Source organism: Mustelus asterias, chromosome 12 (assembly GCF_964213995.1).
Source record: "Mustelus asterias chromosome 12, sMusAst1.hap1.1, whole genome shotgun sequence".
In the NCBI taxonomy this organism is placed as follows: Eukaryota; Metazoa; Chordata; class Chondrichthyes; order Carcharhiniformes; family Triakidae; genus Mustelus; species Mustelus asterias.
In genome coordinates, this window is record NC_135812.1 from 15,120,023 (window position 1) to 15,383,962 (window position 263,940).

Sequence of the window (263,940 nt, forward strand, 5' to 3'; positions counted from 1 at the left end):
AACACGTGTCACTTGTTCATCACTTCACCACAATGAGAATGGCGCACAAACCTTCCTTCATCCCCAATTCAGAACAACTTGTTGACAAGCTGGTTTTTAATTAAATCAATTCCCCTTTAAAATTTTCCTCTCAGAGCTTGAGAAAGCTGGAAGAATTGAACTGTAACTAAGGTGGGATTTTCCAGCCCTTCCCGTTAGTGCGATCTTTCAGTCCCACTGAAGACGACCGCCACCCACCACCCCCCACCACCCCCCCCCCCCCCCCCCCCCCCCACTCCCCCCCCCCCCCCCCCCCCCCCGCACATCCCTGCAGTGGGTTCCCCGGACAGCGGGATGGGCGAGACATGCAAAACGCTTAGGTTGATTGGCCAAGCTAACTTGCCCCTTAGTGTCCTGGAATGCGTGGGTTAGAGGGATTAGCGGGGTAAATACGTGGAATGACAGGGATAGGGACTGGGTGGGATTGTTGTCGGTGCAGACTCGATGGGCCAAATGGCCTCCATCTGCACTGTGCAAATCTGCACGGGATTCTATGAACATCTATGAACATTTAATGCTGTAGACTTCAGCGGGACTGGAAGATCCCACTAGCAATCAACAGCAAGCTGCCTCCACCACCGGAAGACATAGTGTGTGTGTGTGTATGTGTGCGTGCATGTGTGTGTGTGTTTGCATGTGTGTATGTGCGTGCATGTGTGTATGTGTGTGCGTGTGCATGTACATGCGCGTGTGTGTGCGCGCGTATGCGTGTGTGTGTGTGCACGTGTGTGTATGTGTGTGTGTGCGTGTGTGTGTGATGCTGTGTTTGTGTGTGTGTGTGTGTGTTGGGGGGGTGGGGGGAAATCCCAGCCTAACTGTATGTGTTCAATTTTAAGTGATGTTCTCTTGTGTTGGAAGCAGAGGTATAGATTGAAATGTTTTTCTGCATTATGTCTGGTAGTGATTATTTATTTAAGTACATTTACAATTTTAAAGAAAAAGACAAAGGTGTGTGGGTTGGGTGGATTGGCTGTGGTAAATTGACCCTAGTGTCAGGGGGATTAGCAGGGTAAATATGTGGGGCTACGGGAATAGGGCCTGAGTGGGATTGTGGTCGGTGCAGACTCAATGGGCTGAATGGCCTTCTTCTGCATTGGAGGGATTCTATGATTCTATGAAAAACAAAACTTGCTTTAATGTAGCTCCTATGGTGCATCTAGTCTGAACCAACTCTCTGAAAGAGCATCACTCCCTAGCCCTTGCCCCCATGCATTTAGCATGGCCAATCAACTTAACCTGCAAACCTTTGGACCGTGGGAGAAAACTAGAGCACCCCCACACAAACACAGGGAGGATGTGTAAACTCCACACAGAGAGTCACCCAAGGCCAGAATTGAACCCGGGTCCCTGGTGTTGTGAGGCAGCAGTGCTAACCACTGTGCCACCGTGCCCTCCTTGTAAAGTCTAGTGACTCTTACAAAATAGGAAACACAGCAGCCAGTTTGCAAACTCTCACAAACAGCAATGCAGCGTTGCTCAGATAGTCTGTCTAAGGTGTTGATTGAGGGATAAGTATTGGCCAGGACATCAGGAGGAACACGCATGCTCTTCTTCAAATAGTGTCATGGAAACTTTAACATCTGCGTGAGGTGGCAGTCAGGGCCTCAGGTTAATGTCTCAGTTGAAGGGTGCGCACTTCTGACAGTGCAGCACCTCCTCATAAGGAGTAAAATTCACCATAAGAGTAAAAAGATCAAGTGTAGTTTGGCAGTCCTACACTTGATAGAAGTCAAGGAGGCTACACTGAGGCTTAATTTGAAACTATTTTTAAAAAATGGCATCTAGGCCTTTTGGCTAAGATGCAAATGAGATCAAGCACTGGAGTGGGTGCAATGCCTGCTCCTATCAGCTTGGGTCATGTAGATCAAACCCAAGACAGGAAGAGGGCAGCCTGTCTTGTCAGCTTGGATCTGGAATGTCTCATTGGTTGAGATTTTGAATTTAAATTTGATTGGAATTGATTGGATATAACTAAAAAAAATTCACCATAACAGCAAAAGTAACTGAAGCAAGTCAAACTCACCGAAACAAAGACTCACCAAAATGGTAAAATTCTCCAAGTGATGAAATCAATCAAAACATTTGATGATTCAGCCAAATAGCAAGAACCAGCAAAAGAAACAGACTGATTAAAGTGGCAAAAGACATCAAAATCTGTGAATCGAAGAGTGAGAATCACTAAATTTAGCGAGACATCAAAAAGCAGTGAGACTTAGCAAAACTGTCTCTTCGAAAACGGGAATTTACTCAAACAGAAATTCACAAGAATAGGTTCAGGAAAATGATCTCACCAGAACACAACACACTAAAATAGGTGAGGTTCATTCAGCGCAGTGAATCTCAGCTTAAAACATTAACCCTTTCAGGATCATTGAAGAAGCCACTACTCACAAAAGCAGTGACATTTTGTCTAGATTGTAAACTTGTTGCCTTATCCAAATGAAATCAGTATTCCACCCATCCAAAAATGAGTTGGCATGGCTCTTGTGGGTGGGTTCTGAAGCCCCGCACTGTCCGCTCTGGATGAAGTGTTTTTTTTATTCATTCTTGGACATGGGCGTCGCTGGCTGGCCAGCATTTATTGCCCATCCCTAGTTGCCCTTGAGAAGGTGGTGGTGAGCCGCCTTCTTGAATCGCTGCAGTCCATATTTTGTGGGTTGACCCACAATGCCGTTAGGAACAGAATTCCAGGATTTTGACCCGGCGATTGCGAAGGAACAGTGGTATATTTCCAAGTCAGGATGGTGAGTGAATTGGAGGGGAACTTGCAGGTGGTGGTATTCCCATGTATCTGCTGCCCTTGTCCTTCTAGATGGAAGTGGTTGTGGGTTTGGAAGGTGCTGTCTAAGGATCTTTGGTGAATTGCTGCAGTGCATCTTATAGATAGTACACACTGCTGCTACTGAGCGTCGGTGGTGGATGGAATGGATGTTTGTGGATGTGGTGCCAATCAAGCGGGCTGCTTTGTCCTGGATGGAAGCTACTTGAGTGTTGTATTGGCTGCATACAAGATTCCACCAAAGCCCTTGATAAATGCATCTGGTAACATCTTCCATTGTGTAAATAAAGCTGGGTCCATGCCGCATTCAAATATTCAAACACCCTTTATCATTTCCATCTGTGAAGCACCTTGCCCGTCTTTCCAATGGTCAGGAATATTTTACAAATTTCTTTAATTCATAACTTCATTTGCATTCGGACTGTTGGGCTGACACCGGTTTGCTCTGTGCCAGTAACAATCTCAACCCATTATTCAAAGTTGCTCCATAATGATGAACAGCTCTGAGAAAAGAAGAGAGTGAAGTTTGACAAATCCAACATCCAAATCACCTGCTCTCTCAGCTTGATGGAAAAAAGATTTGAATGAAGAGCAGGGGAGTTATTTCTGGTCGCCTGGCCAACATTCCTCCCTCAACCTACACCATTAAAACAGGTTATTTGGTCATTATCAGATTGCTGTCTCTGGGACCTTGCTGTGTGTAAATTGGCTTCTGTGTTTTCTACATTACAACAGTGACTACCCTTCAAAAGTACTTAATTGGTTGTAATGCACTTTGCGACGAGCTGAGATTGTGAAAGTCGCTATACAAATACCCATACTTTTTAACAATTAATGCTTTTTCTTTCGGCAATTATTTTTTGAATAGTTTGGCTCAAATGAACACCCTGGACTTTTAAGACACTTCCATTAAAAAAGCTTCAATTCATAAAGCACCTCAGTTCATATTCTTCGTGTTAACAGGATCCTAGCCAGTTGGTGAAGTCAAAAGCAAGACACATAGGCCAGAATTTTCTGGCCCCTCCCATTGGTGGGATTTCCCAGTCCTGCTGAGGTGAATGGAAATGTGAATTGCTCCACCGGGCTGGCACAGTGGCACAGTGGTTGGCATTGCTGCCTCACAGCGCTGGGGACCCCGGTTCAATTCCGGCCTCGGGTCACTGTCTATGTGGAGTTCGCACGTTGTCTGCGTGGGTTTCCTCCTTGATCTATCAAATATTTATCCACCTTCACTTTAAATACTTCTAATAATCCAGCCTCCACTACCTTTGGGGGGCAGAGAATTCCAGAGATTCACCACCATCTGCGGGAAGAAATTCCTACGCACCTCAGTTTTAAATGACCGGACTTTTATCTTGTAGCTATGTCCCCTTGTTCCAGACTCTCCCACGCGTGACAACATCTCCCCATCTACCCTATCATGCCCCCTCAGGATCTTATATGTTTGAATAAGGTCACCCCTCACTCTTCTAAACTCCAAGGAATGCAGAGCTGCTCCAGTTTCCTCCCACAGTCCAAAGATGTGTGGGTTGGGTTGATTGGCCGTGCTAAATTGTCCCTAGTGTCAGGGAATTAACAGGGTAAATATGTGGGGTTATGGGGATAGGGCCTGGGTGGGTTTGTGGTCGGTGCAGACTCGATGGGCCGAATGGCCTCCTTCTGCACTGTAGGGATCCTAAGATTCTATCTCACCTTGGTGGGACCCAGAGACAGAAAGACCCAGCCATAGTTTTTCCTCACAGAGACAATTTATTGACTTGAGGCAGTCCAAAGGAGATTCACCTCGCTAATTCCTGGGATGAGAGACTTGTCCTATCAAGAGAGATTAAATAGCTTGGGTCTGTATTCCTTGGAGTTTAGAAGAGTGAAGGATGACCTTATTCAAACATATGAGATCCAGAGGCAGGTTTGACAGTATAGATGGTGAGATGTTGTCACTCGTGGGAGAGTCTGGAACAAGGGGACATAGCTACAAGATAAAGGGCCAGGTGTGTAGAAATTTCTTCTCGCAGAGGTTGGTGAATCTCTGGAATTCTCTGCCCAAAGGCTGGATCATTCAAAGTATTTAAAGTGGATTCGATAGATTGAGGAACGACATGGTGGCACAGTGGTTAGCACTGCTGCCTCACAGCGCCAGGGACCCGGGTTCGATTCCGGCGCCAGGGACCCGGGTTCGATTCCGGCGCCAGGGACCCGGGTTCGATTCCGGCGCCAGGGACCCGGGTTCGATTCCGGCCTCGGGTGTGGAGTTTGCACATTCTCCTCATGTCTGCGCGCGTTTCCTCCGGCTGCTCCCGTTTCCTCCCACAGTCTAAAGATGTGTTGGTTAGGTTGATTGGCCATTGTAAATTGCCCCTTAGTGTCAGGGGATTAGAAGGGTAAATATGTGGGGTTACGGGGATAGGGCCTGGGTGGGATTGTGGTTGGTGCAGACTCGATGGGCTGAATGGTCTTCTTCAGCGCTATAGGCATTCTACGATTCTATGAATAGAGGGCTCGGGGGAAATGGCACAGAAAAGGAGCTGAGGCCAAAATAGATCAACCATGAATGTATTGAATGGCGGGACAGGCTTGAAGAACCTGGTGGCCTAATCCTGCTTCTATTTCTTGTGTGTTCCTGTGACTTTGTTGACTCCTCAGCCACACACAGTGCTCCAGCTATCTCCTATTTACATCTGTCGCAAGTACTTACTTAAACAATGCCCTTCACCTGTGTATCTTAACAATATAAGTAATATATTATTATTACTTATTTTACCCTCGCAGCAGAGCTCAGTCCTAGTTTTGCCCCTTTCTCAGTTCTCTCGGTCCCTCCTCTCATTCACAGCCAATGAATTCTTTAATTTTGAAGTGTTTTTTATTTGCTCATTAGTTGTAGACATCACTGGCTAGGCCAGCACCTATTGCCCTTCCCAATTGCCCTTGTCCAGAGGGCATATAAGAGTCAACCACATTGCTGTGGGTTCGGAGAAACATGTAGACCAGACCAGATAGGGAAGATTTCCTTCCCTAAAGGACATTAGTGAACCAGATGGGTTTTTACGACAATCGGCAATGGTTTCATGGAAAACATTAAACTTTTAACTTTCAATGAATTCAAATTCCAGTCACAGCCATGATGTTGATGTCAATGGAAACTGTGACCTGACTACATTCGCAGCTATCCAGCCATCACGTGATGACATAATACATGGGCCAACGTGTACCCGTACTGAGCTCATCAGAGTCGCTGCGTTGTCTGTTTCCCCGCTGGCGCTGAGCCTCGGTGCCGAGGAGAGCCCGAGAGATCTGAGAAGGGGGTAAAATGAGGAGCGAGCTCTACTGTGAGGGTAACTGAACATCCGGCCGACTGGAAAATCCACACCAAACAGCACGTCAGCCAGTGTGGGAAGCTTCTTACCCGCCCCAAGACTCAAGGTGAGGCAGTGCCTTCTGTCAGGCTAAAAATATATATTCCGCATTAAATGGACGGCACGGTAGCACAGTGGTTAGCACTGCTGCCTCACAGCGCCAGGGACCTGGGTTCGATTCCGGGCTTGGGTCACTGTCTGTATGGAGTTTGCACGTTCTCCCCGTGTCTGCGCGGGTTTCCTCCGGGTGCTCCGGTTTCCTCCCACATTCTGAAAGACGTGCTGGTTAGGTGCATTGACCCAAACAGGCGCAAGAATGTAGTGACTGGGGGAATTTCACAGTAATTTCATTGCGGTGTTAATATAAGCCTTACTTGTGACTAATAAATAAACTTTAAAGGCCGAGAAACGAGCTTGTTTCCTGTTAAGACTAGACTTGGTTTAGCTCAGTTGTCCGGGCAGCTGGTTTATGATGCAGAGCGGTGCCAACAGCGTGGGTTCAATTCCTGTACTGGCCAAGCTTTTTTCACGAAGGCCCCAGCTTCTCAACCTCGCTCCTCGCCTGTGGTGTGTTGGCCCTCGGGTTAAATCACCACCAGTCAGCTCTCCCCCTCAAAGCGGGGAGCAGTCTCTGGGACCACGGTGACTTTTTAACCTGCTTAATCTTCAAGTGAAAGCATCGATTCAATTTCCTTTCCCAAAGTTGAAATTGGGGCGGGGGGGCGTGGGGTGCGGGGTGGGGGGGGGGGGCTGCGGGGGGGGGGGGTGGGGGGGGGGGTGCGGGGGGTGGGGGGGGGTGCGGGGGGTGGGGGGGCGCGGGGGGGGGGGAACGGGGGGGGCGGGGGGCGCGAACTTACCGGCCGTTCGCGCCACGCTCCCGCCATAGCAGAGTCAGAGAATTTGGCGGCCAGCCAAATCTCCTTCCACTGCGGCGGGATGGGAAAATCCTGCCGGCGCGGACGCTGGGAAGATTCCGGTCTGGATCTGCCTTCGCCGCTCTCTCTCTCAGTCAGTCCATTCCAGACCAGAGCACTCACTGTGTAAAAAAAATCACACACCTCATCTCTCCCCAGCCCTTTCTAAATTCTCTTCAATCCGTGTCCTTTATTTACCAACCCGCCCATCAGAGGAAACAGTTTCTCCTTGTCTACTCGATCAGAAAATCCCCATAGTTTTGAATACTTTCATTAAATCTCTCTTTAAGTTCCCATGTGTCAGCAATTGAGTAGACATCCTGTAGTTAGGTTGTGCCGCAATAATTTTATACGTGACGACCTTTTGAAGGTGTGGGTGTGCCAAGGTTAGTATTTTGCACATAATCCACTGAGGTAAAGCAAAGTTACTTTTATGTGTGGCACTTTTCCCCCGGTCTGAGTTAAAGAATGCCATACGTAAAAACCCTTTGACTGTAACTGGTACATGGCTGTAAAGTCCTTTTATAGATTTCCTGCTTGACTAAGACCAATGGATTAAGATCCTCTATTAGTTAAAAAAAGAGGGAGAGTACCTGTTTTCCCCCGTTATTAATCATTTGCCAACAACACCACATTCAGAAAAATTGCACATCTCGATACTTCCTCTTGAACCTATTCGCCGGTTCATCGTTACAGAAAAAAGTAAGAATATTTTGTCAAAAGAAGAACTTTACATTAATGGCAATTATGTCAAGTAGAACAACAGGAGATATAGCTCAGTATAAGAATGCACGTGAGGTCCCAGGTTCAATCCCCGGCATATCCACAGATTTCAAATGGCCTTCTGTTCTGTAACCATTTTATGAGGCTATATGAAGAGAAAAGAGTTGTGAGGCTACAGGGAGCGGCACCTGGGGAAAGGCTCGTGCCTGGAGCTAATACAGGCAGCAAGGCAATGGTCTAGTGGTATTATTGCTAGACTGGTAGCATCACTTAATCCAGAAACTCAGCGAATGCTCTGGGGGCCTGGGGTTCGAATCTTGCTTCAAAACCTTGAATTAAGAATCTACTGATGATCATGAAACCATTGTTGATTGCCGGGAAAAACTGGTTCACTATCATAGAGTCCCCACAGTGCAGAAGGAGACCATTCGGCCCATCGAGTCTACACCGACCGCAATCCCACCCAGGCCCTATTCCCATAACCCCATGTATTTACCTTGCTAATCCCCCTGACACTAGGGTCAATTTAGCATGGCCAATCCACCTAACCCGCACACCTTTGGATTGAGGGAAGAAACCCACGCAGACACGGGGAGAATGTGCAAACTCCACACAGACATAGACCCGAGGCCGGATTTGAACCCGGGTCCATGGCGCTGTGAGGCAGCACTGTGCCAACGTGCTGCCCACTAATGTCCTTTAGGGAAGAAATCTGCTGGTCTTACCTGGTCTGGCCTACATGTGACTCCAGAGCCACAGCAATGTGGTTGACTCTCAACTGTCCTCTGAACAAGGGCAACTAGGGATGGGCAATTAATGCTGGCTAGAGAGTGACGCCCATGTCCCACGAATGAATAAAAAAAAGGCCTGTTAAAATAGCAGACAGAGAAATGCATCATGCAAAACTCAACTAAGCACAGCTCCACTGACATCATAGAATTCCTTACCTAAAAAGGATTCCTTATCAAAACAGGAACACCTATCACCCTATGGAGACAGTACTGTGCTAACAGCCTGGTTTGAGCCTAAGAGTTTTACTGTGTATTCTTTGCTCAAGGTGTCAGCCTTGGTTCAGTTAGCTTGTACCCTCTCACCTCTGAGTGGAATCTTATCAACCCCCACCCACGCGACCCGCCCCACCACTCCAAACTTTGAGCACAGAATCTAGCGTGACACTTTTGTTCACTATTGAAGGAATTTTGCACTGTTGGGTGTGTTGTCTTCTGGATGAGATGTTAAACTGGGACCTGACTTGCTCTTTCAGGTTAGTCTGAAGGATCCAGTGACAGTGGGCGGGGTTTTACGGCCTTGCTCAGGCGAGACCGGAATTTCCCGCTTAAGGTCAATGGAGCTTTCCGTTGTCGGATCCTCGCCCGCTCTGACTCCGTGGCAGGTGAGGTGGTCGAGTTCCATCGAACATCTCAGAATCACGCAGCATCATTATAGCGTAGAAGGGGCCCATTCAGCCCATCGACTCTGCACTAGCTCTCTGAAAGACCATTCTACCTAGTCCCACTCCTTTGCCTTATCTCCGTAACCTTGGACATTCTTTTCAGATAGCAATCCAATTCCTCTTTGAGTATCTCCATCAAACCAGCCTTCACCACCCTCTCAGGAAGTTCGTTCCAGACTCCAACCACTCTCTGGGTTAAAACATTTTTCCTCAATCACTTCTACTCCTTTTGCCAATTATGCCCTCTAGTTCTTGGTGCTCTCGAGTGGGAAGGAAGACTTTCTCACTATTTACCCTGCCCATACCCCCTCAGGATCACGAATACCCCTACCAAGTTTCCTCTCAGCCTTCTTTTCTCCAAGGAAAAGGGACCCACTCTCCCAATCTATCCTCGTAGCTATATTTGTTTATCCCTGGAATCATTCTTGTGAATCTCCTCTGTAATCTCTCCAATGCTTTCACATCCTTCCTCAAGCATGGTGCCCAGGACTGGCTGCAGTGCTCCAAATGAGGCCAAACTAGTGTCCTATACAAGTTCAACATGACCTCCTTACTCTTGTACTCAATGCCCCTATTAATTAAACCCAAGATACTCAATGAATTATTAACTGGTCTCTCAACATGCCCTGCCATCTTCAATGACTTAATTACTTACATCTCAAAGAAGAGAAGGGGGCGAGGCTAACAGGTATCCCTCAGCTGAAATCACTGAAACAGATCACCTGATCATTATCCCATTGGTGGGATCTTGCTGTGCCCAAGCTGGTTGCTGCATTACAACGGTGACTTTATAAAGGACCTAAAGCACTTTAGCACATCCTGAAGTTATGAAAAAGGCATGAACTTTGGTTCTTACTATGCATGATTCATAGAATCATAGAATCCCTACAGAAGGAGGCCATTCGGCCCATCGAGTCTGCACCGACCACAATCCCACCCAGTCCCTATTCCTGTAACCGCACATATTTATCCTGCTAATCCCCTAACACTAGGGTCAATTTAGCATGGCCAATCAACCTAACCCGCACATCATGTCTGTATCAGATTCCTGCGTCAGAGCAGGAGACGGTATAGAGACGCGTTAAAGCTGCCAGTGCAGCCATTTCCCAGCTTTCATTGTAATACTGTTGGATCATATGCTTCACTCCACCTGGTGGTGTACTTAGGCATTGCTCTTACTTTCCTGCAGGTGCCAACGCCCAGTGGCTGTAGCCCCCAACTATACGTGCAGCGTTTATGAGCACCAGCCAACAATATATGTTATCATAAATCTTAAATTCTGATTTACAAAGTGTTTGTTGATCCTATGATATTTGCTGATATAGCTCTTGGGGCTAAAGGGACCAAGGGATATGGGGAGAAGCGGGGATCAGGATATTGAATTCGATGATCAGCCATGTTCAAAATGAATGGTGAAGCAGTCTCGAAGGGCCGAACGGCCTCCTCCTGCTTCTAGTTTCTCTGTTTCTATGAACAAGTTGTTGTTGATAAATACTTGCTGAACTTAATGAACCTGACCCTGTCACTGCACATCTGTGTAACACCCTCTGGTCCTATAACCCTCTAAGAACTCAACAAGATTTTCAAGAAGAAATTAGATACAGCTCTTGGGAGTTAAAGGGATGAAGGGATATGGGGATAAAGGCGGGATCAGGATATTGAATTCGATGATCAGCCATGATCAAAATGAATGGCGGAGCAGGCTGGAAGAGCCAAATAGCCTACTGCTGCTTCTAGTTTCTATGTTTCTAACACCCTTAGCTTTGGCCTCTTGTACATCGTCTGCTGTGCCTTCAGCTGCCTAGGGCCTTTGTGCAGGAATTCCCTCCCCTAAACCCTCACCTCCCTCTCCTCCTCCAAGACTCTGTTTCAAAACTACCTCTTCAACAAAGCTTTAGGTTAAAGTCTAAAGTCTCCTTCTTTGGCCCTGTGTTAATTTTTGTCAGATTACACTCTGCTCAGATCTGTGTCAGGGTGTCTTGTTATCTTAAAGGCGTTATATAAATTTAAGTGTGTTTGCTGCTTTGCATAAGTTCAGCCATTTTTGGGGACAGTTAGTGTTTGGATCTATTCTGTCTGAACTTATGACACAACGCCATCATCGATCCCAGTGCTGCCCGCTTCTGTTTATGAATCTTTTGACAAATGTGGCGCTTTACAAGGTGAAGGATGCCAACTCGTGTAACTCTGCCCACCATGGAGTGGAATGGGCTCTTTAATCCTTGCTTGATCCACAGTGCAGGAGGTCCCTTTGTCCAAGATCTTAAGCATTTTCTTCAGGGCTGAGAAATGACAGCCAAGAATGCTGGCAGGCCTAGCCTGGTATCTTGTTAGCAGAATTAATACTCAGAAGAATGGTTGAGCAGATTGGGAAAATGATGCACAAAGCTCTGGCTGCCTAATTTATTGATTGTGGTTCACCTTAAATAAACTTTATTGTGTTTGCACATTCAGTATCTAATAATAGGCTGAGTAAAGTTAGATTATCTGGGAGGACAATAACATCACATGGCACTGTTTGCTGCAGCTGCAATGGAGATGTAAGTATATTCTTCCTCCAATTCTCTCCTGAGTTTGCCTGTAGACTCTGGGGATTCAATCTGTGATGTGGAGATGCCAGCATTGGACTGGGGTGAACACAGTAAGAAGTCTCACAACACCAGGTTAAAGTCCAACGGGTTTATTTGGTAGCAAAATCCACTTGCTTTCGGAGCGCTGTTCCTTCGTCAGGTGAGTGATCACCTGACGAAGGAACAGCGCTCCGAAAGCTAGTGGATTTTGCTACCAAATAAACCCGTTGGACTTTAACCTGGTGTTGTGAGACTTCTTACTGTGTTCAATCTGTGCACAGCCACGCTCTCCGAGTCCCATCCTGCAATACCTTGTAAATACAACCAACCCCCGCTCCACCCCCCCCCCCCCCCCGCCCCACCCCCCTGCCACAAGCAATAACAGTAAGAAGTTTAACAACACCAGGTTAAAGTCCAACAGGTTTATTTGGTAGCAAAAGCCACACAAGCTTTCGAAGCTGCAAGCCCCTTCTTCAGGTGAGTGGGAATTCTGTTCACAAACAGAGCATATAAAGACACAAACTCAATTTACATGAATAATGGTTGGAATGCGAATACTTACAACTAATCAAGTCTTTAAGAAACAAAACAACGTGAGTGGAGAGAACATCAAGACAGGCTAAAAAGATGTGTATTGTCTCCAGACAAGACAGCCAGTGAAACTCTGTGGGGGTTACAAATAGTGTGACATGAACCCAATATCCCGGTTGAGGCCGTCCTCGTGTGTGCGGAACTTGGCTATCAGTTTCTGCTCAGCGACTCTGCGCCGTCGTGTGTCGCGAAGGCCGCCTTGGAGAACGCTTACCCGAATATCAGAGGCCGAATAACAAGCAATAACAACAGCAACAAAAATAAGTTGATAGGACAATGGAAATGTGGAAGAAATCTGAGCTGAAACCTGGAGCGAGTCCACGAAAGTGGAACTGAGTCCACGAAAAGATCAGCCATGATCTTATTGAACGGCGCAGCAGGCGCGAGAGGCCAGGTGGCCCACTCCTGCTCCCAGTTCTTATGTTCTTATCTGTTCAGACTTATTTTACAAAAAATATACTTTATTCATATAAAATCTCTAAAGGCACATTACGAAACATTTCAATTTGTTACAACAGTAAAGTGCAAAGATATTCATATTTTCTCTGTGGATCAAGGTGCACTCTGAGGTGGTTTCATTCAGTAATGGGTACATATTTATTCATTTATTTGTTTTATTAGCGTCACAAGTAGGCTTACATTAACACTGCAATGCAGTTACTGTGAAAATCCCCTAGTCGCCACACTCTGGTGCCTGTTCAGATACACTGGGAGAGAATTTAGCATGGCCAGTGCACCCTAACCAGCACGTCTTTCGGACTGTGGGAGAAAACCGGAGCACCCGGAGGAAACCCACGCAGACACGGGAAGAATGTGCAGACTCTGCACAGACAATGACCCAAGCCAGGAATCGAACCCAATTCCCTGGCGCTGTGAGGCAGCAGTGCTAACCACTGTGCCACCCTGCAGAATAATGTGTAGCGTAGAGTTGGTGATATGTTCTGACTTATGAAATGACCAGTTAGGATAGTGACTTGTTTCTCCTGATGATATTTGATAGATTAGTCGCCAATGACTCACAGATCCAGTTGGGCGGCACGGTGGCACAGCGGTTAGCACTGCTGCCTCACAGCGCCAGGGACCCGGGTTCAATTCTGGCCTCAGGTCACTGTCTGTGTGGAATTTGCACATTCTCCCCGTGTCTGCGTGGGTTTCCTCCGGGTGCTCCCGTTTCCTCCCACACTCCAAAGATGTGCGAGTTAGGTGGGCTGGCCATGCTAAATTGACCCTATTGTCAGGGGGGTTAGCAGGGTAAATGTGTGGGGTTACGGGAATAGGGCCTGGGTGGGATTGTGGTCAGTACAGACATGATGGGCCGAATGGCCTCCTTGTGCACTGTAGGGATTCTACGATTCTATGGATTCCACGATCAGCATCATGTGGACCATTAATAGTATCTCCTCCCCGCCCCCCCACCCCTACCATCAAAGGAATTCATGTAAGCCTACTTGTGACACGAACAAACTATTTTTTTCACAAAAAGTCACGGCTGACTTTACGTAGCTGATACACCCGCTAACTGGATTTATCATGGTGCAAAACCTCTGGTCACCTGACACCGCCAACAAAGATCCAGTTGACATGGCTGACTGCCAGTTGGGCTACCTCCAAACAGCTTTAATCTTGTATCTTGAAAGGAACATCAAATGCAAGATTTTCCCCCAGAACTAGGCCAACTGGAACTGCCTCGAACAGGAAGATCTACCTCAGACCAGCATCCCGTTTGCCAGTCAAAAAACGTAGAGTTAGTCTGGGCCCAGGCAGGGCCCAATATTTAGTGTCATGTCACCATTGACTCACAACCTCAGGCCTTTTAATTCCCATTTTGTATCTTGTTGCAGTCAATGATAACTATGAAAAGGATAGACCTTGATGGTTGTTGGACTGAGAGAAAGAATCTGAGAGTTTGCATTGTGGTAAAACTTGAAGTCATAGGTTCCCACTGCCTTCAATATGTGTTTCAGCCCCGGGAAGTGATAGTTAATAAGTTAATTAGTGCCACCCACAGGGGAGGCAGTGGCATAGTGGCATTGTCACTGGACTCGTAATCCAGAGACCCAGGGTAATGATTTGGGGACCCGGGTTTGAATCCCACCACAGCAGATGGTGAAATTTGAATTGAATAAAGACTAATGAAACAATGGAGATTGTTGTAAAGACCCATCTGGTTCACTAATGTCCTTTATGGGCAGCATGGTAACACAGTGGTTGGCACTGCTGCCTCACAGCACCAGGGACCCGGGTTCAATTCCGGCCTCGGGTCACCGGCTGTGTGGAGTTTGCACGTTCTCCCCGTGTCTGCGTGGGTTTCCTCCGGGTGCTCCAGTTTCATAGAATCATAGAAACCCTACAGTGCAGAAGAGGCCATTCGGTCCATCAAGGCTACACCAATATATAACGACGTAGAAAGGATCGAGAGCTTCAGGTTTTTCGGTATCCAGATCACCAACAACCTGTCCTGGTCCCCCCCATGCCGACACTATAGTTAAGAAAACCCACCAACGCCTCTACTTTCTCAGAAGACTAAGGAAATTTGGCACGTCAGCTATAATTCTCACCAACTTTTACAGATGCACCACAGAAAGCATTCTTTCTGGTTGTATCACAGTTTGGTATGGCTCCTGCTCTGCCCAAGACTGCAAGGAACTACAAAAGGTCGTGAATGTAGCCCAATCCATCACGCAAACCAGCCTCCCATCCATTGACTCCGTCTACACTTCCCACTGCCTCGGCAAAGCAGCCAACATAATGAAGGACCCCTCGCACCCCGGACATTCTCTCTTCCACCTTCTTCCATCGGGAAAAAGATACAAAAGTCTGAGGTCACGTACCAACCGACTCAAGAACAGCTTCTTCCCTGCTGCTGTCAGACTTTTGAATGAACTTATCTTGCATTAAGTTGATCTTTCTCTACACCCAAGCTATGACTGTAACACTACATTCTGCACTCTCTTGTTTCTTTCTCTATGAACAGTATGCTTTATCTGTATAGCGCGCAAGAAACAATACTTTTCACTGTATGTTAATGCATGTGACAATAATAAATCAAATCAAATCAATTCTTTGACAGAATATCATACCCAGGCCCTTTCCACTGCCCTATCACTGTCATCCCACGCATTTACCATGGCTAATCACACATAACCTGTGCCTCTTGGGGCACTAAGGGGCAATTTAGCATGGCCAATGCACCTAACTGGCACAGCTTTAGATTGTGGGAGGAAACCGGAGCACCCGGAAGAAACCCACGCAGACACGAGGAGAACGTGCAAACTCCACACAAACGGTCACCCAAGGCCAGAATTGGACCCGGGTCCCTGGAGCTGTGAGGCAGCAACACTAACCAATGTGCCACCGTGCCGCCGTTCCACCCACACTCCAAAGATGTGCGGGTTAGGTTGATTGGCCATGCAGAATTGCCCCTTAGTGTCAGGGGACGAGAAGGGTAAATATGTGGGATAGGGCCTGGGTGGGGTTGTTGTCAGTGCAGACTCGATGGGCTAAATGGCCTCCTTCTGTACTGTAGGGATTCTATGAAAACTGAAAACCAGAGCTCGAGGTAGTGACATCATATGAAGGAGAGTTCCTTTTGGAGGAGAATTGAAGTCGAACATCAGTTCTGATGAAGCTTCTGGAAGTCAGAATATAAAATGGAACTAGTACCAGCCTAGAAAAGCATGGATTCATTTTAGACAGTCAGTAACGCTTGTGTCGTAAATAACAAGCCACCCCAAAAAAACACAGTGGAATTCTTTAAGCAAACAATGGAGCATATTGATAAAGAATATAAGAATATTGAGAAGGGGTGGCACAATTTGCAGACGCACAGAATTAGGGAGTGTGGCTAATGGTAACAGGGCCAGTGTGACAGAATAAATTAATAGTTTAAGCAGAGAGATGTAGGTAAAGTTCAATACGGAGGAATGTAAGGGGAATTGTTTCGCAGGCCCGTGAGGCTGAATGGCCTTCTGCTATTCCTACTGTTCCAATGTTGTGGTACATTTTGAGAGGAAGAATAAGGAGGGGACATTGACACAGATGATGCACTTAAAGGAGTAAACACAGTAAGAAGTTTAACAACACCAGGTTAAAGTCCAACAGGTTTATTTGGTAGCAAAAGCCACACAAGCTTTCGGAGCTCTAAGCCCCTTCTTCAGGTGAGTGAAGAAGGGGCTTAGAGCTCCGAAAGCTTGTGTGGCTTTTGCTACCAAATAAACCTGTTGGACTTTAACCTGGTGTTGTTAAACTTCTTACTGTGTTTACCCCAGTCCAACGCCGGCATCTCCACATCATGACTTAAAGGAGTAGACAGGCTTTGGACTTTTGATAAATAAACCTGTAAAAATGGGAGGATAAATTGATAAAGCTTCTAAAAGCACATGAGATCCTAGATGTTATTGGTAAACGTATAGAGTACAAAAACACACACACAATGCTACACATCATTGGTCCGGCTTTATTAGAAATTGTATCCAGTTCTGTATAATGATTCCTTACCATGTCTTGCAATGCCCCCCCGTGATCACCAGGGGCACACTTGTAAGCGGACTGCCCTTGTTATTGTCGTCTCCTTACTATAAAATTATGAAAGGCATAGATAGGGTGAACGGTGGGAAGCTTTTCCCCAGGTCGGTGGTGACGTTCACGAGGGGTCATAGGTTCAAGGTGAAGGGGGGGAGGTTTAACACAGATATCAGAAGCACATATTTTACACAGAGGGTGGTGGGGGCCTGGAATGCGCTGCCAGGCAAGGTGGTGGAGGCGGACACACTGGGAACGTTTAAGACTTATCTAGACAGCCATATGAACGGAGTGGGAATGGAGGGATACAAAAGAATGGTCTAGTTTGGACCAGGGAGCGGCGCGGGCTTGGAGGGCCGAAGGGCCTGTTCCTGTGCTGTATTGTTGTTTGTTCTTTGTACTGTGGCCTCACCACACCAGGGACCGGGGTTCGAGTCCAGGCTCGGGTCGCTGTCTGTGTGGAGTCTGCACGTTCTCCCCGTGTCTGCGTGGGTTTCCTCCGGGTGCTCCGGTTTCCTCCCACAGTCTGAAAGACGTGCTGGTTAGGTGCACTGGCCATGATAAATTCTCCGAACAGGCGCCGGAGTGTGGCGACTAGGGGATTTTCACAGTAACTTCATTACTGTGTTAATGTAAGCCTATCTATGACACTAATGAAATAAACTTAATTAAATTGAACCCAGTGGATCATTTGGTCTCAATGCCTTTCCATTTGCACATCTTGGCCATTTTCCCTTCAGTTCTAGGCTTATTGTGAGAACGAGTCTGAGGAAAGATGTCAGCAGCTAAGAAGAAGAGGTCATTTTAGGATTCCAGCTGGTGGATGGGTGGTCTCACCCACACACCCCCTACCCCCACACCTCCAGCAGAGCATGCTGGATCTATGTTACCTTTACTTTCTGACCATGTTGAATGGTTAAGAAACCCGAATCAGTGCGATCTCGGGTATCTGCTCTGAAGGTTGGAGCAGAATGTCCTCCCTTAAGACACAACATAAAATCTACCTTCAGCCACCAACAATCCTCCCAGCCTTGCTGTTTCTTTAAGATGCTCCTTAAACCCACCTCCACCCATTCTAATATCTCCTAATGAGCTTCAGTGTCAAATTCTGCCTGATAAGGACCCATCAAAAACCTGACGATGTTTCACTATGTTAAAGGCGCTATATAAATGGCTGCTAGTGAGTATAAAGTGACAACGCCCAGCTGACATGCTTATCATCTGACCATAAAATCTCTACAGTGCTGGAGGCCATTTGGCCCATCGAGTCTGCACCGACCACAATCCCACCCAGCCCCTATTCCCATAACCCGCACATATTTACCCTGCTAATCCCACTGACGCTAGTTCAATTTAGCATGGCCAATCCACCCAATCTGTACACCTTTGGACTGTGGGAGGAAACCGGAGCACCCGGAGGAAACCCACGCAGACACGGGGAGAATGTGCAAACTCCACACAGACAGTGACCCGAGGCCGGAATTGAACCCCGGGTCCCTGGCGCTGTGAGGCAGCTGAGCTTTAGGAGCTTTATTGATCCAACTGAGCATTGCGTCTCAGTTCCCGGAACCACAGCCCTGTACAGAAACATGGTCGTAAATCAGAATTAGCTTCAAGTTTCCTTTCGATCGCTTGGGATTGTTAAATTCAGTTCACCAAGTGAACTGGTGCACCGAGTGTTCCAGTTACATGCTACCGGGGTGAATCCACCCCTCGTTTGAATCAGGCATGAAAGGGCCAACTCTATCGACGTTGAATCTGTCCTCGTTGAGGCATTGGCATGTTTCAGACTTCCAGTGCCCGAAGAAGGATTAAGATGCTTAACCCATGTATCAGGAGAGAAGTTTACTTTGCGCAAGTGCATTTAGAGTGACACTTGGTGTTTGCCTAACATTGCTGTCACTTGTATCTGATAGTCAGGCCCACTAGAAAACAATGAGAAGAGGCTGCGACCTGCCTTTGACTCCGAGATGAAAGTGATGCTAATTTAACAGGTGCTACCCCACTGGAAGCCTGTTTACTGTGTGGAGAACAGGCCTGTTTGCTTGGACAGAGGCAGGCCAGCACTTACAAGGTGCTGGCTGGGTTAGAATCAGATAATGACCTCTTCTTTCTATCGCTCGATATGCATTGACAATGCAGAGGCACATGGTGTGACTCCGAGTGTCTGCGGCCTACCTCAGGCCTGGGGTTTGTCTGTGTTTACTCAGTCTGATCTCGTGGGTGCCTCTAATGCAATCCTTTTGATTGGCTATCTTGCATCTGTTGTCACTTTTATCCAATAGCTGACCCTTGAGAAGAGGTTGTGACCTATCTCGACCCTGAGAGAAACATTTCTCTCAGCAGTTCACGAGGTTAGAAAAGATTCCCATTTTTACCCCGTTGAAAGCCACTCCAGCCCTCATAAGATTTTTAAAAATTTGTTTTTGGAACATGGATGAAGCTGACAAGGTCACATTTATTGGCCATTATTATAAAATAAGCGACCATCTCAGAAAGAGTCAGGAACCAGGAATCACGTGTAGGCCAGGCCACTGATGGACATGGTAGCTTCCCTTCCATGAAGAGCCTTTAACGAGTTGGTGGATTTTTACCAACAACATTCATGTCTTTTTTTTCCTCATCTTATTCATTATCCATTTCGATTTCAGTCCTGAGAGTGGAACCCACTACCTAGAATCCATAGAATCCCATCGAGCCTGCACCAACCACAATCCCACCCAGGCCCTATCCCCATAACCCCACGTATTTACCCTGCTAGTCCCCTGACACTAAGGGGCAATTGAACATGGCCTATCAACCTAACCCACACATCCTTGGAGTGTGGGAGGAAACCGGAGCACCCGGAGGAAACCCACGCAGACACGGGGAGAATATGCAAACTCCACACAGGCAGTCACCCAAGGCTGGAATTGGACCCGGATCCCTGGTGCTGTGAGGCAGCAGTGTTGTGCCAACGTGCCACCCTCCTGGTTTGCTAGTTCCAGTACCACCATGGTAGGCTCCTCGTTGTTTGACTATGTCGAAGCTGTGAATGATTTCATCATCTATTGTGGGTCCAGAAAAGTCCAATGCAGGACTGGCATGGACGCCCGCAGGACTGGTGGCTCATATTGCCATTGTTGGCGCTATGGGGAAGTGTGATGCAAAACTATTTCACAGTGTCGTTAAAATAACAGAACATAAGAACTAGGAGCAGGACTAGGCCATTCAGCCCCTCGAGCCTGCTCCGCCATTCAATACGATCATAATTGATTCCATCTTGGCCTCATAACCACCTTCCTGCCCGTTCTCCATAACCCTTCATCCCGCTAAAATTAAAGCCAATCCATCTCCTCATTAAATTTGTTTAGTGTTCCAGAATCCACTACTCTCTGGGATAGAGAATTCCAAAGATTCACGACCTTTGAGAATTCCTCCTCATTTCTGTTTTAAATCTGCTACCCCTTAGCCTAAAACTACGACCTCTCATTATTGAATGTCCAACAAGGGGAAACATCCATTCTATGTCCACCCTGTCCATCCCCTTTGTTCAGCCAGCAGTGAGGATACTTCAGTTGCAAGCCATAAAAGAACTAACTTCACAAAGTAAATCAAAGAGAAAGGTTTAATAAAGACACTTCATTGTACCAACACTCAAGCACACCCTGGACCAGACAAGCTCTCTACAATCCCCATCTGCTTTCTATTTATACTGGGTCAGCTGGTCAACTGAAAACCACATCATTTTGCCATTGGCCATATTGTCTACCGGGTCAGCTGACCCTCACAGCATGTTACCATTGGTTACATTATTACACTCTTTAGCATCTTACATCTCTCAATTAGATCTCCCCTCATTTTTCTAAACTCCAGTGAGTATCAGCCTAAAATGTTCAATCTCTCTCCATAAGACAAGTCCTTTATCCCTAATCAACCTAGTGAACCTTCTCTCAACTGCCTCCAATGCATTTATCCTTCCTCAAATAAGGGGGCCAAAACTTGGGCGGCACAGTAGCACAGTGGTTAGCACTGCTGCCTCACAGCGCCAGGGACCTGGGTTTGATTCCGGCCTCAAGTGGCTGTCAGTGTGGAGTCTGCACGTTCTCCCTGTGTCTGCGTGGGTTTCCTCCGGGTGCTCCGGTTTCCTCCCACACTCCAAAAGATGTGCGGGTTAGGTTAATTGGCCATGCTAAATTGCTCCTTAGTGTCAGGGGGATTAGCAGGGTAAATACATGAGGTTAAGGGGATAGTGGGTAAGATTGTTAGTAGTAGGCTCGATGGGCCAAATGGCGTCCTTCTGCACTGTGGGGATTCTATGAAAACTCTGTACAGTACTCCAGATGTGGCCTCGCCAATGTCCTGTACAGCTGTGACAGAACTTCCCTACTTTAATACTCTTTTCCATTAACAATGAATTAGCAATGAAAATTCCATTTGCCTTCTTTCTGCTGCACCTGCACACTAATTTTCTGTGATTCACGCAAGAGGACACCCAGATCCCTCTTCAGCGAAGCATTTTGAAGCTCCTCTCCATTTAGATAATAAGTTGCTGTTTCATTCCTCTGAGCCAAAATGGATAACCTCACACTTATCCATGTTAAATTCCATCTGCCAAATTTTGGCCCACTCACCTAATCTATCCATATCCATTGCAACTTGCTTTCCCACCTAGTTTAGTGTCATCTGCAAGTTTGGCTACAGTACATTCTATCCCTGTATCCAAGTCATTCATATAGATTGTAAATAATTAGGGCCAGAGGACTGAACCCTGTGGCACATCACTGAATGCAGCACAATGACATAAATGCATCCTAAAATAGTCACAACAATCTCTTCATTTGTTTAAATTAAAGGTTAAATGATGCTTAATATACTGATCAGTAAATAGTTCTGAGGTTTGAAAGGGGTTGATTGTTGTCCCTGCAAATTAAAGTGAAGTAAAGTTTCTTAGTCACAAGTAGGTTTACATTAACACTACAATGAAGTTACTGTGAAAATCCCCTAGTCGCCACACTCCGGCGCCCGTTCAGGTACACTGAGGGAGAATTTAGCATGGCCAATGCACCTAACCAGCATGTGGGAGGAAACCGGAGCATTCGGTGGAAACCCACGCAGGCACGGGGAGAACGTGCAAACTCCGCACAGACAGTGACCCAAGCCAGGAATCGAACCCAGGTCCCTGGCGCTGTGAGGCAGCAGTGCTAACCGCTGTGCCACCGTGCCGCTCACAATTTGACAAACAGTAGTAATTGAGTTAGCCTAGAATTAATTGTTAGGGTTCATTGTTTTTCACTCACTATTGAAAGCAGCTGTAGACCTGCCTCCCTACTTTTGTGGCACGGTGGCACAGTGGTTAGCACTGCTGCCTCACAGCGCCAGGGACTAATTCCAGCCTCGGGTGACTGTCTGTGTGGTGTTTTCACTTTCACGTTCTTCTCGTGTCTGTGTGGGTGCTCCGGTTTCCTCCCACAGTCCAAAGATGTGTGGGTTAGGTTGATTGACCATGATAAATTGCCCCTTAATGTCAGGGGGATTAGGAGGGTAAATATGTGGAGTTACGAGGATAGGACAGGATCTGGGTGGGATTATTGTCGGTGCAGGCTTGATGGGCCAAATGGCCTCCTTCTACACTGTAGATTCTATGATTCTAAACAGAAGTCACAGGGATAAAAATGCATTGTGGGTAGCACATCCCAACTATAGGACTCACTGTGCAACAAATTGCGCCTCTCCACATTGACACTTCTGTAGTCTGGCCATGGTTGGCAAATGTTGCAACCAACTTCCCCAAGTGACTACTTCAATCCTAAAGGCATTAGACAGCAGGCAAGCTTCAATTCCAGTCTCAGTCAGAGCTTCTGTTTACACTGAAACGATGATTTTTTTGCTGATCTTCATTTCAGGATTGAGGATGACTTTGCTTCCACTCCAGCTCGCTGGGTTTTGAGATGGTTGTAAGCCCCCTGCGTGGTTTGCCCCCTCTGCCACACGGGTAGAGCTCAGGGGAGTTGGGTTCTTGAGATGTTGGGAGGTTTGTGCTCCCTCCGATGCCTCAGCTATTCCGATCATCAATAGTGTATGGTGGAGGAATAACACAGCGACTTGTCTTTTACCTTCAGCAAGTTTATTCTACATACAGCAGGGGTGCTACTTTTAACATTTAAGAAAAACTTGGACGGGTTCATGGATGAGAGGGGTGTGGAAGGATATGGTCCATGTGCAGGTCAGTATGACTAGGCAAAAAATGGTTCGGCACAGACAAGAAGGGCCAAAAGGCCTGTTTCTGAGCTGTAATTTTCTATGGTTCTATGGTTCTACAGCTCAGCAGAGATACAAACTCATTATTATTCCCCCTACAACACTGTTCTAGCTGTGCCCATTGACTTTTGATTTGATTTATTATTGTCACATGTGCTGGGATACAGTGAAAAGTATTGTTTTTTGCATGCTGTGCTATACAGACAAAACATACCGTTCATAGAATACATAGGGGAGAAGGAAAGGAGAGGGTGCAAAATGTAGTGTTACAGTCATAGCTAGGGTTGTAGAGAAAGATCAACTTAATATAAGGTAGGTCTATTCAGAAGTCTGACGGCAGCAGGGAAGAAGCTGTTCTTGAGTCGGTTGGTACGTGACCTCAGACTTTTGTATCTTTTTCCCGATGGAAGAAGGTGGAAGAGAGTATGTCCGGGATGCGTGGGTTCCTTGATTATACTGATTTTCCTGAGGCAATGGGAAGTGTAGACAGAGTCAATGGATGGGAGGTTGGTTTGCATAATGGACTGGGCTAAGTTCACAACCCTTTGTAATTTCTTGCGGTCTTGGACAGAGCAGGAGCCCATACCAAGCTGTGATACATCCGGAAAGGATTGATACTCTTCTGCAGGTTGAGCCAATGAGCATCCCCTGTCTTTAACGATGCAATTGTCTTAACAATGTAATTGCTGAAGCATGTCATTGCTGATACATTGACAGCAGCTTCATCTCTACGTGTTCCTGGTGAAGTCTTTTGATGTATTTAGTGTCTTCTCAGAGGACACGGATGATCCCAGGAATGGTAGGCCTGACATACGATGAACGTCTGAGGATCGTGGGATTATATTCATTGGAGTTTAGGAGGTTGAGGGGAGATCTGATAGAAACTTACAAGATAATGAACGGCTTAGATAGGATGGACGTAGGGAAGTTGTTTCCATTAGCAGGGGAGACTAGGACGCGGGGGCACAGCCTTAGAATAAAAGGGAGTCACTTTAGAACAGAGATGAGGAGAAATTTCTTCAGCCAGAGAGTAGTAGGTCTGTGGAATTCATTGCCACAGAGGGCTGTGGAGGCCGAGACGTTGAGCGTCTTCAAGACAGAAATTGATAAATTCTTGATTTCTCGAGGAATTAAGGGCTATGGGGAGAGAGCGGGTAAATGGAGTTGAAATCAACCACGATTGAATGGTGGAGTGGACTCGATGGGCCGAATGGCCTTACTTCCGCTCCTATGTCTTATGGTCTTATGGACCTTCTCCATTTTTAGTCAGTCACGAGCCAGGGATTTCCATATACCTCTTACTAATGGCCAGGGATTTCCATATACCCCTTACTAATGGATGCAGCACTTGTGGGTTGCGTGTCACAAATCTCTTTGTTTTCAGATGGTGCAAATGTCTCTCAGACTTCTTTTAGGAAGGAGGCAGAAGAATTACCAATTCTTTAGGGCAACACAGTGGCACAGTGGTTAGCACTGCTGCCTCCCAGCGCCAGGGATCAGGGTTCAATTCCGCCCTCGGGTGAGTGTCTGTGTGGAGTTTGCACATTCTCCCCGTGTCTGCGTGGGTTTCCTCCGGGTGCTCTGGTTTCCTCCCACGGTCCAAAGATGTGCGAGTTGGTTTGATTGGCCGTGCTAAATTGACTCTAGTGTCAGGGGGACTAAAAGGGTAAATATGTCAGGTTACGGGAATAGGGCCTGGTTGGGATTGTGGTCGGTGCAGACTCGATGGGCCGAATGGCCTCCTTCTGCACTGTAGGGATTCTATGATTCTATGTCCATAGTGCAGAATATTGGCAAAGTTGAAAAAGAGAAGATGAGATAAGTGAAGAAATATTGTTTCTGTGATTCCCTGTTTGGGTGTTAAAAGCCTGTGAGGTGTAGGAGGCTGGGACGGCTTTGACCTTGACCTTATGGTATGTGAATATTAACATACCAAGGGCTGTTAATTCTTTTGTCTACTATTTAAATGGATTAGCACCACCATTAAAATAGCGGAGAAAGGAATTTGTTAAGCATTGCAAATGCTAATGTTCACACAGTGGGAGCAAGACTGAAGGGAGGTGAAGAGGTTTCACAATATTGTGTGGAGATCCTGTTAAAGTAGGAGACAGTCTTGATCTCAGTGAGGAAGAACATTCATAAGATTTCTAAGATAAATCTTGTGCTCAACTCGGCAATCACTGTCAGCTGTAAATTGAGCATGTTGGGACTGAAATCTCTTGGCCATTCCAGTGGGAAAACAACAATACTTTTATGGTGGAAAAATATCCCAAGTTTCTTCATGGGGACATAACTGAAAGGTGGGTCCCAGTTTGCTGAATCTCTTGGGGGAAGTAATGTCCGCTTGCCCTTACAAAGCCATTGACTTCAACGGGGGTGGCAGAGATAAGGGTAAGGACTCACAAGTTCACAAGATATAGGAGCAGAATTAGGCCATTCGACCCATCGAGTCCGCTCTGCCATTCGATCGTGGCTGATATGCTCCTCATCCCCATTTTCCTGCCTTCTTCCCGTAACCCTTCAACCCATTCCCAGTTAAAAATCTGTCTAACTCCTCCTTAAATTTACTCACTGTCCCAGCGTCCACCGCACTTTGGGGTAGCGAATTCCACAGATTCACAATCCTTTGGGAGAAGTAGTTTCTCCTCAACTCTGTTTTAAATTTGCTGCCCCTTATCCTAAGACTATGACCTCTCGTCTTAGAATGTCCCATAAGAAGAAGCATCCGCTCTATGTCCACTTTATCCATACCTTTTATCATCTTGTATACCTCAATCTGATCGCCCCTCATTCTTCTAAATTCCAGAGAGTATGGGCCTAAACTGTTCAATATCTCTGACTTCCTGCATCAGCAACTCCTGACCCCTGGGTTCACCCAGGGTAACTTTAGAGATTGGTTCATTGCATCTGAAGAGGAATACCAGGGATGGCTTTAACCACCAAACCTTCTGCAATACAGGTGGGGAAGGCAAGAGTGGAATGAAAGTGGACGGTGAGGAGATGATGAGGAGGTGAGGGATATTGTTCCGTTTGCGTGACTTCTGTGTTTCGACTTGTTACAGCATGTTTTAGAATAGCTTCAGAGACAATTTGAAAATAGGTCAGAAGAACCAGCATTTAAGTCAACCATAAGCACACATTAAAGGGTAAAAAGCTGAATGCCCATATTAAACAGCTCATTTAGCCTATCCATTAACAGTGAAATGCTCCAAATCCAGGCTGCGAGCCTTAAATCTCCAAAACAACACTGTGATTTTTCAATAATGCCTCTAGGTGCTGGGTGTGGCTGCAGTTCTCGCTCTCGGGCAGTCCCTTGGGATCGGGGGTGACTTGCTTCCACTCTGGTTTGATGGGTTCTGAGATGGTCGGTAAGTCCAATACATGATCTGCAGAGACTGCCACACGCGTGTGCCGGTGATGGGAAGACGGGCTGGGTGAGTTGTTGGTAGGTTCGTGCGCCCCCTCCCAATGTCTCGACTTCCAGGCCGATGGAGTGTTTGACACCTTCCCGAATATACTCCTCCGCTTCATTTGATCAGAGGCCAGGGCCTTCCATGAATTGACGAGAATGTTTGATCTCTTCGGGGATACTCTGAGGACTTTGCTAAAGCATTTCCGCTATCCTCCGGCGGAATCTTCTGCCGCGACCGAGTTCCGAGTTGCACAGTTGCTTTGGGAGTCTGGTGTCAGGCACACGAATGGCTTCTCACTCACTCTTACTGTTCTCACTCAAAGCCAGCTCCGCCGATCAGGATTAGCACCTTGAGGATGAGCATGTTGGCTTGGAAGAGGATGTTGCTGCTGGACCTCCTTCCTTCCACTGGATTTGGGAGGCCTTGCGAAGGCACCACATGTGGTAATTCTCCTGTGGTCTGAGGGGCCTGCTTTAGGTTGACTAAGTCTCCGAGGCCTGGAGGAGTGCAGTTAGGGATGAATCCAGATTCAGCAAAAATAATGCAGCAAGCATTCAGATAAAATCTATGCCTCACATTAACCTTTGACACTAATAACTATATAAGATAAACAAGAGATCCATATGATGAAGGAGCTGCATGTCGTGTACAAGGGGCTACTTGGTTTCGCAAAAAGGATGTGCATCCTTCACATAATCATAGAATCATTGAATCCCTACAGTGCAGAAAGAGGCCATTCGGCCCATCGAGTCTGCACTGACCACAATCCCACCCAGGCCCTACCCCCATAACCCCATGCATTTACCCTAGCCAATCCCCCTGGCACTAAGGGTCAATTTACCATGGCCAATCCACTTAACCCGCACATCTTTGGACTGTGGGAGGAAACCGGAGCACCCGGAGGAAACCCACGCAGACACGGGGAGAATGTGCAAACTCCACACAGACAGTGACCCAAGCCAGGAATCGAACCCGGATCCCTGGCGCTGTGAGGCAGCAGTGCTAACCATTGCGCCACCGTGCCACCCACCGTGTCATTCCCAGATTCTGCCATCATTAGAAAGGTGCTGCAGGAAGTTTGGCACTGCTGTCTCACAGCACCAGGGACCCGGGTTCAATTCCCGGCTCGGGGTCACTGTCTGTGTGGACTCTGCATGTTTTCTCCATGTCTGTGTGGGTTTCCTCCGGGTCCTCTAGTTTCCTCCCACAGTCCAGAGATGTGCGGGTTAGGTGGATTGGCCATGATCAATGCACAGAGTTACAGGGAGAGGGCAGGGGAGTGGGCGTAGGCAGAGTGCTCTTTCGGAGGGTCGGTGCAGACCTGATGGCCTGAATGGCCTTGTTCTGTACTGTAGATGGATTCTATGGATAGCGTACAAAATGTATCGTGATATGCAGTCTCTCAGAAATCCAGCTTTACTGGATAAAAGTATAAAGCCGCTCTTATTCCGAAGCAAGCAACCTATTTAAAAGGGGAATGGTCGTTCATTCAGAGCAGCACGTGGAACTAGCTGGGCCAGGAAATGATCAGGTGATTAAAAGTGAAAGCAAGGAGCACAGTAACATCCAGAGTTAAGTTTGCCCATCAGAGCTACCAGAGCTTTATCCTATCCTCACTCCTCATAAAGATCTAGCTGCAATTTCTGTACATTATCCCAGTGCACAATTGTTGTCGTCTTAAGTCTTAAAGTATAATTTAAGCTAATAAAGGAATCTTAGAATCCATAGAATCCCTACAGTGCAGAAGGAGGCCATTCAGCCCATTGAGCCTGCACCAACCACAATCCCACCCAGGCCCTATCCCCATAACCTCACATGTTTACCCTGCTAATCCCCCTGACACTAAGGAGCAATTTAACATGACCTATCTATCCCCATGCAATGGACTCCTAACGGCAGAGACATTCAGAAGCAACTAAGATACAGCCGCACTAACATCGTAGGAGAGGATCTATCGCAAATGAGTTTATTTTCAAATAACAATCAACTATAATCAGAGTGGAAGAGAGGAAACGGAAAATATAGAGATGGGTGAGCCATCAGGTCACCTTCCGTTGCATCTGTGACCACGCTTGTATGTACATATTTCACAGTGTTTTTAATAACATGATACATTGACGGAAATGGGTCAGCTCTGTTTTATCCATCTGAAGCCAATGTTCGGTTATTAGGTTAATTACTGGCATTGGAGCATCACGAGATCTGGGAGGTCAAATGTCAAAAGCAGCCTGACAGAAGGAGAATGAGCTATATTAATCAATCCTTGACTGGGAGGAGGCTTTGTAGCATGGGGTAGCACAGTGGTTAGCACTGCTGCCTCACAGCGCCAGGGACTCGGGTTCGATTCCCGGCTTGGGTCACTGTCTGCGTGGAGTCTGCACGTTCTCCCCGTGTCTGTGTGGGTTTCCTCCGGGTGCTCCAGTTTCCTCCCACAGTCCAAAGATGTGCGGGTTAGGTTGATTAGCCATGTTAAATTGACCCTGGTGTTAGGGACCTTAGCGGGGTAAGTATGTGGGGTTAAGGGATAGGGCCCGGGTGGGACTGTGGTCGATGGAGCCTCGATGGGCCGAATGGCCTCCCTCTGCACTGTAGGGATTCTACGATTCTATGAATTTCAGAGTTAGCAGCTGATAGTGAGCGGTGGTGGAGTGATTGAAAAGAGTCCTCTGAGTGGATAATCAGTATTCTGCTGTTGGATTAGTTCTTGCATTTGATATAAAATTGCAGAGATTAACAGTCTCTGGTTGGAAAGGCAGTGCAGCCCAGTGAAGCTTTTGCCATCATTGTGTTCGGGTATTGTATGGTAAACAGCCCAGGTGCCTCTAAGCCTGGGTCCAGGGCTGGCATTTTCCAACACAAAAAAGAAACTTGCTGATGAATTGGCTCAGAAGGGAAAGCATTGTTATCCAGACGGTTTGCAGCAAACATACTCAGGCATTGAAGCCCAAGTGGAGATTAGACAAACCAATGTCACAACGAGGCTGGTACACAAAGGAGATAAATGTCTGTAGAAACTGATTGGCTTTACCAATGTACATTGTTCTGCGTCTCCCTGATCCCCAGATGGGAATGAATTCAATTGAATAAAGGATATTGAATATTGAATAAAGGAAAATGAAAAGCAAATGCTTATTTCAATACAGCCACCTTTTCTCATCAAGCATCGCTATTAACAAGGTCATGGCTAAGTGTTCAGGAGAGCTGGCATGGTACTAAACCTCAGGGATCAGCAAGATCCCAGGTTTGAAACCCAGCCTCCCTGGAAGACAAGCCTGAAAGTTCACTTGCCATCTTTGCCCAAACTTTATCAATCTCTCAAAAACATCGGTGATAGGCTCACTTATCTCATCCCTGTCTGTGGGACCTCTCTGCGTGCACCGTGACTCTGGGGTTTATCTCCACTGGAAGTCACTAAACTTCAAAAAAAAAACTTAATCGGTTGTGAAGTGTTTTCAGATATCTTGAGAGGTATGAGAGTCACTCTTTAATGCAACTTCTTCCTTTTCTTGCAGTGGTTTCCTCCGGGTGCTCAGGTTTCCTCTCCCAGTCCGAAAGATTGTTGTTAGGTGCATTGGCCATGCTAAATTCTCCCTCCGTGTACCCGCACAGGTGCCGGAGTGTGGTGACTGGGGGATTTTCACAGTAACTTCATTGCAGTATTAATGTAAGCTTTACTTTTGATGAGGACACACACACAACAAGATTTTACTCTTGTGGACAAGTTGCAGATCATGCCAGCTGTATGGTAGCACAGTGGTTGGCACTGCTGCTTCACAGCACCAGGGACCCAGGTTCGATTCCCGGCTTGGGTCATTGTCTGTGTGAGTTTCTTCCAGTTTCCTCCCACAGTCTGAAAAATGTGCGGGCGAGGTTGATTGACCGTGCTAAATTGCTCCTTAGTGTTAGGGGGATGTCACGGGGACTAGTAGGGTAAATATGTGGGGTTACAGGGTAGGGCCTGGGCGAGATTGTTGTTGGTGCAGGCATGATGGGCCGAATGGCCTCCTTCTGCACTGTAGGGATTCTCTACATGGTATTTGCTACCAAATAAACCTGTTGGACTTTAACCTGGTGTTGTGAGACTTCTTACTGGGATTCTCTACGCCAGTTTGATGAATGAGGAGCCCAGCTTGGGGGTAGTACACTTCACCAAAGATCCTCGGGTGAAGTGTTCCATCTTCTGCATGGAGACCTACAGCCCAGATCATTCCGGATGATTTGGCGCCTTCAAGGAAATTCGGCATGTCCTCTGTGACATTCACCAACTTTTACAGATGCACCATAGACCATCCTTTCGGGTGTATCACAGTTTGGTATGGCTCCTGCTCTGTCCAAGACCATGAGGAAGTACAAAGGGTCATGAACAGAGCTCAATCTATCAGCCTCCATCCATTGACACTCTCTACACTTCCCGCTGCCTCGGAAAAGCAGCCAGCATAATCAAGGAACCTGCAAACCCCGGACATTCTTTCTTCCACCTTCTTCCGTTGGGAAAGTCTGAGGACAGGTACCAAACGACTCAAGAGCAGCTTCTTCCCTGCTGCCATTAGACTTTTGAATGGATCTACTAGGTCCAATTAGGTTGACCTTTCTCTACACCATAGCTATGACTGTAGCAGACATTCTGCAATCTCTCATTTCTTTTTCTATGAATGGTATGCTTTGTTTGATCATCACGCAAGAAACAAGACTTTTCACTGTATACCAATACATGTGACAATAATAAATCAAATCATTTGCCTGGACAGTTCTGCCAATGGCAGTACAAGTTATCTCAACACCATTGGTTCATTTCAACGAGCTATCTGTATAATATCACTCAGCACTGAGTGACAGACATGCTCCCATCAGGCCACCTGCCGACTGCCACAATTGAAAGAACTGTAGGTGTCTTAAAGGGGTCTGACTGCTTGGTTGAGTCTGGAGGGATTTTGCAACATGTTTTTCAATGGGCTTCTCATACAGTGATAGCTCGATGTGGTGTTTGCCATTCAATAAGGCCAGAACATGGAGATGCCTGGAGTGATGCCCCAGCTGCAATAGAAGCAGAGGATGAAGGAGATTGTCAACAGGGTGAGCAATCACAGATGTCCGCATGTGGCTGAGAGGCACTCCAGATCAAATAATGAATGCAATATTCTACCCCTGTTTCCCTTTACCCCCAGTGCCACCGCTCCATTCAATTCCAGTAACACCTTCCCATTCAGAATATACCTCGGAACCTGGTGTTATCTCAGCCCTTTCCATCCTTGACCAGACCCCACAGTTCCAAACATGCTATACAAATAATTGAGCTTGAAATAACTACATAAACTCACCGTGACAATGATGAACAGGAGCCATTCTCCTTCTTCATAATACCCTCACAGAAAGAAAATTCAATAATCTTTTTTTTCCTACTCTGGACCATCTCCTAGATGTTTCCTGAGGAGCGGTAACACAAGAAATCATAGAAGAAATCATAGAAACCCTACAGTGCAGAAGGAGGCCATTCGGCCCATCGAGTCTGCACCGACCACAATCCCACCCAGGCCCTACCCGCTAATCCCTTTTTTTTTACCCACTAATTTACCCGCTAATCCCTCTAACCTACGCATCCCAGGACTCTAAGGGGCAATTTTTAACCTGGCCAATCAACCTAACCCGCACATCTTTGGACTGTGGGAGGAAACCGGAGCACCCGGAGGAAACCCAGGCAGACATGGGGAGAACATGCAGATTCCGCACAGTGACCCGAGGCTGGAATTGAACCCGGGTCCCTGTGAGGCAGAAATGCTAACCACTGTGCCACCATGCCGCCCAATTTGTCTAATCTTGTCAACAAAACGATACATGGCTTTCCAAGACAGGCCCACTGGTATCATAGAATCTACAGTGCAGAAGGAGACCATTTGACCCATCGAACCTGCACCAACCACAATCCCACTTAGACCCTATCCCCGTAACCCCATACATTTACCCTCCTCATCCCCCTGACCCGCACATCTTTGGAATGTGGGAGGAAAGCGGAGCACCCGGAGGAAACCCACACAGACATGTGGAGAATGTGCAAACTCCGCACAGACAGTGACCTAAGGCTGGAATTGAATGCCGGCGCTGGGTCTCTGGTGCTGTGAGGCATCAGTGCTAACCACTGTGCCACCGAGCTGCCCCTTTGTCGTTGCCTGGGTCGCCTGGTCTTGCCTCCTACATGCTCCTTGTATGGTTCTGCGTGTGAATGTTACAAACGTTGCGACAATTGAATGCACGCTCTATTTGTAATTGAGAGTAGATGATAACTGGGGAAAGGGGAGGGCACTTTTATAAGAACCAGCACCCAGTGTGGATGTGGGGTAGGGTGGGGTGGGGTGGGGGCTCATTGTAAGCCTGCTTCCTGGGCCTGGCCAAGTTGACCATTAACAGGTCCAGGTAACAGGCACTTGAGGGGGATAGCGGTCAGACCCGACCGTCTGTCCCTCCGCCACTTCTATACTCCACGCCAGGTAGCCTTGGAGAGGGAAGTGTCACCAGCACGTTTCAGGCATTCCGTGACCAGTGGGCATCACATGGGCTGGGCTGCATCATCACCCCCAGGAATTCCATTTTGATTTAATTAGTTAAGTTTCCTTTGACGTTTTGTTTTTGTTACAGTGCCCCACCAAGGGCTGTCACCCCTGTCCTTTTTAGAACAAAGAACAAAGAACAGTACAGCACAGGAAACAGGCCCTCCGGCCCTCCAAGCCTGTGCCGCTCCTTGGTCCAACTAGACCAATTGTTTGTATCCCTCCATTCCCAGGCTGCTCATGTGACTATCCAGGTAAGTCTTAAACGATGTCAGCGTGCCTGCCTCCACCACCCTACTTGGCAGCGCATTCCAGGCCCCCACCACCCTCTGTGTAAAAAACATCCCTCTAATATCTGAGTTATACTTCGCCCCTCTCACCTTGAGCCCGTGACCCCTCGTGATCGTCACTTCTGATCTGGGAAAAAGCTTCTCACCGTTCACCCTATCTATCCCCTTCATAATCTTGTACACCTCTATTAGATCTCCCCTCATTCTCCGTCTTTCCAGGGAGAACAACCCCAGTTTACCCAATCTCTCCTCATAGCTAAGACCCTCCATACCAGGCAACATCCTGGTAAACCTTCTCTGCACTCTCTCTAACGCCTCCACGTCCTTCTGGTAGTGCGGCAACCAGAACTGGACGCAGTACTCCAAATGTGACCTAACCAGCATTCTATACAGCTGCATCATCAGACTCCAGCTTTTATACTCTATTAGTTTAATTTATTGATTATTGTTTAAGGGTATAAAAATACAGTTTCCACCTATGTGAGGGGAGCGATATGGAAAGGAAAAGCCGTCTGCACTTAGGTTATACTTAGCTTTGTGAATAAACCCATGTTGAAGACAGAGTGGCTACAGCACCTTCCTTTTCCAGGCAGATATTCACCAGATTAACCCTGTGAGGGGAGGGGCCAGATGCTTGGCATGTGCTTATAGCCTGCACAGCAATTGCCCACCACTGATAAAGGCAAAATACTGCAGATGCTGGAATCTGAAACAAAAACAGAAAATGTTGGAAAATCTCAGCAGGTCTGACAGCATCTATGGAGAGAGAATAGAGCCAATTCTTTCTCCATAGCTGCTGTCAGAGCTCAGAGAAAGAGTCATCCAGACTCAAAACCATGGCTCTATCCTCTCTCCACGGATGCTGTAAGACTTGCTGGGATGTTCCAGCATTTTCTGTATCGTTTCAATTGCCCACCATTGCTCAGAGTCCTGAAAGATAGATGTCCGACTCGATACAGCTGAATACAGTATCTCACAGAAACCTAGAAATTCGAAACAGAAGTAGGCCATTCAACCCTTCGAGCCTGCTCTCTGCCATTCATTTTGATCATGGCTGATCATCAATTTCAATATCCTGATTCCCCGCTTCCTCCCATATCCCTTGATCCCTTTAGCCCCAAGAGCTATATCTAATTTCTTCTTGAAATCACACAACGTTTTGGCCTCAACTACTTTCTGTGGTAGTGAATTCCACACATTCGCCACCCTCTGGGTGAAGAAATTTCTCCTCACCTCAGTTCTAAAAGATTTACCCCTAATCCTCAAACTTTGACCCCTAGTTCTGGACTCCCCCACCCTCATGAACGTTCTTCCTGAATCTACCCTAGCTAACCCTGTTAGAATTTTATAAATTTCTATGAGATCCCCTCTCACTCTTCTAAATTCCAGTGAATATAATTCTAACTGACTTAGTCTCTCCTCATATGACAAGTCTGCCATCCCAGGAATCAGCCTGGTAAGCCTTCGCTGTACTCCCTCTATAGCAAGGACATCCTTCCTCAGATAAGGACACCAAAACTACACATAATACTCCAGGTATTGGCTCAGTTTTTCCTCAAGAGCTGGATTGTTTCAGGGAAGCTTTGCCTCGAGATTGGCACAAATTATTCTCATGCCTCCATTAATCATGAAATGTACCTTTTTTATATTAAAAATGGCAAGGGTCGAATGTCAGCAAAAATTGGCATTTCTGAACTTGGCAACTCAGCTGTAACTGGACTGAATATATTCTCAATGGCGCACTTCTGATAGTAATTTACTTGCGACTGATGAATTGCTTACCCATGCTTTGTTATAATATCCTGTTGATGGCCGCACAGGCCCATTGTACCTCCTTTGTAGATATATTGCAAATATCCTGGAGTGATCAGTCACGGAGAAACCCCGCGTCCCCTCCCCCCCGACCCCCACCCCCTCCCCTCTGAAATTGGCCCACTCTAGCAGCAGGAGGGGGTGGTGACAGGCTTCGAAACAGGAGAAAAATGGAGAGGCAAAATGGTAGCGCAACGACTCAGCGGAATAAACTAGTCCACACCTGGTACATTCACAACTCTCTTTTGCCCAGTGATTTCCTTTGTCCCCAGAATTGATACATTGGTTTAGGTGATGGCCAGAACAATGAAGTCACCTCATCTTGACATAATCCCTGCGCAACAAATCAACATCGACATTGTTCCCAGAAAAACATGGGTAGACTGAAATATATCACGTCTCACCTGACATTCTGAGAATGTGGCCCTTTGCCTGCAGTACTGCTGCAATAGGGAAGCCTGTGGGTGTTAATTGTTTAAACATACTTATTTACCTGATAGATTTAATTATACATCATTGTGCTTAGGAAAATAGCAGTTAGTTTTCCTTTACTTCTCCTCAGCTCTGTGCCCCTCTTGCTGTCCTTGCATTGAGGGTGGCACAGTTGTTAGCATTGCTGTCTCACTGCACCAGAGACCTGGGTTCGATTCCCGGCCTGGGTCACTGTCTATGTGGAGTTTGCACATTCTCCCCGTGTCTGCGTGGGTTTCCTCCGGGTGCTCCGGTTTCCTCCCACAGTCCAAAGATATGCTGGTTAGGTGCATTGGCCAGGCTAAATTGTCCCTCAGTGTACCCGAACAGGTGCCGGAATGTGACGACTCGGAGATTTTCACAGTAACTTCATTGCACTGTTAATGTAAGCCTCCTTGTGACCCTAATAAATAAACTTTAAACTCATTGATTGCAATTTATTGGCCTCGTTCACTGGCCGGAAAGTTGAGGGTCATTGGCCAGTCATGGAAGCCCCAAGTGGATTTACGGTCCCCAGGCAGTTAATTACCTACTGCCGGGGCTTCTGGCCTCCAAGCTACATGACCTCACCCCCAAATGCTGTGGGGTCAATCAGAAGGCCAACAACTCTACCATCTCAGAAGCGCCCCTGTGAGCCATGGCCACTGCTGGGACGGCAGCAGGTCCAGACCAGCCACATGCAGGAGGCCCTGGAATCAAGGTAAATTGTGGGGCTTGCTGGAATCGTGGCAAGCTTAGTGAGGGGCACTGGGAATCCATCATGAGGGCGGAGGAGGGCCGTTTAGTTGGGATTGTCCTTGTTGGTGGGAGAGGAGAGGGGGCGGGAGGGGCAAGTCAGGATGCCAGATCTGGAAGGGCCCCCAAAGCTCACAAGGAGGCCACCAGGGTATAACTGTTGGTCTCTCCACGTGGCACAAAGTGCCCACCCGTTGCTGGTAAAATAGTGACAAAGCACAAAGAAGAAGCCCTCTTAATTGGACACTTCAGGACTTCAATTGACCTAGCAGTGGGCAAACGATTCACTGTCTGCTTCAGGAAGGTGATGGGTTACACCCTCCTGGGTTTTACACCCTCCCTACCTCCCAGCACACTCTGTGAGGACCTGTAAAACCCCAGCCATTAGGTTGCCATGCCAACTTTTGCAGTGGCTGCCCGGGGTGTGTGACTTTCTTCAAGGATAATTTCTTCAAGGATTCCCCATGAGGCAGGTGTCCGATTCCTTTCAGAGGTATATTACCATGGTTCAGGTTAAGAATTTGTCATTTGGGGGTAATTCTATGCTGTGAATATCTGTTCTTCCACTCCATGTCCATCATTTTGATGTAGTCAGATTGTTTGGCACAGGCAAGCTCAAAGGCTGAAAACACAAAGAAGTCGGAATGAGTAACATTCTGCTCTCGGTACCAGATATTTTGTCCTTCACTGCGCCAGTTCCTAGTCAGTGTGCAAACAATGTCTGCACATTAATTCCCTCTCAGCCCACCCCTGTTAAATGTACTATTTGATATATGTGGTGCCTCACACTGGAAACCCCTGAGACATTGTTAATGAAATGCCACCCAATCTTTAACATGCCTCAGAGGCCACTTTGGCTCTGGTTGGTGTCACACCCACCTTCACCCCTGAGACAAGTACAAATGTTGAGTTCGGACAGAACTGGCCAATTCATTTGTATATTATTTAATTTATGGAATTAGGTTTGAAGCTCAGTGATAAGGGGATTGGAAAAGAGGAGGGGCAAGTATAATGGGCATCTTAATGGGCAGCATGGTGGCAAGTGGTTAGAACTGATGCCTCACGGCGCCAGGGACCCGGGTTCAATTCCGGCCTCGGGTCACTGTCTGTGTGGAGTCTGCACATTCTCCCCGTGTCTGCATGGGTTTCCTCCGGGTGCTCCTGTTTCCTCCCACGGTCCAAAGATGTGCGGGATTGGTTGATTGGCCATGCTAAATTGCCCCTTAACATCAGGGGAGCTAGCAGGGTAAATATGTGGGGCTACAGCGATAGGGCCTGGTGGAATTGCTGTCGGTGCAGGCTCGATGGGCCGAATAGCCTCCTTCTGCACTGTAGGGATTCCATGATTCTATAAGTTATGTTTTGTACCATTCCTTCCATCCCTGGTTTTGGCTTCTGCTGCATTTTGTATGCTGCAGGCATTTCAAACCATTGCCTTATTAAAGCACCAGAATGCCTGAAAATGTGCTATCTTCCATAGCTACCTTCCAAAGCCCATGTTGGGTGAAAGCAAGGGCCATGGACAACAGAATTCTCAAAGAGACGTTTTTTTGTGTTAGAATTTCTACGGCATCATTTCAATGCTGCACTCTCGTGACCGGGGACCTTTGTAATATTTTTACATTTTATTGTAAATATGAAATAGAGAAATTACATTTCGGGGAACAATTTTTGGTTGCGGCAGGAGGGTATTATGTAGCACCCCACCACTCTCCATTATTGCCCTATAGGTCACTGGAAAGTAGGATGGGCCCATTTATGCAAAAGCAAGTGGACAAGAGAAAGAGTAAAGGCATGAAAAGTGTTCTGGTTACAATGCTGAAAGCAGCCAGCATAATTAAGGAGCCCACACACACCGGACATTCTCTCTTCCACCTTCTTCCGTCGGGAAAAAGATACAAAAGTCTGAGGTCAAGTATCAACCAACTCAACTTCTTCCCTGCTGCTTTCAGACCTTTGAATGGACTTGCCTTGCATTAAGTTGATCTTTCTCTACACCCTAGCTGTGACTGTAACACTACATTCTGCACTCTCTCCTTTCCTTCTCTATGAACATTATGTTTTGTCTGTATAGCGCGCAAGAAACAATACTTTTCACTGTATAATAATACATGTGAAAATAATAAATCAATCCAATCAAATCAAATCAAATCAGGAATTGTATTGACCTCAACCATGAGGTTGATCTTTTGGAGTATGAGCTCCCTGATTGAGGTAATGATTGTCTGCCCAACCAGGGAGTCTCACCTTCTCTATATTGAGGAGTGTCAAGGTTACTGACACTCTGCATTCTGACTTTGTACCTGAAACACTCTTACGAGTGGAATTGAGTTTGTAAATAAAGGGAATCTGGTATGAGACACCAACCTCGCAGGAGTTATTACACTGCCCTTGGCACCTGTGGGTGTTAATGACGTTGTGGAGATGCCGGCGTTGGACTGGGGTAAACACAGTAAGAGTTTTAACAACACCAGGTTGAAGTCCAACAGGTTTATTTGGTAGCAAATGCCATTAGCTTTCGGAGCGCTGCAACTCGTTGGTCGAGTTGCAAGAGTAGGTACCGTGTACCTGGTAGATGGTGTTCTCACGTGAGAACGTTGTCTACCTGATACGCTGCAAGAAAGGATGTCCCGAGGCATGGTACATTGGGAAAACCATGCAGACGCTACGACAACGGATGAATGAACACCGCTCGACAATCACCAGGCAAGACTGTTCTCTTCCTGTGGGGGAGCACTTCAGCGGTCACGGGCATTCAGCTTCTGATCTTCAGGTAAGCGTTCTCCAAGGCGGCCTTCACGACACACGACAACGCAGAGTCGCTGAGCAGAGACTGATAGCCAAGTTCCGCACACATGAGGACGGCCTAAACCGGGATCTTGGGTTCATGTCACACTATCAGTAACCCCCACAGCTTGCCTCCTGGACTTGCAGAATCTCACTGGCTGTCCTGTCTGGAGATAATACACATTTCTCTAACCTGTGCTTAATGCTCCCTCCACTCACATTGTCTGTATCTTTAAGACCTGGTTGGCTGTAGAGATTCGCATTCTAATCAGCATTCTGTAACTTGATTTTGTGTCTTTGTATGCCCTGTTTGAGAGCAGGTTTCCACTCCATCTGACGAAGGAGCAGCGCTCCGGAAGCTAATGGCATTTGCTACCAAATAAACCTGTTGGACTTTAACCTGGTGTTGTTAAAACTCTTACGGTGTTAATGACCACAGCACATTGTCTCCTGTTCAAACGCCAATGCTGCAAGATAGGTTCAGCTTTATGGTTACTGTGGAGTCCATGTCAACACCCTTTGTTAATGATACTTGCTATAAACTAAGTTAAGTTTATTTATTAATCACAAGTAGGCTTACATTAACACTGCAATGAAGTTACTGCTGTTTGTAGGAATGCTGCCACGGAGTGCCAAAGACAGCAACAGTCCTTGCTTCAAACTCCAGTGTCTTCATACCCGTTTCACCAACAAGAAAACAAAAGGTTAGATGCAAGGTTGCTCTGCTACTTGTTCGTTCAGGGCTTCATTTCATTGTGCTTGTTGCCCGAAATTTCCTTCCCTTCTCCCTCTTCAGCCTGGGCAAAGGACCGTCAATGGGTTGGCACGCCTTCTGAGTTGGCCTAAAATTACTGAGAACCCTCCTACATATGTGGCCACATCACCTTAGCCAGCTGGATCCCTCTTTCCCTAACTGACTTACAATCTTTTGTTTCTCTCGATAGGCTAAGTCCATCCCGTTCATCGTTCTGAGATTAATGAAATGAATCTTATATGTGACTGGGGACATGGCAAGGAAACAAGCTGCTCGGATGTGCCCGCGATACCAGGCATGGAGGCCAATCTCCCACAGGCAACATTTGAAAACCACCACTTTTGAAGTCCTTCAACTGGAGGGTGGAGATGCCATCAATGGTCCCTGTGTTTGCTGATCTATCAAATATCATCAGGAGAGACAAGTCATTATCCTAACTGTGAAGAAGGCATATGGTATGCTTGCCTTTATAGGACGGGGTATAGAGTATAAAAGCTGGAGTCTGATGTTGCAGCTGTATAGAACGCTGGTTAGGCCACATTTGGAGTACTGCATCCAGTTCTGGTCGCCACACTACCAGAAGGACGTGGAGGCGTTAGAGAGAGTGCAGAGAAGGTTTACCAGGATGTTGCCTGGTATGGAGGGTCTTAGCTATGAGGAGAGATTGGGTAGACTGGGGTTGTTCTCCTTGGAAAGACGGAGAATGAGGGGAGATCTAATAGAGGTATACAAGATTATGAAGGGTATAGATAGGGTGAACAGTGGGAAGCTTTTTCCCAGGTCGGAGGTGACGATCACGAGGGGTCACGGGCTCAAGCTGAGAGGGGCGAAGTATAACTCAGACATCAGAGGGACGTTTTTTTACACAGAGGGTGGTGGGGGCCTGGAATGCGCTGCCAAGTAGGGTGGTGGAGGCAGGCACGCTGACATCGTTTAAGACTTACCTGGATAGTCACATGAGCAGCCTGGGAATGGAGGGATACAAACGATTGGTCTAGTTGGACCAAGGAGCGGCACAGGCTTGGAGGGCCGAAGGGCCTGTTTCCTGTGCTGTACTGTTCTTTGTTCTTTGTTTGTTCTTTGTTCACTTCGATAAGCCAAAACAAATCACCAAATCTATGCTGCACTTTATTCCACAGGGCGGCACGGTGGCACAGTGGTTAGCACTGCTGCCTCACAGCACCAGGGACCCGGGTTCGATTCCCAGCTTGGGTCACTGTGGAGTCTGCACGTTCTCCGGTCTGCGTGTGTTTCCTCCGGGTGCTCCAGTTTCCTCCCACAGTCCAAAAGACGTGCTGGTTAGGGTGCATTGGCCATGCTAAATTCTCCCTCAGTGTACCCGAACAGGCCCCGGAGTGTGGCGACTAGGGGATTTTCACAGTAACTTCATTGCAGTGTTAATGTAAACCTACTTCTGACACTAATAAATAAACTTAATACCATGGTTTTATTGGTCTGGTTGTTTTTTTCTCTATTGCCCTGGCAACCTAGGAATAAATGGTACCATTACTTTTATTGCACCAGGCCCAGTCACTTTCTCATCTGTGTTTGGACAGAATTTGGATTTGTAATTCATGTAAATGTATTGATGAATATTAATATGCCCATTCTCCAGCCTGTCTGATTATTTTATTTCACACATCATATACGCAAATGAATTAGCGCTGTGAAGCCTGTGCCCTGCAGCGATGTGTATCAACCACAGTTTGTTTCTTTTCTGCTACCAGATTCCTGTCCTGTTTGCACCAGTCTTGAGAAATCTTATCAGAAAGAAACAGAATCCCAACAGTCCAGATGGAGGCCATTCGGCCCATCAAGTCTGCACCAACGTTCCAACAGAGCATCTTACTCAGGCCCTATCCCCCGAACTCCCAGCATTTACCCAACAAATCCCCTAAACTACACATCTTTGTACACTAAGGAGAAATTTACCATGCCCAATCCAGCTAACCTGCGCACCACTGGACCGTGGGAGGAAACCGGAGCACCCGGAGGAAACCCATGCAGACCTGGGGAGAACGTGCAAACTGCACACAGACAGTCACCCAAGCCGGGAATCGAATCCGGGTCCCTGGCGCTGAGAGGCAGCAGTGCTAGCAACTGTGCCGCCGTGCCGCCCTCTTCATATCCAGTTTCTCTTGCATCTCATTGATTTTGACTTGTGGGACTCTGTTAGGACACCCCATAAACTCAAATCTGTCAGCAACAATGGCTGGAATTCTCCGATCTCACCCGCAGCTGGAATTACCCGGTCCCGCTGCTGTGAACAGAGATTTGGCTGAGCGCCAAATTCCCACTGGCAGGAGTACCAGGGTTTGCAAGACCGGAGAAGTCCGGTCCATATCTTTATAATGTATTAAATATTCCCGAAGTAAAAGAATGGCTGTGCGGAGCCTGCACGTTCTCCCCGTGCCTGCGTGGGTTTCCTCCGGGTGCTCCAGTTTCCTCCCACACTCCAAAGATGTGCAGGTTGGGTGGATTGACCGTGCTAAATTGCTCCTTAGTGTCCCAGGATGTGTAGGTTAGATGGATTAGCCACTGTAAATGTGTGGGGTTACGGGGATAGGGTGAGGGAGAGGGGCTGGTTAAGATACTCTGTCAGAGAGTCAGTGAAGACTCGATGGGCTGAATGGTCTCCTTCTGCACTGTAAGGATTTTATGATACTATGATTACACCCGGGTTCTTGGTGTTGTGAGCCAGCAATGCCACCCACTGTGCCAGCGTGCCATCCACTAAAGAACGCATACTGAACTAATACTGTTGCTAAATTCTGTCATCCCTAAATTTGACATTATAATGTTGAAAGATTTAAAGTTCTAACTGTTTATGTCTGGTTTGATTGTCAGATTAATGCTGTTCGACCTCATTTTTCAAAACAACCTCATTTATTAATCATGAGATCAGCATCAGAATAGTCCTCATAATAGCCAATGAATCATGATATCATTGGATGGGATATTTTATATATACTATATTAAGATAGAGGGTGAGGGATCTTATCACTTTGTCAATCAAGTATAGAAATATTATATATTATTAACTGATTATATTACTGATACAAATTATCAAGTAACATTCGAACCACACAAGTGCTAGGCAATGGCCGTTTCTCACACGAGAGAATCTAACAATCATCCCTTGACGAAGGGATTATCGTTGCTGAATTCCCCACTATCAAAATCCCTGGGATTACAATTGACCTGAAACTAAACTGGACTAGCCATATAAATACTGTGGCTGCAAGTCAGAGGTTAGGAATACTGTGGCAAGTAACTCACTTCCTGACTCTCCAAAGCCTGTGCACCATCTACAAGGTACAAGTCAGGAGTGTGATGGAATACCCGCTACTTGCCTGGCAGCTCCAACAGCACTCATGAAGCTTGACACCATCCAGGACAAAGCAGCCCGCTTGATTGGCACCACATCCACAAACATTCATTCTCTCCATCAACAAACAGTAGCAGCCTTGTGTACCATCTACAAGATTCACTACAGGAACTCACAAAGGTTCCTTAGACAGCTCCTTCCAAATCCACGGCCACTACGTCTAGAAGGACAAGGGCAGCAGGTACATGGGGACACCACCACCTAGACGTTCCCCTCCAAGCCGCTCACCCTGACTTGGGAATGTATCTCCATTCCTTCACCGTCACTGGACAGTCAAGATCCTGGAAATTTGCACTCCTCCCCCCAACAGCACTGTGGCTTCACCTCAAAGACTGCAACGGTTCAAGTGATAGAATCATAGGCGAGATTTTCTGGTCATGCTCATCCCAAGATGGGAAAATCCTGCCCGAGATCAACAAACCTTCACAAGGTCCGCCCCCACCCATTACGATGCCAGCAGGCGGGACAGGAAGATTCTGTCCGTAGAATCCCTACAGTGCAGAAGGAGAGTATTTGATCCATCGAAGCTGCAGCTATAACAATCCCACCCAGGTCCTATCCCTGTAACCCCACATATTTACCCTCCTGACACTAAGGGGCAATTTAGCATGGCCAATCCACCTACCCCAGACATCTTTGGATTATGGGAGGAAACCGGAGCACCCAGAGGAAACCCAGGCAGACACGGGAAGAATGTGCAAACTCCACACAGACAGTGACCCAAGGCTGGAATCGAACCCGGGTGAGGCAGCAGTGCTAACCACTGTGCCAGCATCAGCCAGAGGCGGTGCAAGGGAGCAGTCAGTATTCTGAAAACCTTCTGGCCTCCCAATGACTCGGAATACTCCCTTCGAGCTGTGATCAGGAAAAATCACCCAGCCATTTTTCGTACCGAGGTTTAATTTTCAAGCTTTCTGAGACGGTGCTGAGAGAAGGAAGCTGCACAGACTTGTACATTTTGTTGACACATCAAAGTTTGAGTAAAGACAATTGAGGACAATGACCACACACAGCCGGCGTTTTGAATTATCGCCGAGATACACAAACGGCTGTGTAATCTCTCAGTTGAAACATATTTAGCATTGAGAGTCAGCCTATTCTGGGCCCAAAGTGAGTGGGAGCAAAAATAAGGAGGCAAAAAAAGTCTGCATATCAGCACAGATCAGAATAGTCTGGAGAATGGACTAAGAAAGGTGTGAGCATTCCTATCACTCTTAAACCACTCTTTACTTAGAATGAGGGGAGCATTGCCTCCCCTTTCTCCAGTGACATACATATCTAACAGGTCGTTAGGAAAAATGTTTTTTTATCAATGTTCATTCCTCCCCTCTTCTGAATGCATTAACTCTTGGTTGGGGTACATTAACCCAGCCTCTCGTCACCTTCTTTAAAAACTATTTTTAAAATTCATTCTTGGGACATGGGCGCCGCTGAGTATGCCAGCCTTTAATGCCCATCCCCAGCTTGGATGGACAGCACGGTGGCACAGTGGTTCGCACTGCTGCCTCACAGCGCCAGGGACCTGGGTTCGATTCCCGGCTTGGGTCACTGTCTGTGTGGAGTTTGCACGGTCTCCCCGTGTCCGCCTGGGTTTCCTCCGGGTGCTCCGGTTTCCTCCCACAGTCCGAAAGACGTGCTGGTTAGGTGCATTGACCACGCTAAATTCTCCCTCGGTGTACCCGAACAGACGGCGGAGTGTGGCGACTGGGGGATTTTCATAGTAACTTCATTGCAGTGTTAATGTGAGCCTACTTGTGACTAAGAAATAAACTTTAACTTAGTTGCCCTTGAGAAGGTGGTGGTGAGCTGCTTTCTTGAATCTCTGCAGTCCATGTCCTATGGGTTGACCCACAATGCCCTTAGGGAGGGAATTCCAGGATTTTGACCCAGCGACTGCGAAGGAATGACGATATATTTCCAAGGCAGAATGGTGAGTAGCTTGGCGGGGAACTTGCAGGTGGTGGTGTTCCCATTTATCTGCTGGCCTTGTCCTTCTAGGTGGGTCGTGGGTTTGGAAGGTGCTGTCTAAGGATCTTTGGTGAATTACTGCATTGTATCTTGTAGGTGTTACACACCGCTGCTACTGAGCGTCGGTGGTGGAAGGAGTGGATGTTTGTAGATGTGGTGCCAATCAAACAGGCTGCTTTGTCTTGGATGGTGTTGAGCTTCTTGAGTGTTGTTGGGGCTGCACCCATCCAGACAAGTGGGGAGTATTCCATCACACTCCTGCCTTGTAGATGGTGGACAGGCTTTGGAGAGTCAGGAGGTGAGTTATTTGCCGCAGTATTCCTAGCCTCTGACCTGCTCTCGTAGCCACTGTGTTTATGTGGTGAGTCCAGTTGAGTTTCTGGTCAATGGTAACCCCAAGGATGTTGACAGTGGGGATTCAGTGATGGTTACACCATTGAATGTCAAGGGGCGGTGGTTAGAGTGTCTCTTATTGGTGATGGTCATTGCCTGGCATTTGTGTGGTGAGAATGTTTATTTGCCACTTGTCAGCCCAAACCTGGATATTGTCCAGATCTTGAACATGGACTGCTTCAGTATCTGAGGAGTTGAGAATGATGCTGAAAATTGTGCAATCATCGGCAAACATCCCCACTTCTGACCTCATAATGGAGGGAAGGTCATTGATGAAGCAGCTGGAGATGGTTGGGCCCAGGACACCACCCTGAGGGACTCCTGCAGAGATGTCCTGAAGCTGAGATGACTGACCCTCCACAACCATCTTCCTATGTACCAGGTGTGACTGCAACCAGCGGAGAGTTTGCTGCATGATACCTATCGATTCCAGTTTTGCTAGGGCTCCTTGATGCCACACTCAGTCAAACGCGGCCTTGGTGTCAAGGGCTGTCACTCTCACCTCTGGAATTCAGCTCTTTTGTCCATGTTTGGACCTCTGTGCTGAACTTTGATTATCAGTGCGAGATGGGGGTATGAAAGACAGTCGGGCTTCAACCAGCCACACACACGCACCTCAAACAAATCTCTGCAGCATGTGCTAGAAGAACAGCCACGTGTTTCTTGCCAGCGGGACATGGCACGTTGTTCGCTAGCGGTGGGATTCTCTGGTCCTGTTGCTGCCAATGGGAATTCCCATTGACATCACCTCATGCCAGGATATCTGTGGGCAGGCGTGTGCTGCTGGAGGGACCAGAGAATCCCACCAGCGTGAACTGCCAAAGAATTCTGGCCATTGTATTTCTAGGCTTTTAAAAATCAAAGCTGTCTATGGAAATTGAATTTTTCCATTTAGTGTCATCACTTTATCCCAAGTCATAATCAAACACAGGCTGATAAAGAAAAACCACAGCTGTAGACCACCTCTCACATTTCGAAGACATTCCAAGTGCATCATAACTTTGTTGGCGCCCAGTTCTGGGGATCAAGGAATTGTGTGCCCCAAAAGGAAGGCGGGACACCGACCTGAAATTGGGCTTCCAGCTGGATTAATACTAATCCGGCTCACTGCCAGTGTCCATTGCTCCCTCCATGTTCGATAGAATATCAGGCAGGGTTGGGGTTTGGGCATGGGGACGGATAGCGACTGGGTGCTATAGAGCTGGGGGGGGATCCACTCCTTGCTCCCCCTGGTCTGTGCTTCTGTTGTAAAAGCTAATCGCCGATGGGCTGCCATCAACGAGAAGCTTTCCATCCCACATGCACTAGACCAGAAATGGAAGGCCTGGATTTACATTCAATATTTTAATGAACAGTAAATGATGGGCAGTGGAGCTTGCTGATGTGCAGAGTGGGTAGGTGGTGGGTTGGGGGGAGGCTTCAAGGGAAGGACAAAACCCGTCACCTGTCGGAGGATCCAGCCTAAAATGTAGAAACTCTCAATCATAGGCATGAAGGGGCGATTCTCCCAAAAAGGTTCTGAGTGCTGAATTTGCAGGAAAACTGGTGTAAATCACCATTGTTTTTTCAGTGAGAGTTCAGACTCGAATCCCCCACACTCTGTGCAATGCAGAGGCCACAATCGGGAATATCATTAAAAGCTCGGGGGGTGGGGCCTATTCCCTCCAGAGGCTGACAGTTCCAGAACTCCGTGCATGCGCAGTGGCCCCCAACTGTCAGCCTGCTCTTTGCTGGCCAGCTCGATCACGGGCCAGCCCAGGACACTTACAGTGCTGCTGCCGCCCCCGCCCCCCCCCCCAGCCCGCCTTGATTGCTGGCCTCCCTCCAGTCCTGACCGGATCCCGAGTGGCAGTGGGACCCTCCGCCCCCACTGATCACCCCTAAGCCCCGTCCCCTAGGCCCGCCTCTTAGGCCACACCCCCTTGGCACTGCCCAATGGGCAATGCCAAGGTACCCCCTGGACAGTGCTGAGGGCACAGGCTGGCATTGCCAGGGTGGCCATGTCCAGGGGGCACCCCCCCCCCCCCAACCACTTGACCGCCCCTCTTCACTCCAGCAGGGTCTCACGCTAGTTCTCCAGAAGTGGGAAGCTAGTCTGAACCCCACCGGAGTGAAATTGTACTGACGGGGTGGGAGATGTTAGGGGGCCCGGAGACTTCAGTCCTGGGCCCAATAATCGCATTAAAATAAGATTAAAAACAGATTAAAATGATTTACCTGTTGTTCCCGCCAGTTTCCAGCGTGGTCCCGACCTCGGAGATGCGCGCGTGTCAGGAACGCATGCGCGAATCCCATAGTTCGGCCCACACGCAATTCTTCCGACCCGCCGTGCTAAAAGGTTAGCGCCTCGGGATGAAAGGATCACCCTCGAAAACTGCGCCATGGAGTCTGCAAATGGTAGCAATTCGCAACCCTACGAATGAAAGTTAACTATTTTGCCTTTTGATTAATACCATTAAGTGCCATGCATGGAGCATTTCAGTGTTTTGTCGCTTGGCAGGCTGTACCATCACAGAGTACCATTAAATATATTTTAGAGATTGCCGTCACAATATCTGAACTAAAGCAAAGTTCAACTATTGTATTGGGTAGAAAGTTTCCGCACCGTTTTTGACCACATGAAAAGAACACCAGCAGAACTCCCGACAATGTGATTAAAGTCATTGACCCAGTTCACTTGCCGGCCCTTCATTCGCGTCAGTGACAAATGGTTGTTGAGAGCTCTGAAGAATGTGAGGGGAACTGTTTAACAATGGACAATAAATCAAATTTACACTGAATATCACAATGGACCTGTCTCTGCTGCCTCAAATGTTTCCAGTGTGTTACTAACGCCATTATGCTCTCCGTTTGCTGGCATTCGGCTGATCTTGCTTACACCAGCAAAGCAGTGTCGTTCCATTTGATTCGGGGTCACTCAGATGTGCTTTGGATTCTGAGGCTTGCCACGCTGCTTAGCTTCGAGCTCAACTCCTGGAAGTGAGTGGTGTAACACAGCATTGGACACTCATTCACAAAGCCTGACTTCAGCTTCGAGTTGAACAACAGGAGGGCCCTGCCTGCGCCAAGCTTTTTTATTCATTCATGGGACATGGGCGTCGCTGGCTGGGCCAGCATTTATTGCCCATCCCTAGTTGCCCTTGAACTGAGTGGCTTGCTGGGCTATTTCAGAGGGCAGTTGAGAGTCAACCACATTGCTGTGGCTCTGGAATCACATGTAGGCCAGACCAGGTAAGGACGGCAGATTTCCTTCCCGAAAGGACATTAGTGATCCAGATGGGTTTTTCCCCCAACAATCGACAATGGTTTCATGGTCATCGGTAGATTCTTAATTCCAGATATTTTTTATTGAATTCAAATTCCACCAGCTGCCATGGTGGGATTCGAACCTAGATTAATACTCTAGCGATAATACCACTGGGACATTGCCTCCCCTTGTTAGGTGAGGCTGCTCACTCTTGGGTCGGGACAGAGAATGGCTCATTCTATCCTACCCTGTCCTGGCCATTCCCTGCTAGTTGGTGGGGTCACTCATAGTTTCAGAACTTCTCACTCAAAGGAAAGGCCTGACCTCGGATGACAGAGGCAGATGATGAGAATGCAGTGCACATTAATGCCCAGATTCACAGGACGGTAATGTCAACTCTGCTCTGCAAACTCTTAGAAGGTAGGGTTTGGTACAGATTAACAGTAGGTCGTAATGTTACTCTGAGGCTGTGATGCCCCAAAACATGGCACATCACAAAGAATGGGCACAAAGATTAAGGACAATTATAATCATCCGTAGTATGTGGAGATATGTTTATTTTTAAACAATAAAATGCCGGAAAACAACTTATTTCTTTCAACCACGAAATAATGAACCTGCACCCAAACAATGTCTTTTCTGCTCTGTTCCCAGTGTACAAACTATAACACTGAAAAAGAGTGAGAGATCAACTGTGGTGACTATCTCAGCAAGGGTTTTACTCAGGTTTTTATACCAGGTTTAAATTTGTGCCAGTTTATCATTGTCACCAGATACCAGACTTCCAAAGTAATTGTTCTACTCTGAACTCAGTGGGAGTAGGAGACTCCCCAGAAGGACAGCAGGAACACTGAAGGGATGTCCTGAAGGCATCCTGGGAGGCCCTGGCTTGTGACCAACCAAATCTGAGAAGGTTTATTTGGGAAATTATTGAGCATGTTGAGGGACTTAGAGTCATAGAGGTTTACAGCATGGAAACAGGCCCTTTGGCCCAACTTGTCCATGCCGCCCTTTTTTTTAAACTCCTAAGCATTTGGCCCATATCCCTCTATACCCATCTTACCCATGTAACTATCTAAATGCTTTTAAAAGACAAAATTATACCCACCTCTACTACTGCCGCTGGCAGCTTGTTCCAGACACTCACCATCCTCTGTGAAGAAATTGCTCCTCTGGACACTTTTGTATCTTTCCCCTCTCACCTTAAACCTATGCCCTCTAGTTTTAGACTCCCCTACCTTTGGGAAAAGATATTGACTATCTAGCTGATCTATGCCCCTCATTATTTTATAGACCTCTATAAGATCACTCCTCAGCCTTCTACACTCCAGAGAAAAAAGTTCCAATCTATCCAAACACCCCTTATAACTCAAACCATCAAGTCCCGGTAGCATCCTAGTAAATCTTTTCTGCACTCTTTCTAGTTTAATAATATCCTTTCTATAATAGGATGATTAGAATTGCACACAGTATTCCAAGTGTGGTCTTACCAATGTCTTGTACAACGTCAACAAGATGTCCCAACTCCTGTATTCAATGTTCTGACCGATGAAACTAAGCATGCCAAATGCCTTCTTCACCACTCTGTCCATCTGTGACTCCACTTTCAAGGAGCTATGAACATGTACCCCTAGATCTCTTTGTTCTGTAACTCTCCCCAACACCCTACCATTAACTGAATAAGTCTTGCCCTGTTTAATCTACCAAAATGCATCACCTCGCATTTGTCTAAACTAAACTCCATCTGTCATTTGTCAGCCCACTGGCCCAATTGATCAAGATCCCATTGCAATCGGAGATCATTTTCTTCACTGTCCACTATGCCAGCAATCTTGGTGTCATCTGCAAACATACTAACCATGCCTCCTATATTCTCATCCAAATCATTAATATAAATGACAAATAACAATGGACCCAGAACTGATCCCTGAGGCACACCGCTGGTCACAGGCCTCCAGTTTGAAAAACAACCCTCTACAACCACCCTCTGGCTTCTGTCAAGCCAATTTTGTATCCATTTAGATACCTCACCCTGAATCCCATGAGATTTAACCTTATGCAACAACCTACCATGCGGTACCTTGTCAAAGGCCTTGCTAAAGTCCATGTAGACAACATCAACTGCACTGCCCTCATCTACCTTCATTGGACTTCATTCATAAATCAAATCAAATCAAAGAAAAACATGCAGGGGAGAAGTCAAGACTCTGAGAGAGTGTGCAAACCTCTGAGCCTTAACATAGAACATACATAGAAAAGTACAGCACAGGAAAAGGCCGTTTGGCCTACAATGTTGTGCCGAACATGATGCCAAATTAAACTAATCCCTTCTGCCTGCCCTTGGTCCATATCCCTCTATTCCTTGCATACTAATGTGCTTATCTAAAAGTCTCTTAAACACCCCTATTGTATCTGCCTCCACCACCACCCCTGGCAATACATTCCAGACACCTACCACTCTCTGTGTAAAACACTTGCCCCTCACATCTCCTTCAAACTTTTCCCCTCTCACCTTAAGTGCATGTCGCCTAGTATTAGACATCTCTGCCCAACCCTTCCAGCACCACCTGCCCCATGTGTGGCAGGGTCTGCCACTCGCGCATTGGACTTATTAGCCATCTCTGAACCCATTGAACTGGAGGGGAAGCAAATCATCCGCCATCCCATGGGATTGCTTAAGAAGAAAGTGTTGAGTCTCTTAATCAAGATTTAATTGTGCTTCCAATTCATTCCAATAGTAGGGGAGGCCCAATCCAGAGTTACCAAACTGAAGTGTTTGTGCCTATTAGCAACAGATGAATGGAATCAATAGTTTACAAGCTTCACTGATCCTGTGAAAAACAAACTGTCTAGTGTTAATCCTGACACTATTGCTAACTGCTGCGATTGTTACAAATCAGGAGAAGTTCTTACAGCTTTCCTGTTTGATTAACACGGAGCAGGTCAAGAAACATAGATGAAGGGTCAATTCTGTGAATCACACTTTTGGGGTGGCAAGGTGACACAGTGGTTAGCACTGCTGCCTCACAGCACCAGGGAGCTGGTTCGATTCCCGGCTTGGGTCACTGTCTGTGTGGAGTTTGCACGTTCTCCCCACGTCTGCGTGGATTTTCTCCGGGTGCTCCGGTTTCCTCCCACAGTCTGAAAGACGTGCTGGTTAGGTGCATTGACCCGAACAGGCACCGGAGTGTGGTGACTATGGGAATTTCACAGTAACTTCATTGCGGTGTTAATGTACACCTTTCTTGTGACACCAATAAACTTTCAAAAAAAACTTTGCTACCATCGAAACCTTTAGTTTGCTATTATAACAGCCAACTGCATCTTGAATGACTTCCACAGTTTTTGCCTTCGCCACCTTGGAGGCCAGTCCTGGTAGAAATGATGCTCTGGGGATCGTTTGAACTTTGGATGGTGTGGAATGAACTGCCCATGATGGGCCCAGTCCTTCAATGAAAAAGAAAGGACAGGCTTACTGTCTGTCCAATGCAACCACTTTATCGAGCAAAGTGAACATGACACTCCTCTGTGTGAGGAAGCTGTCCATGGCTTGATCATGGATTCAGGGTGGAATCCATGCTGGTGGATTCAATGGAGTTCCACCCTTTTTTTGTAGACCACTAGAGGTACAGAACAAGGGCGAATTGCTCAGCACTCTGATTACCAAAGTCAGATGAATTGCCACAAGATGTGAATAATTAAAATGTTAAACTTGGTGTGATTGGTGTAAAATTCAAAAGCAGGACAAGGTTAACACAGCCAGCTTTCTCAAACCAGACACAGCATGAAATAAAGGAGGGTGTTGTCACTGGAGAGTGAGCACTGTGTTGTGCTGGGCGGTGTAGCCATTGGGCACCCAGCCCCTTTAGATGAAATCTACCACTGCAGGACACAACTTGCTAAGAAAATTATGGATTACAGAACAGCACAGTGACACAGTGATTAGCGCTGCTGCCTCACAGCGCCAGGGACCTGGGTTCAATTGCAGCCTCAGGTCACTGTCTGTATGGGGTTTGCATGTTCTCCCCGTGTCCGCGTGGGGTTCTTCTGGGTGCTCCAGTTTCGTCCCACAGTCCAGAGATGTACAGATTAGGTGGATTGGTCATGTTAAATTGCACCTAAGTGTAGGTTTGGGAGAGTAGCGGGGTAATTGCGTGGGGTTATGGGGCAGTTGACCTGGGTACGGTGCTCTGTCGGAGAGTTGATGGAGACTTGATGGGCCAAATGGCCTCCTTCTGCACTGTAGGGATTCTATGATTGAGGGGGAGAAATTCTTTTCAAGGGGCAAAACTGGAGTGAAGTATGTACACTGTCAGGGCATAGCTGAGGTTGGAACCAGTAACTATAACAGAGGTAGAAAAGGCAAAAGGGAGATAAATAGTTTTAGATCAATCAGATTGAAGTTGGGAGACCATCACTTACTAGCTGGGCCTCACAATGCAAATCAGAGAGTTCTTCTGCTCATTGATTGCAATGGAGAAAAAATCCTGATAAATTATCTCTCAATTTTCCGTTCTGTAGCCATAAGAAGCCTTGCAAATCTTGTCCTCTTAAATATAAAGAAGTTACACTTGTGAACAGATCTAATTGATGTGAAAAATAAAGTCAGGTACTCAGCTGCGAATAAAAGACAATTGATGCAAGATATGGATCCGAAGTTCTTGGTGGCACAATGAATGGCCTTAGATGTTTGAAATGGCCCTCGCAGTGTACAGTACATACACACAGCTGTGACGCAAGTCAGGCCAGGCACCATATTGGTCACAACATGAGCATATATGCAGTGAGTGCCTACCAGAAGTGTGCCAGGCCAGGCGATGGCCTAATGGTATTGTCGCTAGACTATTAATCCAGAACTTCAGCTAGTGTTCTGGGGACCCGGGTTCGAATCCCTCCACCGCAGCTGGTGGAATTTGAATTCAATAAAAAAAATCTGGAATTAAGAATCTACTGATGACCAGGAAACTATTGTTGGAAAAACCCATCTGGTTCACTGATGTCCTTCAGGGAGAGAAATCTGCCGTCCTTAACTGGTCTGGCCTCCATGTGACTCCAGAGTCACGGCAATGTGGTTGTCTCTCAACTGCCCTTTGTAATGGCCCAGCAAACCATTCGGTTCAAGGGCAACTAGGGATGGGCAATAAATGCTGGCCAGCCAGAAACGTCCATGTCCCACAAATCAATAAAAGAAAACATCATGACATCACTTAGAGAGTGATATTGAATTGATGCCACGCTGCTATTATGGAGCTCAATGCTCCAGCTATCAGCCTCTCTTAACCTCACATGGATGAACACAGGTTCCACAGAAGGGAGGATTCCTCCAACACCATTATTTAAAGGGACCATCACCTATTTTAGTTCATTTGCTGTTTGCATGATGGCATTGATCCAATGGCATTTTATTCAAGAAACATGTTAGCGGCCTGAATTACCACATAACTCATCTATAGACTAAGTAAACAGATTAAAAACATGCAAGCATGAAACCATCATTTCAAAACAAAAATAGACAAACAAATTTAGCAGCTAACAAGGAGCTGGTGGGCTGGATCTCAAAAGAAGGGTAATGATTGTTAAAGTAAAACTATTTTACCATTACTAACTCACACACCATTTCTATATTACAGGGACTGAAGTAGACACAAGTTTGATTTTTTCTTTGTCTTTGATATGATTCTACAAATGTTTGGTGCTTATTAGAATTCCTTACAGTCGTTAAAGTCTGCATGGTGTGGTGCAGCAGATACTGAAAAACGACCTCAAGGCCTCTGCACAACCCATGAGCTCACAGATATGGGTGCATTAGTTGGCATTCCCTTTAGAATATAACATGGCAGAGAGAATGGGCAGATGCAAAATGAAGGAGGTAGTCATCGACTTCAGGAAGCCTAGTGGAGGGCATGTCCCTGTCTACATCAATGGGGATGAAGTAGAAATGGTTGAGTAACCTTCATGTTTTTAGGTGTCCAGATCACCAACAACCTGTTCTGGTCCCCCCATGTCGACACTATAGTTAGAAAAGCCCACCACTGCTTCTACTTTCTCAGAAATCTAAGGAAATTTGGCATGTCCGCTACGACTCTCACCAACTTTTACAGATGTACCATAGAAAGCATTCTTTCTGGTTGTATCACAGCTTGGTATGGCTCCTGCTCTGCCCAAGACCGCAAGGAACTACAAAACGTCGTGAATGTAGCCCAATCCATCATGCAAACCAGCTTCCCATCCATTGACACTTCCCGCTGCCTCGGCAAAGCAGCCAGCATAATTAAGGACCCCACGCACCCCGGACATTCTCTCTTCCACCTTCCTCCGTCGGAGAAAAAGATACAAAAGTCCGAGGTCACGTACCAACCGACTCAAGAACAACTTCTTCCCTGCTGCCATCAGACTTTTGAATGGACCTACCTCACACTAAGTTGATCTTTCTCTACACCCTAGCTATGACTGTAACACTGCATTCTGCACTCTCTCCTTTCCTTCTCTATGAACGGTACACTTTGTCCGTGTAACATGCAAGTAACAATACATTTCACTGTATACTAATACATGTGACAATAATAAATCAAATCAAAAGGTGATAGAGCAGGACAAGCTGCTAGAACAGGGAGAAGGGCTTTCAGCAGGAGATTATATCTACCCAAGATGTTCAGGGAGCAATTCTCCAATCAGAGCCTCTGCAAGAAGCAATCAAAGAAACCCTACAGTGCAGAAGATGCCATTTGACCCATCGAGTCTGCACTGACTCTCTGACTGGGTATTTTACCCAGGCCCACCAGATCCCTGTAACCCCTAGCTCAACATGGCTAATCCACCTAACCTACACATCTTTGCACACTAAGTGGCAATTTAGCATGGCCAGTCCACCGAACCCGCACATCTTTGGAGCATGGAAGGAAACCAGAGCACCCAGAGAAAACCCAAACAAACACGGGGAGGATATGTAAACTCCACACAGACAGTCACCCAAGGTTGGAATCGAACCCGGCCCCTGGAGCTGTGAGGCAGCAGTGCTAACCACTGTGCCACCATGCTGCCCAATGTATGAGACATCTGCATGTCAGTAAGAACATTCTCCCTGAAATCTGCTGTAGCCACCATTGCCACTTTGGAGCAGGGCAAGGACTGCATTGTCAGTGGCTGTGAGTGTGGCCGTGATGATGGACTTTACTGTATCTGGAATAGTAAGTAGTCTCACAACACCAGGTTAAAGTCCAACAGGTTTATTTGGTAGCACGAGCTTTCGGAGCACTGCTCCTTCATCAGGTGACTCACCTGATGAGGGGGCAACACTCCGAAAGCTCGTGCTACCAAATAAACCTGTTGGGCTTTAACCTGGTGTTGTGAGACTACTTACCGTGCCCACCCCAGTCCAACGCCGGCAACTCCACATCATCGTATCTGGAATCCTTCAGGCTGGAGCTGAAGATCTTTGCAACATCTCACAGTTTGCCGAGTGCTGTTGAATTAGAAAGGTCACTAACGCTCTCCATTGAAAGAGAACTGATTACATTTAATCCCCCCATTACAGGGAATAGCAAGCGGAGTGATCACATGTCTTTGTGAGGATTGCGGGCTTCCCCATGACACAGGGTGCTAATAAATCACTGCTGAAACACCGGTTTCGAAACAGGATCAGTCGCTTAGATGTTTTACAGCAGGAAGCAGGGTCCCAGTTTCAACAGGAATCCCACTTGGGAAATATTTCAGATACATCACAAAGTAAAATATGATGAATGAACATATTGTGCTTTCACCTCTGGTATCTGCAGCTGAATCAGTGCGCAGGAAAGGGATGAATGTCCCTGTGAGCTGCAGGCTGTATGATGTCCTTACATGAAATGGAGTCATCTTTCTCCACATTTACAGTGAGTTGTGAAGGAAAAGCACCCGTGACATGTCAGTCACAGTCAGAGAATCATATAGAGTCATAGAGTCATAGAGATTTACAGCATGGAAACAGGCCCATCGGCCCAACTTGTCCATGCCGCCCTTTTTTTTTAAAACCCCGAAGCTAATCCCAATTGCCCGCATTTGGTCCATATCCCTCTATACCCACCTTACCCATGTAACTATCTAAATGCTTTTTAAAAGACAAAATTGTACCCGCCTCTACTACTACCTCTGGCAGCTTGTTCCAGACACTCACCACCCTCTGTGTGAAAAAATTGCCCCTCTGGACACTTTTGTATCTCTCCCCTCTCACCTTAAACCTATGCCTTCTAGTTTTAGACTCCTCTACCTTTGGGAAAAGATATTAACTATGTAGCTGATCTGTGCCCCTCATTATTTTATAGACTTCTATAAGGTCACCCCTCAGCCTCCTACGCTCCAGAGAAAAAAGTCCCAGTCTATCCAGCCTCTCCTTACAACTCAAACCATCAAATCCCGGTAGCATCCTAGTAAATCTTTTCTGCACTCTTTCTAGTTTATGACAAAAAGAAATGTCATCAGACATAATCTTCTGAGGCTTTGTGTAAGTCACATTGTTGAAGAGGAAGTGTTTTATTCTACAAATTCATCCTGCTTGATTCTGACACTGGAAGCAAAAGATGGAAAATTGTTCCAATTCCTAGAGTGTGACCCCTTACTCTGAGCAAGAACAAAAATCATCGATTGTGTTCGCAGTGTTAAGATCTGATCAATGAACAACAGGTACGTTCCTCCTGAAGAGGAAACCGTGACCAAAATGTCATTCATAGAACCCATGATGTGGAGACGCTGGCGTTGGACTGGGGTGGGCACAACAAGTAGTCTCACAACACCGGGTTGAAGTCCAACAGGCTTAACTGGAATCAAGAGCTTTCGGAGCGCTGCTCCTTCATCGTGTGTGTGACGAGTTGGGTTCACAAACCCAGCCTGTATAGACAGAGACACAATTGCAAGATAATGGGTAAGCGTTCGGGTAAGCGTTCTCCAAGGTGGCCTTCAAGACACACGACAACGCAGAGTTGCCGAACAGAAACTGATAGCCAAGTTCCGCACGCATGAGGACGGCCTCAACCGGCATCCTGGGTTCATGTCACACTCTGTGTAACCCCCAACATTTGGCCTGGGCTTGCAACGAGGGGTCCTGACTTGAGACAATTCGCACTTCTTTAACCTGTGATTATCCCTCTCTCCACTCGCACTGTCTGTGCCTGTAAAGACTTGATTACCTGTAAAGACTCGCATTCCAAATATTATCTTGCAATTGTGTCTTTCTCTATACAGGCCGGGTTTGTGAACCCAACTCTCCACTCACCTGATGAAGGAGCAGCGCAACAAAAGCTCGTGATTCCAAATAAACTTGTTGGACTTTAACCTGGTGTTGTGAGACTTCTTACTGTATCGTAGAACGCAGTGCAAGTTACAATAAATATTTAGTTAACGAATTCCAGCTGAGAAACACCTCAAACTTCACAAGCAGTACAACACTGTTTCGGAACACCACCACCTGCAAGTTTCCCTTTGAGCCACGCACCATCCTGACTTGGGAATATATTGCCATTCCTTCACTGTCACTGGGTCAAAATCCTGGAACTCCCTCCCTAACAGCACTGTGGGTGTATCTGGACTGCAGCAGTTCAAGAAGGCAGCTCACCACCATTTTTTCAAGGGAATTAGGGATGGGCAATGAATGCTGGCCTAGGCAACGAAGCTAACAAAGAACAAAGAACAATACAGCACAGGAACAGGCCCTTCGGCCCTCCAAGCCCGTGCCGCTCCCTGGTCCAAACTAGACCATTCTTTTGTATCCCTCCATTCCCACTCCATTCAAATGGCTATCTAGATAAGTCTTAAACGTTCCCAGTGTGTCCGCCTCCACCACCTTGCCTGGCAGCGCATTCCAGGCCCCCACCACCCTCTGTGTAAAATATGTCCTTCTGATATCTGTGTTAAACCTCCCCCCCTCACCTTGAACCTATGACCCCTCGTGAACGTCACCACCGACCTGGGGAAAAGCTTCCCACCGTTCACCCTATCTATGCCTTTCATAATTTTATACACCTCTATTAAGTCTCCCCTCATCCTCCGTCTTTCCAGGGAGAACAACCCCAGTTTACCCAATCTCTCCTCATAACTAAGCCCCTCCATACCAGGCAACACCCTGGTAAACCTCCTCTGTACTCTCTCCAAAGCCTCCACGTCTTTCTGGTAGTGTGGCGACCAGAACTGGACGCAGTATTCCATCCCTTAACATCCCTTAAATTAATTTTTTAAAAGCCTATTGGCTTCAAGTTATTTAGAGAAAACATTATCCATTGGCAGCTTCTTAGCAGGCCCCAGTGGTGGCACAGTGGTTAGCACTGCTGCCTCACAGCGTCAGGGACCCGGGTTCGATTCCCGGCTTGGGTCACTGTCTGTGCGGAGTTTGCATGTTCTCCCTGTGTCTGCGTGGATTTCCTCCGGGTGCTCCGGTTTCCTCCCACAGTCCAAAGATGTGCAGGTTAGGTGGATTGGCCATGCTAAATTCACCCTCAGTGTACCCAAACGGGCGCTGGAGTGTGGCGACTGGGGGATTTTCATAATTTCATTGCAGTGTGAATGTAAGCCTACTTGTGACTAATTAGTAAAATTTACTTCACTGATGGTAACCTGTCTTGCAGCTCTGTGAACGGGGCAATGAAGGGTTTACCCACTCAGAGTAGGACTGACCCTTGGTCGTTCTTTGCTAGAGCCTCCCATTTCTCCAAATTTAGATTCAATGACCTAACCAAGATCTCACGACATTTGCCCAGTGAGATTAGATCACAGAGGACTAATCTTAATTAAACTAAGGGTGATGTTATTTTGTACTGAGAATCCTCGACAAAGGTTATTGTTGTCAAGATTGGAAAGGACATTAACCTAGACTAGAAGCAGTGGTTAAAGCTTTGACTACAAGTCATTGTCTGGCATTTCAACTGCACCAGAAAAGCAGGAACTTACTGTGTTTGTGTACGATGATTAAAAAGTATTAGGCCCTCCAAACCACTCAAACCCCCAGTGCAGCTGCATTCCTCATCCCAGGGTTTGACCATGAATTGCTGATGGCTATGTGGTTATTATGAACATTAAACAGAATCTTGTTTTGTTTAATTTGTTGATACCTCCATCTCTAGCTGCCTGAGAATCAATTTATTTTTATGAGGCTGTATAACCTGGAGCCCCGCCCAGCCCAACATGGAATGCCTTGAGAACAGAATGCCTTTGTTGACATCTATGTGGGAGTCCAAACTTCATTTTTGGAGCCATGACCCAGTTCACTCCTCCCCTCACTCCAATACATTTCAAAACAAAATCATTATGGGGAAGTTCCAGAGCAAAGTCAGGTGTTTTCCTATAATATGGGTGGGGGAAACCTTTGTTGCGGCACGATGACGCAGTGGTTAGCGCTGCTGCCTCACAGCGTCAAGGACCCGGGTTCGATTCCAGCCTTGGGTGATTGTGTGGAGTTTGCACGTTCTCCCCGTGTCTGCATGAGTTTCTTCTGCCTGCTCCGGTTTCCTCCCACAGTTCAAAGATGTGTAGGTTAGGTGGATTGACCATGCTAAATTGCCCCTTACTGTCCAAAAATCTGAAGGTTAGGTGGATAGGCTGTGCTAAATTGCCCCTTAGTGTCCAAAGATATGTAGGTTAGGTGGATTGGCCATGCTAAGTTGGCCCTTAGTGTCCAAAGATGCGTAGGTTAGGTGGATTGGCCATGCTAAGTTGGCCCTTAGTGTCCAAAGATGTGTAGGTTAGGTGGATTGACCATGCTAAGTTGGCCCTTAGTGTCCAAAGATGTGCAGGTTAGGTGGATTGACCATGCTAAGTTGGCCCTTAGTGTCCAAAGATGTGCAGGTTAGATGGATTGGCTGTGCTAAATTGCCCCTAAGTGTCCCAAAGATGTGAGGTTAGGTGCATTAGCCATAGTAAATGTGCAGGGTTATGGGGATAGAGCGAGGAGGTGGGCCTGGGTGGGATGTTCTTTTGGAGAATTGGTGCAGACTCGATGGGCCAAGTGGCCTCTTTGTGTACTGTACGGAATCTATGATTCTATGAAAACCAGTGAGGGAATTGCACTAAACTGCTCTTGTACAACTCCTACTGACCGGTGATGGAGCCACAATCGCAGAGGCCTGGGAGTAGGTCAAAATGTTAGACTGAGTAGAACACAAAAAGCATGGATGAGACCTCAAGAGGTAAAGACAAAGAATAAATGGTATGAATATCTGAATGAATTGATTGACCCTAACTCACTTTTTTTAAATGTAGGAAAGGAAAACAACTTTGATTGACAGACTGCATTCTAATCTTTGGGTTAAATGCCACTCCAGAGATGTAAGCACAAACTCCAAGCTGAAACTCCAGTACAATACTGAGGAACACTGTCATGTCTTTTGGGATGAGATGCCCTCTCTGTTGGATATAAAATGACCCTTGACAATATTTGTAGATCAGCAGAGTTATCCCTGGTGTCCTGGCCTGGATTTATCCCTCAAGCAACCTCACTAAGACATGTTATGTGGTCATGACCTCACTGTTATTCATGGTCTCTTCAGGGACCTTGCTGTGCATCTATTGACTTTTACTATTCAACAGTGACCTCATTTCAAAAGTACATAATTGGCTTGAAAGAGCTTTGGGACTGCCTGAGATTGTAAAAAGCACTTTTGAAAGAAATGCAAGCTTTTGTCATAAATTTTAAACTTATAAGTGCCTCCAATTTTCTCTTCATTTTGTGAGGCCTGGTGACTTTGGATTATCTCGGCCAAGTGGCTATCTTTGGTGTTCCAGCCTTAATTATGAGCAGTGCCAGGTTATTCAACAGTGAAGGCCATCACAAAGGAGCCTGGAAGTAACATATGTATCTACACTTACTAACAGGCATCACCGCACAAAACAATTGGGAGTGGGAGCCTCTGACTGATTTTCTCTCCCTCCCACCACCTATCCCTAATCCATGGATGCTAAAGTTAGTGATAGCGCACCCCAGGCTGAGGCACGCTAACAGTACAGACCAGGGTTGGAATCCAAAGTCTTCTAGTCTCTCTGATTTGGTACAGCACTGAGCAATGTCTTCATCCAATAGGCCATGGGAGGAACTACTTGTAATATATATCTATGACATTCAAACAATGAAAATTCAACTAAACTCTCACAGCAAGTAACATTGAATGGTTAACATTAGTTTTAACATATAGGAGCACAGTGGCAGTGGTAGGATGATTCGATTTGATTTGATTTGATTTATTATTGTCACATGTATTAACATATGGTGAAAAGTATTGTTTCTTGCGCGCTATACAGACAAAGCATACTGCACATTGAGAAGGAAACAAGAGAGTGCAGAATGTAGTGTTACAGTCTTAGCTAGGGTGTAGAGAAAGATCAACTTAATGCAAGGTCGGTCCATTCAAAAGTCTGACAGCAGCAGGGAAGAAGCTGTTCTTGAGTCGGGTTGGTACGTGACCTCAGACTTTTGTATCTTTTTCCCGATGGAAGAAGGTGGAAGAGATCATGTCTGGGGTCCTTAATTATGCTGGCTGCTTTTCCGAGGCAGCGGGAAGTGTAGACAGAGTCAATGGATGGGAGGCTGGTTTGCGGGATGGATTGGGCTACATTCACGACCTTTTGTAGTTCCTTGCGGTCTTGGGCAGAGCAGGAGCCATACCAAGCTGTGATACAACCAGAAAGAATGCTTTCTATGGTGCATCTGTAAAAGTTGGCGAGAGTCGTCGCTGACATGCCAAATTTGGCAAATCAGATGGGGATCTGTGTCTGTCAGGTGCCCACAGTGCAGCCACAGAAAGCGCACCTAATGCTCTGGTAATAGCAGATCAATAATAATTTCATCTATTATTTTATAATATTTATTGCAAACATGCCTCTTCATGATGTTATGTATGCTGATTTGGCACTAGATTAAGTAGGTAGTATTTTGTATGATTGTTTACTAAAATGTGCATACCCGAGACTGTACCTTTGTATGGGACACTCAACATAGCTCCGACAAACTCCATGGAAATCAATGTTTGAGAAGGGAATATCTCCCTGTGAAAAGATACAGAAAATCCCAGACTTGATCCTTTCTACACTTTCGTGTTTACTTCTATTACAGTCATTCTGTCTGGTTATCCCCATTAAGGGGATACTTAATTGCCATTCTTTTGTCATGTTTTACAGTCCAAACTGCCCAGAGACATTACAATAATTTGTAACGTTATGAACGGGTTGGGACAATTTCCATTCCTGAGAAGCTACCATTAAATCGCCCTGTGGAACTCTTTGCCGCAGAAGGCTGTGGAGGCCAGGTCTTTGAGTGTCTTTAAGACAGAGATAGATAGGTTCTTGATTAATAAGGGGATCAGGGGTTATGGCGAAAAGGCAGGAGAATGGGCATGAGAAAAATATCAGCTATGATTGAATGGCGGAGCAGACTCGATGTGCCGAGTGGCCTAATTCTGCTCCTATGTCTTATGGTCTTATGGGAGGTGATGGCCTCGTGGTATTATCACTAGACTATTAATCCAGGAACTCAGCTAATGTTCTGGGGACCCGGTTTCAAATCCCACCACGGCAGCTGGTGGAATTTGAATCCCATATAAAAAAAATCTGGAATTAAGAATCTACTGATGACCATGAAACCATTGCCGACTGTCGGAGAAACCCATCTGGTTCACTAATGCCCCTTTAGGGAAGGAAATCTGCCGTCTTTATCTGGTCTGGCCTACATGTGACTCCAGAGCCACAGCAATGTGGTTGTCTGTCCTCTGAACAAGGGCAATTCAGGATGGGCAATAAATGCTGGCCAGCCAGCGACACCCATGCCCCACAATGAATTAAAAATAAATAAATAACTATTAAAATTTTCAAGAATTTGCATGACTGAACTGCATGACAGAGGTTTGCCAAGGGAATTCCTGAGGTGTACATCGTGCTGTGCAGAGCAGGAAATACCCATGACGAGGAAGTGTGTATCCGTATGTTTATAATAAACTCGCTGTTTATACTGTCCCACACATTTAGACACTCACCACTCTGCAATGCAAGTAAAAATGAAAGATTTCCATTTATATAATGCCTCATATTGTGCCTCACAAATGCCCCACAGGTAGCATGGCCTTTACTACAATGCCTTATCTTATCAGTGGACACAGCATCTTAATGTACATGGTACTAGACTAATAACCTTGAAGTTGTGAATTCACTCCCACCTTAGCTCGTTTTGATAATGGAATTCAATAAATTGTGTAATTTGTGACTTGGCACTAGAGAAATGACTTATGATAATTTTTTTTTGCAAAAATTAAATGGTTTACTGATGTACTTTGGGCTAAGGGAACCTGCCAGCGCTACCTGGGAACAAGAGGAAACCTTTTTGAAATAAAGTCTCCAACCCATCAGTAAACAATGGAAAATTCAGGTTGTGAGTTTTTACTTTGGCAGATCGCAAAGAGATTGCTAAGTCAGGGCGAGTGTGTTTAAAGTTTATTTATTATTGTCACAAAGTAGGCTTACATTAACACTGCAATGAAGTTACTGTGAAAATCCCCTAGTCACCACAGTCCGGTGCCTGTTCGGGTACACGGAGGGAGAATTTAGCACGGCCAATGCACCCTAACCAGCACGTCTTTCAGTTTGTGGGAGGAAACTGGAGAATCCGGAGGAAACCCACGCAGACACGGGGAGAATGGTGGCACAGACAGTGACCCAAGCCGGGGATCAAAGCCGGGTCCCTGACGCCCTGAGGCAGCTGTGCTAACCACTGTGCCACTGTGCTGCCCCCAATGATGGGATAGATAGAGTATATGTTACAGCCGATGAGAATAGGACATAAACAGCATATGACAAGCAATTTCATGATTGATAGACAAAGTATATAGGAGAAATAGTTGTTTCCTTATGAGTTAAAATGTAGTCATTATTTCTATATGCTTGTGATGCTTCATTGTGATTGCTACAATGACAGAAGCAGAGACTGTAACAAATGCTCAGTTCACTCTCAGTTGAGCATTGGGCACAAAACATGGATGAGGGGCAGGTCCCCAAAAAGAATGCCAGCAGATAAAGGAAATAAAATGTTCGGTCATGATTTATGTATTTATTCCCTATATTGAAACATTCCTCTCATCTTCAAAAAGAAGCTTTCTTCATATTATCGTTACCTACTTAATATTGCAATATTCCACCAAGGTGCACGTCTGGTGAAAAAAGCTTCACGAGATAATCTTTTGTTTAAGAATTCCTAAATGCATTCCTTTGAGCTAAAGGTTCAAAGGTAAATTTCCAGCCTGTATCGAATCGTCCGATTCGCCCACTGTGGTTGTGATGCCACAGTTGACATCAGTAACTCCCACCTAAGCAAAGGAAATTTCAAACAGTTTCCAATCCTAAACACGATTCAACTAGTAACCCACCCCACACCCGACTTGAAAATGTTTGCTTGGTGAGTTTGGGTGAAGGCAGAATCAGACTCTGAAGTGATGTCCCTTTTCAGGACTGGCTCAAAGTCGAGCACCCACCTCGTGTCCACTGCCAAGACTCCTAAATAACGAATGACCATCCAGGCGGTGTGTTATAAAGCTCTGTTGTCCAAGGAACTGTATCATAGAATCATAGAATCCCTACAGTGCAGAAGGAGGCCATTCAGCCCATCGAGTCTGCGCCGACCACAATCTCACCCAGGCCCCATCCCCATGCATTTACCCTAGCCAGTCCCCCTGACACTAAGGGGCAATTTAGCATGGCCAATCAACCTAATCCACACATCTTTGGACTGTGGGAGGAAACCGGAGCACCCGGAGGAAACCCACGCAGACACGGGGAAAATGTGCAAACTCCACACAGACAGTGACCCGGGAATTGAACCCGGGTCCCTGGCACTGTGAGGCAGCGGTGCTAATCACTGTGCCACCGTGCCGCTTTTGAAACAGAGAACTTTCATGGCGGTCATTCCTTTTGTGATATCAAGATGTTCCAAAATGCTTTGCAGTGAATCATTTATTTATTTAACTTTGATGGCAGCCAATTTGCACACAGCAAGGTTTCACTAACAGCAATATCATAATGATCAGATAATCTGTTGTCTAGGTATTAGTTGAGGGATAATTATTGGCTCAAATAACTCCCCTGCTCTTCAAAGTAGTGATGTGGAGATGCCAGCGTTGGAATGGGGATCAAAGTAATGCAATGGGATCGTTTACATTCAAGCATCCCAAAGCTGGCACTTCCGACGGTGCAGAGCTCTCCCTGTAGCGTCAACCGAGGTTTTGTGCTCAATGCTCTGGAATGAAGCAAATAAGCCACGTTCAGAGGTATGAGTGTTTTCTTAAGGTTAACGTGCCGGTTCAGTCAGTAACTGGGAAGGCAAATGCAATGTTAGCATTCATGTCAAGAGGGCTAGAATACAAGAGCAAGGATGTACTTCTGAGGCTGTATAAGGCTTTGGTCAGACCCCATTTGAAGTATTGTGAGCGGTTTTGGGCCCCGCATCTAAGGAAGGATGTGCTGGCCCCAGAAAAGGTCCAGAGGAGGTTCACAAGAATGATCTCTGGAATGAAGGGCTTGTCGTATGAGGAACGGTTGAGGACTGTAATCGTTGGAGTTTAGAAGGATGAAGGGGAGGATCTTATTGAAATTTACAGGATACTGTGAGGCCTGGATGGAGTGGACGTGGAGAGGATGTTTCCACTAGTAGGAAAAATTAGAACCAGAGGGCACAACCTCAGGCTAAAGGGACAATCCTTTAAAACAGAAATGAGAAGGAATGTCTTCAGCCAGAGAGTGGTGAATCTGTGGAACTCTTTGCTGCAGAAGGCTGTGGAAGCCAGGTCATTGAGTGTCTTTAAGACAGAGATAGATAGGTTCTTGATTAATAGGAGGATCAGGGTTATGGGGAAAAGGCAGGAGAATGGGGATGAGAAAAATATCAGCCATGATTGAATGGCGGAGCAGACTCGATGGGCCGAATGGCCTAATTCTGCTCCTATATCGTATGGTCTTAAGGTCTTATGGACTGAGCCATAGTGACACCTAAATCAAGAGAGGAAACATCGAAAGAGAAGCATTTGAGAAGCATTTTAACACTCCTGTTCAGAACATTGCGACAGGTTACAGTGTCCGGTAAAGTTGTCAGTGATACACGTGCACCCGATTCAGGAAAGGGACACACAAAGAAGGTCCATCGCTTTGAAACGGTTTTGCTGACTCCACTTTATGGGAAAAGAACAAAAGGTACTTTCAATTGCAAAGTGATCTAACAACGCCCTCGGGAGGAGCAGGAACATGAGGTCAAAAAGTTGCGACCAGGTTAGCAGTGCAGGGAACAGAAGCCAGGGACAAAAGAACAGAATGTGGAAGCGCAGGAGTGAATAACTGGGCATGTTTCTTTGCTGAAAGATAATAGAGCTTACATCAGAATCACACTGTGATCTGAGACAGACTGCCCTGTTAAATGGATTGGGTGTCACAGCGGGGAAGAGGTCACAAGTCCACTTAGTCAGGCTAATTGGCAATTATGTGCATATTGAGTATGATAGCCTAAGCAGGAATAATGCCCTGAGAAGTGGTTGCTCTATTATTTTCCCTCTTACATGGTTCAAAGAGGGGATGATGGTCTATTAGAAATCTTGTGCCGATGGGTAGCAACACAACTCCTGAAAAGCACTGAGATGTAAGGGGCAATGTGATTGATAGTGGAGGGGCTGGACTGTCACTGCCTTGGGACCTGTAAATAGTACTGTAAATCCCCCATTGTAAATCTTACAAGCAGACAAGTGTTAACAAAAGCAATAAAAAGAGCTTTTAATTGTACGATTTGTTGGTTGCAAAATGGGCCAAATAAGATTCCTAATGATGGGTAATTAAAGTACAAAAGACAGGTTAATTAAATTAAGTTAAATTATGATGATATATATCTGACAAAATTTTCCCGGTAATTTACTACAGCCTGTCTTTTATTTAAAGTTTATTTATTAGTCACAAGTCGGCTTACATTAACACCGCAATGAAGTTATTGTGAAATTCCCCTAGTCGCCACACTCTGGCGCCTGTTCGGATACATTGAGGGAGAATTTAGTACGGCCAATGCACCTAACCTGCACGTCTTTCGGACTGTGGGAGGAAACCAGAGGATCCGGAGGAAACCCACGCAGAGCTGGGGAGAACGTGCAAACTCCACACAGACAGTGACCCAAGCCGGGAGCTGAATCCAGGTCCCTGGAGCTATGAGGCAGCAGTGCTAACCACTGTGCCGCCGTGCCATGCTGTGCCATTTTTTTTATAAAGTCGTCTTTATACCATAATCCTTAATTCTTTCCGTGATTGCCATCTCAAGTCAAACCACCCAAAGGTCAACATGGGGCTATGAAAAGGAATAGGGGACAGAAGAGAATGTCAGAATGAAATGGAAGGGTACCAGGCCAGGATAGAACTGCGACTTTGTGCATTTGTTCTCAGAATCTGGGTAACACTGCAATGTTAGTCTGAGAAGATAGACCTACTTCTAACAACTGTTTGCACATCTGAACACCTCGCTGGGTCAGTTTGAAGTCAAGCACACGAGTAGACCCACTTATACCAGAGTAAGATACTGCAGATGCAGGGAATCTGAAACAGAAATGGAAACAACTCAGCAATTGACCTGGAACGTTGACCCTATTTCTTCCTCCGCAGCTGGTGCTTGACCTGCTGAGTATTTCCAGCATTTTCTGTTTTTATTTCAGAGTCACACGTTGGACCCAGAATGCAAGCAATAGCAGATTCTCCTCTCTGGGTCAAGTTGGATGTTTGCAATACCACCACAGCTTTTCAAAAAAAGTATCGATCTACCTGCCATAGTGGGATTTGAACTTGCAATCTCTGTGTTGCTAGTCCAGTATCTTAATCGCATTACTACCATATGATTGTTAAACTGACTTCAGCACTTCTGGAGTAGAGGGTTCAGGTTCGGTGGGGGCGGGGGTGGGAGGGGAGGAGAGACGGGTGCACAGTGGACAGGGGGAGGTAGGGTTGGGGAAGATAGTGGTGAATCAGCCAGTAGTGCCACTCTCAGTTGTTAACATGTGATTGCTGCTGGACATTGAGTGAAGACATGACTGAACTTGGCTGAGATGTGCCACTGGTTTAATAGTCTGGTGGCCCTCGCAATCGTGGTTCAAAATGAAGACTTTTTAAAAATGCGTTCATGGGTTTAGGAAGCATCATGGGCTAGGCCAGCATTTTCTGCCCTCCCTGATTGCCCTTGGCAAGGTGGTGGTGAACTGCAGCAGTCCATGTGGTGTAGGTACACCCACAGTGCTGTTAGAAAGAGAGTTCCAGGGTTTTGGTGTAGTTCCAAGTCAGGATGTTGGGTGACTAATGGTGATGTTTCCATGCATCTTCTGCCCTTGTTCCTCTAGGTGTAGAGGCAGGTTTGGAAGGTGTTATGTAAGGAGCCTTGGTGTGCTGTTGCAATGCATTTTGTATATCTTACACACTGCTGCCGTTCTGCCTTGGTGGTGGAGGGAGTGACTGTTTAAGGTGGTGGATGTAGTGCCAATCGAATGGGCTGCTCTGTCATGGATGGTATTGAGATTCTTGAGTGTTGTTGGAACAGCTTTTATCCAGGCAAGTGGAGAGTATTCCATCACATTCCTGACTTGTGCCTTGTAGATGATGGGCAGGCTTTGGGGAGTCAGGAGGTGAGTTACTCACTGCAGGATTCCTAGCCCCTGACCAGCTCTTATAGCCACTGCATTTATGTGGCTGGCCCAGGTCAGTTTCTGGTCAATGGTAACCCCCAGGGTGCTGATAATGGGAGATTCAGTAATGGTAATGCCATTGAATGTCAAGGGGAGATGGTTAGATTCTCTTTTATTGGAGATGGTCATTGCCTGGCAATGTGAGGCATGAATGTTACTTATCAACTCAAGTAGAATATTTTCCAGATCTTGCTGCAAATGGGCATGGACTGCTTATGTATCTGAGGAGTCATGAATGGTGCTGAACATCGTGCAGTCATCAGCGAACATCGCCACTTCTGACTTTATGATGGAGGGGAGGTCATGATTGAAGAAGGTGAAGATGGTTGGGTCTAAGACATTCCCTTGAGAAACTCCTGCAGTGATGTTTTAGAACTGAGGTGATTGACCTCCAAAAGCCACAATCATCCTTCTTTGTGCCCAGTATGACCCCAACCAGGGGAGACCCCAACCCAATTCCCATTGACTCGTTTTGCTAGGGCTTCTTGATACCACACTCAGTCGAATGCTGCCTTGATGCCAAGGGCAGTCAGCTCTTCCGTCCATGTTTAAACCAAGGCTGTAATGAGGTCAGGCAGTGGCAATGGTGGAACTCAAACTGAGCATCAGTGATCAGGATATTGCTGGTAGCTTGATAGCACCGTCCATGACGCTTTCCATCAATTTGCTGTTGATCATGAGAAGACTGCTGGGGCGATAGATCATAGAATCCCTACAGTGCAGAAGGAGGCCATTCGGCCCTTGGAGTCTAAACCGACCACAATCCCACCCAGGCCCTATCCCCGTACCCCCATGCATTAACCCCAGCTAGTCCCGCTGACACTAAGGGCCATTTGAGCATGGCCAATCAACCTAACCCGCATATCTTTGGACTGTGGGAGGAAACCGGAATGAACTCACGTAGACACGGGGAGAATGTGCAAACTCCACACAGACAGTGACCCGAGGCTGGAATTGAACCTGGATCCTGACGCTGTGAGGCAGCAACGCTAACCACTGTGCCACCGTGCCGCCTCCTAATTGACCGGGTTGGATTTGTTTTGCTGTGTCAGGTATCGGAGGGTGGTCAACACTGTTATAATCAAACTGCAGCATGGGCTGCATGTTATATTCAAGAAAGCAAATGGTGACAGAGAGAACTGGGGTCTATCTTTGCCCCATCCTCACACTTATTGGTAGATTGAAGCATCACAGGCAAACACCTCCTAACTCAACCACGTCACAGTTTCAATAAGCTTTTCCTTCCACATGCTGAAGTGCTGGGGCAGCACCGTGGCACAGTGGTTCACACTGCTACCTCACAGCGCCAGGGGCCCGGATTTGATTCCCAGCTTGGGTAACTGTCTGTGTGGACTCTGCACATTCTCCCTGTGTCTGCGTAGGTTTCCTCCGGGTGCTCTGGTTTCCTCCCACAGTCCAAAAATGTGCAGGTTAGGTGGATTGGCCATGCTTAATTCTCCCTTCGTGTCAGGGGGACGAGCTAGGGTAAATGCATGGAGTTATGGGGATAGAGTCTGGGTGGGATTGTAGTCAATGCAGACTCGATGGGCCGAATGGCCTCTTTTTGCACTGTAGGATTCTATGATTCTATAAGTGAAATCCAATAATATCCTCCGCCTGCATATAATTAAATACATTTGATTTATACATAACTCTGGAGCCTTGTTTGGAAGTGCAAGTGGAAAAATGGCACATTATACAAGAATCAGTTACTTTAGAGTAATTCTACAGATTTAATCAAGTTAAAAGTTTCATTCTCATAATTGAGGAATTTTAAATTGCTGCCATTTAATTCATTTAAAATCCATCTCTACCAAAATGATCCAACATTTAATAATGTGGGGGTAAAGGTTTCAGAATTTAAAAGCACAAAGATGTGGGTGGCACAGTGGTTAGCACTGCTGTCTCACAGCGCCAGGGACCCAGGTTCGTTTCCGGCCTCGGGTCACTGTTAGGTGGAGTTTGAACATTCTTCCTGTGTCTGCGTGGGTTTCCTCCGGGTGCTCCAGTTTCCTCCCATAGTCCGAAGATGTGCGGGTTAGGTTGATTGGCCAGGTTAAATTGGGCCTAGGGTCAGGGGGATGAGTCGGGTAAATGAGGGTTACAGGAATAGGGCCTGGGTGGGATTGTGGCCGGTACAGACTCGATGGGGCCCAATGGCCTCCTTCTGCACTGTAGGGATTCTATGAAAGAGAAACTGATTTTGTTTACAGCTGCTGGAAAACATCTAAACCTTCAAGCACCAAAATGGACACGGTGAGAAGCAGCTCACTGTCACTACAGGTGACCTATCTGGTGTAACTGGAATCACAAATTGTTAAATGTTTGCAGACACATTTGCTGGGATTCTCCCACTTCCCCGCGGCGTTTTTCTCGGTGGTGGGAAGCAGGACGATGGTCACCGGTGGTGGAATCTTCTGTTCTTGCTGCTGGCAATGGGCTTTCCCATTGGTTTCCCTCCCACCCCCCCCCACCCCCCCCCCCACCCCCCCCCCCCCCCCACCACCCCCCCCCCCCCCCCCGCCCCCCCCACCCACCCCCCCTCACCCGCCCCGCCCCCCCACCCCCCCCACCCGCCCCCCCACCCCCCCCCCACCCCCCCCCACCCGCCCCCTCCCCACCCGCCCCCCCCCGCAAACCCCCTGAGAGGGATTGAGGCGAGTTAATTGCTCAGGGGGAGAGGGTCATGGTTGGGCAGCATCCAGGCATTGCTCCCTGGCACTGCGCGCGCTGTTCCAGGGCAGTTCCAGGGGCAGTGCCCGGGCTGTACTGATCATGTCCCAGCTCAACCTCCCTACACTTATGCATGTTCTCTGATTCTTTTGACTGTTTGCATCCTGCCTTTAAGCTGAGCTTTGAAAGGATTTGTTGCAGGCATTTGTTCCAGATGGAATGGCAGCATGGTGGTACAGTGGCTAGCCTTACAGTGCCAGGGGCTGGGGTTCAATTCCGGCCTCGGGTCACTGTCTGTGCAGAGTTTGCGAGTTCTCCTCTTGTCTGCGTGGGTTTCCTCCGGGTGTTCCTGTTTCCTCCCACAGTCCAAAGATGTGCGGGTTAGGTGGATTGGCCGTGCTAAATTGCCCCTTAGTGTCAGGGGGACTAGCAGGGTACATACCTGGGGTTATGGGAATAGGGCCTGGGTGGGATTGTGATCGGTGCAGACTCGAGGGGCCGAATGGCCTCCTTCTGCACTGTAGGGATTCTATAGAGGTTGCTCAATTGACTCTCTTCCAGATGCCTTCAGCAGGTGAGAGCAAAAATGATCATTTGGCATTGCAGCATGTGACCAGGAAATTGCTGATTCCTCCTGCATTTTGCACATAACACATAGGACTGGATTTTACCGCTTTGCTCATCCCGAAACCGTAAAATCCCTCCCCGAGGTCAACAGACCTTTCCCTTGTCCGCCCCTCGCCCGCTCTGATTCCCGTGATGGGTGGGGCGGTAAAATTCCGGCGATAGAGTTAGTTATGTTAATAGTGAATTAGTCAATGCAGATGAGCCCAAGTGTACACAGCTACATTGCCCGCAATGACCCATATCACCTACACCCACATCGTACCCCCACAGCTGATTTATATTTCTAAAACTAACTCAAGCACACATACATGGAGACTGCCATAACATCATTCCCTCAGGCAGACATTTCAGCTGACCCTGATTTCAAGGGTGACACTCCCACTTCTGAACAATTACCTGCAACCTTTCAGTGTAGATTTTCTCCGCACTTATGTTGTTGGCAGATTTTATATGAAAATAAATGAAGCGTGAGGTTGTGGCAACCCAACTCTTTGGGGGGCTTAATTTAGCTTCTGAAACCTGAGCAAACCTGGCTCTACATCACTTCATGCCTTCACCTCCTTGGCTGAATCTACCACCCTCAAACCGTAAAAGAAAGGTCGTGCTGTATAGTGTGCTTAGGAATTTTAAAACTGGCCACAGAGACCAGTTTTCACCTCTATTTTTCTATGTTGAACAGGAAACTAATCCACAGAAAGCAGCTGGGCCCCAGTATGAGGGGGTCCACATATTCACATCTGGGCTGTTTGACACTGGGGTGAGAGATAAGGCAGAGGACAGTCAGTGGCAGCAGCAAAAGCAGGGGAGAAAGCAAGAAACAGGGGAGCTGACCTTATGACTGATCTACAAGTTAAAAGCCTCAGCCTTGCAAAGGGACTCTCGAGACATCACAGTAGATTTTTGCTGCCCTCTTGTGACTTAGAAGTATATGTGATAATGGATTGATGAGAAGCAGTTATTTGCCAGTGCTTTCTTTGTCTTTAACTCCTTTGGGTCACTTTTCAGGACCAAGCAAGCCAATGACATGTTGTTATCTTTTGCAAGGATTACCTGGGCGGCACGGTGGCACAGTGGTTAGCACTGCTGCCTCACAGCTCCAGGGACCTGGGTTCAATTCCCGACTTGGGTCACTGTCTGTACAGAGTCTGCATGTTCTCCCCGTGTCTGCATGGGTTTCCTCCGGGTGCTCCGCTTTCCTCCCACGGTCTGAAAGGCGAGCTGGTTAAGTGCATTGGCCATACTAAATTCTCCCTCAGTGTACCTGAACAGGCACCGGAGTGTGACTACTAGGGGATTTTCACAGTAACTTCGTTGCAGTGTTAATGTAAGTCTATTTGTGACTAATAAATAAACTTTAACTTTACAATGAGATAATACCAAACTATCGCTGGTCCAAAGATGTACAGGTTAGGTCAATTGGCCATGCTAAATTGTCCCCTTAGTGTCCCAAAATGTGCATGTTAGATGGATTAGCTGTGGTAAATGTGCGGGATTACAGGGATAGGGCGGGGAGAGGGCCTGGGTAAAATATTCTGTCAGTGAGTCGGTGCAGACTCGAGGGGCCGAATGGCTTCTTCCGCACTGTAGGGATTCTATGATTCTATTGCAGAATATAAGCACATTAGTTGTCTGTGTTGAGTTGGCTGTTCCCTGGCACGGTGACAGAAAATAGGGGTGTTACAACTGGCCCCAATCAATGCCTTTGAGTTGAGGGAAGTGAACTAATCAGTGCCCCTCTTCCTGGCCACTATCCAATGAGGCCTGCTGGATGCTCACATGGTTGACCAGCTTCTGAGGGCAAAATTGGTTGAAAAGTCCAACAATTCTCAATCGAAAGGCTCAGTCACCCGTAAGTTAACACAGTACTGGAAAAGCAGACAGTCCTCTGCACACTGCATCTTTTCCAAGAGATAAGTCATTGAGTTGAGCAAGTGGAGAGGGGGTGGAAGATGAGAGGTGGGGAGGGGGTTGTGATGTAAAAGAAAATGTTTGTTTATGAAAAAGTAAGAAGTCTCACAACACCGGGTTAAAGTCCAACAGGTTTATTTGGAATCACGAGCTTCCGGAGCGCTGCTCATTCATCAGGTGAAGGAGCAGTGCTCTGAAAGTTCGTGATTCCAAATAAACCTGTTGGATTTTAACCTGATGTTGTGAGATTTCTTACTGTGCCCACCCCAGTCCAAAGCCAGCATCTCAACATTATGAAATAGAAATTGGAGAAATAAGCTGGGATGAAAACTTGCAATGAGTAGGTGTGCAAAAAATATTTTCCCACAATTTATGTTGTAAAAAAGTCAAAACAAGTATTGGCTGCTTCCCCCCACCCCCCACCTTCCCCCCCTCCCCCTCGCCCCCCTCCCACCCCCCCTCCTCATTAGGTGATCTCATAAGACTATAAGACATAGGAGCAGAATTAGGCCACTCGGCCCATCGAGTCTGCTCCGCCATTCAATCATGGTTGATTTTTTTTCTCATCCCCATTCTCCTGCCTTTTCCCCATAACCCCTGATCCCCTTATTAATCAAGAACCTATCTATCTCTGTCTTAAAGACACTCAATGACCTGGCCTCCACAGCCTTCTGCGGCAAAGAGTTCCACAGATTCGCCACTCTCTGACTGAGGAAATTCCTCCTCATCTCTGTTTTAAAGGATTGTCCCTTGAGTCTGAGGTTGTGCCCTCTGGTTCTAGTTTTTCCTACTAGTGGAAACATCCTCTCCATGTCCACTCTATCCAGGCCTCGCAGTATCCTGTAAGTTTCAATGAGATCCTCCCCTTCATCCTTCTAAACTCCAACAAGTACAGACCCAGAGTCCTCAACCGTTCCTCATCTGACAAGCTCTTCATTCCAGGGATCATTCTTGTGAACGTCCTCTGGACCCTTTCCAAGGCCAGCACATCCTTCCTTAGATGCAGGGCCCAAAACTGCTCACAATACTCCAAATGGGGTCTGACCAGAGCCTTAAACAGCCTCAGAAGTAGATCCCTGTTCTTGTATTCTAGAATGCCATATTTGTTACTTTTTACAAAATATTCTTTCATGGGATGTGGGCATCAATGGATGGGCCAGTGTTCCATCCCAAACAGCCTGGCTTTCTAGGCCATTTCAGAGTGCATTTTATGAGTTAACCACATTGCTGTGGATCTAGAGTCACATGAACTGATGGGATTTTACGATAATCGACAATGTCTTCATGATCATCACTAGACTTTTAATTCCAGATTTTTATTCAATTCAAATTTCACCATGTGCTGTGGTGGGATTCAAATCCGTGTCCTCAGAGCATGCCCTGAGTCTCTGGTGTATTAGTCCAGTGACAATACCACTGCACTATCACTTCCCCAAAGGTCCACACCTACTCAGAGTGAACTAAAACTGGCAGCCAAGACTGTGCTGAATTATCATTGGGCCAGAGCTTCCGTGGAGTGGCAATCACAGTCGGACCTGGATGGTTACAGTCGAGTGGTCGGGGAGAGGGTGGAGAGAGGGTGGTTGAGTAGTTAGGGAAGTGTAGGGTTGTGGGGGATTGGGAGGGTAGTCGGGAGTGGAAGGGAGGCGTGGAGTGCAGTTAGTTGGGGCAGGATCCAGTGGAGGTTTGGCTGGCAGGGACGACAATGGTCAGTAGTATGGTTACCCAGGCATTAGAAGTGCTTTTAATCCTTCTAACCTTCCCTGGGTAATTACCCTAAAAGAACTGGAACCATCCGAAATCTGCTATTTAAATCAGAGTATTTGACGATTCCCAGTGCAGGGTAATTGTCCATCAGAAGTGTAAACTTTCTGGGTAATTCCTGTGCAGTCCTTGAGATACAAAAGATACAAAAGTCTGAGGTCACGTACCAACAGATTCAAGAACAGCTTCTTCCCTGCTGCCATCAGACTTTTGAATGGACTTCCCTTGCACTAAGTTGATCTTTCTCTACACCCTAGCTATTACTGTAACACTATATTCTGCACTCTCCCCTTTTCTTCTTGATGAATGGTATGCTTTGTCTGTATAGCACGCAAAAAAAATAATTTTCACTGTATGTTAATACATGTGACAGTAATAAATCAAATCAAATCAATCAAATCCAATCAAATTGAGTGGGGACTTCCAGAGAGTCCCCCAGGGGATCTTTTAAGTGACCTCTGGGGTGAAACGCCCCACCCCCTGGAGATCGGAATTTCTGGGCCATTTTTTTCAATAACCAACTTTGAAAACAGTGGATATGTAGCAAAGAATTTCACTTAACTACAAGACCATCAGCACCCTGCTATCTTGCAAAAGTTTAATTGGTAGGTGTGTGGGGCAAATTATGTTAAAGAAAGAAAAGACTTGCACTTTTATTGCAACCACAAGACATCTCAAATAGTTTTACAGCCAATTAAGTACTTTTGAAGTGCAGTCACTGTTGTAATGGCAGTCAATTTGCACACAGCAAACTCCCAGAAACAGCAATGTGATAATGACCAGATTTCCTCTTTGTAGTGTTGACAAAGGTATCATTATTGTCCAGGAACCCAGTGTTACCTACTGTGCCCCTTTTGAAATAATGCCATGGGATCTTTCAGCACCATCTGAGCAAGAAGGGGTTTTAGATTGACATCACATCTGAAAGGCAGTACCTACAACACTGAACCTTTGTACTGCACTGCATTGGTATATCAGTTTAGATTTTTGTGCTTATGCCATGAAGTGCGGGGACTTGAACTTGAAACCTTGTGACTCAGGAGGCAAGAATGCTATTGGGGTACTGTTCATTCTGTGTTCTTCCCATGTTCTGACAAGAGGTCACATGACACCAGGTTATAGTCCAACAAGTTTATTTGAAATCACAAGCTTTCGGAGCGCTGTATTCAGTATAATTCAATTTCCCAGGCAGTGCAGGTGGATTTGACAAATGCGATGGCTGCAATACTACATCAGTCATCCAGTAAACTTGCAAGAAGAGAGAGCTGCCACATAAGCTCCAGATCTGGGTGGGGGTGCACTGTCACTTTAATTCTGGGTGGAGGGACAATGCCACTTTAAGTCTGGGTGGGGGTGCACCGTCGCTTTAATTCTGAGTGGGCGTGCACTGTCACTTTAATTCTGGGTGAGAGTGGTCTGTCACTTTAATTTAATTCTGGATGGTGATGCACTGTCACTTTAATGACAGATCTGGGTAGGGGTGCATTGTCACTTTAATTCTGGATGGGGGTGCATCCTTTAATTCTGGCTGGGTGGACTGTCATTTTAATTCTGGATGGGGTACACTATCACTTTAATTCTGGGTGGGAGTGCACTGTCACTTTAATTCTGGGTGGGAGTGCACTGTCACTTTAATTCTGGCTGGGGGTGCACTGTCACTTTAATTCTGAGTGGGAGTGCACTGTCACTTTAATTCTGGGTGGGAGTGCACTGTCACTTTAATTCTGGCTGGGGGTGCACTGTCACTTTAATTCTGGGTGGGAGTGCACTGTCACTTTAATTCTGGGTGGGAGTGCACTGTCACTTTAATTCTGAGTGGGAGTGCACTGTCACTTTAATTCTGGGTGGGAGGGCACTGTCACTTTAATTCTGGGTGAGGGTGGTCTGTCACTTTAATTTAGTTCTGGATGGTGGTGCGCTGTCGCTTTAATGACAGATCTGGGTAGGGGTGTATTGTCACTTTAATTCTGGATGGGGGTGCAGTGTCACTTTAATTCTGGCTGGGGGTGCACTGTTACTTTAATTCTGGCTGGAGTGCACTGTCACTTTAATTCTGGGTGGGAGTGCACTGTCACTTTAATTCTGGCTGGGGGTGCACTGTCACTTTAATTCTGGGTGGGAGTGCACTGTCACTTTAATTCTGGGTGGGGGTGCACTGTCACTTTAATTCTGGGTGGGAGTGCACTGTCACTTTAATTCTGGCTGGGGGTGCACTGTCACTTTAATTCTGGGTGGGAGTGCACTGTCACTTTAATTCTGGGTGGGAGTGCACTGTCACTTTAATTCTGGCTGGGGGTGCACTGTCACTTTAATTCTGGGTGGGAGTGCACTGTCACTTTAATTCTGGGTGGGAGTGCACTGTCACTTTAATTCTGAGTGGGAGTGCACTGTCACTTTAATTCTGGGTGGGAGGGCACTGTCACTTTAATCTGGATGAGGGTGGTCTGTCACTTTAATTTAGTTCTGGATGGTGGTGCGCTGTCGCTTTAATGACAGATCTGGGTAGGGGTGTATTGTCACTTTAATTCTGGATGGGGGTGCAGTGTCACTTTAATTCTGGCTGGGGGTGCACTGTTACTTTAATTCTGGCTGGAGTGCACTGTCACTTTAATTCTGGGTGGGAGTGCACTGTCACTTTAATTCTGGCTGGGGGTGCACTGTCACTTTAATTCTGGGTGGGAGTGCACTGTCACTTTAATTCTGGGTGGGGGTGCACTGTCACTTTAATTCTGGGTGGGAGTGCACTGTCACTTTAATTCTGGGTGGGGGTGCACTGTCACTTTAATTCTGGGTGGGAGTGCACTGTCACTTTAATTCTGGCTGGGGTGAACTGTCACTTTAATTCTGGGTGAGGGTGGTCTGTCATTTTAATTTAGTTCTGGATGGTGGTGCACTGTCACTTTAATGACAGATCTGGGTAGGGGTGTATTGTCACTTTAATTCTGGTTGGGGTGGGCTGTCATTTTAATTCTGGCTGGGGGTGCACTGTCACTTTAATTCTGGCTGGGGTGCACTGTCTCTTTAATTCTGGGTGGGCGTGCACTATCATTTTAATTCTGAATGGGGGTGCACTGTCACTTTAATTCCAGACCCGGGTGGGAGATATGGATCGCCGAGCAGTCGCTGGGCGGGTGTATCTATGTGTGGGTGTTCGATGCTGCGGCCTTGCTGCTCCATGGCGATGGAGGCGATGGAGTTGTTCCGGGCGCTGGGAGCCGGAGCCCGCTTCGACCTCAAGCGCTTCGGGCGGGACGCCGAGAGGCTGCGGGTGAGGAACCGGCCGCGGGGGGACAGCTCCCCGGGGACTGGTGTGGCGGCTTCACCATTGGTGGAGCACTGCGAGGGAGGGAGAGGCCGAGGCGGTAGGCCGCAGGCCGCGACCCGGAGCCTGGACACTGCCTCAGGGGGAAGGGAGGCTGCCCACCCGGGGGGGAGGGTGCTTCATCTCAACCTTTCCAGGGAAAGCCCAGCCTCTCCACTGGAGAAATATTGTCCCTGGGAGCAAACTGCACCCGGATCCCCATCTCACTGGCTGGTGTTGATCCCAGATCAGGATCCCCATCTCACTGGCTGGTGTTGATCCCAGATCAGGATTCCCATCTCACTGACTAGTATTGATGATGTGGAGATGCCGGCGTTGGACTGGGGTAAACACAGTAAGAAGTTTAACAACACCAGGTTAAAGTCCAACAGGTTTATTTGGTAGCAAAAGCCACACCTTTGTGTGGCTTTCGCTACCAAATAAACCTGTTGGACTTTAACCTGGTGTTGTTAAACTTCTTACTAGTATTGATCCCAGACCAGGATTCCCATCTCACTGACTGGTGTTGAACCCAGACCAGGATTCCCATCTCGCTGACTGGTATTGATCCCAGATCAGGATCCACATCTCACTGACTGGTGTTGATCCCAGACCAGGATTCCCATCTCACTGACTGGTGTTGATCCCAGACCAGGATTCCCATCTCACTGACTGGTGTTGATCCCAGATCAGGATTCCCATCTCACTGACTGGTGTTGAACCCAGACCAGGATTCCCATCTCGCTGACTGGTGTTGATCCCAGATCAGGATTCCCATCTCACTGACTAGTATTGATCCCAGACCAGGATTCCCATCTCACTGACTGGTGTTGAACCCAGACCAGGATTCCCATCTCGCTGACTGGTATTGATCCCAGATCAGGAGCCACATCTCACTGACTGGTGTTGATCCCAGACCAGGATCCCCATCTCACTGACTAGTATTGAACCCAGACCAGGATCCCCATCTCACTGACTGGTGTTGATCCCAGATCAGGATCCCCATCTCACTGACCAGTATTGATCCCAGAGCAGGATTCCCATCTCACTGACTGGTGTTGATCCCAGACCAGGATTCCCATCTCACTGACTGGTGTTGATCCCAGACCAGGATCCCCATCTCACTGACTAGTATTGATCCCAGATCAGGATTCCCAGACCAGGATTCCCATCTCACTGACTGGTGTTGATCCCAGATCAGGATCCCCATCTCACTGACTGGTGTTGATCCCAGACCAGGATTCCCAGACCAGGATTCCCATCTCACTGACTGGTATTGATCCCAGACCAGGATTCCCATCTCACTGACTGGTGTTGATCCCAGGCCAGGATTCCCATCTCACTGACTGGTGTTGATCTCAGACCAGGATTCCCATTTCACTGACCGGTGTTAGTCCCAGGCCATAAGACCATAAGACCATAAGACATAGGAGCGGAAGTAAGGCCATTCGGCCCATCGAGTCCACTCCACCATTCAATCATGGTTGATTTCAACTCCATTTACCCGCTCTCTCCCCATAGCCCTTAATTCCTCGAGAAATCAAGAATTTATCAATTTCTGTCTTGAAGACGCTCAACGTCTCGGCCTCCACAGCCCTCTGTGGCAATGAATTCCACAGACCCACCACTCTCTGGCTGAAGAAATTTCTCCTCATCTCTGTTCTAAAGTGACTCCCTTTTATTCTAAGGCTGTGCCCCCGCGTCCTAGTCTCCCCTGTTAATGGAAACAACTTCCCTACGTCCATCCTATCTAAGCCGTTCATTATCTTGTAAGTTTCTATCAGATCTCCCCTCAACCTCCTAAACTCCAATGAATATAATCCCACGATCCTCAGACGTTCATCGTATGTCAGGCCTACCATTCCTGGGATCATCCGTGTGAATCTCCGCTGGACCCGCTCCAGTGCCAGTATGTCCTTCCTGAGGTGTGGGGCCCAAAATTGCTCACAGTACTCCAAATGGGGCCTAACCAGTGCTTTATAAAGCCTCAGAAGTACATCCCTGCTTTTGTATTCCAAGCCTCTTGAGATAAATGACAACATTACATTTGCTTTCTTAATTACGGACTCAACCTGCAAGTTTACCTTTAGAGAATCCTGGACTAGGACTCCCAAGGCCAGGAATCCTATTTCACTATAAGTACAATTTGGAACCTGACAGCAAAAAAAAATCACTCAAGCTGTTGAATTGTTGCAAAGGGCCAAGTCCAGAATCAGGATGAGGATCTGGTCCCAGCTGCTTGCCTTCCTTGCCCTCTAGAAGGTTGGCTTCATACCATCTGTAGCGGGCTAGCAAGCCACTGTGAGCCTGGGTCAATCCGGGAACATTGAATAATGCAGCGTGGAGAGAAGGCATTCAACCTGCCTTTGCTTGCTTTTGAAAGAGCTATTCAGTTTCATCCCAGAACTCAGCTTTCCCCCTTGCTTTTTGGAAGTTCCTACGAAATTTGATTCCATCATCTTTTCAAATATGGTGTTGCAGATCTTAACATTGGATATTGTGGGGGGGATGGGGGTCGAAGTCCAGTTTCTCCTCTTGTTCTTTGGCCATTACTTTAAAGCTACGATCCCTTATCCACTTGCTTAAGGTAACAGTTTCTCCCCACTTGCTCTATCAAAATCCCTCACAATTTTGGATATCTCTATTAAATGTCCCTGCTCTAAGAAGAATTTTAGCCTCTCCAGTCTCCCTCACCCTCCCAGTAAATTTCTGTACCCTCTCCAAGGCCTTGACATCCTTAAATTGTATACATCGCTCCAGCTGAGATATAACCAGTGATTTGTAAGGGTCTTAGAATGACTTCCTTTTTTTAAAAATTCAGTGTCCCTATTTATGAAGCCGAGTATCCCAAAGACTTTATTTGGTTTATTATTAACTTGTCCTGCCACTTTCAAATATTTGTGACTATCCACTCCCAGGTGTCTCTGTTTTTGCATCTGCCTCAAGATGGTACTGCTTAGATCATATTACCTCTCCATCCTATTCCTCCTGTGCTCTTAGTTTTAAAGTTATGGAATCGCTGTATGCTCCAATTTCTGTTGCTGAGAGGAGAAATCTAAATAAAATCACCTTGTTTAAACCTCCCCGGAGTATTTTGGAATGGATTAGTGTTGGCTGGGTTCTGGTTCAAGGATGTAATGTTATTTTGTTGTTCAAGTGGGATTAATAAGTTATTTTGGTTTTATGTCTGTGATTTTAGGTTCATGTTTGAACTTTTCAGTGATGTCTTACAATAAACTTTAATCTACACTGAAATTGTACACACCTTCTTAGTCTTCTATTCGTTTTAGCATTGTTCATATCATCCCAGGTAACAAAGTCGAGCAGCGCCATCTTAAGTGAAAATGCTCCGGATCTTGACTTTTTTAACAGTCAGAGTGCTAAAAGTTACAAACCAGTCTTCAGTACATTGAAAAGCAATGAGGAGAAAGAGGATTCTGTTGCAGATGAAGAAGATGATGCTTCTATATCCCTCGGAAAAAGAAAACTTAAGACAAGCAGATCAGAAAAGAGGAAAAGGAGCAAAAAGAGGAACGCAGGTACAGTAAACTGAGAGTAAGGAGAAAATTCTCAGGATATACCCGGGTCAGGCAGCATCTGTGGAGAGATAAATCGAGTTAATATTTCAGGTCAATTACCTTTCCTCAGAATGGGGAAAAAAGCGGATACAGCGGGTTAGCTGAAGTAAACTGAACTTGCTGAAGCAGTAGAATAATTGCAAAGTTGGTCATTCTGATTTCCAAATCTGCAAAGTGCAGTAATTTCTGTTTTTGTAGTGGTTAGCACCACTGCCTTATAGGGTCAGGGACCTGGCTTCAATTCCAGCCTTGGGTGACTGTGTGTGTGTGTGGAGTTTACACGTTCTCCCTATGACTATGTGGGTTTCCTCCGGATGCTCCAGTTTCCCCCACAGTCCAAAGATGTACGGGTTAGGTGGATTGGCCATGTTAAATTGCCTCGTCGTGTTAGGAGGATTTGCAGGGTAAATATGTGGGGTTACGGGATAGGGCCTGGGTGGGATTGTTGTCGGTGTGGGCTTGATGGGCCGAATGGCCTCCTTCTGCACTGTACCGATTCAATAAATGATTTCTTCCTTTCTGTCCAGAGAGGAACATGGCCATTCTTATGCACCGAATATCAGATATAACTTGTCTTTGATATAATGGTTTGCACAAAGCAATAATAGAAGAAGAATGAGATTAATGAAATGCTTTCTCCTCCCCAAACCCCAACCCTCCATTATTGTCTTGGTCCCTTTTCACATAAAAGAACACAATCTGGTGTCTTGCTCAAGTGGCTGTTCTCTATGTTTGAACCATGACTAGGTCAATAAGTTATTTGACTTTTGGGTTAACACATCTCAACCTCTTCCTAATTCTTTCTCATGTCTTTGGATGCATACTTTTCAATGAGTGGCACTAGATAGTGGTCAGGAATTCTCAGAAAATACTCAGGTCCACAAAATTATGAGAGGCATAGACAGGATGGACAATCAGCGATTTTTTTTTTCCAGGATGGAAGTGTCAATTACAAGGGGGCACAGGTTCAAGGTGAGAGGGGGAAAGTTTAAGGGAGCTAAGCGGGGGAAGTTTTTCATATAGAGAGTGGTGCATGCCTGGAACGCGTTGCCAGAGAAGGTGGTGGAAGCAGGCACATTAGCAACATTTAAGAGGCATCTGGATGGGTACATGAATAGGGAGGGAATAGAGGGATACGGACCAAATAAGGGCAGAAGGTTTTTTTAGTTTAGTTAGGGCATCATGATCGGCGCAGGTTTGGAGGGCCGAAGGGCCTGTTTCTGTGCTGTACTTTCCTTTGTTCTTTGAATCTTGACTAATGTTGCTTTTCCGCTCCCTAGTCGGGAGCACTGAGGTCACTTGTAAGGTTTTCACCATAGTTGTGGTTATAATAATCTAATTCAGCAAAGAAGAGAACTTTTATGCTTCAGTGTTACAAGGGATGTACTTGCTGCTCTGCCGAATGTTTAAAGATTTTGATGCTAATTTTACACACAGCAGCTCATAGCTGATAATTTTTTCATTTAAAAAAAGTTATACTTTTTAAAAAGCACTTACAAATTTTAAACTTAATTGCTTGTTCCGCTGTCCCCTTTTAATTTCCTTTATTGCTCCTTCTATAGACCATAACCAGATTGGTACACCAGTGGGCAGCTAACCTGCTTTTGAAACACCTCCAAGGCTGTAGCTCGTACAGTAGCTAGGATGGTCTTTATTTTTTTTCTCTTTCATGTGATGTGGGTGTCGTTTGCAAAGGCCAACACTTGATTTGTGTCCATTCCTAATTGCCTTTGAACTGAGTGGTTTGCCATTCCATTTCAGAGTGTATTTAAGAGTCAACCACATGGCCCTGGATCTCGAGTCACATGTAGGCCAGACCAAGTAAGGATGGCAGAATTCCTTCATTAATGAACCAAAAGGCAGTCGATAGTGGTTTCATGATTACCATCATAGAGACTAGCTTTATATTCCAGAACAATTAATTGAATTCAAATTCCACCAGCTGCCATGGTAGGATTTGAACCTGTGTCCCCAGAGCATGTTAAATCCTAGATCATTCCCTTCCATCCTCTCTGAAGTTTCCTGACCTTCTGCGAGTGATCATGCTAACATTAAGAATCTAATGAAGCCAGAGATTAAACTAATGTCCCACAACTCTGTGGCACTTGTTAATGCTGGAACATGGTATAAACCGTTGGGAAATATTTTTTAAAATCAGCATATTCACCATTCCCATGTGTGACTCAGTGGCAGTCCACGTGATTCCCAACTAGTTGTTTACTGAACTTGGTTGTACAGTTGACAAGGACGGGCTTAACTATTTGATACAAGTACATTGAATCAGATAAGCAGACTCTGAATTATTTTTCTCGCGAACCTTCATGCATTTTCTGGTTGACAAATTTGAAGTAGTGTTACAACCATAGAATCCCTATAGTGCAGAAAGAGACCATTTGGTCCATCAGGCATAAGGGGGAGCAAATTTAAAACAGAGCCAAGGAGAAACTACTCCCAAAGGGTTGTGAATGTGGAATTCACTACCCCAAAGTGCGGTGGATGCTGGGACAATGAGTAAATTTAAGGAGGAGTTACAGATTTTTAATTGGTAATGGATTGAAGGGTTATGGGGAGAGGGCAGGAAAATGGGGATGAGAAGCATATCAGCCACGATCGAATGGTGGAGCAGACTCGATGGGCCGAATGGCCTAATTCTGCTCCTATATCTTATGAGCTTATTATCAGGTCTACACTGACTCTCTGAAAGAGCATCCCACCTAGTCCTTCCCCTCTGCCCTATCCCGTAACCACTCACATTTACCATGGCTAATCCACCTAACCTACACATCTTTGGACAAGAAGGGGCAATTTAGCACAGCCAATCCACCTACCTGCACATCTTTGGACCGTGTAAGGAAACCGGAGCACCCAGAGGAAACTCACGCAGGGAGACACAGTGAGAATGTGCAAACTCCACACAGACAGTGACCCGAGGCTGGAATTGAACCCTGTAAGGCAGCAGTGCTAACCACTGTGCCACCGTGTCACCCTAACAGTGATTGGCAGTGATTTTGAAGTACTTTGCCCACTGAAGTGTTCACCCATGTAAATAGGAGAATATAGTAAATGTATCATAAAATAGCAAAGAATCCACCTGATTACTTTGGTGATGGAGAGAGAGATTGAATTCTTTTCAACCCCAATTACATCCTGTCTTTACTGACATTTGGCAAAGAATAAATTTCTGATTTCTCTTTCTACCCTCTGCCACCATCAGCAGAAACCAAAACTGTGTGTGACGTTTTTGTCGACACTGAAGATGAAGATGGGATAATGTTGATGTCATCCCTGGGAAGGAAGATCAAGGGTAATACTAGCAATGAGGGCACAGAATCCAGTGCCGAGAAACTGGAACATCAGCGACGAGAAAAGGTTTGCCCTTATACCATATCTCAGAACAACCCGACTTACTGTAAACTGTTCTTGGGGTTAATTTAATTTTAGAAGCTCCACTGTAACATTTGCCTGTGTGGAATTAAAATACTCTCCCCCCTTTTTCCTTTTCTAGATAAATAAGTTCCGGCATAAGCATCGGATTTACCTGGATGGAACTGATATTCCTGAACCAGTTGCTACCTTTGAGCAGCTCCTACAAGAATATAAGGTGCACCCAAAAATTATTCAGCACATACAGGAAGCTGGGTTCCAAATGCCCACCCCAATACAGATGCAAGCCATACCTATCATGCTGCACGTAAGTGTTTTTCAGTTGACTTGTTAAGATTGACGTTAAATTTGGGCTTTGGGGTATGTTAATACTGAATCATGCAGATGAGGTAGCTACTAGATTGTCAGCTGTGGCTCATTTGGTAGCACACTCTCCCCAGAGCCATGGGCTTCCAGGTTCAATTCCCATTCCTGGGCTTGAGCACAAAAATCAGGCTGACACTCCAGTGCAGTACTGAGGGAGTGCTGGACTGTCTGAGGTGCTGTCTTTCAGATGAGTTGCTGAGCCAAAGTCCCACCTGCCTGCTTGGGTTGATGCGAAAGATCCCGTAGCACCATTTCAAAGAGGTCCCTGTTATCATGGCTCAATATTTATCCCTCACCTCACATCACAAAAACAGATTAACTGGTCACTATCACATTGATGTTTATGGGAGCTTGCTGTGCACAGATTAGCTGCTGCGCTTCCCACATTACGTCAGTGACTACACTTCAAAGGGTATTTGATTGGCTGTAAAGTGCTTTAAGATGTCCGGTGGTCACGAAAAATGCAAGTCTTTATTTATCCCAAATCATTGTGAATAAAGCTGAACTTGGCTAGGACAAAAGACACTAGAAATCCCCTGCCAGTACCCATGGACTCGCCGGGTATATTCACAGCACAGGTGTCCTTACAGTAACTCCAGTCCATGCCGACTTTCTGTTGCACAATACAGTCAGTCCCACTACCCCTCAATAGCCCTGTTCCCCTGCAAGTTTATTTCCTTCAGATGCCCAACCCTGTTCCTGATCACTACTCACCTGTGCTAGAAATGCATGTTTAACAATGTGCAGGCATGGAATTTGATCATTATGACTAACAGTTTGAACACTAGCTACATGGGCAAGTAAGTAGAGTTTTGCCATTTAGTTTTGCTAAATTTCTCTAACTTTATACTAAAGCAGTGAATTCTCAGAAGTTTGTTTTTTATTGTTGACTGATCCCACAGTGAAGTATATTGATTTATCTTCAATGCAATCTCTCAGCTGGGCTGAGTAAGGAATGGGCTTTACAAAATTGGAATATGTTTCCTTAAGTAGGGTGGGACATCACCAATGCTCCCTCTAAATTGTACAGCTGCACAGCAATGCAGAAGCCCCTCTGCGGGCCATGTAAAAATCAGCTCCATAAATTAACACCTGCGGAGCCACACTAATGAAATTTGAAGGGTGTGTGCACTCAAGAGGGAGTGTTGGGGCTCCTGCCATTGAATCTCTCAGAATGAGCACTCTAATGGTGCAGGCGGGTGTCAGGTGGGTCATCCTTTGCCTGTGTAACAAGAACAAACTGTTAACAGTGAAAGTTTTGGGAAAGGTGCATCATTCACAATCTGGGCATTGAATTGAAAACTTAAGTTATGCTGCAGAAGTAACTATACGCACAGATTTCTGTATGAGGACATGTGGATAAGTACTGTAACATAAAAGGGAAGTGAACATGAGGCATTTCTTAAAAGCTATGATATCCCTAAGGACTTTTGGTTTAAATACATACTGTCGTGTCAAGAGTTAACTCGAACTCCCACGTGTACTTTCACAGAATCGTGAAATCCTGGCCTGTGCCCCAACTGGATCAGGAAAGACATTGGCCTTTTGCATTCCACTTTTGACTTGTCTGAAACAGCCGATGAATAAGGGTTTCAGGGCGCTGATACTATCTCCTACTCGCGAGCTTGCCAGCCAGGTATGTTTTGTTATCAGAGGACTAATAAACAGCAAGCTGAAAGTCACTAGTGATTTCTTGTTTTAAAACTTAAGCTGTACTGTTCTGAACACAGTTGCTTGTCGGAGACAGTTGACAGTAAGTTGACACGAACAGCAATGAGTCTGCACCAACATCAGAATACATTCAATGAATGAGAGTCCTCTTGTTAAACATGCTGGCCTTAAGGCCTTAATGTAGGAGAGCAGTATAATGAGACATTGGCATTGATTTTCTCAGTACCACTTGTATCCTTTTGGTGCTGTACTGTCTTCAAAAATGTATGAGCATAAGTTTAGAAATTGGCTGCATCAACAGCGACCAGAACAGCATAAGTATTAATTCTACTTTTTTTGTAAACATAATGTGGAGATGCCAGCGTTGGACTGGGGTGGGCACAGTAAGAATTTTCACAACACCGGGTTAAAGTCCAACAGGTTTATTTGGAATCACGTGCTTTCGGAGCACTGCTCCTTCATCAGGTGAGTCACCTGATGAAGGAGCAGTGCTCCGAAAGCTCGTGATTCCAAATAAACCTGTTGGACTTTAACCCGGTGTTGTGAAAATTCTTACTTTTTTTGTAAAACTTAAGATAGCGGCTCAATTATTTTCCTTGTGTTTCACGTTCCTCCATGGCCTCTATCTTTCCACTCCCCTTCCTTTACCTCTGTAACCTCCAACAAGCCTCTGAAATTTCTGCATTCCTCTAATTATGGCCTTGTGTGCGGCCCTGATTTCCACTGCTGCACCATTGGTGGTTGTACCTTCAACTGAATGGGCCCTAAGCTATTTAATTTGTCCATAAATGTCTCCGCCTCTCTGTTTCCCTCCTTTCCTTTCAGCCAACCTTTATCCAAAACTTTGATCTGGTAACACTCCTGTGAAATGTCTTGAAAGACTTTACAAGGTTAAATTGCTATATAAACACACGTTATTTTATGTGTAGTTCCTAGAAGAGGGAATTAGTTGGATTTCTTTTTCTGCTTTTCATGGGACATTTTCCCAAACTGGGGAAAGAACAAGATAAATAGTCTAAACTCCCAGGTACTGAACTTGAGTTAATTCAATTGTTCCTCTATTCCTAGACTCATCGGGAACTAGTAAAACTCTCTGAAGGTGTTGGGTTCAGAATTCACATGATCAACAAAGCAGCTGAGGCAGCCAAGAAGTTTGGCCCTAAGACATCAAGTAAATTTGGTAAGTGATTGTGTGTATTTCCACCACTTTGTAAAAAAAAAATAATTTTAAATTGGCTGGGAAGAAGTTGGCCTCATGTCAGGAATGAGCTTTAGGCATGAGTGGGTCTTGAGCCTCAGTTTATAAAGAGTCTTGGGGCGGCACGGTGGCGCAGTGTTTAGCACTGCTGCCTCACAGCGCCAGGGACCCGGGTTCAATTCCCGGCTTGGGTCACTGTACAGAGTCTCCCCCTGTCTGCGTGGGTTTCCTCCGGGTGCTCCGGTTTCCTCCCACAGTCCAAAGATGTGCAGGTTCGGTGGATTGGCCATGTTAAATTGCCCCTTAAGTGTCAGGCAGATTATCAGGGTAAATACGTGGGATTACAGGGATAGGGGCTGGGTGGGAATGTGGTCGGTGCAGACTCGATGGGCCGAATGGCCTCTTTCAGCACTGTAGGGATTCTATGTTGTGCAGGGGTTTTTTACTTGGTTGCTGGACAAAGGAGTGTGTGTATGCAGAGGACAACTTGGCTAAAAGAAAGATTCTTGAGCGTCTTGATCAGGTGGTACTTACAGGTGAAGAGGGCTACATCGCTACCAACTAATGGAGAAAGAATGGAAGTGGGCACAAACAGTAGGGAACCCAAAAGCTAGGGATGTATTTTATTTACATGGCAGTGTTTTATTTCTAAGTGTCAGTAGTAAATATATTGGCTCAGTTTTCTCATGTACCTGATTTTAACAACAATCGTAGTTGAAATGTTTTCCTTTTTTTTTCAGATATTTTGGTGGCTACTCCAAATAGACTCATATATTTGTTAAAACAAGACCCCCCTGCTCTGGACCTCAGCAGGTATCAATACTTTCTGTTTTGCAGAAACGTTTGTTACATGGAAGCTGCAGTTGACAAACTACTTGATATCTGTTATTGCCTTTTAAGATCCTAAATATGGTCATCCATTTGAATGTGATTCTATTTTAAAGCTGGTTATTGTGCGGATTACACATTGCTGTGAATTAATACTGTGAATTTGATTCATGTATCTTGCAGCTATTCGGGGAATTATTTTAAACGAGAATCTCTAATATTTCTCAGCGGTTATAGAATGTCATTGAATCACAGACCAGAAGTGTGTAGGTTTAATTGCCCGTCCAATAAGATGCTGACCTGACTTGCGGTGGCAATAGAAGTGCTACAGCTATCACCGGTGACTTGATGAGAGGAAGGAAACTCGTTAATGGTTAGCATTGCTGCCTCACAGCGCCAGGGGCCCGGGTTTGATTCCTGGCTTGGGTCACTGTCAGTGTGGAGTCTGCACGTTCCTCCTGTGTCTGCGTGGGTTTCCTCCGGGTGCTCTGATTTTCCCCCCACAGTACAAAGATGTGCAGATTGACCACGCCAAATTGCCCCCTAGTGTCAGAGGAACTAGCTAGGATAAATGCACAGGGTTATGGGGATAGGGCCTGGGTGGGATTGTGGTCGGTCCAGACTTGATGGGCCGAATGGCCTCCTTCTGCTATAATGGGGTTAGATGGTGAATGTAAAAGTGCATAACTAAGCTAATTGAAGCACCCCCACTGACATAGAAATTGCATGAGTGAAGTTGGGAAGAAATTGGGCTGTGGAGTTGGTAGGATTTTTTTCATACTTCATATTAGCCCTCCCCTCCATTGAATCAACTATTGACGTAGAAATAAATTGAGATATTTCATGTAGCTCTAACATAATTACTCCCTAATTTTATCAACTGATGGTCTGCGATCCATTACCAGAAAATAATGTGTCATCTCAAACAAATCCAAACTGACGGTTGCAGTTTAGTTTTTCAGAAGCTTTAGCCTTTTATTTCTCAGTTGTGTCTGATTGGTACTGTTCCAGTGAGTCATCTGAGCTGTTTTAATGAGGAATTAGTTATTTGAATTGATGCTGTTTATGTATGGGGGGAAAAGCTGAGCACTGTTCCACAATTGACAATGCGAGCTCGATGCTTCAAAGGAATAGTGTGTTCATTGAAATGTAAATGGATATATAAGGTATATCATTGTACACCGTGATGAATATTATAGAGAATTCATGCAAAGAATCTGGAGCACTCCCACGCACACACTCCTGTATACCTCCAGATCAATCACAATAACAGACTTTCATGTCCCGCCAGTGTCCTGAGAAATGGAATCTGTTTGTAGGTTGATCATTGCAGGGTGACAAGTATATTATCCAACCCACGGCTCAAGAGGATTGAAATAATATTTGGGATATGCTGGTATCTGTTCGTATTGTGCGCTTTAATATGATGAACTGCAAGTGTTTCTGGTTTCTGAAATGCTCCTTTCTATTTAATTGAATTTCAGAGTGGAGTGGCTGGTTGTTGATGAGTCGGATAAGTTGTTTGAAGATGGCAAATCTGGATTCCGAGATCAGTTAGCCACTATCTTCCTGGCATGTACCTCTCACAATGTGCGGCGCGCGATGTTCAGTGCCACGTTCGCGTTTAATGTTGAGCAGTGGTGCAAACTGAATTTGGACAATGTGATATCTGTGTCGATTGGAACAAGGTGAAACAGAAGGGATAAATCTACACTAACTTTTCTGATTACTGGTCTAATTTTACTACAATACTTTAAAAGTTTTTTTGTGCCATTTTGCGTATTGTTTGATACAATGCACATAGTCTACTTTTCTTCAAATGCTAATTAGTAACTAAAGTTGTAATTTTGATGTAAGTTTGCAAGGCCCAATTGGCTAGGAATATGAGTAGCGAAGATGGACGTCAATGATCACAGCTGATTTTCTATTGTAAGGGTTCAGTACATCGAATCTGTATTATTGCATCATATAATCTGCTCTAAATTGAGTAATGTTTAAAATTGTTGCACAAAAATTTTAAACTCCATTCTGGGAAACTGCTGAAAAAAAGATCTGCATCTCTCCCTTATTGGGTGAGGATTAGGAATTTTCCGAGCGCTTTGTCCATTTGACTCCTTGATCCACGAAAAGATCAGCCATGATCTTATTGAATGGTGGAGCAGGCTCGAGGGGCCAGATGGCCTACTCCTCCTCCTAGTTCTTATGTTCTCATCTTGTAACAGAATTTCCTGTCTATTAATGCATCTCATGTACACCCTTAACCTATAACACCAGCTGTGTCCTCATCATAATTTTGCATATAAATGATCAGTGGAAATATGATACAAACCTTACATTTTACTAGACTTATGTTGCCAAAGCGTTAAAGCTTTTTGTTTGGGTTGGTTTGTCTGTGTTGGTTTATTAAATGTCCTCCATTATGAGCATTGAATAGACCTGTGCTGTTTAATTTTCCTGGTAGGAACTCGGCTGTGGAGACTGTGGAGCAGGAGTTACTTTTTGTGGGAACTGAAAGTGGGAAACTGCTGGCAATGAGAGACCTCGTTAAAAAGGTAGAAAAATGAATTGGATAATTAGATGCACATGACCAGCTCCGCGGCTATATTTCATTTGACTCTTCAAAACTTATTTAAAATACCTCCTATTTTAGTGGAAATACGGCAATTCTAATAGTCAAAAAGAAGCTTTCTGGTCAAGATGGACCATTGACATGTGCTATGATGTGAGCAACTTTTGGGTTGAATAGAATCATAGAATGCCTACAGTGCAGGAGGAGGCCATTCAGCCCATTGAGTCTGCACCAACCACAATCCCACCCAGGCCCTATTCCCATAACCCCACACATTTACCCTGCTAATCCCTTGACACTGGGGTCAATTTAGCATAGCCAATCCACCTAACCAGCACATCTTTCGGACTCTGGGAAGGAAACCGGAGCAACCGGAAGAAACCCACGTAGACATGGGGAGAATGTCAAAATTCCATACAGACAGTGATCCAAGCCAGGAATCTAACCCGGGACCCTGGCGCTGTGAGGCAGTAGTACTAACCACTGTGCCGCCCCAAGTTGACATTCTGTTCAGTCCGGGCATTGGAAAACCTCTGAAAGGTTGAGCCCTGACTGATGATGATCTTTTAAAATGGTGAATACTAAGATCCGGATTGAGAACTATGATGGTGCGTTTCTTGACAAATAGTTCTTATTGTAATTATTCATTCCTCCTCATTAATTAGCGGCAGACTATTGAGAATCTCAACCAAGTGTATCTAGGCTGATGTACTTGGTGTATTTCCTTTGTATTCCACTATGTGGCACCAGCCTATATAACATTAATGGTTGACACCTTTCAGCATTGCCAACTCCTAAAGATCTGGTAAATGACTTTGGGTTTAGGACCAACAGTAATTTCCCTTTTATCTATTATTGCATCCATAGAAGATGCATATCGTAGAATTCCTACAGTGCAGAAGGAAGCCATTCGGCCCATCGAGCCTGCACCAACAACAAATCCACCTAGGCCCTATCCCTGTAACCCCACATATTTACCCCTCTAATCCTCTAAACTACGCATCCTGGGACACTAAGGGGCAATTTAGCATGGCCAATGCACATAATCAGCATATCTTTGGACTGTGGGAGGAATCCGGAGCACCCGGAGGAAACCTATGCAGACATGGGGAGAATGTGCAAACTCCACACAGACAGTGACCCAAGCCGGGAATTGACCCCAGGTTCCCTGGAGCTGTGAGGCAGCAGTGCTAACCACTGTGCCACCCCAGGTTTCTATCTATATCCTTAAATCTTATGGTCTTTTTTTCCTTGCCAGCCTCCTTATATTTTTTGGCATTGCACAACATCCTGTTGAAAATGGCAGGCAAGAAAATTGCTCCCAGCCTCTTCCCCTATTCCTGTCTGTCCCATCCCTGCCTCGATAGAATTTTGGCCAAAGATTTAGAGCACATTGAATTGGGGGTAACATACTGGTGTGCATTGAGAATTAGTGAACAAAAGGGAGTAGGATTAAACTGGTCATTCTCAGGGTGGCAGGCAGTGGCGAATGGGGTACCAGAAGGATCAGTGCTGGGCCATAGCTGTTCGCCATTATGTTGGTGCCTGCATGGGTTTGTAACAGGAACTAATTCATTGTTATTTCATGCTAAGAGCATCTCTCCTCTCAATCCAGTGAGGTAAAATGTTTTATAAATCTCATGATTTGTATGAACATCATCGCAAGTGTTATTATGGGTAATGTGTGAGCATTCTCTTCATTATAGGAATGGCTTGGGATTGTAGTAGCGTGACTTGTTTCATTTGCACCTGTGTAATATGCTTAACTTTTCTTTCAAGGGCTTTTCGCCTCCAGTGCTAGTTTTCGTTCAGTCCATTGAAAGGGCAAAGGAACTCTTTCATGAGTTAATCTATGAGGGCATCAACGTTGAGGTTATCCATGCAGAAAGAACACAGCAACAGGTATAATGACTTTCATTTTATTTGAAGAAGCCAAACTCAACGAACTAATCGGTTAACAGTGGAAACGGGAAAACTGATCTATTAATGATCCATTAATTAACTTTAAAATTTCCAAGAATTCTTTTGAAGAAAGGAGAAGTTATAACTGGTATTTTGTACACTGAGATAGTGCTGGTACTGCATATTCTTGATACAAAGTCAAACAATAGGCAGATCTCTGACTGGGATCTGTTCTGAATTACTGTATAAACCTGTGTAAAGGTTCATCTCGAGGAAAAGCTGATACATGACTTTTGGCTTAGAAGTTTATGATTTTTCTTATACCTCACACAAAAGTTGACCATGGTCTTCCATTATGGCCTTATGAAAGACAGACTAACAGTATAGGTACCAACTAAATAAATTGTTTCACCTGAGCCAGAGGTGGGCTTTTATTGTGAGGAACTAAAACCTTAAACTGAAGAAACTGTTTATCACTCTCCCTCCTGTGTTCACTGTTGTCCTTTGGCACGTACTTGCAAGCCAAGTTGTTGGGGCTCTTCCACCATCACAGTCACCTGTTGGTGGGTTTGAACTCTATCTCCATTTTCTCGTTGAGGGCTGTGACTTTGGCCACCAGCACTGGCCCCAAAAGTGGACCTTGTTCCTTGCTGGCCGTACAGACAGGCTGAGCAGGGTGTTGTCTGTGGTTTGGTCTTTCCCCTTGCGCTTGGAATCCAGGTTTCCTCGCCCCAGGTTCCCACCACACAGCCATTCCTCCAGAATCTCCTCTTCCTACTTGACAGTTTTGGAAATGGTGGAGGCAGTGAGTCCGTACTCCAGGGCAGTGTCCTTCTGTTTGAAGGAGGGGATTGTTGTGCTTCAAGATGATGTGGACTTCCTGAATCAAAGTGATGGTGATCCTTTTAATTTTATTTTATTTTATTATTGTCTCATGTATTAGTATACAGTGAAATGTATTGTTTCTTGCGTGCTATACAGACAGAGCATACCGTTCATAGAGAAGGAAAGGAGCGAGTGCAGAATGTAGTGTTACAGTCATAGCTAGGGTGTAGAGAGATCAACTTAATGCAAGATAGGTCCATTCAAAAGTCTGATGGCAGCAGGGAAGAAGCTGTTCTTGAGTCAGTTGGTACGTGACCTCCGACTTTTATTTCTTTTTCCCGATGGAAGAAGGTGGAAAAGAGAATGTCCGGGGTGCGTGGGGTCCTTGATTATGCTGGCTGCTTTGCCGAGGCAGTGGGAAGTGTAGACCGAGTCAATGGATGGGAGGCTGGTTTGCGTGATGGATTGGGCTACATTCACAACCTTTTGTAGTTCCTTGCAGTCTTGGGCAGAGCAGGAGCCATACCAAGCTGTGATACAACCAGAAAGAATGCTTTCTATGGTGCATCTGTAAAAGTTGACGAGAGTCGTAGCGGACATGCCAAATTTCCTTAGTCTTGTGAGAAAGTAGAGGCATTGGTGGGCTTTCTTAACTAGTGTCAGCATGGAGGGACCAGGACAGGTTGTTGGTGATCTGGACACCTAAAAACTTGGAGCTCTCGACCCTTTCTACTTCTTCCCTTTGATGTAGACAGGGGCATGTTCTCCTTTACACTTCCTGAAGTCGATGACAATCTCCTTCGTTTTGTTGACATTGAGGGAGAGACTATTGTCGCATCAGTTCACCAGATTCTCTATCTCATTCCTGTACTCTGTCTCATCACTGTTTGAGATCCGACCCACTGCGGTGAATTTTGTTCAAATTCTCCGTACCAACACTGCAACAGCACCAAAACTGCAGATATAATATGGTTACTGTGCTCTCATGGTTATTATATAACAAGTCCTTAAACTTCTGTTAAGGTTTCTTTGGGTCTTTGTTTCACGTTGTGTCGGTACAGATCAACCACGCATGCCAATCCCTCAAATATTATTCCCGCAAGAGTTGAGCCTTTAACCTTTGCTTCAAAAATTGGTCCCAAAAGCACAACTTTTACCTGGGCTTGTGTAGTAATCCAACTCGGCTGGAACAGTGACAGAGGCACTGGGTTCAGCAGAAGTGCCCTCAGGCTTGGGCAGAGAAAAAAAAATAAAGCAACCTTTCTAATATCACAATTGGCTCTAAACTGTGCCTTTGTGCATCAGAAAAGGGTTGACCTTGTTTGTGAAACCCAGTGGTGGAGTAAAGGTTCAGCACTCACTATCGAGTCTCGCGTACAAAGCCACTTGTTGAGATACTGTCTGGCTCACAGTGCCTGGAGTTCAAGCTGATGCCTTGTATTTACTGGCTTGAAATTTTTGTAACGTATCCCACAAATATTTTTTGTAAAAATGTTGTTGGAGTGAGTAACTTTCACCTTGTTTTCAACCATAGTTGGATCTCCGGTGGACCCGGAAACTGGAACTCTGAATTCAAGTCTGATTTTACTTTGTGAATATCTGTAGGCTCGCCAACAGTTTAATATTTCTATTTCTTCCCCACTCACCAGAGAGATAATGTGGTGTGCAGCTTCAGAGCAGGAAAAATTTGGGTGCTCATCTGCACAGCACTCATGGCTCGTGGAATTGATTTTAAAGGCGTGAATCTAGTCATCAACTACGACTTTCCAACTAGTGCTGTTGAGTACATTCATAGGATAGGTACGTCTGCAGTTATAGCTCTGTATTCGGTGAAATGTCAGTTGGTTGCAGAAAAGAGAATATACTGGATGGCAAAGTTTTATGTCCTACAACAACCTGAACAAAGTTCCTATTCACACGAGTAAGGCTTATTTTAAATGGAACAAATGTTGAGATTGCTGCAGATTGAGCATCCATCACCCCTCCCAGTGACATTTCCCACTTCTAAATTTACCTGTTAAGTCACCAATGTATGAACTATGGTAGCCCTTCATTTGGAGCAGTAATTGTTAACGGATTAAGTTGATGAATGGGCTGGCAAAGGCCTCTTGAAATTTGCTATACTTCATTCACAATAACAGTTGGCTCTTAAGAAAGTTAATCCAAGTCTTGTGTGCTGGGATTTATTTTGTCCAGTAATTGTGGCTGTCTTCTAATTTGAGGGGAGGGGGAAATGTTTGTTTTAAGTTTGAAAATTAGCCTATCCCACCCATTCCTGAGGGAAGAGGTGAGTAATTAGGCCCCAGGCGAGTAGGGGCCATCAAGGGGAACTCGGTAATAATAAAAACAAAGTGTTGGGGAAAAAGTCCGCAGGTCTGGCAGTATCCGTGGAGTGCAAAACAGAGTTAAAGTTTCAAGTCCAATATGACTCTTCAGAACCCAGCATGGTGGCACATAAGACCATAAGATGTAGGAGCAGCATAAGGCCACTCGGCCCATTGAGTCTGCTCCACCATTCAATCATGGCTGATATTTTTCTCATCCCCATTCTCCTGCCTTTTCCCCATAACCCCTGATCCCCTTATTAATCAAGAACCTATCTATCTCCGTCTAAAAGACACTCAATGACCCGGCCTCCACAGCCTCCTGTGGCAAAGAATTCCACAGATTCACCACTCTCTGACTGAAGAAATTCCTCCTCATCTCTGTTTTAAAGGGTCATCCCTTTAGCCTGACGTTGTGCCCTCTGGTTCTCATTTTTCCTACTAGTGGAAACATCCTCTCCACGTCCACTCTATCCAGGCCTTGCAGTATCCTGTAAGTTTCAATAAGATCCCCCCTCGTCCTTCTAAACTCCAATGCGTCCAGACCCAGAGTCCTCAACCATTCCTTATACGATAAGCTCTTCATTCCAGGGATCATTCTTGTGAACCTCCTCAGGACCCTTTCCAAGGCCAGCACATCCTTCCTTAGATACGGGTCCCAAAACAGCTCACAATACTCCAAATGGGACCTGACCAGAGCCTTATGCAGCCTCAGAAGTACATCTCTGCTCTTGTATTCTAGCCCTCTCGACATGAATGCACAGTGGTTAGTGCTGCCTCACAAGGCCAGGGACCCGGGTTCAATTCCCGGGTTGGGTCACTGTCTGTGCAGAGTCTGCACATTCTTCCTGTGTCTGCGTGGGTTTCCTCCCACAGTCCGAAAGATGTGTTGGTTAGGTGCATTGGCCATGCTAAATTCTCCCTCAATGTTCCGAACAGGCGCCGGTGTGTGGCGAGTAAGGGATTTTCACAGTAACTTCATTGCAGTGCTAATGTAAGCCTACTTGTGACACCAATAAAAAATACATAAATAAACTCTTTCTCTCTCCATGGATGCTGTCAGACCTGCTGAGGTTTTCTCACACTTTCTGTTTCATTTCAGATCTTTAGCCTCTGCAGTATTTTGCTTGTATTTAAGGAAAACTTGGCGCTTGATCACTGGGGGAATGTTCCTAGAAAATGGTTGGTGTGTTTTTCCATTGCCTGTAGCATCACCAGCCCAGGTTTCCATTCCTGATTGCTGTCCAGTGCGCTATGCTGGGGTTGTGAACAACATGTGGACAACATTAGACTCTGCTGTTAATCCAGCTCTCGTTGTCTAGGCTCCAGAAAAACGGTCACAATGCAACTGAGGAACTATTTCCCTATTGGTCTCAGAAGGAGAAAATAGCAACAGAAAAATGTAACAATCACGCCTTCATCCAGGTCATTTTTATAAATTGTAAAATGTTGAGAGCCCAGCACTAATCCCTGTGCCACACCACTAGTACTGCCAACTAGAAAAAGACCCATTTACAGCCACCCTCTGTTTCCTGTTAACTAGCCTATCTTCTATCCAAGCCTATTTGTTACCCCCTACACCATGAGCTTTTATTCTCGCCTAATAACTTTTGATGTGACACCTTATCAAACGCCTGGATACTTTACAGGGGACGAGAGACTTGATACAACATGTCTGTGTAAAGTGACTGTCATTGAGCTTTGCTGACGAGTTTATTTTTGTAACTAGGACGTACTGGAAGAGCTGGCCATCAAGGGAAGGCTATTACATTTTTCACAGAAGATGATAAACCACTTTTACGGAGGTCAGTTTGAACACGAGTGTATGAAGAGTTAAGAAGTTCCCCAATATCTGAGTGAAGTTAATCACTTTGATATTTCTTGATCCATGGGACGTGAGCATTGCTGGTAAGACCAGCATTTATCATCCATCCCTAATTACCCTTGAGTTTTTAAAAAAAGTTTATTTATTAGTGTCACAAGTAGGCTTACATTAACACTGCAATGAAGTTACTGTGAAATTCCCCTAATCGCCACAGTCCAGTGCCTGTTCGGGTCAATGCACCTAACCAGCACGTCTTTCGGACTGTGGGAGGAAACCGGAGCACCCGGAAGAAACCCATGCAGACATGGGGGTCGGGGGGGGGAGGAGGGGGGCGGGGACGTGCAAACTCCACACAGACAGTGACCCAAGCCGGGAATTGAACCCAGGTCCCTGGCGCTGTGAGGCAGCAGTGCTAACCACTGTGTCACCGTGCCGCCCTTGAGAAAGTGCTGGTGAGCTGCTGCCTTAAACCACTGCAGGCCTTGTGATGTGGGTACCCTCACAGAGTTATTCAGGGGGGAATGTATAGCATGATTGTATACACGTGTTTCTCTTAATGAGAGCACTTTTTTTGGAAGCGGAAAGAAAATAATGCTTGATGTGCATGCATATGAAATTGATTCCGCCTATTACGGCAGAGCGGGCTTATTGTGAAAGGCGTAATTGAGCTGTCCCTTACGGTGATTAAAATGTACTTTCTGTATATTGTTGGTGCTCACTGACTTGAAATATTGCTCACATTGTGAGCTGCATGTTCTAACAATCTGCTGCGTATAATGAGAATACCGAAGCTTCTTGCTCTTTCTATTTTGACATCAAAAGGTGACAACCATTATGAGAGAGAGCAACGTCGGTTTTGCTCAGGTGAATTGCTCCCCTCCCTGGTCGAAACAAAGATCAAGCATTTTGCAATAAATTTCTGCAAAAGCTTGTGCTCCTGTTCCAAAGGTGGAATGTTTTGTTTGGGAAGTTTCAGAAGATCCTCTTGAACTGTATAAAATGATGGAGTTAAAGTGTCACTAACTTTGTAAAATATAAAAACGGGCTTTTAAAAAAAAAAAATTGCCTTCATACTTGTTGACCTTTCACAGGTGCTGTAGCCAGAAGTGCTGATTCACCATTTGGCCCTACTGACTCAGAGTTGCAGATAGGTGCAGCAATTCTGTGTTATCAACTCATTCTATAATTCAATTCTCCTTGACAAGTGCTATAGCCTGAGGTCTTTTTCAAACTTCAGCAGTTTAGAAAGAAAATATTGTCCCAGCATACATGAGTGCAGGTTTTATTTTCCTATGACTCAACGACTTCTGAATTTCTCATTCAAGGAGGTGAAAAGATAAAGTAAAGTAGAAGTTTAAAGTTTATTTATTAGTCACAAGTAAGGCTTACATTAACGCTGCAATGTGAAATTCCTCTAGTCGCCACACTCTGGCGCCTATTTGGGTCAATGCACCTAACCAGCACGTCTTTAAGATTCTGGGAGGAAACCGGAGCACCCGGAGGAAACCCACGCAGGCACGGGGAGAACGTGCAAACTCCACACGGGCAGTGACCCAAGCCGGGAATCGAACCCGGGTCCCTGACGCTGTGAGGCTGCAGTGCTAACCGCTGTGAGGCAGCAGTGCTGACCACTGTGCCACCGTGCCGCCCAAAGATAATCAGTTGCTGTCACAATATATTTAATGTATTTTTTTTTGATGCCTTGATTATGAAGTGTTGGTATATGGACTCCATTCTATTTGTTTACTGTCGGATAAACTGTGTCCACATGGCACTTGCTTTCCTCAGTCCAGTAGACTTTGTAGGCTTCTAAACAATGCAAAACAGAAACAACAGACCACTCTAGGAATCAGTTCACTTATCTGTGTTGCCATAATTAATATGAACAGGAGTGTCTGCATGCATGTAACTAATAGCTAACATTAGGATGCTGTGATCTGTTCTCCCTGTGTGAATTTAAACAGTTTGTTGGCCACCATTCCAGAATTGAAATTGTGTACACTACCACGGTGTTGCCTGTCAAGACTTTTGTGCCTTAGAACGCCAAGTGGAGAGCAGTGGTGCAAATCCTAAATGGTAGCTAAACTAATTTTTAACCTAAATAAGACTGGACCTGGCACAGGTCCATTTCATTTGACGGACTAAGGGTGGAATTTTCCGATCCCGCCTGCCATTGGAATCGTAGCGGGTGGGACATAGACCATACAAAGGTCCGTTGATTACGGGCGGGATTTTTCGGTCTCGGGGCGAGCGCAGCCTGAAAAATCCTGCCTCGAGTCTTAATTTGTAGAAACATTTGGCAACTGGTGATCATAGAACAGTACAGCACAGAACAGGCCCTTCGGCCCACGATGTTGTGCCGAGCTTTGTCTGAAACCCAGATCAAGCTATTTCCTCCCTATCATCCCGAAGTACTCCATGTGCCTATCCAATAGCTTCTTAAATGTTCCTAAAGTTTCTGACTCCACTATCCCTGCAGGCAGTCCATTCCACACCCCAACCACTCTCTGAGTAAAAAACCTACCTCGGACATCCTTCCTATATCTCCCACCATGAACCCTATAGTTATGCCCCCTAGTTACCGCTCCATTCACCCGAGGATCAGCCCACATCTCGCTCACAAAATTCAGAGCAAAGAACTAGACTTGTTGGCGAGATGATTAGTTAATCAGTCTTTGTGCTGTGATGGGATTAATAGTTTTTCCTGTTGATCAATACTGACACTGTGCCAAAACATTTCATGGCTATTTATAGTTAAGACTGACCGAAAATTTTCAGAAGTGTTCATTTAAAAAAAAATTTTTCTTCTGTTTAATTAGTATAGCATTTGTTATCAAACAAGCTGGCTGCCCTGTACCAGACTACATGATGCAAATAAACAAACTGCAAACGTAAGTGCCAATAGTTGTAAAACATGTTATGCTAACTAATATTAAAATATGCTATTTTAGACAAAGGACTGGTTTGATCTTGGTGAGTGGACTGGGTTGCAATATTGATGACCAGCATAGCTGTCAACCTGATTTGAGTTAGTTCTTAAAGCTCTATAATTATCTTTTGCATCTTCCAAATAAATATGTACTTCCCTGGGAATGCTCAGCTTTGATCTTGCGCTTTAACGCTTTACTCTTTTGTCTTTGAGTGCAGCGTGCTTCAAGATTAATTATTTGACGTACCACACCTCCCCCTTATTGGAGATAGCAAAACAAGTTTACTTTGATGAGTCAGCTGTTGCCAATAATTACTCAGTTGAGAATTAGCATTTTAATTGGTTAGGTTTTCCAAATTGCGCTGTTTAATGGAATCCTCTTAATGGGATCATTGATTTGAAGAAAGTGAGCCACATTTTAATTTATAAAGAAAATGATTAGGGTTAGCTTTACCGTCCTCATTTCTTTCCCTGCTTTGGAGCAAAAGATTTTTTTTTCTCCCTCACCTCTTGTGTCGGTTAATGCGCTCCACACAGGGCTCCACCAATGCTGCTTTGAGCCGGCTATTCGGGCTTATGACGGTCAAGCCTGGGGTTCATTCTCCTCCCCGTGTGAAAGCAGCTTGCTTCCATTTGGTGTGGCTGAGATTGCAGACGGAGGATTTATCTTGCTCTTCCCGTTCCAACAGCTATTTAACCACAGTTTCTATCTATAGCACTGCTCTTAATTCAGTTGATTAACAGTCGCCTCTTTGATCAGTGAAGTAAGTGCTCTGAACCCAATTATACACAGCTACAAGTTGTAAAATTGTAGCATTGACAAATGAATTTGAAACGGACGCCAGTTTTATTGATCCTTAATTTGTTCAGGAATATCCACTATCCCAGGATGTGAAAAGGTTGCAAACTACAGCGTATTTCCCATCGGCCATCCTCATGAGATCGATGTGGTTTCTTGAACGCAGTGTTAATGATTGGCCTTTTCAATTGTTAGTGGATATGGTTATATTTATCAGCCAATAATCAAGAGGCGATGGCCAATCGAGAAACCGAAGTTCACATACCCAGTGGCAGCTGGAATTTAAATGCAGTTATTTAAATAAATCTGTAATAACAGCTTGTATCAGTAATGGTGATCATGAAACTACCGGATTGTCATAAAAACACATTTCATTCACTTTAGGGAAGGAAATCTGCCATTCTTGCCTTGTCTGGCCATCCACTCAGCTCACCACTTATTTTTCAAGGGCAGTTAGCAATGGGTAATAACTGCTGGCCTTGCCAGCAATATTCCCATCCCATTAATTAATTCACTAAAGAAAATGTCACTTTTTTTCCATCAATGGTAGGTGGTATTGTTGTCATTTTTCTTTCTTCCAGAAATATAATTCATACCCTTAAAGTTCTGCATAATCATGTCAAATGTGGTGGATGAACTTCTGTTAGCGAGCATAGATTATTGCATCAAAAAGTTGTCTGCTTTACATTATCAAATATGAATGTTTTAACACTGTTTTATCTCTCCCTCAGCATAATCTGGCTAAAATATTAAGGCTGGGAAGATTCAATTTAAAAGAAAAGGGAATAAGGTAGAAGCTTGGTATTCCTGAAACACAGTCTCTGCAAAATCCACACTGGAGCTCCAATCCCCAGATTGGATTTGAACCCAAATCCCTCTGATGTCACAGTTTGAGTGGCTTGAATCTCTTAGCACAGTAGCCTGTCAAACACCTATCCCATTCTTAATACATGTGGAATTTACCACAGAAAGTAGTTGAGGCCAAAACATTGTGTGATTTCAAGAAGAAATCAGATATAGCTCTTGGGGCTAAAGGGATCAAGGGGGAAAGGCGGGATCAGGATATTGAATTTGATGATCAGCCATGATCAAAATGAATGGCGGAGCAGGCTTGAAGGGCCGAATGGCCTACTCTATGTTTCAATGTGTATGTTGTTTCTTCATAACTTTTATTTTCCACGGTTCCTGCGTTGATTTTGAAATTTAATCCAGTAACAAATGACTACTTTCTCACCCTCGTTGCAGTAAACAAAAGAAAAGATTGATCAAAAATCCAATCAAACGAGCGGATATCAAGACCACGCCAAAATACTTCATAGAAAAGGCAGCCAGGAAGAAGTAAGATTTGATTTTAAATTTAATGTGTTTACTCTTGAATTGAAGTGTGTGGAATTAGAGAACAGTAAGTAGTGACCCCTCGAGTGCGGCCTGTTCATTCCAAGCACATGCACGAAGGGGACCTGAAGGGGATGATTTGTGAACGATGCTTTTCAGGTTGCTTCCTGCATGCACGTGCGCAGCGTACAGAGAACATTATTTCTGAGATGTCTGAAATGGAACCAAATTCGTCACCAAACCAATTAATTTTGAAGTAAGAAATTGGAGCAGGTTTTGCGTGAGTCTTCTGCCAGTTTGTGTGTTTGGAAGGCTTGTCTTGGGTGTTCTTATGTTTTACAATGTGCTGTGAACAATTCCTACTCTAAACATTCATTTGCAGAATTGAGGGGGAAAGTATGCTTTTAGAAGTTGAGCATTTTGAATGTTTAAAAAAGAAACAGTCGCTAGAACATTGTCTGAAGTGATGTTTAATTTATTGCCTCAAGTATGAAGATATAATCACTAATATAAAGGATACGATTACGATTTGTTATAAATATCAGGAAAACGTGTGTCACGTTGGATGGAAACGATATGATGTAGCGATACTATATGAAAATAATCCAAATAGAATCGTAGAATCCCTACAGTGCAGAAGGAGGCCATTCGGCCCATCGAGCCTGCACCGACAACAATCCCACCCCAGGCCCTATCCCTGTAACCCCACGTATTTACCCTGCTTATCCTCCTGACACTAAGGGAGAATTTTAGCATGGTCAATCCACCTAACCCGCACATCTTTGGAGTGTGGGAGGAAACCGGAGCACCCGGAGGAAACCCACGCAGACATGGGGAGAATGTGCAAACTTCACACAGACAGTGACCCAAGGCCAGAATTGAATCCGGGTTCCTGGCGCTGTGAGGCAGCAGTGCTAACCACTGTGCCACCCGTGGACTGACCATGCTAAAATTCTCCCTTAGTGTCAGGAGGATAAGCAGGGTAAATTATATTGTGATAATTGTCATACAGACACCCGTGGGTGGCACTCTATTGATTTAAACGTATCTCTAGACCACACACACACACCCACCCCCCTCCCCTCCCTCCCCCCTTCGCCTCCATGTTTAATTCCTATAAGTTGAATGTGACATTGGAGAATAAAATGATGTTGTGATAATTGTTGAAATTTTGAGTCATGTAAAGTTCAATTTTACCTGAATGGGACAGGCAGGATCCTCTGCTGTCCAATTGGTATGCCAGCTATCTTTTGGAGAATTATATGTAATGAGATACAGTTCTGACAGTAAGTTGTAAGTCCTGTGATTGCTGAGATATAAATGTTATATTTCAGTCGGGAGGATTTCTTTGTATAAAAGTAGTGATTGGAAAAATAATTTGAACATGTTTTAGACTAAATGGGAATGTGGGAAAAAAACTTTTGCTGTACAAGTACAGTTTGTGCTGTATCTCGGTGTCCCAGTTAGCTTCACTGAAATTAAATCTTTATACTTTTGCTTTTCTATTCTCAGAAAAATGATTCAGAAGACCAAGAAAAAGAAAAAGGAAAAATCCCACACAAGTCTGCCAGCCGCCACGGCTTAACAAGGCTCCACTGACAGCTAATGCAGCACTGCTGGGAATAGTCAAGATTACATTGTCCCCTGCCTTCTGCATGTACAGCTGCTTGAAAAGCGAAGCAGCTGATAGCCACGTGCAGATCACCACAAATCTATGCTGAACAGTTCTATTGTTTACACTTTTGTATTTAAGTGAGCTTTATCTAAGATTAGTCTTTTTTAATAAATATTCACGAGCGCAGTGATGTTTGTGTGTTACTGCAACTGTGGTCTCTTGTACATTGTATATTTGAACTTTTAGAAATAATCAGTATCTATATTATCATTGTAGGGAGTGAGAATGTGGTCTTCATACAGACTGAAAGTAGTACTTTTTGTCTGATGCAGGAAGTTGCAGTTTGGGTACTTGAAACTATTTCTCAATTTATTTTATGGAAGTTACTGTGCATAACAAGATACAGTTTGGCATATAACAGTGGGAATAAATATCGTTGGCACAATTTAGGGTAAAGTTTAAATATTTTTCTATGCAGTGATTAATCTTCAGCAAAAAATCATGATTTATTTTAAGAGTTAATGAAAGGAGCAAAAATTCATGTCAACACTTATCTTTATCTCATTGTTTGAGATGCAGTATTCTAAAAAAAATTAAATTTGTATTTCATAATTGTAGATTGTGCAATAGATTATGTATTTTATAGAGTCTTGAATTAATGTTGGAGCGTAAAACTCAAGGTAAAGTCAAAGAGCTATTCTCACTCTTGCTATCTCTTGTGCTCACAGTCTGCTATGCATTTGTTTATTATTCACTTCTGAATTTGGGCAAGGCAGTCATTTATTGCTCCTAGTTTTTTCTCTGATAGTGAGCAGTCGCCTTGAGCAACAGTTCAGACTCAGCCATGCTAAATTCTCCCTCAGTGTACCCGAACAGGCGCCGGGGTGTGGCGACTAGGGGATTTTCACAGTAACTTCATGTAAGCCTACTTGTGACACGAGTAAAGTATGTTTGTTTAAGCTGCTCTATTCTACAACTAAGGGAACATGCAATGCAAAGTTAAGAGGTTCACTTGATTCAATCAGTATATATCTTGAGATAAAATGAACTTGTTATGTTTCCTATAGCAATGAGCCATTTTCCTTGAATTAATAAAATAATGTTGCTGCTCTACTGCATTCTCCTGAAGCTGGTAAAATTGCCATTCAACTTTCTTCCTGAGACTTAATTGAGTTCTTACTCCCTATACTCATTCTAGAAAGAATAGTCTATGCTAAACAATCCATGCCATACCTCTGGGATTAGGGATCTTCCCACACAACTGGCATTAAATATTTGTTTTAATTTATAATGTTGAGGAAAGAATATCAAAGCTTAGTCTAGTAGAATTCTAATGACTTTTTCTCTGCGTCTTTTTTCTTAATTTGTGAGCCCTAACTGTAACACTTGCACATTATTTCCTGTGCAGAGTTGGTCAAAAAGCTCCGAAACATCGCCATCACCAAAATATGGAACATTCTCACAATTTTAAGTACTGCAATCGAGTCACTGATAGGAGAAAAACAAAGATAGTTATTGGGAAGGAAGGAAAGGAGAGGAAGTGTTCAGTTGGGAGCTGAGACTGATGTGAAATTAAGGGGGGGGGGGTTTGCAGAAGATTTAAATACCCTATTGGGCCACATGAGTGTTTCTTCCAGCACTGCTGGGTGGTGGAAGAGGTTTTGAATCATAAAATCTCTACAGTGCAGAAGGAGGCCATTTGGCCCATTGAGCCTGCACTGACAACAATCCCACCCAGACCCTATCCCCGCAGCCCCATGCATTTATCCTGCTAATCCCCTGACACTAAGGGGCAATTTACCATGCTCAATCCACCTAACCCGCACATCTTTGGACAGTGGGAGGAAACCAGAGCACCCGGAGGAAGCCCACGCAGACACGGGGAGAACGTACAAACTCCACACAGACAGTCACCCAAGGCCGGAATTGAACCTGGGTCCCTGGCGCTATGAGGCATCAGTGCTAACCACTGTGCTGCCCGTTGAAGCTTAATATATTTATGCTATGAAGTATTGCTACCTGTAATTTTCACAAAGGAAAGAACTGTAACTTGGTCACAAATCCTAAGGGAATCATGTTGGTGGCTGTTTTGGCAATTTAATGAGTTTTTTTCCTCGGATACGGCAGGAAATTGCAAACCACCACGGTACATTTTAATAAGAATGAATAAAGAGGCTACACACTCCTTGGAAAATAAGTTTCTAAATAGAATAGAGGGTTGCAGCAATCTGAGGATACAGATACCTATATTACAATTGTAAGAAGTCTCACAACACCAGGTTAAAGTCCAACAGGTTTATTTGGTATCACGAGCTTTCGAAGCACTGCTTCATCAGGTGAGTCCTATTGCTATTATATTACTATTATAACACCAGTTAACAAGGCCTTGAAAAAAAAACAAAGTACTGGGGTTAATTTATAGAGGGATAGAATTGAGAATTGTTAAACTTGTAGAGAACATTGGCCAGCCCACTTTTGGAGTACTGTGAACAGTTTGAGACTCCATGTGATTAAAATGAAATAGTGTCACTGGAAAAGGTGCAAAAAAAGATTTACTAGAATGATACTAGCATTGAGAACTTTGTATGAGGAAACTTATATGACTGTACTGTGCCTTTAAGAAATGTATTTTAATCATGTTCCTCTGCAGGATTTTGGCCGGCACCATGTTGTCTGTGACTGGTGTCCTTTATTGCTGCTGAGGCAATATAATTGATATCATGTCGATTCTAATCTGGATTAATACAGTGTTCTGGGGTTTTATGGTCCTTTGGGGATTACTGAGTGGAGCTTGATTTGGGGATGATTCACAGACCAGGTGATACGCCTGGGGACAGAAAAGTCTAGTTTTAGTTTTGTTTTCGTTGCTGCCAGAAGTTGGTGCAAGAAGGCAGTGTCTCTGTCTCTCCAGGCTTTTTGGAATGTCCCAGAACTGGGAAGTCTTGCAGATTTAATCCAACATGCAAAGGACCAATTCATAGCAATTAAAAAGCTGAAGATCCAGCATCTTGTGAGCATACTTCCTTTTTGATGCAAAGACTGAAGAGGGGTGTATGTCTGTGAGATAGTGTTTAACTTGGAACAACAGAGATAGATAGCTGTTTGGAGTATACCGTGTTATGTTTAAATCTTGTAATTGGTAAAAAAAATGATGCTAATTTCTTTTTGTTATATTTTAACTTAAACTTTGTTTGATAAAAGCTTCCTAATGGGTCACTTGAATCATACCTGGAGTGAAACATCTTATGCTCACCCGTGCCAAATTCAAATGTAAAAACTTAAGGTTTAGGCTAACTTCATAAAACACCTTGGAGTTTCTGCCTCGGGTCTTAACAAAATATTGAACTGGCTGGGATTGAGGATGACTTAGAGGTATTTAATATTACAAAAGGACGTGATAATTTAGATGTAGAGAAGTGTCACGAAGGTGCATTACAGCCCCAAATTACTTATGGGCATATTAAACTTTTTTTAAGGGAGGCATCTGTTTTTTAAAAAAAATACAAGCAAAGACATCCAAAACCCATCTCCTGTTGAGTTATATCTCAGATTGTGGGAATGGTCTTAATCCAAAGAAAACTGACTCCGGGTGAAAGATATGTTTGTCTGTTCCCTTCCTGAATATGGTAGTCATGATGTGGAGATGCCGGCATTGGACTGGGGTAAACACAGTAAGAAGTCTCACAACATCAGGTTAAAGTCCAACAGGTTTATTTGGTAGCAAAGGCCACTAGCTTTCGGAGCGCTAGCTTCTGGTCACCTGACGAAGGAGCAGCGAGCGCTCCGAAAGCTAGTGGCATTTGCTACCAAATAAACCTGTTGGACTTTAACCTAGTGTTGTGAGACTTCTTACTGCCCTTCCTGAATTATACAGAGAAATGGGTTAAAAGTTGCTGCAGACTTGATCTAGGTGTACTGGTGCACTGGAATATTCAGTGTATGTGAGACGCAGAAACAAGAAGAGACAGCAGCTAGTCACCCCTGCAAAGACAAGCGGACAAAAGACCCCTCTCTCTCTCTCTCTCTCTTGCTGAAGGCAAGACTTAACAGAAGGCACCATCAAAAGGAAATAGTACAGTAGTTAGCTACTACATTGAATTCAAATTCCACCATCTGCCGTGGCGGGATTCGAACCCCGGTCCCCAGAATGTTAGCTGAGTTGCTGGATTAATAGTCTAGCGATAATACCAATAGGCCATCGCCTCCCCCAGATGCATTCAGTGTTAGGCAATCGCATAGTGAGAATACCATACATTTGACTTGCCATGAGCAATGTGATGGGAGAACCACTTTTGTTTACTGAACAGTGTTGACTTTAAAGCAAAATGCTTTGCAGAAAACCTTGAACAACATTAACAACCTGTAGACCACTTTAGATACAGATCCTTATTTCAAAGAAAGACTTGAATTTATATAGGGCCTCATGTCCGTAGAGCACACTTGTACTATTTACGTAGAGATAAAGAACTCTTAACCTGTCTCTACTACTTTTCCCAAGTACCTTTCTCAAGGCCACAATTAAACGGCAGTATCAATAAGCAGGGAGAGTCTCTTGCAAACCAAAAACTGGCCCGAACTCTCATGAAGTGGTGTAATTCAGGCCAAACAAAACCCTGAACTCTGACAAATTGCTTACTGAAGATTATTCAGGATACACACCACATTCTCTTATGATTTCATGCTGCGGAAGATGTAAATTGATAGATCATGATGTACCAGCTATACTAATGTACAGATTTACTTAGATGAAATGATATAGAAAGAAGAAAGATCAGTAAGATACTATTCAGTTCAATAATTAAAGATAAGCAAACAAAAATGCACCTTGGTAAACAAGCAATAGTGATGTAAACTGCTAGTGGTATAATGCTCCACTTGTTTTGACAAAAGCAATTACATTGTGATCTCTGCAATTGGCATCAAAATCCCAGTAACTCAATTATTATTTTAACAGCAGTTTGCTCCTTTCTGCAGTCAGAATTTCTCCTGTCTTTTTCCTGATCGGAGAGGTAGCACGGTGGCACAGTGAGTAGCACTGCTGCCGCGCAGCGCCAGAGACCAGGGTTTGATTTCCAGCTTGGGTCACTGTCTGTGCGGAGTCTGCACATTCTCCCCGTGTCTGCATGGGTTTCCTCCAGGTGCTCTGGTTTCCTCCCACAGTCCAAAAGACGTGCTGTTTAAGTGCATTGACCATGCTAAATTCTCCCTCAGTGTACCCGAACAGACACCGGAGTGTGGCGACTAGGGGAATTTCTCGGTAACTTCATTGCAGTGTTAATGTAAGCCTACTTGTCACACTAATAAATAAACTTCAAACTGCCCGGTGCAGACACAATGGGCCAAATGGCCTTCTGCACCATAACAATTCTGTGATTCTATGGTTCTTGCAGCAACCTTCAGTATTGCTTGGAGATTCAGAAAACACAACATAAAGATAATGGCCTAGTTGCCACAAAAGCATAGTTTCTTCCACTGCATTGTTATTTACTCTGCTGAACAGTTCTTATGGTACTGATAATTCTGGTTTATCCTGTCTGGATCTTGCTCTGCTGCATTCAAAAATTGCACATCTGGCAATTTAGAACATGTCTGATTCCTAATTAAAAGCAATTTCCAGAGTAAATAGTCTTGATTTTTTTTCCAATTGTTTACGAAATGATGCATCAAAAACATGCATCAAATTTTAAACTGAATTTACAAATCTGACATCTTCATTTTAGGTTAGAGATGACTCAGTTAATGGCACACTTACCTATGAGTCAGTAGGCTGTAGGTTCACATCCCACTCGAGAGACATGAGCACACAATCCAAGCTGGCACTTCAGTGGAGTACTGAAGGAGTGCTGCACTGTTGGAGCTGTTGTTTCTTTGCTGAAATGTTAACTAAGACCCCATCTCTTCTCAGGTGGATGTGAAATATCCCACAACATATTTTGAAAGAGTGTAGGAGAGTTCTCCCTGATGTCCTGGTCAATATTTAATCCTCAACCAACACCTAAGAATTGGTGATCTGCTGGTCTTCACATTGCTGTTTTGGGACCTTGCTGTATGCCAAGTGACTGCTGTGTACCAAGTAGCTGCACTCCGCAAAGTACTTTGAGACACAATACAACACAAGAAATAGACGCAGGATTAGGCCACCAGGCCCTTCAAGCCTGCTCCACCATTCAATACAATCATGGTTGATCTATGCCGGCCTCAGCTCCTTTTCTGTGCCATTTCCCCATAATCCTCTCTCCCTCGATCTATCAAATATGTAGCCATCTCCACTTTAAATACTTCTAATGATCCAGCCCCCACTACTTTTGGGGCAGAGGATTCCAGAGATTCACTACCCTCTGAGAGAAGAAATTTCTACGCACCTCAGTTTTAAATAACTGGCCCCTTTAGCTTGTAGCTATGTCACCTTTTTCTAGACTCTCCCACTACTAAAAACATCTCACTAATTACCTTTTCAAGCCCCCTCAGGACCTTACATGTTTGAATAAGGCCAGTTCTCTCTTCTAAACTCCAAGGAATACAGACCTAGGCTACTCAGTCTCTTTTGATAGGACAACCCTCTCACCCCTGGAATTAGCCTGGTGAATCTCCTTTGGATTGCCTCCAATGTTACAATATCTTTTTTCAGGTCAGGGGACCAAAACTGTGCACAGTATTCCAAGTGAGGCCTCACCAACACCCTGTACAATTGCAACAAAACCTCCCTATTTTTAAACTCCAACCCCTTTCCAATAAAGACCTAAATACCTTCCCGACATCCCGAGATACAAATGCACTCTGCAAAGTATAGATGCAATTTCCTTTTTGCCTTGTATTCATCAAGTGTGATTGGTCATCTTCATTTTCCCACATTAGGTGGGCACAAAAGATCCCCTGTCATTAATGTGAAGAAGAGCCAGGGAGTTATCCCTGGTGTCCTGGCCAATGTTAACCCTACATCAACATCACACACATTATCTGGTCACATTGCTCTTTCGGGGAGTTTGCTGTGCACAAAGAGGGAATGAATTACTCATTCTGAGAGCTGGTGCAGACGCAATGGCCAGAACGAACCTCCTCCAGTGTTGTAACCATTCTGTGACACTGCATTCATTAGCTGTAAAGCGCTTTGGGATAAATGGCGGTTGTGAAAGGCCCTATATAAATGCAAGTCTTTCTTTAACTTTCCCTGCATTTCCATGGTCAGATCTCCAAAATCTTTTCTTGTCGAAGGCAGCGTCAATGCACTTGAGAGGACACAAATACATTCTGATTGGATCAGGAAAGTAGCATTCCCTCTCCAGTTCAGGCTAGTGTGTTCCAAAGAAAAACCCACACAAAGCCTGTGCATTATTTTGATTAAGGCAAAATACTGCGGATGCTGGAATCTGAAACAAAGACAGAAAATGCTGGAAAATTTCAACACGTCTGACAGCATCTGTGAAGAGAGAATAGAGCCAATGTTTTGAGTTTGGAAGACCTTTTGACGAAGGGTCATCCAGACTCGAAACATTGGCTCTATTCTTTGTCAGACTGACAGACTCGAAATGTTACATAGAAACTAGAAGTAGGAGTAGGCCATTCGGCCCTGCGAGCCTGCTCTGCCATTCATTTTGATCATGGCAGATCATCAAATTCAATATCCTGATCCCCTCTCTTACCCCCATATCCCTTGAGCCCCAAGAGTTATATCTAATTTCTTCTTGAAATCAGACAATGTTTTGGCCTCAACTGCTTTCTGTGGTAGTGCATTCCACAGTTTCACCACCCTCTGGGTGAAGAAATTTCTCCTCACCTCAGTTCTAAAAGGTTTACCCCTTATCCTCAAACTATGACCTCTAGTTCTGGACTCCCTCACCATTGGGAACATTCCTTCTGAATCTACCCTGTCTAATCCTGTTAGAATTTCATAAGTTTCTATGAGATCCCCTCTCGCTCTTCTAAACTCCAATGAATATAATCCTAACCGACTTGGTCTCTCCTCATATGACAGACCTGCCATCCCAGGAATTAGCCTGGCAAACTTTCGCTGCACTGCCCCTGTATCCTTCCTCAGATAAGGACACGTGTCAGATTGAGGAAGGGTCACCCAGACTCGAAACGTTGGCTCTATTCTCTCTCCGCAGATGCTGTCAGACCTGCTGAGATTTTCCAGCAATTTCTATTTCATAATTCAGATGAGACTGAATGGAAAACATGGTGGGGCAGAATGGTGGAAAGGGGAAACAGCAGATCCTCTATTTCCCCACCTCCCAAAAAATAAATAAAATGAGAAAAACTGAGTGGGGGCACTTGCCAAGTGCTTGGGGCATGTTGCAATGGGACATGTTGCAATGGGGCTGACTCAGTGGAATTGATACAGCTTCTGACAGGTGACTGACTGGGCGGTGACCTCTGAGGAGGGGAGACCCGGAAGTAGTTGCCGGTTGACAAGGAGCCGAATCAAGATGGCGCTGCGACCGGGCTCAGGCGGCGGCGGCAATAGCAGCAGCGGCGGTAACGGCAGGTAAGCCGGACAGTGAATCGCTCTCTGTGTGTTTTTATCAGTAATAATAAATTATATCCGATGATGGATTATAATGGTGTCGGCGGGCGGTTCAGCTTCATCACTGAGCCGGTGGCCGCCTGTCTGCCTTTAAGATGCTGGTGATGGGGAAATGGGGGTTAGTCTGGGTCACTGACCAGGACACACACATAGAAATAAATATTTACCCCCTCAGGATGCACTCCATGCAACCAGAAATCTCTGATTTCTATCCATCTGGTCTTCCAATGTACCTTGATTTTGATTCAGCTGTTTTTAAAAAAATAAATAATACTCCCCAGACAATTTTACATTAAACTCCATTCTTTCCCCTCCCTCAGAATGCACTCCATACAGCCAGAAATCTCTGATTTCTATCCATCTGGTCTTCCAATTTACCTTGATTTTGATTCAGCTGCTTTCTAAAAAATAAATAATCCCTCCAAACAATTTTACATTAAACTCCATTCTTTCCCCTCCCTCAGAACGCACTCCATACAACCAGAAAACTTTCATTTCTATCCATCTGGTCTTTTAATTTATCTTAATTTTGATTCAGCTGTTTATTTAAATAAATAATCCCCCCCCAAACAATTTTACATCAAACTTCACATTTCATTCTCTCCCCTCCCTTAGAATGTGCTCTGTGTAACCAGAAAACTCGTCTTTCTATCCATCTGGTCTTCTAATTTACTTTGATTTTGATTCAGCTGCTTTCTTGAAAATAAATAATCTCCCCCAAACAATTTAAAATTAAACTTCATGTTTTGTTTTTTTCCCCGCTCTCAGTATGCGCTCTATATAACTGGAAAGCTCTTATTTCTATCCATCTGGTCTTTTAATTTACCTTGATTTTGAATCAACTCTTTTTAAAAATATGTATTCTTCCTCCCCCCACCTTCTGATAATTTTACATTGAACTTCATGTTTCATTCTTTCCCCTCCCACTTTAATGTTGTGTCTATAACCCTACACCCCGCCCCCCCCCCCCCCCCCCCCCCACGCACATACACACACATACACACAATAAATATTTACCCCCTCCCTTAGAATGCATTCCCAACAAACAGATTACTCTCATTTCTATCCATCTGGTCTTTTAATTTACCTTGATTTTTTTTGATTCAGCTATTTTTTTCTTAAATAAATAATCACCCCCATAAACAATTTTACAATAAACTTCATGTTTCGTTCCTTCCTTTCCCACTTTAATGTGTGTTTATAACCAGACACATGCAAAAGAGGCTGAATAGAAGGAGGTGTAGGATCCCTTCTTTTCAAGCTGCCTGGAGTTCTTCTGCTCCCTGAACTAAACGGGAAGCTGATTCGCCGTACACTGAATAATTGATGTTCCAGAAGCAGCTCGTGCTTCATGTATCTTTCATCCCACCCTATCTCTTTTCATCCGGCATTACTAATTTAGGTGGAAGTTGCTTGCACGAACGCGATCTAACAAAATTTGAGTTGTCCAACCCCATTTATTAAAACGATTGACAGCTATGTGTAGTCTGGCAGTAAAAGTATTCACACGCTCACTTAATATAACTCCAGTGATCTTTGCAATTTGTGGAGTTTGCCAGGAAAAGGGTGAGGGGGATAAACCGGCTTTGAAATTGCTTGATTATCTCCCCAGTGAGTGAATGAGTGTGCGTGTGGATATGATCTATATTTTTAATGTTCAGCAGGTTTGGCAGCATCTACTTTTTAATTTTGTGCATTCCTGGGATGAAAAGAGTGTTTGATTTTGGTGTTGGCTTAATGATCTCTGTCATGTGTTCTCTGTTGCATTTCATTGCACGAGTGGATGCATAAAGAAAGTAACAAAAAAGCCAAGAATTTGTAAGCTGAGATAATTTGGCCATTTTGAGCTGCCAACCATTTTGGGTTGATGCAGTAATGTCAAGATGTTTGGGGCTGTGATCATGCCTTTTAGGAATGCCCACCTCTTTCCAGCAAATGGGAATGCTGAGCTGATATAGTAGATGTCAAAGATGAAAGATTGCCACGGTGGAAGACTTCATTTCTCCTCCTCCTTCCCTGTTCCTCTTTGTCAATATGTTTCCATGTGTAATTGGCTAGACTTTTGATTCAGGTGAATGAATTGTACTAGTTTAATTTTAAAAAGCCTTTGACACCAAGGTTGATGATTTCTGGATTAAAGAAGTTGTTGAACATTTTCTCCATTTCCTCATTGTATTTAACATCCCATGGTTATTTTCCATCGAATCCTGACACTGCCGAAGGAGGCCATTCAGTCCATTGAGTCTGCACAGACTCTCTAAAAGAGCATCTCACTCAGGCCCACCTCACCCGCTCTATTCCTATAACCCCACGCATTTACCATGGCTAATCCACCTAACCCACATATCTTTAGACTGTGGGAGGAAACTGGAGCACCTGGAAGAAGCCCATGTAGACATGGGAAGAATGTGCAAACTCCACACAGACAGTCACCCAAGGCTGGAATCGAACCCAGGTCCCTGGTGCTGAGAGGCAGCAGTGCTAACCACTGTGTCACCCTATGTTTAAGTACATCCACCAAAGCATCTCTAATTTATTATTGACTGTAATGTGAAACTATATGAATCAAAACTATCAGTTTTTATTTGGTTCCCAAAACCAATTATATTGAGCACTGTGGCATATTAAATAAAGTAAGGATTATATGGCATTTTGTGTTAAATTTGTCACATTTAGACTTTACTTGCTGTACTCAGTTTGCAAGGAAACATGTGAGAGCTGTATTGGGTTATTGGAATTTGAGTATTGAAAAATGTCCCTTTATTGGGCTTTCCTAGATTGAAGTGCTGGGATTATTAACGTGCTAGATGAAGAATTGTGGGGAGAACATCCCTCCCACTTATTTACACTGTCCCCCCAGGCTACACAGTGAGAACTGTACTGGGAGTTTTCTTTTTGGTTTCGACCTTTTCAGAGAATGAACAACAACAGCATGGATCTAGTGCAGAACTGACAGTTCTGTTGTATTGCTTTGAGCCATGTAAGGAGCATCTCCAATAGACCTTCATTTAAAATTGAGGCTGAACAAGTAAAAATGCAGAGATCTTCAGAGCAGCCAGAGTTCACTACTGTTGACTTTTAACCCTTTTAAAGAAACATGGAGGGCTAAAAATAATTATTGCATTACGAGGTAGCTGCATTACAATTTGAAGATGTGTGTGGGTGATTTGATCTGTGGAGGAAAGTGAACTGTTTGAGAGTAAGGTCTGCTCATTGATCCTAAGTGTTATTTAAGAACCAGCAAAGACCCACAAAATATGTACAATGAAATTAATCCCTATTATATTAGTACTTTGTTAAATCCCAGTCCATGGCATTCAATTGTTCCCCATGCAATCTTTCTCATGTTATATCCAGTCCCATCCGTACCATCAGCTAAACTAACGACAGAAGTAATTTTTAATCTCTGCTTGAGTTTAATGCTGAGTAATGTCCCTGTGATTACCAAAAAATAACTAAAACAATTGCTTCAGGCTTATTTTGTACATACAATCTTAAATTCTGACTTATGCACCACAGTTCGAGTATCTTTTATCTGAAACCCTTGGGGCTGATTGTGTTTCAGATTTGAGGTAATTGCGGTTTTCAGAAACTGCATGGAGGCCTGGGCTACTTATATTACAATGGCCGAAGAATAGGCTCACTATGGTCTAAGGTAAATAAAATGGCTAGAAAAGCAAGATGAAGATGAATCACTGAATATTAAATACAGGGTACCTGGAATAAGTTTCCACCCGTGACACCATCTATGATTCTGCTGGTAGGAGCGGGTTCGCAGGTGCAGACAAACTAGACTTCCCGCTAAAGGTCGGCTGTGACCAGTAAGGATCATCGGTTTGGGCCGTGTTGGCTCAAGTCAGTGACTTCCCATGTGCTAAAGGTCGGGTACTGTTGGCATGGTCTGTCACAGATCAGAAACTTCCCACACTGAAATTCAATGAGATTTTAAAAAGCGTGGTTTTTGGATGCGTTTGAATTTTGGATTTATGTATAAAGGATACTCGAACATTTTTGATCTGTTGTTGTGAGCTCGTTTTACAGTTGTTGAGAATTGAGGCTGGGTATATTACTATTGTGTATATTGACCTAATTTGTGCAAGACATTTTGACCTTCGTCTCTTGGACAAAAAAGGCAGCAAAATAAACTGGGTGCCATAGTTTGGTCTTATGGTACCGGACTAGCAATCTCAAGATCGAGTTTAAATCCCACCATAGCAAGTTAGTGCCTCACCAATGTTGTCCACATCCTCAAAAACAAATATGAAAAAATAGTGCAGGATGAAAATAACAGTAAGAGTTACTTATATAGAAATCTACAGTTAATTAATGGGGTGAATATTGGAAATACTTGATAAAACTGCTCAGTAGAATATCCCTTGGTATGAAAAAGTATGTTCAAGGCAGCTATTTTATGGCTATTGGCACAAGCTAAAGCTTTACTATGCCGAGCAGATCTCTGATACCTTTATCATCTACATCTTTTGAATACGTTGCAACCTTGAGATTCACATATTAACCTCAGTGTTTCTCCAGAGTTGTAAAATCTTTCCATAAGACTTGTCGAAGTCAGATTTCATGGCTTTTTCTATGACGCTGGAATGATAATTCAGTGATATTGTGACTTCCAGACTTTGCGGTTGATAAAATACCTGCTCTCCTGAACTCTTTCTGGTGAGCCAAACAAAGGGACTGTCACTCTCGGCTTTTCTTTACAACTCTCTCATTAAGATAATGGGCACATGGCTTGTCTGCGTTATTGGTCTTGTCGTTTTTCCCTCCAGCCCTTCAGTTGCTGGTCTTTCTCTTCCCTATTTAGTACTGTTTTATGCTTCAGTGTTGGGTGTGGGAGTTCACTGTATTGTTTGGATGTGTGGGGGAATGGGATGGGTGCTTGCATACACCTGCTTTCTATCTTTTGATTAAGGTAAATTTTATAAATAGTACTGTGATTTGGACAAATTAGTATGAGTTGTCTTGTCTGAAGAGTAGTATGACTACCCTGACAGAATTATAGGCAATGTGATGGTGCATTTTATGAAAACAGTTATTGCTACAAACTACAAAAATGTTGGGGTGGTGATGGGTGGGGAGCCATGAGTAGCACAAATAAAATACTTCAAGTAGGAACCTGCAGCCAATTTGTTCAGTAAGAAGTCTCACTCCACATCATGGCCAATTTGTTCACCATGTTGGCAGTGCACTAGAATTAGCACTTACTGCAAATACAGTACTTAGTGGGACGAGGTGGGGTGAGTTGCGCACCTTCATAGAATCATAGAATCCCTGCAGTGCAGAAGGAGGCCATTTGGCTCATCGAGCCTGCATGGCGACTATCCCAGCCAGGCTCTATCCCCGAAACCCGCGTATTTATCCTGCCAATCCCCTGACACTATGGGGCAATTTACCATGGCCAATCAACCTAACCCGCACATCTTTGGAGTGGCTTTCTACCTCTAATCCTGAAACTACTAGACCATTTCTTAAGATATGCAGCCACCACAAGTCATAGAAGGCTGGTCTTCATTACCCATTCCTCGCTGTCCTGAGAAGGTGGTGCTGGGTTACCTTCTTACAACTCAGTGGCTCACTGAATTTTAAAAATATTAATTCATGGATTTTTGTGTATGACTTGAAAGTATGCAATGGCACACTAACTTATTGTGGACTAACACAACCTCAGGAGAATTGTTCACTGTCCGCAGTTTGAAGACAGTAAGGAGTCTAACAACACCAGGTTAAAGTCCAACAGGTTTATTTGGTAGCAAAAGCCACTAGCTTTCGGAGCACTGCTCCTTCGTCAGATGGAGTAGAAATCTACTCTCAAACAGGGCACAGAGACACAAAATCAAGTTGCAGAATACTGATTAGAATGCGAATCTTACAGCCAACCAGGTCTTAAAGATACAGACAATGTGAGTGGAGGGAGCATTAAGCACAGGTTAAAGAGATGTGTATTGTCTCCAGACAGGACAGCCAGGGAGATTTTGCAAGTCCAGGAGGCAAGCTGTGGGGGTTACTGATAGTGTGACATAAGGCCAAGATCCCGGTTTAGGCCGTCCTCATGTGTGCGGAACTTGGCTATCAGTTTCTGCTCAGCGACTCTGCGCTGTCGTCTGTCGTGAAGGCCGCCTTGGAGAGCGCTTACCCGAAGATCAGAGATTGAATGCCCGTGACCGCTGAAGTGCTCCCCCACAGGAAGAGAACAGTCTTGCCTGGTGATTGTCGAGCGGAGTTCATTCATCCGTTGTCGTAGCGTCTGCATGGTTTCCCCAATGTACCATGCCTCGGGACATCCTTTCCTGCAGCGTATCAGGTAGACAACGTTGGCCGAGTTGCAAGAGTAGGTACCGTGTACCTGGTAGATGATGTTCTGGAGGAGATACCATCAACATGTCATTGATGAAGACGAACATCTCGCCAAGGCCATCCCCACACCTCCACTTCTTGCCTTCAAACAACCGCACAACCTCAAACAGACCATTGTCCGCAGCAAACTACCCAGCCTTCAGGAGAACAGTGACCACGACACCCCACAACCCTGCCACAGCAATCTCTGCAAGACGTGCCGGATCATCGACACGGATGCCATCATCTCACGTGAGAACACCATCTACCAGATACACGGTACCTACTCTTGCAACTCGGCCAACGTTGTCTACCTGATACGCTGCAGGAAAGGATGTCCCGAGGCATGGTACATTGGGGAAACCATGCAGACGCTATGCAACAGATGAATGAATACCGCTCGACAATCACCAGGCAAGACTGTTCTCTTCCTGTGGGGGAGCACTTCAGCGATCACGGACATTCAACCTCTGATCTTCGGGTAAGCATTCTCCAAGGCGGCCTTCACGACACACGACAGCGCAGAGTCGCTGAGCAGAAACTGATAGCCAAGTTCTGCACACATGAGGACGGCCTAAACTGGGATGTTGGCTTTATGTCACACTATCAGTAACCCCCACAGCTTGCCTCCTGGACTTGCAGAATCTCACTGGCTGTCCTGTCTGGAGACAATACACATCTCTTTAACCTGTGCTTAATGCTCCCTCCACTCACATTGTCTGTATCTTTAAGACCTGGTTGGTTGTAAGATTCGCATTCTAATCAGTATTCTGCAACTTGATTTTGTGTCTCTGTGCCCTGTTTGAGAGTAGATTTCCACTCCATCTGACGAAGGAGCAGCGCTCCGAAAGCTAGTGGCGTTTGCTACCAAATAAACCTGTTGGACTTTAACCTGGTGTTGTTAGACTCCTTACTGTGTTTACCCCAGTCCAACGCCGGCATTTCCACATCATGAGCAGTTTGAAGAATCAGACCTGCTGACTGAGATCACTGATTCTAGGTGGAAAATAACAGTGGCAAAAACACCTAACGTGGTATTGCAACTAAGACTACAGTGTAACACTTGGGACTTCTCAGTACAAAAGCATGTCCCAGAGATAGATGTTTAGTAATAATCAGCCATTAACTACAGTACTGAAAGTCGCATGCACACACAAAACGTCCCGAAGTGTATCAAAGCCAGTGAACTAATTTTGAAGTGTAAAATAGGGAAACACAGCAAGCAATGTGCACACATTAAGGTGTTGTTAACAGTAGTGAGATAAATTACCAAATAGTCTGTTTGAATGAAGTTGTTAGCCTGTGCTGTACTGTTCTATGTTGGGTGGCACAGCGGTTAGCAGTGCTGCCTCTCAGGTGCCAGGGACCCAGATTCGATTCCCAGCTCGGGTCACTGTCTGTATGGAGTTTGCACATTCTCCCCGTGTCTGCGCGTGTTTCCTCCGGGTGCTCCGGTTTCCTCCCACACTCCAAAGATGTGCAGGTTAGGTTGATTGGCCATGCTAAATTGATCCTAGTTTTTGGGGGGGTGGGGGGTGGAATATGTGGGGTTATGGGGATAGGGTGGGATTGTTCTCGGTGCAGACCCGATGGGCCGAATGGCCACCTCCTGTACTGTAGGGATTCTATGTTGAGGGATAATTGTGGGCTTGGACATTGAGATACCTTCCATGTCTCCTGCAATAATTTTTTTTATCTATCTGAGAGGATACACTGAGCCATTGATTTACATTTCATTTGAAAGATAACACCTCCAACAGTGCAGCATCTTGTCAGTACTGCACTAAGGCGAAAGCCAAAATGATGAGCTCAAATCTCTGGAGTAGGGTTTGAACCCAAAGCTTGTGACTTAGAGTTGAAAGTGTTCGCTCTGAACTAGGGCTGACGTATTTACTCTGAAAGCTGCACTGAGTCATGTTGCATGAGTAATCCTATTGATACTTTTTTGTTGCTTACATGTCACTTGCGATACTAAATTCAATGTCTGATTATCCTTAAAAATTTACCTCTAAGACTTCCTGTTGGATTGTCAAGTAATGAGTCACAATGATATTCTGCTGTAGAATAAGTTCCTGCCTTAAGTGGAAAAACCTGCTTCATCGTGTTTGCCACTAATATTTTCTTTCCAGAACCAGTGCTCTCACTCAGTAGGTCTGATTTTTCAAACTGTGTTTAGTTAGTGCAAATGAACATCTATCTATTTTCTTGTTGTAAATCTGCTCACCAAATGTGCTTAAAACCTTCTGTCAGAAACTTTTATATTTGGGGAGTATAAAGTAATAGATGGGGCAGCACGATGGCACCGTGGTTAGCATTGCTGCCCCACAAAGCCAGGGAGTGGGTTTGATTCCAGCCTTGGGTGACTGTCCGTGCGGAGTTTGCACATTCTCCCCGTGTCTGTGTGGGTTTTCTCTGGGTGTTCCAGTTTCCTCCAACCGTCCAAAGATGTGTAGGTTAGGTAGATTAGCCATGATAAGTGCGCGGGGATAGGGCAGAGAGGAGCACTTGGGTGGAATGCTCTTTTGGAGAGCCAGTGCAGACTCGATGGGCCAAATGACCTCTTTCTGCACTACAGGGGTCTGGCCCTGTATTTATTTATAAGATGGAAATATGCAATGCTAAAGCCCTGAATTAATTAATTAACCTTCTGAAGAATCATCAAACTTTTGGTTGTGGGAATATTTTGCTTTGTGCGTCGAGGTTTGACTAAGTTTCTTCTTGCGGTCCCTTTCTCTCCTTCTGTAAGTCCACAAATAATCGGTTGCTGCACAGTGCCATGTTGAGCGAGAGGTGGGGTTGGCTCTCAGTTCCGTGACAGCATTGTGCTACAATTACTTGCGAGGCGATTCATTTAGTAGCCCGTCTTTGTCACATGTTTAATGGGCAGACGGGATTTCCTTGAGGTGCTGCCAACACCTTTTTAATGGTCTGGAACTGATCAGGAACTCGCAACGTGGTGATCTGGTAGAAAGTTTCCTTTGGTAAAACAAAACTTCAGTGAATTCAAAGCTTTGTTACTGACTGCAATACTGTACAGATGCTCAAGACATCTATGCATCACTGCTGTTTTTAGAGATTGCCACAGGTGTTGCATTTTACGGTAGGCTATAATTCTTACTGCTATCTAATAAACTAAAAGATTGAGTTTTGTGTTGTATCAAATACTTGTAACTGAAATCTCCATACAATAACTGATCATCTTTAAAAAAAAAAATGATTTCCAATTTTCCTTTTTGTTGTTTGGAATTTATTCATTATAATTAAGGAAATACTTTTTGGGGTAACATCAAGGAAATATTTTGGTGCGGGGGGGGGGGGGAATATCAAATTTCTACAAACACTGAAAGATAAGTGGGCAAGATTACAGGCTCCATTTTTGAAAGGAGAATACGGAATACCCGGCTCCAAAATGAGCAGACTTCACAGTGACTTTCCAGAATGATAACTTGGCATAGAATCATTGAATGTTGCACCCCGTTCTGGCGATCAAGTCTATTCTGCTGTTTTTCTCCCGCCTCTGAATGTAATTCCACCCTCCTGCTAGCTCCCCATATCCTTTAATATTCCTCTCCTTTCAAACCTATCTCATTCCATTTTTAAAATATTCATGGACTCTGTCACAAACAATTATTGAAATTATTGAATTTCAACCTTTTGTATAAAGATGTTGTTTTCCTCCAATTGGAATATAGGTTTCAAGGACGTCAGCAGTTTAAACTCTCAGTAAAAATCTGTTTTGCTAATTTATTTTCTTTTACTTTGGTTGCAGCTTCATATTCCCAGTATCAGGGGGATTAGTTCCTCCCCAAGGTATGTATGGCAATACTGCAATTCTACCATGCATATCTTGATTATTTTTCTTTGTGTTTTTGCACCATTTGTGATTCATTACATCGATGTATTGACATTAATCTTTAAACACTCATTGTTGTGGCCTGGTTTTGCATGTGTTTCTTTTGCAGAATTGTAGTAAGCAGCAAATGAGTTCTTGAATTGTTGGGTTTAGCATATAAAAGACATGAAATATTTTTAAAAAATGAAATGCATGTAAATGTTCTGAAGAGTACACTCTGAGCATGCCAGATATCCCTGATTTGCCATTTCTGTATTGTTATTTATCCAGCAACTGAAGTAGTCCAGTGCATAGATGCTGTTGGGTGCTTTATTTAATGTGTGGTTATCCTAATGAAGTTATCCTAATTCTTCCCCTCCTACCCTAAAATGGGCAAAGCAGTCAGACCTCTTTTTGTTCTTTCTCTCCTCAATTCCTGTCATCCTGCCCATCCCATCAACCTTGCAAAAAAAGTCTGATTGATTCTCATTGCTACTGGGATGGCTGGTTAATGTCTTGGCGATACCCCAGAAGATGCACTGGTGGACGCTCTGGAAGCCCCATGCAAGGACTGCACGGCAGTTGCCCAGGAAATTTAAACCTTCAGTGGGCAACTACCCAGCGCTGGGAACCATCTGATACTAAGATTTAAATCAGAGACTTTGGATGGTGATGACTCAGCAGAATAGTTATTCAGGAAAAATTAGAAGAATTAAAACCACTTCAAACCCTCCCCACCCCAACGTACCCCCTCCAACTGACCATTCTACCCTCCACTGACACCATCCACCACCCCTGACCTATCCTGCCCACTTACCTTACACACTTATCTTCTCCCTGGCTTCTCAAAGTGGCTGGGACATTTAAGCTTACCTGCTTACAGAAGCTAGTGCTGTAAAGAGGGGGCAAGACTTCCCTTCCCCTGACACTGCTGGCACGCACTGAAGACCTGCTGCACTGCGCTATTCTGACAAGATCCATGTCAGAAGATTGGGTGAGAAATATTGTAGCTTCCAACTAAGGTAAGTAAAAAGGGGCAGAGTGGAAATCTGGTTGCCACTCGGCGAATGTCCTGGCTCAAAGTTTTGTGTGGGCAGATCTAGTTGGTACACGTTTGAGCCTTTTCTCATGCTCACAGCTGGCCACAGTTTCCATACGTGGATTGAATCCCCTTTGAACTGCAATCTAACATTTGTATTCAGAACTCTTCATAGGTTAACATAACCAACCTAATAATTAACTCTGAATTGCAGCAAATTCTTTTCTGTTAAATACATATTCATGGGATCATAGAATCCCTACAGTGCAAAAGGAGGCTATTCGGCCCATCTGCACTGACTCTTACCCAAGCATCTTAGTTGTGGGGGGAGGGAATAACTAGAATCCAAGATAGCAGAATAGTTACCTCTGAACTTCATACCAACTGGGGTGTCTTTAACTCTTAACTTGGGTGGTTCTTTTAACTCTTCTCAACAAGCTCTTAACATCACAGTTACTTAAGCTTTGTATGTGAGGTTATTCATATAGAACCATAATGCCATAATGGGCTGGAGAGAGAAAAGCTCCCGGATAATGCAGATTTATTTTGTTTTGATGTTGAAACTGTCTTTGTGAAGATGGTTTCTATCGATTCGGCTCAGAGCAGATCGACCTTGCTGTAAATTATGAGTCCATGTGATTCGAATTGGTCTCTTCATCAGGATGTTCACCCATAGTCATAGAGGTTTACAGCATGGAAATGGGCCCTTCGGCCCAACTTGTCCATGCTGCCCAGTTTTTACCATTAAGCTCATCTCAATTGCCCACGTTGGGCCCATATCCCTCTATACCCATCTTATCCATGTAACTGTCTAAATACTTTTTAAAAGACATTTCTGTCACCTCCTTATTTCCCAAAGGAGGTCAAGTTTTGCCCCCTCTCTAGTCGGGCCATCCACATACTGAATGAGAAATTCCTCCTGAATACACTCCACAAATTTCTCTCCATCCAAGCCCCTAATGCAGGCTGACCCAGTCAATGTTGGGAAAGTTAAAGTCCCCTACTATTACCAGCCTATTTTTCTTGGAGCTATCTGTAATTTCCTTACATATTTGCTCCTCCATTTCCTGCTGATTAGTTGGGGGCCTCTAGTACAATCCTATCAAAGTGATCTCTCCCTTCTTATTTCTTAGTTCTACCCATAGCGACTCAGTGGGCGAACCCTTGGATATATCCCTTCTCAGTACTGCCGTGATGTTTTCTCTCATCAAAAATGCATCTCACCCTCCTCTCTTACTATCTTTCCTATAGCATCTGTACCGTGGAGCATTGAGCTCCCAACTCTGCCCCTCCCTTAGCCATGGTTCAGTAATAGCTTTAATATCCCAGTCCCATGTACCCATCCATGCCCTGAGTTCATCTGCCTTACCCATCAGACCTCTTGCATTGAAATAAATGCACTTTAATCTAGATTTCCCTTGCTTTCTGCCCTGCTTTCTCATACATCTATCCTGTCATGTTTTGTACACTCTCCCTCTGTTTTATTTCTCTTAACCATACTGGACCCATTCACTAAGTTCCCCACAGTCTCTGTACTGCGGCCCTTTTTGATTTTTGTCTTTGGTTTCTCTTTTCCACTTACAGCCTTTCGTTTCTGTCCCCACAGTATTTCCCTCTGACTTCCTGCATCGGTTCCCATCCCCCTGCCACATTAGCTTAAACTGTCCCTAATAGCAGGGTTTAAACTTCCCTATACCCTTCCCCATGTGGAAAGGTATTTATCACGATAGCTTGGCCATAGAAGGAGGCTACTTTTTTTTTCTACTTTCATGCGATGTGGGCGTCACTGGCAAAGCTGGCATTTGCTGCCCGTCACTAATTGCCCTTGAACTGAACATTTCAGAGGGCAGTTAATTGTCAACCATGTTGGAGTGGGCCTGAAGCCACATGTGGGCCAGACCAGGTAAGGACGGCATATTTCCTTCTCTAAAGAACATTAGTGAACCAGATGGGTTTTTACAACAGTTTCATGGTCACCATTACTGAAACCAGCTTTACATTCCAGATTTATTAATATAATTTAAATTCCATCAGCTGCCTTGGTGGCATTTAAACCCATATCCCCATAACATTAGCCTGGGCCTCTGGATTACCCCTACAGTGACATTTCCACAATGCCAGCATCACCCTCAAAACTTAGCTTGTTATTTCTGTGCATGATCACAGAACGCTCTCTCCTTCTCCTCCCCATTTCCCATATTATTTAAATCCCTTTTAAAAGCTATTCTGCTTTTGTTTCCTTTGCTGCTTCACATGGGCATCTCTGTTGTAAAAATGTTATTTTAATCTCTTCATTTGCTCAGTGATATTAAGAACGCTGATCTCTATTTACTGACTTACCAGACAGTAGAAAGAGTTTTCCCAGTATATCTTACGAAGCCCTGTGCCCTCTTTCCTGGTATCTCCTCTGTGTATATCCTGTTCTCAAGGCCTTGCTATAATTCTTAAAAGTTGAGAACTAAATCAGACACTAAATTCTAATTACAGCCATAGGTTCAGTGTGAAGACCTTTATTAAAAGTACAACTTTGACTAAATTTTGGGTTCCTCTCCGAGCATCTCTTCCTTTGGCTTGGTGTCAGTTGTTATCTTTCTACACTCTTGTGAAGCGCCTAGGAATATTTTCCTACATTAAAGGTGTAAATATATATTCTATTTTAAAGAGTTACCTACATCAAAGCCATATTGCTTTTCTATTCTTTGTTAATGTTTCATTGTTTTTAATGTATTTTTTCTCTCAACCTTTAAAATTTTATCATTTCATATTTCTCTGTGTAAAATTTCAACCAAGTGATTTGTCCAGTTCACGAATGCTATGCCCCTCTGCAGCTTAATAAGCAAATTCTGAAATGCTCCTTTATCCACTTCCAGATCACCTAATTGACATCACTGTTTACAGGCTGCCAGTTCAAACACATCATCAAAGCGTTTATCTTTGTTTTTAACCCTTTAGCTAACCTCTTATCCGTGCCTCCATGTTCCTTTAAATCGTAGCTTAATTCTATAATTCTTCAATGTGTGGAAAATTGTCAATGAATTAAATTCGTAAATCTAGGCCTGCTGAAGATCCCCTGTCAATAGAAATAGACTGTGTTTGAACATGGATATGAAACAAGCGGGAAGGTTACTTTTGAGTTGGACATTTACACTAAATGAGTTTACAAGGGTTGACTGCATGCAGTACGTCACAAATATTGGCTGCCCATGGTTGGTCTAACAATGCTACAGAATAAAGGAAAATTTAGATCTGAGGTCGGTGAGGCACAGTTAGCAAGTGCCAGTTTTGCTATGGATTTATTCTATTTAAAAATCACAGGAAAGCCTGTTTTCATTACACCGTTGTTTTAATATTCTAGATAAAATTGAACAGTCATTGTGGCCGTTCTTGAAACCACCATGGCACAAGGCCTTCTAATTCATTACTTGCTCTTCAGATAGATTGCAATTTGTGGAAATCATGTCCAATGCATCTCCTGAAAGAGATTTGCAATTTCAAGCAGCAAGGAAACTGCAAGAAATACCATTACACCCACTTCCCAATTTATACTGCCCTATAAATATTTATATTTATTCTTATTAACGCCCGCTGCAAAGGCTCACTGACACAATGCCACCGACTGCTGTGTGTGCCTGTAATTGAGATTGATCTCAGCTGTATTGTCTCGAGAATAAAAGGAAATTTAAGAAGATGCTGAATGAACAAAGGAATACATTTGGGTATTAAACTTATGTCTGAGGTAACTACTTCGTTTTATCGGAAATAATAACTCTTTATCTTTAATTCCTATATTGTCGTCAGAACTAAAAGGGTACTTGAAAAAAACTTGTTCCAATAATTATTTACTAACCAGATCCTTTGCCTGTATTGTTTACAGGTGTATTCCAATTCTGCTAGTTTGTGATGGTGCATTTTAAAAAATGTTTTTCCTCCCACTCCTCTCCCTTTTATCCCAGGTGCTCTGTCTTGGTGGGAATGACTCCATTGGTACCAGGTATCCTCTGGCACTTTTCAACGCCAAAGGCCATCCTGAGCTCAGGCGGTGGTTGCCACAGCCTATTTGCAGGGGGGCATCACCGTCAAGAATGGTGCCTGTTGCTGCTGAAAAGCAATCGGCAGCAAGAGCAGTGGGAAAACCACCCAACCCAAGACGCTGAAGCTAATTGGAATGCCCAGTGAGACCAGCTAGATCGGCATGGGGATTGAATCTCAAGATGTTTTGGTCTCTCGACTGCAGTACTACTCCCTGCATGCTTCTATCCAATAGTCTTCTGTAGGACTTCATTTTAATTGTTTTCCCCCTGCTTATGTGCAGAGAAAATCAAAAGTTAGCCTTTTAACAGAATCACTTCTCATTTTGTGGACTTCCCATATCACTGTGCTCTTTTCATGTGAGCTAACATTACAGAAGTGTTTAGGAATAAAGCAGATTGAAGTGTCATTTGGGGGCTTTTCTATCAAGCATTTGTTACCACTGATGCTGTGGAAATCCAATGTAGTCTTAGGCACAGGGTTATCTGACTCGGGTAATAATGAATGAAACCTCAAAGTTATTCATAGCGTACAGCATCAGCAAAGTGTGATAATTGTATATCTCTTTTCCCGGTTACATATTCTGAATTCTTTTTCTATCGGTTTTCTCCCTTTCCCCAAAGATGCTGAATCTTTGAGCACCGTTTCACAGCTGCCAAATCACCTTGCGATTCCTCATCCACGTGGCCATTCTCCACTCTCGTACACAAAATATCAAGTGGACAGGCGTCAGCTATTAATTGATGTTAGCCCTGCCACTTCCGATCCCCCCCTCAGGGATGTTTACACTGGCACTTCCTGCACAATGACCGGATTTAGGAATCCTGGATAATTTTCCTCAGGGAGTCGATTCTAATACCCTTTCCACAGCCCCAGCTGTGATCAGTGAACTCAGAAATATACCTACCATTATTGCATCAGCTGCAATCAGCTCAGCACAAGTGGGATCAGCCGTGTTTCATTTTTGGCCTATATGTTTCAGCTTCTCTGCTTTAATGACTGAGGCACTAGGGGAGTTTAAATGGTGGAAATTCAATCACCTAATAAGGTTGGTTTGTCACATTTATGATCTAGTCTAACTCCGAGCTAACCTTCTCAGCGAAGGTGTTTAAAATTCTCATTCAGCAGAATTGACTTGTTGAATTTTTGCTTATTTGTGAAATTTCTCCCAGTTGTGTGTTCAGCATACTTTGGAAGTATTTTCACCGAATATGTAAGAACATCTTATGTGAAATGAACTCATTTTAAATAGGAGATGTGAGGGATGTATAATGTGACAAGCTATTTATTGTCTACTAATCAATAGTTGATGTTTTGTCAAACTTCCAATGAATTATTTGTCTGTGAGAGTAGCTATCACTGCATGGCTTAACAAATACATCTATCTTTCATTATGTAAATTTTGGGGGATCTGGTGGGCCAGAAGGTAGGAGGTGGGGGGGGGGGGGGGGGGGGGGGGGGGATATTGAATGAGGTCATCCATTTTGTATTTTATCTGCTACTAGAAATTGGCATCAAAGGACACTCCCAAAATACAGACATCTCCAAAGAAATGGTGCTTATTAAAAGTTCCACATTGAATTGTTACAGATGCAAGTTTCACCTTGATCTCCAGGCACTCATTATAAGCGATGATTCGATAAGTCTGTTTACCACTTCAAACACAAGACATTCAGTTTAGTGTGAGTCAGCAGTGGGTGAAGGAAGCTGCTTTTGTGGATTGGGTGAGCTTTTTGCCAAGAATCCATAGTGGGAGAGAAATCGTCATATCCCCGGAGTTGAATGCTGTTGCACATCTAATTCCAAGGATCAAGTGATTTCTCTGCTGTTATGGATGTTGGACAAAAAACTCCCCTTTGGACAAAAGCCTAGAGCAGAGTCAACTCATGATAAGCTGCTATCAGGATCCTCCCGCTCCCTGTCCAGCACTTACAATGTTAGCAGCTGCAGCACAGTGAGAGAGAGGGTCCCTTGACAGCTGCCTGCAAGACATTATTCCCCCTGCCCCACCCCTCCCCGGCCAATGTGACAGATTCCTGGATCACAACGTCCTCAGTGGAGGAGGACGCTGGAATGCCAAAGAACTGGCAAACTCAACAAACAGAAAATGATCATCGCTACAATGCAAAAAGAGACCATTCAGCCCATAGTCTGCACTGACTCTCCGAAAGAGTATCTCTCTATCTCGGTCTCGCGCTCTCTCTGGACACTAAGGGGAAATTTAGCATGGCCAATCCACCTCACCTGCACGTCTTTGGGAGGAAAGCCAAGGGGAGAATGTACATCGCATCCTGCTGGCCAAGTGCTAGAATTATGCACAATCCCAAGTAAGGGTGGACAAAAAGAAGCAACTTTACAGGAGGTAAAGCCAATCACGGATGTTTGGCTTATCTGATTTACTGTATATTCAATGACCATTTTGAAAATAAGGACACCTGTAAAAAAAGAGACATTTGATATAAGTCCCTTTCATGACCCTAATTAACGCATTTCACTTTTCTATCAGGACATGCAGTAGAGAAGATTTATTAATTGTTACAGTTTGAGCCGATGTCACGTACTGGGTGACAAAGCACAGGAATATGTCTGTGCTGAGCTAGTGATGGAAACAAATTTCCACTGTGGGTGGTCCTATTTTGAAGAAGCAATAGGGTTGTCCCAGTCACCAAACAAGAATCAGCACAACAAATATCCCTTTTACATTACCGCTAAAATGAGAAAGAATCATTTGGTTCAATCGTAGAATCCCTGCAGTGCAGAAGGAGGCCATTCAGCCCATCGAGCCTGCACCAACTCTCCGCAAGAGTATTCCACCTACCCCGTAACCCCGCACATTTACCATGGCTAATCCACCCAACCTCACATCTTTGCACACAAGGGGGCAATTTAGCGTGGCCAATTCACCTAACCTGCACATCTTTGGACTGTGGGAAGAAACCGGAGCACCCGGAGGAAACACAAGCAGATGCGGGGAGAACGTATAGACTCCACACACAGGCACCCAAGGGTGGAACTGAACCCGGGTTCCTGTCGCTGTGAGGCAGTAGTGCTAACCACTGTGCCACCACGCTGCCCCTAATCAAACTAAAAGAAGCCCAACATAAGCAACTAAACCTGTCCCTACAGACGATGCATGTTCCCTTGTTAGGGAAATCAGGACATGGACCACGTGGCAGAAAAGAGGCAAGCCACTAGGGTTACCGCCATCATCAGGGAGAGAACATCTGGAAGTGTTCCTGTTCTTGATCGCTCTCCAGAGTTTCTTCCAGGGAACTGTAGATGTTGATTGAGAATGGGAATTTGCTAAACGAGCTACAGTGATCAAAATAATGTATTACAATGTCGAAGTGTACATTGACGCACACTATCAAGACTCGCCCTTGTATGGCCGACACCAGTGGAGCTAAATCTCATCATGCATTGTCATGTTCAGGAGGGGAAGGAAATAATTGAGAGGAAAAGAGCCAGAATTTGTTGATGAAAGTTATCCAAATCCTCAGTAATTATGCTTTGTACTCATTACTACGTCTCTGGTAATTAAGGATTTTACTGGTGACTAAAATCTTAATCAATAATTAAATGAATTATATCATAGATATTCACCAGTTAAATATAGTTTAGTATTACATAGAGTCATTAGATGTCGCCCTCTCTTGGCATGAAGATTTTTTTAAAAATGCTTTTGTTATTGTAAACATTCTCACATCTAAGCGTTTACGTTGTAAAAACATTGTGGGCAGTGAGATCTCAATTTGTATGCCACTAATGTCTATATAGTTTGTGGTACAAACTACAAATATACAACAGACTCAAAAACTAAAGACAATTTTTTTCCTGGCAATGTTTAGCTCGGTTATGGGGCAGTTGGACGGCTGTTTTGAGTCGAGAAGTGTTTCTGGTGGCTTTGGACTAATTGCTGTGTTGCTCTTAGTTTTTGTAAAGCTGATCTGGTGAGTTTAAATGAAGATTTCCATTTCACCATCTGTGTGTCTGTAGGAATGATGTCAATGCAACAACAGCAGCAACAACAGGGATTCCCCATGGTACCTGTGATGCAGCCCAACATGCAAGGCATGATGGGCATGAATTTTGGTTCACAGATGCCTCCTGGAGCAATGTCGATGCAGGTAATTCAGCGATGAAAATCTTTCCTTGTACACAAAATTAACCATCCTTCATCAAATATGGCATTTTGAATAGAGCATTTTTAGCTGCATTTATGTACAAAATCAAGTGTGTTGGAATGCTGGGGACATTGGGTACAATTTCCTTTACAGGTGGAGTTCCCAATCTCAGCTGTGCAAATATGGAGAGGTGCTGAAATACGGCACACATTTTTGCCTCCAAAGAGGGGAAAATCAGAGAGAGAATCAATCTCAAGCAGCAATCGCACAATCTAAAAGGTTGTATGGAAGTCACCTGCTTGACCTCCCCCCACCCACCTCCTCACCCCTGGACAAATAGGGGGAGAAGAAAATATGATTTAAACACATTTTTGCCAATGCTTGTCGTCTCAACCCCCTACTCAAACCAGGGAAGTCACAGTGACATTTTGCAGCTTTAGATTTGTTGATGCAGTTCCACCCCCTGCTGTGCGAGATACTGTTCAAAGTTAGCCTCAGGATAGAGTACTTGAATTTATTTATTTGTCGCATATAATTTAAATGCATTATCAAAATGAAAATGGTACTTGTTAATAGACATTGCAGTTGGAATGTTTATTTAAAGGGTACACTTAGATGTCAATTGATTTCCCACATATTGTACAATGTGTGCTTAATTATTAACAACTCACTCAAGGGAGTATTGGGCTACCATGGTGATGTTTCTATCACAGGCCATATTATGCAGTAATATTGAAGAGTTAGTAGAGGGTACAAAGGAGAGGAGCAGGTTCTGTGCATGGAGCGAAACAAGAAGAGAAGCAAGTTGAATTGAATTACCCATTGAGTTCTTGTTATGCTCATTCAGGGGTATTATTTTAATCTTTTATTCCCTTTAGGGTGGAATGGCAATGGGACCAATGCCACCAGCTGGAATGTCTTTTATGCCTCAACACCATTACATGGGGATGCGTCCTTCTCCGCCACAATACACACCAGATATGCAAAAGCAGTTTGCTGAAGAACAGCAGTAAGATGATTTACTGATTCTAAATTGGTTTAGAGTAATGATCTAACTTGTAGTCTTTCATTTTACGGGTAACATTTACATTTCACAGTAACTTCATTGCAGTGTTAATGTAAGCCTTTCTTGTGACTAATAAATAAACTTTTAATTTTAAAAAGAAATATGCACAACTAAGAGTTTTAGTCAAATTCAACAATAGACGTGAATCATCAAGGGTGCAGACGTTGAACAAAAGGTTAGCAGATCTCGAGACTACGAATTCCTTAATCTCAAGAGTTCCTGATTTTTCCTGAACCCAGCAAACATAATCCTGGCAGCAGAGCATTAAAAGTAGATCATCAAGTCACCTGCTATATTGCAGGAAGTAAATGGTTAATTTTTTTTCTTTAACTGCCAGTGTGGTTATTTGTCTCTCTCCTCACTCCCCAGTGTATGCTCAAATACTATCAGTCGTGAGTAATATGCATCGGGAGGATTCCATTTCTACTTGCACCGTTTGCTGTTTGTTCTCTTCAAATGTGTCTATACTTTACTCAGAGGATAGTAAAGTGGTGAGAAATTCTTGATCCCTTTTTTGAAAAACCTGCATTGAAATGAAAGGTCATTTGTTAAGGAATTCCACTGCAAGGCAGCCCAATTAGTGCAAATTAAATGGCTTGTTTTGGATAGTTTTATTATATGAAGAAAGATTAAGGAATCTGTCGGTCCAGAGGTAATTGTAATATTACAGTAACTATACACTGATTTAGTCTTTCATGACTTTTGTTTCTCTAGGAAGCGATTTGAACAGCAGCAAAAGATGATGGAAGAGGAAAGGAAGCGGCGGCAGTTTGAAGAGCAGAAGCAAAAGCTGCGTCTTTTGAGCAGCGTAAAGCCTAAGGTATTCCTCAGTGATGTTATGGATATGTTTTTACTTCAGATGGTTTATTTAATTCATTGGAAAAGAAAGCCATCAAAAGTTTTTGGTGTGAATTGAGGCCATTTCCTAATAAGTAAGAGCTGTGTATTTTAATCTGGTTCTCCCGGTGAGATTATGTGCTGAATATTCTGTGTAATTTAGAGCATCTTTCCTCCAAAAGACGTTTTGTTGGATTGTTCTGAATTCGGAGCAGAGGGATGTCAAAGAAGAGTGAGTAAGAAGTCTCACAACACCAAGTTAAAGTCCAACAGGTTTATTTGGTAGCAAACGCCACCAGCTTTCGGAGCACTGCTCCTTCATCAGGTGGTGATGGGGCAGTGCTCCGAAAGCTTGTGGCTTGTGCTACCAAATAAACCTGTTGGACTTTAACCTGGTGTTGTGAGACTTCTTACTGTGCTTACCCCAGTCCAACGCCGGCATCTCCACATCAAAGAAGAGTGAATCAGAGTGAAGGCACGGTAGCACAGTGGTTAGCACTGCTGCTTCACAGCTCCAGGGACCTGGGTTCGATTTCTGGCTTGGGTCACTGTCTGTGTGGAGTTTGCACATTCTCTTCGTGTCTGCGTGGGTTTCCTCCAGGTGCTCCAGTTTCCTCCCACAGTCCAAAGATGTGCGGGTTAGGTTGATTGGCCATGCTAAAATTGCCCTTAGTGTCCTGGGATGCGTAGGTTAGAGGGATTAGTGGATAAATATGTAGGGATATGGGGGTAGGGTCTGGGTGGGATTGTGGTCGGTGCAGACTCGATGGGCCGAATGGCCTTTCTCCGTGCTGTAGGGTTTCTAAGATTTCTTAATTTCCATGAAGAAAAGACTATCAAGGATTTCAAACGTAAAAAAAAAAATGCCCTGATGGCTTAACCAGTTTGATCAGTGATCAGAGGTCAGGAAGGTGCCAGTTTTGAACGCAGAATGTGCTGACTTGATTGACATGTAAAAGGGGTGATGATAGGATGGTACAGTTAACTAGAACATTGAGTGTTAGCAAGTGGAAAATAGGACAACGTTCTCAGTTTTGATTAACAACCTCTGTTGGAAGTGTGTATGTATGAGTAGAAAGTGGACACAGGATTGAGCTTGGCTGTAATGCTATCCATGGTTACATAGCCTGCTTTCATCCTTTGTTGAAGTTTACACACAAATTAGTAGCTGTGGTGAGTCCACTCCAGTTAAACAGTCAACAACGTCAAGAAGAAAAATGGAAAAAAATTGTAATTCATAGATGATTGTCTGGATTTTGCTGTCAACCGTGAGCAAACAGTACCTGCCACTCATTACACTTACACTTGTCCGCAGACTGACTTTGGACTGGAAGCAGTGGTTGTTAGAAAGCCAAAACAACATGGCAACCTCTACAGTGGGGCCCAGGACATGTGTGAATAAGGAAGCAACTTTGTATCTTCTTAGCAATGAGACTGAAGAATCCCTATTGAGGCTAGTTAATTCAAGCCAAATCTTCCATAGAATAGAATTTTTAGAATCCATAGAATCCCTACAGTGCCGAAGGAGGCCATTCAGCCCATTGAGTCTGCACCGACCACAATCCCACCCTGGCCCTATTCCTTTAACCCCATATATTTACCCTAGCTAGTCCCCCGACACTAGGGTCAATTTAGCATGGCCAATCAACCTAACCCGCACACCTTTGGACTGCGGGAGGAAATTGGAGCACCCGGAGGAAACCCACGTAGACACGGGGAGAACGTGCAGACTCCGCACAGACAGTGACCCAAGCTGGGAATCGAACCCAGGTCCCTGGCGCTGTGAGGCTGCAGTGCTAACCACTGCGCTGCCCCCCAAATCATCATTTTCTCTTTCCAAATGCGGCCTCATTCAAGAGCAAAAAAAAAATACACGCAGAGGGAATCTTTTTGTTTAACTAACATGTTCTAGACGTTAAAATTTGGAGACCGGGAAACAAAAAATCATAATTGCAAATTGAAATCTCTTCATGTTTATAAAAAAAAACAAAATAAAAAGTCGCATGCCAATTTCAGCTGATGCTTTTAAAGAATAAAAGGCTTAAATATGACTGACTTTGGAAGTGGAACTCTTGTCACTGCGTCACCATGTGATCAATAAAAGCAGAAAGTGACATAAAAAGCGGACAAAAAGATGGGATTGAGAGAAATGATAAAGGAGACAGAAAAAGTAAATTTAATTTTAAAAAAAATTGCCAACTGTAAGTAAAGTCTGATGGAATGAGAAGTAAAAAGTAATTTTCAGTGTCAGATGGGCATTGTGGCAGTTTTAAGACTTGTCACAATGTTAAAAGTTTACTTGTGCTTAAAATGGACAAGCCCTGAGTTTTTCTGACATGTCAGAGCATCTATCATCTAAGAGCTCCAAATTCACATTCTTTCGTGTTTGAGTTTCTTGGAGCGGTACTGTTATAGCAAAACCTCTGGAGGAGCAGAGAAACTGGGACAACAACTTCCTGATTTCTGCATCTAACTGAGCACACACAATTGCCAGAAATTGCTGTTCATTTATGCTTTAAAAATGGCGAGTGCCAAACCTTGTGTTATTTTTACCACAAAATCTGGACCAACATTAAATATATGCAGGTTTTTAACTGAGGATGTAATTTAAAAGTTGAATACATGCGTGCAGAGCTAACAGGTTATTTTTTGATATTGAGTTTTGCACAAATTAGACCTTTTTACCCCACTCAGCAAGTACCCATCAAAAGTCATAATATCCTTAACTTTAAAAAAAAAAATAGCTTGGATTACTATCTATTCAATAACAGAGTTGATGGTGGTAAGGATAGAGAGATTATCTAATTGGCACAAAATGCAGTAGGTTTTGTGTTGATAAACGCATGGATAAGTGTTCAATGCAACTGGTCAGATTTGAGGTTAGATTAAGAGCCTGAGATTTCTTTTCCTGATAAGATTAGTGAGCTGAGGGAGACATATTAGAGGTACCTGTGATTCAGTTTACCTGTCAGGAGATTGGATATGTCAACGTTAAAGAAATTGTTTATCATTTTTGAGGGATTTAACTTGATAGGCTTAAGTGACTTTGTTTTATTTTATATACATCTGAGGTTATGCTTTTTGACTTTCTTTGTCATGCTCTGCTCTCTACAATTTGCATTATCTATTACTTGGTGGGCAACCTGCTTGGCAGGCCTCTGCCAGTGCAGCTATAAAATCAGCTCCTGAGAGTTGTGGGTGAATAGAGCTATGGTAGTTGGTCTCTCTGTCTCTGAGGGGACCTCTGCTTATCACTGCTCCACAGCTGTCTGACTGAAAGTCGGCACTTTCTTAGCTTCACATAGGGGAAAACATAAGTAATTATCCTTCCCCGCCTCATTGCCATTATATAAGGGATTGATCTGTTACCATGTTATCAGCCCTCTACGGTTTTCCTCGCAGGTGCAGATATGGGTTTCCTTAATGTTGTGTTTTTTTTTCCATTGTCTCACCCTCTCCCTGTGGGAAAGTATTTTGCATCTTCTTTTGGAACATATGTAAAAGTTAGAACTGCAGCATTGTAAAAAAGGAAGGGTATTTTATATGTACAACTTGCTAAATTATTTGAAACCAAAAGAGAAAACGCTGGAAAACCTCAGCAGGTCTGGAAGCATCTGTAAGGAGAGAAAAGAGCTGACGTTTCGAGTCCAGATGACCCTTTAAGGGTCGGGGTCATCTGGACCCTTTAAGGGTCATCTGGTCTCGAAACGTCAGCTCTTTTCTCTCCTCACAGGTGCTGCCAGACCTGCTGAGATTTTCCAGCGTTTTCTCTTTTGGTTTCAGATTCCAGCATCCACAGTAATTTACTTTTATTATTGCTAAATTATTTTTCACTTTGTACTTGGGCTAAAAGAAAAGTTGATTTTCTTTATTCAAAAATACTATTTCATTAAAAAAAAATCACAGTTTCACATCATTTGAAACTAACTCACTGGTTTCTGCCTCATTCTGATTTCAGATGGGCGAAAAGAACCGGGATGATGCCTTGGAAGCTATTAAAGGAAACCTTGCTGGGTTCACAAGGGATGCAAAGATGCACCCAGGCCCCTCTTCACATCCCAGTAAATCAGGTAACAATACTGTTTTCAAGAAATACTCCAATAGCTCATGATGGGCACAGTCGCAAGTTTCTAGAGAGACAGTGGGGTAATGGTAATGTCACTGGACTAGTATTCTGGAGGCTCTGGGGACATGGGTTCAAGTACCACCAAAGCAGCTGTTGGAATTTAAAGTCAATTAAAATGTGGAACTTAAAACTAATCTCAGTAATAGTAACCATGTAACTGTTATTGATGTAAAAACGCCCATCTGGTTCCCTAATATCCTTTAGGGATCGAATCTGCCATCTTTACCTGGTTTGGTTTACATGTGTCTCTACACCCAAAGTAATATGGTTGACTCTTAACCGCCTTCTGAAATGGCCTAAAAAAAAACTAATCAGTTCATGGGGACTTAGCGATGGGCTGCAAATTCTGGCTTTGCCAGTGACGCTCACATCCCATGACATGATACATTTTTAAAAATTGACGAGGATGCTCTTTGCATGATTTATCTCTAGGCTGACCTGAAACCATACACTTTCTTTTCCTTCCCCACCACCATGGCATATTCAACTGGCACTGAATGCAAACCATTTTCCGTTACACATCAGCTTGTGAAAATGAACAAGTTGCCGATTTTTTTTTTTGCAGACCGTGCCCTTGTTTGGTAGTAGTTAGCATTGCTCTGTCTCAGTGCTGGGGCCTGTGTTCGATTCCAGCCTTGGGTGATTGTTTGTGTGGAGTTTGCATGTTCTCCCTGTATCTGCGTGGGTTTGCTCTGGGTGCTCTGGTTTCCTCCCACACTCCAAAGACGTGTAGGTTGATTGGTCATGCTAAATTGCCCCTTGGTGTAGGTTAGGGGGGATTAGTGGGGTAATTACATGGGGTTACAGGGATAGGGTCTGGGTGGGTTGCTCTATCAATGAGCCGGTGTAGACTCGATGAGCCAAATGACGACCTCCTGTAATGGAGAGATTCAATTCAATAAAGTCTGCTTGTTGCTGATTTGGATTGAGTGGGAATCTTGTACTTCTGGTATTCCACCATGCAAAATATTGGGTCCTAACATTCAAATTTGAAGTAACGAGTCGGAAATATTAACCAGCCTATTGTTTGAAAGCGCAGATCCCCAAATTGCAATTCTCTCAGCTGTGTGGAAAATATTGGTTATTACTTTGCACAGCAGCCCTGTAGGAAGAAAATTGGAATTTTAAGTATGCCTTTTACAATGAAACTTCAATTTGATCTCACTGCTGGAAAATATTAGAAATATGTTTTGAGAATATGGAATTGAACTTTTCCTCAGAGCTCCCCCCCCCTCCCCCCAACCATCCCAACATTGCAGCAATACCCAAATACAAAGGCCTTTCTCAAAGGTGCTGTGCAATCTACTCCTGAAAGTCATGTTTCCTGACTTAAATCTTTACCTTTTGGAGCGGCACAGTGGTTAGCACTGCTGCCTCACAGCACCAGGGACCTAGGTTCGAATCCCGGCTTGGGTCACTGTCTGTGCGGAGTTTGCACATTCTCCCCGTGTCTGCGTGGGTTTCCTCCGGGTGCTCCGGTTTCCTCCCACAATCCAAAGATGTGCAGGTTAGGTTGATTGGCCACGCTAAATTGCCCCTTAGTGTCCCGTGATGTGTAGGTTCGAGGGATTAGCGGGCTAAATGTGTGGGGTTGTGGGAATAGGGCCTGGGGTGGGATTGTGGTCAGTGTAGACATGGTGGGCCGAATGGCCTCCTCCTGCACTGTAGGATTCTATGATCGTAACCTGCAAAGCCTCTGTTTCCTCCAACTCACTGCACCCCACCAAAAAAGGTTGTTTTTGCCGACTGAGTTGATGAATTAAGTTTTTGATGTGTTGTTAAGCCACATAGAACAGGAAGTCCAAGGCTGGATCCCTGGTACATGTTAAATCAGCTGATTTCAATTGGGCGGAAGTGGGAATGAAAAATTTGGGCTGGGTCCCGGCCAGAACGGAATAGAAAGCCGATCTGTGCTCTTCCTCCTGTGTGTGGGTGGGGCATGAAGTGACCTCAGAATTGTTGAATGTGATGCACCCCACACACAATCAAACTTTTTGCCTTGAAGGATGATCCATGAATCTACATCCCAGTATTTTCCACGTGGTGTATAATTTTACAAAATGAACACAGGCCAGCCTAATAATAGATTTCAAAAACTAGAAAACTCACCTCCTTTGGTCCTGATAATGTGACCTGTTGGGTTAGGACAATAATGCCATTTGTTTAACTCTTTCTTCCCTTGATGCCAAATTGTTTTGCACTTCTGAAGCGACTATTACGTACATGTACTAAGTATCTTGTATGAACATAGTGTTGCTACTGTATTCCTGAATTTAATTGAATGTGCTTTTTAACCATAAGATTGCAGATGTGTGGTTAAATAAATGTGGAAATCTCACTTGCTATTTTATCATGTTGTGGTTGTATCTAATCTGTTCTATCAGCCAGACTGCATCTAACAGCATGGCTCCGAGTTTGTTAATAAGACACCAGGGAATATGATTTTGTGCTTTCTCATGTGTTAAGAATACTAACAAGTTTACACAAACCCTTTGGCTTCCCTGCAATCTTGGCTGTGTTTCATAAGACTCTGGGGAGGGAGGAACGGTAATTACAACTAGAACCCACTGCCATCGTTGGAGATCATTTCTGACCTTGTACAGTTATGGTTGGCGGTTCCAACATTTCAATAAAATGAGCGGCAGACCAGCTGGAGAGAAGCAGTAATCAATTACTTGGGAGAAAATGGTATAAATAACCACAGAATGTTCCCTTGTCTTTGAATTTGTTGTAATTTTTCTCCCACACCACTGCTGCTGAGAGGTTGTTCATTTTTATTGCAGTAATCTGCATTCAAGTCTTGTTTCATTTGCCGACCAGTACTATCGTTTTAAATGACACTGTGTTCATAATGTATTTACCGCCGCAGATTTCTGCTAGGAATTTTGAACAGCTTGACAGCCTGGTGGTCATTTCACTAATTTGCACCATTCTAATTTTGTCTGGCTGCACTACACTATAATGCAGCAAGTATGTATCCAATTTGTTTAATTGGTTCTTGTATATACTGGCTGGCAGGAGAGGAATTAATGGTTTTATGTACATGATAAATATTTGAGCAATTTAAATCAAGCTAAAAACTAAGTGGTATTTCCAGAGGAAAATGATACCCAGGTAACAGTTTGACCACCTCATAATGCCTAAAGCTCATCTCTCTATCCCCATCCCTTTTGTTGCCACTTGGAGCACTATGGAATTAACTTGTTAGTTTGCAGGCCTTTTTAGCACTTAACCAATTTCCAAGTTTTCATTATGTTATTCAGTTATTCCTGGAACCTTTCTTACCTGTGTGCATTGAAACATACTCCAGGTCTGTTTTGGTCAGCAAAAGCACAGCATATGAAAACTGATCCAACCTTAAAAAAAGATGACTTCAAAGTATTTTACAAGTAAACAGTTGAAAGTAAAATAGATCCGCAGGACTCCAGTTGCTGCTACTATCTGAATAATTCTCTCCTTCAGCACCAAGTGTTGAATTGTCTGCATCTGTTATGTTCAGCTATTTGGTGAAGCTTTGTTCTCTGCCTCTGGAAATGTTACTCGTGCGGTGTTGCATTTTTCATTGAATGGCTGTCTGCATTGGCAATGTTTACGCTGGACTTCACGCTTTAACTTACTAACCTTTCTGCTGGTTTCACATGGTTATCAGACCAAAAATCATGATTTATTCCTCGGAGTTGGAGGAGAGGAGTCGTGTGTATTTTAATCTTTATTTTGGAAATAGCTGCCATAGTTAGTTTTCTGTTGTATTTTTAGAAGTGGAGGGATTAGGTGAAATTTTACCGGCGCGTCTGCCCGAGTTTCGCATGATCCCACCTGAGGCCAACGGAGAATGCCGTTCTTCGAGCCTCGCCCGCCCCCGGAATCGGGGTGGGCGTGCCGGTAAAATTCCAGCCATTGTTTCTTGTTCAGAGAATCTCTTTTATTCTCATTTGCCTGTATGTACCTGTATTGTTTTTTAAATTATTTTAGTTTATTTGATTTCTGTGTTGCCTTATTTTGATTTATCCATTTTTACAGATACTCCCCAGTCATCCCTATCAACTGCCCCTCCTTCCCAGTCCCCTGCCTTTCCTGATGATGAAGAATTCAGTGACTTTATTCAAGGGCCTGAATCTGCCGCACCTGCGGCTCCCACCAGTTTCCAGCCTTTCCAACCCTTTCACCCCACATTAGAGGCTGGGCTGCAGTCTGAGCTGGCTGCAGCTCCAGCACAGCCTGTTGTTTCAGCTCACCCCTCCGCTGCATCTGCATTGTATGCTACAGCAGGGCATTCGGCAAAAATCGGCCAAGGTAACAAGTGCAAAACTTACTTTAAATTGTTTAAAACTAATTGAAAAATCTGAAAAAGTGTTTTATGTAATTTTATGGCTGATGCATTTTAAAATATTCGAACTTGTTAATTAATTTTCTTCACCTGATAAAACATATTTGCAATGAACTAACTTTAGAGTTTTAGTTCCTTGTGCAAAATGAAGGCGGTTGATTTAAATATATAGATACATATTTAATTATACAATCTCTTTAGGAATTGGGGTATGTAATCTTGGATTCTGAAACTTCAGTGGGGCATAGTTATATGTTTTTTTGCTTAACTAAGCTAGGAAACACTTGTTCCACCTCCTGTTTGTTTAGGCACTTCATTGGAGGAGAAAATGTTTGCTTCCTGTGATCTCAGCATGCCTAAGCAGGCACACATTAAATTTAACCAATCTCAGCCCCTGGCTGACATTGGGTCTAAAGCCTCAGTCTCAACTCAGTTTCAGCCGAGTGCCAAGGCCCGTAATTGGGCCAGCCAAACTGCAAACCTCGGTGGTGTCTTCACAGCAGACATGCCAAAGGATCCAGAACAAGAGACACCTGCCAAAGAGAGTGGTGAGCAAACTTGTTTGTTTCTATTTCCTTCAATAACCAGGATTCTGCAAAATCAGGAAAACATACATTTTCTTTTAATTTTTCTAATTTTTATAACCCATTATAATTCCCTCTTCAACTTTTCTTCTCACGTAACCGTCTGTGTGATCTATTATGATTTGCCTGTGTAGAACGACAAGCCTTGTATGTCAAAGATATTCCAGCCTTTACTGAAATTTATTCAAGTGGTGTCGCTACACTGATTTGTGTAAGCACAGGTTTCCTTGTTATAATGTTATTGATCAACATAATAAGAATTTGGTGTGGATTATACATTGTTCTTCAACTTTAGTCTTTGCATGTGCTCTTGTCAATCAAACGGAGAAAAATAAATATCTCTTGCAGCACCATCCTTTCTAGTCACTGATCATGAAGATAATATCAATTAAATGTCCACATTGAGCAGCAGCGTAAGTGTTTTTTGACTGGATTTGTTGAGATTCTAGACGAGGGATGGATGTATTTTATAATTAAAATTCTTGAGGTTTATATGTGTGATTGATTCAAAGGTCTTGAATTTTTTTCTATAGGTATTTATATATCAGTTCTTTGACTGCAAAGCTTTTTCATTGCAATTCATAGCAAATATATGTGGAATCATTTTGCAGATGTCCTAAGATAGGAAGATGTGAGCCTTCTGGAAGCTTTAGATGCCAGGGAGTTTCAGGAGAAGATTCTACATGTGATTCGAACATAGAACAGTACAGCACAGAACAGGCCCTTCGGCCCACGATGTTGTGCCGAGCTTTATCTGAAACCAAGGTCAAGCTATCCCACTCCCTATCATCCTGGTGTGCTCCAATAACCGCTTAAATGTTCCTAAAGTGTCTGACTCCACTATCACTGCAGGCAGTCCATTCCACACCCCAACCACTCTCTGCGTAAAGAACCTACCTCTGATATCCTTCCTATATCTCTCACCACGAACCCTATAGTTATGCCCCCTTGCAATAGCTCCATCCACCCGAGGAAATAGTCTTTGAACGTTCACTCTATCTATCCCCTTCATCATTTTATAAACCTCTATTAAGTCTCCCGTCAGCCTCCTCCGCTCCAGAGAGAACAGCCCTAGCTCCCTCAACCTTTCCTCATAAGACCTACCCTCCAAACCAGGCAGCATCCTGGTAAACCTCCTCTGCACTCTTTCCAGCGCTTCCACATCCTTCTTATAGTGAGGTGACCAGAACTGCACACAATATTCCAAATGTGATCTCACCAAGGTCCTGTACAGTTGCAGCATAACCCCACGGCTCTTAAACTCCAACCCCCTGTTAATAAAAGCTAACACCCTATAGGCTTTCTTCACAGATCTATCCACTTGAGTGGCAACCTTTAGAGATCTGTGGATATGGACCCCAAGATCTCTCTGTTCCTCCACAGTCTTCAGAACCCTACCTTTGACCCTGTAATCCACATTTAAATTAGTCCTACCAAAATTAATCACCTCACATTTGTCAGGGTTAAACTCCATTTGCCATTTTTCAGCCCAGCTTTGCATCCTATCTATGTCTCTTTGCAGCCTACAACAACCCTCCACCTCATCCACTACGTCACCAATCTTGGTGTCATCAGCAAATTTACTGATCCACCCTTCAGCCCCCTCCTCTAAGTCATTAATAAAAATCACAAAGAGCAGAGGACCAAGCACTGATCCCTGTGGCACTCCGCTAGCAACCTGCCTCCAATCCGAAAATTTTCCATCCACCACCACCCTCTCTTCGATCAGACAGCCAGTTACCTATCCAATCGGCCAACTTTCCCTCTATCCCACACCTCCTCACTTTCATCATAAGCCGACCATGGGGGACCTTATCAAACGCCTTACTAAAATCCATGTATATGACATCAACTGCCCTACCTTCATCAACACACTTCGTTACCTCCTCAAAAAATTCAATCAAATTTGTGAGGCACGACTTGCCCTTCACGAATCCGTGCTGACTATCCCGGATTAATCCGCATCTTTCTAAATGGTCGTAAATCCCATCCCTCAGGACCTTTTCCATCAATTTACCAACCACCGAAGTAAGACTAACCGGTCTATAATTACCAGGGTCATTTCTATTCCCTTTCTTAAACAGAGGAACAACATTCGCCATTCTCCAGTCCTCTGGCACCATCCCCGTGGACAGCGAGGACCCAAAGAGCAAAGCCAAAGGCTCTGCAATCTCATCCCTTGCCTCCCAAAGAATCCTAGGATATATTTCATCAGGCCCAGGGGACTTATCAACCTTCAGTTTATTCAAAACTGCCAGGACATCCTCCCTCCGAACATCTATTTCCTCCAGCCTATTAGCCTGTAACACCTTCTCTTCCTCAAAAACATGGCCCCTCTCCTTGGTGAACACTGAAGAAAAGTATTCATTCATCACCTCGCCTATCTCTACTGACTCCATACACAAGTTCCCACTACTGTCCTTGACCGGCCCTAACCTCACCCTGGTCATTCTTTTATTCCTCACATAAGAGAAAAAAGCCTTGGGGTTTGCATTTGATTTGTAACTGCTCAATCCCCTCTTGTACAAAAAACACTTGTTCATTTTTCCTCTACTGATTAAAAGGGATAATTAATAAATTATGCAGATAAATTAAAGATGAGTATCACCATTATAATCCAAATTTTTGTCAGTTCATATCATTCAATACACCTCCACCAAGATAGTTCTGTTCAGTGCGCCACTATTCATGTTCAAAGTAATGAGATTATCAAATAGGCAATCATTTTATGTGTCTTAAACTCTATATTCGCATGCTTTGATATTACCATAAATCAGGCGTTACTTACTGGACTCTTTGTTAAAGCATGAATTTCATATTAATTATTGAAGGTTTGTCAGATTTTAGTGATTTGGGATTTCTAAGTCTTTTGTGAAGGATCCCAGGTTACAAATCAAAAGCATTGTTGATAGATGTCACCCAGAAAGGATCTGTTCAGAGAACATATATGAGTGCACATTGTAGTTTAGCGACATAGTTACATTTCTGTACTAATCTGCATATTGTGTAAAGTACATGTAACTTCTGAGCAGGCAATTTAATGATTTCAAAAGTGGAAGTAGTTTGTAGTATGTTGACACTGCTTTGCCACAATAGATTACAGTGTGAAAGGACATCGTTCTGAGTTCATGACGGTTTTGCTCCTCATCAGCCGTGCTTTGGGAGATACACTGGGCTGTGGCCAGGTGTTACCCAGAAGAATAAGTAATTGTGCTGCCTTTTGTGCTTCCTGGTTGATGGTTCAGAGTGAGGTTGGTGGAGATTTTGGAGTAGGTTCATGAGAATGGGAGGGTTACGTGAATTGTGTGTGTGGGGGGCGGGGGGGGGGGGGAGAGGCGTTTGGGGTGCAGGCATTGGGGGCAGGTTTGTACCCATTGTGAAAAGAAGCTGACAGAAGTTCCTTGGAAAGTGATGACTGCTCTTGGATAATTTCCTGAAGTATTGCACGTTTAATCCCCGGCACTTTCAATTTATCAGCCAATGAGGAAAATATTAAACTGATAAAAGGAAAATGCAGCACTCTTCAGATTTAACAAAAATAACAAACTCAAATAAATATCTTCATTCCTTCATTATCACCTGACTAATCACTTTGAAAATTTTTCAGAAATTCTGAACTGGAGCTCAGCATGTTGAGAGAACATGCCACGTTGCTACTTTCATTCTAAAAGTTCTTTTTGAGATAAGATTGGCACACATTGGTATGTCATTATATTCTCCTGTGTAATTGTTCATTTACTTTTATTTCCTTAGGTGTAGGAGTGTATCCTACACAGGAAACACTCCAGCCGATGTTACCGCCCTGGCTCTTCAATGACAGTCTTGTCCCAGGTATAATGTGCTTTGTGCTTGTTTAAACCTCTGGCTGAAAATGATGCTTAAAAGGGTCGTCTTGAAGTCATTCACTTTTCACAGTTTCATAGCACTGTCAGTTAGTGATCTGACTTTACAGTTTCCATTCATGACTGTTAATTAAAACAATTTAGTTGGATACAGAGAATTATAGCTTTTCTCCATCTATCGAATTATAATTTAATCCTACATGTATTTTCTAACTTGCTGAGTTTTCCTCTTTTGTAAATTCCCACTATTGCTTAATTTTAGCGTGATAATGATTATAACTGAGCGTTTGGTTTTTGGGGGTTGAGTTAGAAAGGAAATTGCTGACCTCACATCTTAGTACACACACGAGATGTGAACGTTCATTTGGGTTCGAGTGCATTCCTGACTTGCAAATTTACAAAATTATATTCCAACAGACCTCTACAAGAAAGTTCTCGAAGCTACTCTTACCCCATCAGGCATTGATACAGCAAAGCTTTACCCAATTCTTCTCTCGTCTGGACTACCAAGGGAGATGCTGGGTCAAATATGGGCTTTTGCCAATCGAGCAACACCAGGCAAGCTTACAAAAGAGGAACTTTACACCGTGTTGGCTATGATAGCGATGTCACAGGTACTCAGTTTTAACATTACTCAGTTTTAAAAATCAACTAATTTACAAGCAATTATTTGGACTTTTTAAAAATTAACAGTTTTCGTTACAGAACATTAGATGTCTATTGAGTGCATTTTTGTTTCCAAATTTAGTATAGAAAATATTTGATACTTGGGAGTGACTGAGTTAGTTATGTGATTCAGGCATTTAAAGAGAGCTTGAACACTCTCAATTTATGCTTGGAGCCTTGCTGCAATTTATTGGGTCGAAATTATCCAAAGACAAATTATCTTTTAAATATAAGGGCAAAATATTGTATATAGTGGACATTTGAGAGAGAGAGAGGCAGAAAATGCTGGAAATGCTCAGCATGTCTCTCGGCTTCTATGGATTGCAAGTACTTAGAGGTAAAGCAGTTCTGTAAAGGCAGGGAGATAGTTGGATGGGGGGAACGTGGAGAAAGAACAAAAGGGAAGACCTGTAATAGGACGACGGAAGGCAGAGAGTTTAAATGATGGTGCAAGACAAAAAGAGATGATGATGGGGCAAGTAAAAATAAAAACAAAAGGTTTATTTAGAGGAAGTATAAATGGGAAAACAGAATCATCACCCATATTTGCTATGTACAATAAAATGAACACAGAAGTTGTGTGTGTTATGAAATGGTTTTCTCCACTGCTGCCAGCCCAGCCGTTATGGATAACAGTTTTCGATGATGATTGAACTTGCATGTAACCTCAGATTTTAAAAAGATTACTAGACTTCCTTTGATAATGAAGTGTGCGGTTACAATTAATCATCAGCAGTAGCCTTGCAGCACTTGTTCATGATGGTGAATAATTAACAATGGAATTACTGACTGGATTGGCATCATGATTATGGAATGCTCTCCTTCATTGGCAGAGGTATAGAATATAAAAGTATGGATATAATGTTGGAATTGTATAAAACACTGGTGAGGCCACAGCTGGAGTATTGTGTGCAGTCCTGGTCACCACATTACAGGAAGGACGTAATTGCTGTGGAGAGAGTGCAGAGGAGGTTCACAAATGTTGCCAGGGCTGGAAAAGTGTAGCTATGGGGAGAGATTGGAGAGGTTGGGGTTATTTTCCTTGGAACAAAGGAGGCTGAGGAGTGACTTAATAGTGGTGTACAAAATAATGAGGGGAAGAGATAGAGTGGTCGGGATAAAATTGTTTCCCTTGGTAGAGAATTCTAGAACCGGGGACAGAGATTCAAGATAAGTGGCAGTAGGTGTAGAGGGGACATGAGGAAGAACTTTTTTACTCAAAAGATGATGGGTATCTGGAATTTGCTGCCCGAGTTGGTGGTGGAGGCAGAGACCCTCAACTCCCTTTAAAAAGTACCTGGATCTGCATCTTAAGTGCTGCAAGTTACAGGACCATGGGTCATGTGCAGGAAAGTGATTAGAAAGGGCACCTGGTATCCTCAGGCTAGCATAGACAAGATGAGCAAAATGGCCACCTTCTGTGGTTCTACGATTGTAAATAAAGGGCCTAATTCCTGTTAGATAATTGAAATATTATGTTTGGTAAGCAACTGAATGCAATTAAAAGCTTCAGAAATTTGAGTTGATTAGAAGGTATCAAAGCATTTAAACTGGAATATTGTGGAAAGAAACTGTAGTTTGTCCATTGTGGTTTCGGTTCTGCATCCCACTAGTTCATGATTTTCTTTCCCCTCAGAGAGGCATTCCTGCGTTGAATCTTGAAAATCTCAACCAATTTCCATCTGCTCCTATTCCTACGTTAAGTGGGACCCCGCTGACTTTGCCTACTTCAGTGCCACAGCAACCTATGATATCGGTGCCAACTGGTACGACTGTATCTATGTCTGTTCACACAGGCCAGTCTGTGGTAGGAATGAGCCTTCCTGTACCAATGGGTGGCAGCACAACCCAAGTTTCCAGTGGTTTTGTGGCATCTTTCCCTGGCAGTCAGGTAACTACAAGTATTACTCTTGTGCAACAATATTTAGGAAAAGAAGTACAGTAAAGTACAATGGTATAAATATAGTATAAAAATAGCACAAATACAACACTACAAATAATACAATAAATTAGTAACTAAAATAGTAATTTTGAGATTGAGAGCTGGTTAAGAAAGTATTATAGATTATTAATTAAAGCAACAAATAGGGAGGTTGTTTCCACTGACAGGTCAAACTAAAACTAGCGGGCATGGCCTCAAAATAAGGGGGAATAGATTTAGGACTGAGTTGAGGAGGAACTTCTTCACCCAAAGGGTTGTGAATCTGTGGAATTCCCTGCCCAGTGAAGGAGTTGAAGTTACCTCACTGTTTTTAAGGCAAGGATAGATAAATTTTTGAACAGTAAAAGAATTAAGGGTTATGGTGAGCGGGCGGGTAAATGGAGCTGAGCCCACGAAAAGATCAGCTATGATCTTATTGAATGGCGGAGCAGGCTCGTGGGGCCAGATGGTCGTCTCCTCCTAGTTCTTATGTTCGTGTGCTCTTATGCTGAGATTATCCGCCCTGACTCCCTGTTGCCACAGCCTTAACTTTAGCAATGTAACAGGACATCTTGTCTCCAGTCAACATTCTCCACTGGGGAACAATTCCCTCTGCAATCTAGTATACCAGTAAATAGAAACAAGAATAGAATTTTTTAAAAATTGAACAGTACAATCACTCAGCTGACTCTCAAAATCCATAACGACAACCTACAAAAAGAAGTAAGGAGAAGAGAACTTTCCATTTTTCAATGGAGAACGAGAGAAGGTGGCGATGAGAAACTGTGATATAGCCAGAAACCTTGATGCCTGAGTGAACTCAGAAGTTCTTTTTCTCTATTCTACCTTGATGCTGATTCCTTATTTATGCAGAATATTTTAAATAGACTCATGAATTGTCTTCTAATGCATGATACAAGGCAAGTTTTGATGGAGCTCTGAAAACTAACTTCCGATGATTCCATTTAGAAACATATATTCCAGTCAGCAGTTTTTCAGGTCAACTTGTTGACTGCACATCCCGTCCTGAAGCTGTTGGCTTTATGATGGGGTGCAGTGCTACAGGTACTGGCAGCAATGTAATGTCTTACTCAAGTGATCATTTTTCCCATGTGAGCTTGCTCCTGAGGTGTCCTTTTTGATTGAGCTCAATCCTGTCCGTGCTCAGTGTTCACATGCATATGTACTTTCTTGTGCAGTGAATAGAAGCTGGTGTATGTTTTGTTCTGCACTATTAATTTTTTTTAAATTACTGCGCTTTCCAGCTTTATTTTAATTTTTTGAGCTGCTGTAACTACGCATTGGGCTCTGATTTGTTTTTAGCTAACAGAAGCTCAAGCAATCGTAAGGTGGTCACTATGAGAAATGGATGACTATTTATTAAAAAGTGTTGATTGCACATTGTTAAAAGAATAGAGACCAAAAATTAAAAATTTAAATTTTAAATTTTAAAAATTAGCTGTCAACTGAAGGCGTTTTTCAATGGAAACTAGAAATTTTGCAAGGAAGGTCTGGTAAAAGCTAGCCTCTCATGAAAAGTAATATTTGCCACTGTTAATTAGAATCATAGAATCCCTACAGTGCAGGAGGAGGTCATTCAGCCCATCGAGTCTGCACCGACAACAATCCCACCCAGGCCCTATTCCCGTAACCCCACATATTTACCATGCTAATCCTCGGATCAATGTAGCATGGCCAATCAAACTAACCCGCACATCTTTGAAGTGTGGGAGGAAACATGCGCAAACACGAGGAGAATGTGACCCAAGGCTGGAATTGAACCCGGGTCCCTGGCGCTGTGAAGCAGCAATGCTAACCACTGTGCCATCGTGCCTCCCCTAGAATTGAATTGTCCTGCTTTCCCATAAAAGTAACCAGCAGTAGTTTAAAAAAAGACTAGTGGTGAATGACACATTGGTGAGTGAGTAAAGTCATTCAGGTTCTTTTGACAGCTTTTGTTTGATATGTCAATGTCTTTCATTAAATTAAATAGCTAACTTGCCTGGTCAAAAAATTAAAATAAAGGAGTTGATTCCCTGGCACATCATGCATGGAATACTAGTTTAGGAAAATGTCTTGGCTTTCTATCCAGTCAGGGAATCGATCCAAAATAAAACCAGGATGGAAAGTTGAAATAAAAACATAAAATGCTGTTTCATTAATATCTGAGAAGAGAAAAGGCAGAGCAGGACCAGTGTTAACTTGTCATTTTTCTTTGCTATGTGTTTCAAGCATTTTCTTTTTCTTTCCCTGTAGTTTTATGCCAATCTAAGATTATCTTAGCGGATGTCAGTACTACAGACTCTATCATCTTTGTAATCTTGACTTTAAGTGAAATTTTGCAAAGACTAAATTCACAGTGTTGTTGCACATTAACACTTATTTGCCTTTTAGCTAAAGCATAGATGTAGGATGATAGTTACAGTGGATATTTGGTCAGTATATGTCAAGTGAATATCGTTCATATTTTAAAAAAGCGTTTGCGAGTCAATGCAATAGCAGTAACTGAACCATTTTAACCATATAAAAACCTAAAACCGTCCCTTTTCCAGGCTGTAAAATCTGATGACGATGATTTCCAGGATTTTCAGGAGGCACCCAAGCCTAACACAACTGATGATTCATTCAAGGGGTTCAAGAATGAAACCTCTGGAAGTCTATCGAAGACAGCAAACTCACAGACCACAATCAGGTTTGAACCATTGACACGCAGTCGTTCTCTGCATAGTTAGATCAAGCCTCATGAAACTCCAGATGCCGATTTTGGGGAACCGGACAGCCTAGCAATGCAGTAAAAGTTTAAAGTTTATTTATTAGTGTCACAAATAGACTTACATTAACATTGCAATGAAGTTACTGTGAAAATCCCCATGTCGCCGCACTCCATCACCTGTTCGGGTACCCTGAGCAAGAACTTGGCATGGCCAACGCACCTAACCAGCATGTCTTTCGGACGGAGAGGAAACTGGAGCACCTGGAGGAAACCAACGCAGACGCAGGAAGAACATGCAGACTCTGTACAGACAGTGACCCAAGCCGGGAATCGAACCCGGGTTCCTAGTGCTGTGAGGCAGCAGTGCTAACCACTATGTCACCGTGTCGCCTTAGTGTATGTAGTACAGTAAATGACTTTCAGTGACAGCAGTAAACTTATTATGCCTTATTATCAAGGCTGGCAAAAAAGAAATGGTGTAGAACATCATTCCTGCATTGATTTCTTCATAATTTTGACAGCTTGGGCTGGTGGCGTCTTCCACCCCAATTGAAATTATGTTGTAGCATTGAGCCAACAGATTTCACATTTGAGTGAATGCCCTTTACTTGATGCCTTTTGATCAAATGAGGTAGAAGTTCAGAATTGAATTAGTCATTAGTGCTGGTTCAAGTAAAATACCAAATGATTCCTATTGGCTCCAAAAGCAGCAAGTAGTTTGGTAAATATTAGCTATGCGGATTTATCTGTACTTGCTGCTGGGCAAAAATAAATACCATTCATTATCCAAACCAAGTACACAAGATAGGATAGCTAATTCACATTTGCCCAAATATTATTTAATAGCTTGGTTATTGCTAGAGATCCAGAACTACTTTAGGACTAACTTTTAAAGATCTTAAATTTAATTTGCCGTCCTTGCAACATTCAATTTTCAGGGGAAAAGTTGACAGAGTATTAAAGTCTGTTGATGTCTCAAATAAATGATTGTGCCATAAAGCTGAATCGCGAGGCCTTTGTCGTAAAGCTGGAGTATTGTCTCGATTTCTGGACACCAGAAGGATGCAAAGGCTATAAAGAAGATATGTGAGATTTATGAGAATGGTTCCAAGGATGAAGGATTCCAGTAACGCGGATAGACAGGAAGAGCTGGTATTCTCTTTGGAGCAGAAAAGGCGAAGAAGAAAGAGGTGTTTAATATCATGGAAGTCTAAAGGGGAACTGTCTCCAATGTTTGAAGGGTCACTAATGAGAGGGCATCAACTTAAGTTGATTGGCAAATGAACCAAAGTTAGTGAGGAAAATTGGTTAACATTTGGAATGCACTGCTGTAAAAAGTGGTGGACATAGATTCATCAGTAGGCTTCAAGAGGGAATTGGATAAGTATTTGAAAGAGAGACAATTAAAGAATTATGGGATAAGAGTGGGGGAGGGAGCAAGCACAGCCTCAATCCACTGAATGGCTGGAACATTTTGGCCGTTCACGCCATTTTAAAAACCTGCGAAATCAGAGGGGTTTTTTTAATCTCTGAAGTGAGAGCATTCTTTACTTGAATGAATGATTGCAACCAAACTACCCAATCATAGTGTGTTTTGAAGGAAGCTCGGAACGCAAGCCAGAAAGTGATGTTTTTAAAAATAATTTATAGTTTGCTCTGTAAATGGGAAGGAATATTTGCAGAAAGTGGAACATGGTTTCTGCTTTATAACTTATGGCTGGAATTTTCCCCAAGCAGTTTGAGGCAGGTTCAGAGGCAGGCTAGGTAGGAAAGACCTGGAAACTGATGCTGGATCAGGATCTTGCCACGATCCCACTGACTTCTGCCTTTCAGGATGGGATTGAAGGCAAGTGGGGAATCCCCTTCACTTCTTTCCTCTACCCACCCCGATCTTTTCCTCTGGGCAGGTGGTCTGCTCTCCTGCAAAGGGAGTAGAGAGGTGCAAGTGCTTAATGGCTTGTGAGCAGACAAAAGGACACCATTTGTTGAGGGTGACTGTGGCATGGCTGTGAGTAAGTAGGTAAATTTTGAGATTAAGCCAATTGGGAAGATCTTCAGTGAAACTGACAAACTGTTAATTACTGAATCCATGGTTATTGAGAAATTGCTGTACAAAGCTCATCTTCTCTCTCAGGAGTGCTTTTACTACTTGACAGATGGTTGTTGACTTCACCTATCTACCGTTGCACTCGCCTGCAGTGACACTACCTTGCTGTCAGCCTTCAGCACATGATGGGCACACAACTTGCCCAATTCTATCTTGCACCTACTGAGGTTCAAGAGCAGAGGCCATACCATGGCCAACTGCTCCAACAGCAGCACCAGCTGTCTTCTCAGCCGCATGCCCCTCCATAGAGCTGATGGGATGGACACCAAGATCCAGCTGGAATGAGGTGACACCACCAACACAGTGTTCACACGCAGAGCATCAGTTCTCTAGACATATCTGAACACCGCTGCCTCAGGAGGCTCAGGCTAACACGGCAGTTACTGGTGATATGTGCACCCTCCTGGTGCAAGATCTCCCTCCCAGTGGACCAGGTTGAAAAGCATTGCCAATGGCCCAGAAGGTAAGGGCCACTCCTTTCCTCTACCCATCCTGGTCTTTTCCTCTGGGCAGGTGGTCTGCCCTCCTGCAAGGGGAGCAGAGAGGTGCGAGTGCCTAATGGCTTGTGAGCAGACAAAAGGACATAATTTGTTGAGTGTGACAGTGTGGCATGGGTGTGAGATGGCATTAGGATGAACTTGGCTGCTCAGATGGGGATGTGAAGTGCCTGCAGGGAGATAAATGAGTGAAGCTGCAAAGGTGTGCTGTAAACATTGCTATGTGGTTTAGCACCTGAAGGCGTTATGCCACTTGCCCGCCATGTCCTCCAGAGACCGTGCATCCTCTTGATGCACTGTCTGCAGGTTGGAAGGAGAACATCCCCTTTGCTGACTTCCCCGGCCACTTTCATCCATGTCTGTTTGGTTGGAAAGGTTGTCGTCTTCCACCCATCCTTGGTAGAGCTCATCTCACTGCAGTCCTTCTGCAGGATGTTCAGGTAAGAAGGGTGGTGGGTAGCCCCCCCAGCTCCCCCCTCCATTTCTGTGGTTGCTGCAGACTGAAAAGTCCAAATGCTGGTCAACTTTCCCAACCCATGCCCAAAGTCCCTTTAATTAGAAATCCGCCTTTTGCCAAAATGTTCTATCATCCCGCCCTCATACCTCCTGTGACTTGGTGTCATACTTTATTTTATAATAATCCTGTAAGCACCTTGGGATGTTTCATTACATGAAAGGTAATGTATAAATATAAGTTTTTGTTTTTAGTCAAGGCGCCCAGAGGCAGGATATCAGTTGGTTGGCTCTGGTAAAGAGCAACCATCAGATGCACAGTTCAGAAAGCTGGGTTCCAAATCCAAAAATGGTCCCGTCTCTCAGGCAAGGTCTAAAGTGGTTAGATTCTGCCCCAATTATTCAGAGTCCCTGAAACCTTGCTTGCTTTCACATACACTGCTCTCTTCACTGCATCCTTCCAGACCCTGTGTTTTCTCTCTGCTTCTCCCTATTGGTAGTGATTTGTGCTGGCGATGGGATTCTAATTGTGCTTCTCACTCAAATATTTTTATTCAGGAAAGTGTGGGAGAGAAATTGCATTTTTACATGAATTTCTCAATATTAAATTCTCTATATGGGCCAATCCAGGGTGCCAAGAAAAGCCTCAATATGTAGTGGCTAGTTGGCGATGTATTGTGATGTTGCAGATTTCTCTCTTTGAGAAGTATTTCATTGAGGTTAATTACATGACTTGCAAAATTATATAATAATGCTGCCTAAATTTAGGCTTTAATACTGCAATGTAAAATGAGCCACAAGATAATAGTTAACATAGTTCATTAAAATCCAAACTAGACAAAAGCTGTCTCTGTAGAATCAGAATAGAATCATAAATGAACGACGGATATTCTTGGTAATGAGGTGAAGGTTATCACAGCTTTACTAAAATGCAGTGTAGAAAGGCGCACAATATGTTAAAGAAGGATTTTATATATTATCTTTAGTTCACCTTTTTAAATAAAGGAATACTGTAACTCTGGTAAACATTTCCTTCCTTAAAATTGAAAAATGTTATTACTGTCTTTTTGTTTTAGTTTGATTTACATATTTTTTCTGAATCCTGATATTACAATCGTTCCCCTAATTCTGACATGAACACTATCTGCTGTTGATTTATTTTTTTCTTTGTGCTAAAACTTTGTGAGAAAATTTGTACTTTCCTTCAGTTTCTTTTTGTCTCAAGCCAGCCCTTATCCTTCAAAGGGCAGTAAAGTAAATGTGTCTCGGGATATTGAGCCCTGATCAAGAAGAAGGAGGCACATGACATATTTAGGCAGCTGGAATCAAGTGAATCCCTTGAAGAGTATAGAGGCTGTAGGAGTAGAGTTAAGAGAGAAATCAGGAGAGCAAAAAGGGGGCATGAGATTGTTTTGGCAGATAAGGCAAAGGAGAATCCAAAGAGCTTCTACAAATACATAAAGGGCAAAAGAGTAACAAGGGAGAGAGTAGTGCCTCTTAAGGATCAACAAAGTCATCTATGTGCGGATCCACAAGAGATGGGTGAGATCCTAAATGAATATTTCTCATCAGTATTTACTGTTGAGAAAAGCATGGATGTTAAGGAACTTGGGGAAATAAATAGTGATGTCTTGAGGAGTGTTCATATTACAGAGAAAGAGGTGCTGGAAGTCTTAAAGCGCATCAAGGTAGATAAATCCCCGGGACCTGATGAATTGTATCCCAGGACATTGTGGGAGGCGAGGGAGGAAAGTGCGGGTCCGCTCACAGAGACATTTGAATCATCGATAGTAACGGGTGAGGTGCCTGAAGATTGGAGGTGGCAAATGTTGTGCCTTTGTTTAAAAAGGGCTGCAGGGAAAAGCCTGGGAACTACAGGCCAGTGAGCCTCACATCTGCGGTGGGTAAATTGTTGGAAGGTATTTTGAGAGACAGGATCTACAGGCATTTAGAGACACAAGGACTGATTAGGGACAGTTAGCATGGCTTTGTGAGTGGAAAATCATATCTCACAAATTTGATTGCGTTTTTTGAAGGGGTAACCAAGAAGATAGATGAGGACAGTGCAGTTGATGTTGTCTACATGGACTTTAGCAAGGCCTTTGACAAGGTACCGCATGGTAGGTTGTTGCATAAGGTTAAATCTCACGGGATCCAGGGTGAGGTATCTAAATGGATACAAAATTGGGTGGTTGTAGAGGGTTGTTTTTCAAACTGGAAGCCTGTGACCAGCGGTGTGCCTCAGGGATTAGTGCTGGGCCCAGTGTTATTTGTTATTTATATTAATGATTTATATTAATGATTTGGATGAGAATATAGGAGGCATGGTTAGTAAGTTTGCAGATGACACCAAGATTGATGGCGTAGTGGACAGTGAAGAAAGTTATCTCCAATTGCAACGGGATCTTGATCAATTGGGCCAGTGGGCTGACAAATGGCAGATGGAGTTTAATTTAGATAAATGCGAGGGGAAGCATTTTGGTAGATTGAAGGAGGGCAAGACTTACTCAGTTAATGGTAGGGCATTGGGGAGAGTTACAGAACAAAGAGATCGAGGGGTACATGTTCATAGCTCCTTGAAAGTGGAATCACAGGTGGACAAAGTGGTGAAGAAGGCATTCAGCATGCTTGGTTTCATTGGTCAGAACATTGAATACAGGAGTTGGGACGCCTTGTTGACGTTGTACAAGACATTGGTGAGGCCACACTTGGAGTACTGTGTACAGTTCTGGTCACCCTATTATAGGAAGGATATTATTAAACTAGAAAGAGTGCAGAAAAGATTTACTAGGATGCTATCGGGACTTGATGGTTTGAGTTATAAGGAGAGGCTGGATAGACTGGGACTTTTTTCTCTGGAGCGTAGAAGGCTGAGGGGTGATCTTATAGAGGTGTATAAAATAATGAGGGGCACAGATCAACTAGACAGTCAATATCTAGTCTATGACTCTCTATGACTCTGTATTTTTGGGGGTGCTGAGATTCTTTTTGTAGAACTGATAGGGGGCTTGCTCTGGTGTTCTCTGACATTTGAAAGACATTGATAAATTCTGCACGTGGGATTAAATGGAGAGCTTTTTGTTTCATTTGTAACATTAATGAGTGATTGTAATTATAACTTGAGGAAAAATTGCTCACCTGAAGTTCTTCTGGCACACACTGATGTTTGAGATAATTTTGTGGGTAATTGAATTCTCTCTCTCTTTCAGTGCACATACTTTACTGACTCCAATTTCAGGAACGTCTACATTATCTTCAGTGGATAAATATGCCGTCTTTAAAGACTTGACGGAAGACAAGCCTACAGAAAGTTCTTCATTTGCAGGTAGAGTGGACTGTCTTCGAGCACTGTCTACATTTTATTCCAAAATTGAGCATTTAAAAATCGTAATGAATGGAATTATTCACTCCAGATTACAGTGATGGTATATATAAAAAAGGGAGCATGTATCTGGCCAATTGTTTGCATTTTAAAATTCCTGAATGCATGAATTAGAATACAAATAAAACAGAAATATGCTTTTATAAACAGGATGGTGTTTGCTTAGTACCTCCTGTTTCGTATTCTAAACGAATGAAATCAGCCTGTCATAAAATGTCAATAAAAGATTGAACAAAAAAAATTTTTTTCTTCCACATAACTGAAGTTATATATCAGTAGATGTTATATTTTCATCTTCATTATTTTTGAAGATGTTCCTGTTTCTTACCCTTTCTCCTCCTCCTTAGACCTCATACACTACCCAATACTTCAAGTCACCATGGCTCCCATGCCACTGCCAATGATCAGAAGGCACGCAAGACGTGCCTAATGAAGATATCTTTCCAATAAGAAAGAAAAGATGAGAATAAGAAAGAAAAGATGAGAATAAGTTGAATTTTTATAGCAGCTCATGATGTCCTCAAGCACTCAAGCGTGCGCACTAATTTAAGGCAAGAAAGTGACCAATAAATGCAACAGGACTCCACAAGCAATAGCATTGAGATAAATTACTGCAGAATCTGTTCTTGGTCTTGTTGACTGGGGGATAAATATTTCCAAGGAGAATTTCCCTGTTTTAATAGTCTCATTGGATTTTTTTTTGTGTTCATCTGAGAGGGTTGATGGGACCTTGTTTTAATGTCTCATCCAAAAGATAGCCTCTATTGCTGTACTTCCTCAGTACAGATGAAGAGCTAAGTGTGTTACCAGAAGTCGCCAAACCGTGAACCGCAATGTTGTTGGTTGGCTGGTTGAAAAGGAATTCTGGGGAGCTACACCATCAGGACTGTAGTGACCCGAGGGAGAGAGGGTTCATAGAAATATGCCTAGTTGGTAATCGTACTCGTGAAACTCTTGAGGTGAAAGCTATTGTTGGGTAGGATTCCTGACCTAGTGAATACAGAACAGTATAGTGGAACTCTGACAACGAGTCATTTGGACTCAAAACATTAACTCTGTTTCTCTCTCCACAGATGCTGCCAGACCTGCTGAGTTTTTCCAGCATTTTCTGTTTTACATTGTGGAACTGTGTAGCTACATAGTGCCACATGTCTGCAGGGAATGATGCAAGTGATTGTGGTCGTGTAAGACTTGCCTTTGTTGTATCAACTATTTAAAATTAAGCGTACCTTTTTATTTGAAGTATCAGATTTCCTGTTAATTCACAATTAATTTGCATTATCTCTGATTTGTGTTAAAGTAGAAGTTACAAAAGTGAAATATTGTTGGTAATTTTTTTTGGCATTTGATAATGGAGTCATAGTCATACAGTCATAGAGGAAAACAGCATGGAAACAGGCTCTTCGGCCCAATCTGTCCATGTCGCCCTTTGTTTTTTAACCACTAAGCTAATCCCAATTTCCCGCATTTGGCCCATATCCCTCTATACCCATCTTACCCATGTAACTGTCTAAACGCTTTTTAAAAGACAACATTGTACCCGCCTCTACTACTGCATCTGGCAGCTCATTCCAGACACCCGCCATCCTCTGTGTGAAACATTTGTCCCTCTGGACCCTTTTATATCTCTCCCCTCTTACCTTAAACCTATGCCCTCTAGTTTTAGACTCCCCTACCTTTGGGAAAAGATGATGACTATCTAGCTGATCTATGCCCCTCATTATTTTGTAGACCGCTATATGATCACCCCTAAACCTCCTATGCTCCAGGGAAAAAAAGTTCCAGTCTATCCAGCCTCTCCTTATAACTCATATCATCAAGTCCCGGTAGTATCCTAGTGAATCTTTTCTGCACTCTTTCTAGTTTAATAATATCCTTTCTATAATAGGGTGACAGAACTGTACACAGTTTTCCAAGTGTTGCCTTACCAATGCCTTGTACAACTTCAACAAGACGTCCCAACTCCTGTATTCAATGTGCTGACCAATGAAACCAAGCATGTAGAATGTCCTCTTTACCACTCTGTCCACCTGTGACTCCACTTTCAAGGAGTTATGAACCTGTACCCCAGATCTCTTTGTTCTATAATCTCCCCAACATCCTAACATTAACTGAGTAAGTCCTGCCCTGGTTCGATCTACCAAAATGCATCACCTCACATTTATCTAAATTAAACTCCATCTGCTAGTCATCAGCCCACTGGCCCAATAGATCAAGATCCTGTTGCAATCTTTCACTGTCCACTATGCCACCAATCTTGGTGTCATCTGCAAACTTACTAACCATGTCTCCTAAATTCTCATCCAAATCATTAATGTTAATGACAAATAAAAGTGGACCCAGCACCGATCCCTGAGGCACACCGCTGGTCACAGGCCTCCAATTTGGAAAAAAAACCCCTCTACAACCACCCTCTGTCTTCTTTATTTTAGTTTACAGTTTCCCCCATGCGAATTGTAACACTGACTTGGAGGAAAAATTACAACTTCCAGACTCCCGAAATACTTTGATCCAAGCCCCTCTCTGATGGGGAGCTATCTGGTGCCCTAACGTATTGTTTGTGCATGTATACTCAACATGGGGAGGGATGTTAGCACTGGGATATGGGGCAACCCACCTTTCGGGCACCCATATCATCATTTGCAAGTACCAATGTGAGCTGTCTCCATGACAGGGTTATGGTGAGCGGGCGGGTAAGTGGAGCTGAGCGCACGAAAAGATCAGCCATGATCTTATTGAATGGTGGAGCAGGTTGGAGGGGCCAGATGGCCTACTCCTACTCCTAGTTCTTATGTTCTTATGACATAACCATGCGATACAAAAAGAAGAGTTCCCAAGAATATTTTGATGAGGAGGCAAAAGTGTGAAATTTTCAGGTTAACGTTGCATTATAAACTGACACTTCAATTATTGAGAGTCTGGAGTACTTCAGCAAAGGAAATCTTTTGCACTGAATTATTATTTTAGCACATTATTGTTATTGGGGATTGAGAAGATGCAAGGTTATTTGAATATGTTATGACTGTTTCAATTTCTTTCAGATTTTGGCGACAAATACAGTGTTTTTCGGGAACTTGGCCAGAGTACAGAGAATAAAAGCTCAAGTGAGTGGATATATAGCAGTGTGTTGGACCACCCATGCATGTATTCGCTGTGGTCAATAGAGTACTTTAAGATTCATCTTATGAAAGGCATAGTGTTTCCCAAAGAAACCATAATAATCATGTACTTAACCTATGTAGATTTGCTGGTTACTCTACAAATGGCATCGGGAACAATGCATCTCCAAATTGGCTCCCATGTTGACCCAGAATTGCGATGACTATTAACATTTAATGGTGATGATTCAGAATATTCCTTAAACAGTAATCATGTAACAAAGCGATACTGACTTGATGGGTGACCAGAGAAAAACATGACTTAAAAACGTGTGCACGTGTACCCACAAACCCCCGCCTTCCCCTCCTCCCCCAACCAACCTCGGCACATACACATGCACACAAACACACACAGGCCACCACCACACACAGCCTTCTTTGTGACTAAGATATGCAATACTAGATTGAGCAGCATGCTCACAATTGGGATTCCTCCCCCGCCCCCCCCAACGTTCCGTCCCAGTAGTTTCTTTTGAATTCTTGAAAAGAGTAATAGTCTTAATGAAAATAAAGTGCAAGGATTGGTAGAGAGTGCCAGTATTGCCTAGATATCTGACGAAGAGTCATCCAGACTCGAAGCAATGGTTCTGCTCTTGCTCCACCGATGCTGTCAGATCTGCTGAGATTTTCTAGCATTTTCTGTTTTTGATACCTAGATGTCCAGTTGATTAGGCTAATCTATTTATATTTGGAATTTTTTTTATTTGTACATTTAATTCTCCTCTTGCAGTTAAAATAATTGTAGGATAGTTTGTAAAAGCTAAGCTGTCTAAGCATTTTTGTAGTATTTTACTTTCTGCTTTTTTCCTTTGTTTTATATGCCTCTTTTTAAAAAAGAAATTGAGGTGGGATAGAACAATATATCCATATTCAACACACTGCGTTAGAAAATTATTTCTGCTCTCTTCTGTTGGTGGATTCCTTATTGGGAAGGGAGGGAAAGGAATAGAGCAGGTGTACTCCCATAAAGAAAAATATACTAAGAGTGAGCCTTGCTGAGCTATTGTTACATGCATCCTCATTTTAGCTTGTGAGTTGCATTAGCAATGGTTCCAGTCTCACTGGGCACAGATTGTCTTATCTACCTTTTAAAATTGGGGAATGCGGCGGAGTGCATTTGAGGAGTTGGGAAGAAACATTCACTTTGTTGGCCCAGGTCAAAGTGCACTTTAATCAATCACATCAACGTACAGGAGAAAGCTATTACTCAGCTGAAGCAAGAAAGGCCAAAATAGTTCATACAGAGGATAATTTGATTATTGCAACTTAGTAAAAATGCCATGAAGATTTTTTTAATTTAGAAAGTGCAGTCACTATGTTAAGGGCCCGAGGAATCACCTGAGGCATAATGAGTGCACTGTGCCTTAGCAATGATGTGAGCCTGAAGATTTGCAACTGAGTTTCCTTACTATTTCTCACCCAGTTTTATTTTTTGGGAGCAGTCATATTTTGGCAAGTGATAGGCCATTGAAATTATGCACTTTTAGCTTCTCTGAAAGCTCACAGGTGTATCTATTGAATGGCTAAGGCAAAGTGATCAGCGCATCACAGGTTTGCTCTTTAACCTCTGCCGAGCCACGGTGGCACTATGGGGGCTACAATTGGCTTCAGTCTTCCACAGGAGGACGAAATCAGTCAGTGACCCCACACATTGATTTCCCCGCTGGAAAGGCAGGTTTGAATGGTGGGTGAATGCTATAACAGCGGTACTTTGTTTGTTTGAATGGTTACCTGACAGCCTTCTTTAAGGATCACAAATGACATATGGTCACTGTGGTCAGGTGATGACTGCCCGTTGCATGAGATCAGTCCCTCTCGAAGAAAAAATAGTGGGGGATAAATGGGAAAACATTGGTATTTTTGATTTTCAGTTCTTGATCTGGTCTCAAAATAGCCTCATACAAAATATGGTGGTTTTAAACAGAAAATCACTATCTCAGATCGGCTGTGTATTTTGGGCTACATAAGAAATAGGAGCTGTTAGCATAAGTGTCATAGAAAGAGAAGTCGTAGAGATTGGAAGCCAACTGACTGGGCCAAGAAACCTGATGGATACTCAAAAGCAGCACTTTGAATTGGTAGACTCCCTCCCCTTTCACCCCTTCCAAAAAACCTATTGCATCGATTACTGCAATATTTCCAGATATTGAAATGAAAAATGCAAACAAATAAAGTAACCGACCCTTTTCCATAAAAAGACAAAAGTAAATTGAAATGTTTGCCACTATACTGCCACGTGAGCAGAACTAGACAGTGTATCATCATTTGTGTGTGGGCTGAATAGATACTTAGCGGAATGCTGCCACGCATGCACCATGGGAAATGTCCAGACCATTTACCCATCGAAGCTGGGTTAAAATTCTCACTTTCTTTTTTCCAGATTTACAAAATGGCCCTAATTTGGGCCAGTTTGGTATTTAAATTTGGTTCGTTGACCATCCCTCTTCCCTACAATGAGAAATTAAATGGTGGTATGTTCAATGCAGGGTTTTACTTGGCAGTGCATGCTTGGTATGGGTTGGTGCTTTGGTCGTAGTTACTAACTTGAACATGCTTGTGTTTGTGTGCTGTGAAAAGTGAAATATAGAATTCCATTCTTAACTGCTGATATTTTGTCACTGAAAAGATGTATGTTTGCAGGGGAGGGCTTTGCAGAATTCAAGTCACCGGGGAATGATGATGGATTCACAGACTTCAAAACCGCAGACAGCATTTCACCAGTAGATTCGTCAGAGCAAGCCAAGACATTCGCAACAGCGTTTCCTTCTGTGCCATTTCTTCAGCCGCAACCGCAACCTGTAACACAACCTAAAGACTCTTTCAATCTCACGGACCTTTTTACCTCTGTCAGTTGCACTGGAGAGAACAAATCTGTGTCATTTCCACCAGTGTCTGTGACATCATCCATTACATCATCTGTATGTGTTGCATCACCATTGTCATCGCTATCATCTGGTACTTTTTCTTCAGCCAGTGGCAAGACTGCTGGTGGAACTGATGACTTTGGGGACTTCAATCTTTTTGGCGTAGCAGCCAATACTTCATCGGGTGGGGGATGGGGTCAGGATGAATTTGCAGATTTTATAGCTTTTGGCAGCTCCAGCACTACAGGACCCTCTGAACAAAAGTCAAGTGATAAATATAGTGTTTTCAGGCAGGAGAAGAATGATGGCTTCACAGCATCTTTTGATGCCTCCCTTGGCATAGCAGAGGGTGGACAACAGCCTTCAACCACCACTGTAGACAAGTATGATGTATTTAAACAGTTACCTGAGGAGGGGCCTGTGATGGGCTTTGAGGAACAAAAAGACAACTCCTCCCTTTCTCAAGAGAAGAATGAGGATGACTTTCCAGTTACCAAGTTGTCCCTTGCATTCAGCACCTCGGACAAGGCTTTCGTAGATAAACTCTCTGCTTTTAAACAGGCAAAAGAAGACTCTGCCTCTGTGAAATCTTTGGACCTTCCTTCGATTGGTGGGAGCAGTATTGGTAAAGAGGACTCGGAAGATGCCTTATCTGGTCAGTTTGACATGAAGTCAGCTGAGGTTGGTGGTGATTTGAAGCATGTGTTGTCTGACAGCTCGCTGGATTTACCACCTGTCATTGGTCAGCCGCCTCCTGTTACAGGTGAGGAAATGGTTCGCTTGATCTGGTAAATGCAGCCAAATCATCTGCATACTGCAGGTACCTTTCTATAATGCCGCACCAATGATTTACCATTTATATATGTAGCTGCCCATTCTGCATAATCATGGCTGTTGGGAATTGTTCAGTTTGTCTCCTCTTCAGTGAGTATAATTACACTCAATTGTTAACCGTAGTGGAGAAATCCAATGAATGCCCTTGGTTTAGAGTTATTACCAGGCACCTTCAATTGCTAGGGTACCTTGTGTCCACTATATTGCCTTCAGTTACCACAGTTGAACCAGCATTGCTGTCAATATTTTTTCCCACTTAAAATGCAACAATTGTTTGTTCAGTACTTGGAATTAGTGGAATAATCCAAATGGTGTCACTTCTTTTCTGAACAGACACCTACATATTCATCCGTTCTAGTATCTGAATAATGAACAATTACGACAAGTCCAGAGAGAGTTGTAGTCAGCTTGGACGGCACTGGGTTGGTTGTATTATTTTATCTGCGCCCCTTTGACCAGTATTATAAATTTCTCTTTCCACTTTATTCTTTTGTAGGCAGCCACATCCCACAGATGCTGCCAGACCTGCTGAGCATTTCCAGCATTTATTTCAGACTTCCAGTAACTACAACAGTTTGCTTTGCACATTCAGTGGTGATTGCTTACACAAAAAGTAACATGGTGCCTAAACATGGTGCCTAGTTTTAACTGCAATCTTCTAACGAGGTTGCAAATAACACTTTGTGTAATTATCGTGAAATGGGCACCATGATCGAAGGTTTATATTTCTAGACAGCTCTTTCAAACCACTTTCAAAATGTCCGGAATAAAGAGCTTTGGCCTTAATTCTGGATGTAAAACCTCTGGGCGTGACTTGCCTCGTGTTAGAACAATTAAGCAGTGTCTGTTCAGCCAACAGACCGGACAATGGGGGATGAATGTGTCAGTCGCATGTAAATAATCACTGGACAAAAATGTGTGCTAACAAGGGTTATGATTGGTGGGTTTAAGAAGGCTTTCCAGGTCTACTGACTGGTTTAACAAACTCGAGTCTTGGAAACTGAGCCTGAGAGTGTGCCCACAATATTTCTCTACTTCCCTTTTAAAATATCTACTTTTGTTAACAACCTAATGTGGTATAAATAATGTACCAGAAATTAAAATATCCTGGTTGTTAAATACAGAGCCTGTTCACTATACTATCTGTACAACAGTGACCCACCAGACTAAATTTGATGAGTGGTGATAGTGTTGGTGCACATAAATGATAGGTAAGTATCAATGCATATTATGTGGGGCATTTAAGAAGTGGGACGCAGGGCCTGAAATTAGACTAAGCTGAGACTAATACTTTTCAGATCAACCGCTCACAGTTCAGAAACTCTGCTGATCTGTTGATCCCTTGCAGCAGTATGGGAGTAATGCTTCCACAGTGTACCTTAATGCCAGTAGCAAGCACAAGGGGTTTCTTTCAGTTTGTGAAGTGAAGGCTTTTCATTGTGGAGCTAAGATGGGTGGATATCGGATTGGTAAGTATAATGTATTAATTAATACATTAAAGCGTTCCTCAACCTCTTTAATTTACCAGAGCACACCAACAGTTAACATGCACGATTATGTGAAAGTGTGTAACTGCAAAGGTAGACTCCTGTGAAGCTGTCCTAATTAGCTTGGAACATTCATACTGTGGTAATGGTTAGGTAGAACTGTTCATTTGAGAATTTCTTTACACTTAAACTGCTTTGCAGAGATCCGAATTAAAACTCTGGCTGTAGTCAAGTAAAATTTTAGGCACAGGACTAATGTCCAGTGCATCTGACAAAACGGAATGTGCACCAACATGACTCATCAGATTTAGTCTGGTCTGTTCGTGTTGTATGAATGACTTGGTAAACAGGTTCTCTTTTAATCGGCCTAAGAAATGGTAGCAGGAACTGGCCATATAGCCCGGGGAGCCATTCAATAAACTCATGGCTGGAATTCTACCTCAACTCCACTTTTCCACCCATGTCCCAGATTTCCCTAAGAGTCATAAAGTCTTATTAATCTCAGAATCACAATCCTTTCCATGAAGAAATTTTTCCTTACCTCAGTTCTAAATTATCCTGATTTAATGCCCCTAGTTCTAGACTCTCCACCCAGAGAAAATAGCCTCTCTGTATCTATCCTAACAAGTCGTCTCAGAATCTTATTTGTTTCAATGAGATTATCTGTAATTTTATACTGTGGAGAATATGGCCTATTCTACCCAATCTCTCTACATGGGTCAACCCAGGGATCAATCTAGTGAGCCTTCATTGCCGGACAAATATATCCTTTAATTGGTATGGAAACCAAAGTTGTGCACAATACCCCAGGTGTGGTTCTACCAAAGCCCTTTACAATTGCAGAAAGACTTCCTTACTCTCGTATTTCAACCTCTTTGTAATAGAGTCCAACGTACCATTTGTTTTCCTAATTGCTTGCTGTGCCTACATGTTATCTTTGTGTTTTGTGCAGAAGGACTCTTCCAAATTCTTTGGGCATCAACATTTAATAGTTTGTCATCAATTAAAACAATGTTTTTCTACCTTTCTACAAAAATAAATGACCCAATTTCTCCACATTATACATTATCTCTATACTTCTTAACCTGTCTACATACCTTTGCAGATACTTTGTGTCCTCCTCAAAGCTTACTTTCCTACCCAGCTTTGTATCATCAGCAAATTTGGATACACCACACCCGCTTCACCTAAAGTCATTAATTTAGATTGTAAATAGCTGAGACTCCAGCCCTGAACCTTGTGTACCAGCCTGTCAACCTCAAAATGATCCAGGTTCAAGTGGAGCCCCTCTCAATGGAACAGCTCTCTCATTCTCCAGTGCTGATACCAGTACCCCATGAATCAAATCCTGTCGCCCACACCATTCTTTCAGCCATACATCTGACTATCTGTCCTGTTTGACCCTGTGCCAAATTGAAAGTGGCTGTGTAATAATCCAGAGATTATTGCTTTTGAGGTTCTGTTCACTAATTTGGACCCTAGCTCTTCATGCTCTCTCAGGGCAGCACAGTGGTTAGCACTGCTGCCTCACAGCGCCAGGGGCCGGGTTCGATCCTGGCCTTCGGCGACTCTGTGTAGTTTGCATGTTCTCCCCATGTCTGATTAGGTTTCCTCCAGGTGCTCTGGTTTCCTCCCACAGTCCAAAGATATGCAGTTTAGGTGGATTGGCCATGCTAAATTGCCCCTTAGTGTCCAAAGATGTGTAGGTTGGGATTAGCCATGGTAAATGCATGGGGTTACAGGAAAGGGTAGAGGATTGGCCTGGGTAAGATGCTCTTTCAGAGAGTCAGTGTAGATTCAATGGGCTGAATGGCTCCTTTCTATGCTGAAGGGATTCTATGATTCAGCAGAACCTCATTCCACCTATGTTGTTGTTTAAGTCTCCTCCTCCCACTCTGAGTTCTTCTCCAGCCCCAAAGAGCGCAGGCAGCGAACCCTTTGAAATTATTTCAGACATTGCCTTCATCCACACAGGCAGCAAGAATCCTCGTTGGGTAAGGACATAAGCCGAGGCTCCTCCAGTTCTGCTCTTAGGATTCCTTTATCTTCCTGACTCGCAGTTACTCTGTCCAGTCCGTGATCACTAAATGTAACCTAATGGGTGACTATCTCCTGGACCTGTGTTCAGGTAATCCTTCCCTCTCCCTGGTGCCTTGCAATGACTGTTTCTCAGCCTCTAGCTCAATAAATCGAGTGGAGCTGAAGTTCCTCCGTCTGAAATTCACTCCTGCTGCGGCTAGGGCACACAACCCTTATCCCTATCTAACTGCAATCCCTATCTAACCTTACATAATTTGTATAATTAAGGTTTATGTCTACATTCAACTGGCTAATAGTTTTTAGTACTTTAATGAATTATTTGATCTCATTTTTGTACGTGAATTACATCAAATATTTACTGACAACATAAACCACCACACATGTTGAAGGCAAAAAGCAACACCTCCTCCACCCCCTGCCCCCACTCCCACCAACTGTTTCCACTCACTCCAAATTCCCAAATTTTACACTCTGTGATGCACTTTAGCTGATGACTGCTCTGTGACCACGACAACCAAGCTACTTAATTTCTAGTGCATTATTTATATTGTATTATGTTTCCATTGTCATGGGTCGTGCACCGCTATGCGGCAACTGAGTCAGTTAAAAGAAACTGATGTTTGAATGTAGGTGGGCGGAGTAAATACAGTATTAACAAATGTCCATCTATTGCATTGCTTTTGTGGGGTCTTGCTGTGCGCAAATTGGCTACAAAACAACAGTGATTTGTACTTAAATGAATTGGCTTTGGAACACCCTGAGGGCATAAAGGTGCTATTCAAATGCACACTCCTTTTCTCTGTTTTTTTTTTTAAAAATCGCTTTATTAAAATCAGTTTGTATCAGCATTGAATAAGAAGGAGGGCTGGAGATGACATTTCAGAATTTCACCTGAGCTCTTGGTTGAGTAGTGCCAGCAAGTGCAGCTCAGGATGACAGTTTCTCCCTCCTACATTGCAAGCATTGGTTTCTGGCTGATAAACAGTCCCAGAGATCATTTTGAGAGACGGAGCCAGGGCATTCTGCATTCTTTATTCAGCTATTCAAAAACACATCAAAGACCAGCCCGGTGGGATGATTTATCTTCCACACCTTGCTGGCAATTCCAAAAGTGCCTCAGTGAGATAACTCATCTGTATCGTAGTCACTGGTAATGCACTAGCCTTTTATGTTAATGTAGTAGTGGCAACTAGGTTACAGCTCCAGCTAGTAGCTTCTTGCAATAAAGCACCATTTATTTTCCTAGTGTTTATTAGCCATTAGATTTACTTATCAGCTAGATTTGACGAGATCCATTAAGCACCTGTTGCATGGCAAGGTGCTTTTATTTAAAATGCAAAGATGCTGGGTAACGTGTTGTTTATCAACAATATCTGGGTTTTGTTACATAACCCCTGACGGCATTCAACCTCCAAAATAATTTGTTGTTTAGGAGCTGTAAGTAATAATGTGTGATTTAGTGATCAGTCAAGTTTGGAGCCAATGGCTGGAATTTTACCTCCTCGTCCGCCCCAGAATCGGGGCGGGCAAGGCTCGCAGAACGGCATTCCCCATTGGCCTCGGACGGGATCTTAAAAGCCTTGGGCGGGCGAGGCGGTAAAATTCTGGCAAATGTTCTTGATATCTAACTTATTAAAATAGAGAGCCTCATCACTTTTCAATGAATAAAACTTGTTTTTTGTGTAGAAATTAAAAACATATTAAAATGGGATGCTTTTCTTAAGAGATTTGGGTAAGTAGATTCTAACGCTGTTGAACACAAAGGAATGAAATATTGAATTATTACATTTTGGTCATATTTAAGATGGAGTTTAGGTTTGTGGCCTTTTGTTGGAAGCGATGCACTCGTGTGTGAGTTTCTCTGTGCTTTGTAACAACTTCAGTGAAGTTTTTGCTTGGCACAATGCTTTCTACAATTTGAAAATAATGCCAAGTTCTGTGTTGGAGATTTGAGTGTTAAGGGTTATTTGAAAAGATCTGAATGTGGCACTTTCTGTACTCCTCACATTTAGCCCAGCTGGGGCTGTAATTTGCTCAGTCTTTTATTTATAATGGTTATACCGTGTATTTTGCTTGCTTGCAGAGTTTTAAGCTTTCACTAATCATAGCATTTTCTCCACCCACCTGCTCTTCTCTCTAATCATCTCTCTCCTTTCATACTCGCCTCGTATTGAGTAATAAGTTTGAATCTATGAAACAATGTATGTGTAGTTTTTCCAATCAACAGCTATTAGCAACACAATTATAAGTATGCAGCTTTTTAATTGTATTTGGGGAATCTGGGTTGCAAGTCAGAGCTCATAGAGAAGGTCAACACTGCGGCAGAATAGAACAGATGAGGGGACACAATAATTCATGGTGGTTAGGAAATGCCAACCTTTAAAAGTCAAAGTTTGTGGGAGCACAGTGAGTCCCCAGAGATGTTTCTCCTCGTTATCTACTCCTGTTCCCCCTTGACATTCGACGGTATTACCATCTCTGAATCCCCAACATCAACTTCCTGGGGTCTCTGTTGACCAGAAACATATACATGGGAACGCCACCACCTAGAAGTTCCCCTCCAAGGCACTCAACCTCCTGACTTGGATAGGTTTCCTCTCACAATCCAAAGACGTGCTGGTTAGGGTGCATTGGCCATGCTAAATTCTCCCTCAGTGTGGCCGAACAGGTGCTGGAGTGTGGCGATTAGGGGATTTTCTCAGTAACTTCATTACAGTGTTAATGTAAGCCTACTTGTGACACTAATAAGTAAATTTTAAACTTTAAACATATTGCCTTCACTATTGCTGGGGAAAAAGCCTGGAAATCCGTCCCTAACAGCACGAGGTGTACCTGTACCACATGGACTGCAGCAGTTCATGAAGACAGCTCAGTATCACCTTCTCAAGGGCAATCGGGGATGGACAACAAATGCTGGCCTAGCCAGCAAAGCCCACATCCCCTGAATTAATAAAAAAAAACTGCATCAGCTATGTGAAGACTACGGTTACAAGTACGGATCAGAGGTTGGAAATTCTATGTTAATTTTAACTGCACAGCACCTCTAAAATAATTTGTTGTACAGAAGCTATAAGTAAATGTGTGATTTAGTGTTCAAAGAAGTCTGCAGCCAATGGCCTGAAGTACTATTAAAATAGAGAACCTCATCACTTTTAATGAATAGAACTAGTTTCATGTGTGGAAATTAAAAGCAAAACCTCCTGGCTCCCCAAAGACTTGCCACCACTGACAAGAACAAGCCAGGATTGTGATGGAACACTCCCTAGTTGCATGGACGAGTGTAGTTCCAACAACACTTGAGAAGCTTGACACGACGCAAGAGAAAGTAGCCTACTTGTTTGGCACCCTATTCAGCGCCATCTTAAGCATTCACTCCCTCCACCTGCACACTGATGCTGCAGTGTACCAACTACAAGACACACTTGTCAAGACTATATTGACAGCACTTCCCAAATGCGCAACCTCTACCACTGAGAACACCAAGTGCAGCAGAGTCTTGGGAATACCACACACTTGTTACTCACTGCACAGTGGTTAGCACTGCTGCCTTACAGCGTCAGGGACCCGGGTTCAATTCTGGCCTTGGGTGATTGTGTGGTGTTTGCACGTTCTCCCCATGTCTGTGTGGGTTTCCTCTGGGTGCTCCAGTTTCCTCCCACAATACAAAGATGTCCAGTTAGGTGGATTGGTCTTGATAAATGCATGGGGTTATGGGGATAGGGCAGAGGGAAGGACCTGGATGGGATACTCTTTTGGAGAGTCGGTGCAGACTCGATGAGGTGAATGGCCCCTCTCTGCATTGTAGGGATTCTATGGGTAAAGAGTTTTGGCAGCAGAATCACTTTGCACTGGTCTTTAGGTTCAAGCTATTTTATTGTAAACCTCTACTTCAGGGCTGCCGGCCTACAAGGAGCTCAACCCGCAAAGTGTTGCTGCTGTTTTTATTTATAACACAATCAATGTTATAGGTTTTACTGGCAATTCTATTTACAGGTGATTGCCACACTCTGATCAGTAGTATATTGACAACACTTGCAATTTCCCCACCAAATCCTGATTTGGAAACATGTTGTTCCTTCATCTTAGCTAGGTCAATATCCTGGACCTTTTTTCTTTCTTTCAGGAAATATGAGAATCCCTGACCAAGCCAACATCCCAAATTGCTCTTGAGAATCTGAGGACAAGCAACTTGCTTGAATTGCTGCAGTCACCTGGTGTAGGTACACCCACAATGCTGTTAGAAAAGGAGTTTCAGTTCTTTAACCGAGCAGCTCCGTGGAGGTATCTACACCACACAAACCACAGCAATACAAGAAGGTGGCTCACTACCACCTCCTCCAGGGAAAATGGGGATGGGCAATAAATGCAGGCTCGTGCCAGCGATGCCCATTCCCCATGAACAGAAAAAAATGGTAGCATACGAAATTTTGTTTAACAAAATAGGACACACATGGTACATGGAAACTGCTCTATTTTTTCTTAAATTTTGTTCCAACCCCTGCAGTGTAAATGCTGTCATTTTCTGAGTCATTAGTATAAGGATAGGCAGCAGCAGACCAAAAAAATCTGTCTGAATGCTTCACTGAATTGTGTGGAGAGGTGATGAGGGACAGTAGCAAGTGGGAATAATTAGGTTGTACCTGCAAGAATGCATTTGTTATAATCCTTTAAGGAAGAAAGCCTGCTGTCCTTACCTATTCCTACTGATACATGACTCCAGTTCAACATTAATATATTTTGACTGTTAACTGCTGTCTGAAATGGCACAGCAAATTGTAACACACCTTGGTAGCTAGGGATGAATTATAAATGCCAGCCTTACCATTGATACTCATATCTTGAAAATGAATTTAAAAATTCTGAGGCATAACCTGGTCATTTCGAATGTCAGTAAATGGAATTTCTCATTTATGTTAAATCTTCGGCCTTTCATTAGATGTAGTTTTTGATGAATAGAATGACATGGTTACAAATAATGAGTAAAACTGCAATCGGTTGGGTGTGAGGAAGTTCCCAATTATCTTGATGGAATTTTGAAACATAGCTAATGCCTGTTAAAATATTATAGGTTACCTGTCATATGTAATACAAAAAGTCAGTTTTACAATGTCACGTTTGGGATTTTTGACCAATTAGGAGGCGTCCTGGATTCACTCCTGTTAGGATTCTGGACTGAGATAAATTCAGATTCCACAATAGACAACTTTGAGAATGTAGATTAGATTCGGATGAAACATTTGTCCAGAATGGTGCTTCCTATATGCCTTATCGGCTTGAAAAAGTGGGGATTCATCAAGACATTTCAATAAATGTTTCTGCGTAATAGATTGGAAAGGGGTGCCATTCACATGAAACTAATCTCCAGGGTGTCCATATTTGGAAGGAAGTTGGGGAGTTTTGGTTGGCAGCTCAGTTGGCCAAACTCTGGCCACATTTGTGGGAGGACTAGCAGTCAAGCCTTTAGCTTCCTGTCCAACTGGGAATTGACAAGGAATCAGCAGAAAGTCAGACAAAACGGGTAAGAGATTTCTGTTGAAGTTTAATGCCAATTAATTTCCGAGAATGACTGGTCAGAAAAGTAAATTCGGCCAGGTAATACACATCTGTGATTTGCTTCCTTTTTTGAGGAGTGTTGTGAAATAGTTTAAAATTCACTCCAGGTGCTTGTTGCTTGTTTGCTTGTTGTACGAACATGGAAAATTGGCAAGCAGGTTAAGACCTATTGGTCCATTTAGCCTGTACCGTCAAGCTGTGATGTAGTCTTCAGCACAAAACAGATATTCTTCACCTGCCTGGAGTTCTGTAGTCTCTTGAAAGAGGTGAAAAGTCAGAAAGAAGCCCAGGCCAACAGGGCAAGAGCCTGGAAAAGCTTCTCTGACCTATTTAAACAATTGGCAAAACTCCATGAGATCATACAACCTCTGATTTCTATTATAGGATCTTTTCTGTGATGCGATCCCTGTCCCAGCCAAAACAGATCGTCCTGTAAATATAACCTAGAACCTGTTAGCTTTAGCTAGAACTTCATAGTATTGGTCATGAACCTTTAGAGAGTGGTGTACTAAAATACCAGATCTCTTTCACCGCTGGCTTAAATTCTGTTCTTCACTTATTCGGGCGTATAGATGTTGGAATTGCTTGCCTGTCCCTAGTTCCCCTGAGAAAGTTGGGGCTGCAACTAAGTGGCTTGTTAGGCCAATTCAGAAGATAATTAAAATTCAGCCAGTGTGGTGTAGGACTGGAGTCATAGGCCAGGCAAGAACCGCAAACTTCCTCCTCGAAAGGGTATTGATTTGAGTTTGTTCCCAATCTGTAGTGTGAAATTGTCGAACTGCTAAATTCAGATAGTTTATATTTGTTCTAGTTAATTTGGGGCATTTTTCCTATAGAAATAGTGTAAAACAATGTTCTGTAGAATCTGGGGGAGAAAAATAAGTAGTTTTCGTGCCTTACGAGCCTGGTGGAGTTCTTTGAAAATGTGACTAAACACGTTGACGAAGGAAAAGCGGTAGATGTGGTTTACATGGACTTCAGCGAGGCGTTCGATAAGGTCGCCCATGCAAGACTTCTCGAGAAAGTGAGAGGGCATGGGATCCAAGGGCCTGTTGCCTTGTGGATCCAGAACTGGCTTGCCTGCAGAAGGCAGAGAGTGGTTGTAGATGGGTCTTTTTCTGAATGGAGGTCGGTCACCAGTGGAGTGCCCCAGGGATCTGTTCTGGGACCCTTGCTGTTTGTCATTTTCATAAATGACCTGGATGAGGAAGTGGAGGGATGGGTTGGTAAGTTTGCCGACGACACGAAGGTTGGTGGTGTGAATAGTTTGGAGGGATGTCAGAAGCTGCAGCGTGACATAGATAGGATGCAAGACTGGGCGGAGAAGTGGCAGATGGACTTCAACCCGGATAAATGTGTAGTGGTCCATTTTGGCAGGTCAAATGGGATGAAGGAGTATAATATCAAGGGTAAGACTCTTAGCAGTGTAGAGGATCAGAAGGACCTTGGGGTCCGGGTCCATAGGACTCTTAAATCGGCCTCGCAGGTAGAGGAGGTGGTTAAGAAGGCGTATGGTGTGCTGGCCTTCATCAATCGAGGGATTGAGTTTAGGAGTTGGGAGATGATGCAACTTTATAAGACCCTCGTCAGACCCCACTTAGAGTACTGTGCTCAGTTCTGGTCGCCTCATTACAGGAGGAATGTGGAAATTATTGAAAGGGTGCAGAGAAGATTTACAAGGATGTTGCCTGGATTGGTTGGCATGCCTTATGAGGATAGGTTGAGGGAGCTTGGTCTTTTGTCCTTGGAGAGACGAAGAATGAGAGGTGACCTGATAGAGGTGTACAAGATATTGAGAGGTGTAGATCGGGTGGATTCTCGGAGGCTTTTTCCCAGGGCTGAAATGGCTGCCAAGAGAGGACACAGGTTTAAGGGGCTGGGGAGTAGGTACAGAGGAGATGTCAGGGGCAAGTTTTCCACTGAGGGTGGTGGAGTGAGTGGAATCGGCTGCTGTCAGTGGTGGTGGAGGCAAACTCGATGGGGTCTTTTAAGAGACTTCTGGATGAGTACATGGGACTTAATAGGATTGAGGGTTATAGGTAAGCCTGTATATAAGCCTAGGTAGGTAGGGACATGACCGGCGCAACTTGTGGGCCAAAGGGCCTGTTTGTGCTGTATTTTTTCTATGTTCTTGATCTCTCTTTTTAGTCTCCATGTCCCACGTTGCAGTCTTTCGTGCCTCACCTAAACAAAAATTTAAGTGTGTTGCAGCTGTAAGTTAGTTATTGATAACTGTAGTTTGCCTAAACAACAGGTGCTGAATTGTAGATCCAAACAAATGATTCATAGTGAGCAGTGTGTGCTGTGTTTCTGTTCATCCTTGATTTGCTGCTGAGCATCAAAGATATCTCAAACAAAGCAACGCGCAGTGTTTATATCTTCAAATCTATAATGTCCTGTGCTATCTTGGTTCTTTTATGGAACGAGTCCATTTGTTGTTGCCATGTTCATGAGTTGTCTATGTTTCCAGTATGTCTGATCCTCTTAAGCTAAGTTTAATTTTATAAAAACAAAGTTTGGTTAGAAACGCATCCCTCGTACAGTATTTTTAACCCATTTCTTCAACAGGACTAATCTCCACAAGGATTATATAATATTTTTCTAGATCTAATAGAGGAATTGATATTGGCCAGATATGTTCTTTCCATATTTGCCTGTATATGTTGCTACAGAAAGCATTATGGGCAGAATTCTCCCCCCAAAAATGTCACATTCACGTGAAAACTAGAGTAATTCGGGCTGGTTTTTCCAATGGGAGTTCAGACAAGAATTTCCCACATTGTGCACTGCAGAGACCACCAGCGCAAATATCATTAAATTTCAGGAGGCAGGGCCTATTCCCGCTGGAGAGGCTCAAATCAGTGCGATGAGCGGGCCACTGCGCATGTGCCGATCTGTCAGTGCCGATATTGGCGCATGCGCGGGGCGCGCTGACTGCCTCACTGATTGCTGGCCAACTCAATCGCTGGCCAGCTCCACAATCCCTGCAATGCTGGCTCTCTGCCCCCCCCCCCCCCCCCCCCCCACCACAGTCCGATCGCTGCAACATCCCCCCTCCCCCCTGCCCGGAGACTTCAGCCTTCGCCGATTTCTGGCACGGAGCAAATGCCGCTGGAAGTCCAGCGATGGGAGACGCTAGCGGGGTGCCAACATGTGCACAAACCTTGCGAAACGGCTGACGCGGGATTCTCCCGGCCCGCTGCGCTAGAAAGTTAATGCAGCGGGATGGGAGAATCACAGCCTATATTTTATAATTATGATGCATGCCTTCTAAACAAATGTCAGTATTAACCTGCCATTTGTTTGCAAACTTATTTCTCTATTACAGAGCATTTTCGAAAACATTGTGTTGAAAACATATAGACTAGCATGTCCTTGCTGCATTGAGGGACACACAGGAGGACATCAATATGACTAACATGCAGCTCAAATGGTTGGTTTATCTATATTGCACAAAGGGACAGTTTCTTCTATCTTCTACCATATGCTGTATTTTTTAGCAGGGCTGGCTTCTGTAATTTGGAAAAGGGATGAATGTTGATGGTGGTGGACAAATCTAATCAGCTGCTGTAATGTAAAAAACACTTGTAAATTGGGTTTTTGAAGTCATTGTACTGGGATTGAGATGTTGGTTGACAGGGGTGCGGGGTAAGCCAGGAGTGATTGAGCTTTGGACAACAGTAAATTTGTGTAGCCTTTAAAACCTGGAAGACCAGCGCTGAAAAACCATGCCAGGGCGTGCTGAAGACATTTATTGAGCGTTTTGATGATAATAGGGTGTTAGGTGAATGATGTACAATTTCGGCAGATGCATTCTGACAGTAGAAATAGGCAGTTTGTTATGATCCTTGACCAGACCCCCAGTTGGGGCAGAAGATCAGCATCTTCTAATCCCATGACCACTACCATCTAGAAGGACAAGGAACGCCACCACCTGGAAGTTCCCCTCCAAGTCACTCACCAATCTGACTTTAGTAATATATGGTTGTTCCTTCCCTGTTGCTGGGTCAAAATCCTGGAATTACCACCCTAACCTCACTGTGGGTGTACCTACAACTCAGGGACTGCAGTGGTTCAAGAAGGCAACTTGCCACCACCTTCTCAAGGGCAATTAGGGATAGGCAATAAATGCTGGCCGAGCCAGCATGCCCACATCCTGTAAATGATTTTTTTAAAACCTTCTGTTTAAAGGAGATAAAGTTTGAGATTCAAAATACTTATTAAGCACAGATTAAGATTCCATGGGTTTGAATTAAACAAAAATAAACTTTATAATACAAGTTCAGAAAGGTGAAACAACTTACAATATCTATTTTATTTTCTCACATTCAGGGTAAGTATGAGATGCACGTGAATTAACAGGCTGTGGTCAGACACACCACTCTACACAATAGATAACAGATGCAACCAAAACAGGTTCCATGGATCTCTCAACAACCCACTCAGACATTGTCACATTGTGAGCTAATCAATCTCAATGAAATTCCTCTTTCTAAGGGTTTCCAATCTCCACATTCGAAGATCTCCCCTTGGAATTCTCTCCAAAGTCACTCCCTCTCAGACAGCTTCAACAACGACCCACCTTGCAGGGTTCCAACCTCAGCTTCTGAGATTCCTTTTCACTTGATCTCTGACTACACCCAAGCTTCACCTTCCAAGTGCAGCTTCAGATCCTCAGCCGAGCCAAGCAAAACACTATTATCCGGTGGGGTATCTTTTCCTCCCCGTGGCTTGCACGGAGACACCAATCTTTGGCTGCCTTCTCAGATCTTCAAGATTTTTTTCGTTCCCACTTAGTCTGCTCCCTGCATCTCTTTCTTTAATTCTGAGCCTATTTATCTTTTCTTTTAACTTAACAGGACCTATTTCCGTCCCCTGTGTCCTTTACCTGGTAATTATGTTGGGGACCTCTCCCTGTAGCATTCCTTGGTTTGGGAACTCTCCCGATCCCCCTCCTGTGTCTTGCCTCCTGAGATGCCTACCAGATCATGGTGCTCTGTATCCCGTCATCTGACCTGCCGCCTTTTTGGGCCATTCTTTTTTTTATTCACCTGCACAGGCATGAAGGGCCAGTCCTCGGCCTGAAGAGCACAAAATAACCGAACTGTGCATGTGCAGCCAATTCCTGGGGTTGATGCATGTGCGGGAGTCCCCAAATTAATTGGGAATCAGCATTCCCAACCTCGGGAAGAAAGTTTGGGTTTCTTAACAAGTCTCGTGGGTGTGACCTTTAAGCTTAGTACAGGGTCATGGACAACACCGGGGTTGCACATCATAAGGCTAAGAATGAGAGAGAAGCTGGAAAGGCGATTCATGCGTTTTCTGTCAGCAGTGTAACACTATTGCTAAGAGCACAGATGATGGTAAATGTTGAGCTGTTCAAATTCCAGAGGGGAAACTTGAAACAGCTGCCCTCATGTTTGTGTTTACAATTTGTATAGTATGAGGAGAGATTTTAAAATCCAGAAATTATGTCCCCGACTACTTGTGATGATTTTATAGTAAAGTGTTTGCTAAGAAATAAGGAAAACAATAAACTAAAATAGGAGTACACTTGAAAAAGACAATGTTCACACAGTACCAATCTTATAAACAGTTCCAAACTAATTTAATTTAACTACCTTCAAAGCTAACCTTCCCTCATCTGTTCAGCAACACATCCTAGATTTTAAAATATGTAAAAATCCAGTAATTTTTATCACACAGTGCCTCTAATTCTCCCTAGTGGTGCCCACTGAAGTTTCCAGCTGTTGGCTTATCAAATCTGGCTTCGTTCACACTGCTTGCTGGGAGTTAACAGCTATTCCTGCTATTGGCTGAGATCTAAAACAGCTCCCTTGATAGGTTTTCAGTTTCTCCTTAAAATACATTGTTTCCCTAGGATTTCTCCTCATCTCACCCAGTTTATTTAGAACTGCTCTCTCCCAGAACTGATTCACTTCATTTCTTTACTTTAGCTTTGAGAATTTAAAAGAAAAATAAACTCCCTTCATCCACAGTTTATCTAAGGCATATCTTTTCCTTTGAACCACAACGTTCATTCAATCCTATTCCTGGTCTACAACCATCCTTACTAAATTACCTTCGGTAAACGTTTGGCTAAGCTCATTAACATATCAAATTCACATTCACATAGTCACTTCGTCCCTTGCTTTAATTACAATTTGCACACCCTAATATCTTAAAAGTATTATCAGAACATTACCAACAGTAAAGTATTACAATTTCTTGCTTTTTTTCTGACAAGTTTCCTTGCCATAATGGCCCCAGTTTTGTCATTGTTGAACTTTATAAGGCACTAGCTCATTCTTGACTTTATGGTGAACAGCCAGCATATTTGCGAACACAGGTCTGGGATGATAATAGACAGGTAAAATTGACATATGGAAGTTGTATTTTCAGATAGTTTGTCAAAAATAATGGTCCAGAATTTCCAATCTTTGGATGGTCTACCATGGAGGTACGTCCCGTCCCCCGTCCCCCCCCCCAAAAAGTGTGCAAGTTAGACGAGTGAGGAGGTAGGGTAAGTGACTAGGGATCCCCTCTGAAACCCTAATGTACTGACCATGCAGGAATTGTCTGGGTGGCTTGGACTTCAGACAAGCAAATCTCTACATCTGGAACCATCTGGTATTCTGAGTCAGAAAAAGAAATTTCAGATGGTCCTGACTTACTTATCTAGGAAAGGTTAGAAGGATTAAAATCAGTTCTAACTCCTGGGAAACCACAGTACTGATCCCCAATTCTCCACTGGACCACCCAACTACACCCCCTCCCCCCACCCCTACTAACCCTACTTATCCTCCTCACCAACACCCGCTCCTAACCTGCTGCCCTACCCCCTTATCCACTTATCTGTCACCCTTCCCTCTCGCATTCCCCTGCCACTCTACCACACTCACCTAGCTGACATACTTTCTTTTCTCTGTGGCTTCTTGACGTGGCTTTGGGATCTTTAATCTTACTTGAATAATCCAGCCAGTGCCGTAAAAAGGAGGCATGGCCTGGCTTTACCGAACAATCCTGCACCACAAGGAAGGACTCCGATATCCGGTATGCTGCATATTGCTGAAGAGACTGGTTCAGGTGAGAAATGAGGAGCTCTGGCCTAAGCTAAGAAAATAGGAGTCAAGTGGCAATCTGAGAGTGATTGCAACTCCTTGGAAGATTTGGCCCAATATGTAACTGCAGTAAGATGACGCAGGAATGGCGCATCCCAAAGTAATTTATGCAGGAGGAGATGCAACCAATAAAGGAGATGGGTCACAAAGTTCGTTCACCCATCATTCCAGTTCTTGCCCCATTTTGGTTGATTGTTCCCAGCATATTAAATTTAAAATCTTCACTAACATCTCTCCCATACACTGTTCTGTCTCCCATTGGTGACTGAGTTATGTCAGCCTTGCTTACTGGAATTCACTCCCTCGACCCTGTGTTTCTCATTCTACCTTTTAAAAATCTTATGAAAATCCATTTATAAAGGGTTTTTAGTTACCCTTCCTGATCTTTACTACCCAGGACTTGGAATCCGACTCTTGGCAATTTGCATTTTGCGACATCATTTTTTAAAAAAATTATGAACTGCTAGACAATTGCATGTTGTTGGAATTGAGGCTCGGCTTTTTCAGCTGGTGTACTGATTGTCATGATGTGGACATTATTCGCATTCCAACCATTATTTTGTAAATTGAGTTTGTGTCTTTATATACCCTGTTTGTGAGCAGATCTCCCACTCACCTGACGAAGGGGCAGCGCTCCGAAAGCTGGTGGCTTGTGCTACCAAATAAACCTGTTGGACTTTAACCTGGTGTTGTGAGACTTCGTACTGATTGTGGCAGATTTGAAGAAGCAAGGGACAATGTCAGTAAGCGTAGGAGTAAACCAAGTTGGCCGAATAAGTAGCCACTACTTTGTTTTGCTTTATGTTCTTTCTATAATTGATTTTGTCAGTCAGCTAGTGAGTATCAGTTCGCTGTGGCCATGTTTTTGTAGGAATGTATCTGAAAATCTTGGACATCATTGGTTATTGCTTACAATGCAACATTGTGAAGAAGTTAGTACTTGATTGGAGAAGTTACATGCCCATATAAATGCTTCTATTTTGTGGGTCTGTTTTATAAATAATGGTGGTCTAGATATTTAAGCTCATTCATAGACAATGGGCAGATGATGTAGCCTGAGATTCTGTGGCCACTACCAGTCAGTGAAAGTCTCTCTTTTTCTATATTCTTTCACTATTGACTAATGATCTGTGTTAACTGCCCCATTTATATTGCAAATGCTTTCTACAGAATCCAGTACAACTTGTACGTGATTGATGTGTGTACTGTTTATATTATTTCCAGTTTTCATACCTTCCCCAATGGCTTGTGAATTTTCATACAGGCTGTTCTCCCTTCTTCATTGGCTAAGGAATTTTAACTTTGACCATTGACAGGAAATAATGTTGTGGAGATGCCGGCGTTGGACTGGGGTAAACACAGTAAGGAGTCTAACGACACCAGGTTAAAGTCCAACAGGTTTATTCGGTAGCAAACGCCACTAGCTTTCGGAGCGCTGCTCCTTCGTCAGGTGAGTGGGAGATCTCTCACTCACCTGACGAAGGAGCAGCATGTTCTGAAAGCTAGTGGTGTTTGCTACCGAATAAACCTGTTGGACTTTAACCTGGTGTTGTTAGACTCCTTACTGGAAATAACGTTGGCAGACACTTGCTCAACCCACAGCAATCAGAAAAATGCCCATGTCAATCTTAATTTTTAGGGGGCAATAAATCGGGTCTCCAAAGTCCATCATCAACCACCTCTCTTTTTTTTGGGTCTCACACCCAGGCAGCAGTGTTATTTAGTTTCCAGTTTTACATTTGCATCTCGTAAGATAAACCAGTGTTAGTGTTCTGATTTCAGTCCATTTGGAGCAGTGTTCATTTTCACACAAATTAAGGTGCATTTAAATCATAATATTCTCAGACACATGTGCCTCATCAGCAACCACTGTTTGAGAACCATTTTAGCAGCATCGTTGCCAGAATGAATTGTAATGATCAGCCTCAACTGAAAATGAATGCACATTGCAAGTGTTAAGTATATAGGTGTGATTTATTCAGCTAGTCTCGCATGTAATGAATTTGTCCTTTTCATTCTAGGTCACTTAATGAGTGATTCTGAATAAGTTGAACCATTTTATCGGGGGTGGTGAATGTGTGAAAAAAAAGATGTGTTAATTTTCCTCCATGTTGAATAACCTTTTTTTAATGCCTGAGCACAGGGGTGGATATCAGTGGCAAAGTCTGTCAGATCTGATCTGCTTATCTTGGCTGATAAGGACTTCAAAGGAAATTAAGGGAGAACTATAGATTGAAAACAGTATTATTTAGACTTACCAAATTTCTGCTGTTGTGCCCCCATGTGACCTGCATAGTTTCAGATATTTAAGCCCTCAAATATTGCTCAGTGGGATCATATCTGTCAGAATTACAAGTGTAAAAAATTCTACTATTGAATGTAGCTGCAAGCATGATACTGTAGGAATTAACTTGTAAATATTATTTAAAAATAACAGCATAGAAATAATGACACTCATAGATTGAGAGTATGGCCATTTAACCAACTGAATTTAAAGTTGATTAAATTATTTGATATCTACATTTTTAGCATAAATTTCCATTTTAGTCTGTTATTTATATTGCTTTATTAAAATTACTGTGGGGTTCAATTTTTAATGACGAAAGTTGAATTATTAAGAGTTGAGTGCATTGCATCGTCCTTGGTGTAACGGCTTTTTGTTTCTTCAAAAACCGTACAACTTTATTCTACTTGATGTAGAACAAAATTTCTTAAAAGCCTGAATTATGAATTCCTTGGTGGTGAAGAAGAAGCTGTAACTCAATGTTTCAGCAACCTAGTCTTTATTTTTTGGAGATAAGTCCGTGGCATCTAATCAGTAGTTTGTGCTTATCCATCAAAGCTAAGACTAGCAAACCAAAGATCAATCCGGTGTACGATCACTTTAGTTTAATGTGTGTGAAGTGGTGATTTGTTCCAAAACTGATTTTAATGACCATTAGCTTGTTTAAAAATGGAGATGCCTGGAAGTTTGGTATTGTCTCCATCAGATGTTAGGTATCACATTGAAACCCATGCAAAATTCTACATTATACTTAAAAAAAAACTGAAGACAAGAAACTCATTGCATTTGTCAAGATACCTCCCATCAATTGAAAACAGCGCAAATTGATTTGGTGACACCTTTATATAAAAAGATAATTAAAAAATAAAATTAGTCCAATTACTAATTGATCTGTGCATTGACCCTAAGAGATTTAGGGCCAGATTCTCCAGCCTCCCAGCCACGTGCTTCCTGCTGGCAGGAGGTGGCGTGTTGTTTGCTGGTGGCAGGACTCTATGGTCCTGTCACTGTCAACAGGAATTCCCATTAACATTGCCCTATGCCTGCGGGAAACCCGCAGGCAGGGGTGCACTGCCGGCGGGACTGGAGAATCTGGCTAGTTCCAGCCGTAGTAATTGCCCTTTGTGGCCTTAAAGAAACTCTTTTAAGCGACACATAGTTGTGCTTGAGCATCAGAGTAATACACTGGTGAATGTTACCATAGTCCCATCCATGTAAAATATCATCTCTAATCTACCATGAGCACCAACATAAAAATGAATGAACATGCATTGTAAAATATAATATTCATGACGATCACTTGGTTGTAACAAGTAACATTTCAAAAGTTTGGCTGAAGGAAATACTACAGGTCACATTTGAAGTGTCATCAGCTGAATCAGGGAACCAAAGGCTATGCGTGCATTAACTATGTTGATGTCTGGTAAAATAACTCCAAGCAAAGGGTCTTTTTCATATCATTGTATTAATGGAAGAGAAATCAAACGCTGTATAGTTAGGTGTTGAAATGCTGATATTAAAAGTATTTCTACTCCTCCCTTCCACTGCCACTTGGGAATTGTGAAACTGCCAGACTGTACTAAGGGCTTTTATTTTGACTAACTTTGAATTGGGGCAATGAAAAGTTTATAATCAAATGGCCATTAAACCCAGGGATAGCAGTTTTGTAAAAAGTACTGCTTAACAAAGATTCCTGTAGCAGAATTATCTAACACCGTGTTATAGTAATCTGACTTGTGTTGTTTTATACTCTCTTAAATAACTGAGTGTTTCTTGACATCATGCAAAGCAATCACGAGCCTTAAAGTCAAAACATTCCTGAGAAGAAAGGGACCCTTTATAGTCCAATGTTTATATGTTTAAGAATAAAAATAGAGCACGCACTACTTGATATGATGGAACAACGTATCTATTTCAGTCCATTAAGAAAATATTGTGAAAGCATATCCCATAATAGCCAATGCCCCTTTACTGTATGTACTTCAGTTTAAACACAACCTCAATTGTGATTATTAATGTGGCATTAATGTGGTCCTGGATTGATTAGATTAAGAATCATGCTCAGATGTCTGACTGAATTGAAACAATGGCATTTGATTTTGATCTGACTTAAAGTTACACTTCAAATGCCAAAGCTTGACCAAATATGAATAACGTGTAAAATTTAAAAAGACCCACCACATAAAAATTCTGTCCGTGGATTATTTTGAGGCCAGCCAAGCAGCATCCCTGAATTGTTTCAAAATGTGCTGAGGTACAAAATGTGCTTAAGAGACAGAGGCATCAAATGTAGGAGAAAAAGTACTGCCAACAGTCACAGGGTTTGGTATTTACAGTGAAGATGAACACAATCTGTAAAAAATCTCACATTCCAATAGATGGGAAACTTGGCAAAAAATTGTTACGGTGTGCAAGTAAGTGAAACTAAATTTTACTTGTGTGGAGGACCCGAATTGAAAGCCATCTCTTGGGACTAAAAGTAAATATTACGCCATGAGTACAATAAGACACTTGCATTTATGGATGGATCCCTTCACATTATTTTACATTTGATCCTCATTTCAGAGGCATCTCTAATTTTGAATATGTTGTAATTAGTTGATTTTCAATGCAGTCTTGTACTATGGGACGGCTCGGTGGCGCAGTGGTTAGCACTGCTGCCTCACAGCGCCAGGGACTTGGGTTCAATTCCGGCCTTGGGTCACTGCCTGTGCGGAGTCTGCATGTTCTCCCCGTGTCTGCGTGGGTTTCCTCCAGGTGCCTCCGTTTTCCTCCCACAGTCCAAAAGACATGCTCGTTAAGTACGTTGGCCATACTGGTCAGTGTACCCGTACGTTGGTCAGTGTACCCGAACAGGCCCCGGAGTATGGCGACTAGCGCATTTTCACAGTAGCTTCATTGCAGTGCTAATGTAAGCGTACTTGTGACACTAATAAATAAACTGAAACTAATTCTCAAGCGAATGATTTGGAGATATAATATGGACTAAGTCTGAAGTGAACTTGTTTTAATCTGAATCTCGGCCTCTTTTTGGGTTGTTCAATTCAGTCTCAACTTGCTTTCAACGTGAAAAGCACCAATTACTTTTAGTGTGTTGTAGCAAATTTAATCTGATGCTTTTCGTATTCACTTCGAGGCTTTCCAGTAGTCTGCCTTATGTTTATATTACAAATTGTTTAAGACCAATATGAATAGTAAAGATGTTAGCCATGTTAGTGCCAAAATAGCAGCCCGAGACAATCATCCATTGAATTCGGAAAGGTAATTTGCTTCTATTCCAATTTTAAAATCTTATCTCATCAGTGAGACTTTGTTTTACAGAAAACTCTACTCGCCCTTAATGAAAGAAAATACCAAATTGGTCTATTCTTAACAGGTGTTAAATTAGTATATCTGTGCTGAAAGCGGGGTTTAAATTCATTTTGATCACCTTCCTTGGTTTCATGTCTAACTTCTCTGTGTCTAACAAAAAATTCTGTCAAACCTTCTTTATTTCAAATCAACTTCCCTGATGACTTAATCCTATACAGTTGAGTCAAAATAAACGCATACCTGATATAAGCATAAAATTCCACTTTTCTCCCTGTATGTAGAATTTCTAATCTAAGTCTGATTATGTAAGAATATATGCCTGAAATCCGGTGATCAGTATTGGTTATGCCTTTAATACGATTCAACTGCATTCTAACAAATTTATCTTATTGCTTTTTGTAATGAAGTGCAATCTCTTGTATAAAGATGCTTAATGCTTCAAAGGACCTTCTACCTGAATCTGCTTTCTTAAGCTTTTCTTTCTGTATTTTGCTCTGTTTGCTGAGGTGTTGTTGCATGTAAAGCCTAATCTGTATCTTAAGTAGCTGTAACTCTCTGTAATGTACGAGTACTGCATATAATATTTTCTGACTTTTTTCTGAAGTGGCATCTTGCTAATAAACATTGATCTTGGAATATTTGATGGTGTAATGTCATGTTGACTTGCCCGAAATGTAAAGTGCCCACAGAAAGTAGTGCATGCCCTATTTAACGAGCTCCTGTGAGTGTGCAAAATGATTTTTAACAAACAGAATGAAAGTGTGATGCACTGATAATCACACGTGAAACCCGTCTTTTTTTAAATATAATTCGTTTCAGAACAAGATCACATTTTTCTTTGACCATTGAAGGCTAAATGATTTAAATAATGTAACTTCTCTCTACCATCTCCATCTTAGTCACAAGTAAAACTCCTGAGTTGAAATTTATATTCCACAGATGGCGGGTTTTTTCTGTAGCTATTTCATTCTGGTCATTTCTGATGGTGTGATAATCATATTTTGGGATCTTCATTTTTTCTGGATTAAACTTGTTGTCTCCCATGATGATGAGGAACTTGCTACAGGGATAGATGGTGGGGTGTAGTTGTAATGCCACTGGACTAGTAATCCAAAGGCCCAGGTTTAAACTGCACTATGGCAATTGATGGAATTTAAATTCAATTCATAAATTTAATGCTAGTCTCAATAGTGGCTACCATGAAACTATTATCGATCGTCATAAAAACCCACTAATGCCCTTTAAGGAAGGAAATCTGCCACTCTTACCTGGTCTGGCCTACATGTGATTCCAGGCTACAGTAAAATGGTTGACTCTTAAAATCCCCTCTGAAATGGCCTCGCAACCCACTTGGTTCAAGGGCTATGAGGAATGGGCAACAAATGTTGGCCTTGCTAGTGATGTCCACATCCTAGGAAAGAATAAAGAAAAAAATGACACTGACTGATCCGAAGTAAAGCTCTCCCTCTGCCCCCTCGCATGTGACCCATTTTCTACTGCTTTCTCTCTCTGCCTGACTTTTCATTTTTCTTTTTCTCTTTCTCTTTTCTCTGCTTTGGTTTTCATCAACTTTATTACCACCATCTTCCTTTCTGTTCGTTTTGAAATCGTTTTGTTCTTATTTCTGTCTTCCTCCATGAAAGCGACTCTTCCCCTGTTTCCACATATCTCTCATGCTGCATGTCTCTCAGTAGGTTGATTTACTCATGAACACAATTTATAATTTTATTATTTTAAACACCTTCTGTTCTAGTTGTCTCCTCGCAACCTACATTTTTGATTGTTTATCTCTCTCGGCTATTCTGCAACATCTTTTGTATTTGTGTCTTCATATGTAAAGTGCCAGGGACATTTGAAGTTTTGTTGTAAAGACGAGGACATACAGCAAGAAGATTACTAGCACTTTGGAGATGAGTGAGAGAAACAAGGTGCCAATACCATACTGGAACTGCTTATAGCACGAATGAGAGAGAACGTGTGGCTTGGCTTGGGTTTAAAGTAAAGGAATAGGGGCTGAAGGGAACATGGGCCTGGGACCGGGAGAGAAACAATGCAAATCTATCATAAAGTTTTTCTATTGTTGCATTGGTTCAGGAACCATGACTGTGACCAATGCTCAAACATGGGACCACTGCAAGATGGGAGAGGCTAAAGAGCTAGAATAGATACCTATTTGGAAAATTGTGTGAACTTCTGGTTGGGAAGGACTGGAGGTGTTTGTTATAAAAAAAATTGCAGCATGCTGCTGTGCAGAGGGACTTGGGTGTCCTTGTGCAGGAGTTGATTTGCAGGTGCAGCAGGTAATTAAGAAGGCAAATGGAATTTTGTCCTTCATTGCTAGAGGGATGGAGTTTAAAAACAGCGAGGTTATGTTGCAGCTGTATAAGGTGCTGGTGAGGCCACACCTGGAGTACTGTGTACAGTCTTGGTCTCCTTACTTGAGAAAGGATATACTGGCACTGGAGGGGGTGCAGAGGAGATTCAATAGGTTGATTCCGGAGTTGAGAGGGGTGGCTTATGAGGAGAGACTGAGTAGACTATGGCTTTACTCATTGGAATTCAGAAGAATGAGAGGAGATCTTATAGAAACATATAAGATTATGAAGGGAATAGAAAAGATAGAAGCAGGGAAATTGTTTCCACTGGCGGGTGAAACTAGAACTAGGGGGCATCATCCTAAATTTTTTCCCCCTTACTTTGAGGCTGAGTTGAGGAGGAACTTCTTCACACAAAGGGTTGTGAATCTGTGGAATTCCCTGCCCAGTGAAGCAGTTGAGGCTACCTCATTGAATGTTTTTAAGGCAAGGATAGATAAATTTTTGAACAGTAAAGGAATTAAGGGTTATGGTGAGCGGGCGGGTAAGTGGAGCTGAGTCCACGAAAATATCAGCCATGATCTTATTGAATGGCGGAGCAGGGTCGAGGGGCCAGATGGCCTACTCCTGCTCCTAGTTATGTTCTTATGTTGTATGGAGTGGCATGGTGGCAGAGTGGTTAGCACTGCTGCCTCACAGTGCCAGGGACCTGGGTTCGATTCCCGCTTGGGTCAATGTCTGTGGGGAGTCTGCACGTTCTCCACGTGTCTGTGTGGGTTTCCTCCCACGGTTCGAAAGACATGCTGGTTAGGTGCATTGGCCATGCTAAATTCTCCCTCAGTGTACCCAAACAGGCACCAGAATGTGGCGACTAGGGGATTTTCACAGTAACTTCATTGCAGTATTGATGTAAGCCTACTTGTGACACTAAGAAATAATAAAACTTAAGGTTACATTGGAAGGGAGGAGCAGATGGTAGCCAGACATAAGGTAGTACAAAGTCAAGGACGACAGCTGTGGGCTGGGCTATCAACTGGCGAATAACAGGATTTGGACATTGAACTGGGCAGAGTAGTGAGAGCAGAAAGTGTAATGGAGAATAGAGAGAGTGACTATGGAGCTGAAAAAAAACATTGAGCTCTTGCAGGCTGTAAACCCACATTAACTACTGCAATGGGGAGAGGGGGACTGAAACATTTAAGGTGGGTGACAGTGGAAGGAAGCAGAGGCAGAACTTGGAGCCATTAGAGTTCCCTATAAAAGGGAACAGTGTGCAAACAGTGTGCAAAACGTCTGAGATTGAATGCTGGATGGGAACTCTCAGAACAGAAAACAGAAAACTGAAAATAAGTTTCCAGTGATCTGGTTTGCCCATGGTATCACGTGGTCGCCATGTACATCATAACTTCTCAAGGGCAATTAGGAATTGGCAACAAATGCCGACCTAGCGGCAATGCCCACATCCTGTGAAAGAATTTTAACAAAAGCTCACCACAACATTACATACAAACAGTATGACAGGGAAGCAGATTAATCAAATGTTTGTTGCCAACAGATCTCCCATGGCAATGTATACAGTGATTTAGAAATATCCTTTGTTATAACAATGCTGTCAACAAAATATAATGGGGAAAGTGTTGCAGGAACTATATGTGACACAAGAAATGAGTATTATGTGCAAAATATTTCAATGTGTTAATACCCCTAATTAAAAATGAATTTGTTAAAAATTGTATCTACAGACTCTGTTAGTTAGATGATAATATGGCCTAACTTAAAATAGAAATTACTTTTGCAGCCTAGTAGCTATTAAATTGAAGCCAAACATTATTCAGCAATATTTTTATCACTGTTGTTAAATGCACATTTTGTTTTTGGATTATTTCTAAAGTTTTGCACATTTTGTTTTTTGGATTATTTCTAAAGTTTTAAGATTTCCACCCCCCCAGTTTGGTGAAATTGGTTGCAGTTGCTGACATCTCTGGTGTTTCATAAAATAATTATGTAATGTAAAGACAGCTTTGACATCTCGAGCTATTCTCAGCAGCCTTCCTTAGTTAATGCATTCTTCAAAGGTGGCCTGCTCCCTTCCCACTGCCTTTGATGGCTTAATTTCAGCACTATATTTGAAAGGAGGTGTTGTCAAAAGTCACCTACCCACAGAGAAGTGAAAATCTGAGGGAGAGCTGTTGTCGGGCATTTTGTAGCATCCAGTTCGGAGCAGTAATGCTGAAGCCATGAGACCAGATCACCTTCCTTATTCTAACAACAAGTACCTGGTCCAGTGGAGAATGAATAGAATAATCCCTTATTTAAAAATATGTTAAAGAAAAATTGTTATTGGAAGTGCTTCTAGTTATTGAACCTGGTTTGCATGTCTTGCATTTTTTTGTGCTTAACCCTAAGGGGAAAAAATAGCTCTTGTCATTCCGTCATGGTGAAAGACCTCTAACCTTGTTGATTGACTTTAGCATGTTAGATGAGTCACATTAAAGTTTGTGATAAAGGAATTCTATCTGCCCTGTCTGTAAACTAATCTTCCTATTTCTAACTGGAGGTGTGACTGTCTTGTTTGTGAAGGTGACTTTCACAACACTGCTGTAATTGCTAAGTTACTAGAAAGACTTTGGGATCATGTTACGAGTATACAAGTATCCTTGACAATGGGCAGCTGACTTCTTACTGTATACAGACCTGACCGTGGGAAGGTTGATTTTATGCCTCCTCTCGCCACCTTTTTTAGGTCTTCATTATTTCCATCAGATTTCCTCTTCACCCTGAAGGGTGGCCATTATTCATGGTGTTGCATTGAGATCTAGTTGGAACTGTTCCTGTGGATGACTAACCACCCCATTTAATATTCCCCCTCCCCTTGCCCCACCCCCCTAAACTTCTCTCAATTCCTCATCAATTATTCTGCCGCTCTGAATTGATCATGTGCTTCTCAACAGAGCATTGTCAAATCCAAAGCAATTAGAAAAACTTGACTTTGAATAACAGCAAGTGTTATAATTTCACCTTCTAGAGCTGCTGATCGGGTGTCCAACGGTCTTTATTTCTGTGTTGGGATTGTATCCAGGTTATCTCTTTATAATCCAGAAATCCTAAGCAGCTAGTATCAAATATCAAACCAATGCACCAATTTAGATCATTCATTCTTGAAATAATTGTTGGTAACTGATACCCAGAGGGATTCATTTGGTAAGAGGCCAGCTGTTGCACCAAAATACATCTTTTGTGTATAAATGCTCCTATTTTAACATCTGATGCAAACTACATTTTTGATGGAACGGTTTATTGAAAAGTACACACTTAATTCTGATTACTTGGAACATAGGGGCAGCACAGTGGTTAACACTGCTGCCTCACAGCGCCAGGGACCCAGGTTCGATTCCCAGCTTGGGTCAATGTCTGTGTTGAGTTTGCACGTTCCCCTCTGCGTGGGTTTCCTCCGGGTGCTCCGGTTTCCTCCCACGGTCTGAAAGACGTGCCGGTTAGGTGCATTGGCCATGCTAAATTCCCCTCAGTGTACCCGAACAGGTGCCGGAGTGTGGCGACCAGGGGATTTTCACACTAACTTCATTGCATTGTTAATGCAAACCTACTTGTGACACTAATAAATAGATTTAAAATAAATCGAAACAAATTAAAATTCATTTTTCACTGATAAACTTGATGAAATTGAGACACAATAAAGATCAGTCTGAACCAAGAACAGATTTACACCAGTGAACATAGGCTGGATCGCGATATGACCAATGTTTATCTTTGAAGCACTTTTCCAGTGCGTTGAATTATTTGTTCCGAATGACAAGTGAAACTGTGATAATAACTAATGCTTCTTCGGATGAGATTTTGTTCCCAAAGTTGTCAGTGGTATTCTAGGTTGTAATTACAAAAGTGTAATCAACTGTGGTTACAGTATTCAAAACAATGTAATTTTAATCTTGTTAACAATGGTATTCCCTGTTTACTCAGAGTGGTAGTTTTCGTGCAGCTGTTAGTAATTTATTTTGACCAACACAGTTGGCAATTATCTGCATTTTCTGCAGATTTCGGTTCGGATCCCATTAGGCTGTGCTTTGACAGCATCATAGAAATCATAGAAACCCTACAGTGCAGAAGGAGGCCATTCGGCCCATCAAGTCTGCACCGACCACAATCCCACCCAGGCCTTAGCCCCACATATTTACCCACTAATCCCTCTAACCTACGCATCTCCGGACTCTAAGGGGCAATTTTTAACCTGGCCAATCAACCTAACCCGCACATCTTTGGACTGTGGGAGGAAACCGGAGCACCTGGAGGAAACCCACGCAGACACGAGGAGAATGTGCAAACTCCACACAGACAGTGACCCGAGCCGGGAATCGAACCCGGGACCCTGGAGCTGTGAAGCAGCAGGGCTAACCACTGTGCTACCGTGCCGCCCATGTTGTGATTGTTTTCAGGCTAATCCCAGTAACATCAAAGATGACATAAAGCTATATCTGACGATGTAGGGAATTAAACATTAGTCATCTTTCTTTTTTTTAAAAAAAGATTTCATTGATTCCTTTTGATAAAAGTCTGAGCATCCCACTGAAGTGCGATTGCCAAATTGTGATAATTTCGTGAATTTAAAAAAAATATTCAAGTGTTTCCCTGCACTGGAAAAATATTTCCACTAAATTGATAATCGTCAAAGGATCTTCTCATTGACCCATCTTACTGACACCCTTAACTGACTGCTTGGGAGGTGGAAAGGCCCAAGCTGGACTGTCCCTTTCTGAAGGGTAGTGATCCTTACCTTTATCTTCAACCGGGTTGGGATCAGGAATTAGTAGTGTGGGATTTTGTGGATGCTTGCCAGTCTGCGGTACAGAATTCAGGAGCTCCACCATTCGATCCATACTCATTTAACAGTTCTGATTGTGTTTTTTCGCTGGCTGACTGCATGCAGCAGAACCAGCCTAAAGTTGTCAGCAATTTAACCATTTAACATAGAATCCTACAGTGCAGAAGGCGGCCATTTGGCCCATCGAGTCAACACCGACCACAATCCCACCCAGGCCCCATCCCCATAACCCGATGCATTTACCCTAGCTGGTCCCCCTAAGGGGCAATTTAGCATGGCCAATCCACCTAACCTGCACATCTTTGGACTGTAGGAGGAAACCAGAGCACTCAGAGGAAACCCAGGCAGACATAGGGAGAATGTGCAAACTCCATGTCGACAGTGACCCAAGCCGGGAATCGAACCCGGGTCCCTGGTGCTGAGAGGCAGCAGTGCTAACCACTGTGTCACCATGTGTTACAGAGCTACAACATTCTCACAATTTGGATGAAATTAAGAAATTTTCAGTATCTGCCATCCCCGTTTACGAAGCTAATCAAATTTGTTATGTGTTAAGGGTTTTCCTCACAACGCAACTCCCTACATTTTCAAAAGTACACCGAAATGTATTTTGAAAGAGTCTTTGGTGTAATAAAGCTTCATAAGATTTCTATTTCTCCCCCAAATATCATTTTCTATTTTTAGAACACGTTGAAATCCTTCTCAGCTTGACCAAGTCGAATGCATCTTCAAACCTATCCTTTGGGGTTTTCTGTTATTACATTGCACCGTCTCCTTTCCTTCTCTCCTATGTACTCTGAGTGGTATGCTTTGTCTGTAGCGCGCGCGCAAGAAACAATACTTTTCACTGTATCCCAATACATGTGCCAGTAATAAATCAACTCAACTTGTCACCATCTAGATCATGTGCAAAACACCTAAGAAAGGTAACAGGTCATGCTTGTCTTGTCATGAGAGCAACACAGCTGGCCAAGACTTGCAGCAGTCTTCAACTTTACAGAACTGAAACTGACTGTCAGATCCGTTTTAATGTCAGTTTGGAGCACCACTATCTTTAACATAAGCTCCTCCAGGCCTATGCTGCAAGCTGAAAGGGAAATGGCAGTTGTCGGAATAAGACAAATCAGTCGAACGCTAAAGGGTTTTCCTGCCAGATTAGCTGGAAAATCAATGTTGAAATGTGCCTTAGCAATAACAAAAATCCTAATCAGTTTTGACATATTATTTTAATTTCTTAGTGCAGATATCAGCTGTGCTTCGGAAAACCTGACAAGACCCCGCCAGTGGCTCTGAGTGTTGTCTCAAATGAATTAGCCTGTTGAGATACAAATAATCAGTAACAATGTTCAGCCACTGATCAGTTTTAGTCCTTGTAGTTTAAGTTTTGGTGCAGTGAAGTACTTTGAACATGCCATTCTTACATTAGAGCCTTACTTTAAAATTCAAGGTTCAGTGTCAATGATCGGAATTCACTATTTCTTTCAGATCTGGACGACTTTAAATTTGACCCCTTTGCTAACTTCAGTAATGGCTCTGCAGTGAGCAGTTTAACCAGTTACGATTGGTCTGAGAAAGAAGACTCTGGCGCACAGATTAAGAAGCAGCCACCTTTCTTCCTCAGCTCGGAAGGCAGATCCTTGTCCTCTACCTCGGTGCTTCAGAAGAAAGAAACCTCTTTCGGCAGCTCCGAGAACATCACTATGACGACTGTCTCCACGGTAACAACATTCTCAGCCGAGGAAACGAGTTCGCAGTGCAACTTTGACGCTTTTGGAGACCTCAAAGAAACTGCGGAACGGACCAAAGAGAAAAAAGAAGGTGGTGGCGACTTGGGAGACTTTGCAATTGTTTCATCCAGGGAGGGACAGACTGTTAAGCCTAATGAGTCAAACCTGGGGGATGCAGAGCAAAGGACTGCAGTCTCTGTCACAAATGGGGTTTCTTCAGAGGAGACAAAAACTGAAGCCTTTGATGAGTTTGGAGAGTTCCAAAGTGAAAAGCCCAAAATTAGTAAATTTGATTTTCTTATGGCTAGTTCCCAGGGCAAGGTGAAATCCAGTGAGGAGATGATCAAGAGCGAGATGGAGACCTTTGATCTTTCTGTGCAAGGTATGTATGAACTGTCTGTATCCTCTATTAAATTAATTGGAATATTGTTGCTTCTGTTGCTTAACCTCAAAGTTGGCTCTTGCAACAAGCTGTTGTGGCTGAAAACAAACTTTGGATCTTGGGTTGCACAGAAAGTGATTGTGAGCTCATGCTCCAAAGCAAATTTAAAAACAACAGTTAGTTCATTCAATGAACTTACGAACAACAGATTTGCACATGTGCTTTATTATCTCATTTTAGTGTGTGGTTGAGTGCTCCCTTCATTACGAGTTTCCTCCTTGACCACAGCAATAATCGCTACTTGTATGAACGTTACTTCAGTGTAGGAAGTGTCACAGGGGGCTTCACTAAAGCATAGGTGGAGGCCAGTCTCAAGCAGGAGGTATTAGATGAGGTGATCGTAAACTTGCTCCAAGAGATTGATTTTTCAGGTGGGTCGTGAATTGGAGCAAGATCTTAGGAAGGGATTTCAGCATGTGGGTCCGAGACAGCTGAAAGCATGTTCAGGATGGACAAGAGGCCAGAGTGGGAGGAGGAGAGAGCTTTTGGGGTCGGGCGTATTGCTTAAGAAGGTTAGAGAGATGGAGAGGCCATGAAGGGACTTGAACATAGTGGATAGAAATTTTAAATCTGAGGCAGAAAGAGCCTGAAAAATAATGTAAGTCAGCGAAGGCATGGGTGGTGAGCCAGCAATACATGTTATGTGATCCAAAATGAGCAGCAGCGATTTTGATGAGCTCAAGTTCGCTGAGGACAGATGATGGCTTTTGACGGTCTGTGCTATGGGATGGAAATAGATGGCCTTCGTGATAGTGGAGATGTCAGGGGGACTAGCAGGGTAAACACGTGGGGTTACAGGGTTAGGGTCTGGGTGGAATTGTATTCAGTGCAGACTTGATGGGCCAAATGGCCTCTTTCTGCACAGTAGGGATTCTATGATATAGGATTGGAAACTTTGGGGATTGACTAGGACACAGAGATCAGCTAAAAATAGGGGAGGGGGATGGAATCACCAAAACAAACCAATATACCATGGAAAGGACCAGTTCTCACAACAGAAGCTCCAATTCCAGTTCAGTTAAACAATCTCCTCTCTGCCACCCCCCTTCCCATTCCCCCAAAATTTCACCCACCTGTTGAAATCCAACATTTTTTTCATACTATCAGTGACAATTTTTAAATTTTTAGTAAAAGCCATTCCTTATGTAGTGCTTCTGTCTGCTAAAGATTCTCCAAGAGAAAAAAATGCTTGCTTCTCTGACTCTTGCATAGCTGAGTGTAAGGATCAAACAGCATAAGTTTAAGGTGCGAGGGGCAAGATTTAAAGGAGATGTACGAGGCAAGTTTTTTTACACAGAGGGTGGTGGGTGCCTGGAACTCGTTGCCGGGGAGGTGACTTTTAAGGGGCATCTGAACAAATACATGAATAGAGGGATACGGTCCCCAGAAGGGTGGGGGGTTTTAGTTCAGTGGAGGCAGCATGGTTGGTGCAGGCTTGGAGGGCCGAAGGGCCTGTTCCTGAGCTGTGATTTTCTTTGTCCTGTGTTCTTAGTACAAAATATTGGCACCTTAGAAAAGAAGAAATAGTTTACGGTTGGATGAGGTCTAGGTAAGGAAGATTCTCAATCTACAGTACAATCCAGGAGTTTGTGTTGGATCAGAGATTCAAATTAACTATGTTTTTAAATTCTGTTTTACTTAATTGTGGTAATATTAAAATACCGTAGAATGTTGAACCTTCTCTTCTGAGCTCAGAGGATTTTGTAATAAATTGTTGATTGCAACATCTGTTGTGAGGACTGGTCATGGTTACAACTTTGTGGTATATTGGTCAGACATCACTAATGTTTATGTGACTTTCTCTGAAATGCAGTAACGTGTTTGACACAAGATTTCAACTCCACCCCGGCAGGATCTCATAAAAGGAGTCTGAGCCTTGGGGATAAAGAAGTAACCCATGCACCGCCAGCTTCAGAGCAGCCTTTCAGGGACAGATCAAATACCCTGAATGAGAAACCAGCGCCACTGCCTGTCATCAGGGACAAGTACAAAGACCTAACTGGAGAAGTGGAGGTATTGGTTGCGTATTCTGCAAATAATTGCTGTTTTATGCTGGCGGGTGTTTGGGATTTCCACTTGATGCTATGGAAGGAAATTCTAATTGTTCTCAGTTTCTGTGCGCCCAATTCCAGGTTTTGTTCTGCTGGAAAAGTTGCACATAGTAAAAGAACTGGAGCAGCATAATGGCACCAGAGGTTTTCTGAGATGGAGGCCAAGACAGGAATGGCATTGTGAAACTAATTTACGTGCAAATTAAGGAGTAAATGTTGCTGGTTTACGAGCAAACGGTATTTGTGTTTTAAAATAAAGATGCACTTTGTTGGTCCTCCAACACTTTATATGGAACAGTTTCACAGCTGGTTTAGATGGACATCATTCTGCCTGGAACACACTGCAGGAAGATAAGATAATGTTCACAGCAGAAATTTATCCTATGTATAAGAACATTAATGATAACTGGCGAGATTTAATTATCTGGATTAAACATTGTTGGAAAAAAAACTTGACAGTTTTGTTCCAGGCCTAAAGTCAGTGGTGGGTGTGTGTTGTGATGTTACAGATTTTTAAGGTGCTGGGGTTGATCATTATTTATGCACTGGCTTGACTGCCTTGTGGTGATTAGTTATCAGCCATGTGTGTGCCGGTTTTGTCAGTTCTTGACCTAGGTGCTTGTTAATCTGCATTTCATAAAGTATAGATGATTCTAACTTCTACTGTAATAATTGCTCAATTAATATTTCAGTTTGACTGCTATAAGCTACCCATATTTTAGCACAATACCAATGGAAGGAGTTGGCGTTTCGTTTCAGATATTAGTTGGTGAATTGCTTCTATTATCTGTTTCAGGAGAATGAACGCTACGCTTATGAATGGCAAAGATGTTTAGAAAGTGCATTACAGGTGAAGCCCACATTTTATTTTATTTACTGTGGTGCAATGGTAGCCATAGTGAAATTGTAAGTCATTTTCCGAGCTATATGGGCTTGGCCTATCTACACTTGAGACTGAACTTGCTGCTAATTGAGTAAGAATACACATAAAAGCAATATACTGCAGATGCTGGAAATAAAACACACAATACTGGATAAACTCAGCAGGTCTGGCAGCATCTATGAAGAGAGGAACACCATTAACATTTTGAGTCCATATGACCCTTCTACAGAACTGAAGAGGGATAGAAGTGTGATGAATGATGTACTTGGAGAGGGGTGGGGCAGAATGGAAAGTCAGTGATATGTCAGAGCTGAGGAGTGATTGACAAAAGTGTCCAGGTCATGAGACAAAGGGACTGAGACTGGTGCCATTAGGGACTGAAGAGTACTAATAGTGGCAAAGGTAGGATAGTTGAATGTGTTAATAAGAGAACAAAGATTTGTGCTCAGTATAAGCAAAACTGAACAAGGGGTAGTCGCCATGTGGGGGAGTGGTGGGATTGTGTTGGGACAGGCCAGGGGAACTGAATAACAGAAAGCAAAGGGGGAGGGTATCAAGATGGAGGGGAAAGTTCACAATCTAAAGTTGTGGAACTCTGTGTTGAGACCAGAAGTCTATAGTGTGTCTAATGGGAAGATGCAGTGTTGTAGATTAAACGTAGACTGGGTGACCGCTTTGCGGAACACCTTCACTCCGTCCGCAAGCATGACCCCAACCTCCCTCCCCCTTGCCATTTCAGCTCAGCATCTTGCTCTCGTGCCCACATGTCTGTTCTTGACCTGCTGCAATGCTGCAGTGAAGCCCAACGCAAACTGGAAGAACAACACTTCATCTTCCAATTAGGCACGTTTACAAAGATAAGCAGAGTTTAAAAAGAATATATATATTCTGAATGTGTGGATGTTTCCACCTGCACTCTCGACATTTAAAATGTGCTGGTTGGGGAGTGGAGCTCAATGAATGTGTGAAAGTATCTCTAAGGGAGCACAATTTGCAGACATATAATTAGGGTTTTTAGAAACTGTGAACAGCTCTTTACAGCTAGCAATCTCAAATCAGTAATATGGTCCAACTACAGCTTGGGTCATCTTAGTCCCCATCAATGCAAGATAAGATTTGTTTCAGACAAGGTACTGTGACTGAAACAGGACGTGGCATTTAATTTCCCAGTTTGAATAGCAAAATGCAGTGCTTGTGTTGGTTCAACACATTCTGAAACATTGAGCAAGCATTTGTTATGCGACTGGAACTTGTTGTTTTAGTTGTGCCAAAGGCATACTGCTGGATAGTTCATAATTTGCTATTGAAATTAATTTATTGGAATGCTGCTAGTCAGAATATTATTCTTAACGTTTCAGGTCCAATATGACTCTTTGATTCCAATTAAGAGTCATTTTGGGCTCGACGTTAATTCTCTTTCTCCACAGACCTGCTGAGTTTTTCAAGCACTTTTCAGATCTCTGCTCCCATGCTATTTTGCTCTTCTGTTAGAGATTATTCTTGTCTCTTGTCCTGTGACCACAAGGGACGCTAAGTAAACGTGTCTGATATTGGGTTTGTTTCCACAATTGAGTCTCGATCATGAAGAACAAAAATAAATGTGTAACTGGGATATCGTGTAGTGTTTTGTCTTTTTAACCTCTGTGGGTTTGAAGAAGCTCCAACATAACATGGCTGCTAAGGAATCAGAACCAGATCAAGCCTCTGTAGTAAGCGTGGGTCTGCAATACGCCAAGGCTCTTGGTGTTTAACCAGTCCACCGAGAATAGCATGTGGAGGAGTAGCATGCTCCAGATAAAGCTGCAAGTTAATGTTGTATGTAGAGTGTCCTGATGGAACAAGAACAAAGCTTACCATTGCTCACGAGGTTACTTAGTTTTAGCTGGATGAACAGCAGCAGTATCAGGTGCATGCTCGCGGTATAAACCTTTGTGGCAATCTTAGAATCCCTACACTGCAGAAGGAGGCCATTTGACCCATCGAGTCAGCACCAACCACAATCCTACCCAGGCCCTATCCCCGTAACCCCATAGATACACAGAAACCCTACAGTGCAGAAGGAGGCCATTCGGCCCATCGAGTCTGCACCGACCACAATCCCACCCAGGCCCTACCCCCATGTATTTACCCTGCTGGTCCCCTGACACTAAGGGACAATTTAGCATGGCCAATCAACCTAACTGCACATCTTTGGACTGTGGGAGGAAACTGGAACACTTGGAGGAAACCCACGCAGATACGAGGAGACTGTGCAAACTCCACACAGACAGTCACGCGAGGCCGGAATTGAACCCTGGTCCCTAACTGTGAGGCAGCAGTGCTAACCGCTGTGCCACTGTCCCAATCAATGCCTAATCTCTCTAAACCTTGATAAAAGGTATGTTTTCTTTGAGGGAAAGAGTACTATGCATGTCAGACAAACAGAAATCTAAAATAAAAACTGAAAATATCAGTAAGTCAGAAAATGCTGGAAAAACTCAGCAGCTTTGGCAGCCTCTGTGGAGAGAGAGAGAGAGATAGTGTTAACGTTTCAAATTTCTGCTGAAAGTTCTGATGAAAAGTGATTGGCCTGAAACTTTAACTCTGTTTCTCTCTACACAGATGCTGCCTGACTTGCTGAGTATTTGAAGCATTTTCTGTTTTCATTTCAGATTTGCAGCATTTTACTTTTGCAAACGGCACTTCGAACCATGTGATTTTCTAGATAGTTTGGTTTGAAGACCCTGGGGCATAATGCTGGGTTTCTGAAGATGTCAGACATTCAGCTGACTTAAAATGTCTTCAATTCAAAACCTAGACATTTAGCTTTGGATTGACACATACCTTTTTGTGACGTCAATGTAAAATAGAATTTTTATTTTTCTACTGACAAAACCCTTGCATTTATATGGTGTCTTTCACATCCTCGAGACAACTTGAAACACTTTATGACCAATATATTACTTTGAAATGTTATTTTGTGAGCAAAGGTGGCAACCAATTTGCACACCATACAGTCTGTCTGTAAGTTGACCAGTTAATCTGGCGCTGTATCTGCTCTGAAAATGTTACTCAATCATGGGAAATCAAAATAACCAAGGAGACTGATTTAACTCAGTTTGTAACAGTTAAACTCTGTACCTGTATTCTCATTAAGCATTATTCTTTATATAAATCTAATCCATTTCAGCTTTTAAAACTAGGAAGGATGGATCAGTTGCAGAGCGTTGTGGCATCAAATCTTAAGTCTGACACCCATCCATTACACAGAAAGAATCCTGAGGGGATGAGGAAATGTAGAGGGCGTTGATTGATTTTGAGTGAACCAGACGTAAATCAATCAAAGCTCACATTTTGTTAAAAATGCTGTTTGGCTGTTAATGCAAAGGGAAGCCATATATTTTATATATAAATAAATATATATATATATATATATAGACTTAGAATTATATATATATATATATATAGACTTAGAATGAGGGCATATAATAAACAAGTCAGATTGACTAACATGTCGTGTCAATGTCAAATCAGACTTAAACAAAAATATTCTGAGTTAAAGAAAATAATTCACTGAAGAACAGGGATAGGTACTGAGCTCAGCTTAAGGCAATAAAAGCTACTACCAGAACAGCCAACATGTCACTAGAGAAGGGAACAGTGATAACTGTTGGCAGTAGAAAAATCTTTTTTCGCTATGTTTGAAGCCACAAGGATATTAAGGGCTGCGTAGAAAATAAAGCTTTTGTCTTTGACTCTCCAACACAAACTCCACTCCCGAGCCACTGATTTCATCTTGTTCTCTGATCACTGAATCAGACTGGTCGCAAACTTTGGCATCTTATTTGGGTTTGAGCTTCTGACTCCATACTCTCTCCATTAAAAAGGCCGCCTGCTTCCACCTCCCGAACTTGCCTCCATCCATCTGTCTGCCCACCTGAGGCTGAAACCCATGCATTAGTTACCCTCAGGCCTGACTATTCCAATACTGTAAGAAGTCTCACAACACCAGGTTAAAGTCCAACAGGTTTATTTGGTAGCAAATACTTCCAGGCCTGCCGCCTCTTCTCCATAAATTTGACCTCATCCAAATCTCAGTTGCCTATATCCCAACTCATAAGATCCCATTCAGCGTCATCCAATGTACTTGCGACTTGCATTGGTTCTTGGTCCAATAACTCTTCAATTTTAAGTTTCTCACCCTTGTGCTTAAATCCCTGCATGGACTTGCCACTCCCTCCCTCTGACCACCTCCACCCTTCAACCCTCTGAGTATTCGGCATTCCATCAGCTTTAGCCACTCGTGCATTCCCCACTCCCTACCCGTTCCATTGGCGGCTATAACCTCATCTGTCTTGGCTGTAAGGTCAGGAATCCTCTCCCCCCCCCCCCCCCCCCCACCACCACCCCCCAAACCATTCTGCCTTGCCATCCCTCTCACCTCTTTTAAGATGCTCTTTAAAATCTTAATTCGTTTGCCAAGCTTTTAGTCACCTACTATCCTACTATTCATTCATTGGGTTGGTGTCAATTTTTGTCTGACTATGCTCCGGTGATGTAATTGGGATGTTTTCCTACATGAAAGGCACTATATAAATGCAAACTCTTGCTGAAAAATTAATCAGGGCAGTAAACACTCAATCTGGCAGAAGTTTTAAATACGCCATGCATGTTGCTACAATATGTGAAAAGGGTGGCACAGCGGTTAGCACTGCTGCCTCTCAGCGCCAGCGACCCGGGTTCAATTCCGACCTCGGGTCACTGTCTGTGAGGAGTCTGCGTGTTTTCCCCGTGTTTGTGTGGGTTTCCTCTGGATTCTCCAGTTTCCTCCCACAGTCCGAAGATGTGCAGGTTAGGTTGATTGGCCATGCTAAATTGACCCTAGTGTCAGGGGGATTAGTAGGGTAAATGAGGGTTACGGGAATAGGGTCTGGGTAGGATTGTGATTGGTACAGACTCAATGGGCCAAATGGCCTCCTCCTGTACTGTAGGGATTCTGATTCTTTCTATGATTCATCGATCACCTCTGGGGTTTAGGTATTTATTATAAATATCCTGGTTAGTTACCCATCAATGGATATACCAGTTTGTTGATGCTTTGTTTACTTGTTCTAGCCTTTATATTTTCATTCTAAAAATCTAATAGGAGATTGTAAACATTTTTTTTTAGGTAATCCAGAAGGCCAGTGATACCTTGAATGGAATCAGCAGTTCGACTGTGTGTAATGAAGTCATCCAGTCGACTCAAGGCATGGAGTATCTCTTGGGTATGGAATGAATGGCAGTAATTGTTAATTTAGATTGTTTTGTTAAGAGTCAGGGGTTCCTGATGCACTTATAAGACCCCAGGGCATTTTGTCTTCCAGGAAAGCTGATGTCAGTGTCAAAATGAAGCAACTTACTTTCTTAAAAATTTAATATCCTACTTTTTATTCCTTTTCTCCACGTGTACACCTTTGAAATCATACTGCAAAAGTTCATGGTCGAGGGTGAATGGTAGACTGTTCTTTCAGGCTTTTGAGTATTACTGTTAAACCATCAGTTCAGTAAGTTTGACGATGCTCTCCTACCTTCCCTACCCCCTGATTACAGTAAGTAGTCTCACAACACCAAGTTAAAGCCCAACAGGTTTATTTAGTAGCACGAGCTTTCGGGAGCGTTGCCCCTTCATCAGGTGCCCTCCACACCATGGCTACCCCTGATTAGGAAGAGCCTAACTTCTCTCCAAGCTTTTCTTTCTCTTTGTGATCTGGAGGCAGGCAGGATCTAATCATTTGAATTTCATCAAATATTAAATGCTTTTTCGTGATCCATTTTCTCAGTTCTGCTTTTGGCATTCTTCATTAGAGTTTGCAGAAAATTATTTTTGAGGGTGTTGGAGGCTGCTTGTGTATTTTGAAAATCATAAGGGACCTTCATGCTGTTTTAATGTAAGTAATCTTAACAAAATAGTATTCATATCAAGTAAATGGGTAGCACTTCTCAATTTGAATTTGGTATCTTGTAGTGCGTTATCTAAATGATTAATTAACTTAATTAGTGCTCCTTTCCCCCAGTTACCAGTCCTGTTCCCCAAAGGTGGGAAATTGCTCTATAGACACTGGGAGCCTTTCACTATCTTGTTAAAATGGTCATTCTTCACGGATACGTCTACTTACTAAGTGCCAGAAGGCTGTTTGTGTGCAAGGGGCATCAAGGCCATGCACAATCCTGTCTTCACCCATCATCTATCCATATACAGTTTCCGCTGAGTGAAAGTGACAAGCAGAAGCATTGGCTGGTATTTCCTCTCCCAAGCCTAGGCAGTCTATGACCCAAATACTTACAGTGGGTCGGTTGCTATACCAGTTAATATCTGGAAACTCGGACTCAGATTTGATCGTCAGTCTGAGCTCTGTGCTCTGTTTGCCTCAGGAGATGTGTTAACTAATTTAGAGAAAATATTCATCCCTGTAAATGTCGAGTCATCAGTTTTCTACATTTGTAGAGATGCAGGAAATAGTAAATAGAGTTGAAATAGTAAATTAAATTGCAAATGCTTCCACTTAGTAGCATTGCGCATGCATGTTGTACTGTAATGCCGATGTTGGTTGCATCGATGTCACAGTATTTAACATCCGTAATTATCATAGAGTCTGTTTTTGGCTACCATGATTACAAATCTTAGAAGAAGCATGTCATTTTGAAACAAAACCAGAGCATTCTCAAACAGCTGAGACTATACCAAGAGGGCTGTGCATTGATTAATTAGGAAAATATTATTTTGTCAATCTTTGGCCTGCCTTAAAATAATTATTTGTGATAACTAATAAAGCATTCTTTGCCAGCCACTTAAAAGGAGATGTATCCACCCTGCAGTTTGTATTTATATTTTCACTTTGCTGCATAGATTCACAGCATTTTACACCTATTTTGTTGGCAAATAATTAAACAGATCTTGAGATCCCTGATGTGTGAAGATGCTGATGCTGGAACAGAACGAGTCATGATAAATGCTTTAGAACCTAATCCACCTAACCCGCACATCTTTGGACTGTGGGAGGAAACCAGAGCACCTGGAGGAAACCCACGCAGACACTGTGAGACCGTGCAAGCTCCACACAGACTGTGACCCAAGGCCGGAATTGAACCCGGGTCCCTGGCGCTGTAAGGCAGCAGTGCTAACCACTGTTCCAGCCAGTTCTAACTGTAAAACACAATCTTTTACATAAATGTGCAATTAGAAATTAACCCGTCAAATATCTTCCTTGTAACAAGCCATGTGCAGCTTATGTACTCAGAAGGAAGGTGAAAAAACTGCATTTAACATTTCCTGAAGATATTGGACTGCAACATTTCTCTCTGGTTCTCGAAGGCTATCCCCACTGCCAAGTTGGCCTTTGAACCCCTGATAACTGAGCCCTGTTTGCACTTCTGTTTCTTACTCATTGTCTTTTGATGCCCATTTTTCATTGGTGGATGAATTGCAAATCAATAAATTCAGATATGTTCATGTTCAGTCCAAAGATGTGCGGGTTAGGTTGATTGGCCATGCTAAAATTGCCCTTAGTGTCCTGGGATGCGTAGGTTAGAGGGATTAGTGGGTAAATATGTAGGGATATGGGGGTAGGGCCTGGGTGGGATTGTGGTCGGTGCAGACTCGATGGGCCAAATGGCCTCTTTCTGTACTGTAGGGTTTCTAAGATTTCTTCTAAGATTTCTAACAGCCTGAGGATTATGCAAATTACTGAACATGACGTTAAACTTTATATACGACCCTCTGAGGCTCCATGGTACACGTTTGTTCAGCCGCTAAATGCAAATTCGGACTCCACCTCGCTAAGGTTAATCTACAGTGACTTCCAGATATTAGCCTAACCTAAGATATTGAACTGTCGTTGGTGGCTCCATTTCATGGGTGTCTTTTCTTTGGTTTCACAAGAAACCCATTGTACTTCATGGAATATATAATCATCTGCTCCTATACCCATTTTCACTTCTGCTTTTAACCAAATGTGCATCCAACTGCTTTTTTGTGAAGAGAAAGGTTAATCAATTAGAATTAGCTGACTTGTTCAGAGCCTATTTTGCAGACTATGGGGAGAAATAATTATTTTAGTCAACAGCTTTGCTCAAGGCAGATTAATTCTTGTCCTTGTGTCCAGCAGTTACGTAATCATAACTTAAGTCGCTTCCATTTAACATTTTGCTGTATTTTAAAGACCAGAATCATGTTCCCTCTTAGTTATCTTGACTACAATGAAAGTAAGCTCATTTCCAAAAGCTGTTCTGTGTGAATCAGAAGGTTTAAATTGTAGAATAATCCTTGACATTCTATAAAGGATCTGTGCTTCTTTGAAGGTAATTTGCTCATAATGACACAAAATAGTCTTGCTACTGACTTGCACAAAGTTGAAATAACGTTTAAGCAAATGTCCATGAGATTCCTCTCTGTACTTTATCAACCTGGGTCACTAGGTGATTGCTCCAAAATGTTTCTGTGCCACGATTTTATATTATATCTTCCACATTAAAATTCAGTTGCCATTCTTTAGACTCTCCACGTTATTTGCCCAGGTTCCTTTGAATGTTCCCCGTTGCTTTACACCAGTGATCTTTTTATTATAATAGCAAAGTACTTCTCTCAACAACACTAATAAATAGTGTGAACAACTGTGACCCATTTAGCAACGTAGGTTTTAGGAGCAGAATAGATTATTCAGCCCTTGGAACCTGCTGTGCCATTCAATACGATTATGGCTGATCTGGTTGTGGTCTCAATTCCACTTGCCATCTAACCCCCACAACGCTCGACTCCCTTCATTTCCCCCACAAGAGTAAACATGCTCCCAGTATCCACCCTATCAAGTCCCTTGAGATCTTATTTGTTTCAGTAAGGTCACCTCTCACCCTTCTCAATTCCAATGGGTTATAGGCCCAATCTGTTCTTTATAAAATAAGCCCAGGATTGAGTCAAGTGAACCTTCTCTCAACCCGTTCAAAAGCAATTGTATCTTTTTTCAAATAATGGGATCAGAATTGTACGCAGTACTCTAGTGGTCATCTGACTATGCCCTGTACAGTTGCAATAAAATGTCCCTACTTTTATATTCCATCCCCCTTGCAATAAACACCAACATTCCATTTGCCTTCCTAATCATTTGCTGTAGCTGTATACTAACTTTTTGTGATTCATGTATCAGAGAACCTATATCTCTCTGTACCACTGAGTTCTACAATCTCGCCATTTAAATATTTTACTGCAAAAGTGGACAAGTTCACACTTCTACACATTTATCCTCTGCTGCCAGACTTTTGCCCATTCACTTAACCGATCTGTATCCCTTTGTAGACTCTCTACCTCCTTTTGCCAACTTTCCTTCCTACCTATCTTGCCCTGAACAGACTATACAGAATTCTATTACTGGCCCAGCTGCAGCCTTTTCTGGTTATTGTTGCCTTCTGTTTTCTATTGCTCAGACTCTATCAAAGTTGTTTATTTGCTTTTCTGTGACCCTCAATCTTAATTTGCAAGCCTCTTATCAGAACAGTCCAGAACTGAAAGCATGTGTCTGACGGTTTACTTCCCTCCTGAAAATGTTTCTGGTCTGGAGAGGCATATCCAGTACAAATGATTTGTCACTCTGTGTTCTACCTCTTCAAGTCCTCTGATTTTTCACCTTCATAGCGCAGCAATCCCTGTCAGTTCCTCTTCAACTGTCAGTTCTTGCTGGGCACTTCAGTTTTAATCAGCTTTCTGATTCAAACCATTCTGCCTCTCTCGGCCTGCATAAAAATAACAGAATTTTCGATCTCGTTAACGTAACAGCTGTCAGAAACTGCTCAGCCCACCAGCATTGTTTGATATTAATCCCAAATTAGTGTCACTGAGCTGATTGTAAAACCACTTGTTCCAGTAACCAGCTCATCCTACAGACACTCTACAGCGTGATCACTTGAACACCTCAAGAAGTCCCTGAAGTTATCCAACATCTAAACTTTCATTGGCCAACACAGAGGCAGAGAAAGATGACACCCTGTCCGATAGTTGTTAGTGGCTTTGTGTCTGTAAAGCCCCAGCTTTCTACCACCAACAGCTTCCTGACACTTAAATTCAGGCTTGAATTTGTGTAGTGCTTGTCTACTCTGAGACTTACTGTTGGAGTAATTAAAAAGAAACTGGCTTTGCTGTGATGTATAGATTGTTGCTGAAAGTTAAAGTGCTGGTGAGAGACCAAACTGAGGCTGACTCACATCTGCAAACCAAAACCCTTCCTCAATGATCAGCAATCTTGCCCCAACGAACCGTTAGACATTTCTAAAACCATTTTGACCATTATTATAGCCTTCAATTGGCTATCAATAATACTGTGTTCTAAAAATTGTATAATTCTTTGAGCAATATTTTTTGAATTTTGGGGTAATATTTGCTGAGCTTCTGTTCTTGGGTTTTTACTCCTGTATTTATACAGGTTTTAAAAAAATATATATACTTTATTCATAAATACCCTAAAATAAACCATTACAGAAACGACATTTCCAATCATTAACAGTGCAAAAAACAGTCATTTACAGTATTTTACGGTGCTCAGTTCCAAGACATTCATTACAGTTCAGTTTTTTCAACAAACTATATACAATTGTCACATTTCACTGTGTTCTGTTTTTACAGAGTTGCGCACAGTTGCGCAGTCCGAGGGTTTTTTTTTACAGTTTTTATGCAGGTCTTAACATAGCCTGAGGCCATTGGACTCTTTCTGCCTGTGGAATTCGGGTTGCTCTTGGGGCCTGATCTTCCGCAGTCCCATTTTTGTGGTTTCTTCCCTCATACCCTTTGTAATAAGTCTTCGGAGGCAGAAGTCCCTTCACCAAAATCTCTTTATTTACAAATGCTAACAGCCGTACACGGAGTGCTAGCAGTTAGCAGTCTACCTCCGGGGGTGTCAGAGGAACTGACACTCCCGGTTAAGTACAATCATAGAATCCTACAGTGCAGAAAAAGGCCATTCAGCCCATCGACTCTGCACTGACAACAATTCCACCCTATCCCAATAACCCCACGTATTTACCCTAGCTAGTCCCCTTGGCACTAAGGGGCAATTTAGCATGGCCAATCCACCTAACCCGCACATCTTTGGAGTGTAGGAGGAAACACACGCCGACACGGGGAGAATGTGCAAACTCCACACAGACAGTGACCCAAGCCGGGAATCAAACCCGGGTTCCTGGTGCTGTGAGGCAGCAGTGCTAACCGCTGTGCCACCGTGCCACCCAAGGTAAAGACTCCCTAATTGGCCCATCAATTAGATCCTTAATCAGGGAATTCATACTCCAATAGGCCAACCTCAAAGGCCTGATTGAAGTCATTACACCCTTTTAAATTTTTCTTTAAATTTTTTAATGATATAATAGATTTAACATCAATCACCACTTGTGATAAATCATTCTACATGCCAGTGTAACACCATACGAATAAAGTTTCTTTTACTCTACACTTTTTGTGTCTGGTGATCAAAGTCTTGTCTTTTATTTACTTAACAATGATAATCATTATTTTACCACATCAATTATTTTTATTATTTTCAACAATTATTGAATCTCTCCTTCACTCTAATCAGTTTAAGAGAATTCAGACCTACTTACTCTAACCTGTGGGACAAGACAACAAGTTACTGGGCATGTGTGTGTGCAGCCAGCGAGTAGCTGAATCTAGTGATGGAGTCTGAGAGACCAGCTGATTCCTAAAACACCCTGCCTCAACAATCGGCAAATGCTCTACTCACTGGCCTTACTCATAACCAGCCTCTTCATCCTTGCTATTCTCCTGATCAGTATGCATTGTGACTTCTCCTGGGCCATTATACACACCCACAGAGAGAGACCTGAAAGTATATTCTTCCCTACAGCAAGAGTTTCTGAAAATGTTACCTACAGCCTTAACATTTTTTTCCTTTTTTTTAAACAAAAACTCCTATGGTGATTGGATCATCTAGATTTCTGTGACCATTTTATCATTGGTTGAAATACAGATTAGGACACTTCTCCAAGGGAAGAAATCATAAAATTAACTTCCTTCACCTTACGATCAGCCACGATCTTATTGAATGGCGGAGCTGAATTGCCTACTCCTCCTGTTCCTTGTTCTTATGGGAAAATTAAAAATTGTGAAAAAATATTGAGCAGTGATTATTGCTTTGGAAGTGAATTTTATGCACAAGTGAACACTGTTTATTCCAACAGGGGTGATAGAGGTGTACAGAGTAACCAAACGTGTTGAGCTTGGAATTAAAGCGACAGCAGTTTGCAATGAGAAACTCCAGCTACTGATGAAGGAAATAGAGAAGATCTGGAGTAGCTTGATGATATTCATGTCTCTCACTCCCCTGACGGTAAGGCTGGGTTCTAAACGGACTTTTGCATCCTCTGAGTTTCTGTGTTCCATTGTATGTCTCTTTACGTTTTTAATATTCAGATTATAAATTGCCTGGCAAAAAGTAGGGATTATCCTGTTCATTGTCCAGCATTACTTTGAAAACATGATGCCCTATCCAGGTAGAGAGCTTGGAATGTCCCAACATGCTAAATTCCATCCTAAGCTGAGAGCTTTGTTCCTAAGGCTGCACGTAAAGATGTGAGTTTATTTGAAAAAGTAAATATATCTGTCTGCAAGCGATCTTGACCGAGTATGCAATGTAGGTAAATTTACTGAATCATAGGAGTTACTACTTTAGCAGGCTATTTGACTCAGCAAGAGTCATTCAAATCCTCAGGTGTCTGCTTGATGAGGGTTTACCATTTACTGTACAATTATGCCAGTTAGCAGCAGATAAAACGTACAGAGTGCAATATGGGCACCTGTTACAAGATGTTTGAAGAGGCAGTGGGCAGGACAAACCTGGGGCGGCATGGTAGCACAGTGGTTAGCAGGGGCGACACGGTATCTCAGTGGTTGGCACTGCTGCTTCACAGCTCCAGGGACCTGGGTTCGATTCCCAGCTTGGGTCACTGTCTGTATGGAGTTTGCACATTCTCCTCGTGTCTGCGTGGGTTTCCTCCGGGTGCTCCGGTTTCCTCCCGCAGTCCAAAGATGTGCGGGTTAGGTTGATTGGCCATGCTAAAAATTGCCCTTAGTGTCCTGAGATGCGTAGGTTAGAGGGATTAGTGGGTAAATATGTAGGGATATGGGGGTAGGGCCTGGGTGGGATTGTGGTCGGTGCAGACCCGATGGGCCGAATGGCCTCTTTCTGTACTGTAGGGTTTCTATGATTTCTATGATTCCTAAATACACATGAGGTGTCCCTAAAGTTGGACCTAAGCTTCTGTCCCAGTTTTGATAAGGTAAAGAAGCTCGTCAGCAGCAAGTAGAATGATCTCTGCTCTCCCTATGAGATAGATCATTTCCTAACTCCACTGGAGTTTGAGACCTACAGTAAGTCTGTGAATGATTTCACAGTTTTGTTTTATGTAGTTAATTAAGATTCATATTCCTCATTAACTTAAAACAAACTGGAACTTTATCTTTTTCTTTGTTTTGCTACTATAAGATTGGTTTTAGCTTTATTGTTCAGGTAGAAAGCTGCAGAATTTCTTTTTCCTACTGTGAAATGCAGACAATGGCTATGAACAGGTAATCAGAGAATTCTTTAGTTTTAAAATAATAATAGTTGAAGGTGCACTGTCGTGGAGAACAAAAGTATCTTGCATTTACTAAGTTCTATTTCTATAATTGCATTCCATTGGGACGATACAGAAGGTAAGAAAAACTTGTAGTTTCAGTCTTTGTTCATAATACAATACTTGTTGTTAGCGTTACTTTGACACCAGTACCTATGTATTAGATTAATTCATGAAAAATAATTTATAGTGATTGAACTTTGGGGGTATTATAGGGCAGACTTATCTTTCAACAGTCTAACAGCTGTTACCATAAATTACCATTATCACCTACTGCCTCAAAACTGTATCTTTACTGTTCCCCTTGGAGAAATGGGCACTTGAAGAACTAATATTACCCCACTGGTCACCCTATTATAGAAAGGATATTAATAAACTAGAAAGAGTGCAGAAAAGATTTACTGGGATGCTACCGGGACTTGATGGGTTGTGTTTTAAGGAGAGGCTGGATAGACTGGCACTTTTTTCTCTGGAGCGTAGAAGGCTTAGGGGTGATCTTATAGAGGTCTATAAAATAATGAGGGGCATAGATCAGCTGGATAGTCACTATCTTTTCCCAAAGGTAGGGGAGTCTAAAACTAGAGGGCATAGGTTTAAGGTGAGAGGGGAGAGATACAAAAGTGTCCAGAGGGGCAATTTTTTCACGCAGAGGGTGGTGAGTGTCTGGAACAAACTGCCAGAGGTAGTAGTAGAGGCGGGTACAATTTTGTCTTTTAAAAAGCGTTTAGACAGTTACATAGGTAAGATGGGCATAGAGGGATATGGGCCAAATGCGGGCAATTGGGATTAGCTTAGGGGTTTAAAAAAAAGGCATGGACAAGTTGGGCCGAAGGGCCTGTTTCCATGCTGTAAACCTCTGACTTGGTTACTGAATTTAATACAGTTTCATTACATGAGTGCAGTTAAATAGAGGAAACAAAAATACAAACTTTCTGTTTTTCTTTCTGTAAATGAAAATGCTGAGGAAACTCAGCAGGTCTGACAGTATCTGTGGGGCTCTGACAAAGGGTCATCCAGACTCGAAACGTTGGCTCGATTCTCTCTCCACAGATGCTGTCGGACCTGCTGAGTTTCCCCAGCATTTTCTGTTTTTGTTTCAGATTCCAGCATCCGCAGTGTTTTGCCTTTATTTCATTTACAGAAGTTCAGTTAGCGAGATATGAGCACTTTGTATATCTGCATCAAACGTACTACTTTTAACAATGGTGCAAGTCAATTCTTTAGTTTAGATCAAAGAAAAGCATCAGTGTCGTGCCCACAAAAGGCATGTTATGTAACTTGAATTGTGCTCACATGGAAGCTTCTGGTACTGCCTTTAATTATTTAAAAATTGACATTGGTGAGCTATTAAGATGGCTGCCACAGGGGTCAGGTGAGCTTTGCAACTTCAATTCTTCTGGAAAGTTCTCAATTGATTCATGCCGGTGCCACCCTCCTCCCCCACCTTGAATGGACATGCTTGAACAACACTCCTTTGTGGAATTCATGCTTGACATTGTTCAGAGCTTACCTCAAAACACAGAATCCAATGTCTATGTCTCCAGATTTGCAATGTTACAAAGTAAAGCTGACAAGACCAGAAATCCACAAGTTAGGTGTAAAAGACCACTATCTACCTTCATTTCTATGGTCATAGGCCATGTGACTGAAACTGATTATCTAATAGTGAAAGACCACCCTCGATCTTCGATTGTATGTCAGTGGCCATTGACCATGTGGTTTATTAATACAGAAATCCTTTTTCCCAAAACTGAGAAAAGATCTGATGCAGTCTGCAGAATCAACAAGACAACAGCTGCAGAAAAAAGCTGTGCCACCTTTGCCTTTTAAGACCCAAGAGGCTTAAAAATCCTTTTAACAAAAAAAAAACCTCCCAGCATGATTCAGAATCTCCAAGGTCACCTGTAAGTAAATTGGACCTCCTGATACAGCGGGCATGAGTGATGTTCATGATCTGCTGAACATTCTTCGCTTTGATGCATTTCTGATATCCGACCCCTAGACATTTGAAGTTACCTGAACTACAATTTAAGAGTTGGAAAAGCTTCCTTCTTCACTGGACTCTGAAAGACAAATGAACTGTGAACTATTATTTTGGTTTATACTTGCAGAAGTGTACTAAACTCCTTAATTGCATCGTTCTTGAGTGTATGGGGTGCGACTGACATAGCCTTTAGATCCTTAGAATGCATGAATAAGTTGTTTAAACCCACGAATGACTGCTGGTGGTACTTTTTTTAATTGACCGTACACCAGCAGAGGTTTAGGAACACATACAAAAAAAAACACACAAAAGATAAACCACACTTTTTATGGACAGAAGAGAAGGAATTTGGAAGTTTCCATTTACCTCTCCTCCCCTATCTGTATCAGAAATTGTGCGCTGTATCCGAGAATTGAAACAATTGGACTAAAATGAGATGAATCTGACACTGAAAGAATGAATTGGAAGCCAAAAAGGGAAATCCATGTTCAAAATGAGTTAATTGTATTCCATTTTTGTCCTCATGGGAGGGAGGTGCCCAGTAAAATGTATTTCATATTCATAACGATAAACATGGACTCTGCTCAACTGGAAACTTCTCAAATTGCCTTTATTGATTTTAAAAATGGACACTGATTAACATTTAAGATAGCTGCCATGGTGATCAGGTGACTTTTACAACTTTAGACCGGATGAACGTATTTCTGGACAGTCCCATATTAAATAGTACTGGGTGGAGGCCTTCCCGGAATGGAAAAGCCTAGAAAGCACTGTTTTGTGGAATTCATGCCTACCATTGTTCAAAGCTTACTCCAAAGCACAGGTTCAATGGACTCCTATGCCAGGATTTTACCGCCTCGCCCGCCCGAGGCCAACGGAGAATGCCGTCTGCGAGCCTCGCCCACCCTGATTCTGGGGCAGGCGTGCCGGTAAAATTCCAGCCCTAGTCTCTATATCTCCAGGCTTGCAATGTAACAAAGGAAAGCTGACGAGACCAGGTATCCATGAGTTAAATGTGAAAAATGACCTTTTATTGTATATCATTGACCGTTTGACTGAAATTGGTTCCTCCATACTGAGATTTCTTCATCCCAAAACTCAGAAGAGGCCTGGGGCGGACTGCAGAATAGCTCTAACAAAACAACAGCCAGAGTGGGAGGCTGTGCCAGCTTTGCCTTTTCAGAACCAAACAGCTTAAAAGTCTTTTTAACAAGAAAACCTCCCAGCTTGATTCTGAAGCTCTTGAGTTCACCCGTCAAGAAATTTGACCGCCTGATTTCATGGCCTGCTGAGCATTCTTCTCTGCAAAGTAATCCTGATATCCGACTACCAGCCACCTGAATTTATCCAAACTACAATTCAAGAGTGGGGAAAAACTTCCTCTCTGGACTCTCAAGGCATGTGAACTGTTAATGATTATTTTGTAGAATTGCACCTTTCTTGAGTGCATGGCGTGAGACTGATGAGGCGTTTAGATCTTTTGAGGTGAGCGCATGAATAAATAGTTGACTTTGTGTAAACACCTGAAAGATTGCTGCTGGTAATTTTAAAAATTGATCACACCCCAACAGGGGTTTAGGAACCCGCACATCGAAATAAAACACACTGAGCAGAGACTCAGGAAGGGAAGGCAATGGGGGTTTCAGTATATCTCTCCTCCTCTGTCCAATCAAATTAATTTGCTCTCCCATCCTTTGCTGAGAGTATGGACTTTGCTTTAATTATTGTGGTTAACAACATAAAAGGAACTGCATGCTGATTAATAATTTTAAATACCAAATTTCTGTCATTGTCTGCTCATTGACACTTATTATAAATAAATATGCATGATACATACATGTCAAACAAAGCAAAAATCTGTATCAGCAAAATTCACTTTTTCCTTGACCTGCTATATATTTTCCAATACTGTTATCTTCCATTGTTGCACATAAATTTTGATTTTATGACCCAGACTCAATTTCTTTACTTCGGTGACTTTAAAGCTTAATGGACCATTTTCTAGAATAGCAGTATTTATGTTCCATCATTTTGTGATTGCTGCTTAAAGATCCAATCATTATAATTGCCTTGGAGAACATAAATGGTGAAAATGATTGTTGCAACTGTCCGACTTTAAGTAATTTTGTTATCAAACATCACAGAAACCATAACTTGGGAATTCAAAACATGTAACCAAGTTGGCGGGTTTTGTCCAAAAGCTATAATTGTCTTATCATCACTGAAATAATGGGAAAGCTGCAATAATACAAAAGCAAAACACTGTGAAGGCTGGAGATCTGAAACAAAATCAAAAGTTAGTGGAAAAACTCTGGTGGTCTGGCAGCATCTGTGGAGAGAGAAACAGAATACAATTTGACTTCTTCAGAACTTCGGAAAAGTTGCAAAACCTATTAAAGAATTGAATGAGGTTTTGTTTTGTTGTTCTTGGTCTATTATTTTGGAGTTTCAGTTTTAAATTGTCCTGAGTTTTATCTTCCCAATACAGCCAAAGGAAAAGGAAGCAAGAACCAAGGATATTTTTGTTAATATAGAAAATGGCCTGGAGTTTCTGCTTGTTTGCGCTGACTTTTTTGACGCCACGTCTCTGATGTTGGTGTAACTGACGGAAAAGATTGCAGTATTTTCAGAGAAAATTGTGTTCCATGCAGTTCAGACTTCTGCGGTCTTTGCTAGTTTTAAAAACGTGGTGCTCAAAGCTGGCCCTGTCACTGGGCGAATTAATCATCACTCAGAGTTTCCACTAATTATGCTCGTTTACAGGCCTTCAAGCAGGCTCCAAAACCTAAGCTGGATCTTTTAGGTGCCCAGGGCACACGTGTTATGTTTTTAAAAATTTACCAGGAACTGATTGTTTTACTTCTGTAAAATAGTTTAGTCTATTTTCTTTTCAAGTTCTTTTGAATAATTCAAAATTGGGTTACTCACAGGTGGTGGTGGTGGATTGACACTGTCATTTAAAATGCTTGCATTTTGTGATTAAATCCATCTTCAGCCGTATTAATCAAACTTTAACAAGTTACCACCCTTAAATATATCAAGGACTGTTTACATAGAAGTTTTGAAAGCTTGAGGCCTCTGGGTCTGTACTCATTGGAGTTCAGAAGGATGAGGGGGGATCTGATTGAAACTTACAGGATACCGCGAGGCCTGAATAAAGTGGACGTGGAGAGGATGTTTCTACTAGTAGGAAAAGCTAGAACAGAAGGCACAACCCCAGGCTAAAGGGGTGATCCTTTAAAACAGAGATGAGGAGGAATTTCTTCAGCCAGAGAGTGGTGAATCTGTGGAACTCTTTGCCGCAGAAGGCTGTGGAGGATAGGTCATTGAGTGTCTTTAAGACAGAGATAGATAGGTTTTTGATTAATAAGGGGATCAGGGGTTAAGGGGAAAAGGCAGGAGAATGGGGATAAGAAAAATATCAGCCATGATTGAATAGTGGAGCAGACTAATGGGCCGAGTGGCCTAATTCTGCTCCTATATCTTATGGTTTTGTGGAAAGCAATTCTTTGAAAAAAGAGAAATTTAAAACTCTGCCCTGTTGCACTGGTTTATGGCAGATTTTGCATTTGGCAGAGCTGTATGCAAAGAAGTTTGAATGGAAACTTATGGAGAAAACAACTTTCAAAATGGGTGTAATTTATGCCAAAATTTCCAATTGCGCCCAAAGAATTAATTTTAGTTTATCTGTGTATCTATCTATATCTCAATCATTCTCTTTTTTTCCATCTCACTCTCTCACTCTCTTTTCTTTCTGTCCCTCCCTCTATCTCCTACTGCCATCTTTATCTGTCTGACTATATTGATCTGTCATGGTTACATAGTTATATCATCCTTATTCTCGGAGTTACAGAGTTGCACTATAATTTATTATGACCATCTAACCAATCTGGCCAGGTGAACCACCCAACTGGGTAATATAGCAATCCAAGACTAAAATGTTGTTTTGTAAGTCACTTTCATAGATTGTTTTTGAAAATGGAAGCCAATTGCATGAGGTGAGTTTGTGACTACACAGTACTGGGTTAGTGTTATAAGATTGGAAATTTAATATAAACGACTTAAAATGTTAGACCAAATATGGCCGTCAAATTATTTGTTGAATAGGCCTAGTTCAAAAAATTCAGGAGTCCCGGCTTAACATGTTGCTAAGAAGAATTTCAAGCAACGTGAAAAGGCCATTGCGGTCCAACCAACAAGGCCTCCTTTTTATAGGAAAATAATTGTGTGACTATGGCAGAGAACTTGATTTGATTCTTGCGCACTATACAGACAAAGCATACTGTACATAGAGGAGGAAAGGAGAGGATGCAGAATGCAGTGTTACAGATGTAGCTTGGGTGTAGAGAAAGAGCAACTTAGAAGCTATATTGTCTTCAATTTAATGGTATAACCAACTGTTTGAATTCCTTACAGCCAGATGAAAACTCACTGGATTTCTCCTCATGCATTCTACGTCCTGGGATAAAAAATGCAAAAGAGCTAGCCTGTGGAGTTTGTCTGCTTAATGTTGACTCCAGAAGCAAGGTAAGCACAAGCTTCTTAGAACTTGCTTGCATTCCAATAGTTATTCGCTTAATGGACTAATGTAGTGATGAGTGACTTGCAAGAAGCACATCCAGCCCAATGAGCATCTGTCTGTGCCCTTGATTCCTTCATTTACAGCCATTAAAATCAGAAAACAAATGTGAAAACCAAGCAAAGCATTTCAAAGTTCTGCTAGTTTTCGGTCTCAAATACAGTCCCGACGCTGAGCACACTGCATGAATTGGGAGGATCGGATTTGAACCACAAAATAAAAATTGGACTCAAACTGCCTCGAGGTGATGAGTTGTCCACTCAGACAGGTGGCCAGGTACATTATACACCACAGCGGCAGCAAGTCAACATCCACAAAAGCTTTAACAGCTGCTATAGCTGGCCAAAAAGTCGTACCAACAGGCTTGAGGAAATGTTTCCAGTCATTTCTCCCTTGCCTTCCACTCACTCCTCTCTGCCTCCTGTTGACCAGGACCTAGTCTTTGTAACCTGAAAATATGTGAAAGGACATTGATGCACAATAATTTGAGGAAAAATAACTTTTTGGCTAACCTTTTGAGGATTAATCAATCAGCTAAAGTGCTAACCAGGATACTGACTTCACATCTCGCTTATTCCAGGAGGAAGAAAACTTGGAGGATCATCCTAAACAAGTATGACCTTCTAAAAGTTACATTCTCAAAACATCTCATCTGCCAAATGGCTGTGGAATTGGGCTAAATTAAAATTAACCCTTGAACTGCCTGCAGGGATAATTTTAATATCTTTCCTTTCCTTTCCTACACTATCATCATTTTGGGGTCTTGACATTACTTGGAGTGGTTTAAAATCTAAATCTTTCTCCTAACAACTGCTGATAGGTCTCACTTTCTTCTTGGTGGTGTTGTAGTTGTACTTTTTGGATTGCATGGGGAAATTGGTATTGCATTCCTCAGAAATGGGTGAATTCAACATGCATGTTGGTGAAATTTAATCCATTTTGTTAAATAAGTAAAATTCCTTGTGTTTGACAAATGTAACATATTATAGCTAAAATATACAGTTAAATGCAACACGGGATTGCTTCAAATAAGTGCCACGCACTAAAAAATGCCGATTCCCAACCTTATAAATTTAATGCTCAAGGTGTGGGAACAGAGGATTTGGCTGGTGTATGGAGGACTCCAAAATGAATGCACAAGTCATTGTCCAAGAAGGAAAGGAATGTCTGCATCACTCATAACCTGTCCATTTCATTATCACAGACAAGTTAGAAGATTGATCAGTCTGTTACAATTTAGATGCACAATCAGCCTATCTTTTAACAGTTTTAGTGAATAGTCTTCAAAACAAAAAGAAAATGCAAGGCCAAGATTCAAAATTACAAATTTGATCATCGAGTCTGTGCTGATTTTGATCAGCTCAGCAAGAGTGGTATTGGGGCATTTGATAGCTGGGAGCAGTGAGCCTAAACTGAGAGGTATACAGTGGCTCCTGCTGGAAAGTCTGCCTATGCTTGTGAATGTAGGGCAGCATGGTGGCACAGTGGTTAGCACTGCTGCCTCACAGAGCCATGGACCCGGGTTCAATTCCCAGCTTGGGTCACTATCTGTGCTGAGTCTGCATGTTCTCCTCGTGTCTGCGTGGGTTTCCTTCGGGTGCTCCGGTTTCCTCCCATAGTCCGAAAGACACTCTGGTTAAGCGCATTGGCCATGCTAAATTCTCCCTCAGTCTACCTGAACAGGCACCAGAGTGTGGAGACTAGGGGATTTTCACAGTAACTTCATTGCAGAGTTAATGTAAGCCTACTTGTGACATTAATAAATAAACAAATAAAATGTTGGATCAGAATAGACCAAACACAAGTGATTTCCACCTGTTTAAATGCATGCCTAACCCTCACTCATCAAGATTGACCATTTTGATACCATGCTAGTTGGCTTTTGGCATCAATGGAATCATACCATCTTATGGAGAACAGCAGAGAAAATTGGAAACCAAAAATTGCTATTTGTTCTGTGTTAATGTTGTTCTGGGTGTATTTTAAACAGCAACTCTACTGTCCCTTCAATCATGGCTCAGCTAATGCTAAACTATACAAATGTGAATTACATGTGATAGCCTAGTTACTCAAGGCTGCATAACCAAAGGAAAATGGTTAAGATAGAATTATGCTAGAGGAATGAAGTATGAATAGGTAGAATTTAGTTATTTATAAATGATGATTATTTGATAAATGGATTGAGTGAAACGTTCCCAAAAGATTGAGCAAAGGAGATCCATAGACAAATTCTGAATTTCATCTTTCAGAAATTTAATTTGAACCTAAATTGAGTCTATTAAGTAGAAATTCCAGGTGTAGAGTCATAAAGCTTTCTATAATGGAATCCAATCAATGATTTGCCCATTTTTAATGTCAACTGGTCTTGTTCCATCCTACATTCATAATTACTGTGGTAAACTCTTGGTGCTTTTATTTCCAGGCTCTATAGACTCTTCCATCAAAGACTAAACTAGGAATATGACAAAAGTGTAATTGCTACAATCTATGCATTACCATCAGGAGGCTGCCTAGTGTTTAGTTAACAATATCACATTTGTTCACCTTAGAAACAGTATTTTAGACCTTCTGATTCTGAGGGACAGCGTTCATCTCTGGGCCAACCAGCTCAGGAAGATTTTAGGTTCACATCCAGTGTATACAGGAGTAAGGTGATCTGAGCCAGGGCATTAAAATTTGCTGCACTACTCCTGGGTTAAGAAAGGACGGACTTATGTTTCTCACTCCTGATCACGTCTGGCAGCCCCAGTTGGAAGTGTGCGTGGGTAGACCTCAGATGAAAACAGGATTAGACTTGCCTATAATGACTTCCTCTGTTGAATAGCTCATGCTCAAACATTGACCACTTGGAAAGGATACAGAAGGCAACCTCTGATGGGGCCAGTGCTTTGGTAAGGGTGTCAGCGCCAGGGAGATAAAAAGAGGTGGTATTTTGAGTTACGATGTATGATTCTACAATCCTCTGAATGTACTGAACAACATGAGGCTAGAACCACAAGGGTATGTCAGAACATTAGAGCATTTATCTGGAACAGTCTAAAATTGTAGCCCCCAAGGCCATCACTGCATTGATTTCAAATTTGTACTCCAATTGTCAATGTAACAATTAAGAATTCATAGCTACTGGTTTCACTGATGTTGGGGCAGTGCATTAGTTTGAAGAATGCTGGAAATGCTTAGTGGGTCAGGCAGCATCAGTGGAGAGGGAAACAAGGGTAACATTTCGGATCAATGACCTTACATTGGAAGTTAGAGATGTAACAGGTTTTAAGCAAGTACAGAGGCGTGGAAAAGTATGGGGGAATGCCTAAATGGGAAGGTCTGTACTGTGATTGGGTGGAAAGTTGGAGAGTTTAAATAACAAAAGGCATGATGGCACAAGACAAAAGGAGATGGTAATAGGACAAGTAAAGACACTGAAGATAGGTCTGAGGAAGCATAAATAAGAGCAGAATCATCACCAAAAATATGGGGGCACAGAGTATCTGAAATTGTTGTGTCGAATGCTGAGTCCAGAAGATTGTAATGTGCCTAGTTCATCGGAACGTTTCAAAGGGACTGTTCCCTCTGTGACACCCTAGTCCAGCCCTCAGTAATACCCAACAACTCCTCCCTTTCCTACAGCACTTTTTCATGCAAGCATAGGATTTGTAAAACCTGCCCTGTTACCTCCACTGTTCTCATCTTCCAGGTGAAATAACAATTTGCCTGCAGTTCTTTTAAGTTAGCATATTTGCTGCTCTAGATGCAATCTCCTCTACAGTGGGAAAACTAAACGCAAATTGGGTGACTGGCTATGGAGCACTCCATTCCGTTTGCAAGCGTGACTTGGAGCTTCCATTTGTCTGTTATTTTAATTCTACCCCACACTCATTCTAACCTCTTTGTCCTCAGCTTGCCACTGTGATGATACTAGGACATATATATATATTTGTATGTTTCTGTACAATATCTAAAATTTCAGCTTCATTCTACAGGCAGTTGGTGTGTCTGGACATTTAGTTTGAGGGTTGTAAAAGCAAGTTAATTACTCATTTCAGGTCAAAATGTGTTTCTTTGATAGAGCAAATGGACATTTGTTTACACAAAGGGTTCCTTGGGAAGTTGATTGACAGGGTCATGTGATATTGTGATTAAATTGAAGAGCTCGGTCTGTAGCAGGGGAAAAACTCAGCAGTTGCTGTTGGAGGTCTGCTAAAGTGAAAGGCATGTGCAGGCTGTGCCTGAGAACTCTCTTTCTCTCCACAAAATCTCTCTGAACGCTTTAAGTCTGTTAACACAATTTATAGCAAGTATGCCTGGGTTTGCTAACTAATTTATTTGAGAGTGGTTTTGACCTATGCATGAATGGGGCTTATTTGGAACTGGAACAGTCATAAGCTAGAAAGTAAGGTTGCTTCCTTTCATTTTTAAACATTGTTCAACTGTGAATAGTTAAGCTGCTTCATTTGTTAGAGTTGTATTTAAATTATGTTATTAAATAAAGTTTGTTTTACTATAAAAGAGCCATACTTTGTCAGTGGTATCACTCCTGGAGAAAAATATCCTATCCTTACATTTATGCCAAGAAAAGAAAAATTGTTGGGGTCTAGTCTGGCTTCCCAATATAATTTGGGGTTCTGGTCCTGGACTGTTCCATTGAAACTATGCATAAGCTCAAGGCACTGTATCTCATCTTTCAATTAGGTACTTTACAGCCTCCCAAACTCAACAGTTTCTGACCATAATGTCAGCCCCTATTTATATTTACGTAACTGTGGGTAACTAAAAGCAAGCGTGCAGGTACTGCAAACAGGAAGGCAGCTGGTAAGTTGGCCTTCATTGCAAGAGGACTTGACTACAGAAGCATGAATGTCTTACTGCAGCTGTACAGGGACTTGGTGAGACCACGCCTGGAGTATTGTATGCAGTTTTGGTCTCCTTATCTAAGAAAGGATATACTTGTCATAGAGGGAGTGCAGTGAAGGTTCATTAGACTGATTCCTCAGATAGCAGGATTGCCCTATGAGGAGAGATTGGGTTAACTGTATTAACTGTAATTCAGAAGACTGAGAGGGGATCTAATTGAAATGTATAACATTCTGGCAGGGCTGGACAGACTGGAAGCAGGGGTGACATTTCTTCTGGCTAGAACAAGGGGTCAAAATCTCAGGATGAGGATAGGCCAGTTAGGACTGAGATGAGAAATTTCTTCACTTGGTGGTGAACCTGTAGAATTCTCTACCACAGAAGGCAGCGGAGGCCAAATCACTGAATAAATTTAAGAAGGAAATAGATAGATTTCTATATTCTAAGGGTGTCAAGGGGCATGGGGAGAGTGCTGGAGTATGGTGTTGAGATAAAAGATGAGCCATGATCATGGTGAATGGTGGAGCAGGCTCGAAGGGCCGAATGGCCCATTACTCTAATTTTCTATGTGATGATTCTGTTATTTCCCATTTATCCCTTCTCTTGATACACCTTTTGTTTCTGTACTTGTCCCATTACCATCTCTTTTTGCCTGGCACCGTTACATCTTCTGTCACTCAACCCTTGCCTGCCCTCAATCTTATATATAGCTCACCCCTTTCATTCTCCCCACCTAACCTTTTCCCTGCCTCAGTATTTGCTCAAAATCTGTTACACCTCCAACATTTTTGTTCTGGTGAAAGGCCATCGATCTGTAACATTAACCATTTCCCTCTTCATGGGTGCTGCCAGACCAGCCTTTTCTGTTTTAATTTCAAATTTCCAGCCTTGGCAGTATTTTCTTTTTTGAATTATTGCTGGTAATCGTGTAGAAAACTGGTTGTGGTTTCTTTTGAGTAGAGCTGTGAAACCCGAAGATAATTTTCTTAGTAAAAGATTAGGGGGAATGCAGTGGGTGAAATGATGGGCATGCAGTGTAGAAAAAAATCCATTCCTTTGACGATGGGGAAGTTGTAGCTCCATTTTTTTCCCCTTTTTTTATCAATTGTTTCACTGCAGATAATACTGCAAAGAAAGAAATAGCACAGTGATTAGCACTGCTGCCTCACAGCGCCAGGGACCTGGGTTCGATTCCCGGCTTGGGTCACTGTCTGTGTGGAGTTTGCACATTCTCCCCATGTCTGCGTGGGTTTCCTCTCGGGTGCTCTGGTTTCCTCCCACAGTCCAAGAGACGTGCTGGTTAAGTGCGTTGGCCATGCTAAATTCTCCCTCAGTGTACCCGAACAGGCGCCGGAGTGTGGCGACCAGGGGATTTTCACAGTAACTTCATTGCAGTGCGAATGTAAGCCTACTTGTGACTAATAAATAAACTTTACTTTTTAATTTCATAACATTAAACACTTGAAATTTGTGGAAGTATTTTTGCACATATTCCAGAATAAAGTTTATCTCGTTTTTAAGCCACCATTGATTGAGTGTTTCAAAAGCAACTCAAATTGCATTTTGTTTGTATGTTATCAGAAATGTCATTGAATGCATTTCCTTTTTTCCCCCCTGTGTTGTCTGTCAGTATTTAATCCCTTTCATTTAAGCTGAATTACACTGAATATTTTGAACATGGTAAGGTGAAATCAAACTATCTTTTGGGGAGACTTTGTGCCCATTAATATTGACGGGAAACTGTATAAACTAAATTGTTTTGTAATGAATTAGGATTTTGAGCTGAGGTTAATCTTCGTGATTGGTTAAAATAAAATTATTTTGGCATCTTGCTAAATATACTGTATTCTTGCCTTATGAGTAGTTGCTGATATATCCGTGTCAGTTGAGTTCAGTTTTAGCACAGTTCAGTTTTAGCACAGTTCATAACGAAAAAGAAAAGGGCCAGTTGACAATGACTACACCCCCATTTTTAAAATTCATTCGTGGGACATGGGCGTCGCTGGCTGGCCAGCATTTATTGCCCATCCCTAGTTGCTCTTGGGGTGCAGTTGCGAGCCAAACACATTGCCGGGCCAGGTAAGGACAGCAGATTTCCTTCCCTAAAGGACATTGGTGAAGCAAATGGGTTTTTCTGACAATTGGTTTCATGGTCATCAGTAGATTTTTAATTCCAGATATTTTTCATTGAATTCAAATTCCACCAGCTGCCATGGCAGGATTTGAACCCGGGTCCCCAGAACATTAGCTGAGTTTCTGGATTAATAGTCTAGCAATAATACCACTAGGCCATCGCCTGATACTCAACATGTATCATGCACAGTCATTTTTCCCATCATTTTCCCAGAATTATAATGAATTTTGATTGAAGCTGCGTCTTTAGTGTTCATCTCACATAGAGCAGCATATGTGTCGTGATTATTATTACCCATAACTTCATCACATTCCCATTAGCCAGATGTTTTCCCAGAACGCTTATTTCAATTTGTGGAAAGTGTGTCACCCGATTGACTTTCAATTTATTTTTGTTTCCCTTTTACTTGCTGAACTATGTCTCGTGTCTCTGTATTTGACTTCTTTCCTCGAAGCTAATTACACTATAATTGTGGTCTGTTGTGATTGCACTAAGAAAATATTCAGAAATCTGGAATTTGCTTGGGTATGGGAATTGCATCTTTTCAGATGGAGGGGGTGACTATACAATAGAAGTCAATAATATTGTTCCTTATATTCTATGGCATCTATTGCACCTAAATCAGGTTTAGCCTAGGTTATCTGCACACGGTCCCCAATATACTTGTTCATAATCTCTCAAATTCTATCCTTTACACATTTCATATTGATCTATTAGTTATGGAATTCAGATAACTGCAGAATTACAATATGCCTTCCACATTGACATTGTAACGATTTATAGTTTGCAGTCGTGGATTATCTTTATTCTGATTGAGGTATTGAACCACAATTGTTCCCTCATTCTAATCATGAAATATTTTAATGGGGAATGCTTTCATTGTAGAGTATTTGTGCAACTCTCAGTTTGAGTTTTGAACAAATTCGTAGCCTTTTAAAAAGAGTATCATGAAGGGCCTTTTTGTAGACTCCTACTGTCTGATGCAAGGCCCATTAATTGTTCAGTTTACAAACTTTAGGCTAGACCTGTAAAGGTAGAGCTTTCCCAAAATTGGACCTGGAGAATCGATATACCTAACTGTGATTTACCCAAGATCCAATAAGAACTTTACTCTTTAAATTCTTCAAGTGTACTCAGTCAAATTGAAGACTGGGATTTGTGAATGATACTCAGATTTGTTTCAGACCTTTACGAGCGTCTCATACATTGGAATTGTTGCATGAGAACACCTTATGCGCCCATTTCAGTTCATAATTGCTTCAAATATGCTCAGTCTTAAGCAGCTGGCCAATCAAGATATAACTGAATGAGGCAGTAATTACAGATGTGAACAGGGTCCACATTTATTTTTGTGTTGTTCTTACATGTGGCATGCTGACTCGAGCATCCAGTGGATCACACCAGCCCTGAGCATGTGGCATTCTATATCAAATAGAACTCTAGATGTCTTTTCTCAGAATTGTAAAAATAACTTTTAGTTCAAGTAAATGTCATGACACAGTTTCAGATTTTTTTGTTGCCAATCATTTTCTGTAACACATTAACCATCCTTCATTGACTTTTCATATTTTACTGTATATATTTGTGTATAGTTGCAGCCCCTAACCAGTTACACCTCCCCAAAAAATTACTTGACCTTTGTATAAGATAAGAGTCAATATTAAAAAGTTCTTGTCCATCATAATTGGTTCTTGATGCTCACAACTATATGTGACCTCCTCTTAGTTTGCTTACACTCTATGAACATTGTGACATTTAAATGGCAATAATGTCATTCCTGGGTCCTGGCACTGTTTCCAAATCCCTTTCCCCTGCACTTATTCTGCTGGTCCATCCTATTTCAAGTCAATGATGAGGGTCAGGAAGGAAGGTCACACTTAAATATTTACAGCATTGGAGCAGCAGAGTGGAGCAACAAATTGATATTGGTCTGCCTTTGGCAAATCTCCTTCACAAGCATGGAACCTAGTGGAAAATATGACCCACATGCAAGTCCCTACTCTAAGCCCCGAACATTTCTTGTTCTATATGCAGATGTATACAGTAACCACATCTGATGTGAAATCTCTACTGGAACATTAAATGTATATCAACATCTGCAGCTAATGCTGCTTGTGTTCAACCTGAAGGATCTTATTGCTACTTTTTCCTTTCCAGGCCTTCAACTCGGACAGCGACAATTTTAAGTTGTCTTATGGTGGTCACCAGTATCATGCCAGCTGTGCCAATTTCTGGATTAATTGCGTGGAGCCGAAACCGCCAGGGCTGATCCTTCCAGACCTGCTCTGACCTATTGTCGTGGGAACTGAGAGATACCAAACTTAAACTTGTCCACTGCTTGCATCTCACTGACATTTCACTGACCTAGGAGGATGTAGCCCGTAAAGAAAATCAATTTGCAACTTTTATTTTTTTAAAGTATATTTAATATGCACCAATGTTGTTTTGAAGTTATTTACATAAGTTACTGTCTAAGAAAAGCTAAAGAGATTGCCGCAAAGTTCTCTTTATGGAAGGTATGCAGCAAGCATTTCAGATTCGAACAGACCTTTGCTTAGCCATTTGTTCCAAGATATTTGAAGTCCAAAGGTTGCAACTGCAGCGAGGCGGCATTGGTTTAAATGCTACAGAATTTTAAATGGGCCGTTTTACTGGGAAGTGTTACCCTCACTTTAGCTTTGTAATTATATGAAAGGTACTTAAAGTCTTTATTTTAAATTATTTAAATGTCTGATAGTCAAATGAGTAAACGTTTTACTTCACATCCTTCAGATGTCCCTAACTTAGCAAGGACACTGAAAACCTTTTGCTGGTGATTGAGTGCTTCCTAATTTAAGGAGGCATGGGAAGGAATACACAATGCACAGCTGGACATGGAATGACACCAATGACAAAACCTTGCACACATCCATACCTCACTCTTGCTGAATTCCATGCAGCACGTGTCAGAGTGGAGATGAAAACTTAAAAAGGTTTGCAGGCCACATCCAGCAGTGTGGAAGCAGTGGGTATTGTATATAGTGTGTCACCTTATGGGACCAATTACCTTCATAATGTGAAAGCTGTTAGAAAGATTTTGACCAGTTTATTTAATCGCTGTGTGAATTTAAAGAATCTTGAATGGCTGCACTCTTTTTCTGGTGTATTTTATTTTTCTTTCTGGAGTGTCTAGTTGAGCCTATTTCACCCAAGCACTGAGGTAAATTGGAAGCAATGGGTTATCAAAATCACATGTTCCCTGTGGGGTTTCCTTTTGTTTAATGGTGTAAAATTGGCCAAATGGGACCAACTGCCTTCTATGCATCTCTCTTGATTAAGGGATACAGATCAGGAGGCTAAAGTGATATTCACCCAAAATCAAATTTTCTCCCAAAATATTCAGTACCTTCATTATTGTTTCTTCTGGCACATCTTCTCAAAGTAACGGACACAATTATTTAGTATTTTATCAATGTACCGTCTTAATATTGTGAAGATACAATACTGAAAATTATATTTGGGAAGGCAGTGAAGCAACTTTGTCCCTTTTGCTGGTTTCCCTCAGTTGCAATTTGAGGTTTATTGAAATCAGCTGCGATTTAAGATGCCTGATGAAAGCATCTCAGTCTTGGAAAACATTCAATGTTCTTTCACAATGTACAAATTAATTTCAAGTTTCATTAGGTTCAGTTTGGTTTAATTATTTATATTTATGCATCTGTACATAATATAAAATTATGACACCCCCCTTCCTCACGCAACCTATCTCAGTGTAGATCTTATACTGCCTGTTACTTTTGCTTACTGATCACCGCAGGTCATGATGCATCCCATTGAAAGTGTGAACTGCAAACACTGTGCGCATGCAGGAATGTTATTAGATGAGGGTCAACTTGAACACCAAGGAGGAAAATATTGGCCTCTGCAACCCTCTAGTCATGAGCCAAGCATTCCGTTACCCCTGGAATCGCTATATTGGATTTGGTGATTTAAGTATTGAATTCCACTGGAGTAATCCAATTCGGTCGAATTTCTGTGTGCGCTGGTGGGGAGTGCGATGGCAGATACATGGGTAGATGCTTTTTCCTCCAAAACCATTATTAGCTTAAATCTTTGCAGCAGAACTTCTGTTATATAATAAAATGTCTATTTCTAAAATGTTTTAAATGGACTAAAATTGCTGCTGAAACAACAGAAATAGAGTGCATTGAACTTTTGTCAGTATGGAGACAGGTGCAGTGGAAATGGTATTGATCATTGTACAATAAATTCTGTGAAGGTCACAAAATTATTTTTCACGATCATGTTATTTTGATGATTCAAGGACACTCAGCTCTGACTTTGTAGATCGAAACCTTTGCTCGATGTGAAGGAATTAATACGTGTGTGGTATATTTAAAATGAACTTAGCCGTGACAAACGTTAAACGGGCAGCTTGGGAGGGAGAACCTCTGAGCAGTATTTGCGTTACATGAGCTGTCTTCCAGATGATTCAACCCCATTTTCAGGTCTACGGTGGCTAAATGAAGTACAGAAGTGAACTCGGTGATTTTCTGAGTTGCTTTGAGTCAGCCCCAGTGCGTGGGGGGCGGGGGGGAGGGGGTGGCGGGGAGAGGCAGGGAACATTTCATTTGATTTGTATATAAGGTGTGCAAACTTAACTGTAAATTCACTTTTTATGTTCCTTTTATCCATGTTAACTTACTGAGGCAATTGTTTTCCGAGTGGTATTTGTAATGATTGGGTGGGGGTTGTGGGGGGAGAGGGGGGGTGTATTTGCAAGCTTGCTTTGCCTCATGAGTTTTTTATTTGACTGGTTACTTTTGCTGATTAGTGACACTTGGAATAAACTGCTTTCCGTTCATTCAAAGTTAGGAATTAATAGTGCAATTGAACGTTTTAAATGCATCTCATATCACAATACTGTTTTGAGCCTTAATTCTTACTCTGAGTTTGTGCAGATGAAATGTATGTGTCAGGTATTGGCTGCATTTTGTTTTAGCATGCGTTCGCAATAATGAACATCTCTGTTTGTGTTTTGGCACAGGTTCTAAATTATAATTTTAATAAAGAATGCAGGATGAAAATGTGTTTATAATCATGTTAATTAATAAGGCTTTCTGACTATGGACATAAAAAAAATCATTAGTTGAAGAAACAACTGGAATAGTCTCTCATTGGCAATTTAGTATAATTGGATGTCCTTACTGTGTAATGACTCAGCACCCAGTGTTAACATCAGATTGGGTTTCTCATCATTGCCAAGAACTCTAGTGTCCTAGGTTACTGTATCCAAGGTGATGTTCCCGTTGCTGTAGAAACCTTGTGCATTGTTACAGAATGTACGGCAGTCATTCTTGTGCAGCAGGCTTCATCTACTTGTCGAAACATTAATAGTTCCTACATTTGAAATTTAAAAAAAATTAAAGTGAAATTAAGCTTCAGAGGAACACATTGGAAAATCTCAGTTGCCTCCACTCCAGAAGGAACCAAACACACAATAAAACCTTAAAGTCATAGAATTCCTACAGTGCAGAAGGAGGCCATTCGGCCCATCGAGTCTGCACTGACTCTCCGACAGAGCATCCCACTCAGGCCCATCCCTTGCCCTTTCCCCCTAACCCCACGCATTTATCCCGCTAATCCCCCTAACCTACACACCTTTGGACACCAAGGGCCAATTTAGCATGGCCAATCCACCTAACCCGCACATCTTTGGACTGTGGGAGGAAACTGGAGCAAACCCATGCAGACACGGGGGGGGGAATGTGCAAACTCCACACAGACAGTCATCCAATGCCAGAATTGAACCTGGGTCCCTGGAGCTGTGAGGCAGCAGTGCCAGCCACCGTGCCGCACTGCAAAAATCCAAAACAGCAACTTTGAAAATGTGATGATCACTTTTTACTGTAAGCATTAGATCCATAAGTCTGTCAACAAATTTATTAGCTTAATTTTTTTCATGTGCTTCTTGGCTTTTACCAAAAGGTATTGTTTTCAAGTGACTTGAAAATATCTTCGAAATCATTCGCATTGGAATCTTTAATGATTATATTGGAAGGCAGAATGCACAGGACCAGAAAGGCAACCGACCAAGTTCATCTGGTTTGTCAAAATAACTGGGAAATACTGCTCCAAGCTATCTCTCAAACCTTGAGATCAGATTTTTCTTTAAAGCTCTTATTTGTAAGAGTTTTTAAAGATCAGGAGGCTACTCTATTATTCCCATTACATTTTACACGGCTCCAAGCCATATTTCAATGTTGTACAAGGGGCAGGATTTTAATCACCGGCGTCTGTCAATGTTGCATAAGCTATGAGTCAGCAGAACCAATCTGAATCGTTTTGCACTTTCACCAATTAAACAAATTATAATGGGAAGATTGGACTGTGACATGTTCATAGAATCCCATACTGTGCACCGTGCAGAATAAGGTAATTCAGCCCATCAAACCTGCATTGACAACAATCCCGCCCAGGCCCTATCTCCTTAACCCCACATATTTACCCTGCGGACAGTGAGGGGCAATTAAGCACAGCCCATCAACCTAACCTGCACATCTTTGGACTGTGGGAGGAAACTGAAGCACCCGGAGGAAACCCATGCAGACACGAGGAGAACGTGCAAATTCCGCACAGACAGTGACCCAAGGCCGGAATTGAACCCGGGTCTCTGGCGCTGTGAGGCGGCTGTGCTAACCACTGTGCCATCCAACATGAGAACAGAGAACCAGCAAGTTTACATTTTGAGTGTGGACCTTCTTCAAAACAGTTTTGACATTAACTCTGATCTCTCCATAGACACAGCCTGATCTGCTGCATTTCTGGCATTGTCTGTGAGATCTGGAATGTTGTGCTCCCAGATTCTGCTAGATTTGGCCCAAATGCCTCTATTAAGGTGAGGAGAATTGGCAAATGTTTCCATTCCGGAACTCTAATGATGAGCACTGGAAGTGATGGGATTGTCACTGATCCGATCAGGCTGAGCTGCGATAATGTCTTTGTTGAAATAGCCTGCCAGCAATCTTGACGAGGCTCCCACCACAATGCCGAGTAACTTGTTAGACAGAGTACCAGAAATTAAAGGCAAAGCTTAGAACAACATAATTGTTTGTGACCCTACATCAAGTTTCATTATAGATGCAGCGTCCCTGTGAATACTATTGAGATCTGCTTGATCTAATTAATCTTTTGGAACTTTATTGTCAGAGTTTGATCTTAGATCATTTTACAATCCTGTCTGTACAGGCTAACAAGATGATAGGGGCGGCATAGTGCTTGGGGTAGCATGGTGGCATAGTGGTTGGCCACTGCTGCCTCACAGCACCAGGGACCCGGGTTTGATTCCCGGCCTGGGGTCACTCTCTGTATGGAGTCTGCACGTTATCTCCGTGCCTGCGTGGGTTTCCTCCGGGTGCTCCGGTTTCCTCCCTCACTCCAAAGATGTGCGGGTTAGGTGGATTGGCCATGCTAAATTGCCCCTTAGCGTCAGGGGAACTAGCTAGGGTAAATGCATGGGCTTATGGGGTTAGGGCCTGGATAGGATTGTGGTCAGACTCGATGGGCCGAATGGCCTCCTTCTGCACTGTAGGATTCTATGATACCATCTTTAATCCAGGGGGAAATAGAAATATATATTTATAATTAAAGCTGCCATATCGCTCTGTCTTTGCTTTTGAACCTGCACTGCCACTTGTCATGCATCTGTGGTAACAACTTGTACTTAACTGAACAGGTTTATCCAATGATTAGTTGAGCCATTAAGTTATGCACATCGCAGGTTCGATCTCTGCTCTGTGTTCACTTAGCGTATCTCAACCTGAGCTGCAGGCGGAGGGCTACAATTGGCAACACTACTTGGGTGTAAGAAGGAGGAAATGGGCCAGGGTTCTTGATCCCGATGGAAACCCACCATCCCTTTTGGGTTGAACATTAGATAGAGTTGTGGATTGCCAATTGAATAATAGCCTGTTAAAACTTACCATTAAACCCATACAAATGGTGACCACATGAGTGTGACTGAAGGACGATTGGCATTATCATACCCGGCAAGGAGTAGATGCTGTTAGGAATGGAATGGAAGGAGAGAGAATGTATGAAACCAACTTCCTCCCATGAAATAGCTTATAACTAAATGGACTATAGTAATTCCAGAAGCCTGGAATACCAATACGGAATGCTTGAATTCAAATCCCGCCCCCAACCCCCCCCCCCCCCCCCCCCCGCCCCAAAACAATTTGAGAATTTGAATTCAGTTTAAGAACAAAATATGGAAATAATAATGAACTGATACCAACAAAAAATGATCATTGTTGGATTAAAAATCTATCTGGTTTATTAAAGACTTTTAGGGAAGGAAGTCTGCTGACCGTACCCTGTCTGATATGTATGTGACTTCAGTCCAAAGTGATTGACTCTCAATTGCCCTCTAAAATGGCTCAATGAACTACTCAGTCAAGGCAACTATGGCTGGGCAATAAACACAGTAAGAAGTCTCGCAACACCAGGTTAAAGTCCAACAGGTTTATTTGGTAGCAAAAGCTACTAGCTTTCGGAGTGCTGCTCCTTCATGAGGTAAGTGGGATAGATACAGAACTCCCACTTACCTGATGAAGGAGCAGCGCTCCGAAAGCTAGTGTCTTTTGCTACCAAATAAACCTGTTGGACTTTAACCTGGTGTTGTGAGACTTCTTACTGTGTTTACCCCAGTCCAACGCCGGCATCTCCACATCATGGGCAATAAACACCAGTGGCACCCACATCCCAAGGATGAATAATTATCAGAGAGATCATTTGCAGATCATTTTACCTCTCAACTGGCCTTTGAATGTACCATTGTTGGCTTTGATACTTATATCTCAAAGTGCCTCTGCATTGTTGCTGCTCTGTTCCAGCTGTCCTGTTCTTTCACAAGGCAAATTGGTTGTATTTTAGCAAGGTGACAGTTTGTGCTTGACGGAAGTATTGGTAATTGTATCAAATTACTATACAATAGATTTTCCCAAATTGATCTGTTGCTTGAATTAGTGAAATGTGTTGGGCTATCAGGAACCAGAAGTATAATGAAGTATACTGCTTAGTGTCTTGTTGAAGAGATATAGCCGACTGTTTACATTACACTAGCACACTATACACTGGATTCTCAAATCCGGGTGGCACGGTAGCACAGTGGTTAGCACTGCTGCTTCACAGCTCCAGGGTCCCGGGTTCGATTCCCGGCTCGGGTCACTGTCTGTGTGGAGTTTGCACATTCTCCTCGTGTCTGCGTGGGTTTCCTCCGGGTGCTCCGGTTACCTCCCACAGTCCAAAGATGTGCGGGTTAGGTTGATTGGCCAGGTTAAAAAAAAAAATTGCCCCTTAGAGTCCTGGTCTGCGTAGGTTAGAGGGATTAGCGGGTAAAATATGTGGGGGTAGGGCCTGGGTGGGATTGTGGTCGGTGCAGACTCGATGGGCCGAATGGCCTCCTTCTGCACTGTAGGGTTTCTATGATTCTATGATTTCTAGAATTACTGAAAAATGTTGATTTTTGAACACATGGAGATTTTTTTAATTCTTGAGATGTGGGCGTCATTGGCTAAGCCAGCATGTATTGCCCATCCAGAACTGGCCTTGAGAAGGTGGTGGTGAGCTGCTGCCTTGAACCTGTGGTCCATGTGGTGTAAGTACATCAAAAGTGCTGTTAGGGAGGGAGTTCTAGGATTTTGACCCAGCGACAGTGAAGGAATGGTGATTTATTTCCCAATCTGGTTGGTGGGTGACTTGAAGGAGAACTTTGGAGTAGTGGTGTCCACCTGTGTGTCTTTGCCCTTGTCCTTATAGATTATAATGATTGTGGGTTTGGAAGGTGTTGTCTAAAGAGACTTGGTGAGTTTCTGTGATGCATCTTGTAGGTGGTACACACGTTGTGACTGTGTCAGTGGTGGAGGGAGTGAAAATTTGTGGACGGGGTGCCAATCAAGCGGGCTGCTTTGTCCTGGATGATGTCACGCTTCGTGAGTGTTATTGGAGCTGCTCCCATCCAGGCAAGTGGGGAGTATTCCATCACACTCCTGACTTGTGCCTTGTAAATGGTGGACAGACTTTGGAGAGTCAGGAGGTGAGTTACTTCCTGCAGGATTCCAAGCCAAGGTACATACAATTCCTGTGATTGAATGGCCCCTCTTGAGCATCAGAGCTCATTTCAATAGAGCCAGTGAGTTATGCAGAGCAGTCCTCAGGTAAGTAATCAGGCTGGGGGCAATCTGTTCCAGAGAGTGGACAAGTGAACTGGAACCATCCCTACAGTGCAGAAGGAGGCCATTTGGCCCATTGAGTCTGCACTGACTCAGCATCTTATCCAGGCACTATCCCTGTAATCCCCGCACATTTACCATGGCTAATCCACCTAACCTCTACACCTTTGGACACGAAGGTGAAATTTAGCATGGCCAATCCACCTACCCTGCATATCTTTGGACTGTGGGAGGAAACCGGATCACCCGGAGGAATCCCACGCAGACACAGAGAGAATGTGTAAACTCCACACAGGCAGTGACCCAAGGCTGGAATTGAACCCGGATCCCTGACGCTATGAGGCAGCAGTGCTAACCACTATGTCACCCCATAGAGAGTGAAGAGAGAATTACTGTTGGCAGGGGTGGTAGCATTGGTCATGGGGATGGGAGTGTCAGTCTTTGAGGACAACACTCAAGGAGTCAGGGTGGATGTGATGGTGGCTGGAGTAAATTAATCAGTCTAGAGGCTGGAGGAAACCAGCAGCTGGGGAGCAGTGGTCGGGACCAGGAGATTTATAACTGGGGCAATTGGTATTCAGGTCTGGAAAATAAGCATCCAAGGAAGCCGTACGACACCATGTTCAACAATCCACCAGAGGACATGAGTAAAATTAACTGGTAAGTCCCTACAAGTCCTAATTTCTGTAACATTTTAGCCATGCACAGGACTGATCTTCCCAATCTCCATTCACCTGACTGGCTCCAAAGATCACAAACCATTTTTTATCTCTAATGTTGTGTGAGTGGGTGGCACAGTGGTTAGCACTGCTGCCTCAGTTCCAGGGACCTGGGTTTGATTCCCGGCTTGGGTCGCTGTCTGTGTGGAGTCTGCACGTTCTCCCTGTGTCTGCGTGGGTTTCCTCCGGGTGCTCCGGTGTCCTCCCACAATCCAAAGATACAAAAGAACGAAGAACAAAGAAAATTACAGCACAGGAACAGGCCCTTCGGCCCTCCGAGCCTGCACCCACCATGCTGCCCGACTTAACTAAAAACCCCTACCCTTCCGGGGACCATATCCCTCTATTCCCATCCTATTCATGTACTTGTCAAGACGCCCCTTAAAAGTCACTACCGTATCCGCTTCCACTACCTCCCCCGGCAACGAGTTCCAGGCACCCACTACACTCTGTGTAAAAAATCTTTTTTAAATGGATTACAAGATCATCCTCCACATTGAACCTTTGTATAAAACACTAATCTGTAATTTCTCAGACTTGTATTTCCAGTGCTTTTCCGGATGGTCTATCGCACGTGTTTCTCACCCTGTGGGCTGTTGTTTCTTAACTTTAAACATCAAGCCAAGAATAGCAATGGCTTCAGAGCCACTCAAAGCAATATCCTACTCATCATCTCTTTCCACATTGAATCGCCTCCCTTAACAGCTACCCTTTGCACACTCTGACTCAAACAGTTATTTGCTTCCAAGCCTCCAATTGTGAAGCACTTACCCACTTGGTACTTTCAGCAATAGCACTTTATAAATAAGTCCTCACATTTAACTGTATGAAGCAGGGTGATCTTATAATTCAGCCAATAGATGTGGTAGGATATGGATTCATACGTTACATTCCTCAGGGATGGGAACAGCAAACAAGGAAGGTAAATAAATGTCAAATCCACCCATTGTGCAAAAAATCCTTGGTGGTTCTGATGGGGATCGGCTCACTCAGCATAGCAGAAACTGAGACTGTGCTGTTATATAAAGCAGAGTTCTACTCCAAGTTATCCATTTATTGATTGCACTAAGGGGAAGGGGGAACTTTTGAACTTGCTCTCAAACTGTACATGTATATTGACTATAACTACTGAACTGATCCTGTTTTGCTGGATGGAACTTAAGCTATTTGATGTGAAAATATGTTCCTAATGATGCATAGTTGTACTTTCTCTGGTATACTGGAATGTTGATGCAATGAGCATGCAGATATTCGATATAACATGAATATGGTAAGTGTCTACTTAACAGATGAATCTTATTTATTCTTTGATAGATTTTTATCACGGCCCATGCCCAAAGTAAGGCTTCAGATGGTCTTTAAATCATGTGACAAATTTTGAGTGGTTTGCTTGTAATCTGAACCCAATGACATTGGTTGCCCTCTTATAATCCACCGAGAGATATTTAAGGTTAATATAAACATGCGGCAGTGAATTTTTCATTTCCAATATTCTGGGCGGCACAGTGGTTAGCACTGCTGCTTCACCGCCAGGGACCCGGGTTTGATTCCCGGCTTGGGTCACTATCTTTGTGGAATTTGCACATTCTCCCCGTGTCTGCGTGGAATTTCCTCCGGGTGCTCCGGTTTCCTCCACAGTCCAAAGTTGGGTTGATTGGCCATGCTAAATCGACCCTTAGTGTCAGGGGGACTAGCTAGGGTAAATGCATGGGGTTATGGGGATAAGGCCTGGGTGGGATTGTGGTCGGTGCAGATTCAATGGGCCAAATGGCCTCCTTCTGCACTGTAGGATTCGATGATGAAAGTAATTCTGTCTGCTTTGTGATACTTAATGAAGCATCTCAAAGTGAGTTTGCAATGTGTCAAGGTTACTTTAGGGAGTGCATTGCAGAAAAATGCACTGCATAATGCAATGTATTACATTCATGTTACTCCAGGTTCAGCTTCAGCAGTCATATTATTATCTACCTGTGTGCGGCCACAACTCTCACTGTTGTACATTATTGAGACAAATGAAGTGTAGGCAACAGTAGTTCTTGACTGATGTTTGTGTGTTGTCACAGCAGACAGGAAAGCTGTGTTCTGTGCAGAACAATCTGCAGACATTTTGATCTATAATAATACCTTATCCTCATGTTCATCCCAGAATCAATTTTTCATTGTGAATGACAAAGTAATGTTGAACCATTTGAAGTGTGTAATGAAACTATTTGATGTTTGTTTGTGTATGTATCGTATATTTTGTTCTCTTGTGCGTGTGCAAATTAAATGGCAATTTGAAAATTCTGCCTTTGCATTAGCTAATTTCCCGTTACGTCAAAAGCTCTCAAATATTTTATTTTGCCTCTACTTGTGGTGCTGATAACGTTGGCGTTTTTGCACTGTTTGTTGTGTGCTGTTATAGAAAGCAGTTTTGCAAATATCAACCACTTACGCCACAGCCTAAAGGCACCGACTGTGCTTTTCTGATCAAATCAGCAGAAAACTATCAATGTTAAAAGCCCAACATAAGCACAAATTGTCCCAGACTCTCATCTCATGAGATGCCCAAAGGGGCTTGTCGGGTTAGCATTCACTGTGTGGTTTAACATTTATGGAACAGTTGTTTGTTTTTTCTCATAGCTCATTGAAGCCTAGGAGAGATGCAGGACCCACAAGTAACCAACCATATCATTACCAAATGATGTAAGGGAGTCAAAATACCCCACTTACATTTTCATTGCTCCACCATTGGTGGTCATGCCATTAGCTGTAAAGGCTCAGGAATTCTGTTCCTAAACTCTTCTCTCTACCTTTCCTCCTTTAATATGCACTTGAAACAGTGGCTTGCGCTGCTGTGTCTCAGCGCCAGTGATCCGGGTTCGATTCCCGGCTTGGGTCATTCTCTGCACGTTTTCCCCGTGTCTGCATAAATAAATAAACTCCAAATATATATCAGGGAGAGTCCATTCATGATGATTCCTTGATTCTTTCATGGGCTGTGAAGCACCTTTTGCTCCAAAACGCTATCGGATTGCAAGTATCCCCCTCCTTTATGGCAGAAGGTCAGGTTGGGGATGGCTGTGATGCCCAGGATGGAATACGACAGACAGACTCACATGTGAAGACTGGCCACTAAAAGGCTTCCATCTCCCCGGCTTCCTCCGGGTGCTCCGGTTTCCTCCCACAGTCTGAAAGACGTGCTGGTTAGGGTGCACTGGCCATGCTAAATTCTCCCTCCGTGTACCCGAACAGGCACTGGAGTGTGGCGAATAGGGACTTTTCACAGTAACGTCATTGCAGTGTTAATGTAAGCCTACTTGTGACACTAAATAAATAAACTTAAACCTACCTCCCTGATCATGCTTTTGGTCACGTACTAATAATTCCTTACGCTTGGTGTGATAACACTCCTTTTAAGCACCCTCGGGATGTTTTGCTCTATTAAGGGCACTGCTCAAATGCAAGCTGTTTGTGCAACAGTCGATTTGCTAGTAGTCTAGCATGGAAGAGTGTAAACTTTTGTGTTCACACTGGAAGCCTAATAACGCAAACATTAAACACATTGACTGGGAGATGATAATTGTATCTAAACTGTAAACTTAATCTCCAAGTGGTACTGAATTCTTTATATTGCTTCACTGCTGTCCAATTCAGAGCTGGTGATTTGACGTAACACTGTGTTAACTGGAACCCTGAGTAGACTGGATTCTGAGCTTCTCTGTGCCATTTAAAATTAAAAATATAAAAATGTATATATTTTGTCATTTATCATATGGCTTTTTTCTTTTCATATTTAATTCACTAAAAGACTGACCGAGAGGAGATTTGAGCCTAACCATGTAGCAATAGACAATTACAGTAGATTTTACCCATTGCCCCTTATGCTTTAGTGTTTTTACATAACTGCTTCCTCAATCCCACTCCACCAATTAATCATAAAAATTGACCATAAGACATAGGAGCAGAATTAGGCCACTCGGCCCATCGAGTCTGCTCCGCCATTCAATCATGGCTGATATTTTTCTCATCCTCATTCTCCTGCCTTTTCCCCATAACCCCTGATCCCCTTATTAACCAGGAGCCTATCTATCTCTGTCTTAAAGACACTCAATAACCCGGCCTCCACAGCCTCCTGCGGCAAAGAGTTCCACGGATTCGCCCCTCTCGGGCTGAAGAAATTCCTCCTCATCTCTGTTTTAAAGGATTGACCCTGTAGTCTGAGGTTGTGCCCTCTGGTTCTAGTTTTTCCTACTAGTGGAAACATCCTCTCTACGTCCACTCAATCCAGGCCTCGCAGTATCCTGTAAATTTCAATAAGTCCCCCCCTCCCTCCCCCGCACAGATCCAGATTTTCAGAGCGTCCCAGACGCGGACACTCCAGCGCTGTACTGAGGGAGTGCCGCACTGTCGAAGGTGCCATCATTCAGATGAAATGCTAAAGCGAGGCCACATCTGCTTGCTTGGGTGGATGCAAAAGATCCCGTGGCACCGTCAGGATAAGGGAACTGTGGTAAACCTCTGTTAAGCTTATTGCCTGTGTGTGTGTGACATGCCTGGACATGCCCCTGCCGGCCCTGCCTGGTCCAGGTATAAAGGTGACTGCTCCCAACCCCCCTGCCTCAGTCGCCGGGCCAGTTCATCAGCATGGGTGTGCTCCAAGTCTTTTGCGAATAAAAGCCTATTTGTTCTTGCGTACTAACTAGTCTTCGCTTAATTGATAGTGCATCAATTTTATTCACAAAAGCTTTTGGGATGGAGCAGATATTAAAACCCGATAAATTAGAACTGGATCCTCAAGCCGTAGGAGCCTCTAACAGTTTTGATCACTGTCTGCGATGTTTCGAAACTTTCCTCACTGCCTCTGCCTCCGCCGTCTGGACCGAAGCCGACAAGCTCCACGTGCTCCACGCCCGGGTAAGCGATCAGGTATTCTCAATGATCCGAGACGCGGAAACTTACGAGAATGCGATCGAACTTTTAAAAGGCCAGTACAACAAACAGACTAATGCGATCTACGCCAGACATCTTTTGGCTACTCGCAGACAACAGCCAGGAGAATCGGGCGACCAATTCCTGCGTGCGTTGCGAGCACTTGGCAGGGCCTGCAACTGCAAGGCCGTAACAGCCGCCCAAAACATGGAGGACTTAATCAGAGGAGCCTATGTCACGGGTATCAGGTCAAACTATATCTGACAACGACTGCTGGAACAGGGTGGGCTGGATCTACAAAAGACTGTAGCGCTTGCCGACTCGTTAGAGGTGGCCTTCCATAATCTCGAGGCCTACACCCCTGTCCACGGGGGCGCATCGTGGACGCTGCAGTCGCCACCACCTCTGTACTCGGGAGGGCCGCAGGCCTACGCCACGCCACGTCCCACCAATGACCTGACCGCTGCGGCAGTCTCTGGAGGCCCAAAGTGCTACTTCTGCGGCCTGGGTAAGCACCCCCGACAACGCTGCCCGGCGAAGGATGCGATCTGCTCCGGGTGTGGAAAGAAGAGCCATTACGCAAGGGTATGCAAGGCGAAGTCGACCTCCAAGCCCAGTAGCGCCGCGTGCGACCCGCCATCTTGGATGCCTTCAGCCGCGTGCAGGCCGCCATTTTGGATGCCTTCAGCTGCGTGTGAGCCGTGTGGGCCACCATCTTGGATGTCTTCAGCCGCGTGTGAGCCGTGCGGGCCGCCATCTTGGATGTCTTCAGCCGCGTGTGAGCTGCGCGGGCCGCCATCTTGGACACCATCAGCCGCGTGGGGGCCATGCGGGTCGCCATCTTGGACGCCTTCAGCCGTGCCGCAAAATCCAACGGTGGCTTCAGTTACGCTGGACCAATCCAGGCCTCACCAACTCGCCAGGTCCATGATGGACATTGAGGTAAATAGTCGCACTACAACCTGTTTATTTGACTGTGGGAGTACGGAGAGCTTTATTCACCCTAACACAGTGAGTCACTACGCCCTTTCAGTACTGCCAGTGAAGCAGACGATCTCCATGGCTTCAAAGTCCCACTCGGTGGATGTCCTCGGGTACTGCATGGCGACCCTGACTGTACGGGGCACAGTGTGCAAAAACTTCAGGCTCCTCGTGCTGCCACAACTCCTGCTGTACTCCTGGGGCTAGATTTCCTGTGTCACCTTAAGAGTGTCATCATGGAGTATAATGGGCCTTTTCCCCGCTCTCTGTTTGCAATCCCCAGTTCTTAGATCGCCCACCGTGCACCACCTGCAACCTCTCGACCCTTAAAGTCGCCCCTCCCTCACTGTTTCAAAATCTCACCCCCGACTGCAAGCCCATCGCCACCAAGAGCAGACGGTATAGTGCTGGAGACAGGGCTTTTATCAGGTCCGAAGTACAACGGCTCCTAGGGGAGGGGATCATTGAGGCCAGTACCAGCCCCTGGAGAGCCCAAGTAGTCGTTGTTAAGACTGGGGAGAAACATTGCATGGTCATTGACTACAGTCAGACCATTAACCGCTACACGCAGCTGGGCGCATACCCCCTTCCCCGCATATCTGACAGATTGCACAATATCGGGTGTTCTCCACCATCGACTTAAAATCTGCATACCACCAGCTCCCTATCTGCCCGGAAGACCGCCAATATACTGTTTTCGAGGCGGATGGCCACCTCTATCACTTCCCTTCGGCGTCACCAACAGGGTCTCGGTTTTCCAGCATGAGATGGACAGAATGGTAGACCAGAACGGGCTGCGGGCCACCTTCCCGTACTTGGATAACGTCACCATCTGCGGCTATGATCAGCAGGACCACGACGCCAACCTCCACAAATTCCTCCACCGCCACTCTCCTAAATCTGACCTATAATGAGAAGTGCGTATTCCGCACATGCCGCCTCGCCATCCTTGGTTGTGTTGTGGAAAACGGGGTGATTGGTCCTGATCCCGACCGCATGCGTCCCCTCCTGGAACAACTTCTCCCCACCAGCCTTAAAGCACTGAGGAGATGTCTGGGCTTCTTCTCATATTACGCCCAGTGGGTCCCGAATTATTATGCGGATAAAGCCCGTCCACTCATCAAATCCACCTCTTTTCCCCTGACGGCAGAGGCCCGCCTGGCCTTCGACCGCATCAGAGCAGACATTGCGAAGGCCACAATGCACGCTGTAGACGAATCCAACTCGTTCCAGGTGGAGAGCGATGCGTCTGACTTCGCCCTAGCCGCCACCCTTAACCAGGCGGGCAGACCCGTGGCCTCCTTCTCATGAACCCTCCAATGCCCTGAAATTCGACACTCCTCTGTCGAAAAGGAGGCCCAAGCCATAGTGGAAGCTGTACGGCACTGGTGCCACTACTTAGCTGGTAAACGATTCACTCTACTCATGGACCAACGGTCAGTTGCATTCATGTTTAACAACATGCAGCGGGGCAAGATCAAAAATGATAAAATATTGAGGTGGAGAATCGAGCTTTCCACCTACAATTATGATATCTTATACCAGCCCGGGAAGCTCAATGAGCCCCCAGACGCCCTGTCCTGGGGAATATGTGCCAGCACACAAATAGACCAATTGCAGACTCTGCACAACGACCTCTGCCACCCAGGGGTCACCAGGTTTTTTCACTTCATTTAAGCCCGTAACCTGCCCTACTCCATTGAGGAAGTCAGGTCTATAACCAGACACTGCCAGGTCTGCGCAGAGTGCAAGCCATACTTCTATCGGCCAGACAGAGCACACCTCATAAAGGCCACCCGCCCTTTCGAACGCCTAAGCATAGACTTCAAAGGCCTCCTCCCCTCTTCTGACCGCAACATATACTTCCTCAACGTCATTGACGAATATTCACGTTTCCCCTTCGCTATTCCCTGCCCGGATATGACCTCGGCCACGGTTGTCAGGGCCCTGCACAGCCTCTTCACCCTGTTCGGTTTCCCTAGCTGTATCCATAGTGACCGGGGATCCTCCTTTATGAGTGATGAGCTGCGACAGTACCTGCTCTCCAAAGGCATAGCCTCGAGTAGGACCATCAACTACAACCTAGGGGGAGTGGACAGGTAGAGAGGGAGAACGCGACAGTCTGGAAGGCCGTTTTACTAGCTTTGAGGTCTAAAGGTCTTCCAGTCACCCGCTAGCAAGAGGTCCTCCCTGATGCACTACACTCGATTAGATCACTCCTTTGCACAGCTACCAATGCTACCCCTCATGAAAGAATGTTGGTTTTCCCCAGGAAGTCCTCCTCAGGGACCTCACTGCCATCGTGGCTGACGTCCCCAGGCCCTGTCCTGCTCCGGAAGCACGTGAGGACCCATAAGTCGGACCCCCTGGTCGAAAGGGTCCAGCTCCTCCACGCCAACCCCCAATACGCCTATGTGGCCTATCACGACGGGCGGGAGGACACGGTCTCCATTCGAGACCTGGCACACGCAGGTGCCCCAGGGATCACGACGACCCACAACCCCACACCCAACCCCCGTAGACAGCACGCCTGAGCCCCAGGAGCCGCCATCACACACCCGACAACTGGAAGGGATGACAAAAACTCGCTTGAGCCCCAGGAGCCGCCACCACGCACCCGACAACCGGAAGGGACTACAAACGACTCGAGCGACTACGGCCTGGCACCTGAACCAACACCGCGGCCACCCGAACCGACACCACAACCGGCACTACGGCGGTCGCAGCGGCAGATCAAGCCCCCAGAGAGACTGAATTTGTAAAATTGTAATTCTGTAAATATCGTTCCACCCACCTCACCCCCGCCGGACTCTTTTTTAAAAGCAGGGGGTGAATGTGGTAAACCACTGTTAAGCTTATTGCCTGTGCGTATGTGTGACATGCCTGGGCACGGCCCTGCCTGAGATCCTCGGCCCCCCTGGTCCAGGTGACTGCTCCCAACCCCCCGCCTCAGTCGCCGGACCAGTTCATCAGCATGGGTGTGCTCCAAATCTTTCGCGAATAAAAGCCTATTTGTTCTTGCGTACTAACTAGTCTTCGCTTAATTGATAGTGCATCAGGAACTATCTCCAGTGTTCTGGTCATATGTTTATCCCTCAATTAACATCACAAAAACAGATTATCTGTTCACGGTGACCTTGCTGTTTGTGGGGTGTTTGTTGTGCACAATTTAGTTGTGGTTCTTGTGTGGCAACAGTGACCACACTTCAAACATATTTCATGGGTTGTCAAGGGCTTTGAGAAGTCCAGTGGTCATGAAAGGCGCTACATAAATGCAAGTCGTTCTTTCTCAAAACCCAATGCACAAAGCAGTTCATCTGAGCCCTAATTGTTTTAATCAGAAGGTCAGCAATCACTTTTAATATAATCAACAGCTTCACAAGGATTGAAAAACTGGAAGACTTGTAATAATGCAGAGCATCTGATGAGATTCTGGGGCCTGCTGCTTCTGCAGCCTATGTAGTAATCTCCCTAAATCGTTTCATATCCTGAGGAAAGGTTTTGCAATCATCTTGCTGCCACACACCCCTTCAAATCATTGTAAATCGAGTGAAATCCAGATTTTAGCTGTAACTTTATTCATTCTTGATTCAGCTGCTTTTGGAATGACACTTTCAATATCCTAACTGATTGAATGCATGCAGGTCATTCCTGTACAGGGGTGTTTGCAACACTGCTTCCCAATGGCTATCCTGCATTAGCTTTGGCAAATCTGGTGGCACAGTGGTTAGCACTGCCACCTCACAGCGCCGACGACCCGGGTTCGATTCCGGCCTCGGATCACTGTGTGGAGTTTGCACATTTTCCCCGTGTCTGCGTGGGTTTCCTCCGGGTGCTCCGGTTTCCTCCCACAGCCCAAAGATGTGCAGGTTAGGTGGATTGTCCCATGCTAATTTACCCCTTACTGCCCAAAGATGGGCGGCATGGTGGTTAGCATTGCTGCCTCACAGCGCCAGGGACCCGGGTTCAATTCCCGGCTTGGGTCGCTGCCTGTGTGGAGTTGGCACGCTCTCCCCGTGTCTGCATGGGTTTCCTCCGGGTGCTCCGCTTTCCTCCCACAGTCCGAACTTCATTGCAGCATTAATGGAAGCCTTCTTATGACACTAATAAATAAACTTTAAGATGCGCAGGTTAGATGGATTGTCCATGCTAATTTGCCCGTTAGTGTCCAAAGATGTGTGGGTTAGATGTATTAGCCATGATAAATGCACGGTGTTACGGGGATAGGGTAGCATGGGGCTGGGCCTGGGTAAGATACTCTTTCAGAGAGTTGGTGCAGATTCGATGGGCTAAATGGCCTCTTTCTGCTCTGTAGGGATTCTATGGTTCTATGATGGATTATCACTGAGGCACAAAATCATTTATTCAGGATCAGTGGGCAGATCTTATTGCCCACTTAAAAGGTCTCATCCCACTGGTATTTACCCAGCAGTGGGCGGGGGAGTTGCCGTGAAGGAAGCCCCCACCATGTCCGGGAGTTTTCCGACCACAGGACAAACACTGCAGTTGGCAAGTGTTAGCTGTGATCCAATGTCTGTCGGCAATTGGTTGTTGTGCGAGAGGTTCCTGGAAGTGGGAGGCAGCACAAGGATGTACGCAGGAGCTAACGCTGGGTGTGAGACTCTCACCTTCTCCTGGGTGCCAGCAGCAGTGCTCGGGAATTTCATCGTCCAATTCCAGTAGACTACCCAGCATCCCCGGAGCATTGGCAATCCTATCCAGCAGCGAGCCCAATGGCTCATTTAACACCCTGTTGAAACACAGGGCTTTGCGGCTCGTTGGCACAATGGTGAGCACTGCTGCCTCACAGCGTCAGAGACCCGGGTTCGATTCCAGCCTCGGGTCACTGTCTGTGCAGAGTCTGCACGTTCTCCCCGTGTCTGCGTGGGTTTCCTCTGGGCGCTCCGGTTTCCTCCCACAGTCCAAAGGGCTGGATGGATTGGATGTGCTAAATTGCCTGTTAGTGTCAGGGGGACTAGCTCGGGTAAATTCATGGAGTTATGGGGATAAGACCTGGGTGGGATTGTGGCCGGTGCAGACTCGATGGGCCGAATGGCCTCCTCCTGCACTGTAAGATTCTATGATTCTAGATTCGGTGTTAGATCCAGATTAACACTGATGTGGCCGTCAAGTGGGTAAATATCTATTTCCCAGAACCAGGGAGGCAAAGTATTTATTTATATCCCAGTCATCTCTGTCATATTTTCTGTCACGTCCACCGACCTTGATTTTAAAAAAGATATTAACATAACTCTCAACAGCGATTGTGGTTCAATAAGTACTTGTGTTGTTGTAAAGCTCCATTAGGAGGTCACAAAAGGTGCTGTAAAAATGTAAGTGTGTTTCCCCAAACAGCACTATAGTTCCATTTGTGATTTCAAGAAGAATTTCGAAATAGCTCTTGGGGCTAAAAGGATCAAGGGATATGGGGGGAGCGGGGCAGGGGGGAGGCAGGATCAGGATATTGAATTCGATACAGAAAATGCTGGAAAATCTCAGCAGCTCTGACGGCATCTGTGGAGAGAGAACAGAGCCAACGTTTTGAGTCTGGATGATTTTTAACATTTTCTGTTGTTGTTTCACATTCGGGCAGTATCCGCAGTATTTTGCCTACACATCATTGAATTTGATGATCAAAATGGATGACGGATCAGGCTCAAAGGGCTGAATGGTCTACTCCTGCTTCTGGTTTCTATGAATCCCTTTCACTGATCAACCATTCTCAGATTTAATAACATTAATTTAAGTCCTTTGTTAATTTTATCCATTCTGAGCTCTCAAGCCTGCTTGTATATAATTCCCTTCCTTGATTAATGGGAGCACAATCCAGGTTTAGAAACTAGAAGCAGGAGTGGGCCATTCTGCCCTTGGAGCCTGCTCCGCTATTCATTTTAATCATGGCTTATCATTGAATTCAATGTCCTGATTCCCCGCTTCCCACCCCCCTTCTTTGATCCCTTTAGCCCCAAGAGCTATATCTAATTTCATCTTGAAATTAGACAACGTTTTGGCCTCAACTACTTTCTGTGGTGGTGAATTCAAAAGTTTAATACTTTTACCAGGGGAAGCAAATAAATTATGATCACATGATCGTGCTTTTAAAAATTAAGGTGAGGCTCCCTCATACTCCTGGCTGGCTATGGCACTTGGGGCGAATGGGGAAAAAGCAGGATTAGGCGATTGAGTTGGATGATCAGCCATGATCGTGATGAATGGCGGAGCAGGCTCGAAGGGCCGAATGGCCTCCTCCTGCTCCTATCTTCCATGTTTCTATGATCACCACACTTCCTGCCTTCCACACTTTGAATGAGATCAGCTGAATCAGTCCAGGACTTCACTAAGGTATCAAAAGAGGCCTCTGTCTTGTTGGTGATTAAAGAGTTGATCGAATTCTGCTTTACCTCCCTGTGTCATTCCTCTCACATCCTCAAGGTTGAACCCCTTGCAGCGGGGGATTGGAAACGAAATGTCACTTCACATCATCCACTCCTGTGATTACTATTCTGTGCACATGCAAAGCATTAGAACAGCAGTCTGCCATTATACTGCCAAGAGCATTTATACGCTTACAATAGGCTTGGAGCTTAATTACCAACTCAGTTTGCAAAAAGAAAAGACAGGGGAGAACAAGTGGGAACACTCTCTGCCTTTATTCATGCTGTAGGAAAAATACCACTTTTACCACAAGAACCAACAATGGGGAAAAGTTATTCGTTCCCACGTCTAAGTCACACTCCGATCAGCAGAACAAATCCAAAAGTTTTACTAAGTTGTGGCACAGTGGTTAGCACTGCTGCCTCACCGCGCCAGGGACCCGAGTTCAATTCCCGGCTTGGGTCACTATCTGTGTGGAATCTGCACTTCTTCCTGCGTGGGTTTCCTCCGGGTGCTCCGGTTTTCTCCCACAGTCCAAAAGACGTGCTGGTTAGGGTGCATTGGCCATGCTAATTTCTCCCTCAGTGTAACCCGAACAGGTGCCGGAGGGTGGCGACTAGGGGATTTTCACAGTAACTTCTTTGCAGTGTTAATGTAAGCCTACTTGTGACACTGATAAATAAGCTTCAAATTAAGTTGAACTGTTGGTGACGCTGGACGTGCTGTGCCACACAACTGCCAAAAGAGGGGGAGGTCACTCAAACCGGCCTGATACAACTGGATTAGTCTTTGCACCTTGAACCTGCAATTTGGGCTAGTCTGAAAATCGGAAAATAGTGGGTGTTAGGATATTGGATGTATTTCATAGAAACCCTACAGTACAGAAAGAGGCCATTCAGCCCATCGAGTCTGCACCGACCACAATCCCACCCAGGCCCTACCCCCATATCCCTACATATTTACCCACTAATCCCTCTAACCTACGCATCTCAGGACACTAAGGGAAATTTTTAGCATGGCCAATCAACCTAACCCGCACATCTTTGGACTGTGGGAGGAAACCGGAGCACCCGGACAAAACCCACGCAGACACGAGGAGAATGTGCAAACTCCACACAGACAGTGACCCAAACTGGGAATCGAACCCAGGTCCCTGGAGCTGTGAAGCAGCAGTGCTAACCACTGTGCTACCGTGCCGCCCGCTTAGCAATTTGAACGCAAAAACTGATTAAAATTAATAGATTGGGTGGCAACTTCAATTGTTCTTCCCCTCTCAAGCCAGCTAATTAAATAACTGACCACCTCTGGGATTTTTAAAATTCATTCATAGGACATATGTGTCGCTGGTTGGCCAGCATTTATTGCCCATCCCTTGTTCAGAGGGCAGTTGAGAGTCAACCACATTGCTGTGGCTCAGGAGTCACATGTAGGCCAGACCGGGTAGGAACAGCAGATTTCCTTCCCTAAAGGACACGAGTGAACCAGATGGGTTTTTCCGACAATCGACAATGGTTTCATGGTCATCAGTAGATTCTTAATTCCCGATATTTTTTTACTGAATTCAAATTCCACCGTCTGCCGTGGCGGGATTCGAACCCCGGTCCCCAGAGCACTAACTGAGTTTCTGGATTAATAGTCTAGCGAAAATACTACTGGGCCATCACCTCCCTGACAATGATATGAAGTTATAGGACTTTTTAAAAAAAAAACGCATGGTGCTGGAAGGTGCACACTGCAATAATTTAAACATCAAACTCAAAGTTTAGAATTTAATTGCACACAATTTTGTCACTTATTGAATGGGAGGTTCTTGTGACGAACAGCCCACCCTATTCTTTTCATCCCATTTCCCCTCCACACTGCTTGTGCCCCCCTTCCCCACCCCCACTCCCAGTTTAGCATCGATTCTGGTTTTTAATATTGAAGACACTATTTGAACTGGCCATCTACAAAGCAGGGTGAATTTTCTATTTTTTCATATGAGCAAAATAGTAAACTAAACGTAAACTATTTACGTGAACATTTTCACAGTGTTTCATTATCTGGTTATGCATGGCCCTGCTGAGCGACTGTATATAAAACAGCCTGAAGACTTGTAAAACTGGCTGCCGTCATCCATACAACAATGGCGTGCCCCTGGATTTATACCTAATGGATTTACTGTTGTGTCAATAAATGGGACTCAGTGTACATATAAACATAAGCAATATTTAAAGAGTGTGCATTCTTAGCTCTTTGGGAATATCTCTTGGGGAGGGAGGAGTGGGGGATGGTGCAGTGGGACTAACTTGTTTCTTTGCTATGTCCCCCAATGAACTGGTGGCCCATTGGAATCACAAGGATGTAAAAATGATCATATTCAACCACCTTAGGAAGTCGTAACTTCCGTAGTAGGGACAATTATACAATTATCCATCTTTTACCGAACAGGATGGATGTGGGACCATTTCTAGAATAGATGGAGATAAGCACATACATATCCTCCCTGGGAATATAGAACTCCCCTACTCTTGTTCCTATGGGACCTAGACCATGTACTTGAAGTTAGGCCAGTGATCAGCCATGATCTTTTTGAACGGAAGCGTGGGGCTGAATCGCCTACTCCTGTTCCTATGTTCCGAATACAATCATAGGTTTGGTGCGGTTCCTATTGCCGCATGCAACACTCTACATGCCAGATTCCCCATGGGAGAGGGGAGGACTCCCACCTGGAGAGCCCTTCACTGGGGATCCCTGAGGCCGCTGTTGTATAAGTGCAAATTCTTTCACACACAATGCAGAATGATAATATCGCAGGAATAAAACCGCATGCTGCGGAATCGGGGTTCTTACAAGCTGTGACCAAGAGGTTGAAACCCAAGCCAGTCATGATATGAGATAACAGGAAGGTTAGTTCAGATGAAAAGTGCACGGACGTCCCTCCAATAATCATCATCTAATCTGAGCAAACCATTCTGCCCGAAAATGACTCATTAATAGGAATGATTTTCCTGCTCGTAGCTTGTTAATCCCCTGAGTGCATTCTCCCGGGGGTGGGGGGTGGGGGAGCGGGAGGCAATTTCTTTATACATTGTGATCAAGGATTTAATGAAAGGCTGGAAAATCCTACTCACTCGGGTGATTCAGCAACCAGTGTGAGAGGCATCTGTGCAGGGGCAATATGTGTGACTGATCCCTGTTTGATTTGGATAGTTACACAAGGGTGTTGGCTTCGTGTTTTGAAAAACTGCAGCAGTCCCCGCAAAGACGGCAGGCAGAGTGGAGCCAGATAAAGCTGGGGCAATTTAGCATGTGTTCATTCAACTTCTTAATTGGTTCACAGAGACACAGAAAATAAACTTTTTTTTTCGATTCCCGGCTTGGGTCACTGTCTATGCAGAGTTTGCACATTCTCCTCGTGTCTGCGTGGGTTTCCTCCGAGCGCTCCGGTTTCCTCCCACAGTCCAAAGATGTGTGGGTTAGGTTGATTGGCCATGCTAAAATTGCCCTTAGTGTCCTGGGATGTGTTGGTTAGAGGGATTAGCGGGTAAATATGTCGGGATATGGGGGTAGGGCCTGGGTGGGATTGTGATCGGTGCAGACTTGATGGGCCGAATGGCCTCTTTCTGTGCTGTAGGGTTTCTAAGATTCTAAGATTTCTAAGTGCAGAATGTAGTGTTACAGTCATAGCTGGGGTGTAGAGAAAGATAAGAAATTGAATTAAAACTTTGTTAAAGAGTTTAAAAGAGTTAGGAAGAAGTTTTAGAAGCATAGAACGAGAGTAAAAGATAGAATTAGAAGGTATGCTGGGCACAGCTTGCAAGAAGTCGCTTCGCTCTGGCGCCATCTTGGAATTCCACTGACATCATTTACTTCACACCCCCTCAAAAAGAACGAAAATTAATTTCCACCCCATAACTTAAAACAAGTAGCAATCAGATATTCGTGTGCTCTGTGAGATAGTCGCCTCAATTAATGAACTGAACTGGATTAAATTTTCATCAGGGACAAAGCATGTCTCAGGAGTCCAGCTCTGATTCCCTGGTCCTGCCTCCTGCCCTTCAGAAAAGTCATGATGTGGAGATGCCGGCATTGGACTGGGGTAAACACAGTAAGAAGTTTAACAACACCAGGTTAAAGTCCAACAGGTTTATTTGGTAGCAAAAGCCACACAAGCTTTCGGAGCTCTTAGCCCCTTCTTCAGGTGAGAAGGGGCTAAGAGCTCCGAAAGCTTGTGTGGCTTTTGCTACCAAATAAACCTGTTGGACTTTAACCTGGTGTTGTTAAACTTCTTACTTCAGAAAAGTGACATTCCTTTTATAATTAAAAAAAAAGGCCACAGGAAAACCAAGAGGGAAAGTAACACGGTTTTCTCGACAACATTTTCCCCTCATCATTCAGAAAAAATAGCAAATGATCTATCATTTTCAAAATGTTTTGGAGGGATCTTGCTGTGACAACCTGGCTGCCGCAGTTTTGATTTTACATTGCATTGCAATACTAAGGACGGCACGGTGGCACAGTGGTTAGCACTGCTGTCTCACGGGACCTGGGTTCAATTCCCAGCTTGGGTCACTGTCTGTGTGGAATTTGCATGTTCTCCACATGTCTGCGTGGGTTTCCTCCGGGTGCTCCGGTTTCCTTCCATAGTCTGAAAGACGTGCTGGTTAGGTGCATTGGCCGTGGTAAATTCTCCCTCAGTGTATCCAAGGAAGCGCTGGAGTGTGGCGACTAGGGGATTTTCACAGTAACTTCACTGCAGTGTTAATATAAGCCTACTTGTGACACTAATAACTAAACTTTAACTGTTCAAAATCAGTGCATTGATTGTCCTGAGGTTGGGAAAGGAGTGACATAGTTCAAGTTCTTTTCGCCTCTTTACTTCCAAAGGGTCCTTTCCCAGCCTGCTCCTCACTCCACACTGCGTCTGCAGGTCCTTCCGCGACCAATTTAGCATTTGTCACATTTTCTGTTAATCCCCAGGTGTTGAGTCAGGGCAGATGTTGGCCCACATTGCTGTCACTCTCAGGAAGCTGCTTTGCAGATGAGTAGTTTGCTCTTTGTTTAAACAAACTGTGACATTGTGCAGATTGCTTTCGCATCCCCCAAGTCCAAAGCTGTTCCCCTCAGGACAGTCTCCAACCATCAGCAGTCTAATGCAGGCTGAGTCAGGACCTGTCTATCAAGGAATACTATCAATACCCCTCAGGAGATGAGTTTCACAGCACAATGATGAGCGGCAGATATGAGATTAGTGCTGTCCACGTTTCTCCCCTGCAGTACTTCCTGCACATTGCCGTAAGTATTGGTAGAAGGAATTGTATGTTATTTAGTTCTCCTTAACGTGATTGGTGGGTTCAATGTTTAAATGGACAACTCCCACTAAGTTGCCAAGGTTTCCATTCCTTCAATCAGCACACGTCAGAACAGAAGCTGGTGTCCACCGATGCTGGAACAATGTCGGCATGTTCTTAGAACAAGGCTGAATGTGAATGAACATTTTGATTTGAGTTGATTTGATTTATTATTGTCACATGTATTAACATACAGTGAAAAGTATTGTTTCTTGCGCACTATACAGACAAAGCATACCATTCATAGAGAAGGAAAGGAGAGAGTGCAGAATGTAGTGTTACAGTCATAGCTAGGGTGTAGAGAAAGATCAACTTAATACAAGGTAGGTCCATTCAGAAGTCTGACAGCAGCAGGGAAGAAGCTGTTCTTGAGTCGGTTGATACATGACCTCAGGCTTTTTCCCGACGGAAGAAGGTGGAAGAGAGAATGTCCAGGGTGCGTGGGGTCCTTGATTATGCTGGCTGCTTTGCCGAGGCAGCGGGAAGTGTAGACAGAGTCAATGGATGGGAGGCTGGTTTGTGTGATGGATTGGGCTACATTCACGACCTTTTGTAGTTCCTTGCGGTCTTGGGCAGAGCAGGAGCCATACCAAGCTGTGATACAACCAGAAAGAATGCTTTCTATGGTTTTCTATGAACATTGAACAAGAAGTGAATGTTACGTTATTGGATTACCAATTACCGATTGAATAACAGTTCAATTCCACTCTTCCTCTACACTTCCTGCGGCAGTGTAAAATTTTAACATTATCTTCATATGATCTCTCAAGCTTACTTCTCTTATGGTCTTATTCTACATGGTCTGTGGCTGTTTGTACTTTCTGTGGCCTCCCTACTTGGCTTGGCCCCTCGCTATTTCAGTGCTGCTCTCCCTCCCTCTCTCCCTCCCTCCTCTGCTCTGAGGAATACACAAACTTACCTCTGCACTGTTTTAATTGCAGGCGAACACACGACAGTCAGAGTTTGGGAAAGGCCATTAAAGTTAATTTCTCTGGTATCTTAATTCACCCAACAGCTTTGTGAATGTGAATAATGTATTTAATTCCGTCTGATAAATTGTTCCAAATGTGTATCTCTTTAATTGAAGAAGTGGTTTAGATTTCTGCTGAATGTTTACTGCTGCCCACATCAAGAAACGTTTCACAACTCGCTCTAAACTATTAGTAAACTGATCAGAGCTGGATATATCACCAGTGGTGCCCAGTTCAATACAGAGTGGTTAGTGAAACAGCTTTTTAGTTGTGCTAACGTGTTAATTTGTGAATAATCTTGGTTTCAGATAAAGCTCGGCACAACATCGTGGGCCGAAGGGCCTGTTCTGTGCTGTACTGTTCTATGTTCTATGTTCTAATCGGTTCTCAGATTTAAATTCTGACATCTTGGGAAAGTTAGGAAGTAGATTGGGGGATTTGTAAAGAAGGTAAATTCACATGGGATACAGGGTAATTTGATAAAGTGGATTCAAAATTGGCTCAGTTTTAGGAGACAGATGGTGAAGACAGAAGGTTGCTTTAGTGACTGGAAGCCAGTGTCCAGTGGCGTACCACAGTGATCTGTGCTGGATCCCCTATTAGTCATCATTTATATAAACTACGTAGATGACTATGATGAGTAGTAAGTTTGCGGATGATGCAAAGATTGGCTGGGTGGTTGGCTGTGAGATTGGGTGCCTTGGGCTACAAGAAGATATCGACGGAATGGTCAAATGGGCAGATAAGTGGCAGATGTAATTTAAGCCTGAAAAGTGTGAGGTGATACATTTTGGAACGAGTAATTTGACAAGGAAGTATTCAATGACTGGCAGGACACTAGGAAGTTCTGTGGAACAAAAGGACCTTGGAGGAGACAGTAACCCAAGCCAGGGATTGAACTTGGGTCCCTGGCGCTGTGAGGCAACAGTACTAACCACTGTGCCGCCACGCCACCTCTCAACCGTCAAGTAAATAGCAATAAATCACACAGTATAAAACCCAGCACTTTAAAACTATATGGGGGTGAGGGTAGAGAAATTCAGTCACTGCGTTTTCCAACCTTTGAGCTGAACCAGTTGGGAATTTACAAATCGCTGCCAACCTAAATGTCCGTCTGTGTGGAGTCTGCACGTGCTCCCCGTGTCTGCCTGGGTTCCCTCCGGGTGCTCCGGTTTCGTCCCACACTCCAAAGATGTGTGGACCAGGTGGATTGGCCGTGTTAAATTGCCCCTCGGGGGATTAGCCGGGTAAATATGTGGGGTTACGGGGAGAGGGCTTGGGTGGGATTGCAGTCAGTGCGGACTTGATGGGCCGAATGGCCTCCTTCTGCAATGTAGGGGTTCTATGATCCTAAATGTACCTTCACCCAGCGATTCGCTTTTAACTTGATCTCAGGATGCAGTACTTATACCTTGCGGCCTTAAAGGCACAGGTTCCTTTTATTATGTCTGTGGACTGATATTGAGACTAATAATAGACCACAAGGTCAGTGGTAGTAAACTAACTGGAACAGTTTATTTACACGTCCTTATCCTAGCACGGTCAACACAAGGCTGGCTAGGCAAGCTCCACCCAGTTTGGAGCTTGAGTCCCGGGTCACCTGAACCATCCTCTTAAAGGGGCATGCCCCCAACGTACATAACAGCTTTGTATCTACTTTCCCCCTTTAAGGAAATCCATAATCACAAGTGCTGCCTTTGTTATTACCTAGTGCACTGTGAGGTGATACTCATTAATATGAGACAACATTCTGACTAATCAGAAGCAGATCTTGTTTAATGTTATTGGAATCCATAGTCTATGAGGCTACCGCTTTAAATCGGTTGCTGTTGACGTGTTGCGTGAGAGTCCACACCGGGTATTAAAGATATTCCCATGTGTCTCAGCCACCTGCTGAGAACACTGATGGGAGTCATCATTGAAATGTTGTAATCGAGTGGAATCTGCTGTGTTTCCCTTTTCACTTACTTGGAATAAAAGGCATTGCTAATATCCTGCTGCTTTCCCCCCCCAAGAGACTGTATCATTTTTACAGCTGACAGGGTGTTCTGGCTGACCCCGGGGCTTTGCCACACTGCCAGATATTCCACTGCAAAGGACAAACTTGTACTGGAGTCAGTGAGATTGTGAAACACTAAGCAGAAAGTTCTGGAAAAGCTCGGCAGGCCACACAACATCTGCGGAAGGAGGAACTGAATGTTAACACTTACCAGTCCTCATTAGGAAAAAAAAAGTGGAACTTTCAAATCCACTGTTGAAACGAGGGTTTTCTGTAACAAGCTGGAAATTCCTAGTGTAGTTTATGCTCTGGTTCCTCGCTGGGATCCTGCTGTGCACAAGGGAACGGCACAGTTAAAGTAAAGTTATTAGTCACAAGTAGGCTTACATTCACACTGCAATGAAAATCCCCTAGTCGCCACACTCCGGCACCTGTTCGGGTACACTGAGGGAGAATTTAGCATGGAGAATTCACCTAATCTGCACGTATTTGGAGTGTGGGAGGAAACCGGAGGAAACCCACGCAGACACAGGGAGAATGTGCAAGCTCCACACAGACAAGGACCCAAGCTGGGAATCGAACCCAGGTCCCTGGCGCTGTGAGGTAGCAGTGCTACCCACTGTGCCACTGTGCTGCCCCAGGCAGTTCACCAGGCAGCAGAGAGCACAACTGAAAGAGTTCCAGTTTCCTTGAGCTGCTTCAGGGGTCTGATTCTGAAAGCTGTCATTGTAAAGGGAGACTTGCTCCTTTCACAACCTCAGCACCCCATAAAGAGCTGGACACCCAGTGGGGCGCTTTACAAGGGATAGGCAATGACCAATTTGTGCAGAGCAAGCTCCCATTAACAGTAACTTGACAATGTGATCAGATACGATAAATATTCGTCAGGGCACCGGATGACACCCCCATTCTGACAAAGGGTCATCCAGACTCGAAACATTGGCTCTATTCTCTCCCCACAGATGCTGTCAGACCTGCTGAGATTTTCCAGCATTTTCTGTTTTGGTTTCAGATTCCAGCATCCGCAGTATTTTGCTTTTATCTTGTAACTCCCCCATTCTTTCTTAATTTAACGGGATGGGATCTTGGAGGCAATCTAGAGAAGGTTCAGTAGGTTGATCCTAGGTATGGAAGAATTTTCTTATGAGCAGATGTTGAATAGGTTGGGTCTGCATTAATTGGAGTTTAGAAGAATGAGAGGTGACCTTATTGAGACATGTGGGGGTTTGACAGGGTAGAAGCTGAGAGGCTGTTTCCCCTTGTGGGAGAATCTAGGACCAGAGGGCATAATCTCAGAGTAAGGGGCCCCCCATTTAAGACAGAGATAAGGAGGAATATCTTCTCTCAGAGGGTAGTGAATCTGTGGAATTCTTTACTGCAGAGAGCTGTTGAGGCTGGGTTGTTAAGTATGTCCAAGGCTGCCATCAACAGATTTGTAATCAGCAAGGGAATCAAGGGTTATGGGGATAAGGCGGGAAAGTGGAGTTGAGGATTATTGCATCAGACCAGTCATGAACTGATTGAATAGTGGAGCAGATTTGATGGGCCGAATAGCCTCCTTCTGCTCCTACTCTTATCCACCTGAGAGAGCAGACCGGCTCAACGATGATCATATCATCCAAAAGTCAGCACCTCTAACAGTGTCACACTCCCTCAATAAAACACCGGAGGGTCAGACGATTTTTGTTCTCAAGTCATGGACTCCATTGGCCTGAAATCCTTCCTTCAAATATCGTGTTGAATTTATCGGTCTTAGTTATTGCCTGTGAAATATTTTATACAGACACTTCGACCAGTTTATTACATTTATCTCAAGTGCCTTTACTTTATGAGACAGAAAGGACTGGCTCAATACTAAAACACTCACAGATTAAAGAAACAATTCTTATACAATGGATTAAATTAACTTTAGGAAACAATTTGTACACAATAGTTAGTTAGGTCTCATTTAGAATATTGTGTACAATTCTGGTCGCCACCCTACCAGAAGGATGTGGATGCTTTGGAGAGGGTACAGAAGAGGCTTACCAGGGTGTTGCCTGGTCTGGAGGGTATTAACTATGAGGAGAGGTTGGATAAACTTGGTTTGTTCTCACTGGAACAACAGAGGTTGAGGGGTGATCTGATAAAGGTTTACAAGATTATGAGTGGCACGGACAGAGTGGATAGTCAGATGCTCTTTCCTGGGGTAGAAAAGTCAAGTACTGGGGGACATAGGTTTAAGCTGCTTGGGGAAAAGTTTAGAGGAGATGTGTGAGGTAAGTTTTTTTACACAGAGGGTGGTGAATGTCTGGGACGCGCTGCCCGGGGAGGTGGTGGGAGCAGGTACCATAGCGTCATTTAAGGGGCAACTCGACAAATACATGAATAGGATGGGAATGGAAGGATACGGACTCTGTAAGTGCATACGGTTTTAGTTTAGGCAGGTATCATGATCGGCGCAGGCTTGGAGGGCCGAAGGGCCTGTCCCTGTACTGTACTGTTCTTTGTTCTTAATAGATTAAGTTAACTTTCCCAAAACTAGGCTAATTGCCTGAGAAATAGTTATTACCCGGTCTGGTGAAATCAATCGGGCTGCTGGATTCAATTCACTGAGCTCACGGTGACAGGTGAACTCAGGACTGTCTTAGCACGAGGGTGGATCTTGCACACATGCCAACTTACGTCATCCCAGGTCACAGTCGGTTTGGTGGAGTCTTCGCTAGAATTTGTCTTGAAAATGGCTGTTTGTATTCTTCACCTTCCTTCTTTGAATGTTCGCACGTCCAAAGATGTGCAGGTTAGGTGGATTGGCCATGCTAAATTGACTCGACTGTCAGGGAGATTAGCAACTTAAATATATAGGGTTAT

General features: G+C 43.7%; 2 protein-coding genes across 12 annotated transcripts; both read left to right on the forward strand.

Moving 5' to 3' along the window:
* The first annotated feature begins 79,764 nt into the window (after positions 1-79,764).
* Positions 79,765-108,204, forward strand: ddx52 (DEAD (Asp-Glu-Ala-Asp) box polypeptide 52). 3 transcript variants are annotated; one of them, XM_078224820.1, is made up of 15 exons: positions 79,765-79,910; positions 83,254-83,482; positions 86,736-86,890; positions 87,027-87,212; positions 88,764-88,907; positions 90,011-90,122; positions 90,881-90,953; positions 92,453-92,656; positions 93,430-93,520; positions 95,317-95,439; positions 97,914-98,064; positions 100,318-100,393; positions 103,233-103,304; positions 105,387-105,479; positions 106,989-108,204. In XM_078224820.1, exons 1-15 carry the CDS (start codon positions 79,782-79,784, stop codon positions 107,059-107,061), a joined length of 1,911 nt encoding a protein of 636 aa, XP_078080946.1. In that variant the 5' UTR covers positions 79,765-79,781; the 3' UTR covers positions 107,062-108,204. The 3 variants fall into 3 exon arrangements, 2 of the variants coding, with proteins under 2 accessions (XP_078080946.1, XP_078080945.1); XR_013499092.1 differs by having other exon boundaries at positions 79,767-79,910; positions 103,238-103,304; XM_078224819.1 differs by having other exon boundaries at positions 79,767-79,910; positions 86,739-86,890.
* A 7,272-nt stretch (positions 108,205-115,476) lies between these two features.
* synrg (synergin, gamma) lies at positions 115,477-234,651 on the forward strand. Of its 9 annotated transcripts, none has more exons than XM_078224821.1 (23): positions 115,477-115,576; positions 125,730-125,770; positions 134,857-134,987; positions 135,863-135,993; positions 136,765-136,870; positions 140,846-140,957; positions 145,034-145,306; positions 145,649-145,888; positions 149,678-149,755; positions 150,184-150,380; positions 152,069-152,323; positions 154,906-155,045; positions 161,333-161,448; positions 164,547-164,609; positions 167,304-168,290; positions 198,796-199,419; positions 201,293-201,492; positions 202,327-202,380; positions 207,563-207,659; positions 214,612-214,760; positions 222,446-222,556; positions 223,189-223,221; positions 231,748-233,853. In XM_078224821.1, the coding sequence occupies exons 1-23, from the start codon at positions 115,518-115,520 to the stop codon at positions 231,877-231,879; spliced, it is 4,329 nt and encodes a 1,442-aa protein (XP_078080947.1). In that variant the 5' UTR covers positions 115,477-115,517; the 3' UTR covers positions 231,880-233,853. The 9 variants fall into 9 exon arrangements, with proteins under 9 accessions (XP_078080947.1, XP_078080949.1, XP_078080948.1 ...); XM_078224823.1 differs by having other exon boundaries at positions 201,332-201,492; XM_078224822.1 differs by lacking the exon at positions 223,189-223,221 and having other exon boundaries at positions 231,748-234,651.
* The last annotated feature ends 29,289 nt before the right edge of the window (positions 234,652-263,940 follow it).

Bases quoted from the DNA above. Each gene is read 5' to 3' on its own strand.
- ddx52 (XM_078224820.1), top strand. From the start codon at position 79,782: ATGTGTGGGTGTTCGATGCTGCGGCCTTGCTGCTCCATGGCGATGGAG. The intron at 95,440-97,913 runs GTATAATGACTT...CCCACTCACCAG, and splicing joins CAGAAAGAACACAGCAACAG to AGAGATAATGTGGTGTGCAG. The intron at 98,065-100,317 runs GTACGTCTGCAG...TTTTGTAACTAG, and splicing joins TGAGTACATTCATAGGATAG to GACGTACTGGAAGAGCTGGC.
- synrg (XM_078224821.1), top strand. From the start codon at position 115,518: ATGGCGCTGCGACCGGGCTCAGGCGGCGGCGGCAATAGCAGCAGCGGC. The intron at 134,988-135,862 runs GTAATTCAGCGA...TATTCCCTTTAG, and splicing joins CTGGAGCAATGTCGATGCAG to GGTGGAATGGCAATGGGACC. The intron at 223,222-231,747 runs GTATGACCTTCT...TTTCCTTTCCAG, and splicing joins TGGAGGATCATCCTAAACAA to GCCTTCAACTCGGACAGCGA.